Source organism: Passer montanus, unplaced genomic scaffold, assembly GCF_014805655.1.
Source record: "Passer montanus isolate IOZ18808 unplaced genomic scaffold, ASM1480565v1 scaffold121, whole genome shotgun sequence".
NCBI classification, from domain to species: domain Eukaryota; kingdom Metazoa; phylum Chordata; class Aves; order Passeriformes; family Passeridae; genus Passer; species Passer montanus.
In genome coordinates, this window is record NW_024358834.1 from 291302 (window position 1) to 579659 (window position 288358).

The 288358-nt window shown below is 43.1% G+C and overlaps 3 protein-coding genes across 4 annotated transcripts; 1 reads left to right on the top strand and 2 right to left on the bottom strand.

The window, feature by feature from the left end:
- Window positions 1–40277: 40277 nt before the first annotated feature.
- Window positions 40278–43172, bottom strand: CEBPA (CCAAT enhancer binding protein alpha). The gene has a single exon (XM_039698159.1). The coding sequence runs from the start codon at window positions 42851–42853 to the stop codon at window positions 41876–41878; it is 978 nt and encodes a 325-aa protein (XP_039554093.1). The 5' UTR covers window positions 42854–43172; the 3' UTR covers window positions 40278–41875.
- Window positions 43173–63322: 20150 nt separating this feature from the next.
- CEBPG (CCAAT enhancer binding protein gamma) lies at window positions 63323–67825 on the top strand. 2 transcript variants are annotated; one of them, XR_005626429.1, is made up of 3 exons: window positions 63323–63830; window positions 63991–65331; window positions 66767–67825. XR_005626429.1 is itself a non-coding variant. In XM_039698160.1 (2 exons), exon 2 carries the CDS (start codon window positions 66876–66878, stop codon window positions 67326–67328), a length of 453 nt encoding a protein of 150 aa, XP_039554094.1. In that variant the 5' UTR covers window positions 64049–65331; window positions 66767–66875; the 3' UTR covers window positions 67329–67825. The 2 variants fall into 2 exon arrangements, 1 of the variants encoding a protein (XP_039554094.1); XM_039698160.1 differs by lacking the exon at window positions 63323–63830 and having other exon boundaries at window positions 64049–65331.
- A 2287-nt stretch (window positions 67826–70112) lies between these two features.
- PEPD (peptidase D) lies at window positions 70113–216963 on the bottom strand. Its single transcript, XM_039698194.1, has 16 exons — window positions 216935–216963; window positions 215257–215322; window positions 212491–212674; window positions 211144–211271; window positions 195226–195289; window positions 193629–193676; window positions 190895–190956; window positions 179899–179943; window positions 172503–172578; window positions 171062–171108; window positions 133662–133730; window positions 124648–124725; window positions 107703–107851; window positions 91045–91229; window positions 78585–78776; window positions 70113–70762 (listed from the first exon to the last, which is right to left on the bottom strand). Exons 1-16 carry the CDS (start codon window positions 216961–216963, stop codon window positions 70613–70615), a joined length of 1572 nt encoding a protein of 523 aa, XP_039554128.1. The 3' UTR covers window positions 70113–70612.
- Window positions 216964–288358: the final 71395 nt, after the last annotated feature.

The window sequence follows — 288358 nt, forward strand, 5'->3', positions numbered from 1 at the left end:
TGGAAGGGTGATAGCTGCTCTCCTGCAACCACAGGCACTCAGCTAGGATTATTTATGTGCCATCATTAATGGAACATGCTCAGACTTGAAGGACTGGTGCTGACCTTCCCTTGCTGGCTAATCATTTATACACTCCTTGTTTTGAGTGCTCCACCTTAAGGTTTCTCATGACTCACTTTCTCTCTGCAGCGAGCAAATGAATGCTGGAGGCCACTGTGCACTTCCAGGTGTGTAACCTGTCCCTCACACTCAAACAGCAGAAGCTCTGCAGGCAGCAGAGCCGTGGGCTCAGAGAGGCAGGACCCAGAGAGCTGAGGGGATGGTGCTCTTCTGGCTGTTTTAGGCTCCTCTTGGTGAAGGCCAACCCAATGCTCCCACAGGTGCTGTGAGATAGGGATAAAGTTCCTCTGCCTTTTGGAGAAGGGAGTTTGCACATTTATAGTTCATCCTCCAAAGAGGGAACCCCAAACAGGGATAAAGGTCCTCTGCCTTTTGGAGACATTTATAGTTCATCCTCCAAAGAGGGAACCCCAAATGTTCAGATAGACTACCTAGGCCATAGCTCAAGGCTTATTGAAGCAAAATGAAACCTGATTATATCTCATAGGGATGTGTATATGTAATATAAACCATATATGACATGTATAATTATACAATTATATTATACAATTTGTTATGGTATGTTTGCAATTCCACCTCAGCTCTGCACTAGGTGGATATATATGCATGCATACCAACACACCTCTTTTAAACCATTTTTTGTTCATTGCATGTGGCTGAGAGTTCTTCAGGTGACTCACTGAGTGGGCACTGGCAGAAATGTTTCGTGTCTGAAGGGAGCTGTGAATCAAGGAGAGCTGTTTCTGGGCTCTTCACACCAAAAGACACTGTGCTGCCAAGGATGCTGCTGGTAACTCTTGTCCTCTAATCCTGGTAACTCTTGTCCTCTAATCCCAGTATCTCTTGTCCTCTAATCCCAGTATCTCTTGCCCTCTAATCCCAGTATCTCTTGTCCTCTCTGCAGTGGCTGCTGCAGTGGGGCTCTCATGCTGACATCCCCACTTCCCTCACACTGCTTTCAGGACAAATAAACACTGAGTACTCACAAATGCTTTGAACTTACAAAGAGTGTACAAGGGAACATTAATAAGATGTTTTGAATATAGAATAATGGAAAAGAATCAATATTGCCATTAATAAGAGATGCAGCAGTTCACAAACAAGACAATGAGCTTGAGAAACTAGTGGAAGCAGATATGAGAGGACATAGGTGCAAGAGTGTGCAAGGAAATTCCATCCTGCCTTTGTCCTTCCCCAGGAAGCACTGCAGGGAAGCAAAGGGTGGGAAGGCTCCCCCCAAAGAGAGCTTATCTGCCTGCAGCAGGGTTTGTTTGGCTGTCAGGTCAGAAGCAGAGGGAATGGAGGAACATCTTTTGGTTTGTGCTCAGCAGAGGTTGTGGGGCTGGAGCTTAATTCTGAGGGCTTGTGATAGGCCTGGCTGGGTGTGGAACACATCAAAACGTCACTGCAAGGAAGGAGGGAGATGGGATCTGTGCTAGGAGCACTGCTGCCCTCGTGGTCCCGGGTGAGCCACATCCAATGGATGGAGCTGCTCCACAGCAGGCACCGGGGAGCAGTGTGGCAAGCAGGGCACCAGGGGCTGGTCCAGTGTCAGGGAGAAACTCAGACTGCAGGGCTGGGATGCAGACAAGGATGTGGCTCTTTTAATTCCTTCCCCGTGTCCCATTGTTCCCTTTCCACACAAAATCTTCCTCTGCCACTCCCAGCTCAGCTTTCCTCCTCCCTTTGGCTTTTTGTCCTTTCTCTGCTGTAGATCCAAGCTCACCAGTACCCACACCCAGTGCAGTGGGGGCTTGCCCATCTTGAGTTAAATTTGCCCTTTTTTTGCTATTTCTCCCTATCTGGGACCCATATGTTGAGCAAAACAATTGTAAATGGGATTAGTTCATAGCTTTGGCAGGGGCAGCAATGGCTCCTCAGAAAAGGTTGTGTTTCACAGCAGGGCCCATTCCTTGTGCTGGGGCTCCCTTTGGTGAGCTGACAGTGTGTGATCCCAGCAAGAAGTGCACACGGAGCCCAGGTCTGGGGTGCCCTCCTGGCAGACAGGCCTGGCAGTCACGAGCAGTCAGACCTTGCCTGCTGGCATGCAAAGGACATGACCTGTCCTGCCATCAGCTCTTAGAGCCAAGCTCTCCCTGGCTTCAGAGGATGCTTTACGTGTGTGTAAGGAACCGTGGCAAGGTCAGGGCTAGATTGCTTCACAGCACCAAAATATGAATTCATGGGTTCAACCTAGAGCAAGGGTTGTGCAACAAAACTAAATGGAATAATATAAAAGCTGAGAACTGGAATGGACTGCAATATTGCTGGAGAAAAACACTGAGAGCCTCACAGGAAAATGACACACAGATTAATGCAGTCAAATTAAGCAGAGATATTTTTTTAATTTTAATCACAGACATGACCTTAGAGCTTTCCTTTGCGTGCTAAAGATACCACCTTTGACACTGTGAGGTGCATTGCAGGACTACATCTTTTAATGGAAGTTCCCAGGCAACCTGCCAGTGCTCTGCAAACAGATAAATTTATGGTCTTTCAGGTACAAACAGGCATGATTTGTGGTCTGGAGGAGGATGTGGTTCTTTCCATTCGTCCTAAGCCTTCCAAAGCACACACAAGCATGGCTCAGCAGTGCAACTGTCCCAGGACACTCAAGGTTACTTATGTACCTTCAGCAAAAATAAGTACAATTTCCATAAGCACAATCTATTAATCATTCTGCAAATACTGTGTTGGCTTCACTGGTATAATTCAAGATGTCCAGCAACTGTATGCTTTATTCTTATTTCTGCTACTGAATTGGTGCTCTTTTGTTACTTACAATAATTTAAAACTCTGTAAACATGGAAGAGTTTGTAAACTGGGAAAATTCCTCTCTCAAAATTGGAAATGTATTTTCCCATACTGATCTTGCACCAAAATAAACAGTGCTCACCCTGGAACTGGTCCTGATTGTAAGTTCTTGTGTTATGCTGAATAAAGCCGTGTCTCCAGATGGTGCAGACAGCCCTGAACTTGCTCTGCTGGCACTGGAGATGGTTGGATGTGCTCCCAGCTGGAGAGCAACACCTATCAGAAACCTCCTTGGGTCTGGCAGGGATGAGCAGAACTGCTCTGTGCTCTGTGTGACAGTGTGACCATGCTCAGGTGTGCAAAGTCAGCTGCCACCCATGTTGTGATAGTAGAAAAATTAAAAATTAAAAATTAAAGCCACATCAAGTCCCAGGTGTGCAGGAATGGGTGTGGCAAAGTGACAAATGCAGTGATTTACAATGAAGCAGTGATTTATAATAAAGCAGTGATTTTGAGCCCTGCTCTTTGACTGTTTTCTGTCAGCTCACAAAGGATAATTTGTAGTATGCACACTGAGCCCCCAGCTCATGGCACTCTTGCTCAGGGACTGTAAACAGGGTAAGTTTGGCTACTTTCTAGATTTTCTACCTGTAGTAATAATATAAACTCTCTGTGTACCAGGGAGGGACAGAGGAAGGTGTGGAAACTGCTTCATGCACAATCATATTTCTGAAATCTTGTGCTCAGTTATTTCACTACCTGCTTGGTGATATGGCTTTGTTTGCTTCCTCCACTCGAGGATCTTAAAAGGCCTCATAATAATTCATTGAAGAGCAGTAAATTTTCATTAGTTCAACTGACAGACAAACAAACTGATATTTAAATAAATAAATAAATACAGGCCCACAAATATCTGTCTTCATTTTAAAATAACCTGCAACAGAAGCAGCAATTTTCAATGCTAAATATGGGCTAAGTGCTACTGTGAATTCAGGGCAATGCTGCAAGCTCCTTTGCTTCTCCTAGGGTACCAGGGAGGCAAACAGTGTCCCATTGCTGCTCCAGAAATGCAGGCTGAAGCACTGAGAGGTGGCTTGGCTCTCTTAAGGTCAGCTGCCAGCTTTGAGAAAATGAGTTTTTACTAAGGCCATAAAATCACATCTTCCTTCTTGTGGACAGTATTGTCTCAGAAACAGTTTTGATTGCTCTCCTCTGCAGCCTTTTTCTGCCTTTGGGATGTTAATGTCGAATATAGGTGTTTTCAACCGTCCCCAGGAAGTTTAAGTTGTTCTGGAAAGGGAATTAAGTAGGGAAGATTTTCTACAATTTTAAAGATCCAACACTTCAATACCCATCCTCTAAGAAATGCTTTGTGATCCAAAGTATTGTTGTCTGTCACTGCATTGGCAAGTCTTCCTTTGTCAAAGCCTTTCCACTTTTCTCCCTGGGATATTAACTCAGAAATAATCATCAGTTAAAACATCTAGTGAGATAAAACTTGCTTCTAAGACTGGGTTGGCTGGAAGGGACATCAAGTTATTTATCTTGCATTTTCAGTGGTATTTTTTTAAGCATTAATAATTATCCAGATTATTGATTTTGCCTCCATTCCAATAATAAGGACAAAATTTGGAACTGTTTGACAGCGATCTTGGAAGAACAAGAATGAGATGTCTTTTTCCCTGTGTAGGATTCATTCTCAATTCACTGTTATTCCCAGACAATGTCTTCACCTGGCTGTTTGCCCTCTGAATCCCTGGCTGTATGTTGTTAACCTAAAGATGGTTTGAGATGATTACAAAGTGGCTCAAACTTTACCCTCCTCAAGGTGAGTTAATGGAGGTATAAATGACACTTTTTCCAGCTTTCTTGACAGAAGTGCTGCTTGCCATTACCACAGCTGATTGTGTCCTTAAACAAAAGCATTTCCAGAGTCTGATTCCTCCAAGCTCTCCAAGCCACACCTGTGAGGGCTGAGGCTGCTGCTTGTTGATGAAAAGCAAATACCAAGCTGATGAAAAGCTACCAGTCATTATTCCTCTGCAGAGATTCACCAGAAGTCAGATGGGTCTCCATGGGCCCAAAAAACAAGAGTTTTGTGCAGGCGTGTGGCTTGGCAACAGCCACACATCAGAGGACTGGGCCCCTCTTTCTAGCACATGGGGTGCCGTTTTAATTCATGGCACACTTGAAGTTACAGCCAAGAGGAGGTTTTTGAGTGGTTACATGCATTTTAGAAATATGGGTTTCAAATTGTTATTTTTTTATTTCCTGTCATGGACAAGTCCTAAAGAACAGGTAGGACCCTTCACAGTCCCTGCCCTCTCTGAGCACATGGAACACTGACATGTCAGGATCAAGCCTGGGTGACACACAGCACTGTCACTGTCAGTGTACAGTGTCCAGCAATGGCTATTACTTGCAAAACAAGCTTTTTGTACTCTGGATTTTCTCCTTGGCAGGCAAGTTAAAGTAATTGTGGATGTAGGTGTACAGCTGATTTCTGCATAAGGAAAGAACACGCAGGATCTGCTGCAGGCAGGAGCTGCTCTGTCAGTGCTGCTGCCCCGTGCAGCCAGGGCTGGATCACTGGCAGACTGGCACAGCTCCCCTCAGCCCCACACTGGTGGAGCTGGCTGGGTGCCCTGTGCCAACCCCTTCAGCCCCTTCAATTCCCTTCAGCCACTTCAATTCCCTTCAGCCACTGCCAGATCCCTTGCAGGGCCAGTGTTTTCCTGGTATCACAAGAACCCTTGGGAAGGGGATCCTGCAGCTCCCAGCAATCCTCTCTGCCAGGCCAGGCATCCCTTGGCTGCTGGGCCGTTGCTGGAGCAGTGACTCAGGGGCAGGGAGCCCTGCAAGGGCCCTGGCAAAGCCTGTCCTGCACTGCTGCCTCCAGACTCTGCCTCTGCCCAGCTCACCCTTCCTGCCGCCTTCCCCCCAGGGTCCTAACTCCCAACTTTGTTGCTCTATAAACATAATAACAATAATTATTCTTTCATTGGACACATAGCCATCTTCTTTGTTTGCAGGCTTAGATAAATATCGTTCAAATCATGGAGTCTGATTTGTGAGTCAGGACGATGGCAGCCCTCCAAAACCTCCTGCCCATGGAGTGTGTTTGTGTGAGAGGGAGAGAGAGTTTCACTGTATGAAGAGTAAGAAACTGGAAGCCAAGTGAATTAAATACAAAGCAGATAATTATGTGTAATTCATTTACTGACTAATGATTGCACCTTGGTATGGAGGTTCATTAATTCATTTAACTCTGCAAGGTTCTCAATCTCCCTGCTACAAGATAAGAGCTGGCTGACTTGTTAACAGACCAGTGTTTGCATTAGTGTTATGATGAGATTCTGCCTTTTTGGCTCATTTTGTGTTTTATCTCATGGCCATTCACTTTTCCTGGGTTCATCTGGTGTCTCTTTGACAGTTCCAATTGCCCAGTGCTGGTCAAGGCTGGGTGTCACTGCAGACTGAAGACATCATCTGCTCCTCAAAGCACTTAGACCTGGTTCTTCCCTCCCATCTACTGCAGCCAAACCTTGCCATGGAGACTGGGAGACAGGGAAGCAGCAGGTCACAGCCCCTTTTCCCCACTCTGGGGCACCCAGCAAACTGGCACTCTTCATGGTGTCACCCAGCTGCCACCGCAGCCCGATGCCATCAGCACCTTCCAGCAGAACACCAGCAGGCAGCACCAACCTCCACCTAGGAACACCGGGTGGATTTTGGATTGAAGACAAAAAGACAAAGCCTTTGAATGGGTGAAAAAGCTTGTGCTAACCCAGTGAAACCAGCAGCAGTGTCTCAGAGTTGATGTCATTCTCAGACCGCAGCCGGTGTGACGCCGCTCACGCCTGGCACTGCCAGACCCCGGTGTCCTGGCAAGCAGGGCCTGGGCACTGCATCTGCAGTTGCAGGGTGGAGGTGTGAGCCATGCCAGGCAAAGCCCCGTGCCTGAGGGCTCACCTAGTGCTGCCAAGCAGCAGAGGTGCTACCCAAGGTGGCATTTGTACCAGGTGCAGAAACAGAAGAGCTTTTGCAGTTGTGCTCTCCATGCAATCGCTGGATGTATGTGATGCCCCTCTCCCACCCTCCCTTCCATACACGCAGTTAATTGCTCAGGACCTCTGTGATGATGGTTTGTCAATCAACAGACATTTGACTGGGCCAGCATGTAACTGGGAACCATTATTTTATCAGGCAGTTTAAGCACAGGGTACATGAGAGGTAAATGCACAGCATTTGTGCACGAGGCTACATCTGCGGTCACTGGAAGATTGTGCTTCTCTATGAGATGCACTTAAAAGAATGAATTTGGGAAGGGAAAAAACAAAACAGGAATGACATATCCTCAAGGGAATAATAAGGGAAAGGGGAAGTTATTTGGTAGTTTGAATAGAGCCTATTTAATAAATCATGACATGATTACACTGAAGGAGGAAAACCCAGTAAGGTTTTTGCATACACTTCCTATCACTACTTGCCATTGTGTGTGCTGAAGTGTCCCACAGTGAAGCTGAGCAGTGTGGGATGTCAGTGCCATTGCTGCAGGACTGCAGGTGCCTCCTTGCAGCTGCCTCCCGCTCAGGGCAGGAGCTCTCTCACAGCCACCCCTGCAGCTGCTGGCCCTGGCCTTGCAGCCCTCCTGGCCACTGACACAGGGGCTGCTTTCCACATCCAAAACAGCAGCAACTAAGCAAAGTAACCCTCTGCTCTGCTGCTTCTGATTTGAGCAATTTGTAATGGGAAAAGCCAAAACCAGCTCGTCTCGTTGACATGAGTATTCCCATTGACTAAAAGGCAGTCACCATGCTCTTTAATTTTGAGCCTGTGCAATCTTTTCTGATGCAGATCTGGCAAGCCAGGACAGATTTCAGTCCGTGAGATACTGGCAGTGTGATAGTATTTTACCTGTAGGTGGATCTTCATTTCAGATACTGAGATGCAGAGCCAATGAGCCTGATTCACTGCTGTGTTACTCCAGTTTTGCAGTGGAATAACACCACTGAATCATCAGCAAAGCTGAAATAACAAATGATAAAATGGGAGCATTGTGTCAAAGTTTGCAGCAAGTGCATGGAAGTGACTAGCTCCCTCTTGCAGAACCATTAACTTATACAGACTTTTTTCAGTTTGAAATGTATCAAAATATGACAATGTGCCGAGGCTAAAGTTTTACATGTCAAAAAAAATTTAATTTAATATAACAGCTAGAGTGGGAATCCCTCAGTATCTCTATGCAGTAAGTAATATTTTCTTTTCATTCAGAAAAAGAGGACTTTTGAGAAGAATCCTTAAACAGCTTCTAAGAAAATGCAAGTTTAGATGCAGTTAATTTCTATGCACCAGCTGGGCACCATGTAAAACTTAGAAATAGCACAAGCTGAAAAGACAGTCCTGGTTTTTTGTTTTGTTTTATTTTGGTTTTTTTTTAATTTTATTTATGAAAACACTCATTGAGCAGTTGAAAACAACTGAGTAATTGTGAGGTTTTTGCAAGTAATGGTCTGGAAAAGCCAACTGAAGGTAGTAGGCAAGCTTGCAATTAGTATTTCTAATTACAAAGTGCATACATAAAACAATGTAACATCATAAGTAAAGGCCAAATGTAAATGATGCAATAGGAACAGTAGAACATCATATGAAGATGGACAAAAAAGGCAGCAAGTGAAATACCTGTAAATTATCTATATTTTTCTAGTTATAGCAACAACAAGGACAACAGATAAATAATAGTGGTGCTTTGTTTTACTTTATGCAACATTTACAGTATTTCTGTCTCAGTGGTGCCTGATGCTCCTGCCTGTGCTGTGGGGCAGAGTCTGCCTTGGGCAGTGTCAGAGGCAGTCCTGACAGGCACTGATGGTGGGGCTGGTGTGGAGCCCGTGGCTCAAGCAGCAGGCTCAGATGAGCTCTGTCCTTTCCCTTCTCAAGGCTCGAGGCCACCAAGGACAGCAGCTTCCAAAGGCACAGAGGAGCCTGACCCTGCGTGAGCCAGCTTTGTGTCACATTCCAGCCGTGGAGCTCGAACAGGGAGCTGCAGAGCTGCAGGGGATTGTGCTCAGGAGCCTGTGGTGTGTTCAGGTACACCCTAAGCCTTGCCAGCCTGTGAAATGCTTTCTGTGGCACACGGGCAAGGGGGAATTCCAGGGCTGTGGAGCATCCCCACTGCAGCACTCCTGTGGCTGACACAGCAGGAGTACGTGCTGCGCGCCTCACAGAGCTGCTCTCCAAATAAAGCCCTGCATGCAACTAGAGAAGGTGAAGAGACAATACCTTAGGGAAATGTTTTTATTTATTCTCCTTAGGTGCATATATGGCAATCACCCGTGCAGCATGATCCAGGATGTTGAAAACCATTTCATTATGTTCTATAAATAAAGGACTGATGTGGTTCAATTGTATCAATTATGCAATTCTTCTAAGTGGTGTAGTCAAGGGTAAATTCAGGCAAAGGGCACTCCCTTTGTAGCTACTTCTGCTCTGTGCACTTCTAGTATTTACCTGCTCCTCATATACCACAGACAGATGAATCTACCCACTATTATTTACCACTATACCACTGACTCCTCTTTGGCCAGGAGCTCTTCCTATGCACAGATGACACAATGAAATAGAAAATGGAAGTCAAGACACTGCTGTCTGTTGTGCAAGATATGTGGCTATACAGTAATTTTGAGCAAAGCATTGGGTTTAAACAATGTTTAAACTGACACCATTATTATGCAATATTGTTAATTATGGCTAGGGGAGTATTTGAGGTTAGTTGGTGCTACCTGTGTCCATTTTATAATTATACCAAGAAAAGAATGACTAATTTGTGCCCAAGCTAATTGTATCCATTTGATTTTATCCCTCCTCTTCACCACTGTAAGTCACTTGCATTCTGAGGTGCAAGTTTTTTTGAGGGGTTTGGGTGCATTTGAGCTAAATACAATGGAGCTGGGCAGCTGCAGGTGACACTCCATAGCAGCACTAACAACAGCAGTAATAAATACAGCTAGTCCAAGTGATAAGTACACAATAAATGTCACTGTTTTCCTGTCGCTGTTACAGTCACCTGCAAGAGGTTTGTCCTTATCTGCTCCTGGGCTGTGTGTTCTGGGATGTGCTTGAGCAGGCAGATGATGAAGCTCTGCAACACAACATGCTCCTGGTGTGACAGCATGCTGTCCTCCTGGTGTGACAACATGCTGTCCTCCTGGTGTGACAGCATGCTGTCCTCCTGGTGTGACAGCACAACATGCTGTCCTCCTGGTGTGACAGCATGCTGTCCTCCTGGTGTGACAGCATGCTGTCCTCCTGGTGACAGCTCCCAGGAGCAGCTGGAGAGCAGGAGCAGCCCTGCACAGCTGCACAGGGGTGCCAGCCCTCCTGCTGACTGTGCTGCAGGTTCAGCATTCAAGGCATGCACAGGACAGCTCAGCTGCCCCAGCTGATGGAGACGTGCATCCTGAAGTGCAGCCACCCTCCTGCTCTAACAAACACAACATAAATCTAACAAACACAAATCTAGCAAAGCACATCCTGCCATGGGCCCCAGCCTGGGCCAGTGGCTGTGGTGCAAACGTGACATTGTGCCATGTAAGCTGCCTCATTTGAATGTTACCTCTCAGTGTCAGGAAAAAACAAAACTAACAAAGAAACAACTCCTCCAAACCTAACAAAAAAAACCACCCAAAAGACCCACAGACCCACAAAACCCCCACAAAATCTAAACCAAAAAAAGCCCAAAAAACACACCAAAACCAAACCAAAGGAAAAAAAAAAAAAACCATCCCCCAGTGTCAATGGATTTAGCCCAGAAAGTAATTTGGTAGCTCATGGTCTTGTTTGCCTATGACAAAAGGCTGTAGTCTGCCATGGATGGCACTTACGTAAAATAGAGCTGCCTGCAAGGCCTGAATGCTGTAATTAACAGGCAGTTTTAGAAATTATTGGCTAATGCTATTTAATAGAAATATTGCCAACTATTGTTGTAAAAACTTGGTTTGCTCCTTTGGTATTAATATAAAATGACTCAACGTGGCTTCATTGGGAAAACATACCTTTGCCTGCTACAGATCATTACCTCCATTTTCACACTGGTTAAACATCTCAGTGCAAATTTTGGAGTTTAAAGGTTTAATTTCTCAAAACTAACTAGAGGGTCACCAGCCTACTGAGCAACTGCAGTGCTGGTGACATAACCTGGCCCTTCCTTGTAACATGGCATCACTGCCCAGGCCTGCTCCCGTGGCAGCCAAGGCAGCTGGTGCCACTGCTGGTGTTAAAGCAAGTGTAAAGGGTTTTGTATCAGGAAATACACTCCTGTAAGCCTCAGCAGCATTTCCCTTGCACTGTGTACAGGATCAGTCAGAGAATTCATGTTAATAAAGTCTCTGGGTCACACTGGAGAGCACAGGAACTCATGTGATGTAGCTGTTCTATCACCTAAGAACATTTTCACTTATTTCACTTCAGTTGCAAAAGTGACTAAAAGGTTATTTCTCAAACCTTGTCACCCAGGAGGTATCAGCTGAAATGTTCCTGTTTGATTGCTAAAGAGTAGAAAACAACAAATTAATATTGGCAAATTTTAGATGAGGCATGGTGTGAATGTTGCACACCTCAGCCTAATGCCCACCTTCATTTCAAGGAAAGCAGAAACCAGACTGGCAGACACATTAATTGCCTCCTGGTTTGAGAGTTCCCACTCACCTGTTTGGAAATGAGCTCCAGAATCTCCCTGCTTCATGAATTTACTGCACCGAGAGCCAGTAACCTCATAGTGCTTCTAACCAGTTGTTAATTGCACCCCTAGCACAGCATTTTATGACACCCTTTAATGTATAGATTTAAAAGAAAAGTCAGTCCCTACAGAGATTGACCTTCCTGGTACATGAAGAGGAGCAAAGTTCTCTCCCCGTTCAGCTGGCAGTGGCACAAAGGTGCCCCTGCCTGTGTTTGGGACAGCTGGAGCGTGGGTGTGACTCACCAAACCAGGGTCACCTCCCTCAGCTGCAGCATCTCCAGGGCAGGGCCTGGGCATGTCAAACAAAGCAGAGCTCCCAAAGTCCAGCTCCTGGCTGCACCCCCTGGCAGTTTGAGCACAGGCTGTGCGTCCTTTCTGGGGCAGGAGCCACGGCCCTCACCCTGCTCCTGCGGGTGGGCACCTCATGGCACACGGGCATGGGGTCAACACCTTCTGGGCAAGCAAGACAGGGACACCGGCAGCACCAGGGGGGTTTGGGCACCCCATCCCTGTGGCTCTCAGAAGCACTAACCACAGCAAGCTTTGGGGAGCCCTGCACAGCCAGGCCATGGTCCAAGGCTGTGCAGCTGAAGCTCTGGCTGGCCCTTCTGCAGCTGCACTGCTCTGGGGCACAGGAGCTCCCAGCTCCCTTCTGCAGACCCACACGCCTGCCCATGCATGGTCTCCGTGGGGAGCAGAGCAGTAAGGCACAGAAAGGCACCCCAAAACACTGGCAGGGCTGGAGGCTGGGTAGTCCTGGTGCCAGGGTCAGAAGCTGCCGCTGCAGCAAACATTCCAGCCTGTGGATGGCTGGCACTGGCCTGATCCCTGCCTGGTGTGCAGCATCCCTGTAGGTGACATGTCACATGCCTGTACCACATGACACTGGTACTACAGTGCTTAGAGAGGCTGTGGAGCTTGTATATTAATATATTGAGTGAATTGATTTCACCTTCCATTCCTTCTCTTTTCCCTCCGTTGATCTGCACATTAAACAACAGTGTACCCCTTGCCCAGGCCCCAGGTATCCCTGTACCAGGAGAATCCTTGTCCACTGGCTAGAAACAGTGATGTTCATGTATCTTCTCTTTTGCAGTGATATTCCATCCTCCCACATGTCTTTCTGCCATGGTAACTGCAGTCAGCCATCCCCTAGGACCTACACTGACTCTGATCCCAGCTCACTGATGAGCATACATAAAACCAGACCTTGCTAAAGAGCTTGCTGCTGCTGTTCCACAGTGTGTTTACAAGCTCCTTTGGATTCTATATCTGATCCCTAATGTGAGCCCAGTTCCTGGGTGAGGACTGGGGTTTAGGTTTACTCTGTGGAGCAGGTTGCCCATCACAGCTCTCAGCACCACAGCTCTGAACCAGGGCAAGAGGAGGCTGCCCCTGCTCCTGAAGAAGTGTTTGGGAACATCCCCGCTGTGGGGATGGGCTCCACAGAACCTGAGCCCACCCAGAGGGCTCCTGTGAGCCCTTCTGCAGACTGTGCCGTGGGGAGCAGCCAGCTGAGAGTCTGAAGGTTCACCAGGGCCCCTTGCCTGCCCCTCCAGCCCTCCCTCCCCAGGCACAGCTGGGCTGGGGCCCTCCCTACACGCTTGGCCTTGCTTCTGGTAAAAATTTGCCACTTCATAGTAACAACCCCCTGGGATGGTGGAAGATGCTGAGCACCCACAGAGCTTGGTGTGGGACACCGGTGCCAGAGAGGTCTCAAAAGGTGAAGGGAGGAAAAGTTGCCTGTTGCTGGTACTGTAATGGCTCAGCACTGAGGCCATGAGGAAAAGGAAGTGTGCTGGATGTTTTGTTTTGCTTGTGTGTAAACTGTACAGTTAGAATATGAATAAACATATTTTGTCAATTTTATTACCTTTTTGATATAAAAATAAATAACCTTAAACAAAGAAGGAGCGGAGACCTGCCAAGCCAGACTGGTTCAATGGGAACTGCACTGACAAGGGACTCATTTTGTCACAAAGATAAGGGGATGGAATTATAAGCTTTCAGGATGGCAAGCCCCTACAGCAGGAGCTGTGTTACACAGGAGGCTCTAGAATTTAAAAGGAGACTCTTCAAAAAGGAAAGGAAAAACAGAAAACACTATAAATTTTTTGCCACCAGAACAGCTTTCTAGCTTAATGGGAAGGCTGCATGCAAACAGCTGCTGAGAAACAGAAGTGTGACAGGGTAACAGCAATTAGGAACATTTTAATGATCATTTAAAAAATCACAAGGAAATTATACTGAGTATTAAGTAACTGAATATAAAACAGACATCAAGAAATCATGCTTTTACTTTGCAATTAATGTTAGCAGTGGGTTCTAGGCTTACCACTCTGATGCCAACATGGGAACTTCCAGTAAGCAGCAACGCATAATTACTGCTGGGTGGGGATGAATCAACCACTTTCTGTCATGAAGCAAAGGAGAGACCCTCAGACCATCTGCCAAAGGTGGGTGGGTGGGTGGGTGAATAAGAGTGTTACTTTCTTGCTAGACTCCAATCAGGGCACCACACCTTTTGATTGTATCTCTGTAATAAGCAAACAATGCTAAATGGTGTTGTGTCACTCCAGGAGGGTGACCCAGCAAATCAGGTTTCACTGAAGCAGGAGCACTGCAGCGTGCAGGTGCTCACACTTCCCTCGGGACCCTGGAGGCCTCAGCCCACCGTGCAGAGCAGTTTAAGCTGTGTCTCCTTCATTATCAATGCACATGGCTCCAAGCAGCACTGTCACTACACTAACATCCTTTCTGCTTTTCTGTGCATCACTCTTAGAAGTCTTCTAATGTGCTGGTAAGGAGATTACAGGTGCAAGTCCATCACAGAATTACCATCACATTAGCACAGATACAACAAATGATGACAGAATTATGTCTGTTTCTTCCAATCAGCAAGACATGCCCGATGCTGCCTGCCTGAGTGCTCCTACAGAGTCCCTACCAGCCACTGCTGGGCTGCCTCTTTCCTCAAGTGCAAGCTCCTCAATTCCATGGCCCAGTTTCAGTCACAAAGGATGTGCCTGCTCTGCTGAGGCTTTCTGGCTGTGAAGGCCCCATGGGTCCCCAGCTGTGAGGCTGGCCCATCACTGAGCAGGAGTTTTGTTTTCCACAGCAAAGGGGCTGTCACAGCCCTGCCTTGACTGGGAGCAGGAACAAGTCTCAAGTCAGCTTGGCAAAACAGTATTTGTCCTGCTTGGCTCCACAACCAGACCTGGTGGCTGTTCAACCATTCTCTTTCTTACCTTCCACAGCAGTACCACTGAGCTCAGTCCTGTTCAGACACCTGTGAACCAAAGTTATAACTGGTGAAACTCAGCTGTTGTCTCTGAATTCAAACTACTACAGGCCATTGTGCAAACGTGGTTTTTGGCAAATGCCTGGCCCTCCCTCTTCACTGAACTACTCATGCTCTCTAGAAAGGACCATGCCTATCCCTAACACCTTACCCTTTTTTCCTGTTTATTTTTTCCTTTTAGTCCAAGTATTTGAGTCTTTGCCAAGGCCAGGACCTGGCACCACCACACTGTGTGTCCAGTGGCCTGGTAGCCTCATTCCCCTGCTCTTCCCATCTCTTCCTTGTAGGGCTCCTGCTCTGAAGTAACACAAAGACCACAGCAACAATGGCAGGCAGATTGCCACCGGTGGTGGGGCTGGGAAGGAAGGGAGTCCCAACAGAGGGGAAATAGAAGTGTCCTGCTTAGGTTGCTTCTGGGTTTGGCCTGCTCAGCCACTCCCTGACAAAAATTTCCTCAACCAACAGCACAGGCTCTTGCTGAAGATCTCATGAATTCAACACATGTAAGCAACCTCCTTGTCCTGAAAGGGATTAGCCAAAGCAAAGATGAAGATGTCTTACTTAAGATATCCATACATTTTTCCTGGGAATGTTATGGAGCAAATCCACAAAGGAGCCATGTCCAGACACAAGAAGGTAGCTAGTGACAGGAGTATGTATCCAACAGAGACAAATTGCACCTGCCTGGTGTGGTTGTCACCTGTACTGGAATGATGTGCTCAATGGACAAGGTGGGGGAAGCAGTGGATGTCTCTTATTTTGTTTTAGCTTGGTCTTTGGCATTGTCTTCCACATGGGCCAATCTAGGATGGCGTTGCCTGAATGGATGCACCACAACCTGGCTGAAAAAAGCTCACACCTATCCTGTAAGGCTTGAAGGATAATAATGGTCAAAAACTAGACATTTAACTGGTATTGACAGATGGCGTTCTTCAAGTGACAACACTATGGCCAGACTTCACCAGCAGTCTGGGTGACAGAAAATAATCTGGATGACAGAAAATAATGGTTCCTCAGCAATGTGTGCAGGACACTCAACTGAGGTTCTGTGCCATTATGCTGGAGGACAAGGCAGCCATTCAGGGGGTCTTCCACAACCTGGAAGACAAGCGTGAAAAAAATCTGTTGAAATTAATAAAGGACAAATGTAAAGTCTGCAGCTGACACAGAATAAATCTGTGTGACAGTCAGCAGCATGAGTTTGCAGTGCTGATGGGCAGTGGCACTCTGGCCTGCATGGGACAGGCTCTCTGCAGAGCTGAACAGCACAAGAACAGAAGAAACTGCAATCAACATCATAGGAGAAATATTTCAAAATAAGAGCAGTTGGACTCGAGCAGGTGCCCAGAGAGGTTTGTGAAATCCCCATCCTTGGAGATTTCAAAATGTAATGGACAAAGCCCTGAGCAGCCTAAGCTAATGTTGAGGTTAGCCCTGCTTTGAGGAGGTTGGTGTACAGCCCTCCAGATGTCCCTTCCAACCAATATTCTTTTGTGTCTGTTTTGTTGGGCTTTTTTGTTTGTTTTTAACTGGTTTTAGTTGTTAACCAGGGATATTCATCTGGAGTTAATGATTCCCCAGAAAGAATGGAAGTTGTTACCACTGTTGTGGTTACCTGCCAATTATTTATTCATAATATGAATGAATTCTGAGTATGCATCACAAGTTCAAGCAGTCAAGAGACTTCAGAGATTTTGTATTTAAGGATCAAAGATACTAACTTTCCTCCTCAGATCTTAAAGCTAAGCAGAAAATAGTCTTGCCTCCACATAGGAGTCAAATTTGCAAAAACCTCCTCAGTTCAGAGCTAGCAGGAGGAAGACTATTTCTCAGCTTTGTTTTGGGTATATGCAGCTCTCACACATTCTTGTGGTGGCAACTCAACACGGTGAGAGGCTTTCCAATGAAATCATTGTTGTCACCTGAAAGCAACACCCTCCATGGTGCCTCCAAACCCAACCTCTGCTTCAGGATTTTGCTCAGCCCATGGTTAGCTTGCAGGGACACCAGAGCCCATTTCCCCTGCCAGGCTGAGCTCTGGGGGTGCAGGGACAGCCTCCAGCTGTGACACTGCACAGAGCAGACACGGCCAGCAGCGGCACAGGGCAGCTCTCACTGCTGTGCACACACTCACACACGGGACACACACTCACACATGGGGCACACATTCATACAGGGGCACACACACTCTCACACACACACACACACACACACTCCAATACGTACACACACACACACACACACCCTCACACTCTCTCACCCACACTCCTCCTGGTGGGTACCTGTGTCCAGCTGCATCCCAGCCAACACGCTGGGCTGTGCATTATTTGTGTGCAGCCATTTGTCCAGCAGCCCAAAACAGCTGCTGCCATGACAAAACCACGACCAAAGCTGGTGGCTGAGTGTCAGCAGAACTGTGCTGCAAACACTGAGGCATGGGAGACCATGCCTCCAAACAGCACTGCCTGCAAGGCCAGCGTGTCACCCAAAAGTGAGCCAGGATATGGAGATATGCAGGACAGACAGACAGACCTGCTGGTCTCTGGACAGACACAGGTCACTCCTGTGAGTCACAGACCCAAATTCCCCCAGCCCTCAGCCCTTTCTGTAAGCTTATTGTTGTCAGAACAACAACAAATCTCAGAAAAGGCACCAGATTTGTGCGTTAAAAATAATAAATTTAGATCTCTGCATTAGCTGGGTTTTGTGACACCAACACAAAACCCGGGCCAAAACGGAAAAAATAAATAAATAGAAGTAAAACCCCAAAGCTATTTGAAAGTATGTTCAGAAACTAACAAGCAAAACCTCTTATCTAAACAAACAGATCATAGTTAGATCTTGACACCATGCTCATCAAAGTTTAGCCAAGGAGCTTGCTTGGAGACACTTCTCCAGCCTTAACATAACACTACCAGCCTGGACAAGTGCTCCTAGAAAACACCTCATTACAATGCTGGTAATTTGTGTATGGATAGTAATTTATATCACATCCCTCATGCACACTGACCTGGCAACAATGATCAGCAGATTGGAGGGGTTCTGCCATGGCCCTTCTGGCTCAAACCCACTCCCCCAGTCCCTCACCCACACAGCTGCTCCCCCAGGTATCTGCATGAGTTCAGCCTGGCAGAAGTGTCATTCTGAAGAAGCTTCTCTGTGTCTGCAGGTACCCAGCACTCCAAACATGCAGAGGGGAGATGCAACAGCCACATCAAGAGCCAGACACATCTGTGGTGCTCTGCAGGTAGGTGTGCTTGGGTGCAATCATCAGAGGCACCACAGACCTCATCCCTGCAGTGGACAGCCAGCTGGAATCTATATTTGCTGGAGGGTCCAAGTGGCTTTGGAATGCACGAAGGATAATACCAGACAAGCACATCTGCTGGTCACAGACACCAGTGCAACAGCCAGTGTGATAAAACACCCTTATAAGAAAGCACAGGGTGTGTCTTCTGTGGGGAAAAAAAAAAAGGAAAAAGAGAAAAAGACTGGCCAAAAAAAAGAGATGTTAGGTAGCTAGGTAACTAGGTAGCTGGGACTGCCAGGAGCAATGTGAAATCAGTTTACATTAGAGCAGGTTGCTCTTGATTTCACTACAGCAGTCGTCATGCTTGGTAAGAATAACAACCTGGCAGCCACCATTGTACAGCTCAGCACATGCAGCCCAGGGTAAAAAACCTGAGCAAATGCAGTGGCTAGGATGGGGCTTATTTAAAAAAGAGTAAGAAAGATGGTTATGTAAATGAGTTTCCACTTCAGGAATCTGTGAGAACAATGGTTTCCCTGTAAGAGGAATTTGTTACTGGAGCACCTGATGTTTTACCTGAAATCTGCACTTTGGGTTGAAACACTGAATACATCCCCCTGCAGCTCCTAGGTCTTTCCCACTATCTAGCCCCTTCAGTCTCCAATTTACTTTAATACTTTCAAGCTCAGAAGATCTAGATTTGCACCTTCATGCATGCCCAGAACTGCCCTAGTCCTGACAAGGCCAAGCAGCTCAGCCCAGTTCACACCTATGCCTGATCAGGATCAAGTAGGCGTTGCTGTGCTCAAATCCCCCGCGGGCTCTGATCAGGGATTATATGTTACCTGGTGACTGTTTCATATAAAATGCACAAACAGTCCTGGGAGCAGAGTCCAGAATCTCCCTGGCAAATGCTGGAGCCAGTGGGCAGGAGGGCCATGCTCACCTGCCCCCCTGGAGCAGGGAGGCTGCAGCTCAGCACAGCGCTGCCCTGGAATGCTCAGCGCCCAGCCTTGTGGCTGCCCTGCTCTGCTAGAGGTGGCAGCTGAGAACAAACAGCCTCTGGAGAACACTGACCCTGTTTGTCACTTCCTGGCTGCTGGTAATCCACATTTCAGATTAGATATTTGTGCTGTGACAGAAGGTTGCTTCCAGAAGTCTGGATCACTTCAGCAGTAGCATTTAAATCTTAAAATTTCCTATTGATCTCTCTGGTCACCACCCTGAATGTTTTGCTCCTTGTGTGGAAGTGCCATGCTTGCCTCAGGCATGCTGCAGGGATTGCTGGCTCTAAAATCAGGAGCTGGGCACTAGAAACAAGAAACACAGAGCTTAATACTGAGACATCAAAGCATCATATAACTTAAAAGACTTGCAATTGCATCTGCAAATGGATATACCACATGCCCAGCCTGGGCACTCAGGTCCTGGTGTTTGGTGTGAGGTGTGTCATGAACTAACATGTGCTAAGTGAGAAAGCCATGGGGAAAATCTCTACTGCTGCTATTGCTACAGGGAAACAAAGCCCTCCCAAAGTCCTCCCCTACCCAAACTGTGCATCAGCTTCCTCCCTGATAATGCTCTCTCCCTAACAACTGCTGGTGCATTTGTCTCATTCAGGACCATTGTGGGGGGGAGAGCAAACAGCTTTGTTTCTTCTAAAAATGGGGGGAAATTGCATTTCTATCTTTAAATAGCAAAATTATTTCTGCGTCTGTTTGCATTGCTCATAGAAGAATTATTTTACCATAAAAATGCACAAATTATTGCATTTCTCTGAGGAAACATCCAGCTTCCATCTGGACCAAATTCATGACAGTGTGCAGCTTGGTCTGGTTGGTTTCCAATTTTTACTACAAAAATTACATTTGTGCTAGTAAAAATTGGTAATTCTGCCCTGGAGCAAATACACAAAAATGCTCTGAAAAATGTTGTATCTTGCTTACAAATGCAAAGCAGAGGTTGTTTCTAAGTTTCACTTATTCAAGAACTCTTCCATAGTGAATTTCTCTATCTACTACAGTGCTGAGGACGTTCCTTTGGAAACCACTCAGCACACCCAGTACACACACCAAAAATACCAGGACAGAGCCACAGGCCAAGTTGTTTCTCATGAATGCTCTCAGGCTTCCATCTGAGATGACATGATAAGAGCAAAGCTATTCACATTGCTTTCATGCCATGATCTGGAGGCAAAACCTGAGGTTTTGATACCTCAGAAGAATGAAAAAAAAGGAAGAGAAAGCTGGGAATGGGCTCCTGAATTGTGCACTTCAGCCAAAGCCAGCTCCACCATGACTTCATGGCTAGTGCCACAACTCATCTCTGGGCTTCACTGCTTTGCCATCCCAGGCAATATCAGTGACTCCCAGCTGGAGCAGCACTGACTGAGCTGACATCACCCTGGCTGCTGCTCTGGGAAATTGGGCTCCTCCAGCACGAGGCAGAAGCAGAACACAGTGCCTGGAAATTGGGCTCCTCCAGCACGAGGCAGAAGCAGAACACAGTGCCTGGTGGGGCCAAGAGCACCATTAGCTACAGAGGGCCATGGGTACTGCAGGGGTCAAAAGGAAAACAGCTTTCTGTGGGGCTGCTGGCTGCCAGGGAGCATGAAGCCCCAGCACAGGAGCTGAGGAGCAGGTCACTGTGCTGCTCCCAGCAGAGCAGTGAAGCTCTCCTGGCCCAGCAATGGCACTGCAGAGCTCTGATTCACAGCACCGTGTGCAGGGCAAATCAGTAACACCCCAGGGGAAAACGAACAGATGGCCATGAGGAAAATTCCCAGGGTTTCTTCCTCCCTCCTCTGTGATAATAGGCTACTTATGACCGCCTGAAACCACCTGCATTTTTTCCCAGGCATCCTGGCTACCAGTTAGAACAAAGTGTATATCCTGCAGTGGTGTTGGCAGCACTGGGCTCACCTTTCACTAAAAGCCTCACATTTGTGAGCAGGAGAACAGTGAACAGTGCAGAAGCTCACTGCCATGATGCCTCTGAGGGGTGACATGGTGGTGATGACTTAGGCTTAGGTTCAGGGAATACTTAACATTTTCTAGCTAAGTCCACTGCTTCAGGTAGTACATCCTGGTACCCCAGTTTTTCTAGTGCTGTAAAGGGAAGAATTAAATCAGCACCTGGTTTTTAGAAAGAGTGCACTGAATCAGTGTTGTTTAAAGGAAACAGCACACAACCCAGGGAAAGGAGCACAAAAAGCTATCACCCTGGGCACATACTGTTGCAGCAAATGTGTGTCTCATGTGTAAGGTGAATTTTCATGTGGTATCCCAATTCTGCAAAGTCTGCCATGTAGTAACACCTACTGCTCTCCCTACCATGACATGTGATGTACAGCATGGCCACATGCTCCTCCAGAGCAGCATGGAGGCACAGGATCTGGACTTTTTGTTGCCATCCTTCTAGCCTTGCTTAAGCTACAAGATATTTGCCAAAATCCCCAGCTTAGCCAGATTTCATAAAAGTGAACATCAGTTTCAGTTAACTCCCTGTTTCTGACACCAGGTTTTCTGGGATGAGCATCCTGCACACACAGATTCAAGGGTCTGTGAGCTGTACTGCTTGCCAGCCACCAGCCTGGAACCATCACACAGGGCAGCACCAACGATGCCTGCTGCCCCAGGACACTGTGTGTCCTCCAGTCCCCTCCTTCCTAGAGGAACACAGAACACAGTCAGGCAAACATGAGGACTCTGGGGCACCCAAAATGTCCCTTTCCTGGCAGCAAAGAGCCACTGGTGCTGCCTCCTGATGTGTGTGAGCGCTCAGTTGCATGAAGCTTTTCCTCACACTACAAAGACCCATCACACTACACATCCCACATATGCTCTTCCCAGTATACTCTGCTGTCCCTTCACATCAGAGTCTGCTGCACAGCCTCACTGTCTTCTGCTTGGTGAAGATGGGGAGCTAGGTACAAAGATGTTCCTTCTTCTCCTGCTTGCCTTGGATGGAGGCAGGCCCTGCTCCCTCTGTGACTACAGAGCTCAAGAAGGTTCTGTTAAAAGTCTGGCTCTTGAAAGATGCTCTGGCTTCACAGCCAAACAGGACCTGCTCTGCAGAGACCACCTTTCCTCACCAGCCTCTCTCCCTCCCCCTGTGCTAACAGGCAGCTGGCACTGCTGGAGCAGGGGTTGTTGATCTGTTAAAGGATCGTTGCCTTTCCAAACTGCATTTCAGGGAGATAGGAATTGTAACCTGCAGTCTGCAGGATTTCTGTGTCCAAAGGTGATCCTGTGTGTGTGTGCCTGTGCATGTGCCCCCTCCCCTGAGAAGTAACCCTGCCTGGGGCAGGCCACCCTCGGGCAGTGGCACTGTGGGGCCACACCAGCCGTGCTGTGCTGGCTGCACTTGGGCTGTGGCTGCTACAGCCCTGTGTGCATCCCATCCCTGTTCTGAGGAGCAGAGATGTGCCTCAGGCCAGGCCACTTGAAGGACAGGAGCACTAAGCTGAGCAGCTGTGGTGAGCTGGCAGGTGTCACGAGTATTGCTTTTATGATCAGTGGCTCTAATGGCAAAACCTTTTCTAGGGAATCCTACCTACAGCCAGCAGATGAACCACAAAGGACAGACTCCATCTATTTTCCAGTATGCTGTTTGGTATCTAAAGGCAAGTGCTTCTTAGAAAATTACTTTTTGGGTTTGTTTTTTTTTTGCAAAAGACAATGACAGACCATGGGTCACAATGCATAAAGTACACTTATGCTCAGTCACTTGGAAGAAGGATGTGCTGGAGCACCCATGTTTGAATTTTAACTGTTGGCTGTGAGCCAGCTCCAGAGGTGATGTAGGTGTTTTTTAAAATTACATTAGTAACTTGGTGGGGTGTCTGTAAGCAGGCCAGCTGCACCACAGCTCTTGACTGGCACAATTCCATAGTGAAGATGCACAGGTCTGAGCCTAAAGGAGAATTTCCCAGGAGATAAATAATCCCCTATCTGATATTTCAACCTTGATTGCCTACAGTGTCCTGAGACAAACACTGGAAGATATATGGAAAAGATTTTGTTGTTATTGTTGTTGCTGTTGTCCCTGGTTACAAACCCTCTCAATAGATTTGGAGATGTCGAAAATAATCTATGAGAATGTGGATCATTTTTAACTGGTATTTTAGTCCAGAACTGGAAATAATGGTGATGGAAGAAGAGCTAAGCCAGGCTGATTTGTTACAGTAAAGCTGTTCTGTACTTTAGATTACTTATTAACAAACAGCGAATGGGCCTCTGCCTTGACCTTTTTCATTTGAGCAAATATGCTCTTCCTACCCCTTGTAAACAGAAGTTACTGGTAACTGAGTCACGTACCCCCTCACATCCCTGCAGTTAGTTTTTTTCATCTGTGGCAAGGATTTTAGTCCAATTGAATTTTGCCAGGCTCACCAAGGTTATTAGCAGTATTATTAGTCTTAATAATACAACAGTAATAATACTTATTGGGATCACCATAAACCTGAAAACATCTAAGTACCTCACAAATATTAATTAAAAAAACTCCACAGGAGATCTGAGAAACCAGCAGAAATTGTCAGCTTTGCTTCAGAGCTGCAGAGCTGAAAACAGCCACCAGCAAGCAGAAGTGGCAGTTTGCTTGATGAATTTCAATTAATGGTGTCACGAAAAGCCAGGTGCACAGTGCCTCTGGCAGCACTGCCAGGTTAAAAGCAGCAGCCCACAGCACAAATCTGGAGCAGCAGAAGTCAGTAGTAGGTTTGGGGACTGGAATCAAAAGGACAGGTTCTTTCACCGAGAGCTGGGCTTTCAGCAGTTGCCATGTTTCAGTGGGACTGCTGGACATGCCCCAGGTATCTGTGCCTTAGGATCCATGGTGAATGCTCCCTTGGAATGTCCCATTCTGCAGATCTTCAGTGAAGCTGAAGATCAAGAACATGCCTACAAATCTGCAAATGTCCCAACAAGCTATGGCTATCCACTCCTTTGGCAGCTTTTATGTTAAACTTTTTGAATGAAGGAGGCAAACTCTGACAGCCACAAGGAACTCCTCTGCAAAGCTGATGATTACTTTTCCTACCTAATTATTTCCCTGACTTGTCTCTACTGGTATGAAACCTCCAGTGGTGGCCAAAACATGATAATAGCACCACGAAGTTTGTAGAATTCATCTTGATTTTAAGCTAATTTATCCTGCAGATATCACTCAAATCCATTTTGTAAAGGAAAACATCAGGTACTTGGTTAACAACGTGAAAGGTTCATGCAGATTCTTAACTGGTGATGTCTAAGAGATTTTGCAGCATGGGGTAATTACTTGTACTAATTGCAGACTCCTCTAAGGTACATCATGCCACAGCATTTGGATGATTGGATGTACAATTTGGAGGAGTGACTTTTTTGTTTTGTTGATTTGTTCAAAAAACTTACCATTTGTAGGCATAGGAAGGACACAGACAAAGTCAATCTGGACACAAAGTCAATCTTCACTTGAAGTCAGAAGGACAAAGTCCTAAGAACAACAGCCTCACAGGTGAGAGATCCAGGTGCAGTTTCTCACTCTGCCAGACTGCTCATCTGATCTTGAGCAGGTCACATAAGTTGTCTGTCCCCAGTCGTAAAATTAGGATAATAGTAGTTAGTTCACATCAAAACAGTGCAAAAAAGAAAGTTTTCCTACAGTGAGTCTTCACCCATCAGTGTCTTCTAAGACAAAAAGCATAGTGACAAGACTGATTGCATTTTCTTGTCTGTGATACAATCACACATCTTTGACAGGTGGGCAATTTTTTACTCTGTGATTGTGCTCACTCCCTATGCTCCACATCCTGTGAAAATATTCTCTGAGCACCTCTTCTCTTCTCTGGAAAGGTGGCTGCTCTGACTTCACCATCAAATTAATCCAATTTATGCCATTTAATTTCCCCAAGTTCTTTAGAAAGCTCTCCACCTTTGCAATGAATTTGAAGCATCTCATTTGTTGACAATAAATCCTTATGTTTCACATGTTCCTTTACATCCCCTCAGAAGGTTTGCCATGTGATGCCTAGTAACTTAAATGAGAACCCCACAGCTGCCATCCCACACAGTGTTTGAAGATCTGGGCTCTGGGTTTCATCCCAGATAGACAGTCTGTAAAAGTATGGCAGACAATTCAGGCACAGTCTCTGGCTTGACCAGCTTTCTCCACCCTCATGTTATTCAAGAGCAAAGCAGCTTCTGGGCCTACATTCAGGCAGGAATGGGAGTGATGCTGCATCTCTCTGGGAGCCCTGCTGGCCAGCAGGTCCTAGAATGCACAACCAAGCAAAGGTGGGGGTCCTCTGCACACCCCACTGGTCTTGCACTCTCCAGATGTAACATTTGGCAAACATCAAAGAGGGGCAGGAAGAATCCCACCCTCACCCCCCACCCCCTCCCTGCAAGCTTGGCAGGAGTTTTGGGATTTTCTGCAGGGTGAGACGCTGTCCAGTTACACACCCCTGGCTGCAGTCATTCACAGAACCACAGAATTACACTGATCTTTTGTGACTGTGATAGAAAAAAAAATAAAAATAAGCAAATGCAGGATGAAGGGAAGGATGCTGGAGTCTGCTGACACTCTGAGAGGACACCTTTGCATGGGAGAACTTCCTGCTCACAGCCTGGGGTCAGCTGTGTATAACCTCCACTTGCTAAGGGCAGAGGCTCTCTGGATTTGTGTAGACCTCATTTTCTCGTAGCTCTGTCTCACTCAGCTGTGGGCTGGCCTTTACTGCTGGCCCTATTTCCCTCCCACAGCAGGGAAGGACAGACAATCCTACAAGCAGACAACAGGACCATAATGTAGGACTACAGTAAGGAAATGCATTGCTGAGGTCCCAGACTCATGGGCACAAGAGTCTCTTGTCATCCTTCTCTTTGCAGGTATCAAAGAGAAGGATCATGTTGGCACAGCTTTCTGCATCACTCTTCCTCACTTGCATGAATCCATCAGCTAGTGCAGCAGGCCTGCTCCATACCACCCAAATACCCAGGAGCTGTTCTGCACCTGCAGAAGGGCAATGGTGCAATAGATCATCCCTTCCCTTTCCCTTTCCCTTCCCTTCCCTTTCCCTTTCCCTTTCCCTTTCCCTTTCCCTTTCCCTTTCCCTTGTTTTATCAGACACTGGGTTTGTTGGTAGCTGTGTCCTTCACTGGGGAGCACACCTGGCAGTGATGTCAGTGACCAGGGAACAGAGCCTCACCATCCCCCTGTTCCTTGGCTCTCACACAGTTGCAGCAGAGAGTGTGGGATGACATCCCTAGGCCTAGCTCTGTGCCCAGAACTTTAGCCTTCTCCTTCTCTGTGGAGGTCCCCCTCAATAAAAAACAAACAGAAAGGATCTGGAAAGCTCTGTGACCCAGTGCTGTTTTTTCATCTCTTTACACACATTTCTGTCTGAATGAGCAGAGATCTGTAAAATTGCTGATTCATTAACATCTTTGCCATCTTGGCTGCTTCAAATAAGAGTTCACTCTGACCCTAGAATGATTTACTTCTCTTGGCTGTTCATCACAAACTGATACTGTCTCCAGTCCCTCAGACTCTGAGGGATTTGTGTAAAAATAAGTTTTACTGAAATACTTGTGAAGCTGTTACTTTTGAGCAGTGAAACACTGAAGTCTCTGAGAGAGAAGGGATTGATATCTAGAGTTAGTGTTGGGAGAAGACTACTCAGGCTACTCACCATCTTCACACCCAGCCAGCTTCCTCAAACCCATCAGTATCAGCAGATTTGCCAACTCACAGCTTGGGGACCATGGAAGAATGGATGAGAACTTCTGACACTCAAGGGCCCTGAACTGGGTCTGTGCATGGATTGGAAATAGGTGTCCAAGCTGCCAAATACTGCACCTGTCCATCCCACACAGGCTACAGCCACCTTCTGTCACATCACCAGAAAAGCTTCAATTCCTCCTCACCTCAGCTGTCATCAGCAGCTGTTTTTGCAGATGATTTTAGCTTAATCCTACTGCTTTTGCCTCCTCTCTTTTCTCATTGTGCTCTAAGAATCTGTTACTGCCCATCTACTTTCCCATGAACGATCACAGTCTCACTGAGCAGGGCAAAGCTGTGGTCAGTAAGATTTCCTGTCAGTGCATGTTATATGACACTGTTGTGGCCAAGAAACTGGCCCCTTCCTCCCCCCTAGCTACATCTTCTTCCTTGTGAAACCATCCCCTATGAACCAGAAGAACTCACTCCAGGGTAAGATGCCTGAATAGGGATAGCAGGATTTGGCCCTGAAACTTTGTTATTAGAGCTGACACCAGAATCCAAAGAGGTGCTGCTCAGCTGCACCTCCCATTAAGCTCACCAGCATGGAAGGTGGTTTGCATACCTCAATATTAGCCCCAGTGTTATCACAGAACAAATCAAAACCATCATAATAAAATTTTGCAATAACCTCAGTTTAATTAATAGTAAGAAGAAAAAAAGTCTTGTCAGACCAGATGGCAAACTCTTGGTTTCTCACATGGTGACTGTCAAATTACCATCTCCACAAAGAACATCACAGAATATATTTAATAAGCCTTGGAAATGTTTATCAAAGTGGCAGTAAAGTCCCCGACTGATCTGCCTGGATCTGTCCACATGAAACAGCCAAATGTAGGCTAGGTTTAAGGAGTTACCACCAATAAAGGGCTCAAGTGCATTAAGCTAGACTTAACAGTACTCAGGCGCTGAAGTCCAGAGCCACAGAGGTCCTACTCTCATGTGCCTGTACTCTGTGGCTCACATTCAAGTTTTATGCCTCCACACCTGGCCACAGCAGCATTCCGAGGAGAAGCACTTTACACTATCCTCCAGGGGCACCCAGAGATGAGGTGCCTCTTCTCTGAATGCCCTGAGGGATGGGGTCTTGCAAACCAGCTCCAAGAACACCAAATGCAGCTTGAGGCTCCTCAAACCACAGAGCTCTAATCCCTTCAGTCTCAAACAGAAGCTGCCCACCAGCAGTGGGACAGGGAGAACAACCATCCCATCAGTGGAGGGCATGGTTTCACTCTGAAGACCTTCCCTCAGAATAGCTGATCAGCTGCCAGTTAGACAGTCTCATGGGAAGTGAGACAAACACTCTCAGATTGAGGAAGGCATTGAACTCAGGTCTTGTACTTCCTCAGTGAATGCTCTAAAACAAAAGACAGTGACTTAGACATCAACCACAAGGAAGGAACACCCCTCTCTTATCTCCAAGAGCACTGTCCTCGGGGACATGCATGCCATCAGTGTTTACAGGACTCAAGCACTAAGTCCTGAGTGAGGTTTTGTGCTGTGATTGAATGGCAGGGATGGGAGAGTAGAAGATTTCAGAAACACTGTATTTTCAGTCTGTCCTCAGACACCAAACAAAAGTGTCTGTTTGGGAGTGAGATGTCTCAAATGTCTAGGTTAGGTCTGAAAGTAGTCCTCACTTGAACAGGGACAACGAGAGGGAGAAAGTCACTGTATAGCTATGTCACTGTATAGCACTGCAGCTCCATTTCTTGGCACATACCCTCATCTGGACCACCATCCCTTCAGCCCATCCCAGCAGCCTGGCCTGCTGTCCCCTCCCTGGCCACGGGCTAGGAAGCTTTGGCACAACAGTGCTGCTTTTGGCACCAGGGTCTGGCTCTTGAGACTAGAGACAGGGGCACCCCCTCTTTGGACACTGCTCCTTCCACACCTGGCTTGCAGTAAGTCAGCACCACGACAGCTCAGGGGACTGGGGTGCCTGGCGGCACTATTGGCACCAGGGGCTTGTCTTTCATCCATGCTCTTTGGATGGAAGGAAGTGGTTCACTGAAGCTTTATAGGTTTTTGGCTAGTGAATGGACATGTTCTATGGGAATTTGTTTTGGTTCTTCTATATTTTTGTCTTTTGGTGGGACAGTACACTTTCAAAATTTCTTTCTCCCCCCTTTACAGAATATAGGAGAAAAAATGACTTGACTTTCATACTGCAGCAGAACAATCTTTACACTGTACTGACTTCTGCCTCATCTGTGCAGTGTACTTTCATGGCCTTATCTGTTATCTAGCAATAATAATACAACAACAATTAGAAAACAAATTTTCCATATAAAACAAAGCAATAAAAGTGCATCAGCTGCAAGTGCTGGTTGTCAATTCAATGGAAAAAAAGGCAATACAACACAATTTTTGCAAGCTGTTCCCTTGGCAGATGTTATTTCCATTTCCAGTGTAAAGGCTGAAGTGACCTTACACCACTCTTAACTTTAGTTAAACCCTGCTATAGCTGCTGAAGCCACTGCAGAGTTCTGCTTTCATGTTGCTGCTAGCACAGGGAGTTTCAGAATAATTTTGGATTGGCTTGGATACAAGTCTAGCAGGGTGCTACAAATAGAAATAGCAGAAGAAGGTAGTAGAGTAAAAATATGCAGTGTTAGATCACGGGTGGAGAAGTAGCACAGACAGGAAGCCAATGAAAGCAACAGGCAGGCTGCTGCTCTCTGCCACTTGCTAGATTTTGAATGCAATCTCTTTCCAAATTTCTGAAGAAACTGCCACTTGCATTAACCTTGCCCCCTGCCTACATATTGGTAGTCATTCTGGATGAAAAAGCAGCCGTGACAGGAAGGGGAACATCTGCTTTAAAAGCTGCCCTTTGAAAGCCACCCTGTGCATTGCATCACAGCTCACACAGTCACCCTGCTATGAAGTTTCACCTCACAAACAGGCACAACCCTGCATTTGAACCTCTGTGACCTTTGGGGATACCTGTCTGCAGTCTGGGCTCAAGCCATTGCTACGATGGCCCACATCTGACAGGCTGCATGCCTGCAGCCAGAACTGGTTGATGCACCTCATGGCCTGCCTTGCTGTCCAAGACCACGGCCAGTTCCCACTGTCTCATGTGGGATTTGTCAGTCACATTAAGGAAATCCACATCTGGATTTAGGAACCTGACTTACAGCACTTGGAGTGGAAAACTTTAGCCAGTAAGACTGCACAATCCTATCGCCATGACAGCTCAGGAATGTCAGAACTCAGCAATCTGCAATAAGGTGCCACTTTAAATTAAACTTAAATTTCAGTAGATTAAACTGAAAACAGCCCTTGTGGCCTAGAGCACCTGGGACAAGTGTCTGCCAGCTGAAATGCCTTGAAGTAACTATTGCTAGTGAATCAGGTGCTGGATTAAGGTGCCTACAGTTGCCTCAAGACACAGACATGTTTTTTTCCAGAGACACTGTTTTGTTTTGTTTTTTAGTACCATATGAAACTTGGCAGCTCCACCCCTATGGAGATCCATGGAAACCTCCTGCAAACCTCCTGCTTGCTGTGGTTCCCATGGCACATCCACTGAGTTTCACTCATTTCAGCATCACAAAGCTCCAAACTCAGCCTAGAGAGATAAACTATGCCAAGCCTGGGCTGTGGAGCAGGACTGTTCCCCTTCCTCTGAACACTTCTGTATGAAACCAAGTTGCCCTCCTGTGACACAGGAAAAATATGATCAGCATCCAGTGCAAGGTGTTGGGAAAATTTATTTTCTCGGTAAGTTTTTTCCCCTGGCTGGTGTCTTCCTGCTAGCAGGGACAAAGTCACTTGTCCTTTTGGGTCTCTTAGATCTGTCCAGCAATGATCTCAGAGATTTGTTGACATGCCGGTGGGCACTTCTGACATTGGATGGGGTGCCAGTGGTTCTGCATTTTCTTTTCCAACAACTCCCAGGGGACAGTGATGCTTTTATGCTTAATATATGCTGTCATTTTGTATTACAGCTTCTCTTTGGAAGTAACTTCATAAAGGACCAAAAGAAAACACAATCCCAAACCCCAGAATCCAAAGACCATAGAAAACTGAGGAGTTCTGCAGACATAACAATGAATTACTGCTCCTTCAACTGACACAGAGCCAAAAGAAGCCATAGCCCTGCCTGCTTTACAACATGATCTGCCACTGACTGGTGGTTACTGGTCACCAGCATGACTTCCCTAGATTTCTGCTCTTTTTCTTCTCCAGTCCCATGATGTGGTGAGGCCCTTGACAGAGGTTTTTGCTGCTGTATCAGCATTTCTGGCATGGAAAAAAAAATTGTGACAATAGAGCAAAACTTTGGATTCCACAGCTATGTTGCTTGAAGACATAAATGACCAAGCACAACCCCAGCCTCCAACCGTACTCCTCCTCAGTCTGTCCTCCCAAGCCTGATTCATGCAGCAGTCACAGAGTGACAGCAAGGGTTACAGTTGCATCAAGAACTGACAAATTACTTGCTCAAAGCAGACTGGATGGATTTGCATGTAATGGTTCAATGTACTGGAATAATATTACAAGCACACTCCATCCAATTTCACCTTCAGCTGAGTACAGTAATTCATTCAATATTGCAATACACTTGACAGATTAAGAAACCTTTTTTATTTTATTAGGCTTAATTCCCTTTGTATCATTCTTGTTTTCCCTGCAGGACTGTTTGGGATTGCCATCCAGTTACAGACCAAAAATAGACTAGCATATACCAAGTATGTGAATGACTATAGCCCATGATAAAAACAGTGCCATAACTTTGGGGTGACTTTTCAGTAATTCTATTTCTGTTGATACAGGTTGTCTGAAAACATAATTGACTGGGTTCTGGTGAGTAAAAAAAATCCAGATAAATGATGGATGGGAATGTACCTCCTGCACATCCTGGGGTTTTCAAAGGCATGCTTACTCCCTACACTCTACACACAATCTATACATTTTAAGATCCAGAAGGCACCTCTTTTTCACACTTAACTTTATAATTTTACACTAGGCTTCATAATCCTAAAATACCTCTGTGGCACAGAGCCACATATACAATACGTGGGTGGAAAAGCTGTTAGCATAGTGGGAAAATATTCTGCTGAAACTCAAAACTTGGAAGAAACAGCTGAGTCACTCTTTCACAGTTAAGGTAGTCTGGGCTTGTTCCTCTCTCCTGTGCCCCTGGATGGTGTCTGGAACACTCCCCCCATGCTCTGGCTCCCAGGGACTCCTGGACACTGCTGAACAAGAAGTGCCTTGCAAATGCTGGCCTTTCCTCCCACAGGTGAACCCTTGCATCCAGGCACACAGACGGAATGAGCACTGATTCCCTGGGACACCGCGGGCACGTGCAGCAATGCAGGTACATCTGCACTGGCTGACTCACAGACAGCAGCTCTGCCTTGCTATTCAAGGTGATATTCAGCAACATCACCAACTTAACCATGGGATCACAGTTCCCAAGGCAAACCATGCTTTCCTGCCTGAAAAAAAATCCTTTTTTATTAAAAATCATGAACACAGGCAACATTTCAAAACCTAGCTCAAGTGCACTAAGCTAAAGGAATGAGACAAAAACTTTTAAAAAAAATCTCACATATCAGCTTTTCTTTTCTTATTACTTTGGCAAAGAAGAGGGAGCTGCCTATAAGCCATTTATTGCTACATAAAATTACTGAAATTACAAAGGTCTATAAGTAATAACTGCCAACAGATTATAGGCTCTACTAATGCAGTCACCCATGAAATTTATAAGGCTTATTTTAGAAAGAGCTCTAGTAAAGCTTATATATTTTGATCCCCAGAAAATAAAACTTGGCTTGAAAATATTTTGATCTTTTGACCTGCATTTTAATCATAATGCAAGATTTTTCTGAAAACTTGTTTTTGTGTGTACAAATTGTTAAAGCTACACAGATGTAAACAACAGCTCAATTTGTACATGTAACAATGTGCCAGGTTTTAGGTCTGTAAGAATAATTTTCATACGAACTGCAACAACAGTTGCAGTTGCAATTATATGGAAAATGCCCATTAATGAATACAGGTATCTTTGATTTCGCTGGGCATTCCTGGTTGGCTTGGAGGAGCTTCCTGGAAGCACATGGAGTTGTGTCTGCCTTTTCTTTTGGGTATGCTGTTAACAGAGAGAAAGTGTACCTATTGCTGTGGCTGCTCTTCCTGTGCCAGTGCTGCAGCTGACAATGACAGCAGCTGTGCTGTGCCCTGCCCCTGCTTGTTCCCACTGCAGCAGGGGCTGTGCTCAGGCCTGGCTGGGGAAACGAGCAGGGACAGAGCTTCCCATGGCTCTGGCAGTGCTTCTGCAGGGCTGCTGCACCTGTAAAGCAGAGCTGCATGAGGGAGTGCATTTCCCTTCTCCAGCATGGTGCTCCAGCACAGGCCAGTGACAGGCACCCACCAGCCAGCATAAATGCCATTGGAGACAATGGATGCATTTGTGTGTGCACAAAATGTGATACTGAGTGAAGGCTGGAAAAGAGAGGAGAAAAAAGGCTGCAGTTAGGATGTGAGGCTATTTAGAGTTTAATTCTGCCAGTGGCAAAATCAGCGTTGAGTTTGCCTGGACTGGGAGCAAATGTTAAAAGACAAAAATCCAGGAAAAGGAGAAAAAGGGCCCCAGAGAGAGAAAATGGCCATCTGCTCTTGGAGGGCCTAGCACTTGAAATGTTACCCAGCCAAAGCCTGGGCATGTTTGAGTGCTTGGTGATGGCAGGCAGGGTGTAGGCATGCTGAGCCTACTTAATTTTTTTTTTTTAGTTTTCATGCTACATAACATAATCTGTTTATTTAGAAAAGCATATTTTCCCCCAGACAGATTAATTTCCACTATTGTGAAATGTGAGAAGAACATGAAAAGTTGTAGAAAATTTTTGAAAACATATGGGGATGCTTCTCTCCATTTCTTTCATCAACAGGAGTCCCACCCATAATTCCAATGTGGTGGTAGAGCACAGTAAGGTTGTTCAAGTTGGGAGCATGTTCACATCCTGAGCATTGCTATGATGTACAATATGGATTATATCCTCCCAGCAGAGGAGGAAACACATGGGTGTTTTTTCCCCCACACATTAAACGTATCAGATTGACTAGAAGCTATCCCATAACTCAAAACTGGGAAACAGGCTTTTATGGAAGATTTATCAGTTAAAGTGGGTTTGTTGTTAAAATGCAAACATTTACCTGTGATATTGCCATTTTGACAAACCCGTCCCACGAGCCACTGTGGGTCCCAACAATAGCATTTGCATGGCTGAGTGTGTATGGTGCAGCTAATTAGCATATACAGTAAGCAACCCTCTAAAAATCATTGCTCAGTTATGGGCACAGAACACAAATACCAAAATACAGTGTCCAGCTGAGCCCCAAAATGTTTTCATTACTTAAAATCTTCTATTGGCTACTGAAAGGGAAAGAGCAGATTTCACTCTACTAAATGAATCCATGAAAACTCTCTCAGCTGGCTGCTGATGAGCTCTTGCAGGGATAATTCAGGTCACTGAGGAATACATCCAGCTACTGAACAAAAGTCATGATGAACATCAGTCATATCAAAAAATATCTGCCACTGTTTAAAATTCTAAGGAAATCACGCATATACAAATTAACTAATAAAAGTTAGTTATATTTCTGATAGCTAAAAAATCAGATTTCCTAAAGCACTTAGTAATCCCATTACATAATATATTACATGAGATAAGTTAAAAACACAAATTACATTCTTCACATATTATATAATGACCTATATATTGCTATGGGTCTCGTGAAATATCCACTTGGAATTTTCCTTAGCAAAGGCTGCCTTTAGAGTGTTTTTATCAACTCAGAATTCTTGATGTGATATCTGTAAATGTTATTACTCACAATGCAAACAGAAAGCAGTATACCTATAGCTTTATTTATTTACATAGCTTACATGTTCACTTAAAATCAGAACTTGATGTTGTCCTGTGGAAACCATAGACTGACTTTTTCAAATAAATGTTGCCAATAGAATTGTTATATACATTCCTCACTTAGCAAACCAAGTACACATTGTTACTCTTAAAACTGCAGTCTAGGGAATCAAATCCCAGTTTTATCCCAGTCAACAGGACCTCCTCTTACCTTCAGAAACAATTTGAATAAGTCAATTCTGTAACAAATAATAAGCTTTTTCAAGAAATTTTTGGTATGAAAACTCTGGCAATCCCATTCCTTTGATATTTAACATGAGTTCCAGTAAACACAGGAGGGTTGCTGACTGGAATGAAGCAAACAGCAGTGGCACATAGCCTTTCAAATTTTATATGAGATTACGAGAAGTCTAAATGCTAATTTGCACAATTATGAATCAACAACATTCATTTCAGCCTGACTCTGTCATCAGCATTTTATCTGAACTGACACATCAATAAAAATGTGAACATAACTTTTAAAAAGTTAGGGAAAATACATTCCCAGTCCACCAAATTGAACAAGTTTCCACCATAGCAAATTAAACCCTAATGTATAAACAACAATATAAGAAAGGAAAATTTATATGACAGAAATTATTATAAGCTTCTATATAAGAGCTAGACTATGTGACACTTAGTGACCACAGCAGATCTGGCATTCAGCCCTGATCTCAGAGCTGCTGGTTTGTGTGCACTTACTGTTATTCAGTCTCCCCTCCCTGAGGGACATGGATACAAATCACATGGTGGATCCAATATGTAACAGCAGCTCAAGATTCATTTGGTTCTTGAGGCAAGTCTACAGGCAGATGCATTAGGAGCTGCAGAGCGAATACCCAGAGCGAGAAAACTGAGACACAAAATTTCTACAGTATTCAAGAAAGTTCTGAAACATTTTGAGGCATCTATTCAGCCAAGATTTTCCCTAACTTCAAAATGATTTTGCTAGAGGAATTGGTTTGAATGTGTAAAGTGGGGTTAATTCCTAAATGTTGTTCTTTATTTTAAATGTAAACAAATAAAAATCACAAAACTCCTCTCAGAAAAGGTTCTGTGCTAATTCCTCTCTACTTGTCAGTGAAGCTGCACTCAGAAAAGCATCCATTGCTGCCTTCTACTGAGCATTCTCACACTTTGTAGAAGTCAAGTCATCAAACTAATAAAGAGTCATGCCTTAAACTAGGGGAGGTCTTGAATCTCTCTGTTGACAAAGAACTGTTGTTAAAATGTAAGTTGCCCTGCCACACATAAAATACAGTCAGGGCAGGTAACCAGAGCCAGCTTCCACCACATGGGCCCAATCCTGTTCCTGCTGAAGCCAATGGCAGAACTCCAACCCGTCTAATGGGAACGGCAACAAGCCTTCTATCTACTTAATACAAATGAAGATACTCATCTCCTCTTTGACACATTTTGGGCTCAAAGCCATTGGCTGACACTTGTTTGGTTCTCTGCATGTATGTGACTCATGGGATAATATAATGCCTAACTTCCATTCTGCCAGACCTGTCTTTCTCTGTGGTTGACTATTAATTTCAGAGGCAAGATGCAATACTGCAGTAAAATAGGATGGTGTTAAACTAAGAAAATTGCACTTACTGAGAGTAAATGAATCAGATTCCCTTTGTGAGGATTCCCTTCCAATTAAAGAGGTATACCCATGTAGTCCTGAAGGCACCAGCCCATTCCTCCTGCCTAGAGAAGGAGTTTGTGGAAGTCTCTAGCAAAGGACTTGGCAGTAAAGGTAGTGTAAACATTCTGCCTTCACCCCACCAGGGGTAACCTGAGCAGCAATCTAATAATGGAAAGGACATTAATAAAATCTGTATTCCAAACAGCTGATTTTTATTTCAGGCTACATACACAGACTGCGTTATATCCAGATATACTCATGTCAAATCAGCTAAGCATGTGCTGATTGTCCACCAAAGGTGTAACTCTCTGAGATATGGGCTGGTTTACTCTCTTTGGATCAACAGACTAAGTAGTAGTACCATAAAATAATAATGATATAATAGGAACTGGAAGGAATATCTGAACAGACTTCACGGTTCTTCTGAAGTTTCTTGTGATATGTGTATTATTACTAAGTCTAGGCTTTAAAATGCAGTATGCATTTTATGTATGATACAGCAAACCACACTGTCACACTGATATTTGTGTGCTGTTTGTATGCAATTTCATGTGTATAAACATGGATTTCATTACAGAGGAAGAAAGACACACCCAAAACCAGAGCTGTCAATGTATAAAACATAATTTTTTACTTCATTATACCAAGAGAGTGGGCCTATTTCTCCACCCTTTACTCAGACATTTGCTATTCTTTTCACCACTGAATTGAGTCAAAGCCAATTCAGCCAACAAATCCAAACCAATAAGCACAAAACACCTGCTTTCTCTTACCAGCAAAGCATCTCTCACTGCCCCACTTCTGTGCAGAATTTGTTCCTCTCCTCCAAACTCCTGAAGCGGGTAGATGAGGAAAGCTCCTCAGGGGCAATTCTCTTGTCACAGCAATAAAAGGACTGAGAAATCATGACATTCCTCCACCACCCCCAACCTGCTACAGGACTTTGCCATGGTCATGAGCAATCTCTCAACTCTGTACACAGTGCTAGCAGACAACTACTCCCTTCATCCTCAACATGTGATTACTTGCTCAGCCTCCCAGTCAGTGCCCAACCCCCGCCTCACCCCCTCCATGTCCCCAACCCCATGTCCGGGACTGGCGAGGGGCAGGGGAGGAGAAGGAAGCACTGCACAGCCCCACTAGCACGGCAGGACGGGCAGAGGCTTGGCAGCATTGCAGCAGTGCTGTGTATAAAAGGAACGAGCTCAGTGGGAAAACCAAAAAACCACCCAGCAGTCATGAAGACAAATGTTGCTGAGGACATACACCCACAGCAGCCTCCCAGAGCTGGAGCTGATCAAACCTTTGCCCATGCCAGGCTGGTCTCAGTGCAGGGAGCCTGCGTGCAGGGGATGAGTGCAAGTGCCACACGTGAGAACATGTGAGTGCAAGTGCCACAGGTGAGAACATGTGAGTGCAAGTGCCACACGTGAGAACAGTCTCTGCCCAGGGCCCTGCCACACTCACCTGTGTGTCACAGCACAGCAGAGCAGCGCAGCTGAGCCTGCTGTCCTCTGCTGTGCTCACAGCAGTGTGCTGCTCCACACAATCCCCAGAGGTCTCTTCCAGCTCCAGCTGTCCTGTGATATTTGGGGTGGACGGTGCATAAAGTCCTGCCCACCATCCAGCTGGTACATGGCTAAATACTGCTGAAACAGGCAATGCAGGGGTCACGTGTGAGCCTGGAGCACTGCAGGACTGCAGGCTTTGACCCTGGTGCTAAGGCACATGCTCCTGGACATGCTGCTCTCAGAACTTTTCTCATTTGGGCAATGACTTAGGGACTTTTTGAAGGCTCAGCTGTGTGCCAGGGTAAGGGTTTGGTTTGAAAGGAAGAGAAAATGCAGCTCTGCAGCTGGGAAGGGCTGGGAGGGGGCTGCCAAAGCAAAAGGCAGTCCGCAAGGAGCACGCAGACACTGCAAAGAGCTCCGTGCTGTGAGAACTGTTTTGTCTAAGCCGTGACTGAGGGCCTTGTCGAGGGCTCAGCCTACAGTTAGGGTTAGGATTAGAGAATGCTGCTCGCTTTGGCACTGTGTTTAAGGCAAGTGTCTCTAAACACTTTTATGCTATCAATAATTTACCCTTCGTACTATTCCAGGGCATCCTGTGTTTATATAACTATTGAAACACCTTTGTGGTAGACAGGTGATCTTACTTTTGGATCACAGAATGGCTGATTCTTGTGCCACTGAAGAGTAGTTTAATCTACAGTTCATTTAAATTAATGGAAAAATCTGCTTTGTGAGGCCATAAATGATTTGCTGAAACCACACACACACACGGTGAGTCACAGTTCAGAACATAACTCAAACAACCAGGACTGTATTCCCATGCTCTAACCACTAGATTAGAGTCCCTCCCACATATACCCTGCAATAATCTTTGCTCAAATGATAACAGCATTTCCCCACTTTACATGTTGGACAGCATTACTCAGTTAGGCACATCCTACCCGACGGGTGTATAGCTCTGTAAGGCTGGAGAAGGAAGGAAGCACAAGTAAAAGTCATTATTTTTGCCTAACACCACTAGAACTTAACTCTCTCCTTGGAAAATTACTAGCTCTGGACCCCACAACTTGCATTTAACTGAAAAGTGAAGTCCTTGATCCCGACTTGCATCCACCTTTCACCACCCCAAGCAGCGAGTGCTTGCAGAATCACCATCACACTGGATGTCGGAGGAGCAGCCTTGCCTTCCCTCCCGCTCACGGCCCAGCATCAACCCTGCCGGGCGGGGGCAAAGCGCCTCGGCCCGTCCAGCCCAGGGCCCAGCAGGGCTCGGGGGCTGCACTGCACCGGCTCAGGCGCTTCGGGAGCCGATCCCCCCACACCTCCCGCATCCCGGGTCACACACTTGTGGATCCAATTCTCTCCCTCTGCGGTGTTTAATTTCTGCTGTGATGCGGCGCGCTACACATGCACAGCACGAGGCAATGGGCACACCATGGAGCAGGGAGCTGTGGGGAGCAGGGAGCTGAGGGGAGCAGTCAGCTGAGGGGAGCAGTCAGCTGTGGGGAGCGCGGCTCCCCCGGGTGGGTTCCCCTGCACGGGGAAGGTCCACACAAGCGCTGCCGAAGGTTCGGGGCCTGGGGCCGCTTCCCTCACACGCCTGAGGCGCAGTCCCAGCCCAGCTACGGGCCGCTCGCCCGGGCACGAAGCCCCGGCGGAGAGAAGAGCGAGCGGCGCCCCAGAGAGACCCCGCTGCCCCCTCACAGGGCGCCCGGGCACGGAGCCACACGCCGGGGGCTGTTTCCCCTCAGGGCCGGCCGCCCCCACGGCGGAGCTCCGGGACGGGACGGGACGGGACGGCCGAGGCGGATAGGAATCCCCCTCACGGCTGCCCCTTCCCGCCCGCGTCGCCGCCGGGTCTCGGGCCACCTCCCCGCCATGGCCCGCGGCCGGAGCCCGCCTGCCCCGTGCCCTGCCCCGCCGGGCCCGGGCAGCGGGCGGGCTGCAGTCCCCGGCACCCGGGCCTCCCCCGTCCCCGCAGCCCGCCCGCAGCCCCCGGCCCGGCCGCGGCGGGGTGAAGGGTGAAGCGAGGCGTCACTCACGGGCTCACATCTGCCACCGCAAGCGTTTAGGAAATTGCCGTTCTCTTAAAGGCAACCGTGTGTTTATTTCTCTGAGGTGAAAACCAAGGAGTTGCACTCCATTAACGCGTTTCAGTCACCAGCCCTGGCAGGGGATGCAGAAGTCGGTGGAGAGCTGGATGCTGCTCTGGAGGAAGAGGAGAGCTTTGGCACTCCTGCTACAGGAAGAGGACTGGAAACAAGCAGAGAGGCGGATGGTTATGGTAGAATATATGCTGTTTATTTATGAAGGTAACCAGGACTTCTGACAAAATTTTATATGCAGTTCCCTCCCCCCCAAATTAAAAAAAAAACCCCACCAATGTGTGTGCATATACATACACGTATACATACCATACACACGCTGCACACACATACACACGCTGCCAGCACTGTGCTCTCACTGTCATGCTTTCAAACAGCTCCATCCACCTTGTTCTCCTCTCTTGTCAAGACTTACTTCAGTTGGACAAATTGTTATGCAGCTACAACACAAGGAAGAAATGTTCTGCATGGCTACCAGAATGCCCAGGGGGCCTGTTTGTTTGTTTATTTTTCTCTCACTCTGGGAGAAGCTCCAGAGTCCAAAGGTGCAACAGCACCAGGAACAAGCCTCCTTGCCCCACCGCAGGCATCGTGCAGCCCCACAACCCATGCCCCATTCCAGGCACTCCTGCCTTGGGGCCGGGAGGCAGCAACCAGTACAGGACAATGTGAAGAAGGCAACACACACTCACTCTCACCCACCCACACAAATAATAAAATAACGTTGCAGCACAAGGGCATAGTCTCTGTCACCAGATAAGAAAGTTGTGTGATGGCAAAGATCTAAGTAAGGCAATAAAGTATAGCTAGTGTACATGGAACGGCTTTCACATTACATGAGGCACAGTTTGGGTGGACAGAGACTTGGAGAAGAGCAAAATGTCCTGGAATAAAGCAAAATACACTGAAAGTTCATAGTAAATACCCGCATCAATAGGTATTTATTCATTTGTGCTTCGCCACGTCGTGACATACAGTACAAGACACTGCTGCTCTTGCTTTCGACGGAGAGAGCTCACCGTACTCCTGCAAGCTGCTGCTCCATCAGTCCCAGGCTGTCCGTCGGTCCTGCAGCGCTTCTGGCCCCTTGTCACCGCCGGCCAAGGCAGGGGACAGGGCTGGCAGAGGCAGCCCGGCCAGGCTGCGACAGTCCTGGCAGCAGTCCGGTGGCTGCCCCACACCTCAGTGCTCCTAACGGGCGTCCAGTGCTGCACATCTCTCAGCCGCAAATCCTCCTCTCATCGCTGACTTCCCCAAAGCTGCTCCTGCCTGCTGCACTGCAGGCCGGCTGGAAGGGCTCCGGCAGGACACCGCAGCCACCGCAGCCCTCCAGCCCGCACGTCCCTCATTCCTTCTCCTCGCACCCTGCAAGGCTGGAGGGCACAGTAAGCCCCAGAGCTCCTGCAGCCAGCTTTTAGGGCACATCTGGGTTGCTATGTGTGCTTTATTACTGTTTTTGTTGTTGTTATTATTATTATTATTACTGTTATTTACCCTGTGTAGACACGTGGTCTTTAATTCTTCCTTCCCCTTGCCTTTCTCCTTAGAAAACCTACCACGTTTTCAGCTTACTCGTGTGTCATCTCTAAGGCACAAACCTTTTAATACTAGAGCTGCCTGGCTTCTTGTATAGGTCGTGAATTGATAAAAAACAAACGAAACGAACAAAACAAAACCAAAACAACCCCCCGTTCCCCTGCCGCGGCACACGGCGCTTGCCGCACGCCGGTGCATAGAGTATCTGTGCGCGGGCAGGGCAGCCCGGCCGGCCCGGCGCTAGGCGCAGCTGCCCATGGCCTTCACCAGCGAGCTCTCCGGCAGCTGCCTGAAGATGCCCCGCAGAGTCTCCAGCTCCCGGGTGAGCTGCTCCACCCGCTTGCGCAGCCGCTCGTTGTCGGTGGTGAGCTCCAGCACCTTCTGCTGCGTCTCCACGTTGCGCTGCTTGGCCTTGTCCCGGCTCTTGCGCACCGCGATGTTGTTGCGCTCCCGGCGCACCCGGTACTCGTTACTGTTCTTGTCCACTGTCTTTTTCGATTTGCTCCGGTGGTCCGAGGGCATCATCTTGAGGGTGCCCGCGGCGGACAGGCCGCCGGGAGGGTGCGGATGGTGCGGGTGGTGCGGGCTGGGCACGGGCGTGGGGGGCGGCGTGGGCTGCCCGGGCTGGAGGTGCATGGTGGTCTGGGCGCAGTGGGCGATCTGGTACTGGAGGTGGGACGGGTGCTGCTGCGGGGCGTGATGGGGATAGAGGGCCGACAGGGCCGCCGACTTCACCTCCTCCTCCTCGCGGGGCTCCTGCTTGATCACCAGCGGCCGCAAGCCCGGCGCGGCGATGCGCTCGTAGAGGGGGTCGAGCTTGCCGTCCATGTAGCCGGGCACGCAGCCGAACAGCGGCTGCTGGTGGTGCTGCGGCTGGTGCCCCGGCGCCGAGGCGGCGGCGCCGGCCCCATGCATGGTGTGGAAGTCGAAATCCCCGGCCAGGATGGCCTTGGCTTTCTCCTGCTGCTTGCTGTGCTGGAATAGGTCGGCCAGGAACTCGTCGTTGAAGGCGGCGGGGTCGATGTAGGCGCTGATGTCGATGGAGTTCTCGTTCTCGCAGATGTCGCCGAGCTCCGCGCCGCCCGCAGCAGGTGCCGCCGCCGAGGGAGCCTCTCTGTAGCTGTAGGTGCTGCCGGGCAGGGGAGTCTGGAGCTGGTGGTGCTGGCCGCTGCTCATCGGGGGCCGGGAATCGACCTCGTAGAAATTGGCTTGCTCCATGAAGCAACTACAGTCTGCCGGGCATGGTGAAGGGCTCCTGCAATCCAGGTTTCGAACGGGACGACGGCGGCAGCGGCGGCGACTCCAGAGCGATCTCGCGGCACGGCGCGGCACGGCGCGGCTCGGTGCTCCCGGAGCCCGTCCCCCGGCCCAGCCCCGCTCCGCTCGCTGCCTGCCCTGTTGCTAGTGGGCTGCCGCGGTGCTGCGCGCCGTATATATACAGCCCGCAGCAGGGCCGGGGATCGCCCTCTAGTGTCCAACCTCCTGCTGGGAACCTTTGACCGCCGCGCAGCCGGCTCCCAGCGCCCCGGCCGGGCACGGCCGACCTCCCGCCCGCCCCCGGGAGCGGCCGCACCGCGGGGAGAGCGCCCCGCACGCCTCGGCCCCCTTCCCCGCCTCCCGCCGCCGCCCCAGCCCGGCGGGCGCGGAGCGCTGCATGGCTCCCGCCAGGGAAGCTCCGCGCTGATAGGAGCCCCGGGGGGACGGCGCGGGGACTTTGCGCCCGCGCTGCCGGGGCAGAGCGGCCAAACGCGGCCGGTGCATTTCCAGCGCCCGCTCCCGCCTCTGCGCCCACAGCTTCGGCCCAGCGCTCCCCGGCCGCGCTGCGCAGACAGTCTCAAAGTTCACCATCCGCGCGTACTTGCAAATATTTGGCCAGTCGGGAACATTGGCCCCGTCGGGTGTGGGAGCCAAGGCGCTGCCTCACCGGCGGGGTTACCTGCGGCAGAGCCGCCGGGCTCGGAGCAGCCGGCGGGGACAGACCGCGCCGCGTTCCGCCGCGGCCCGGCTGCACCTCGGGACCCGCGGGGCTCGCCCGCTCACAGCGGGACCCGCCGAGCCCGGCCGCGAGCACCGCCAGGACCTGTCCGGGATGGGCCTGGGGGACACGGGCGGGGAGCTCGGGAGGCTCCCGGCTCCGCTGCTCGGAGATCGGCCCTGCCGTCCCCGGCGGTCACCGCCGGTCCCAAGCCCGGAGGAGCTGCCCCGCCTGCACGGAACAGCCCGAGTCGGGTCACCTGCGGGCCGCTTCATTCCCCGCACGAATCGAGCAGGTAAATGTAATGACGGATTTCCCCAAACGCACACTCAGCAATCTCGAGCAGTGCCGGCACGGGTCGCCTCCCGGCCCTGACCCGGGATAACCGCGGGCCCCGGACCCTGCAGCGCAGCGCTGAGCGGCCTGGTGTCCCTGGGCACTGCGGGCGTGTGCCCGCCGCGGGAGCAGCCCTCCCAGCCTCCCTTTCCTGGGGCTTTTGAAGGCGATCCATGTTCCCGCACGTGCGGGATGGAGAGGAGCTGCGTGTCCCAGCCACCGCTTCCCTGTGGCTCCTGTGTACGGGTCACAGCCTCCCCAGGAGCCTCCGTGCCAAGCTTCAGTTCGGGCGGGGTGAGGATGCACAGAATTCCTCTTGCTGCTGTCACTGGCAGTGGGAGAACAGATGTGTCTGTCCCTGCCTGCACAGCACCCAGGTGTGCCTTGGGCAGTCCCACGGGCATTTAGCTCTGCTGGTCCTGAAGGTCCCTTGGAAAGGACAGGCCAAGACCACTGGAGCAGGTGCAGGCTTAAAATTGCTACCGGAAGATCTGCAGGGAAAATGAATCAAACATAGTGATGGCAGGAGGAAAAAAAATATGCAATTCTTGGTTCTGAGTGTTTTAGTAAAACAGAAACTTGTGACCGTAAATTACTCAGAAAAGATTTGACAGATTTCTTGCAATTAAAAATTCAAAGGATTCAACAGGAAACAAAAATGACAATGCACCAAACCACCGTGTTTTTGTTTCACACAGTGCAGGTGTGAACTTTTGTTTCATGAGCAAATGCAAGGCCAGCAGAGTCAGTTGGCATACTCCAGTCTCCTCTCAGGAGAATGGATTCTGTAATTACAGCAGGGAAACATTAATTTACAGATTACAGAGTATACTTTTCACTATCAATAGAAAAAAAAATTAATCCTAAATTGTTTTATATGCAGTCAGTATTCTCTAAAATTATATGTCTGGGTTTCAATGCAGTAGCAGTGGCTCACAGGGCTGCTTCCACAGGGAGCTGCAGCACTGTCTAAGCAATGAAAACATAAGAACTCTGAACAAAGTCCTGGTTGAGAGGAAAAGCCTCAGGTCTGTGACAGGAGTGAGTTTTAGGTGTTTCAGAGTGGAGAGTAGAATGTCCCTGACTGCACCCAAGTGTACAAATTCAGCTTGTTCTACTCAAGCGAACCCATTTCCAGAAATAGGACAAACACAGAGCTGGACTTTTTGCCTGCTGGGAGAAATATCATCTGGAATAAAAGCAGTTTGTGCTCAGAGTTTTCAAGAGGCCTTGTCTGACTCTGAAGTCAGCAGAAAGAGGAATAGGCCATGAACATTTAAAATAAAAAGTCAGTGCTGCATGAAACAGCAAAAGGATAAGTAAGAAAGTGTAAGCAGAATTGTATCACTAAGTTTGTGATTTAATAACAACATCTACTCCTCTTTAGTCTTTAAATCACTCATGTTTTATAATCATTCTAAAATTAAGGCCTAACCACATGTTAAAAAAAAATTAAAGTAAATCAGAACGTTTGGGATCAGATTCCATTTCTAATTACTGTAATTAACGAACAAGTCCCCACAATTTAAGGACTGGTTTGCTCAGTTTTGGGTTTTTTTGTTTTGTTTTGTTTTTACATAGACCCCTTTTATCTAAGTTAAGAACTTTTAAGTCTTCTATTTTTACACAGAAACCTGAATTCCCATTTAAATTATTTTAATATAGTATAAAATGAAGTTCTCAAACTTATCAAAAAGACAAATCTTTGTTTCTTTATTTTTCCTTCCTGTTTGAAGTCAAATATTTAGAACCAGCTCATCCCCAAACAAGCGCAAATGCTTATTTCCCCATTCATATCAACAGTGATTGATACCAAATATCTCAAATACTAAAGAGCAAACTTGTTGCTCAAGTTACATGAACTGATTTAGCTAAGAGAGGAAGGATGCCTGTTGCATGCTATGGCTCCCTGAAGCAGCACTGTCAACTCTTGAGGGTGCTATTCTTCCATCCCAAAGCTGATCTGGCTGGCCAGAAGCTCGGGGAGGGCGAGTGAAGTGCTCCACAATTCAAAACAACAGCAAAAGTTGTCTGTACCAGGTCAGCTGCACGCCTTTCTGCTTAGGGAAGGAAACTGCTCAGAAAAACATAACTGTGAAGGAACGTGACTAAGTGCATTTATGACTATTAAGAGTTTTTAATTGCACTGGAGCACTGAAGTCTCTTTATTTCCCCTGAGCTCTGCTCCTGTGCTGTTCTCAGGCCTTTCACTCCTGGGGGCTCCAGAATGGGTTCCTGGCTGCAGGATGCAGGCTGGCTCTGCAGGATGGTGCTCTGCCTGCTCATCCAACAGCCTGGCAGTTTGTGGCAGCCCTGTTAGGAACTGGAGTGCAGCTGCACATTTATTTTACTACCTTGTTAAACCAGAATATTTCATTGCTTCTGACAAAGCTGCAGGCAGGAGTTTGCACGCAAAACTTCTTGGGGTGAATGGCAGCAACAGCCCAGCCTCTCCTCTCTCCACCTGCAGAACTGGTGGGGGGAAAGAGACCAAGGTGGGCACTGTGGAGCAGAAGGAATGGCACAGCTGTCGTGGGAGTGACAAGAGGATATTGTCCTCACTGCTTCTTGAGTACACCTGGGGAGTAGGCAGGGATGGAGCAGCAGTGGTTTCCTATGCAAATAAAGAGCTGGCAATCAACCATCTTACTTGTTGTGGTACACTGAAACACAAACTTCTCCCTTCTCCTGTTGTGTTTTCTGCCCCAGGGAGGAGACACATGATACTGCACATAAAAGCTGCCACACATGACAATTTTCAGAGGAAAAGACTTGGTATGCCAGAGTCTTGGAAGGCCTGCAGATCAGTATGCAGCAGTGTTTGACAAGTCAACCAGAACCTTCCCTTCAGCTGGGAAAGGCAGCTGGGGACTGCTTATCATTTTTTAATGTGCATTTTGGTCTAACAACGGATGATTTAATGACTTATCATTACAGCTTCTCTCCTTTGGAGAAACACAACTCCAAGGTGAGCCAACTCAAATCCATGCCATTTTCCTCTTCCTTTTTTGTACCATTCCCCTTGTCTTCAGGGTGTTTTCAGGTGTTTCCTATGATCATGCCTTAATTCTTGTTATCCTTGTGCTCCACTGACTTCTGGCTCTTCTGAGAGCTCAGCCCTTTGCAATTTCCAGGCTAGGTGACTGAGGGCATTTTTCACTTCCATTTACCTGATAACTGCTCACTTCCATTCAAATGACCCTCACAGTCCAATCTGTTGCCAGCTTGTCACCTATAATCTTGCACCAATCAGTCTGTGAAGTTGTTTTCTATCCATTCACAGTCTTTGCATGGTTAATGAGCCATTGCATACACAATTCCTCTCTTATAATTAGGACCATATTTCACTGACCACATCCACAGTGCCCAAAACACTGCAAATGTTTTTCAGACACAGGATTAAGTCCTGTTCCAAAGAACACACAGTTGAAATTCCACCAAAAAACAACCCAAAAAGTGACAGTGTTGCTCCTCACCTCTCAGTGTACTGTTTCCTTCTGCTGTACTAGGCCATCCCCTTTGCCTTAAGATTTCCACAAATGATGTGATGATGTTTAACAGTAGTTCTCCTAATGGTATGCATCAGTTACCCTTTGCTCAGGATTTGGCCTTTCCACAATCACCTATTCTCTCTCTCTCTCTTTCACCTCTAATTAAATTATAACCTCCTTACTTTCACACCTGAATTTCCAATTGTTTGTCTTTACCTTACAAACTTCAATGGTTTCTCTCGCCATGAATGGCTCATCATCTTTAATTTGTTCATGCTACATCTCCTGGATGATGGAGCAGTTTATAACTCTCTATTTCATAGCTAGAGAGCTGTGAGATGAATGACTTGCCAAGGCAATACAAGAAATACATAACAAAGCTGAGCATTTAATCTCTCCTATGCCCTAATATCACCACCAATGAGCATGCAAAAGTTTGACTACTGCATTCCTACAAAGGAAATCCTTTCATACAGTGCCTTCTTGTTTGTTGGTTTTTTAAATGGAAATTGATCAATTTTTATCTGAAATAAATCTATCTCTGAGGTGAACTGCCAAGAAATATGGAAAGTGCAGCTTATTTTCTTCTAGACCCTAGCCCTACTGGGTTGAAGGCTCTCTTTGATCTCAGTAGGAACCTGTGCAGACCCTTACCTGGCATACAAATTATGCAGCAGAACAGTAAAAGGGTATCCTACCCCAAACTCAGTTCCCAACTGTGCTTTCAGGGAGGTGTTCTCAAAATATTCTCTGAACATTTTGACTCTTAGGCTTTGGCTAGCTACTTTCACATTATACAAGAGGTAATCCAAACCCAGAGATTTAAAATCCTGGTAAATCCAGAAAAATTATACTTTTGTTTTTCTTTTCTTTTCTTTTTTTTTTCCACTCAGGTGACACCAGCATTCAATTAAGATGCTCTCAAAGTGCCTACATGAGCTGTGCAGGGACCTCAGATTTATGAATCTCAGTGTCCTGAACTGCACCTAAAACTGGATGCTGAAATAACAGCAACTTAATAGCCTTGTCAGCAGGACTGCACAGCTGGGTTAGCATCAGCATTTACCAAAATCCTGCTAGTTAGAGCAGTAGCATCTCCTCACTTGTGTAATTCACTCTGATACCCAAAGTACATTATGATAATGAGCTTCTCCATAATACAGCAATTTGCAATATTACCTGAAGTGGCATCTAAGGCCCAACAACTGCACTGGTTCCAAAGCACACCTACATGAACACTGGGAGTAACTCTGAATTACAAAGAAAATGCCCTTGTTTGTCTCTTATGTATGACTGTGCATTAATCCTTTGAAAATATTCATGTAGTCATCCTGCAACATTATTCCCACCTGTCCTTTTATTGTAAAAGGTTGTTTTTGAGCATAACTTTGGCAGTCCATAGTCAATCCAAAATCATCTGGTTTCGAGAAGGTACATCTCCAAAGCTGAGCTAGTGCTTGAGAAGACTGCTTAAGTAATGAGGAACCTTGTCACTGGCTTAGATGTTACATTTTGCTGTTCTCAAAACACTTTCAAAAAGAAAATGAGACAGCATGTGTCAGGCTTCATCACTCTTTCTAAGTAGTTTGCACTACAGACATTTTTTGAGTTTCTGAAAAAAAAATCTGTATATATGACAAAAATACAAAAAAATGTTAAGCATTTTCCAGAAGTATAGAAGTAGATAATATTTTTTGAGTTTCTGAAAAAAATATATATGTCAAAAATACAAAAAAATGTTAAGCATTTTCCAGAAGTATAGAAAAAGATGCTTTGCTGCACAAAAAATGTAGAAACAGAAGAAGATATGAAAAGTGAGAGCTTTGGGACTGGAAATTAAGAGAAAGATCAGCTTATAAAAATAGCCATGGCATTTCTTAATTATATATTTTAGTACAGGACACATTCTCTCATAAAACTTAGTCCTTGACATGGACAAAATTCTGTGTTCTCATCCAACTCACTCCCCTTTAGGAGAGATTGTTACAAGGATCAGGATTAGGCTAAAGAGTAAAAATGTGGTAAAAGTTTACATTCTGTAGTACCAAATGGGTCTAAAAGCCTCATGCTGTTTCACAGATGAAGACACTGCTAAACCTGTGTCAGATTCCAGTGTGAGAGCCCTCAGAGAACTCAAGGATCTGGTGGGCTTTTTCCACTCCTCTTACAGTGAAGCTATTGTGAGATTCACTGGCTGGACACTGGGATAACCCATGACCTCACAGTTTTTGATTGCCAACCTGCAAATATTTGATGCTCAAAGTACCTATGGAATTAAGGACTAAGATTCTAAAGTATGAAGTTAATATACTTTTGGTGCAAGCCTTCTTATATTAATATCATAAAGCATTCAACTTCAGTGGCAAAAAGTTTTGGGAACACACTTGTCTCATATTTTAAAATGTGAGGTTCTGTAAGTATTGACTATAAATTAAGAGGAAGCAATTTTACTGCTCAGAGCAGATGCCATCTTGGATCCTAAAATCTGACCCCCCCGTTGAGATAAATTCAGTTTTCTTTAATTATCCCACTATTAGCCCAGGGATTTCTGGCATGAGTAATCCAAGCAAGAGCTGGCCTACTAAATAAAGAATGCCAATGGCAGCAGGAGGGGCTGAGGAAGGAAGGAAGCTCAGCAAAGTTCTCAGAGTCACTCAGTGACATCACCAATGAATCCAAGCTGTGATCAAACCACCACCAGCATGGGGGAACAACAGGTGCACAGAGCAAGGAACCGACTCGGAGGCAATCTTGGCTTGAAAAGGATCAGAGTTTTGTTATCAGTTTCAAGCTAACCTTAGTGGCACTTGTGGCTCTCCCAGGAGTAACCCCTGCACAGAGGAGGAGCTCAGCCTTTGGAGCTGGCAGTGCTGAAGTTCCCCCTGTGGCACAGTGACCTGCAGCAGCTCTCCTGCAGCCACTGGCAGGTGACATGAGATGTGGCCCTTCCTTTCCTGCAGGGATTTCCAAGGTCACTTGAACACATCCAGAGGAAGAAGCTGGCACTGCTGGGATAACACCTATTCTGACTGCTCAGAAACTTCACTCTTCACTTCTTCCTCACAGGAAGGGAAGCTGCCCACAGCACCACTCAGCAAGCCAGTCCTGTTAGCTGAAATAAGGTGTCTTTACTCACCACTGCATGAGCTCCTCAAGACCTTCAGATTTACATTTTTTTTGTTCAAACTGGAATCTTATGCTTTAGGTAAAACAAGTTTTAAGTGAAATAAGACTTAATCACAAAGCAAGTGAGTCTAATGATCAGTAGGGTTTTTCTGAAAAGATCACAGATAAAAAAATCTCAAATCCAAAGTTTCAAAATTTTGGAGGAAAATGGGACTGGCTGCTTCAAATGATGCTGCCTGGAATAAACCATCCTATTTGCTTAGTGTTTAAAGGCAGCTGACATCTGAGCTACAAAATACTTGAAATAAATATTATTAGAATTCATACAAATAAAATCAGAAGATGTCTTTTGATGAAAGCCATTATATTTTTAATTCATTTCATGGAATCATAAAAATATTTTGTTTGCAATAATATTTCAGAAAGTAAAAAGCCAGGGACAGTATGAGGTTTTTTGCAAGGTTGGGGTATCTAAAAGCCCATAAACAATGCTGAAAATACACAGTCCTTCAGATAGGAGGGAGCAAAAATGCCATGTGACTTACCTGGCCATAGTTAATAGAGGAGCTAAGTATAATCAAGGCTAATCATTCAGCAAGAGCCCAGGGCTAAGAGGTTTCTAATTCCAAACAAAAAGTCCTTGCAAAATACATGTGTTTTCAAGTAAAAAATGAACAAACTATGAAATGGGCTCCCATACAGCAAAAAAACCCTATTTTTTTTCCTTCTGCTGTAATTAAATATAGGAAATGGGAATAAGGTTTTGGACTAAAAATTACTCTAAATTATTCACTTTGAATAATTCTTTCAAGCCTAAACAATTATGCCAGATGCTAATTTTAATCAAATTACATGTAATATGTTAATATGAGCATAAATCCTACATTCCTTGACAAACACCAAGATTATATTAATGTTACATAATTATATTAATGGGGAATATGAGCAGTACAAGCTGCTCACATTTATGACATGAATGTGGTAAATATAAAGTGAAATTCACCTTGGCAAACTAAAATTTAATTTCAGAAAAATTACTCCTGTCGTCTTTAAAGCAAGCAAAATTCCAGAACTTTAATTACATGAGCTACACGATTCTAAAAAGAAATAATGCAACATGTTTTAGTGTTGGGTGCTAAAGTTCTTGCTTTTATTTTACTAAAACATATGACTTTAAGAGGAAAATGATGATTTAAAAACCTGTGTGGCACAGAACCCATAGCATGGGAAGGCTGAATCCATGCCAATTGTCTGCAATCTGACACTCAGCTGCAAAAGACAAGGACAGGAAAGTGTATTTCCTTTAATTACATGAGCTACATGATTCTAAAAAGAATGAATGCAACAATGTTTTAGTGTTGGGTGCTACAGTTCCTGCTTTTATTTTACTAAAACATATTACTTTAAAAGGAAAATGATGATTTAAAAACCTGTGTGGCACAGAACCCATAGCATGGGAAGGCTGAATCCATGCCAATTGTCTGCAATCTGACACTCAGCTGCAAAAGACAAGGACAGGAAAGTGTATTTTGGCACAAACCTGTTGCACCCTGTCAGAGATACAGCTGCCGACAGTTACCACAGCTGGCATTTATGTTGGGTAAGACAGTACAGCTGACAGTGGGTCAGTATTTTCCATTTAGAAAGGGGCTATTCCCCACCAGCATGGGTGTTCTGGGATGCTTTAGAAAGGCTCAGTAGATGGAAGCATTTATGTGACTAAGTGCAGGGCTTATGGACCATTCACATTTAATTTAAGTCATCAAGAGATCATTTGCATCTATGGTAGGGTCTAGACCACGTGGGAATCACTTTCCTCCTCTATTAATAAACTGAAATAAACAGTTCAGGATGTCACTGATAAAGTCTGAGGCTCCCGTTTCCTTCTGTTTTATGGAAGTTGAAGACACTGTGGGACTCCTGACTGCAGTTTTCCCTTGTACATATCTGTGCAAGTTCAGCTGCTGTTTCCACTGGATATGCAAAAAGTGGTGCCAGTGTTAACGGAAGACAATCCTATAAATGTATGTGTCCCTATTATGAAGAGATGCTGTATGTTCAAACTGTGGAAAACGCTGCAGCAGAACTCAGATCTTGTGACATATCAAGTGCAAACCCAGCCTTCAGGAAGGTGCTTTGCCCCAGTGCCCCTTACTGCTTGTTTCAGGGGCTCAGGGCTACACAGCCAAATCTCCCTTGCAGCACTGAAATACCTCTGTGTCCTTGGATCTACATATTTTGATCACATCCATCTGGTGGGGGAGTATCTGAATGCGTGACTTACCAATTTTTCAGTGGACTGAAAATTTTCCAGAAATCTATTAAAAAAACAGTCAGAAAGAAAGTTAAAACATGCAGCTCTTCAGTTTCTATAGCTTAGCTATCAGTGCTGCTAAAGCCTTCACGTGAGGGAAACCAAACACACACGGGCTGTTTCAGACTGCTGCAGTGCTCTCTACTGAAGCCATACACTGGTGCTGAATAAATGCCCCTACATTAAATCAGTGTTCACACAAGTATTTTATTATAAACTTTTTGTGTTTGAGGCATTGGCATTTGTTTTGAAAAACTGAGTTTTTTCAGTTATCTATGGCACCATTACAGCACAACATCCCACATTACCTTGGTAGCAGTGCAGAAGTTTCTCAAAGCTGGAGTTCTCCTGAAGTGGCAGCCTGTGTGCATGTTCCTGCCAGGAGTACACACACACCTCTGTGCACTCATCCTGCCTTCGTTTTATTCACAGGAAGGAAAAAGCCATCATGTGCATTAGACCCTTTGTCCCACTTGCTGAGTCCTCTAATGTCAGAGGGCTTTACACAAGAAGAAATAGAGGACATGATACAAAAGCACACATAAAGAAACATACCTTGAGGAATCTCTTTTCCTGGTAAGCAAAGTCCTTTTCTCCATATTTACAATAGGACTGCAGGTGAAAGGAGGAGAGCCTCAAAAACCTGCACAGATGATTATGACTTTTATATTTGTTGTGCACTTTCTACAATTCTGTGCACCTTGCTGAAGTCTCTTTAGAATGTGTGTGCTCAGCAAACATGGATGTGCAGTAACAGACTTGAGGGACAGCAGTGCTTTTGTAGAGTAGCTCCAGTCTGGCAGCTGGCTGCAGGAGGTTGGCTGCCAGTGCACATGGGAGTCGGTGAGAGCAGGTTCAATGTTTTGAAGTGCTGTCATCAACTTTTCCTCTGCATGTTACTCTCTTTTGCCCCATATTTTTGCAAACAGGTTGTTCCACTGTAAGTCACTGACATCAGTGTTGTTGTAATATTGCTGAGCCTCAGTTCTCTTCTTGGAAGGATTCCTGATAACTTCAGTTGGCGTCTTAATTGTGGGAGAACTTCTGAAATAAATCATGCCTGATGCCTGAAACCCCCACATGATGGCTAAACAACTCAGAATGAGGAGACTCCTCTGTACAGAGATTTGCCAAGTTGAATTTTACAGGCATTGAGGTGCACAATGAATGCAAAGGACATGTAGTGATGGAGGGAGCACAAAGCTGAATTTTACAGGCATTGAGGTGCACAAACACGAATGCAAAGGACATGTAGTGATGGAGGGAGCACAAAGCTTCTCCTGTCACAGGGAAGTCTGATCTAGTTACTGCTGAGAGCAGAGAAAACCAGACATTGTTGTTCCTGGAACATGCTACGAAGTGTTTTTTTCTACAAATTTGTCTGCAATGTTCATATTCAATACAAACCCAGATTGTGTCTTGTAAGTTCACAGTGACAGAGATATTCAGATGCCTGCATTGTAAGTATAATTGCTTTGTTCTTCTGGGAGCCTGCATTAAGTTTGAAGGTTGGCAGAGCCAAAGCAGAAAGCTGTGCCCCACTGTTTCTTTGGAAATTACTTCTGTTTCAGGAGGCAAGAGAACTGATGCCTTGGAGTGGCTACCTAAAACAGAGGCTAGACAAAATTCAGAGAATAAAAGTGGGTATTCATTGAAGGCCGTCTTTAGGTATACCTTGGGCAGCCAAAGCCTCCGAGGGGCTACACCCAAGATGGACAATGGTCACAAGTTTTTCATACAGTTATAAGTTTGGTCCTTTTACATATCAGGGGTTAAGGCTCCAATTACAGTTGCAGGTAATGAGGTAATTGACTCCAAGTTTGTCCCCCTCAATTCACTGTTGTTCACATCTCTTGGGGCCTGAGACAAAGTTTCCTTCAGTTTCAGGCCAAGAGAGGAACTGCTTTGTCTGAATAAAATGGGAGAGCAGTTGCTGAGAGGTTATGGAGTTTTAGAGTTATACACTAAAGCAGTACAGGATCTGAAAAATATAAAAGCTAAATCCTAAGGCATCAGAACTAGAAACGGTTAACTCATCAAATGTAAAGAATTGACATCTGAGGTCAGTACTTACCTTCTTTGCTGTTGGGGACAAAAGATAAGAGTCTGCTTGCCTGACCAAAGTATCACTCACTGATTATCTCATCCGAAATTCTCCTCAAAGTTAGCAGCAGGAGCTCAATGACAGACATGTTGCAATTGCCAATGCATTTTCTCAAACTGTCCTCCCCCATGTTTTGTACAATGATAAATAATTCATTTTCTATTCATGTTCATGAATGGAATTGAGGTGGAGTAGCTGAGAGGTTATGGAGTTTTACAGTTATACACTAAAGCAGTACAGGATCTGAAAAATATAAAAGCTAAATCCTAAGGCATCAGAACTAGAAACAGTTAACTCATCAAATGTAAAGAATTGACGTCTGAGGTCAGTACTTACCTTCTTTGCTGTTGGGGACAAAAGATAAGAGTCTGCTTGCCTGACCAAAGTATCACTCACTGATTATCTCATCCGAAATTCTCCTCAAAGTTAGCAGCAGGAGCTCAATGACAGACATGTTGCAATTGCCAATGCATTTTCTCAAACTGTCCTCCCCCATGTTTTGTACAATGATAAATAATTCATTTTCTATTCATGTTCATGAATGGAATTGAGGTGGAGTAAACAGTCAGGTGGATTGTCCTCTGCCAGGTGCCAGAGTCTCAGTTTTGTGTTTCAAATGGCCATTTCTTAAGCTTTTCATGGTATTTCAGAGGTCATCTTGGTTGCAGGGAATAATAAAGCCATTTATGAGAATGCAGTTTGTGTCCTCATCTTTCCAAAACCAAGAGACCACAAACAAAGCTATGTCTCTCCAATTTCTTTGCTTTTCTGGAAGGGTATTTATTTTAGGCTTCTGTTCTGAACCATTTTGAAGTCTGCATAAAATTAACAACTAAAACTATTCACTCTTCTTAATATCACAGGAATAAAGTCAAGTTCTTCTCTAGAGTATGCCCTGTGATAAATAATGCCCTAGTAATTATGGGTGGGGATTTTCACGCGGTGACTGATGATGCCTTGGAAGAGAGCCATGGCACTGTGCATTCAGAAGCTAAGCTATCTAAATCCTTGCAGGCCTCATTTATGCTTTTGGGAATATAGGACAGGTGTGGCAATTACTAAACCTGGATACTTGAGAATTCACCTCTTATTCCCAGGTGTGGGCCATTAATTCTCGCTCAGACTTGTTCAGTTCTAACAAGTCTCTTTTGAACCAGATTTTATGTATGCACATATACTCACACAATAAATAGCATTTTCTTTTCAATCAATTTATCTATTTTGCTTTTACTCATCTTTACCTAACACTTTACATACACATGGCAGCAACCCCCCAGAATGATCAGTGGCAGTCTAAAGATCCTTGTCATGTTCTGTAGATACCAGAGGTCTTGCAGTTTGCATGGTTTAGTACAATTACTTGAGAAGCTCGGGTAAAACTCAAGCCAAGCCCCAGTGAAATTCACAACAAAGGCCACACTAATTTTTATTGGATCATTAGACATCAGAGCAAAGCCAGAGAACACTCAAACACATGTTTGTAAAACCCTTAAAAAAAGCTGTATAAAGGAGTATAGTGTTCATTCTTTTTGTTAGATGATCTTCTTTGGGTTGACACACCTAGAAGCCTCCTCACAGACCAGGCATTCTTCAGGGACATATTTGGTATTTTTAAACTCACATGCTGACAAGAAAGCTTCTAATTCCATATTCTGATATTTCCATAGAAAGTCACAGATAGTAACCTCAGCTGCTTCATTCACTTCAAAGGGACTTGTGGCTACTGAACACTAATGTACATCTGGTCATCTCATATACCTAAAATATGCTGGTCATCTCCTAAGCAGTCCTCTGGAATACAGTAAAGAGATGGGATGACATATGCTAAATTTTGAAGTAACACACATTTTAGTGACAGTATTTTTATGTGCAAAGAATTGTCACAAAGGTAATGAGACACCCCTCTACCTTCCAATCTCTCAAGAAGCCATGGCTGTAATGGCACATTTCTCAGGTCCAAGTACCATCTGGTAAAATGGAATAATGGTATTGGAGAACCTGAACTGGCTTGGATTGAAGAACAAATTCCTGACAGCAGTGTGACAGCACAGACTGAGTAAGGGTTCCATTAAAATATAAATTACAATCAACAGTATTTGGTAGCTATGAAAGAGAAGACTCTGATACATGACTGCTAAAGAACCCAACCTACTTAACCAGAATACCACACAAAAAAGTGCAGAAGTGGGCACACCTTTATCTGTGCAGTTGGCTGATTCTGAAGGTCCTTGCTAACAGTTTCTGATTAAAAAAAATTACATTCCTGATAATAGCATGAAACAAAAATACAGCAATTAGGAAATCAAATCTCAGGGCACCACTGTGGCAGACCCTACCTAGATGAAACCAGTTAATTAAGCTCAAAGCACCAAACCTCTCAGTCCCCTCAAAGCCGTAGAGGGAAATGTGAGCAGTGGTAGCTGGAGAAGCACAGCATGTAACGCCTGTAGAAGTGACAGCTTGGGTTTGTTATAGCAGCATCCAAATCATCAATGCTTTAGTTTTCTACTATGTATCCCATTGATCTATTAGTTCTTCCTCTGTTAGCCTGATTCCTTTTGCTATCACCCAACAGCCTGCTGAAGTTGTTGTGAACAGCTGTCTCTTATGGGGTTTTTGTCCTCCTCCATTTGAGAGCCATTGCATTTAGTTTGCACATGTAATTGACTTAATTGATTTTCAGAAACCAGTATAAGTAATTGTAGATATCTAGATAACCTGGATATTTTGATCACTGCAAATAAAGGGGAGCAGTTCTGGAAGATGCAGAACTAGAAACTGGAAATGCTTAGTTACAAGACTTACTCGCTGCATAGAAAGAACAAAGGCACTCGATTTTTCCTGCAAATGAACTCCAGGCAATGTGACAATAAAATGGATGTTTGCTATTAGAACACATTGGTTCCTTTCTTTGCTTACTATTTGCTAGAACAAAAGCGCTGTGGCTTTCCAAGGCTGCAGTGAGTCAGGGCTAGAATTAGCAGTACCATACTGAAACAGTGACCACCCCTGTGCAATCTTTCCTTTCTCCTCACCTAGTCAAAAAGGCTACCTCTGACAAATCAGATATTAACAGATAAGTTCCTGTCACTTAAATTGTTAAATCATAGTGAAAAACCCAACTCTGTGCTTAGGAAGTATAAGCTTTTCCAAACAAATCGGCAGAGCTATTCATATTCCTTTTTCTCTTTGTGTTTAATTTATTTGTAATATATCCAGTGTCACGAAAAAAAGAAACTCAGCAATCCTTGTGCTTTCTGAAGTTTTAATAGCCTCAGCTCTGCAAAATTCAGTTTTCTAACAACAGGATTTTGGTCTTGGTGCAGGTCAGTCCTGAACACGAAAAGTAATTATTGTAATAACAAAATACAGGGCTGTCAAGAGAAGGGAGATTTGCAATAATAAGATTATGGAAAACTTCTATTACACACTTTGTATTTCTGGGATATTCCTGAATGAATGCCATCTGCTTGGTGATCATAAGGAATGTAATCATATTGAATCTTTCCATTTTTGAGCAAAGCTAGGTTGAGATTACCAAGAAAAGGCTGTATTTTGGTATAATTCAGTGCATTTGCCCTTAAATACATCTGAGCGTTCCTCACAGCCTGGAATGATGTGTTTTTACCTAAGGGGCCTATTTATTTCCACCCGTAAACTACATATAAAAATATATTTATACTCTCTTCCAAATCACTGGAGAGAAATTAGCAATTTCTTCTCTAGAATTCAAAAGCCTGGCTGTTAGACCAGAGTGAAAAAGTACACAGCAGCACCATGTGTGAAAAGTAAACTTTTAACTGAAATGTGCAAGTCTGAAGTAAGAGAAAAAAAAAATCCAGCAAAGGCTTAGCCATTTGAGGGAAACAGAGGGAAATGCTTATGGAAAAGAACATTTTTTAATGTGTAGGTTGTAGTCCGGGAGTTTGTAAGGTTTTTATTTTAAGACAAAGAAATAATTGCCCATGAAGACAGAGGAAACACGGGTGAACAATGGAATCAGACACAACAGAAACTATTCCAAGGGCAACAAAGCAGCTTTCGCTCTGAGTGAAAGGCACCAGGGAGCTTCTTAAATGTTTTTGTGTTAAGGGAAGACGCTGCGTGGGCAGTAAACAGGGACGTTTGTCCCAACGCCCTCCTCTCCCCCTGACACCTTCTGACTGCACTTCCCAGGGTTTCTATTCCCCAGTGGCCTTTCTGCCTCTGAATGGGAATTGCTGTAGATTACTTGAAAACACTATCAGTGTAATTTTTTTTTTTCCAGGACTAAAGTCTTTAAACAACTGTGAGACTGGCTAATGCATGTGAAAATAAGATACCACTACAGCATGATCTGCAGCCACGTGGGCAAGCAGCTGCTGTAGAAGCACACCCAGCATGAGGAGAAGGGCTCTGTCCCAGCAGGGCCAGGCTGCTCCTGACACCCGACTCAGGGCTGCTGCTCTCTGGCACAACCTGGACACGAGCAGGTAAAATGTTTATTTCAATGCCACAGCCCAGCTGTCCATAGTTTCAGTGCTTACTTTTTAGATTGCTTCCATGATATGCTATTTTAAATCCTGAATCCTATTTATTCTGTTTGAAATCCTGCAAAAAGTGAAGTACACTGCGTGCTGGTTTCCTTTAACAGGATATAATGCCAACCAAGCCCTGGAGTGCCTTCCATGCAGGAATTATGTGTGAGCTGTAATGTTTAAAACAGTCAGACTCGGTGAGACTAAGTGTGTCTGCATTGTATTTTCTTCAGCTATCTTGGGTGAGGATTAATGAATGAATGGTCATAAAGTGCTCTAAAATCCTGCGAAAGCAGACTAAGAGCACACACACTTAACTACTGTGAGCAGAGGATAATGGTTAAAGCTTACCTGGAATTCCACTCCAGCTACAGATGCATGAGTCATTGTCACAGAAAATGTAACAGTTTCAATTAAGAAACAGAAAAACATTAGAGAAGTTAAAGCAAATACTTGATGACTGACAAGGAAAAGTATCTTTGTGGTGAATGAGCTGAGAAAAACTGTTTGCCCAGACTAACCCTCAGAATTTTTCTGCAAATATGGCTTATTTTCCACGGGGCTTTACAAAAACAAAACCCCTCCACAACATCAGCCAGCCATAAAAATGGTAAATATAAATAATTGTATCTACATACTGAGCTCTGCAACTGTATTTACAAAACTAATTATTCACAAGTCTTTTGCAGACATAAAACATTTTCAAGCAGGTCTATGTGCTAAACCAGAGTAGCAAAGACCCTTAACTTTTTTTTTCTCTACATTAAAAAAATCCCACTTTTCCACGAGTATTGTTTTCACTGCCTGCACACTTGAACTTGTTCCAGACTTGCCTGCCTCATAAACAGATGATTTCCAGACCTGCCCACTGCAAACGCACACACCTGTGTATTGAAGTGTACATTTCCCACTCAGGGAGCTGCAAACACACCTTGCTCCCACACAGCTTGAGATCTGAGCACACGTGTGTGTATATTTATAGTAAGTACATGCTTGTTTGGGCAGAACAAAAGTGATACAAAACAAAGTGTCTGGAAAATATTAAGGGAAAAAAGAACTTTTCTCCACAAAGGGCAAAAAGAACTTTTCTCCACAAAAAGTGATGTATTTTATAACAAACATAGCAGTGAAATGGTACAAAATCTTCCTTTGACGTTTACCTCTATGATCCAGATGTTTCCTAGTCTGCCAGCATTTAGGATTTACTTTCTAACACTAAGTTAGAAAAGAAAAAATGGCCAGGAATCTATGAAGTTTAGAAATTTGCCGTAATTTCTGATGTCAAGAGAACTGTTGATACTTTTTTGGGATGTCTTTGGCATTCCTTCCCCTTGATCTCACAACATTCTAAGGAGGCAAACCACGCGGCAGCTAGGATCGAGATGGGAATACCAGGTGCTAATTAACAGCCTGGAAACAATTAGAAGACGCCAATCAGTACCGAAACACACCGCCATCAATTTCGCTGCCCGTGGGGCAGTGGCCAACTTCACCAGAATCCCGGCACATTATTCTGAGTTGGGGGAGACCCACAGGGCTCACGGAGTCCAGCCGCACACGAGGATCGAACCCAGGGCCGGTGCCAGCTCCGCCCGGGGCACGGCCCGGCCCGGCCCGGGCAGTCCGCCCGGGGCACGGCCCGGCCCGGGCACACCGAGCCTGCGCCGCCTCCCGCCGGGCCGGGACGCGCTCCCCGCTCTGCCGCGCAGGGCCTCGGCCGGGAAACGCGCTTTCGGCTTCTCCCCTGGGGCTGAGGGAGGTGCCGGACCCTGCTGGAAGAACGGGCGGGCCCTCGCTTCCCACCGGCGCGGGGACGCGGCCGCCTCGCTCCCCGCCAGCCCCCGGGCCGGGCGGGGCGGCCTCTCCCCCCGGGCCGGGGGCACGGCCGGCCCGGCGACACGCCACAGCGTTTGCCTTCAGCGCGGCTCTAGGAGCGCACGGACACAAACCCTGCGAGAGGCCGTGACAGGGCCCCGGCCATGGCCGGGACCGGAGTCACTCAGGCCGGGGCCGGGCTCCCTCAGGGCCCCTGCTGGGCTCCCTCAGACCGTGACCGGGGCCGCATTCCCTCCCGGGGCCGGACTCCCTCAGACCGTGACCGGAGCCGGGCTCCCTCCCGGGGCCGGACTCCCTCAGGCCCGTGCCGCGCTCCCTCGGGCCGGGGCTGGAGCGGAGCCCGCGGGGCGCGGCGGGGCCGCCCGGGCAGCGCCGGGCACGGGCTCGCGTTCCGCGGCAGTTCCCGCGGTGGCGAGTTCCAAACCGGGGCTCTGGCAGGCAGGAGAGGCGCAGCTCGGTAACGGGGCCGTGCAGAGCGTCCTCAGAAAGCACGAGCGCGCGTGACTGCAGAACCGCCGGGTGGAAGGAGTTGGATTATCGATGGGAATCGCAGCTGTCGGTTCAGTTCCAAAGACAGTGTTTTGACACCCTGCCTCGCAGTGTTTGGGGTTGTGTCACGTTAAAATACACGTCTGTGTTGTTACAGTCTGTTAAGGAAGTCAGAGTGTATTTGTCTTCTAAGATGTGTATTAAAAATAGAGATTCTGAAATAAATGTGGAAAAGTGATGCTGTCAGTTATGACGAGAGATGGGATTGAGCTGCCTAGTGTCAGAAGCGTGGTGTTCCAGCCTGTGAGTTAGCACCTTCTCCTGCAGACTGTGAGCGTGACCCGTGCAGGAGCCGCCTCTCCACTGCTCAGGAATGAGCGCCTGGAGTGCGTGCCACTGTCCTGGCTCCGGGGTCATTGGAGTCCAGACTGGATCCTGTCAGGGTATTCCTACTGAAGTCTGAGAGAACAGAGGCCACCTATTGCTCTTCACATTGGGACTGATTTTGCGTTTGACAAGACAGCTTTGTGAATTTGTGCAATACAATTATTCTGACTAATGATCAGAATCACCACAGTCGCACCTCAAGAAAGGAGCAGAGAGAAGCACTTTGTATTTTTTGCTACCAAGTTAAAAAAGAAATACTGATTTAATTGACAAAGCAGTTTTTGGGTTTTGTTGGTTTTTGGTTTTGTTTTTTTTTTCAAAGCAAACATTTGGGAATTTAATGTCTTTATTTTTATTTTTTGTATGTGTGAAAGCAAATGAGCGCCCTCATTGCTTCATTGGTCCCTGAGGAGTACTGTGAGACAGTAAGAAACATCTTTCTGCCTGAGAAGACACCTCTTGAGTTACCAGCTATTATGCTGTAGTGGGTGGCCAGTTGGTTTCCTGGGTGGCCAGTTGGTGGCCCAAGGAGAGAACCAGGCAGTTCTAACTGGCCACTGGAAACAGTACCATGTGTTGGGTGGAACCAGCCTGGGGCTGTGGCTGAGCTGAAGCTCATGAGCAGCTTTATGGGAACAAGATGCTGGGAAGCTGGGCTGGCTCTCGCAGGAGTTGTGTCCTGCTGGGCTGGGGCTGCCAGGCAGTCACAATCCAACCTGTGCAGGGGCTGGAGCAGCTGAGGTGCACAGGCTCTGAGAGATTGGAGCCCCGCGTGCCTCCCCTTCATGGCCTCCCAGTGGCCGTGTCCTTCAGCTCAGCCTTCTGGGTCCCTCTGTATGTCCCACGCCTGCTGCCTTTAAATCTCCTTGCAGTCCCTGCTGAAGGATGCCCACGGCACCTGCTGCTACCTGGGACAGCCTTCCACAGTTGGTGATAGGCATCCAGCCTGCAAATCACCAGGGGAAAAACGAGTTCCAAGCCTCGGTTGTTGGCACTCTGCAGCTCTGTGATGCAGCTGAGTTAGTGCTGCTTGCTCTGCATGCTCTTTGGAGCAGGACAGGAATCCAGTGTCACCTGTCCCAGTTAAGGGCTGCTCACTTAGTGCTGCTTGCTCTGCATGCTCTTTGGAGCAGGACAGGAATCCAGTGTCACCTGTCCCAGTTAAGGGCTCTGATCATCAGGCCAGATAAGAGCACGTCTCACTCAAGAAACAGTAATTTAATAAAAAATCAGTTCCAGTGGGAAGGAACTGAGGGAGGTCTGTTCTACAGGCAGGGCTGGAATTCTTGCTTGAGAGGTGTGACACTGGTTATCTTCTCTGCTTATATCCATGTAGTGCCCAACTAAAATACTCCATTAATATTAGGTTTAATGGGACAAATAATTATTTTGTTGAATCATAGGGAAATCTGATAGAGATAGGAAAGAAGTGTTAAAGCAGTATTAAAGTTTTGATAGCATAGAGAGAAGTAGCACATGGAACCTGGTGATGTGAAGAAACTCGTTACATTTCAGATGGGGTTCCTTTGGGGCAGGAGCCACCTCTTCCTCTATGGTAGCTCATGGAGCATAAAAACCAGATTGTGAAAATGGTGTGGGTTACATAACTGGCCTGTCCAGGTGAACTTTGCAAGCACTGAAATGTGTTGAAGCAGAGGAGACAGCAGGGTACTGTGATTTGGAAAAGGTGTCAAAAATCTACTTGTCACAGACAACCTAAGATAACTATATATGCTTTGTTTAGGGCTGCAGACATCCTCTATTTTAAAATAAAGTTCAGGTGAACTTTGTAAGCACTGAAATGTGTTGAAGCAGAGGGGACAGCAGAGTATTCTGTTTGATTTAGAAAAGGTGTCAAAAATCTACTTGTCACAGACAACCTAAGGATAACTATATATGCTTTGTTTAGGGCTGCAGACATCCTCTATTTTAAAATAAAGTGCAGACAAGGCCAGTGTATGCTCTAAGAGGAGCATGCACTTACACCTCGACTAAAAATGTCTAAAATGTGCAATTACATGTGCACAGCTACTACAACTGGCCCTGCCAGTCTGGGGCACAGGAAGCCCGTGTTAGCTGGGTGTTCAGTGTAGCTGCCCAACCTGACTGCTTGTAGGTCAGGATCTGAGACTGAAACATGGTATGCAAAAGTTGCTTTAGGAGTTGCAGTTGGGAAAATACTAACACAAAGGTGTTAGACACCATGTATCTAGATTCAGCTCCACAGATGTCAAGAAGTGTGGATGGTCTCATTCTGCCCTGAAATAGGAAAATAAAAAGATTTCTTGATAGGAAGGGTGTGGGTGTACTCATACATCTTCACAAGTGGGAAGACCTCTTGGTGACAGAGAATGTTAATTTTGAGTAACATTCAAGCCAAATTTAGTGGGCTTTTCCATGAATGTTATTGAACCACACTCTGCAGCTGCATCTCATTGTGGCTTTTTCATCATGGAAGAAAATATGCAGTTGATCTGCACAGTTGGATTTTAATATTTTAATGATAGCCCTTCAAAAGGAAAACAGCAACTCAGGCTGCTGAGAAAAAAACACAATCAGGAACAGTACACATGAACGTGTGAGTTTAGAAGGGCCACTGACACACAGGAGCTCACTACAGACCTCTCACAGATCCCTCCACTCCTCAGCCATCTGCTGTGGTGGAGGTGAGAGGTGTTCCTGGGCTGGACTCTGCCCAGTGCTGCTGCAGCTGCTTGCTTTTCCCAGCCCTCTGGAGGATGTGTCACACTGGTGGTGTGATTCTGCATGTCTGTGTGGCAGTGCTGGGCTGCACTGCTGCCACACAGTCTCACCTTGCAGTAGGATTGTTTAGTGCCAGTTAAATGCTTTTCTTCAGCGTGACAATCCACACTGCTCTGACTGATCACTGAGTATTTTTCACTGGAGCCATAGGCAGGTGTTTCAGGAGTTTAGGACCATCCTGTTGTCCTTCCCCTCTTCTCTCCCAGCCATATAGGAAGTCATCCTGTGAGATGAGAAGAGAAGGGGACCAGCTGTTAGCCTTGCCAGGGCCATGGCCAGCAGCTGTGGTGGAATCCTCCTTGTGCCACCAGTAGGGCCAGGAGCAGGCTGACCTCAGCAGCGGGAGCACGTCAGTCAGGTGAGAGGATGTCTTGCTCATCAGGACACTTTGTGTGCTGGGCAGCAGAGTGGACAATGACCAGTGCACCAGCCATGCAGGTGACCTTATTTCTGGATGAGTCAGCTGTGGTTGCTGTTTTTAATGGGTGGCAGTCCTCTGTTGTAGAGTAGTGATCTACACTGCCATCAGCCTGTGCTCCTGTCCCACCTGCTTGATTCATATTGTCACACATTGCTTGTCGTAGAATGTCACCCAGACCTTTGCAATGCCTTTTTCCATGGACTTATTTTTCCACTCAGTACCAGTAGATGTTAGGACAGCTATCAGTTTGAACGTCATCTTCAAAACAAGTGCTGTAAGGTGGTTGAGAAAAGGTGGACAGGCTGAGCACCCTTGCTCCAGAGAGGAGATCAGGGAGGAATTTGTCTGCGGATACACCCAGAGATGTGGTCCGAAGAGGACAAGGATCAAATACCCCTGTTGGTCAAGAGTCAGGCTGTTAATAGGTTTAAGCCACAGAAGGAAAGCTCCAGTCTGAAAACTAAGAAAACTGTATAACTGGAGGAAAAGTTAGACAGTGGAACATGTTGCCAAGACAGAGGTTGTGAAACTGGAGATATTTGAGGCTAGGCTAGACACCCATCCATCAGGGATGGCTTTGGAATAACTGAGTGAAGCCAGTGAACAATTCAAACAGCTTGACTAGATGACCCAGTAATAGTCCCATCCAATCCAAATATGTTTGAGACTTCAGAAATGTAGTTGGGTATTGTCACACATTGCTTGTGGTAGAATGTCACCCAGACGTGGCCTTTGCAATGCCTTTTTCCATGGACTTATTTTTCCACTCAGTACCAGTAGATGTTAGGACAGCTATCAGTTTGAACGTCATCTTCAAAACAAGTGCTGTAAGATGGTTGAGAAAAGGTGGACAGGCTGAGCACCCTTGCTCCAGAGAGGAGATCAGGGAGGAATTTGTCTGCGGATGCACCCAGAGATGTGGTCCGAAGAGGACAAGGATCAAATACCCCTGTTGGTCAAGAGTCAGGCTGTTAATAGGTTTAAGCCACAGAAGGAAAGCTCCAGTCTGAAAACTAAGAAAACTGTATAACTGGAGGAAAAGTTAGACAGTGGAACATGTTGCCAAGACAGAGGTTGTGAAACTGGAGATATTTGAGGCTAGGCTAGACACCCATCCATCAGGGATGGCATTGGAATAACTGAGTGAAGCCAGTGAACAATTCAAACAGCTTGACTAGATGACCCAGTAATAGTCCCATCCAATCCAAATATGTTTGAGACTTCAGAAATGTAGTTGGCAGCTTGTCCACTTCCAGCACAGTTACGATGTGTTACTGCCAGATGTACCATCAGTACTTTGTGCTAAAGCCAGTGATGTATAAGATTGCAGCTGAAGCCAGCATGTTTAATAGCTTTTTTTTTCCCCTACTAGGTTCACCTTGCTCTTAATCCATGTGAAGATCCGTTGGAAACGCCTCTAGAAACCCAAGAGTTTTCAGTCTCCTGATAAGTTCTGTTGTGTCCAAGAACAGCCTGCCCAAATGAGCAAGACATCCCAACAGAACAGCACCACAGATGCGAGCGGAGTAAGTGTGATTCACACTCAAGCACACTCCAGTGGTTTGCAGCAGGTTCCCCAGCTGGTGCCTGTCAGTCCTGGTGGTGGAGGCAAAGCTGTGCCTCCGAGCAAACAGGGAAAGAAAAGTTCCTTTGTGGATAGGAACAGTGATGAGTATCGTCAGCGCAGAGAGCGGAACAACATGGCAGTGAAAAAGAGCCGCTTAAAAAGCAAGCAGAAAGCACAAGACACACTGCAAAGGGTCAACCAGCTCAAAGAAGAAAATGAACGTTTAGAGGCAAAAATTAAACTCCTGACCAAGGAGCTGAGCGTACTGAAAGACTTGTTCCTTGAGCATGCCCACAATTTTGCAGATAACGTGCAACCTGTTGGCACTGAGACCACCACAACAAATCCAGAAAACAGTGGACAGTAGACACCTGCGACCTTATGAAACAAACTCTGGAGCTGCAGCTTGCCTGCAGTGCCCGTGCAGTAACCCAGCAAAAACTGTACCTTTAGTCATTGTTTTGTGGAGATTTTCTTCTTTTAGATTTAACACTGAAGATTTGTAACAATTAAACCAGAAACTGGTTAACTGTTTGTTTTAAATACTTTTCTCCTCAAAGATTTACGCAGATCTGAACTCCTAGTCAACGAGAAATGTAATATTTAGGAGATAGCATTTTCACAGGAAGATTCACTTACATTTTAGACTTTGCATAATGGGAGGAATCCAGCAGCATGGCTCACTGTAGCATCAGAAACATGTGATTGGATAGAACGTCTTTTAAATACCTGTTAGAGTATTTTAGCCCTTTGTTTTCTCCATTTCATATTACAAACTGCAAAGGCTGTGGAGAATTTTTGCTTTTTATATAAATCTGTAGAATTGAAGTCCTATGAAGCACCACGTAGGTCCCTCCTGCCCAGTTAGTGATTTTGGTGGAAATGAATTCTTAGATCTCTTGTGAGTGCTGGCGATCCTCTTTCTGAAGCTCTCATGGTTGACTTTTCCGCTTGTTGCTCCTGACAGCTCTGATCCCATTTCCTTCATGTTTAAAACCAAACCACTGAGTTTTGTTTGGACAATGAAATTTCTGGTTTATCAGCCTCTGTCTGCACTGATGCTGTGGTTTAAGCCCAACTGGAAAATAAGCCCCATGCAGCCACTCCAGCCCCGCCACCCCCTCAGGTGAGAGAGCCGAAATGCAGACTGGGGCTGAGAGAACAATTTACTGTTACTGGAACCATTTACAATTGAACAGCACAGGCCTTGGGGACAGCAACCCTGCCCCTGGAGACAATGGGACAGTGACCCCTGGCCTTGGGGACAGCAGGACGACAATTCCTGGCCTTGGGGGCACCAGGACAAAGATCCCTGACCTTGGTGACAACAGGGCAAGGATCCCTGGCCTTGGCTGACACTGGAACAAGGATCCCTGGCCTTGCCTGGCACTGGGACAATGATCCTTGTCCTTGGCTGGCAGCAGGACAAGGCTCGGGAGGAGCAATGGCTCTGTGCAGCACCTCACTCATGATTGTAACAAATCCACGTTTTAAACGTGCCCCCAGTGAGAGGCTGCAAGAAAGGGCTCAGGCTTCCAAGCCCCCCCCACCAAAGCAGCTCCAAGGAACAAGGGTCTCCCAAGGGAAGCAGCCCAGGCTGTGTGGCAGCAGAGTACCTCCATCTCACCCTCTGCTGCAGGGCACAGAAAATTTCAGGGTGGACCTATAAAAGTTAAGATTTTCCTTTTGACTCACTGTTCGTAACTCCAGTCTGTGGCAGAATCCAGTGCCTGTCCGTAGACAAGGCGTTACAGCACGTTTCAGCAGAAGCCTGACTGCCATTCTCTCCCTGTCCCCGCGGGCAGGGGTCTGCCCTGGCCCCCAGAGCACGGCGAGGCTGCACTCCCTGCAGAGCCCCTGTAGCTGCAGCTACATACCTACAAAAGTTAAGATTTTCCTTTTGACTCACTATTCTTAACTCCAGTCTGTGGCAGAATCCAGTGCCTGTCCGTAGACAAGGCGTTACACGTCTAATTCACTTTTCGCTTAAGTGGATAAAAATGATGATAATTACAGAACAATCTTCTGGGATGAAGGATGACATTTACGTTCCGTGGGCCCGAGGATGAAGGCCGATGTGCGTCCATCCCTCGCGGCAATGGCAGAGCCGGCCCTGCCCCTCACGGCCGGCCCGGCCCGGCCTGCTCTGCGGCCCCGGCAGGCAGCGGAGGCCTCAGCCCGCCCGGCCCGCTCTGCGGCCCCGGCAGGCAGCGGAGGCCTCCGCGGCCGAAACACTCTGTGCAGTGTGCTATAAAGCAGCAGCAGCAGCGGGTTTAGGGGTGCCCCAAGCACGATCCATCCCCTGGGCGCGCTCAGAGCCTGCCCCAGGGAAACGCCTGGCTGCGGAGGGAACGGGGCTGAGGCCACGAGCGCTGTTTGGCACTGAAAAAACCGGAGTTTTGGGGGCAGATGAGTTCAGAGCAATGCCAGTAAAGTCTCTGTGTTCTCACATCTGCAAGGCTACCAAGCAAAGCCTGATGTCCTTGTGCAGGTGCTGCATTTCAGAGTGGAAGATTGCGGTCACCACAGCAGGAACATCAATACAAGCTTCTGCCCTCACAACTCCCTTCCTGAAAAAACTGTTTCCCTTCACAGCCAAGAAGTCAAGTGCAGCAATTCCTGCACTTGCCTCTTAAAAAGCAATGTCAAGAAACCTCTAAAAAATGTAAATACCATCATTTATTAATTGAGTAACATGAATGAAGTCCTCTGGATTGTTTCACAATGTTTCTTTGGTCTCACACACAGTTTCCCACACAGCAATGGATCACCGGGCTGTTGGGAATAAGGGGCAGGTTCTTGTCCCACAGACCAACCCGCTCAGCAAAAGGAGCTCTCCTGGAGCAATGTTTGTGAGGATTTTTGAGGAAATTATTTCAGGCCCAAATGCAGTGCTGGGGGCAGGAATAGCAAAGATATTCCCTTCTTTCAACTTTTAAGGGTCATGAACACCACAGCAATCTGTGTTTTTAAGGAACACATAGATGAACAAATCTAATGAGCATGGGGATGTGTCTGAAGGATCAGTACAGCCACTATCCAGAGCACAAAACTCTGGCTAGCGAAGCGTCAAAGTTTGCAGAGAACAAATTGGTAGTAGTGTCACATAAAGAAGCAGGAACTGGAGCAGAAAAGTAAAATGACCACAAAGTTGTGAACACAAATGATGCCAAGGTGAATTTTAATAAAAATTTGATTCTGCTTAGTGCATAGATACAGATCCGTAAGAAAAATGTCATTATATCCACTGACAACAACTGATTTCTGTTTTTCACAGTACTTGAGATGAAGTTTAAAAAAGGACTTAAGAGTGTTACAATTGCTCATAGCTTTCAGAAATCCATTTGGTGTTTTAGAGTCCCAATCATCAAAATTCAGATTTAATTGCAAGATACATCTGAGTTGAGATCTGACAGAAGTATAAGCCCCACTGATAAGGCAGCAGGGTTATTTGGCTGCCACTTGGTCATGTAAACTGCTGATTGCAAGCAGCAGTTGAGTTACCTGGGCCTTCTACCTTCATTTTTAATGCATGAATTTTTCCAGCTGCCTCTCTTGCTATTAAGAATTGGTTGCATTTTATTTTATATGCTGAAGCATTAAATCAGAACGATGACTGATTAGTCGAGGCAGTAATTATCATCCTGAAGTTCACTGCTTTTGGCTGGAGAGGCAGCCGAATGATTTGGCAGTGCTCTGGCCTTGTGCCATGAAAGCCTCTATTTCCTCCACAGTCCGTGGCACACACGTGAGCAGCTCCATGCCGGTGGCTGTCACCACGATGTCGTCCTCGATCCGCACCTGCACAGGGAGCACACGGTCACCAGGGAGAAGGAAGGGCGGGAGGAGCACCTCAGGCTGCAGCAGCAGCAGCAGTGAGGGCACAAGGGGCTGCTGCAGCCCAGGCAGAGCGTCCCCCTGCAAGCACGGAACTGTCACAGCGCAGGGCTCTGCAGCTGCAGCTCCCCTCGGGCCACTGGCCCCTGGCACGCTCCGGGGCTCACAGCAGCTTGGTGGTGACCCAGGTGTGGTGGTGGCCTCACCCTCTGCTGCAGTGGGTACACCAAGGACAGTCTGAGCAGGGTGCTGCAGCAGTGAGTTCATGCTGTGCCATGCTAGGGGGGCAGTAAATCTCAACCCCCTGACAGCAGGAGCAGTGACAAGAACATTCTTCCCTGGATTTGCCTCCAGCCTTCTCAGCACATGACTTGCTAGGGACAGTGCCTCCTGATGCCCCGTCTCTGCCCTCAAAGCTGTCCTGTTTCCGAGCTGAAATTCAGGTAGCTTCTCTTTGCACTTAAAACTTTTCTCTATACACAGTAAACTTTCAAAGTGAAACTCTGAACATAAAATACCTTGTGGATGATATTCCACACATTGAATTTTGAGCTGATGAGAAAGACTTAAGCAGGTCAGACATTTCTTTTAAAATACAATCACTAAATTTCAAACCATGGAAGGAAAAAGCAGATCCTCTCAATTTTTCAACTCTTGCTATTAAAATGAAAAGTGTGCTCCATTTCTGTTTGTCTCTAATCTCTTCTTACCAGTAAATGTGCCTACACAGTCATTCCCATTATCTTATCAGAAAAATGTTGCTAAGTTGCTAAGCTGCAATAAAAGCAATTTTAGTAAGGTGCAAATCCAAAAGAACACAAACCCTGGGTACTCCCACCTTACAATTGCTTTAATTGTTTCTGACCTCTTGACATTTTCAACTAAAAATAAAGCTGGTTAACATTTGTACTTCTGATTGCAAAATAATCCATTTGTTCAAACAAAATGAGTCATCCAGTCCTTATTAAACTGTTTAATGATGTCTTTGCCAGATTATTTCTTTTACTCGGTATCAAGTTAAGTGTATTATAAAGCAGAATTAAATAAACAAACTCCATTGAGTTTACACATTTGTTTTGGACAGCTGTAAATTTGAAAGCTGTGAGGCTCTTTATGCTCAGTGTGCCTGAAAAGCTGGTGCCTTGCTGCAGAAGAGATCAGCAATGACTCTGCACTTGAACAGAATTTATCAGGATGGGCTTTTTCATTCACTGTTTCAATTTTGACTGCTGAGCAAAACACAACCCAAGATTCAGCAGGAGGGCCCCGCTGCATCCAAAGGCAAATGCTGATGTGTGCCTGTCCTGCTGGGTCTTGGGCAGAGCCTCCCTGGGTGGACCAGTCCCTGCCAAAAACCTGATGGTACCAGGCTAACCCCCAGGAGTGCCAGCACCCAGGGACAGAGCTGGGAAGATGGCAAAAGCCACAGCTTCACACTGGCAAGCCCAGCCAGGGTAAATGCAGCTGGACACAGTGATGATGTGGAAGGTAAAAATGTCAGTGCAAAAGTAAGTCTGAGAGCAGAGGGAAGGCCACACAAAGCTAGAACTGACTGCCTACAGAGAGAGCCTTTTCCCAAGCACTGCCAGCTTCACAAACCTCCCTCTGCCTGAGCTGAAATTCCCCAGCTGCAGCAACTATCAGCCACAATTCAGCCTCTTGACCAGTAACGTCAGCAAAAAACCAAGAAAAGTGTTCTTTCCAGTTCAGTGCTTCATGACTTTAAAATATCTCTGCACTCTTTGGGAGGATGAACTGACTTAAAAGCAGTCCTACAGTGGGGAAGAACAAGTGGGGCAAGGTGTCTGTCCACACTGTTCTCTAGGCCACAAGAGAGCTGGGAAATAGGTAAGAGTGAAAGCACAGTCAGGTGAGACAGGACTGACAAATAATGGACAAAGAGAGCTGGGACTGACTAAGGAGCCCAGGTGGGGAGATCCTGGTGGAGGTGAGAAGTGAGACATCCTGAATGAGGAGAGCACACAGGGGCTGGAGCTGCCAAAGGCAGGGAACTGAGAGTGACCAAACGGAGGAGGAGTGCCATGCCCTGTGACTCCTTGTACAGGAGGAGCATTGCTAGGAGATCACACAATTGCTAGGAGATCATACAATCTGTGCCACAGCACTGCTGTGATCTGCTGAGGAAAGTGGGAGAGCCAGTAGTGCCACATCAGCCTGCTCAGCATCAGCACCTCCAAATGGTCCATGGGATGTGGATGGAGGCACACAGAACCACTGCTCCCTGGGACCACCCACCACTCCCTAGGAACATGCCTCTTCTTTCCCCAGAATCTAATCCTTCCTCTGCTGGATGAATCTCGTCTGAAATGGATGCTTGCCACAAGAGAGAAGTCAGATTTCCCATTTTCAGTGCATAATTTTTCCTTTGCCTAAAAGTAACATGAGTGCACAGGAATAGACTCTCAAGGGGAAGGAAATTATTTCATTTGCTCTTTTCCTTCACACCCTCCATGCTTCACCCTGAGTTTAAACTCAGCAGCAGCAAGAAGCAGCTTCAGAGGACCTGCAAAACCTTCCCCACAGGAGAGCCTGTCATTTGATCTTGTCTCCTGTCCAAATGGACAAAAGATGCTTGATCTCTCTGGCAAGGCTCACTGGTTTGGGACTGCCTTTCCCAGAGGGGGACAGTGGTTATGAAACTTGCTCTCAGAGCTGTCCCTGTTTGCAGGCTCTTTGTTCATTAGTACTGCTCGTTTCAGGGCTACAGAGTGGTTTGGAGTTGGGCACTGAAGTGTGAGGCTTACTGCACTCCCAGCTTTCAGAGTGCTCTGCAAAAACCTAGGGGAGGCTTTACTTTCTTGGTGTGAAATGGCAGACTAAAAAAATCCACTCCTGTAAAGATGCAGTGGCCAGGACTGCTCCAAAAATGCCTTTTTCTTATCAAGGGTAGTGGCATGATCTGTCTAGCTAGACCTGATTGCACAACTGCCTAGCACCAGCAACAGGCCATCATGTGGCTCCACTCAATGGTCCCAACTCTGTCCCAAAGCAGGGCCTGGGGGCACAGCCAAGGACAGCACAGGAGTTAAATACCAGGGCTGCTGTCAGCTCTGAACAGCCTCGCACTTTGTCCTGACTTACTAATACAGCCATGCTCCCCAGAGCCCCCTGTTACCTTCCAAGGGAAACAGGGTTGAAGCTCTTGCTGATTTCTTTTGGATGATAATATATATACGAGGCTTTTGACAATCAAGAAACTATTTTGGCCAATTAAATAATCCAGATTTCCATGATGACAGATCCCAGATGTCAAAAAAGGCAACTGATGAAATGTCCCCTTTTTTTAAAAATCTATTGATCATTTGTTTGATTATGGCTGTGGAAAGCAGCAACATTAACACTGCAAGACCTTGGAGTGGGACACTTGTCTGGAAATGGTGACAGGACATGCCACACGTGGGACCACCCAAAGCACACGTCTGGCTGGAGGACCCGTGGGTCTGTTCCTACAGCTGGTGCCCTACAGAGGCAGCTGTGTGCAGCCAAGGGAACTTATTTCAACCCAGCCATCAACTTCCCAATAATTTTTTAACAGAGCAAATTTATCCTGAGCAGAGTTTGACTTCTGCTCAGAGGGACTGGGTAGGAAACAGAGCTCTGCCCCAAACCCAGGCTGCAGGGCTGGGGCAGCACTTCCCTGCTGCTCCACACTGTGGCTGTGCCAAGGTGTTTGCTGTAGAGGCCTGTAGGCTCTGTGCTCAGGGAATCTCATCCCCTGCAGTTGTCTTCTTGGCACAAGCAGGTTTCATTCACAACCAAGTAGTCATGCCAAGAGAACCTTTATTTTAAATGTCCACACTTAAATTTTCACATTTTTATAGAAGAGGATCAATATTAGTAGGGTGAGGCCATGTGCTTTATTAGATTAATTGATACAGATGGGAAAAAAGCCTCAGGTGCCCAGTCCCTTCATCCAGCTCTAAAAGAAGCATTAAACTACAAGCTAAATACAGGTTAGAAACAGCTGGTCTTACTTTAACCTAATTATGTTAATTAGACAAGAGAAAAGGGCTAAAGAAGGTTCATAAGTACCTAACAGTAGTTTTTGGGTTGTCTACACCTATCACTTCTCTTAGGAGAACTTTTAAAGGAAGTTAAGTATGTACATTGAGACAATTGCTCTCCTATGAAAACTTTTGAAGAAATGCTGTGTAGCACTATTACTGTGATACAATAAGCAATATTAAAGAGCAGATGAGCATAACATTTATTGCCTAATAAACAATTTCATTTCATAATACAAATTCACCATAAACTCAGAAACAGAGACTAATCTTCTGAAAAATAAAAATCAGGACAGAGACAACTTTATGGCTCTCTGAACCAAAGGTAGAAGCAGTTATATATCTTGCTCTTTATTTGGTTTAGCTTTAATTCTCAGTAAGGGAGGTACTACTGTTTTGAAACTTATTGTAATATTAGCGGATGTTCAAGTTCCTGGGCTTTGTAAATCTGTTTAATTTTTAAATGAGAAAAATCTGTAAACAAAAGAAAGTAATGCATTTAACACCCATCTGTCTTTCAGCATTTTCCCTAAGTTGCATAGTTTTCAGATACTAAGTCTAGTGCTAGTTCTACAAATCCTAGGGAAAATAAAGCCTGAACAGAGACTGAATGGCTTTACTGTGTCTTTGAGAAAACATCATATGAACTGCATGAATCAGTAATCAGCTTACGAAGAATGGAAATGTCAAACCCTAAAGGGCAGCATTTGGAGTCAGCATTTCCTTTTCCCTGAGGATTCAGCTGCTTTTCCTGAGCAATACATACAACTGCATGCACATCCCTCTATTTGCACATCTGTGTTTATTCAGGAGCGTGTGGGGCAGAGTCCAGGCAGAGCAAAGGTGCCCTGGGCCAGGCACTGTGCCAGCATCCAGCAGCAGCCCTTGTCCCACAGGATTTATGACCTCTGCAAACTGGACCTTGGTTTTGCAGATGGAGAACTGAAGTACATGTGACTGAAATGTCCCAAAATTGGCTGAGGAAGTTTGTGAGGACTGAACCCAACAGCTGTCAAGTGAAGAGTGTAGGGCTCTAGACAGGCAACATCCCTGAGCACTCTGGCTTCCCCCTGCAGGGATCTGTCCTTGACCCAGCAGAGGTGAAAAGCCCCAGTGAGGAGGTCCCTGAGCAGCAGGGACAGCCCCACAGGCTGTGCAGGAAGGTGGGCTGGGGATGTCTGTCCCAGCAGTGCATGGACACCTCACGCTGCCTCTTCTTCCCTGCTCCTGCAGCTTCCACAGCCTCCTCATGGCTGACTCCAGCCAGCACAAATTGCAGCAAATGGTGACAGGCTTGCCCTTTCTGGCACACTGCAAGAGCTTTGCTTCTCAATGCAGAAACTTGTCACAGTGAAGAAAGTTCTTGAAAGCCCAAAAAAGACATGAATTCAAGGTGAATTTATGAAAAATCCACAAATTCCCTGCGCTGGCAGACTTACTTAGAATTACAGTGGTGTTACTTCAGTGAATGTTAGTTCATTATTGAAGTGAATTACTCTAAACCAAATTAAGAACATTTTAATTAGTGCTGAGCTCTGCAGAGAGAAATGCACAACTTATTTCCTTTTGTAGAATGTGTTTTACACTTAAAGGAATTGGACTGGCTGTAGTGAACTCTTCAGCTACAACTGACACCAATACTAGCCCCTGTACTATTAATATTTGTTAGTAAAAAATGGGGCTTTACAAGATCTTTTTTAATCCCATAGAAAGAAAGTTTTCTGGCATGCTTTTGTGAGAAATACTCACTCTGGATAAACTAGAATGAAACATTTTGTTCATAACTGACCACTCTACACAACACAAATGGCATCTTCTTTTTATGCAGAATTAAGTCAGAATGGTGAAGATGGAAAAACTTTTTTTGATTGCTCTATAATCCAGCTTTTGTGAAGAATTCAGAAATATTCAGATGTATTCCAGTCTTAGATTTTATTTTCATTCTTCTCCTGGACAAAATCAAGTGACAACATCTGGCTCGGGGTATGTGTGTATTATTAATTTTTCTCCCTAAGTAAAATGTATTGTTCACAGGGGGATCAGAGATTTAGATTTTTGCTCAATCGTTTTTGGGCTGCCCCTTCTTTTAGCAAAGTTTGTTGGCTAGCTGTCCTTACAAGTCATCATTACAAGAAGCTAAACAAAAATGAGGGAACAAAGTTTGCTTGAAATTTCTGGAACAAAAGTGCCTGATCCAGCAACTTATTACCAAGGTAGAGATCCCGGGCTGTCACTCCGGTTCTGTGCAAGCACAGGCAGAAGGTGAGCCACAGGCACACGTCAGGCTGCAGAAATGGAGTGGGCATTCACAGCCATTTGGGAAAAATGTGGGCTTTGCTGAGCAATTTCAGGGAAAGCCCACCAGGAATCAATTCAGTTGCTGAAAAACTCCCACAGAGTATTTACATGGAAAACGAGGACAGTTAAACCTGTTTCCATTGCAGTTTCAAGCTACACAAGCACATCACAGTTTTCTTTTAAAATACATTTCAGTGTGTGTTGGCACACAGAATGTGCTCACAGAAAATGCAGAATTAGCTGCCTTTTGTTCACCAGTACCTCAGTTGTCTGGCTGGCAAATCTTGATAAAGAAACAACACAGAGACAGATAATGTCCCAGACCTGAGCAGTGAATGAAATATCAGCAAGGGTAAAGTCCTGTGTCTCTTAACAAGGCTGCACCCACACCATGGGTGGCTGCCCTGGAGCCTGGCTGGCTCACATGACTGGGGATAGCACACACAACTTCTCTGTCAGGGCTGGTGCTTCCAAGGCAGCTCAGACCAAAGTGCTACAGTAATCACCCTCTCAAGGCTGGGTACAGTGATAAATGAGTCCATGGCAGCAGCAGACAATTCCTAATGAGTGACTTTTCCTACCAGTGACTGCTCGCTGTGTTGGGACTTGGCAGAAGAGGCACGGGGAGGATGGGGATGGCAGCTGCCTGCTCTATCTCCTCTGTGCAGGGACAATGTGGCACCCTTCAAATGCTTGCCCTGCTGAAATAAAAGCCCACTGGAAGCACTGCAGCTGCTGAATGCTCTGCGAGGGCGGTGGCTTTGAATGGGAAACGTGCCCTGGACAGCAAGTAAGACCAAGAACCCTCCACTTGCCCAGCAGCTGCTGCATGGAACGATTGCCCAGATCACCTCTACCTCCTGTGGCCAATCCTCCTGTGCCCACTGCTGCCTGAGCCTGTCACACTGAGCCCTGGAACCCCACCAGCCGCCCTTCTGGAAAACAGGGAATGCACCCCCAAGGAACAAGTTTCTTGCCATTCTGTCAATAATCCTGTAAGAGCAATTATTGCTGCTTCCATCTACTGCCTGCCTGACTTAAACTGCATCAGGCTCTTGTGCCCCAGCAGGAAGCACTGAACTGTGCTGCTGTCAAGGAAACCAAAACAGAACCCAGTCTCATATTTCATAACATACATGTTTCACACATTAGACAAAACACTTACCTGGCAAGCCACTCTATGGTGCTGGCAGAGGATATTTCAGTCAATGGGAAAATATGGGTCTATCAATTAATCACTAGTAAAAAACCACATTAAAAAATTAGAATAAAACCCCCCAATTTGTCTGCAGAGTTGAATGGTCCGAATGACTCAAGGTGCTGCTTCAAGGAACAGCCCTATGTGCAGTACATTACAAGTCCCAAAAGAGGTAAGAGGTCCCAGAAGACTTCCCCTCAGATACACAGTAAGGACAAACAAAGAGAAAACCAATGAATGCGACCATGTGCTAAGAATCACTCACCCCACCGAATCCCCTGAAGCGCTGCAGGACGTGGCTGTTGATGAAGCCGGCCTGGGCAGGGTCGTGCAGGGCCTGCTGCAGGAGGTGCTCGATGAAGTAGATGCCGGGCTCCACGGTGAGCACCATGCCGGGCTGCAGGCGGCGCGCCGTGCGCAGGCTGCGCAGCCCCGGCTCCTCGGGGCGCTCCACGCCCTGCGGACAGCACCAGCACACGGAGCGCCTCACACAGAGCCCTCCTGCGCCGGCTGCTCCGTCACACACTCAGGATGTAAAACATGAGCATAAAGGAACGACACTTCGCCATGCATGGCCTCCCTCCCATCAGTGCCATTTACAGAACCACAGAATAATGAGGCTGGAAAAGACCTCTAAGATCATCGAGTCCAACCTATGCCCAAACGCCTCAACTAGACTATACCACCAAGTGCCATGTCCAGTCTTTTTTTAAACACATAGTGATTCTACCACAACTTAGCTTTGACGTAGAGCGATGACCAGTTTTCAGCTCAAGGCCCCAATTTTTTGTACCACAGAAATCTTGGCTTTGGATATGCTTTGTACTGTTATTTGTCACCCTGTTCTTCTAAGTTCTTCTAAGCCACCTGATGTTTACGTTCTCATAATGAAGTTTCTCAGGCACTTTTATGTAAATAATTATTGTTTTGCATTCTTTTCTGGAGGAGGAGGAGGTTGATGGACTGTTGGTTTGTCCAGTGTCATTGGAGAGGTGCCCCTTTCATCCTCCAATCCACTGTCACTTTTGAAAGTCTATAAATGTTGGAGTCAGAAAATCAACTTCCCTTCTTTTTACCTTGGAGGTTTCAGCATGGATGCAGTTTTATTTCATGTCCTATTGCAACAGTTACTCTCTATCTTGGGAGAAAGACTGCACTGCCAAGCAAAAATACTTATTTGCACTATTCCTTGCTCTACCCTCCCTTGCAAAGTATGGTATTGTAAGTGACATGCAAATCTTGAAATGCCCCTGCCACGTCATGGCTGAAACAGCTGAACTATGCAGCAGAGAACAATTTCTCCAAGGATATGCAAATACGTATTCTCACCAAATGTTATTAAAATTACACATTTATGATCTCAATTCAGGAGCAATGAGTCTACACATGACCTCATAAAAGCAGCCCATTTAAACTAAACTTTTGTCAGATTCAGACTTTCAGGCAACATGGTGCTGATTGGTATTATTAAAAGTTAAGTCGAAACAAGTCTGAACTAGCAAAATATTCTCTCCTTCCCAAAAGCTGGTAAAATAAAATAATGTATGAGGACGTGCTTAGTCAAGGAATTAGAAACACTGCAAATACTACTTCTGGGTATTCATTTTCTTCCCCCCATATGTGCCAGGTACTGCAATATCAGAATAAACATATCTCAATCCCATTAGCTTTTTGGAAATTCTTTGCAATGGTAGCAAAATTTCCCCAACAAACTACAATAATGACCTGTGAACAGCTGACAGGCCCAGCAGCTTGCAATTGTGCACACACACACTCTGCTGAAGAAACCTTCTCTGCTTTAGCCAGCGAGTCAGAGGTGAACTCATCTGTGAGACCACAACAGTGTTTATCTGGTCTCCACACAGCTCTCCTCAATCTGGCTTCTGCCCAAAGCCACGGTGCATTCCCTTGCTGGCAGAAGGGCATCACTACCAGCATGACTGCACCACAAGGATGAAACTTCCCCTTTCTCCCAGACAAACCCTGCCCAGCACCACCCTCGGTGGTGTCCTGGCACAGCCCCGCTCCTGTGTACCTGCCAGGGGATGCAGGGAGGCTGGAGCACACCTGCACATTACCCGTGTTCTCATCTTACTGAATCACTCCCTCTTCATACTGGACACAGCCCTGCAGTGTTGTTTGCCCTTGAGCTCCACTTTCAGTTCACAGAAAGCCTATTTTAGAGAAATACTGCTTTGCAGCAGCCCCTCCATAGTGCTTGCTTTATCCCCACTGGTTACCCAAGCAAGGCTGAGTTTGCTTTTGTTCCCTTTGCAGAGCTTATTCTGTTCCAGTGGACAACATCTTACAGTAGCCAAGATTTCTAGAGCTGACCAGCCTGGACACTTGGACATAGGTTTGCCCATTTTGACTGTGCGTTCCATGTTCCATGTTTTTTATGTTTGATTTGGACTTTGCAGAGCACTATATATTACACCAAAATAAGAAAACATGGTTTTGTTTTACTGAGGCTAGGAAACAAGAACACTGTAATGTTAAGCAAGGCATTTTGAATTTGTACTCTTATCAAAACTCAAAGAAAATCAATATATTTCTAAACTGGAAACAATAACTGCACTGAAATGGAGCCATTTTTTCTCTCATACTGCCCTTTGGGGTTTGGCATTTCACACATTCATTGTAATGTGTAAAGGAAATGAGGGCATCCAATCTTGTGGATTAATCTCTCCATGAGCTGTAAACAATTAGATTAGTGTCTGGACCTTTTGGTGCCTCGCCAACTATCTATCTGCTACTTTACAACAAACAACCCAGATTTGGCTTTTAAGTTCACTTCTCAATTCTACTTGTAAATGCCTTTTCCAAGGCAGTCAATCCAAGACAGATGCTAGAAAGACAAATGCAGAGGAGGAAAACAATCGCAAACATCCTCTGAAGGCAGCCCTGGCACAGCATTCATATTTTTTTGCCTTTACTTAAAATAAATGGTGTTTAACATCATGTGTGACAACAAAGCCTTAGTAGCCCCCTTTATTTACCTCTGTAGAGCTGCTAAAGCAATGGTAGGCATTTTCTCTAGACTGCTAGCAGTCTGATCCTGCTTTTACTTCTTCCTCCAAGGAGCTAGCAGCAACAAGACCCAAAATACACATTTGGATACATCTCTCAGCAATGCAGGGAGACTCCCCGAGGCACCTGAATATTGCTGCTCACCCAAAAATAAAATTCTAACTTCTCTGGAAGGAATTCACCAAGTCTTTTTGCTATTCCTTCCATCCTGTCTCAATCCTGGGTTGTGTGGCCCCAGGTTTCATCTCCAGGTGTTCGGATTCTGCAGCTACTGATGCAGCTCTGTCCTACCCTGAAAGCATCTCTAGTGGGCCTTCAAAGAAAGGGTAACACTGCTCAGCTTTTCAGAGCTGAAAAGCAAGCAGGACAGTAGTGGGTGGGCTTGTCCCTTTTAACAAACACTAGCAGGGTGTTCATCAGGAGATGTGTGGAATGGCTGCAGAGAGACAGGTTCTGGCATGTGTTTATGTGGCCACTCACACTCTGAGCAGAGGACAGCCCCAAACCAATCTGCTGCAAGGCTGAAGGACAAAATGAGCTGGCACAGGAAATAAGCAGAGAGGAGCCAGTGACCAGGCTGAGTGGATGACAAAATCTCTTCTTTTGAGAACAGTGCTGGATTAAAACACATATCAGACTATGGCTTCAGCCTCCCAAGTGACATCTGATCTCTGGCACTCATGACCACCTGGGCAGCCACCACACCCATCAGGACCAGGGGCTGACAGCTCTCACTCTGCTGTGGTTGTCTATGAAAAGCAGGACAAACTGAGGACTTTTTTAATGACTGAAACACCACAATCCCCAAACAGAAGATGAGAGGTCTGAAACAAGACTTGCCATTTTTCATCAAGTCGAACTCTCTTGGGACCAAAGCCCCACAGGGCAACCTCACACTGTCATCCATCAGCAGGACTCTTCTGCCATTAATGGATTTCCTTCTTTGTGAGCAGGAACCTTCCCTACATCTCACAGCTGAACAACTCAAGCTTTGTTTTCAACAATGACAATGGCGTTGTTTTGCAGTCAGATGAAGAGAAGAGTGAAAATGTGAGTGCTGGTACAGCAGCTGTGTGGGTACCTGCTCCTATCACCACTATATCCTGGAGGCCTGGCCACTGAGCAGGACCCTTGTCACAGTGCTGCACAGAGAGAAAGTATGAGCTGATAATTTGCCCTCAAAAAGTGTACAGAATAGTCTAGAAAATATTAATGCCTAGGCATCTAAAAAGAGACTTGCAGTTATATTCTGTGAAAACTAAATTTTGAATTTATTCTCCTGCATATTGCAACAACAGACTATATCTGAAATTGTTTTCTAAGACTGACTTTATTTGGAGGTTCTGATCACATTTTAAGATTGAGACACTCCTCCCTCAGTAAGCACAGATGTATGACATTGTCATTTGTGACTGTACTCCTGCCAAGAACATTGGATTTGAATTAATGGTTCATCTAAGGTAACGAAAACCAGCATGGCTAAGCAATAAGGACTGTCAAGGGAACAAGAGAATTATTATGTAAACTGATTTTATTACTATGTAAGCAAAATAAAAGTTCAAATTAAGTGTACAGGAATACAAAATATTACTATTTTTGGAATAAGCAGGGAATTAGGAAGTATGCAAATCTGCCTATTTCCCAGAAAAAGGGCTGTGGAAGACTACAATTTGCAATATCCCCAGAATATCTCAGTATAAAGATGAACTACTGCTTGCTCCTAAGCAACTCAATAGTTAATATGTTGCTTTTTCCATGGAAGAGCTCCATTGTGGATCATGATGGATCTTGTTCCACAGGCAAAGCAATCAGGAGCGGAGACAGCTCCAGGCCCACTCAGGCCTGACCCTGGGTTTGTTTTGGGACCAGAGCAGAAGAAACCACAGGTGATGTCCCTGTGCTGGCTGGTGCTCACCCACAGGGCCCTGGAGCAGCAGGAGATGCACAAGTGCAGAGACATGCAAGGGCACCCTGCCAAAACCAGGGGCTGCAAGCTGGCATCAGCCCAAAGCTTCCTCGAGCCAGTGGTGGCAGCAAACCCCAGCCACGGCACAGAACACCTGAGGTACCCATAAATGCAAATACTGAACCACAGTAAAAGGCTCATTAGTGACACAGTATAGTTTCACATTCTCTTTTCCAGCTAAATCATCACAGAACTTTTTGGAGCCTGACAGACTGTCCCAGTTGGAACACATCCAGTACAGTGAAGTCCTAACCACTTTACCAAGCTAAGTGCAATCAAGTATTTAAATTAATCAGAATACTAACATTACATTTAGATAATATGAAATGAGCACCAAAGTGAAATCTCAGCTCTTTCACTCTTCCCTGTTCTCCCACTGCATATACCTAGCTTCTAATTAGCTCATTTAATGTAAAAAGAGCAGAGCTCTGTGCAGCCAGGAAAATAAAAGTCTCAAATTCCATTTCACGTGTCTCCTGGTCCCTTCTCTAAGCCCTTGTTTCACTTGCTGAGTGCTCCTAATGAAGATTAGTTTATTCAATCTGTGCTGCTTTTCCCCAGCAGCCTGAGCTGCCTACAGTCACCTGCAGGAAGTGCTGGCAGCCCTGCCTTTGAAATCAGCAGCAGGTTACAGGAGAACGTGCCCCAAGCACCACAGATCACTCCTGGCACTTGCAAATCAAAGCTCCCACTTCTGCAGGAGAATCTAATTACTAGCTGGAGCTTTTGGGACACAGCTCAAAGTTAATATTGGGGGAATAGAGGACACGTGATGTTTAACTATCTATTTTACTTGAAGTGTTTTCTTCTTTATCTAGGTATTAACTGTGGTATCAGGTTTAAGTTACCTAATAACTTTCCTGTTATTGAAAGGAATGAGGGAAAATCATCTGCCACTTATGTGAGGCACTGCTGCCCCATGATTCAGCTGGAGCTGGATTTCAATCCAGCACTACAGCATGGTTCTGAGCAGAACTACCCATATATTTTTTGCTTTCTGATCCTCTGATATTACCAAGCTCCAGTGCTATCATTATGGAAATAACAAAACATATAGACTGTATTTTTTCTCTTCTCTTAGAACATAAGTTTGAGAAAAAAAAAGAGATAGCAAATAGTAAAAATCACCAAGCTGACAACGACAGCATTAACCTGGAAGATGAGGAGAGTATTTAGAAGAATGTATAAGAGTTTTATAAGAAATAAGAGAAAGAATTGCAAAAGCTACCAAGAACACTGTTTTAGAAAGAAACCAATAACAAGCACCATTTAAAATCTAATGAACAAATTTCTTGTGACACACAAAAAGCAGACGTAGGCAATAGTCTTAAATGAAAGGGCTTTGTCTTTTGTGATCTTTAGATACCATGAGTGAAAATTGTATAGCAAAAACCCCACATTATACCAATGATACCTTACTTTTTTCATGTAATTGAAAGCAGAACTCTACTGTTCTGTTTTTTCTCTCCTACTGCACCTAGAATGAATTGTTCAAAACTACACAGGTTCCATTAGTTGCTGCTAAAATTTCACAAATATTTGGACAATAAATAGTCAGATAAAAACTCTGTGTCTGTTAAGACACAAAGTCTTTTGCAACAAACCAGTAAGTCAGAGACACATAAGCAAGTATCTCAGTCAAAAAAAAAAGTGAAACAGAACTAATGAAACCCAAACCAAGCAACAAAAAACCTCAAGTCCTTAACACCTTCTTTCTCAGTGGAGGAGGGGAACTCTGTGGTATGACAGGACATGTCTGCATCATGGCACCTGAGCCTTCCCTCCTCTTCTGCCTCTGCTCAAGCCCTAAGTTCCATAAACAGCCAGGCTCCAGCATCTGTCCTCAAAGGGAAAAGATGCTGGGAACTGATCACAACTTTCTGAGCACAGGATGACACAGCAGAGTGAGATCTATTAGCCTAACTCTGGGAGGGGTTTAAACCCCACAGAAGAGTCCTAGGCTGACTCTGGAAAGGGTTTAAACCCCAGAAAACAATCCTAGGTTGACTTTGGGAGGGGTTTATACCCCACAGAAGATTCCTAGGCTGACTTTGGGAGGGGTTTAAGCCCCACAGAAGATTCCTAGGCTGACTTTGGGAGGGGTTTAAGCCCCACAGAAGAATCCTAGGCTGACTTTGGGAGGGGTTTAAGCCCCACAGAAGATTCCTAGGCTGACTTTGGGAGGGGTTTAAGCCCCACAGAAGAATCCTAGGCTGACTTTGGGAGGGGTTTAAGCCCCACAGAAGATTCCTAGGCTGACTTTGGGAGGGGTTTAAGCCCCACAGAAGATTCCTAGGCTGACTTTGGGAGGGGTTTAAGCCCCACAGAAGATTCCTAGGCTGACTTTGGGAGGGGTTTAAGCCCCACAGAAGATTCCTAGGCTGACTTTGGGAGGGGTTTAAGCCCCACTCCAGAAAACAATCCTAGGCTGACTTTGGGAGGGGTTTAAACCCCACAGAAGATTCCTAGGCTGCAGGAAACTCTCCTGGCTGGTGCTTGACCCAGCAGGCAGCAATAAGGACCATGGATTCCAGTGGTGCTCTGCATGGAAAGGCAGTTTCCACTCATGTGCTTCCTTCCTGCTCCCTGCCTGCTCAGTGGCTGCATGTATGCCCTTGCTATGCAGGAATTCAAAGAAACAAAACAACCCACCAAGCAAACAAAGGATTCAAGAGGGTCCCATGAAGAAGAAGCAGCGAGTTTTTTCTCCTAATCTTTTCTCAAGGTGTACAATCACTTGCAAGAACAAAACCAAAAGTTAAACCTAATGAAATGACCTTTTACTCTTTGTACAGTGAAAGCACCCTAAGTGCCCTCCACACAGGTTGTTTCATGTTTGCAGGTAACCAAAGCTGGAGCAAGGCTTTGCAAGGTTATGGCAAGTGAAGCAATTTGCAGCACCAGGGCCCTACACAACAGCTTTAGGCTTCTTGGTAAATTCACTTCATCCTCTGATTCTTAAAGGAAAAAACATTAATGCATCATTTGCAATGCTAACCACAAAAAAATGAAATCTTCTGCTTCAACATAAAGTTGGATACATAAGGAAAATAGTTTTTGCCAGAACAAGATTATTCCTGTATTCTCCAGTACTTTTGGTGACTTAAATTCCCAGCCAGTCACCTGGGATCTGGGAGCAAGCTTTCTGTTAAAGCCTGACACAGCTTGTGCACAGCAGAGATGTTCCCCAAGCATGCACAGTGATGGAAGGATCTGGGTAACTCCAAAACAGACCTCCAAACTTAATTGTGATGCAGAATAGCAACAAAAGCATCAGCTTTTCATGATAATTGAATTAAAAATTAAAACTAAGGTAAATCTTATAATTTTAAAAAACAAAACTAAATTAAACTCTTAATTCATAAGATGTGAAAATCACAGTAGTTATTAACCTAACTTAAATTAACTGGCTTATTATTATAGAAAGTCATCAAATGCACTTAGTGTTCTTTAGAGCCCTATAGTCAATTAATATAGCATGAAATTGAATCAACTCAGGCATCTAGAGACACAGAACCTAGATTTAAATGAAAACTTCAGCCTCATCTACCTCAGGGCCTGAAAATTTGGGGCCACCTACTACATTTTCTTCATTGCAACAGGCACAAACCCTCACTTATATCCCATATCGAATTTACCCAGAAACAACTGAAAGAATGTGAGAAAACCATCTCCATGATTAAATTTTACAGCAGAAGCTAAGCCCAGTGGGGTTTTCACCCTTTGAAGCAAGCTCAGTCTGACTGAGAGCCAGATTTTCTGAAGTGATTAGTACCACTGGGGCTGAATTTTCAGCAGTGCTTGAGCTGCACTCAGACCCTCAGAAGGAACAGGAGGATTTTCAAAGCAGCGCGCGGTGCTCGGCTTCCCACGAGGAACACAGCGGTGCCCAGGGAGCTCCTGCTGCTCAGCCCTCCTGAAACCAGCACTTTCACTTGTGTGCTGCACTGGGAAACACCGTGCTCACACTCCTGTGAATGTGTTGTCCTAAAATAAGGCTGCCAAGACACGTTCATGGCTGGCAAAACAAATGACACTCGGTTTTCCCAAGGAATGCCACCGTGCCCAGCAGGAGATGTCGTCGCCAGGGAGCTCCTGGCTGCTCAGCCCTCCTGAAAACCAGCACCTTTGCTTGCATCCTTCAGTGGGAAACACTGGTGCCCACACTCCTGTGAAAGCTTCACTTGTGTGCTGCACTGGGAAACACTGGTGCCCACACTCCTGTGAAAGTGTTGTCCTAAAATAAGGCTGCCAAGACACGTTCATGGCTGGCAAAACAAATGACACTCGGTTTTCCCAAGGAATGCCACCGTGCCCAGCAGGAGATGTCGTCGCCAGGGAGCTCCTGGCTGCTCAGCCCTCCTGAAAACCAGCACCTTTGCTTGCATCCTTCAGTGGGAAACACTGGTGCCCACACTCCTGTGAAAGTGTTGTCCTAAAATAAGGCTGCCAAGACACGTTCATGGCTGACAAAACGCATAGTGCTCGGTTTCCCTGAGGAAAGCCGCGGTGCCCAGGGAGCTCCTGCTGCTCAGCCCTCCTGAAAACAGCACCTTCACTTGCACCTTTCGTGGCACTTGGTTTTCCCGAGGAATGCCGCGGTGCCCAGCAGGAGACGTCATCACCAGGGAGCTCCTGGCTGCTCAGCCCTCCTGAAAACAGCACCTTCACTTGCACCTTTCACTGGGAAACACTGTGCTCACACTCCTGTGAACATGCTGTCCTCAAATAAGGTTGCCAAGACACATTCATTGTTGGCCAAAACCGGTTGTTCTCTATCACAGCAAAAAATAGGAAGGGGAAATGTTATATTTTCTAATATCCCAGAGTATACTTTGCAGAAAATCTGCAAGCATTTACAACTTTTGTCAAAGAAGAAGAAAGTGCTTGTTCAATGCTGCATGTGAAGGCAGCTTACTGGAAAAGATGAAAACTTATTATTGCCAATTTTGAAAAAAGAAATCTTTGGCTACCAATGAATAACTAATCTAGGCTAACAATGTCTGGAAATAGTTTTTTTGGAACACACAAAACTTTCTGACGGATAAAAATTAGGAAATTAACGTTTATTGTATTATTTCAAATGTAACTGTTTACACTTGAGGAAAATAATGGAATAATATCCACTTGGAAAGTTTTTATTTTTAAAAAATCGTTTGTAATACTCCCAGAAATTCCCTTGGCCAAAAGCAAAGAAGTTGCTTTTTAACCAGCTAGAAAAAAGGACACGTTACTACGGGCAGGGGCTCAGTGTACAATAAACACCAAAACGGCTTTATAAAAACCTTTGTGACGATCTCACTAGCTGGTAAACATTTAAAATGCACCACAAATCACTCCAGAGTGTACTAGATGTCTTCAAAATGTGCTTTTTCATCAACCAATGAGGCGTGGATAATAAGCCTTCTCCCGTTTGTTACAGACACGTCCCACACTTGCAGGAAAGGTGCTCAGTTGCTCTCAGCTCCCTGAGAGGCTCCTGGAGGGTCCTTCCCACACCCAGCTACCTCATCTCAGTCAAAGGACCTCCTGCTTTGGGTCAGAGAGAAGTGAAGGGTCTACCAGAGGTGAAATTAATGCCACAGAGAGGTTAAAGTTGCTCTTCTGCAAAACCCAGAACTCATAATTTTTCAAACGAAGGTGATGCCATACACCCATCTATGTGCACTTTTATATGCAAATACAGAATATTAGCTATTCATGAGCTTTCATACGTGCTTCATATTCAAGGAATTTGCTATTTAGAATTAGATTTTGAAAGTAAATTAGCCATGCAAGCATTCTTCATGTAAGAATGCAGTTGCATGCCAACACAAACAAATAATTTCAGTATTTGCAGACATAAAATTCTGCGTAGAGCTCTGGAATTTTTACACACAGTAAACACAAAACTGGAGAGCCTAACTCAGTTGACAATACAGTCCCTGTATCCATTTTTATCTGTAACAGGCTGCTCTTTCAAAACTGTGGAGAGATCAGTTTGCTTTCAAAAAATGACCTTTAAATTATATAAAATACCATATATAACAATTATAAATTCAATCATATGAAAACAAAAACTATTGTCAAAAAAAGATTCTATAGCTTGTATGCCACACCACTGAAATCTGCTGAGAGATGGAAGGTGTACAGGGTGCATTGCTTCAGACTTACACAAAATCAGTCCTAGAAATCTCCCTTGACAGTAAGGTACTTGCTCTAACCTCAAAGAATACAGTTGTTAGGCAAAATCAAGAAGGGTACTTTGCACTCTCAGAATTCTACTTACTTGTTCCTAAAATTTAGTTATCTCTTCACCCTACCTAGTCTTGAACACATGCTCCTGTTTTATAAGTCCACCACATTCAGAGAGGTTATTCACAAGACAAGTGAAAACAATCTAAGCAGAGGCATGCAACAGCAGGGTCCTGCATTTTGAAGTTTATGAGCTCTCCAAGTAAGCACAGTCCCTGTGCTTTGCTGGGTGTCTCCATTTGTGCACAGACAGAAGGCACTTGGGAGGAATACAGGGACAAGCATCCATCCTTTCTGTATCAGCTAGTGCAGAAAGCTTAAAATCAGAATAGCACTGCTTTTCATCTTTGTTTCCTTTTTATTACATGTAAGTTTATTAGCTGATGCTACTACATCATTATCACAATATTTTATCTCAACTATAATTACACTGTGAATGTAAGAAGGACCCTCAAATATTATATACTGTTTCTCCCCTGCCTGCAAAACTGAACCAGCAATAGCAGCTGTTATGTAGCCTGGTCACCCAACATGAACAAGCACCAAAATATGCTTAAACTTTACCTATGAAGTTCCTTGTTTCTTTTGCAGATTTTTGCAAAAGAACAGCCTACATATGAGAGGAGAAAAATTATCCATTTTTGTACTGTATTACTTAAAATCCTTAAATAGTTAGCCTCAAATAACCACAACCTAAAACAAACACAATCCTTGTGAAATTGTTCCAAAGCTGCTACAAACTTCCTTTATTCAAACATTAAGTACAATTTGCCTTAAAGATTTTATTCTTTTAGTTATCATTGCAGACCTACTGCTGTTCATTGCTTACAGAATTTTACCTGTTCTGCTTTCAGACCACAGTCATGAATCACCAAATTAATTCAAGGAAAAAGACAATCCTGTGCTTTCTGCAGAATCTCAGAATACAAGAGGTTATGCTTTCACATGTGCAAAGACTGGAAGACTTGATGGACTTTTTTCTTTCTGCTTTTTCTTGCTACATCCTCACTGTGCCCATGCTGACCCTGGACATCAAAGCTCAAGACAGGGCTGTGAGCCAGCTTGTTTCCAGATGGCACAGCCACTGGGATTTACTGCCCAGGTTCAGCAGGGGGCTCCTGCAATGGAGCAGGTGAATCTTGCCAGTACAGGACTCAGGTAGACTGAGATGCTCTGCCACAGCACAGGGTACTTGGGTGCTGCCTGTCACAGCAGGGACTCACAGGGAACAACACAGTGTATGTAAAAATTGAAAGAAATTGAAACATGCCCAAAGAGCACCATCAGTTGATTTCTTCCCATAAACAACTTAAGTTTCAATGAACTAATAGATTTCCTTAGAGTAGACTGCATAAAGTACCACATCTAAAGAAAAAGAGCACATCTGCTCCACCTCTGAGAAGATGCAGTCGGGTAACCACACACAAAGTAGAGCAATGCTGATGGAAGCCAGGGGGTTAATCTGCAGGGGAGCTGAGAATGGGCTAACACTAACCTCTGGGTAGCCTCCAACATCATGCACATCGATTCCAAGTAGATGTCCAAGTCCGTGTGGCATAAATATTGCACCCAGATGAACCTTCACCATGTCATCCACATTGCCTTGCAGAATGCCAATTCTGGTCAGCTCCTCCAGATGGACTCTGTCAGCCAGACGGTGCAGATCAGGCCAGGCGACCCCTTGGAGAGCAGAAACAGGCAGCTCAGTTAACTATTGCTACAAGCCTCTAACAACAGCTTTCAAAAAACAGATGTAACACATGTGCCCTTTGTTTATATAAAAAACAAAGGTGGGAAGAGCAACTGCGTTTTCACAAAAACACTTTAAACAAGACAAAACTATTTTAAGGTGTCTGTGGAGTACAGAAAACTACAAACCAGAGAAACAGCAGCACCTTCTAATCCAGAGCCACACGAAAAGATGTTAATACAGTGTATCTAACATGTCCACACAGATGGAAATGCATCCACGAGTCTCCTATAAGAATGCCAACTGTAGATCGCAGTTTTTTAAAAGGCAGAGCACAGAACATTACTATCCTTTCATTTTCAAGAATGGTCATACCCATTTAGAACATCTGACATGGACAGTGCTTTTCTACGTACATTGAAGATTTAAAGCCCACATCTTTCTGGCAAAGACACTCTCCAGAAATTAATGATTCCCTTGTGTTAATGGGCTGTGTAAAACACAACTCCTCTAATACATGTACTGAAACAGCATTACAAAATACTGTTGTTTGACTAGAGACAGAGTGCCAGGATACATTAGGTTGCTATTATTTTGGTATAGGATACAATTTTGTTTGACAAACTGCTGGGGAGAGGAGGGAGGAAGAAAGCAGCTCTTTTGTTAGTAACAAAGTACTGTCCTAATTAGTTCACCATGGCATTGAGTCATCATCAACAGAGCAGCAGTTGCAGAGTCAAGACAACTAGGGCTAAGGTACAGTTGAAGAATATTTTCCTTGTTCAATTTTGGCATGATTAAACAAATAAGAACTGAGCAATTTTTAAGGCCAAACTCCCACCAAGTTCCGTTTGCTTTAATCCAGTTAAGCATGCAGCTCTAGGGTCTTGTGAAGATAAATGTAATCTCTAAATTATATTATCACTTTTTGCTGGAAGTACTGAGGCTTCAAAGACGGAAATAAAATCATCCTATGGGAGTGCTTGGAGAAAGCACTCAGCTGTCTTTTGTGGCTCTGATATAAAGATCAGAATCAAAAGAGCAGCAAGTGGCTGCTCAGTCCTGTGCATCCTCTCACAAACCCAAGCACCTTTATGCTGCCATGACTGCAAACAGCTGGGGGTGCCACCAGTGAGCAGGCAGCCCCATCAGAGCACCAGGGACCCAGTGCTGCTCACAGCCTGCTGCCTGCCAGGCAAGGCCACAGGGCACAGCACAGCCCAGACAAACCTGGGCTGCTACCTCCTCACAAAAGCCAGCAGTGCCCAAGGAGTGATGCTCACCCACAAAGTGTGTGCAGTCTTCCTGCTCAAAATGTGGCATTTTTATGGTTTCCCTACTTTAAAAACAAATTCAGCTTTTTCATTCTATATAAACCAATACAACTATAAGCAGCTGTTCTTTGACAACTGTTCAACATAGTCCATAAATATTTATCTTTCTGAATATTGACTGAATTGCAATTTTCACTTCTCTAGATTCACCTGTGTTTCACAGCTCTCTCACATTAGGCTCTACTCTATTGAATGATAAATTGAAATCACTACAATCCCTCACACCAATATTACCCATATCACACTAAAAGTATTACTGAATCACAGTTGTTTTCCTGTTTATTTTATAGCTGTGGGAATACAGAATTTCTGTGTCTAAATCGAGGTTCAGCTTTTGCAGTTTGTAGCTAATTCCAACTGCTCTAAAAGCCTTCAATCTTCTTTCTGAGGACACTAGATGTTCTTTCAAGATCTCTCCCATGATTTCTTAGCTGAGTATTACCACAAGTCACCTATTTTCACCACCATAACTGCACAGCCACACGTAACAACATCTGACCCTGGTCAACTGTGTGAAGCCTCACCCTGTCTTGTTAAAAATGAAGGTCAGAACTCCATGGCTGGAAGACAAAACACAGCCATACCCTGGGTGCTCTGGAGCAAGCTGAGCTGTCTGACAGAAGTGGAGCTGAGGTTTGCAGCTCAGCTTCCCTCTGCAGCTCTGCTGCCACTGTTGGTCTCAATCCAAACCCACAGACTCCACTCAAAGTGACACACTCACCTTTATCAAACTCAGGAAGAGATACAAAAGGAGATACAAATATCAAACTGATCAGAAATAAAACCACCAAAAGCACATACTCACTTGTCTGCAGAAGTTTAACAGAGCAAATTAATGACACTATTGCCCTAACTGAAAAGACTGCCATGCTTGTAAATCCTGAGAACTTCCAGGCACTGAGCTTTGTCCCTACCTTTTTCTTTCATTGACTGAAAGTGCAAATACTTCTTCTTTCCTTCTGCCTTCTTAACTCCCCATCTGTTTTGGTTTTTATTCATCTTATCTGCTCCACTAGAGACTGAGGACAACAAAAAGCTCTATTTCCAGGCACTGAGCAAATCCATTCTTCTTCCCTCATCCCTACCTTTTTCTCTCATTGACTCAAAGTGCAAATACTTCTCCTCTCCTTCTGCCTTCTTAATTCCCCATCTGTTTTGGTTTTTATTCATCTTATCTGCTCCACTAGAGACTGAGGACAACAAAAAGCTCTACTGTGAAATAAATAATGAGGCTGGATGGAAAATCTGCAGCTTTGGGCTCTCTCTTGGAGCTAGGGTGGTGCTTCAGACAGAGCCCAGCACTCTTTTACCATCCAGCCAGGGCCATGAGCTTTGCTAGAGATAGGAAACATGTCAGCTCCAGCTGTCTCCCCCATGCTGCTAGAGCTGCAGACAGCACTGGGGCAGCTCTGGGCAGAGGGAATTAAACTTCTGCTGGAGGCACCCTGCTAAATAATACAAATAAATAGGTATTCAAATAGTCTTAATTAAAAAGAAAGGGTTTATAGATAGATTGCACTTTCTATTCTATTGTCTGGCTTCATGCTTTTTTCTATTATGGCTGTGGGGTGGTGGCCACCCCCTCCAAGACACTTAACCTACAAGCCCTGGATAGAACTCTCATATGCAGACTATTATTTGAGTGCTAAGACAAAATAGCAAGATATTTTGAGCTGATTAGAGACAGTGAAATAAGTGATTTTTTGGTCTTCACTTAAAAAATGGTGATATCCTTGTCTTGTTTGATATGAGAGGATTCCCATCATGCCAGGAATAAACTTTAATAATAAGGTTCAAACAGATTTCTACCCATTTCTTAAACATGTAATTTGACAAAGAAAGAGGGTCTAAATGCAAATCCTCAAACATTTCCTACTGCCTTTGTAATATTAAAAACATTAATTTTGTGAAGAGAAAGAACTATTTAACAGTCCTAAGGCAACTACTTAAAAGTGTAGAAAAAATCCACTGAAAAAATGAACAACCATAACTCGAGGAAGATGTTTCTCCATTTTATACAAAAGTATATTCATATGTTGTATACATTTATTGTACAGTAAACAGAAATACATGATGCTTTAAAGTTATTTTAAAACTAAAATGGTATTAGTTTTGTCTGGCAATTGAAATCTTTATAATTCAATGGCCTGTGCAAGCCCAGCTGTCTCTGGGACTGACTGGCATGCCTGCACTTCAGAGAGTAGGAGTCCTTAAAGTCTGCTAATCTAATTTTCATTTGTAGATACTGAACTTCAATAATTGCAAAAAGCAGAGAAAGGAGGAAAAATTAAATATCAGAGGTGATAGCTTCATCAACCAGACAACTTGATAAGAAGCCATGAGCAGAACTTTTTGGTGTTCTGATATGATGAGCAACTCAACAATCTGGAAATGCCCCAAGGACCTTTGGTGAGAATAGAGAGTCCCTGTGTCCAAGCCCAGAGGTGCCTCATGCTGCTTTGTGCACACATCCGTGTGGATGGCTTTAGCATGTTAAAATAAACAGTAACACAGGAGAGTCTGCAGGCAGCCAGGGAACAACCTGCCCTGCAGACTGCAGACCTGCAGGTGTGAACAACACTGGCTGGACAGTGCTGAATGAACATTTGTACAAAGAATCCCTGGCTTGTGGAGGTGCCTCAACTTTTGGATTATTGGGGGTCCAGCAGAGACCTGTGCCCTGCTGCAAGCAGACAGAAGTCAAACACCATATTAGCATTCTTGTAGGGAGAAAAAGCAGCTAAAAACCAACCAAACCCCACAGCAAAAACTTCCACACAAGTGCCTCTGCCACTGGGTGTGAGAGTTCCCTCAGTCTGACTGCTCTGCAGCGTGGGCCAGCACTGAGCTCCCACCACCAGTCACTCAGCAGGGTGTTTAACTCATGTATTATTCAGGACAACTATTTTCAAGCTTTGGTGAAGTTTATCATAGTTGCAGACTTGCTTTTTGTGTAAGAACTTTTATGATAGTTGCAGACGTGCTTTTTGTGTAGAAAGGTTGGTTCTGTTATTATCTTTAAGACAATTTATAAACCAATTATAGTCCAGTGACAGATGAGGTTTAAAAAGTCAGATTGGAGGGTCCTTGGACTTTGACAACTTGTACCAAAATGAGTCTGCACTCAGGAAAAATCTGCTGATGAGGTGTCTGCTCCCTTCCTAATTCTCTGCCAGATGAGCCACTGGGTAAAACAGGTCAGTGAACCAGGGCCTGGCTCCCCAGGGAAGCTCAGCTCCCAGGCTCATTAGGCTGGGATTTGTTACCTGCCACGAGCACATCTCAGGAGAGGGGTCAGGTCAAACCCACCTCTTACAGCAACCAGAGCACTTGAGAATCCTGCACACACAGAGTGAATGAACTACACAGCAGCAACCAGACACTGGGGATGTCCAGTAATGAAATAAAACATTAATTAACAAAAAACTAGGGAGGTTATTCGTTTTCAGATACAATGCAAACAGTACAGTAGAGGTTTGCAGATGCTTGAGGTGGCACTTAAAAATGGCAAAATCAGTGCACTGTTTGCCTAAAGTCTTTTTTTAAAGGTATCTCCATAAAGCTAAATGTTTTCTGATACTCTTAGATATTACTGTGAAAGAAAGGAAAAAGATAAAATTAATATTACTTTACTTCCTTGAAAATATTCCCTCTCTAATATCTGTTTACCAAACCCCACAAAATTTCAGATGAAACCCCAGGTTCAAGGACTCTGGAGCATCACATAAGGATCTCTGCAATAATGTGTGACCTCTTTGCTCACACCAATGGAGGGGATTTTTGTGCTCTCTTTGCCACCCCCAAAAGAAAGAAAAGCTTCTAGTGAAACCAGAAATCAAAAGCATTCCTATCTTTTGATGAATACACCATAAATTTTTAAACAGTAGAATTAAAAAGATGAGTTGCTATAACACATCACACTATAAACTGTTCCTCAGCTGCTGTTAACTTTCTGGTATTTTTATCCCAGTGATTATTATCTGAAGTTTTATTAGAAGCCATTTGAGAACATAAAGTAGAACCAGCATACAAAAATAATTTAGAATTACTGTGTGGTATTCAGCCACTTTGGTCAGAAAGTACTCTGAAAAGGCCTAACAGGATTTTTTTGGCCACTACTTAGGGTACTTTGTGGTTGTAATGTGACAATGATTAAACCACAAATGATTTAACAGGTTTTTTTCTTGTTGTTGTTGGGTGGGGGTTTTTTGCCAACACAGATGTCACAATCTTACTAAAAAAAAACTAGTATGGCAAGGTTCTAGTAACTTCTCCCCAAATTGTGCTAAGGTTAAGTTACATTTAATTTCCAAGTGTCCACAGACAAGGGCAAAAGGCCCAATGTCCCCTGGCAGTGCCACTGAAATGCAGACAGAACACACAATCCCAGTCCAGCCAGCAACCCATTGGAACAGATTAAAATCTGCCAACTGGCAGAGACCATATCAGACATAAAACAATAGGTCTTTAGAATTCAATCAGACCCAGTTTAAAAAACAAACCAAAACGTAATTTAAATACTAAAAACCAATTATCTTTTCCCTCTTCACTTGGGTGCTAGAGAACCAATTGTCATATTTGTGATTTTCATGCTTTCTTTGTGGCCCACTACATGAAACACTCAGCAGTTGCTCTGGTTTTGAACTTGTCTTGCAGCACCAGGTGAGGCCAAGGGGCAAACCCCCAAAAGCTGGGCTCTGACACTGCCAACGTTGGGCACCAGTGAAGCTGCTGAAAGCTTCACAGACTGTGCACGACCCCATGGCTCGTGGGGAGAGCATTGGTGGCTCATGGATGCCAAATCCAGGGATGCCACTTTGGACTGCACTTTTCAGCTGTGGCATGGCTGCAGCTGGCTGCCATATGAGCAGAGGAATCTGTTAAGTTTCCCAGCCAAAAGGGAACCAGACAGAATTTGCTGCTGTGTCACACCTGCAAATACCCAGTTCTGACTGCAGGGATTACCAGCCCTGCCCCTGCCCTGTGCCTGGAGCCCCAGTGCCACAGCTCCACACCAGGGTGGCATTTCTGGGCAATAGTCACCCCTTTATTCCCCAGAAAGATGCACCTGCCTACAGGGATGGGAGGGAAATAGAGATTGATCCTCTTCACCTCTGAAATGTGGACTTTTTCAAAAGGCTGAAGAGCACTGTGCTATTCAGCTGTACTGTGACACCTTTTGCATCAGTGGGATGGAGGCTTTCAGCAGTAAGTCCATCCTCCCAATTATAAACCCTGCACTAGGTGAGCTGTCACTCATCAGAAGCAACATGAGGATAACATTCTGCCAAGCAGAAACATTAAGAAAAGCAATATGAAGAAGAAAATAAGAAAAACATAAATAAGAAAAACAATTTATAAGCCATGGCAATAAAACCATATGTGAACTAAAACAGGAAATGTGTTTAAAGATGACTGGTTTGTCTTTGTGCTCAGTGCCTAGCCTTTGGTAGCAGTGTTTATACTAACCTAATACAGATTTTGAAGACAAAGAAAGAGAGGCTGATAATGCAGACAAAAGGATATGGATAGATGAAGGTGTGGAGCAAGAAGAGGGATTTTTTTCCATGTCTGGATGCAGCACTGGGATTGAGCAGGGCTGGCAGACACTATTCTACAGCATGTTCATCCAAAGGAGGTGTATGTCGAAGAGGAAAAAAGGAAAAGGATTGACAGAATGAAGGAAGTGTTGGAGGGAGTGATTGCAGTGTGGAAACTTATCAATCTCTGAAGCTCAGAAAAGACCCTGTTTAGATAAGATTCAGGGCAAACAGCATAATTTATGTCTGGCAGGTTTGCACTCTGACAGCTACAGCTGATGCAGTGTCAAGATTGAAGGACTTGTGAACTTTGCACTTCAACCAACTCAAATTACAACAAATATCAAGCACAATTCCTGAACACCGAGCTGTGAGAAAATCAGTGCAGGTACTAAAAATCAGACAAGGTACAGGCAGCTCATTCCCCAAAAGCCACAATTAAAATCAGAATTGTACAGTGTTACAATATACAACATGTTACAACTAGGAAAAAAGGATTAAAAAAAAAAAAAGGTCTTAAACCAAACCCCATTCAGTATAGAAAGGCAAAAAAACTGCAGCTAATTTAGATAAAGATATCTAAATGTATTTGCTTGTGCAAGCCACACCTTTGAAGACTCCCTGAAAGCAGTGACAAAATGCACACATTAAGCTGAGCTGGAAAGCTGAGCCATGGCAGCTCCTGCAGACTCTGCTCAGGTACCTTGAGGTGAGAGGGGTTTCAGGGCAGAAAGGCCCAACACTTTCAAGTGCCTGTTTTTGTACCCCTGGGGGAACTCAGCTTTATTTCAGGGCCCTGAATGCTGCAGTGGTCAGTGTCCCCCAGGCAGGATGAGCAGCGTTAGGTTACAATGAGAACTCCAGTAATCAAACACACCATTTTTAATTAATGTCTTGAAAGAATAAAGATTTTCAATTTGACTGACAGTGTTGTCTATGCATCCTTTAGTGCCTTCTGCTTTTATTTCCTAAATAGCAGCAATGCCTCAACCATTTACCCTGACAAAACCAGAACTGACACACCACAGAAAGCTCTGCTACCTCTGCTGGGTCCATCTCAGAGAGGCAGTATTCAACTTTTGTTATCAATTGATGAACATTAATGCCAGCAAAAAAGTATGGTCCACTCCATTCAACAGAGAGGAGAGAGCAGATTACAAACAGCTTTTAAAAACATACATTGACAAGATTTACTTTCCAATCTGTCTTTCAACACAGTAACACACTCTGAACTGCAAGGAGGGAAAAATAATACTGTGGTGCCATTCAGCAAGATTTGTGAATATCAAATATTGGTTGCAACATGCCCTAAAAGCATTTGCTCTTCAGAGGAACTGGAATAAAATCTTCAACTTCTGTCATTAATTTTTTATTTCTGAGAAGAATTGTTTTGCTGCAGATATTACAGCAGATTAATAATGATCAGCAGTGCTTTGACTAAAATATGACAATCTGAATGGGAATAATTCATATGGACATCTTGAAATTATACAAACTGTAAAACAGATTGTGCTCTCATACCCTTTCCTGTTGTGCTATTGTCAAAAATTCCAGTTTACAGTCCAGTTTCTTTTTAAAATATCACCCAAATCAGCTACTGTTTTTATACAGCACAACAGAGAAGCATGACCACATGGTGTTCCACTAAGCACAACTCTGGACTACACATAATAAAAAATACTTCCATGCAAAAAATACCCACTGCATGCGAATAAGAACCTTCTGCCTGGGAGGATAAATATTAGTAACAGCTACAGTTATTTTCTTTAGGTATAATAGATTTCAATCCTACTTGGATACAGTGACAATTACTCTTAAGCAGTATTAGAAACCAAAAATCAATCTGAATTGTAAAGAAGCTATAGAACTGTTGAGGACAAAGAAAAGCAGCAACCTGTGAAGCTGCAAATTTTGAATTTGCATATGTTGCCAAGTACAACTCTGCTCAACTTAATAACAGAAACACCTGCTGGTAATATGATCTGCTATGCCAAATATATACCCTAGCTATTAGTTTTCATTAAACTGTTTTTATTAAACAGTTCTTTAATTGAGTTATTTTAATCTTTGCTCCTGGTACTATTCTACCTGAGCTGGATTCTCCACTCCTCTTTCTTTGTTAGAGGCATTTTACTAGAAAATAGAACAGGGAATCGTACTGCTGGTTTGAATTCAAATCACAGCATTTTTTGTTGTTTAAATAGGTTATTTATGAAACTGGTAGTGGTTCACTAAACTTACTTCTTGACAGCCTCACTGAAAGAACTGTGCCTCAGCATTTAGGTACCAAAGGAGGACACACCATCCAAAATCTACATCCTGCTGTGCTAAAGAACAGACCCCTCACCCTGTAAAGTCCCTGGGCTTACCCCTCCACCCCCATCAGCCTTACCACTTCAATCCTTTAGCATCAGGCAAACAGGGAGGAGGAAAATCACTAGAAAATAAAGTGGCCTCTTTGTTTTGTCCTTCTAATTCACAACATTCCTTGGAAGGCTGCACATGGGAAAACTAGCTAAGACAAACCCTCCATTGCAAAGCAGTTAGGAAGTTACAACAATAAAAAATCCTGAAGAAATCAGGAGAAATGCACAAGAAGTGGTCAGAGTTTCACAGAGCAGCTCAACTCACGCAGTTACAGCTGCCCACAGGACAAAGACCACATGGACTTAACTTGGTTCTGCATCCTGCACCTACAAACACACATCCCCTTGCAGCAAGGGGACACCAGGAGTGGCTGACACTCAAACTGCAGGTGGGACACAGCAGTCACCCACAGGAACACACTGAGCCTGCCTTCCACCTGCCTCTGGAGGTGGCTCGTGGTAGACCTGTGATGCTCCATCCCAGAGAACTCCCAAGGACTCTTTCTCCTGGTCTTCAAAGGAGGTCCTCAGTCTCAGACCCACAGAAGGGCCCCTCTGAATCAGTCTGGTTCTCAAATTGCTCATTTTGAAATTGTCTGAACACGACAAAGAAATGACAGAGTGGGAGGGTAGCTCCTAACATTAGAGAAACACCTTCAAACATCCCTTGCAACTGCAAAATGCAAGACTTGACCCAGTGAGGCACCTGGAGCAAAGACAGAGGAGGGACCAGCAGCTACAGAGAACTCTCTGAACTCTGAGCCAGACACTGCTGGCCTGTGCTCACTGGCTGCTCCAGCCTGCTCCCCTTGGTCTCTCCATCTCAAAACACCTTTTGGTCCTTTAGAGTCTTTTGGGAACTACTTTGCATTTATTTAGCATCTACAGCAAAAGGGTACCCATTTCTTGTAGGCTCTGAGGATCAGCTGGTATCTACATGATTAATAAAAGGATCTTTTATTTGATTGGCATGTAGGTCTATTTCTTTGCCTGAAATGTTTTTGACTGTACTTGACTGCACATTCTTGGTCAAAGATGGCAATCCTGGCATCAATGAAATCTGCAAAGTCTGATCTCTGATCCTGGAAAACAGGATTTAAGAACTTTAAGAACCCAAGTCCTTAAGTGAAACTGGGTTTCTGGGAGAGCCATGCACAAGGAACCTTCCACTCCAAGTGTACTTGACTGCACGTCTTGGTTAAGGATGGCAATCCTGGCATCAGTGAAATCTGCAAAGTCTGATCTTTGATCCTGGAAAACAGGATTTAAGAACTTTAAGAACCCAAGTCCTTAAGTGAAACTGGGTTTCTGGGAGAGCCATGCACAAGGAACCTTCCAGCCCTAACATGGAGAAACCTCCATCTTGTATAATCAGAGATATTAGTCCTGCAGCAGAGATTGTCTTCAAGACCTTCCTCAAATGCATTTATTGGAAAAGCAAAGCCTGAAAGCCAGAGGCAATACTCACTGCCTTGGATAGTAAAATGCAGAAATTGGGGATATGCATGTAAGATGAGCTCCAAGTTGAAAAACGCAGAGATAGAAATTCTATAGGGAAACCCTGTGGTAATGTCAGTATCCCAAGGAGGAATTCACGCTGCACATAAACTGATGTGATGAACAACAACTTCTGTGCATATTTGGAACTAATTTTTATTTTTCATTTTATTGAAACAAACAAACATCAATCAGCAAATATTCCCAGCTGCATAGCTAATGTCTGAATGCAATTTTGATTCAATGGGGACTCTGTATACACAAGCTTTTCAAATCATAAAAATGTAGAGATAGGGACTTGAGTGGCTGCCAACCTCGCCTTACTCAACTGTTCCTTGGGAGCAGTTTGCTAGACAAGGAGATCTTTTTTGAAACTGGAATTTAGGACAATGGACCTTACAGAGCGAGGTATTCTAATTCCTTCTTCCTTGCACCTCAAATGTTAATGTATTTAACTTTAAAGGTTAAAAAAAATATTTTTTTTCATAGATTTTGCAGTAGTACCAGGCATGCTAAGCACAAACAGCTCCCTTCCTTCCCCTTCTCCTGTGATTTTCCATTAGTGTACAGAAAAGACAGAGAGTAATGCTTGGAGGTCCCAGGATGCAATTGCAAAAGGATGAAGATGGAAAGTATGTGATTGCTCCAATATTTAGCTCATTAATCTTAAAGACTCTGTTTATGCTCTAGTGCATTAATGCAAAATAGTTCTAATTGCAAAGCTGAGAGATAGGCATAATTCCTTTTTAGTTCTTCTCAACACAGTAGCAACTTATTATATTTCAGAAACTTCCATGTTTCTATAAACAGTACACAGAAACTTTCTATATGTAGCAACCATACTGTCCTCATCAACTAGGAATTAATTTATAGAACTGAAATTATTAATATTCTCTAAATGCTTAAGATAATAACCCGACCAACAAATAGCAGAAATCACGTGAGAGGCTGCCCATGGTATAAACACACAGTCATTTGCTGAAGAGTAAAAGAGAAGCCACTCTACAGAAACCTCCCCAAGCCCACTGGCCTCTGTCACTGGCAGTAACACAGTGGTGCAGGAACAGGGTGGTGCCCAGGCTGGGATGGGCACACCTCACAGGGATCCACACTGCCCTGCCTGCGGGCTGGCAGCACCGCCTGCCCTGGCACAGCCACAGCTGAGAACACGGGCACTGCTCCTCAGCAGCTCCCTGGCCTCTAGCACTGGCATTCCCACGGGCATGTTTCATGTTTCCAACACTGCATGCAGTGACTCAGGTTAGGAGGGATACCAGGGGGGTACCAAGCCCTGGCTCAGTCTGGGGTTAACTTGAAAGTTAGATCATGTTCCTTCAACAAATTGTTTTCTTGAGGTTTCAGCAAAACAAATTATTTCACACTTTTTTTTCCCCCCAAACAGATTGATATTAATTCCAAAGAACAAACAATTGTGGTCTCCCAGGGGTAACTAGTGATAAATGATGGATGACAAAGCTAACACATTCACATTGGATCTAACTTATGCAACTAGAATAAAGAATGGAGCGAGACAAATTTGGGAGCCATTCACATGTCCCTTTCTAATCCTTCAGGTCTCTCCACTATTAACAGACATGTCCAACTTGCTCCCAAAAGAGTCTAATAGATTCCTGCAGTTCAGGCTTCCAGCTGCTGCCATGAGAGGTGTCCACTGGAGGTGCTCCAGCCATCAGAGCTGAGACCTCACACCCTGCCCTTCACCACTGCCCTCAGCAGCTCGTGCCTACTGAGGGTGTGCTACACAATACTATTTTTCCACCAGAGTTAGCTTTTTTAAGCCTGGGCAATTATGGGGGTGGGGGAGAGCTACACTAAAAGCAGTAATTTTATGGTTATAGCATCAAGGACTCCAGAGTTGAGCAATATCCAGTGACAGTGTCTGTGTGAGCTTTGCTTGGCCCCTTGGTGCTGACGTGTTACGGGTCAGCCCTTCAGTTACATGGACATCTACTCCTTTACACAGGATTTCAATAACACCTAGGCCTTTCTGATGATGCTGCCTATTCCAGTCCTGCAGCAAAATCTTTAAAAATGTAAAAATAAAAAAAAATTAATGACACTTGCCAGAGGAAGAGACCTGGGGCTATGTTTTGCAATGAAGGCAGCTGGCTAAAGGACAGAAGAGCTCATGCAAGAAAAACTGCTACATCCATTCATGTGTTACTAGAGTCATGGAGGAGAGCCTCAGAAGTACCAGTGGAAAAGCTTCCACCAGACCAAGCAGAGCTTCCCACCAACCACAAGATGCCAATCCACAGGAAGCTCCAAGCTAATTTACTTTTAGGACTACCCAGTTTCCAGAAGACTCCAACCACCAAGGCAAGCACAGCTCCTGATAAACCACTGAAGATTTCTGTTCATTATATAACTCCTCTTCCATCTGTTATAAAAGCTGAAAATAAGCAAGATAAAACCCAAGAGACTTCACAAGCAGGCAAGCATGGCAAACATACCTAAAAGTTGCCTCTGGTAATCAGCAACCTTTCTTGCACCAGACTCAGGTTCCCAGCAGGATGCTAAGCAACTTGCTTCAAACACAGGGGTTTTAAAAAATATATTTTACATTTTTTCCTTAATAATTTTCTTTCATTTTACCAGAGTTTGGTTTGACAATCTGGAGTGCAATTTGCAGAAAGGCTGGGCACTCAGCAGCTGTAACAGAGGTCAAAACAGCTGGGGTTTGAGCAAGAGCAATGTTCAACGCTCTTAAAAATGATCTTGAGTCTGAAGAATTTCCATCTTGGAATCCCAAATGAGTCAATAGCTTTTACATTAACTTCTTTAGCCTGCTGGCTCCTGCCTGCAGAAGGGGGACTGCTGCACACTTGCACATCATTAAGATGCAGTGCAAGCAAACTTCCTTGCCTGCCCAGCACCTGGGTACTGTTATAAGGAGCACTCTGAGAAAAACTGGTGAGGACGTTGATAATTTTGGATTCAGAGCAGGTTTTGAACAGTAGGCAATAAACAGCTCCAGGCCATGCACAGAACAAAAGGTTAAACTAAATTACTGAATAGCTGCTCATTAGCTCAGCTCTTACTGCTATATGCATTGTGTGAAGACAGCAGAGTGAGAAACAATGAATGTATCTACAGGAACATTTAATTCCAATCATCCTTGGAGGTGAAATCTCTTGGTTGTCCCCACTTACTGTGTTTTTGTGTACACAGTGGAATTTTGAAGTGAATGAATTTAATTCATTTCAGATGAAAGTGAACTGGGAGATGTGCTCCAGGACTGCATTTAATGTGCCTCAACCTCTGGCAAATTCAATGAGATTAAAAAAGAATGCAGAAATGAGACAAATTAGGACAATAACTTCTGGAATACTCTGAGACACGATGCTTTACAATTTCACTTTTTTTAAACTATTCTTTCTATGTAGCATATATCTGTAAAGCAAATTGTTTCTCAAATCACTGTTCTGAGACAGAAATAGACAATGCCTCAGCCAATGAAGGAAATGAAAGTGTCAATATTCTGCACATCTGCCCCTGTATTTTAGTTCTGTGGAAGAGGAAATTTAATGCAGATGGACTTGACACAATTAAGAATATCCCCTAAGTAGAAATGCAACATTCCTCTCTCACATCTTGGATCATAGGCCTGACTTTGTAGGAAAGACAATTAGCCCACTGCCACACAAGTGCCCTTTTCTGACTTTCTCTTCAGTGACAAGCATCACTGTCTTCGTCAGTGCTCCATGCTCAGTGGTTTCAAAACTGCTGATTATGCAAAACTGAGTAAGTCTTCCTCCCCTTTTATTTTAAACAGATTTTGTTTGTGGCAGAAGTTGTGACAACTGCACTGAACTTGGGCTGTAATACCACAGAGAGTGTTTCCTGACTTTCAGAATATATTATTTGCCTTGCAGAAGGAATTCTGTTCTTGGAGCTGTAAGGTAAAGAGACCCATATATATGATTAGAACTGTTTGTACATTTGGACCATACACAGAATGTAGCAGATGAATACTTCTCTATAATGAAATACATTTTGGAGTATTTTAAAAATTATAACAACTGTTTGTATATAGAAATATACACAGAATGTATTAGGAGGTCTATTATCCCTCAGAAAGTATGTGCACTCAAAAGTTAATTAGGTTCACATGAGAGCCAAACTGTAAAAAGAAATGAAAGTCTCTGAATTAAACACACTTATACAGAATGTTTAAGTTTGCTAGCAAGCTGTGTCCTTCCCTAAACACAGTTATGTAACCCAGTGTTTGGTCAGTGACTGTCCCTAAAGTACTCCCTCCCCATCTTGCAGTCAGAAAGACCCCAGGAATCATTAACACCCTAGATGTGCCCTGTGACCCCCTGCCACGAGGCACAATTAGGGAGATAAACAGCATTTCCTCCAGCTGCTGACTGTGCTGTGCCCACTCTCACCCAGCCTGCTCCAGGAATGGCTCCTGCCTCCTGACCAGCACTTGGCTGCCTTTGACCTTGGGAACCCTGGGAAATGAAAACTAGCAAAAATAACAGCAAAATTAACATAGACTCCATAATCCAGAAATTCCCACTAAAACACGATGGCTCTGGATTTTAAATTTACTGCCTCTAACCCTGCAAGCTCTCCTGCCTCTTCTTTTGGAGACACAAAGTATCACAGGGAGAAGAGACTCTTGTGAATTCCCATCATCATTTCTTGCCCCCCTCTGACAGTACCTGGCTGCCCCAGGGGCAGATCCTAGTGCTTTAGCCAAGGAGCTCCCAAATGAGGTTTGTTTAAGGAGGCTGCAGCCTCTCTCCTTATCTGACTAAACTGTGAGGAGAACTTGCTAACACTCTATATGAAGCTCAGGGTTATATACTAATGCAGAATCTGGAAAATATGAAAGCTAAAACTTAAGGCATCACTCCCTTCCAAACTGCTCAAACCAGCAGAGCTGCTGCCAGCTGGTACAACAGGAAAATTGCTTCTGTTCCACCAGGCAGTCCAGAAAGCTCAGGCACTTAAGACTAATACAGCACATTTAAAGGATAAGTGTGCTTTGTGCACTGAGTACATTCTTCTTGAAGATGTTCCATTAGTAATACTGAGAAATGCTCAAGTACCTTCACCAGTGACAAAATTACAGCAGCAGCTAGCTCTAAAACATTTATTTGCTGGCCTGAAAGCAGAATGGGAGAAAAATAAGGTTTTCATTAAGCCAGACAGTTGTTTCAAATGAAAATGTGTATTTGTTGAATCAGTCTGCCTGCAATATAAAGGCATACAGTGAATAGCCAGTGCTTTTTAAGCTTTTTAAGGCTAATTATCCATCCCAAAGATGCACACTCCATCCCCTTCTTCAACAGAAGATTTCTATTGTGCCTACACATAAAATACAGAAGATACTTGAAACAAACTAAAGCAGAACATGTGCTCACATGAACTCTGACTTCAGCATTTGGCATAAGCTTCCTGAAAAGATGGCTGGCTGTGTAAAGACACATCTGAGTAACAACTGTCACTCGTAGATGAAAGGAATTAAAAAATAATATTAAAGTATCTTATTTATTGCATTAATAATTGTTTCTATTCTATGTCTTTAAAAGTGTATGGAAAATGTTGTGTATCCTACTTCTACATATTAGGAGCTGCTTAACCATGGAAATTAATTTTATCATCTTGTTCCCTTCCAACACTTTCTAGAATGCAAACATAATTGATTTGCCAGCCTGAATGCTGCCACGTGCTGCTGACAGATCTTTTACCTGGCTTGATTGCTGCCATCACAGCCCGTGAGGCCTTCAGCACTGCCTCGTAGACAGCCCTCTGGTCAGCTGTGAACTTGCCATTGGCAGGGAAGGTGCACGTGATGTCAGAGCCATAGCAGTAATATTCTCCTCCCATATCAAACAGGCTGAAAAGGAAACACAGGGGAAAGAAATGAAAATTTAGTTCCAAAGAAATAGTAGAAGATAGTGGATCTTTGTTTTGCTCTGCACTCAATGACATCTACATTTTGGTAGATCACCAATATAATCTTGAACTGCTTGAACCCTGTTCTAAGTAGAACAGGATGACAGTCCCTTGGAATCTCCTGGAAGAAGGGTGCATTCCATAAGGCTGAAATGGAAACCTTTATGGGCTGTGCTGGTCCAGGATGGAAATGCTCAGAGAACACGGAAAGGAAGATAAAAAGTACGTGAAGAATCCACTTCAAGCTCCTCAGTTCCAGTTTCTAGGAATTCTTCTCAGAAGAAAAAACATGTCCTTTTTTTTGCTTCCTGAAAAGTGCTAGCACCACATACAGTATTCAACATCCAAAACAGAGTCCCACTTAACAAAGAAATGTTAATGGAATAAGGATTATGGAAAGAGCCAGCCACAAAAGTACACACAGTACAGCTTTCTGCATCAGAGGGAGAAGAAACAAATCATGAAGTGATTTCTTTTACAGGGGCAAAAAAACTGGCTTACCCCTTGGTCATTTATTCTATACATGAATAAATGAGTCACCACTGATTGCTCAGCTGCCAGAAATCAAGCTACAAGAGCAGCAAGTGGGACTCTACACCCTTGTGAGAACCTTGTTAGACATTTGCAGTGCTGTGCTTCTCAAGCCTGCTTGATAAGGCATTGCATTGCCTCCAGCAGGATCAGAAATCAGTAAATAACCAAACAACCATTTGGACTGGACAACACCTGAGCAAACAACCCCCTTGGTTCATCATGTATTGATTACAGGAAGGCACATTTTACATACAAGCTTTTGATCTCCATACGGTATTTGTGTGACCCCCTGATTTCTATGGTAATGAGTCAGAATTGAAATCTGTGAATTTAAGTCTTCTTCCAACCACCCCAAACAACTATGAGAGGCTAATCACCATAAGAAAAAAGATTTTCCTTCACTGTGTTTGAAAACCTTGGAGTTTTGCTCCTCTTGCTGCTTTTTCTCAGCAGGGTCAGTCAGACAGCACAAGCAGAAGGCAGGGCACTCCACTGGGGCACCCTCTCGGCCACTGAGTCCTAATTACAGCAGCAATTAGGAAAACTGTGCAGTGTAGCTCTGCCCCCAAGCAGATATGTGACTAGGTAAGGATGAATATAAGCTACCCCAAAAATTGCTATCACACTCTGCTGTAGCTGATCACCATTTCCAACACAAGTGCTACTGAAAGCAATGGGCAGTGAATAAACAAAGGCAATCATGATAAAACTCAAGAACATTTCAGCAGGGCTAGGACTCTTCTTGCTGCATTGCACACACACGAAGATTTACTCCAAGAACTTTTAAAATCTACTCTACAATTTCCTCCATGAACAAATCTCTGCACTGAGTGAATCTCTGCCCTGCCTGGAGTCTTGGCCAGCCTCCCCAAACTGGGCAAGGCTCAGCTGCAGAGACTTGCAGGACTGGAACATCAGGACCTGCCCCAGCAGCTGCAGCTGCAGAGCTGCACGAGGCTTAAAGCTGCAGGAGCAGCTCCTCAGGAGAGAGCTGCAGAGAGAGCTGCAAAGCTACCTGTGCTACCACACACCACAGCCATTCACCTAAACACAGAATATGGAATGTTAAACCAGAGTTGCTAGTTGAAAAAAAGATACAAAACAGACAGCAAATGTCAGGGTGAAAAAACCATGATTGGACACCAGTATAGAAACTGTAAACCAGCCTGGCCAAACCTCAAAATCAGTAACCCTATCAATACTGCCTAAGTTTTGATTTTATGGTTAGACTCACTTCTAAAAATTACTAAAAAGGCACATTAAAAATTCTATAGATACAGAAAAGCAGTTGCAGCAACTGGGACTCATGGAAGAAGCTGCTACATGCTGTAATGTACCAACAAGAAAGAGATCAGTTCTAAATCGTTGAACCCATCCCAGACTGACCCTTTCAAGGCCACAAATCAAGTTTCAGGGTGCTTTCAAGTTTCAAGGTCCCAGACTGACCCTTTCAAGGTCACAAATCAAGTTTCAAGGTGCCCTGTGGGCTCTGCAGCAGTTCTGTGGCCCAACTGTTGCACTTACAAGTGTAAATGCCAATTCAGCATAGTGACAGTAAAGCTGTGACCAACAGCTTGAGAACTCCCTCTACATGTCTACTGGAAGTTGCTATGCTTTGTATATTTTATTGTATATTTTACCCTGCAAAGTGGTTATTCTGAACTTTCCAGAGGCAGAATTTTACCTATGTCTTTAACCTTACAATTATCAGCATTTTCTCAAACCCATTCATCACTTTTTCAGTGGCTCTTAAATAATTTCTGACTTACAGGAGAACTGAGAAATGGAAAACAAAATCACAAGGCTGATGGTACACCAAAACAAGCTAGGAAGCACCATTTGTTCAGGTCTCTTGGCTTCCAGACAAGAGGAGACATGAGGGAAGATGATCGTTCAAATTCCACCACAGATCACAGCACACCATCCAGCCTGTATGCTTCAGTGAGAAAGCATCCAAACCAAATGGGACATCTGGGAGATATTTTGGCTCTTATCAGGAATTCTCTTCCATTTAACTTCAGTTGGGAACATATCCATTAGCTAAAATGTTGCCCAAGACATGGAAATAGCCAAAATATTGTGTTATACTGAGAGAATAATAGGAGCTTGAGAAGATCCCAGTTTCACATATTTGCTTGCCAGGCAAAATAAATGGTGAAGCACATTTATATCAAATAAAATGTATGACAGCTACTATCTTTTCCTGTTGACTAACCAGAAAAAAAATTCTAAAAGAAGGTTTCTTATAAAAAACACATTTATTTTACCCTGAAATTAGATGATAAATTGCTAGTGAAAAAAATACTACTAGTGCATTCTAGTTTGCTCTCAACTGCATGTACAAAATTACCTGTCTGGTAGTGTAGTCTTTAAAGGGTCACACACAGAAACAACTACTTAATGTTATTTGGACTGTTATCAAATGTAGCAGCAATATAAACAAACTAAATGCAGAAATGAAAACAAGCCTACAGGCATCTTGATCTATAGCTTACCTCTTAAGAGCTGTTTAAAAACAGAACAACACATGAAATAATATCACAAACATTCACCAAACCCTACCATATTTCCCTTTTAGATAAATTAAGTGCTACACATGTAGCAGACTGTGTATGTGGTCATTACATATACTTTACATTTTGTATAACAAAACTTAACTGTGAGTTCTGTCTTCTGCTGAATGATGAAAAACTTCATTCTAAAAATACCCTTTCACCACTCCTTTTCCAGCAAGAACACAGCTGTGAATTGCTGATGATGAATTGATGATATGGCTGAGGCTGTCAGGTTTCTGAGGCATTGAAAGGGATGGTGAACAGAGGAGTGCTGCTGACCAAAGAGAGACATTAGGTTTTATGTCAAACTGTTCACTGATGTAGCTTGAAGCTAAGGAAGCCAGCTCAATCTCTTTCAAAGCCTTCTGAGAGAAAGCTAAGCTTGCATCATTTTGTTGTGAGCAAAAGCAACAAACACCTTCATATCAGGGTGAAAATGCATGATGTATAAAGCACATTTAACAGTCAGAAGACCTGAGCACCCCATGAAAATTCCATGCTACTGTTTCAATTTATTTTCTAGAATGACCAGGAAGCTACACCATAAGTAAAAGATGCATAGCAAAAATAGTCCAAACTTCTTGGAAGTATGGACATAGCCCTCCCAATGGAGGCTTCAGTTCTGTGTGTAAACATAATCTTTCCTACAAAACATATTGCAACATACTGTAAACATTACTAACTAAAACTGAACACTGCAAAGTATAAGAAAAATCAGATACCATGCCAGTTGCTTTACTGACAGAGAGTTGCTTATGTACAGTAATCCAACATTAGCCAACAGCATTGGAATACAAGGTGCCTTCTGCCTGCTTTATAAGCCACCTTCAAAAATAACTAAGAGCATTTAATTACTTTCACAGGGAAAAACATAAAGCCACAAGTTTAAATCATTCTGCACACAAACCAGTATCATAGTCAAAAAGAAGGAGAAACGTGTGTGACATGCCACAGCATTGCAGAAAGGCTTGGCTGGACATGCCCCTCCTCAGAGCAGCTCCCCAGCCCTTCCCAGCAAGTCCCTGCAGCAGTTCTGCCATGTACAACCCAGCTGGGGCTCTGCTCCCCGCGCAGGAACCCAGGAGGGAAGTTTGGAGGAAATATTTCAAGTCCTGTCAATTTTAAAATGAATACAGGTTTGTAAGTCAATGCTGGAACTGAAACACAACGTAAAGCACAAAAGCTCCTTTCCCCTCCTTTTCCTCTGAAACAAAATGGATGAGTAAGACATGGCTGTGTTACTTTCACAGAATATTGGCACCACAAAATGCAGATTTATAGTTATATTTTTTGCTTTCAAGCCAAGAAAAATAATATGCATTTTGATATTGATTTTAGCTTTCTTAACCTTTGACTGTGAAGCACCATGAAACACTTTGCGTAACACTTTATATTTGAACACTGTGGACTATAAAAATAAAAGTTCTTTTCTTCATAAAGTCACTGTATACCATTTTTCAAAAATAAAGCATCATCTTCCTTTAAGCATGTGTTTTACTTTTATAGGCTTGCTGACACTTTTATTGTCAAATAATTTGAAACTGCCAGGCAATGAAGCAAATTATGGCCAATATCACAATGGGAAGCAATACTTTATTTGGGATATCTGAGCCATGTGCATGAATTGTTATGATCCAACCACCAACCCAACCCAAAGACAAGCTCTCGCAGGCATTTTTTGGGAAGCCTACATCTACTCCCACGAGCTAGCACATAAAGCTGTCACCTTCCTGCTCCACAGATTTTGATCTGTACGCTCAGAACTGGATCTGCTCATGATAGTTATGCAGCAGTTGATGTGGCAGAGCGAGGAGTGGGGTGAAAGCCAGGTGGATGTCCTTGTGCAACGCACCCCGAGCCAGCGTCCTGCGCATCGCCGCCTGCAGCACACGTCCTCCCCACGCTCTGCTCTCAGGACAAAGTCCTCCCTCCCTTCCCCTGGGTGGCTTTGCAAGACTAGCAATTAGAAAACTGATCTTGCCCTATCTTTCCGTGCCCTCCTCACTCCTCAGGTTAAACAGGTGTGAAAACTGAAGCACTTTGCTCAGCAACATTTCCTGAGGTGTTAGGGGTTTGAGCCATTACTAACATCTATGAGCAGCCACGCAGATGAACTGGTGCCAGCCAGTCTTAGGAGAGCAGGAATAAAGGTACACGCAGTTTTGCCTTCCTCTTACTGCCATAAAAGCAAGTCATCCCCAGCTGGAGATTTATGCTGTGTGATCTCAGCATACTCTGCTCCGAGTTCACAGAGCGCACTCTGTGCTTTACACTCCATGCCGAGGTGTTAGGGGTTTGAGCCATTACTACCCAACACACCTATGAGCATGCAGATGAACTGGTGCCAGCCAGTCTTAGAACAGCAGGAATAAAGGTACACACAGTTTTGCCTTCCTCTTACTGCCATAAAAGCAAGTCATCCCCAGCTGGAGATTTATGCTGTGTGATCTCAGCATACTCTGCTCCGAGTTCACAGAGCGCACTCTGTGCTTTACACTCCATGCAGCAATTAAATCCTTAAGTATTCACACACCAACAAAATCCAACTGTTTGTTTGGTTAAACTTCTAAGGCAATTTCAAGCTTAAGGGAACTAGGTATCAGCATTTCTATGAGATATGTTTTGGAAACTGGCCAACTGATGTGGAAATAGGGTGGTTTAATAGGCGACCACAAGAATGAATTAATGTAAATGATATCACAAGGAAGAAAACAGAGAGATAAGTGACACATACTCTTCTATACACTTGCAGCTTGATTAGCCAAGAGTTGTCAATTAAAAAAACAACACTGGGTAAGATAAGATCACAAGCCCCAAGAGAGAATTGGGACAGTATAGTGTATAGTCCTACCATGCTCAGGAAGAGGTTTTTTGAGAGAAGCCTTGCTGTTACCAGGTTCCATCTGACATGGCAGACAAGGAACTTGCACTGGCTCTGTCTTGAAGCCAGGCTTGGCTCACTGGTTTAAAGCCAGCTTTTTGTCATCAGCACGCGTGGAGTCAAGAATGACCTTTAAAAAGTGTTGGAAAATACTTTTTGTGTAGAAAATTTGATTCTGGGTATTCACAGGAAATCAAGTTTTTGTTTAAGCCTCCTTTTCAAAAAGAGAGGCTGTAGCCACACAGGTAAATGTACCTACATTTTCATGACTACTCTCCACCCAGCTGCAAGTCAGGTAACCATGGGGTCCCACACTTGTTGTTTCTCCTCAACTATCTTTTCATCTTGTCTCCCTTCTCCATGACTTTTTTATCACGGCTCATCTTGTATCACTGTCTCACTTCACAGGCTTTCCCAAACTATCTCAAAGATAATGGGAGTCTTATCTCAAACTCTTCTCACAGAAGACGGCAAAATCTGCCACTAACTAAGCTTTGCTCAGATAGAAAGAGTGTAATAAAAAGAAATATCTCTGTCTACATTGAATTTTGAAGGAGAGAGGATTGCCTGCCTGTATCACTACAATAACAACTACAGACACTTCAGTGGCTGTAGCAAGAATACACAAAAGTTTGAGCTGGCTGGATTAAAAAATAAAAAAGAAAAGAAAGCAACTGAACACAAAAGCTTCAGCGGATGTTGGTGCCTGCACTGCTCAGGGTTTCCCATCACTGTCACAGACACAGATTTCTGCTCACAGAATCAGAGCAGCAGTGTGGTGGTGGGTGCTGCACCCCTGGCAGGAAGCTGTGCCCCTGCTCTGCTGCCTCAGCCCTGAGGCTGAGAGAAAACCAACAGCAGTGTGTGGGAGTGCCCTCTCTTACAATGGTTTGTGCCAAGCAGACCTTCAGATCCATTCCTCCATAGGATACAAAATGTAAATCTCACTGAATTGACCAAATGAGCTGCATGAAAGAGCTGGTTCAGTAAACACCCATGAACACTAGTAAGATTGCTATTTTCATCCACAGGCTAAGAAGGAGTCCCTTCTTACAGCATTTATGTCTTGAAGAAATCTGAGATCCTTAAGTTTCTGCACTAAAACAATCAATTTCCATGACAAAATATAAGCCCTCTTCTATCCCCATGCAGTTTGCATTAATGCCTCCTTAAAAATGTTAAGTTTGCCCAGAGCAGAGAGCCAAAAAATCTTCCGGCTGGCTTGTTCACAGATAAATTAGCCCCAAGTGCCATTCCCAGGGTTTCAGCTGAAGCAGAGGGATGTTTCTGATGCAGAGTGCTGCACACAGATAACAAGTACTGGGAACACCATGCTAGTACCTCTGGGCTGGGGGAAGGAGCAATGAGGGTTCCACAAGATGCAGAAGGCAGCTGAAAACCACAGCCAGATCCATGCTGACAGCGTGCCAGAAACCAGGAGCAGGCTCAGGGGAAGTTCTGATGAAAGGGTTACCTATCTGACTTGTCTTTTTGCTGAATGGATGATTTCTTTTTTCTGTCTTTACTACCCTAATTATTATCCATTTTTAACAGACATATTTAGTAAGTATCTCAACCTACTCTCTTTAGCAGAGTATTCATTCTCTTTAGCAGAGACAGTTTTCTGAAAAATCAGCAGAGGTGGCAGCAAACCCCAATTCTGGCTAGTTTCCATCCATTAGGAGCCTCCCCACTGGAAAAGCAGTATCTGGGACATTTATGGGTGCAGGTGACTTGCTCAAACACAGAGCAAGGAAGCCAGAGCTGCAGGGAAGAGAGGGGGGCATCCAGGGAGAAACCTGTATTGGCAGCTGACTGCTTCCCAATCAACACAGCAACAGCAAAGCTCACTGGTTCCTCACCAGAATGTGTCTCACCTGACAGGGTAAGAACAGTAGAGCTCCATTTGCAAGTTACTAAACATCTGCAGTTCACTAAACCAGTCCATTTCTAGAGGTCTACTGAGAAATGGAAGGTGCTGAAAGTGAATAGTAAAGGTCTGATACTTCCAAAACAGGCCACAATTCTGGGTGCTGGCATTCAGAACTACAAGTCTTGGCTTTCAGCAGCTGGACACTCTGACTGTGCTGCCCAGCCCTGGCAAACAACCACTGGAGATCAGCTGAACAGGTGAAGGGGCAGATGTTACTTCATGATTTTATTGTAAATATTGTCACATTTTCTTACATGTGTGGGCATGCTCACACACGTGTCCACGAAAGTAAAACACTGCCAATGTCTTTCCATGATGAAAACTCAGCCGGTGTCCAATAGCACAGGTTCACTTAGTTTTTTGACAGCCTATGGTTTTTTTGTTGATTGTTCAAGCAGCCCCCAAATTATCAGTTCTCAAATGGAACACAGCAGACAGAAGTTTTAGAATACTCTGCAGAAGCTGACAACTGAGAAGACAGTTGCTAGCCTTTCCATGGACACGTCCAAAAGTTCAAGGCAAGTGCACAGCAGTGAAGGTACAAATAGTATTTCCAAAAAGGAGGCTGTCCATTCCCAAGCAGGTTATTTTGCCTGTAAGGACATTTCTTTCCTGTTTGAAAGAATCACCCACTCCTCATGGCACACCTGAGGTGGACTGCAATCAGAAATACTCTGCCCTGAGCAGGGGCTCAGCCCTGCCTGGAGCAGCAGCAGGACTCCTCCTGAGGCTCTGCCAGGCTGTGCCCCTGCCATGGGCAACAAGAGACTCTCTGGACAGACACAAGGGAAGACCTCACACTGACCTGAATACAAGGACTGGGAATTACATCTGCTTCAGGGGGAGAGCACAGAAGTTGTGCTGGGGACTTCCCTCTGATGGTTTAAAAGCCAGGCAGACTCCCACTAAAATTGCATTTTGACCTATCCAATTGACTTCCCCACACCAATGAGAAAGATTTTGCTACTGAAATCTAACACAAGCAACATCCATCAAGAGTACTTCCATCACACTGCGTGTGTATTTGTGTTAAAGACCACCACAAAAAGTAGATTACAAGTCCAATGGCTGCCAGGTTTTTTTTCAGAATATGCTGGGAATGCTACGTTTAAACTATGACAGATAAAACTCACAGATGACAATTAAAAAGACATTTCACATACATTACAGACAGCAAAAATTACAAGGCAGACCATAATACAGCACTTAAAGGAAAGCTAAAATTTGTTACAGCAAACACACTACTAATACTTAGTGATCTGAGCTTTGGTGAATAGGCTTATTCTTATTTCTGACAGTAAGCAACCTCACAGCCTGAATTAACCAGTACTAACAGAACCCATTCAATTACAGCAAAATTATTGTTAATTCTAGCAAATACATTTCTCTATTTTTAATCAAATTCAATTTTTCTGAATTAGCATAAAATTAATATAGTCCACAGGTACAACAAAATGAAAAATACCTACACTTGATGAAAACAGTAAATATTAATCAAACGAGAGGAATCAGGCCAAAGGAATTATTTCAGAAATGGATAGCCAGTTAATTTTGCAATCAACCAGTAAGTAGCAGCAATGTACTTTGTATTATTATTAGAAACAAAACCATTACTACCAACAAGCTGTTTCAAAACTGCAGACTGAAAAGTTGAAGCTAACCATAATTTTTGCATATTATTACAGCACTGAACTTCAAAATGCAAAAAAAGTACACAAGGCCAAATGAAAATACTAGTCCCCACCCACAAAAAACAGTTGAGCATTTACATCTGACACATGAACATCCTGAGATCTTACAAGCAGTGCTTTCAAGAAGTAATAAATACAATATTTTGTACCATAGGATAGATGGTTTAACAGCAAACACTGAAGGACTTGGGCTGGAAAAGGAAGGACTTCTATTATCTGATGGAAAAAGAGGGTCAGTTCCTGCTTTTTAAATACAACATTGCCCCCACCTGGACAAATGAGTTTTGGTTCTAGGTTGATATTAGTATTGTAAAACTTGATAAAATACTGAGAATTCCAAAAAAGAGTTTGTAAAACAGATACAGCAAACTTCGACCATCTTTTCTGGTATATCTTTTTCAAGGTCACCTAAAGCTTTTCTTGACTTATTGAAAATTTTCCAATATTTTCCTAAAATAAATGACAGTCAGTACTTACAGAAAGTCTTATACTTACTCATTCCTCTTCCTAAGAAGAGAACAGTGCATTCCTACAAACAAAACTGTATAATATTATAGTAAATGTGCAGATATAGTTTCAATGCCATATGTATACTGCATATGCATAGTGTCTGCATGTATGAAAGATAAATGCACATGGATTATACATGAATTGACAAATCTTTTGATTGTAGAGAACTGTGTATTATGCTTATAAATGTGCAGATATAGTTTCAATGTAATATGTATATAGTGTCTGCATGTATAAAAGATAAATACACATGGATTATACATGAATTGACAAATCTTTTGATTGTAGAGAACTGTGTATTATGCTTTGAGGTCAAAGAATTAAAATCAGCAAAGTAACTTTTATTCTAGCTAATAGAAGGCTTAGCCATGAACAACTGAACCTGGCAGACTCTTGCAAGATGCAACCTTTTTGTGATATTCTTCACAGAATCATAGAATAGGCTGAGTTGGAAGGGACCCAAAAGGATCACCCAGCCCAACTCCTGTCCCTGCACAGACCCCCAGCAATCCCCCCTGTCCATCCCTGGTGTCCAAGCCCTCCCGGAGCTCTGGCAGCCTCGGGGCTGTGCCCATTCCCTGGGAGCCTGGGCAGTGCCAGCACCTCTGGGGAAGAACATTTCCTGATCCCCAACCTAACCCTGCCCTTCTTCACACACCTTGGAGTGCCCAGCCACTCCAGGGAGCCTGAAAACTGTCCTTTGTCCCTTTTCATTAAAAATAAAAAGCCCCAAACATTCAACATCTTCCCTCTCTGCTTCATCCAGAACAACCTTTCCCAACTACCTGTACGTGCAGCCAGGAAAAGCTCCCTGTGATGAACAAAGCCTCTGAAATGACAACAGGAGAGGTGCTAGAAGGATCTTTTGAGAGCACCACAGGTAATAATAAAAGGAAAACACCAAAAGCTACACACAAGTGCCAGATGGAAGGAAACAAAGCCCAGTTTGACAACTTGAGCAGAATGCATGCATGTAAAGGCAGTGCTCCCAGAAGGCTGCTGAGTGTTTGCTCTGGCAAGTACAGGATGTTACCACTATGAAAACTTGGGCAAAATCCCTTCCTCCCACAGCTCTCATTTTAGTGCCCCCTGCTGTCTGTATTATTCTGATGATTTAAATTTGCACTGGGATATTAAGGAAAGGAGTGGAAACAAAAATATTCCTCAGAGTTAAACCACTCAGATAAAGGCTTTTTGCAATACTAGACAGTTTTCCATATCCCCAGCTCTGTCATTTGACTCAGCAAATAACTGTGCTTGTTGACACAGCCAAGACACATTTAAATCATTTAATATTATGCAAAGGTTGTACTTTTATGACAGATGTGTTTGGTTTTGTGACACTAACAAAGTTTTCTGGTACCTGAATGCAATAAAACTATTTCCAGGCAAAATTTGTTTTGCTGTATGGCACATCATGGGAACAGCAGTGAGAGAGATTCTGTTTCACCAAGGACACTGTACTCTGCCCAGTGCTGTCACTGAAATCTGTAAATTATTTCAATGAGATAAGCAATCAATAAGCAATTATGTGAGTGTTAAAATAAACAGTCAAATAAAATGAAAGACATCCTCTGATGATCCCACCTGCTTCTATTTAAACTTCTAAAAGCTAGTTTTATTTTATAAATAATAGATAGTCCCACTGTGAATACAAGGTTAATGGATTCTCTCTTAGGTCTGCCACAGTTCCCAAGCAGTAGATGCTGGCTGCACTCCCCTTATTTATGCTTTCACCAAGCCCTCTCAATAAATGACCCTCTGGCCCTGGCTCCAGCGAGGAGCAGGGTCCCCCTGCACTCCCAGGGGAGTGCCTGAGTTCAGGGTCTGCTGTTCATTAACAATGTAACTTAGGAGGATATTTCAAAGCATTAAAAAGGCTTCTTTTTTTTTTTTTTTTTTCCCCCAAGCAGAATTGACAATTATTTTCATTATTTTGCAAAGCCAAAATGGACCTACTAACCCCCAAAAATGTCATTAAGTGCTTGAAGGTCAGTGAACCTGCCTATGAGAGTAGTTTATAAAGTGCTGAATTTTCACTGAGGTACATTTGTCAGATGCCATAAAAATACCAAGACCTGCAACTCGTGACACCTGCAGGAAAGCACCTCAGGTAACAGCTGCATCTATTTCAGTTACTTCTAGAGCCAGCTGATTTTCTTAAATTTCTCTTATTTAAGTGTAAGCCTCATCATGAAGAATCAACCTTTATTTTAAGATCACAGAAGCATTTTTATTTGCCAAACATTGTAGGAGCCCTGCTGATCAACTGCAACAGAACAATCAAGTCCTGCCATGCATTTGGCACGTGGCAATGCCAGGAGCCCACAAAGTCAGGCTGCCAGAGCCACCAGGCTGCAAATCAAATGTAATAAACTCCAATTTGACTCAGAAAATTCTCAAATCAAAACATAAAATATATTCAGGTTCTCATCTCTGATGGTTTCTAGAACAAACCAGCAGACCACAAAGGTGGGCAGAGACATTTGCCCTGCCCCTTGCTCTGCTGCAGGTGGCTTTGATGCTCAGGGTTCTCCCCTCTCTCCCAGCCATGGTGTGACTCCACACTCAGCACTGGCAGGGCAAGGGCAGCAGGCAGAAAGGAGGACCCAAGGCGATTTTTTCCCATTATTTTTAAGGAAGCTTTCATTTCTCAGATGGCAGATGCTGATTTGTTGAGCCAACACTTTGCACAGCAGCACACTGGCTCTCACTGAACCTGTCCTGGATGCTGCTCCCCAGGGTCAGGTCATCATTCCAGCCAAAGTCAGAGATCAGTTGAGGAGAGCTGAAAGCAGAGTTCCCAACTCCCACAAGGGCCCTCAAACCATGGAACCAACATCTTCCTGCAGTATGAACAAAAGCCAACTGCTCATGAGACACTTGCCAGAAGAATGAGCCACGTGGGGCTGCCACTCTCTGAGCAGGACTCCCAGGTGCACACTGGCTCTGGATTTGTGCCTGAAGGACTCAGATCTCTACTCCTGCAATTTATTTGGGTTATTGTCTTCTTGAGTAGCAGCTTTCAATTTCATTCTACTCCTCACCAAACTTTGAAAGACCTTTGGTTTTCCAAAATGCTGGAAGCCTCTTGTGTGCATGGCAGGAGATTGCAAACTACAATAAATACTTTTATTTCCCTACTAGCAAATGCAGTTACAGCCTCAGTACAGAAACAAAAGGGTCTTGGCATCCAATCAGTAATGCAATACCTGGAGAGGATGCAGTGAACCTCAGTGCAGGGCTCACTCCAATCCAAGCTGTCAGAGCTTCAAGGTGACAGAAGAAAATCAGTATTGTGAACAGCCTGGCCATACACCATCACTGCCAGCTGTGATTTGCTACATTCCAAGTAGAAGATTTTATTTAAAGTTAATAGTGAGTAAAAGGGCCAAGTGCCTACAATGGTGACTCAGCCTACCCATTTATCTGGATGACCCTTCTGACCACAGAGACAACAGACACCTGCCTAGGGAAAGGGTTTGGTTTAGAGCAAATTGGTAATTTCAATGCTCACCACAGAATGCTATAGTACATGAATCATTTCTACAAAAAAGTGACTTGCTGATATTGCAATATTTGCTTTTAATATCCATGCCAGTTAAATATCTGTATGCTGAACACCTAAACCTCCCAAAAAATACAGATTTCTTTCCCTGTCAATCACAGTTTTTTGTGTCAGATAACTATTTCAATATTTAACAGATTGAAAAGGATAGCCCTGTTCAGCAAGACAGTCTGGATTAACAAGAAATGTCAGAAATTCCCTTGATAGTCCTTTGTTTTGCACTGGGATCTTTTAGTGCAGAAGCTGTACCTATAAAAATGTGGATTATGATGCTCTATCAGAGATACAATTCCATACCATCTTCTTATAGAAGCAATAAACCCAATTGATACAGGTTAATTTAAAAAAAATCATAAAGCCAGGCTTTCCTAAACCTTCCACAGCTTTTGACAAAGAAGTCAGAATAATAGCCTTAAAAAAGATATAAAAATGTAATAGCACAAGTATTTTGGCCTATGATCTTCTTTTAACAACTAAATCCTTGTTTACTTACACTTTTTAAAAAGCCAGTAATGCATGCACTCAAGCATTTCACAGAATCAAAGCCTTAGTCTTCCAAATGTTTTTTTTTCTAATATTCAGGTGCTTAGTTTACTTATTTATGATACTGCACTGCACTGCTTTGTACATAAAAAACTGAGCTGCACATTTCTGCAAAACCCATGAATGTTATTCATATCCACTAAGTAATGTTAAGAAAAAGACATGAAATTCTACAAAATAATTTATTAAAACTCGTATCAAATACTCAATCTCCCAATGCTATTACATACAACTCTATGAATAGTTAGATTAATGTTAGGCCAAAAACGCTGGCAGTAACAGAAATAACCCTTAAAATACTCTTACCATTTTTCACCAAAAATAGTCTTTTTTTTCCCCATGTTCAGGGCTTCCTAAGACTATCCAACAGAGGGCTCCCCATAGCTATTAAAAGGCTTAATTGAAAGCCAATATACAAATGCTAATATACACAGACAAATCAGCACACTGTCATTTTAATGCCTCCTCTGTATGCACACACACACCCTTCTTCACCCAAATTAGACATGTGTAAAGACACAGTGAAACCACTCAGGTAGTGCCTTGGCACAATTTTTATGCTGCTCGTGCATGCTACACCTCAAGACTTTTTCTGAAACACTATTTTTAACTGTGGAAAATGAGTGTGTTTTAAAATTGTCTTTACAGAAATTGAATCACTTTTTCTTATTATTATTTTCCCTTGAGATAAATGCTAAGAAGCCAGTGTGGAGCAGAGTCTGCTCTGTGAGTAGCAGCCAGGGAAGGGCAGGGCAGGGGCTGGAGCCTGGCAGGGGTCTGTGCATCTGGGGAGCCTTTGCAGACACCACCTGCACCTGAAAACAGCTTCACCAAGAGCAGGAGGTCAGTCCAGACTGTCAAACCTTGCTCTCTGTTGAGGCACAGGTGCTGCTCAGCAGTTTTGAAACCCTGAATTGACTGATGCATTTGGTAGGTTATGGTTTCCTGAGATACTTCAGGCTGATAAAACACAAACATATTTTAAAGACTTTTCCAGTACTGGAGAAAAGAAGGGTTTGCAAAGAACTCTTGTGGTTTAAGAAGGACTACAGCCATCCACTAAATTGTCCTTGGAGACTGTAAGTGAAAGATTCCTGCACACACCCTTCACCCTGAGGTCTCCCTCACCATTTGAAGACCTTAGTTTTAAATATGGGATATCATAATGCACTGTGGCATATCTTCTCTCAGTAACACATGCTGAGATTTCCTGTATGCTACACAAATTCTTTTTGAAATTTAATTGAATGACACAGCTGATTTTATCTTGGCGTGTCCTTCCTGATCAAAAAATGCTCATAGCATATTACATACTCAAACACAACATAATCATAAATCAAAACTATTGCCCTGCAATGAATTAACTTCAGTATTTGATGGGTTTAGTAAGCTATTAACCACAGATAAGATAATACATAAACTATTGTACAAGAAGTTTTTAAAAGTTTTTACAGTGTTACAAAGAAATTATCTATCTGTAATTCCATAAGTTCACTGTGCAGCACCTGAAGATGTGCCTGGAACTCTAGCCAACAAGGCATATTTTTTAACTTCTGAGATTCAATTTGTTTTCTATAATAGGTTTTGAGCTTATCATTGATAATACTAATTTGCTTTTCTTAATATATTTACATTCCACTGTGAAAATACATTCCTACATTCTTCCTGCACAGGCTACAAATGTAATTCTATACAATCCCTCCACTGCATGTCAGTGATCAAATTCTCCAAAACTAGTTTTGCATTTTTATAAACAAAGGCTTTTTGACCCATGTCTTTGGAGGTGAAGTGTGAAAGTTATGGTCTGATATATTACACATCAGACAAATAGGTCTGTCTTTCAATTTATGGGAATGTATTAGGTGTTTCCATTCATTCTGCTCTTACCTGCAGTGATATGCAAAGCATGTGGACATGTAGTACACACAGAGAAAACTTTATGGTATTTGCAGCTGTATTACACATCACTAAACTGTAAATCTTCACAGGAAGATTTTGGCACAACACAGAACTAGAAGCATCCTTCCCTGACCTGAACCAAGTTTGTTCTCTTCACACATTCTAATGTCCACTTTCTTGTCAGGGTGTCTGTATGCACACAGGCATTTGTAATATCTAATTCATTCTGCAATTTGATGCAATTCTCTGAAAGTAGCCAACACTTTCATGATCTTCCACCCCACCACCAGAGCTGAGGTTTGGATCTGAGGTCCAAGAGCAAATTCAAATGATGAATTTTGTAACTGCCTTTGTACTTAGAATACAGCCATTTCTTCAACTCAATTCTAAGTGCCTCTGGTTCAGAAGTGTTTCAAACCATATCTCCTTCTTCCTTTCAACTGGAGATGCAGGATGTTTGGAAGAAACCAGAATAATCTGGCATGCAAAGCTACCTTCTATTTTAAAGATTTGGACTTTTTGTCAGTATGCAGTCATCCTTTTCCTAAGAGTACACACAATTCCTATATGGAAGCAGCAGTAGCAAAACAAAAATACCAAACAAACTCTAACCCTTTACTTACCATAAGTCTCCATCTTCAATAGTTCTATCATTTGGGGCTCCAGCATGGCCATAGTGCAAAACAGACGAGTTCTCCCCACTGACAGGCAAAAAGAAAATTAGCACAATTAGTGGAAGAAGAAACATTAACACACACACTCATATGACATAAGAAGGAGCACTGTAAGCATCAGTGTATTCCCATAAAAAGCAGCCTGTCACAATCCCTGCCCTGGTGTGGGCTGCAGTAGCTACCCCACCACTGGTGCAGCAGAGATGGGCATGGCTCAGGAATTCTGCTACTCTGGCTGTAAGACAGGGCGAGCCTGTGAGAGCTGTCACAATCCCTGCCCTGCTGTGGGCTGCAGAGATGGGCATGGCTCAGGAATTCTGCTACTCTGGCTGTAAGACAGGGCCTGCCTGAGGAAGGAACATGGCACAGCTCATATGAACATTTCCTATGTCCATGACAGTGTAAAGGAAAGAATTATACACAAGTAATTTTTAAATTTACACCCATTTACTATTTTCTGGTGGTTTTTTTGGGGGGGGTTCTTTTTCAGGTTTTTAAAATGACTTAGGACTATTTTTCCCTATTCAAGGTTAAGTAGTCTAAGGTATAAAACAAACTAACTTCCACTGGAGTAAAACCAGGCATTTGAAACTCTCTAGGAATCACTGGGACAGGAGGGATCAAGCTGTCTGAGGGAACAGCCTCAGTTCCCCTCTGGCATGGCCACAGTGGTCTCTGCTGGAGGGAGGCACTGCCTGGGGAACATTCACAGCTCACAGTGCCAGCAGCAGGAGCAGGGATGAAAACTGTCACTCTCTTCTTACCTGCTGTTGAAAAATCACATTGCAAAGAAAAGATTTTTATTCCTGGAAACCTTTCAGAGTAAACTGCTGATTCACAAGAATAAAGCAGCTCCAGAGAAGGATGGACCTTGTTCTGTTGTTCTGTACTTTTTCTGTTGTTCCATGATCCACTGGGTGACCTACATTTGGCCTTGGCATCCTCTCTTGCCTACTGATATTCCTCTGGGTCTATAAAATGTCACTTAAAAGGCTGATAAAGATCTCAAGCTCTACCTATTTTTCTTTTACTGTTCCCTTCAGATAGATGTTCTCTTTTTCTCTTCAAAAAGCTGGAAGAATTACATCACATCCAGAAATACATGTTGGGACAGGGTTACTGCAGCTTCTCTGCAACCCCTCCAGCTCACTTGCCAGTCTGTACCTCAGCTTTAATCAAAACCTTTCATTGGTCACCCTGCTCAAATTTGGTTCTTTCAAGTTGTGATGCTGGAACAGCTTTGTAATCTTGGATGTCAGGAATCTGAGGCTCAGTTTCAATCAATCTTCTGTTGTGTCTGCAGTAAATGTGACATCTGACATACTTCTCATTTTAGACTTCTGATGTGTGCAATTACAAAAACAGTAAGCATGCACTGTATCCAAAAAGATATTACCATCAAGTACATTAAGTACTTGTGATATTAGCTATTTAACAGATCATCAGTCATACAGATAATTCCACAAACAATGATTATGGAGTAGAAAGTAGTAAGTTTCTGCTCTCAGTCTAAATAGCTGGACTGTGTCCCTGGAAGTATTTAAAAATACATGTAGCTGTGGCACCTGGGGACACAGTTTAGCAGTGAACTTGGCAGTGCTGGGTTAATGGATGGACTGCTTCTTACAACCTGAATAATTCTACATTGATATTTTAAAAACAGAAAGCATTTATTGTTAAGTATTTTTTAGCATATAAGAATCACTGTGTAATAAGACAGTGAAAGGTGATATTGCAGAATCACAGGGATGATTTTCTGATACAAAGTATACTTCATAAAATTATACACACTCCAAACAAAAAAATTAGAAAAGTTAAAAGTCGTTAAATCAAAAGTTTAAAAGCCCCACATAACTATGGCTGCAACACATTTATTTTGTGATGCTGGTCCAATGGCTTCAGCACAGTTTCACAACTGGCTGGATGCTTTTTCCTTGCTGGATGCTGGACTTGAGAACCTCTGCAGCTGTGCAGGTAGCTAAAAATGGACTCAGAAAGCCTGTACACAAGATGAAGACAGACATAAACTTCTTTCTGAGATGTTCTGTCTCCTGGGCACTGTTGGAATATTTTCCACACCAGGACACTTTCAAAATTAGTTTGCTCTATCTGAAGAAAAAATCTGTAACAGAGCAATGGGGTGCAGTCAAAAGGAAAGGTCTCCTGAGGCAGGCATGGTGTGCAGTGGGAGCTGAGCTCTCCCAGCAGGGGATGGGGCTGCAGAGCTCCTGCCCCTGCGCTGCTCTGTCAGCTTGGGGAGGGGAGGCAGCACCAGCCCTGCCTCAGGAACTGCTTCCCAGGTGGAGGGCTAACACCCTGGGAGGATGGCATCTGGGAGGAACTGGAATGACCTTGCATGACATTGTTTGGTGCTTAAGGAAAAACACAGGAAATAATAGAAAGCACCAACTGTGGAAGAGGTTTTACAGGGACTTCTGTGAGCCAGGAAAAGTTTGATAAGAGGATCCATGTACCCTTGGAAGAATTTTCTACCAAAGTTATTGACACAGAAACCAAGAAAGAAAGAAGGATAAATAAGAGAAACCTGCACCTGCCTATTCCAACGAGCACTTTGTGTCTTCTGACCAATGAGTAAAGTGTAAACTTAGGAGTTTTGTAAGAAGGTATAAAAAGTATGCATACTAGAATAAAAACAGGTTTGAAGCCTTCTGAAAACGGAGTGTTGCTTGGTATTGTCTCCATATCAAGTACAACAACCAACATCCATACTCCACAGCAGTTTGCCAGGATTTCAGCTGCAGATACTATTCCTTATCTCCCTCCTATACTGGGGATAAAGTAGGAGAAGCAAACAGCACATGCATATAATTATGATCAACTTTTAAAAAATTATCATGAACCTTAAGGGCATGACTCCATGCTTGTGTATCTGCAGACAGCTCGTTTACTTATCAAGATGTGCTGGCACTCTCAGTGACATATACCATACCAGTGCATAAATAAGTCATATACTCAATTTTGACAACTGCGCAAATGCTTTCAACAAAACACATTGCAAACACAAAGATGAGGGGTTTCTTTTGCACATTTTAATGTAAAGGTTTTCGTTTACAAAATATTTCTGTTGGGCTCAGCACCAACTGTGAGGGGAGCTGTGTGAAGGATCTGTTTTTCAGCACTGTTGGTGAAGCGTTAAGCAGGCACAATCTTTCTTGGCATTGGAGGCTCCTGATCTGTCAGGCACATCTTGGCTCTGTCACACACAGGGGATCACAGCACAGAGAGCACAGTTGGTGCTGAAGACCAGATCTGCACACCATATGCATTTCAGGGATTTATTGGAGTGAGAGGGTCTGCTCCCCTGGCTGGCTCTGGGCAGATACCCTGGGCTCAACACCCATCAGCAACCAGGCAGAGCCAACCTGCTCTTGAATGTTCCCCAACTGCTTTTCACCCAAAACAAAACCAGCGTGTGCACTGAAGGACTGATCTGAGCAGGCCCTGCAGCTGAGGATGAGTGGAGAGCTTGACTCAGACATGCACTACTGACCCAAATTAAGACAGAGATATGGAAACCTCCAGTGGGATCCTGCTAAGAGGTGTACATCCAATCTCCCCTGCAAGCTGCATCCTTACCCCTGTCCCGAGATGAAGGCAGGAAGATGCTCTGGAGCAGAAATGCTGTGTACTCACAAGGTAAATGCTACAGTCTGCCAGAAATTGTTCACACTGATTCAGTAAGCCTTTCAAGGCTTTGAACACAACCCCCAGCCACTGGCAAAGCACAGAATTCACAGAATCACTGGGTTGGAAGAGACCTTCAAGACCATCGAGTCCAACCCAGCCCCAGCACCTCAACTAAACCCTGGCCCCCAGTGCCACATCCAGGCTTTGTTAAACACACCCAGGGATGGGGACTGCACCACCTCCCCAGGCAGCCATTCCAGAACTTTGTCACTCAAGCAAATGAGCCTTCATGTAGAAGCCACTTCTTTCTTTTCCAAGAGGCAACAGTTGTGAGGTCTAGCACTGGAGTGCCAAGCTGTGGTTTATGATGAAGCACTGTGGGAGGTGAGGATCACTGGCTTGGCTGCCTTCTTTTTGGTCAGCACCTCTGAAAATCACCACACATGAGGCTGCCAATGCCCACCTTCAGGCAGCCAACCTGAAAAATCCTCCAAGGGGTTCCTGTGTATCAATTTTTATTCCTTTAATAACTTGCTTCTAACTGGTGTCAAAGACATGTTTGTTACAGAAAAAAATTGCAACAAGAAGCAGAAGAGCTGCAAATTAACACCACTGAGAATGCAAAATGCAGTAAGAGATTCTGATTACTAGCAAAGAAAAACAATCCCCCAAGATGCATTTGAGATCAGATAGCACTCTGAAAACAAATCATTAGAAGAAAGAGGAGAAATGTCAGCAATATTTTAAGAACAGGACTATGCTGAGTATCAAGCACTACAAAAATGTAGCTAGTAGCTGTATATTAAGGACATTTAAAGAAAAAATAGGAGACCATTGACTAAAACTGGAACCTATTTCCATTATGATTTAAATCATCATAGAATCAACTCCGAAGAAAGCATTAACCCTTCTTGCCACTTTTTTGTCTAATGCATGAAATCTAAAAAAGTTGTACTGAAGTTAAAGAAAGAAAAGCCTATTCAATAGTATCCTAATCTGGTCCAAAAAGCTTCACTTATTGAGCAGCCCTCAGATAGAAAAAGACATTCCACTGTACACTCTTATTCTTGATGACTGACAGCACCTGCTGAGAGGTGGCATCCACCCAGAGACATCAGTCAAGAAGATCAGAAGCTGAGCCTAAGACAAGAGAGCAACAAGCAGCAGCTGACAGTGGCTTCTGTGGTGAGTCCAGAGATACCAATGCCTCCACCACCACCTAACTCCAGCTGGAACCTCTGCTCCCCAATGGATGCCACCCACCCTGGCACCAGCAGGACACTGGGAATGGATTGCCTTTGTTTTCCTGTTTGTACAAATGGTTCCTTGGAATCCTAAGACACTGCAGTGAATAATTCATTAGCATTTGGACACTACCTGGGAGCAGCACTTTGTAGATGAGTGCCAAATATACCCAAGCATGCTTAACAAGTGCTCCTATTCTCCTTCAGTGACACTTGGTGATGTCTGCACTGCAAACCACTCCCCAGCTGGCAGCTTTTGAAAGTACCACTGACTGCAGGACAATCTCAAAAGGTAACACCCTGTCACACTCATCAATGTGTGTTGCTATTCTCATAGTAACAGACAACACATTGAGCACTTCTGCTCATACCAAACATTCATTTAGCATCTCCTCAAGAATATAACACTGCACAGGGACAGCAATAACTAAATGCACCTGTCACATGATAAGTGATTTATTTCTGTACTGAAATATTGTATTGATTACTACTGATTTCCAGCTTAATCAGCATATTTATTTAAAAAATTTAACAACAAACTTGCTTTCTATTTAAAAGGATTATTCTTTTCTATGGAAAATATTATCAGGCCTGTAATCTAAAAAGGAAAGATCCTGCCAAAATATGCCCATTTTTAAGTGTTCAGGAAAATATAAAATTCAGCATGAATAGAATAAAACATTCAAAAACCCTAATTGCAAAAGCCATTTTTAGCTGTAAATGTAGTTAAGTGAAATATTTACAATGCATGACATTTTCACAGTATTAAAAAAAGTCTATTATTTTTGCCATTATTATGCTAATTGAATTAATTCATTTATTAGGACCTAGCTTAAAAGTGTTAATATTATTCATTCTTACTTCATCACTCATAGTTAAAATGTAGAATACAAAGCCCTTTGTCTGTATATTGCTATCTCATGTAACAATTTTTTTTAAAATCAGGTTTGTCTGCACTTTTAATTCTAGTGGAGGATACAATGGCAACTGCTAATGACAACAGTGAGTCACAATGTTGATTGGATATGGCACTCCAAGGGGAAGCCTTCTCTGTGATTTAAATCCTCCAAGAGCTCAGAGGCAGCCCTAATTCCACCCCAAGCCCTGCAGAGCAGGACAGGACACCCAGGGAGCTCCTGTCAGCCCCAGCTCTGAGCTACTGCAGGAGCTTTCCTCCTCCTGGGCTCCCCAAGACGAGCAATGCAGGTCCTGGGTTTTCAGTCCTGTGGGAGTTCAGCCTCACAGCTCACAAGGACCCACCACACAAACACTGACTGGACATTTCTATAGGTTTAACAAAATGATTCAGCCACCAGCACCCAAAAAGCATTAACCCTTCTTGCCACTATTTTGTCTAAGGCATGAAATCTAAAAAAGTTGTACTGAAGTTAAAGAAAGAAAAGCCTATTCAATAGTATCCTAATCTGGTCTAAAAAGCTTCACTTATTGAGCAGCCCCCAGACAGAAAAAGACATTCCACTGCACAGTGTTATTCTTGCTGACAGCACCTGCTGAGAGCTGGCATCTGCCCAGAGACATCAGTCAAGAAGAGCAGAACCTGAGCCTAAGAGAAGAGAGCAACAAGCAGCAGCTGACAGTGGCTTCTGTGGTGAGTCCAGAGATACCAATGCCTCCACCACCACCTAACTCCAGCTGGAACCTCTGCTCCCAATGGATGCCACCCACCCTGGCACCAGCAGGACACTGGGAATGGATTGCCTTTGTTTTCCTGTTTGTACAAATGGTTCCTTGGAATCCTAAGACACTGCAGTGAATAATTCATTAGCATTTGGACACTACCTGGGAGCAGCACTTTGTAGATGAGTGCCAAATATACCCAAGCATGCTTAACAAGTGCTCCTATTCTCCTTCAGTGACACTTGGTGATGTCTGCCCTGCAAACCACTCCCCAGCTGGCAGCTTTTGAAAGTACCACTGACTGCAGGACAATCTCAAAAGGTAACACCCTGTCACACTCATCAATGTGTGCTGCTATTCTCATAGTAACAGACAACACATTGAGCACTTCTGCTCATACCAAACATTCATTTAGCATCTCCTCAAGAATATAACACTGCACAGGGACAGCAATAACTAAATGCACCTGTCACATGATAAGTGATTTATTTCTGTACTGAAATATTGTATTGATTACTCCTGATTTCCAGCTTAATCAGCATATTTATTTAAAAAATTTAACAACAAACTTGCTTTCTATTTAAAAGGATTATTCTTTTCTATGGAAAATATTATCAGGCCTGTAATCTAAGAAGGAAAGATCCTGCCAAAATATGCCCATTTTTAAGTGTTCAGGAAAATATAAAATTCAGCATGAATAGAATAAAACATTCAAAAACCCTAATTGCAAAAGCCATTTTTAGCTGTAAATGTAGTTAAGTGAAATATTTACAATGCATGACATTTTCACAGTATTAAAAAAAGTCTATTATTTTTGCCATTATTATGCTAATTGAATTAATTCATTTATTAGGACCTAGCTTAAAAGTGTTAATATTATTCATTCTTACTTCATCACTCATAGTTAAAATGTAGAATACAAAGCCCTTTGTCTGTATATTGCTATCTCATGTAACAATTTTTTTTAAAATCAGGTTTGTCTGCACTTTTAATTCTAGTGGAGGATACAATGGCAACTGCTAATGACAACAGTGAGTCACAATGTTGATTGGATATGGCACTCCAAGGAGAAGCCTCCTCTGTGATTTAAGTCCTCCAAGAGCTCAGAGGCAGCCCTAATTCCACCCCAAGCCCTGCAGAGCAGGACAGGACACCCAGGGAGCTCCTGTCAGCCCCAGCTCTGAGCTACTGCAGGAGCTTTCCTCCTCCTGGGCTCCCCAAGACGAGCAATGCAGGTCCTGGGTTTTCAGTCCTGTGGGAGTTCAGCCTCACAGCTCACAAGGACCCACCACACAAACACTGACTGGACATTTCTATAGGTTTAACAAAATGATTCAGCCACCAGCACCCAAAACAGACCCTGCAGCACAGGTTCTGATCCACTGTAAGTGAATGGGAAGTCTGCATGGTTGTGAAAAATCACACCATCACTGTCTGCCAAAAGCTTAGAGATGGAGTCTCATTTCACTGGGATGTTAATTCTCAAGTTATACAATGGTACTTAAACCAAGAAACTTTCCAGACTATTTAGATACACAATTTGCCATAAAACTGTTCATGCTCCTGCTGCAATTTTGCATATAAATTGGAAAATTGCATTTAGAAATAAGCAATTGAGTAAACTGCAGAAAGAAGTGAAGGTGCTAATAGCTCTTATTACCTTCAAAGCAATACAGAATTATTGTCATTAACATAAAAATTATCTTTTGTAAGTGTATGTGACTTCAGTGTAGGGCAAATGTTTCCCAGTAACAGCAGAACAAGTGGAACATATATACCAACATATATGGCTCATTTCACTGTCATACATCTCTGATTAGATTAATTCCACTAAGTAAGATTAATCTCTGCATGAAGCACACAGCTGTTCTTCAGCATGTGTCCCACACTGTTCTCTTGTGCATTTCTACAACTGCAGGGAGAACTTTTATACTACTTTCCCAAATACAGTAACCTTCAACACTAGCTGTTCAGCAAGAAACAGAGAGAGCAAAAAATTCCAAATTCCAAAGAGATTAGTTTAATTGCATCCTAATCTTTGAGACAAAGAATTTTGAGGATGATAACAAATACTTAAGGTGTATTTCAAAGAAAGTATTTTTGAGCAACAGAGAATAGCTGTAAAGCCCTTCTCCATGGTGCTGTTTAATAAAAAAGCCAGGTGCAGCACAGGGGTGAGCACAAACATGATCTTGGCAGCAGCAGGAGCAGCCATTGGGGAAGCTCTGGAGTGCAGCAGGCTCTATTACCGAGTTATGTCTTCAGGAGACAGAGGTAGCCACCTACCTCTCTGTTTTTTCCAGTGAAAACAGGTCAGAACTCACTCTGGTGCATTTGCAAACACATGACATGCCTAAAAGGACCAATTTTACAAATATCCAGGGGGAAGCTGACTACAAAGCTTACCCAGTCCAGTGTAAATCATCCTCTTACCTGCCACAGATGCAAGTGTAGGAGGTGTGGCGCATGCCACCTCGAGTGTAGCAGTAGTGCTGGAACAGGCTGCAAAGAAACAAAGGTGGTAATTATTGATTTATGCAAAATCACCTCAAGACAGGTAGAAAAACAAGTTCTGCTTGAGTACAGCTGTGTTGGTGTAAATCCCCAGCTGCCCTACCAGGCTGTCTGCCCATTTCTGCTCAGCTGAACGCTCCAGTTGCCCCACATGCATAGCTAACAGCCCTGCAGAGCTGCAGCTGATTCCCACAGAGGCATTAAGCAACTCTGCAGCAGAGCAGAGGGACTCAAGTGCAGCTCAGTGACCTCAAATGGCAAGTGCTTTCCTCACAGCTCAGCACCAAAAGGGACATTACTGTTGGCAAGAGACTTCATCTGACCACAGAACAAACAGGATGGTAACAGCTGAAATGGTGAAGCTGGTAAAGCTGGCCAAACTCTCCAAAGTGGAATTGAGAAAATCACTGCATTGCTGCATTTCAGGCACACAATCACATCCATGATCCTTCTTTCAAATCCTGCTGCCCTCAGTCTGTGTCACGTAGATTCAGGAAAAGTGAAGTCCAGCCAGCCCTTCACAGAGGAAGGAGCTTGCCAGACTGGTCAAAGCTCTTCAAAATAATTTCAGCAGAAGTCCTCTCCTTTTTACCACCTGACAGACACCTTCTGCTGGAAGCAGAACTGAATATCTCCTAACCCTGATCTGCATCTGCCTGTGCTGTTCACCCTCCTCTCCAGACAAGGCAGCAGAGCTCTCCCTTCACACAAACCAGGTCCTTTCTGCTTCACAGTCTGGGCTGGAATGGACACTCTCATGTTTTCTTGTCTGTAGCACAACAGACACAGAGAAAACATAAGACTTACTCAGTTTCAGATTGTGGTACCTAACTACCTCTATGATCTTTCCCTGTCCAAACATGGGGAACATAATTAACACAAACTCAGTCCCAAGAGCAAGAAGACCATGTGCTAACATGAGCCCAAGTCTCCTGCAGCCTCTAAAGGAGAGTACAACACAGCATTGTTTGCTTTTGTGTGTGCTTGGGACAGGGAAGGGAAGGGAGAACAGCCTGTGGAACTCCTCTTTCACTGCCATCCTGCTGGAGGAGCTGTTTGTCCTTAAAAAGCATTACAATATTTTCATCTTCACTGTCAAAGTCCCCTTCAGATGAGGGCAGATTTGCCCAAAGCACAATTAATATAGGATTAGGTGCTTTATGAGCTAAGCACATATCATGGATCCTTTTATTCTTTTTGAAATATGCTCTAGTTACAATCCAATTCCCTGTAATACTGAATGAATTCCAAAACCTCATTTCTTGTAATACTGAAATAATTTCATTAACATAGTGTGATAATGGTGCTAGTCAAAGAATAGAGATGTTTTGATTTTGTCCTTCTTCAGCAGTGAGCCACAGAACACAATTCAAATTCAAAAGATATTAAAGACATTACACACTCGTAAATCTAAACTGATTTTAAAATTATACAAAATGACAGTATTTAAAGAGAAATAAAAGAAAACATACAAATTAATCACATGTGAAAAAATAAAAGCCTCCATTTAGAGACTCAGTAGAGGGACACTGTTTACAAGATCTTTCTGTTCAAAATACTGTGGTGGTTTACAAGGTAGAAAACACTAAGTTTGTTTTGGCCCATTAATGAATGATGGCAATTAGTAGGTCAAATGCCAGAGAAGCTAAGAAGAAACTCTGACATGGTGAGAACCCAGTAGAGATATCACTAAACTGAGCTGATAAAATGTATCACCTAAACTGTCATTTTTTTCTGACACACATCCTTTCACAGAAATGGACATTTCAGATGGAAAAATTTGCATGTAGGCAAGGTTTACTCTCTAAGACAAGACACTGTAAAAAAAACATTTTGCACAATAATTATACTGTTATATATGTATATATATAGGAAGCACATTTTAGGAATGTATACATTTAGGAATGTATACATTTTAGGAAGCAACTTTTAGAGTATTTTATTGACCCTTCACCTTAAATGATGAATAAACTATGCTCTCTAGACAGCAACTTCCAGTAACCTTATGAAGAGCTTAAAAATGAAATGCAAAAATGAAATATGAAGGCCCTAAACATCTTTCCATCATCAGTGATGCAGGACAGCAAGGTTTATTTTTCCATATGATAACTGATCACATATTCATAGTTGCAATTAATATGAAACTATGCAGTCAGTAATGGCAGTCACCTCTTGCAGTAAAAAGCAATAAATAAATAAAGACATGCATTGTGTAATCCAGCTGTTGCTTGAACTTTGTTTCTGTTTTCATCAAACATCATGGACTTCCTTTTAAAACTAAGAAAGAAGGGGCTATCTGTGTGATTTTGCCAGGTGACGAGTTTCCTGCTAGTAAAACTACTCACATCACTCTTTTGAATTTACTTTTTCAGGGTATGACTTCATGCAATTGGAAAAAAAAATCCAAAATTTCCATCAGAGACAGCCAACATCCTTATATAATATGGCACAGAAAAGTGAAGGACTGGATGTCAAAGGACTTTGATGACAAAGGCTGGCTTTTCAAAGATAGAAAGTACGTATGTACAATTAGAGAAGTACCAGGACTTGGAAGGTGAAGTCCCAGTTCCACTGCAGTTAATGCAGACTCTGCACTTGACTTCATCACACCAAGATTTCACTGTCTACACTCTGCAGGAATCTCCATCCATAAGAGCACAGGAAAGTATAGAGTCTGAAATAGTTGAATGGAATATAATTTAATCTGGAACTCTGCATACAGTGCAAATACTGCATCCTGAACTTCTCCTAGTGTTTTTGATTGCAGGATATGTGTGTTCAGTCAGTTTTATGTTGGTGCTGGATTCTTTACCCTGAGCTTCCAATGCAACCAGCACAGGTACAGAAATGAAGCAGCCCTTTCTCTTCTCCTTGCATGGGTTTCAAAGCTTCATGTTGTGTTTTTTGTGCAGTATTTCTCCAGAGGGTGTGTGTGTCACCCACCATGGAAGGATGGCCTCAGTGGGGTACACAGACCAGCCACTGGAGCACTGGTTGTCACATGTCACCTGCCAGCTGCAGACAACTTTGCTAGAGCTGGCATGGGCTGTGCATTGCTTTGGACACAATTGGTTTGTTGCTGTTGCTGTGTAGAGGAATATCCTGGGTTTGGTACTCTTTTATTTTGCCAAAACCATCACTTTCTTTGACTGACAATATGCAGAGAGCTAAGGCAGTTTTAAAAAACTCACTGTTTTTTCCACCAATTTAAAAAACTCAAGTATTAGTCACCATCAACTCAAGTAAATCTGACACCAGTGCACTTCTCCTCCTTGCAAATTTGCTGAGGCACAAGATAATGTTAACCCCACTGCTCTGCTGAGACTCAGCTGTCTCACTGACTGTGCTGACTTGAGAGAAGAAAACTCTCCTTTCAGAAATAATGGGTTATTCACCAGTAGAAGTAACAGAATAGTATATACTTGCTGTGTTTCAGATCTGTGGAGCACTGCACACATCCAAACAAATCCCCAGAATGATTAAAGAGCCTCAACTCAAAAGAGCCTAAAAAGCCACTAAGGTGAAACCTTCTCTGAACAGTCCTGACAAATTATCAAAATCACTCTGACAATGACGCTTGTGCTTTATGGTCATCTTTGGTCCAGCTTCTACTGCCATCTAATGCACACTGACAATTACAATCGTGTGTGTGCTATGAATGGAAATTGCATTAACTAACGTAGTTTAATGTTAACAGATTTCCTAATTTAAGTGAATTTACAGAATAAAGACATGTAAAGCAGGAGGAATAGATCTGTATTGATTGCTCTCACATTTTGCTTATTTCCAGTTCTTCTTCATACTAAAATACAACACATCCATGCACACTCAGCAGCATTATTTTTATTTCCAAAAGAAGTACATAATCTCTAATTTTAATTCTTATCATCAGCTTTTCTTGAGTTATATGAAATATTTATAAATAAACAACACTGGCATTTCTCAGCTATTCACTCCTGAAACCAAGACACTTCTAGATCAAAAAGGTTCAAATTTTGAATAAAAATCCAATTGAGCATTTTGACCTGTACCTTACAAAACCAGTAAGAAATGCAATTACAGAAAGCATAATAAACATGGAGAAAAGAGAGATACAGAAAAAATTAAACGTGACAAGAATATCTGAGCAATGTCTGACAAAAAAAAATTAAAACCTTGCCAAGTTTCTGTAACTGCCCAAGAGATTCCTCAGTGACCTTCTGATGGTCCCACAGCCTCAGTAACTGCAGAATGAGAGATGCACATCACTTGAGGCTGGAGGAACAATTACTCATCCCAAGGTTTCTGATGAGACAGAGAAAACCACTGAATAACCCTGTTCATGATTCCCAGGTACTGCATCTAGAACACTCGTGGATACTGGTAGTTCAAGAACCCAAATTTAGGTAGTGTGTCCCAGGGATCTGCTGTCAGTCTGCCCTGTGAAGTGTACAAGTACAGAAGGGACAAGGACACCTGTAGCTCAGGATCTCCTTATTGTGTTTATATTGAAAACACATATTTGAGAAAGCTGTCTCCTAATAAAAAGAAACCTTTGTATACTTCAAAAATAGTATTCTTTGAACACAGCCCTTGAGAGCTGCCTTGAAATGCAAGCAGGTGGGTTTGAACTATAAACTGGAAACCACAGTAACTTAAGGGAGTTCTGGACAGAACTTGGAGGATTTTCTGTAGTTCCTTCTTTTATTTTTATGACTACAACTGGAAGAGGTAGGTGAATATCTATTAGTCACCTGTCCACTGAATTACTTTTGAATTACAACTAGAATGTGCCCTTTTGCTTTTGTATGGTGTAAATATGAAGCATAACCATGGTACAGGCTAAAATCCAAAGCCTTTCTAAAACATTCACAAAAGGACAAATATTCCAAAGCTGATCTCTCCAGTTATGTCAGAACTGAAAGCCATTATTTTGATAATTTAGACACACAAAAATTCTCCACATAAGAAAACTATAAAGCCCAAACCCCACAAAATTGTTGAGCCACAGTAAATATAATTTGCAGATGATTACTAAAGCATTTATATTTAACATCAAGCTGGACTGAAAGAAACATGCTCAGAGGAAAGAAGACAAGGTGTCAGTAACAGCCCATCAGTGAATACAGGAACAAGGTGAGCAGTGCTCCCTTTAATCCCACACTAGACAGAGTGAGGCTCTTAAAAACAGAGCATTTTTCTTTGTTAACCTACTTACTCTGCTAATGTAATTTATTTTCCATGGGCAACTAGATGCTTAAAGGCTTAGCCTATCTAATCCTATTTTCATTTAGTTCAGAACAGCACACTGCAGTACTGCAAAACATCTCTGAGGTTGTTTTAATACAAAAACAACAACAACAACAAAGTCAGTACATCATTGCAAAAGGGTAAAATAGAGTGGAGAAGTCTAGGAGGAATAATCCAACTTACTATTAATGAACAAACAATGGATTAGTAACTTGCAGCCAAACAAGAAAAATAGCACAATGAGCAGAAGAGCAAAGTTATTCTTCACCTTGGAGACAATATACTTAATGATTTCTGCCCAGAAATTGTTTAGAACAGAACTTGCAGATCCATGAACAACAGGAAATAAAACCACTTCTGTGCATTGACTTCTTAAACTAACTGGTTACACTACACCTAATGAAAATTTTAGATTAAAATCCCTGGCTGAGTTATTTTGCACGCTCACAGAGGAGAGCTGCTGAAGCATACTATTAACCAGAGATACTGACAGGAGCTGCACTTTGAAGCATCTCTATTTACAATTGTCCTAATTTGTATCATGCATAAGTAGAAATAATATATGATTTTTTAAAAAATGTTGATCCTTCTTAACTCTAACATCTAGACTCTGTTCTCATTTTTGCTGTGTTTTCTTTAAATAAACTATTTTTCTTTATGTGCTGCAAATGGTACATAATGATAGAACCTTAAAAGTGACCAATGTTATCTGAGTTCAGCAGGGACAGAAGTATAACTTTGGCAAGCAGGTATGACACAGCAAACTGACAGTACATTAATGTAAATACAAGAGAACATTTATGAAGTAACAGTAAGAGAGCTGTGTAGAAGCAGCACAGAAGTTAAGTGTCCTCACCTCTGTAACAAATAATTCATATTGGGATTTCTAAGCGTGTTACTTCTCTGTACTAAAATGGATCACAGAGGGTAAGATTACCCTGAAATGCAGATATATTTTAAGATACAAAACAACACAGATCAGAAGGAATACCCTTCCTTCAGGAAGCCAAATCCATCAAGGTGAAGCCATTAATACCACCTGGAAACCAGAGGCACATGAAACAAAGTCCATAAATAATACAGAACTCGGCACTGTCACATATGTCATATATGATTTGCAATGATTGAAGGTAATTGATAATATCAGTTCAAGAACAGAGAGTTTAGGTGAGGGGTAATTAGCATTTTAATTGCATAATTGGGAATTATAAATTACCTGTCTTATGTAAAGAATAACTGAAGAGCTTATATAACATGAGCTGATAATTCATCTTTTTGTCTACGCTAAATGGGTTGGAGAATTTAGGGAATCAGGAACTGCATTTTCCTCACACACAGAGACATTTCCTTTTTGTTTTTTAATTTCATAGCTCTTCCTTTTATCTATTCTATATGAAGAAATTTCCCCCCATCAATTTGCAAATCTAGAACTTTTGAATGATTTTTGAGCCAGAGAACATGACTTCTGGTACTGCAGCAGTTTAAGATTTCCTGTGGAACCATCTCCCCTTCTCCCTTCTCCCTTCCAGACAGACTGACCTAAGTTTTTTTCTAACAGGACTGTTGGAGTTTAGTCCATTTTTTTCTTTTTTCAGTATGAGGAAAGGGCAAGAGCTTTCAAAGATGTGATTTTGAAGAAGTGCGTAGGGACACTCTCACTTGATTTGTCCTTCATCTGATTCTACACTGGTGCCACATCTCTTTGACTCTGAAAATTCATCAAGTTATGCTTTTTCACAGAAGTTCAGCACAGCCATTTCATTACCAGTGTTCAAATGCAAACAATGATTATGTAAGGCTCTAACCTCCTACTCAGCTGCTGCTTTTCCAGAAGATTGGCAAGACAACAGAATGGGTACCCTAGAGATAGAACAGTTACCAAGAATGCTCTGTAAATACCACTCTTCAATAAGTCAATCTTTAAATTAACACTTAAAAAGCCTTTAAAAATGGTTTCAGGTATGATTGTCAAATTACTAGTTTCCTGAAACTCTTCAGAGAATTCACCTGTCATTTGTCAGAAGTGTTTGATTCATCTGTATAAAACCCAGTTGATTGTAGATTCAAATATTATGACTATTACACTACTGAAATCTTTAACTATCAGTCCTGTTGAAATAGAGTTAGTATTCATATTTCATAGTCATTTCATAGTAATTGAGCTGATTAAGATATTCATAATAACAAGGTTTAATGTCAACTCTGACAGACTTGTAAGTCAAGGTCTGCCTCACCTGGTTTTTGGTAGGCAGGGGCTCAGAGGCAGGAGGTGTGTGCTCTGTGTCCTGCCAGCTGAGCACAGGGGCTGCTCCAGGAGCACAAATAAGGATTTCCCCCAGCCCTGCACACAGCAGGGCTCCAGCCAGGCCAGGAACCCCATCAGGTGATGGACAGAAAAAGCCTGCCCAGTACGAGACATGGCCATGGCTGGAATTCCAGTGATTAGACCAGGCCAGGGGATGAAACCCAGCTGATGTGAATGACCTCTGCCACTGCAGAGCCACTGCCCAGCAGGGACAAGGCTCACCTCAGTGCCCTGCAGCTGGGAGCCCAGCACTGGCACCAGGAGCACACAGGTGGAAGGTGGGACTGTCCTGTGCTGTGCTGAGCCCACATTCCACGTGCTCCCTGCTGCTCCTGCCCTGCCAGGCTGGCTGGACCAGGCAGAGAGCTCCTCCTGCTCTGCTCCTCTGCAAACCCTTGGACAGGATTTGTTTTCATCCGTTCTCCAGAGCAGAAGGATTTTTCAAATAGTTTCCAATCTTCACTAAATACATAAATGGAAAACGGATCCCAGTGCTGCACTGCAAGGCAATGATCATTAAAAAGAATCTCTGGTTTAATTCTTCACCAATTCCAAAGACCCCTTGGAATCACATCCATTACTAACAAGGAAGAACAAAGTTCTGCACTGGCCTACATTTCACATTTAATTTAATATTAAGGAAAGAGATGGCACAGATTTTTCTGAGACTCATTGCTCCATTTCCAGCTCTAATAATTCTAGATCACAACTGGCATATTTTAAATTAAATTTTTTGTAGTTTAAACCTATTTATCAACAGCTAATTAACGAGGTCTAAATCCTTTGATGACAGAATGATTAAACTGCATTTTAGCTAATCCATCTTTAATTAAAATGCTGCCAGCAAACCATTTCTGGATGTGTAAAAAAGACACATTTATAGATGCTCTCTCTTTAACTATGCATTATGTAAAGCCAATAATTAGAAGAACTCATGATTTCAATTATATTTTAATTACTGTTACATATAAAACATGCTTTAATAGATGTAATGCAATACATTTTCTTTCTTTACAACCCACTAATCATTCCTATTGGGGTGACAACCAAATAAAAGGAAGTTTAATACATGTGACAGTACAGGAATCTTTTTCTAGCTTTGAGCCAATTCTCTCTCCATTTCTTCTTTGCAGCAGAAAGGTACTTAATTATCTCCAAATCTAAACCACAAATGAATCCCTATAAATCCCTGTTAAAACTCTAAAAGGAGATTAGCAGTAACTGACCATAATAAAGAGAAATGCTCTATCCTTATTATTGCACCAGCATGTCTTCAAGTTTCTTCAACTCCAAGCACAAGGCTACTAAAAGCCTGCTCATTAGGGAAGGTGACAATTAACCAATTTTCCTATTTAATTCCTTTCTAATTTTAGGAAACAACAAGAGCCAAGAGAGGCTTTAGCTGCTGGAGGAGCCATCAATTTTCATTTCTTTAGGGCATCCCTTTGCCTCCATCCAGGAGGGGTGGGTGGAAGGTGAACATAATGTCAGGGCTGCAGCCAGCTCCCCATCAGCTGCATTAACGGGAGGCTGAGACTTATAAATGTGACAGTGATAAAAGTTTAACTGTTCTTTACAATGGCTAAGTCAGTTTTCAGTGCAAATCTTTCTAAAGCTGTTCAGGAAAACTCAATATTCCATAGCAATTCAGCCTTTAAAGTTGCATGTTATTGCAATAGATTTTGTTTAGCTAAGACAAACTAGAATGTGATAAATTACAGGTTTTAAACATGTTTCTGAGCTCTCCATGTTCCAAGAGTTGTACATCATTGTAAACTGTTTTAGGGCTTCACTGCTTGCAGTGATCTGAATGTGACATAAGGAAATCAGTAACTCTGGAGGAGAATCCTGTTTACCCATTATACTGTATTTTACAACTATTAAAAAAGGTATATTATATTATTTTTTCTGACTCAGACATGTTAAAATTGAATTTTCTTGTTGATTACTACTGTTTGGATATGTTAATGAAATTGCTGGTATTTCAGTTTATTTCAAGTTTTCTCTAAAAATATTTAACATTTAAAACACTGTGATGGTTAAGATGTTTTCACCACAGGCACCTATCATGAAGTCACTGAACATACAAATACTGAAATAACCACAAAACAAGACTTAGTTTGCCCAGTGTGATTTACATAAATCCTATCCTTTCATTTCCATTTTTGACTATTTCTGCTTATAAGCAAGCTCTTGAGGGCAGAGAATATATTTTACTATCTTACAAAGTGCATTGTCCAGTCATATTCTGATGAAATAATAAGAACAATAGCTTATTATGAAGAGCATATGAGCTGTATCTCCTCAAAAGAACATGTCTGGAAAGGTCACTTGGAATTTCTAAGGATTCATATCTAACAAGAACAAATGCTGATGTAGCAAGGAGCTTTATCAAGGTTTATCGAGAACACTCATCACTTTTTAAATGATTGCAGGAAATCTGCCTGAAAGAAAAAACACACTGAATTTGAAATGCAAGGAACTCTCAGAACTTTAGGCCTGTTAAGCCAAAGCTTAAAATTAAACACAGGATTTAACTGAGACCTTAGAAAAGCTTCCAAACTTAAGTGCTAAAAACAAAAATGTAGATTTATAGTTTAAAGCAGAAACATATTAAGCTAAATAAAAGAAAGTTTAGTGTTTTAGAGTTTAAGAAAACTTACACCGTAGCATAGGTCCATAAAACAAAATATTTAAAGATTAGGTCAAAAACATAAACATCCTTGTTGGCAGTGTTTTATTAATCAATAACTCCTTAAAAAGTCTTACAACAAAGAGTCTTATCACTTTCTAAACCATGCTATGCTGATATAAACCAAACCCACCCTTCCTACCTCTGTAAAAAATAAACCACATAATCAAAAACAATTCAAAAGTTCCATCTCTAACTCATTCAAAACTCCTCCAAAAATCACCATACCTCAAAACTTGTTATGAATGCTACCTGGCTGCTGTTCCCCCAGGGTCTGGCAGTGCCAACAGAAGTGACAAGCAGGCAACCAAAGAGCATCACCCACAGCACCTGCTCTCCCACCCATGAGTGCTTTTCCTGTCCCTCAGGATGCCTTGGCATGTGAGACCAAGGACAAACATGTTTAAGGACTGCACACACAGTAATATTAAACAAGATGAAATATTCAAGAAGAAATGTTTTAGCTGTTAGAAGCACTGGGGAAGGACAGTAATAAGGCCAATATTAGAAAGAGCATTATGATAGAAGCTAATCAGATATATATTGACAGCTCGTCTTTCAGTTTAATGCTCTGCTTCATTTAAATGCTAACTATGCAACTGCTTTGGTTTGAAGACAGCACTTGGGCCAGTGAGTGTTCTGATTTCCTTCTCAGTCTACAGAGACTGCCAGAGCAAGGACACAGCATGCAAATGCCAGCTGTCACCTGAGAGGTGACTAACACCTTCTTGGGAGGATACTTTATTGGAGGTGGCTCACGCCAGACAATTTTCCTTGCCAGAATTCAGATCCCTGCAACCCTGCCTGGATGTCCCACGTGCTTTCTGGGGTAACACAGTGCATTGCTGCTTCCCCAGCACAGCATATGCAACTAAATATAGAAAAGCTGGTTAAGTATTTCAGAATCTTCTAGCAAACTTCACAACACTATCCAAACATTCCTTAGAATTGCATTTACCCTGGTCCCAGAAGCCTTGAGTAAGATGGTGTGTTTGGCTGGGTCTGCTTCCAGATGCTGTATCGTCAAAAAGAAAGTTTTCTTGGCTTGATAAATAACAGATCAGAGATGTCCTTCTCTAATCTTTTTGACCATGTTTCAAGGGTCCCAGTCACATAAAATGAGTGAATGGCTGTCCAGAGGACTACACCATTTACCACAAATTACTTCTTTATGGAAGAATCAATTTTATAGTCTCCTGAATTTCAAACACTTGCCTCTTCAATCCAGTGGAATTACTCTTTTGAGAGCCAAGCCTGAGATAGATGACTCCAAGGATCTACTCTTGGGGCCATGAAATATCTGTTGTAAAAATCGAGAGAGGACCTATAAGTCTTTGCAAAAGACTCTGAGTAAAGAAAACATGTATCAACACTTCAACATTATATGGTGAAAAGTGTCCAGACTAATCTGTTGAGTCTCCAACAATCTTCTGTCCTGACACCCCAGGAAGCTAAATTCAAGTCAATCCAATAGAACAGAACTAGAAAGTGTTATCAAGAGACACCCCCTCTGTGCTGTCCTGGAAACTCCCACGTGCATGGTTTTCTGCTCATGCAGGAGAGTTTTGCAAAGCTGAACTCATGAGAATAAAGCCTTAAAGACACATTAACTGATTTCAACTCCTAAGGAGACAATATGCAACTTGGAAAACAAATACCACTGCAAGACCTGGGGAACAAAATGAAATGCATTCAGGAGAGATGATTCCAACAGCTCTTAAGCTCTTGCAGTCTCAAGAAGAAATCCATAATACTGATGGTGATTCCCTTAATCCATGCTGCAGAGTACAAATCATCGTCTGGGTGAAAGTGAAGGGAAAGTACACCCTTAACAGAACTTTCAACATTTCAAGCTGTCACACAAGGCTTGACATATCCATTTGCCTGCTTTAAAGTGGCACACAGAAAATTGCCTGACTTGGTGTTCATCAGTTTCTGCAGATCTACTGATCTTACTAGAAAGAATTAAAGCTGTAAGGATTGGAAAGATAGTATTAACCAACTATAAATGAACCTAACATTTCACTGCATGCCTGAAACTCTTGAGTGTTTCAGTTACTCCATTCATGGCAGAGCCTCCACAAGCAGCAAACAAAACAAGAATTCCAGTCCTTGGTTAACAGCATCATGTCTAGAACTGTAAAAGAATGAAAGAACTTTTGTCCTGATGCTGCCTGTCTACTTAAAGATTGAAACTGCATGGAAACTATAATGAGAACCTGCATAGAAGAGCCCATAGAAGAGTCTGTGGGGAGGCACAGTCCAGCTCCTGCACCAAGATTACATCATCTGTTCTCTCTACACAGAAGATTTGTTACCCACCAACCCCAGTTCCCTCTCCCTACAGGAAGATGAATGCACACAGAAAAACAGGGCAAGACACAGAGGCAGCACTAGCAGGACTGTGTCTCCCAGACTTAACCCCACAAACTCTTCTGTGCTTCCTGCTGATGTTGCTGGAGAAGAAATCACATCCCCAAAGATGGTTGAGAAAGCTCTGCACAGTCACACTGACTTAAACCATGTCCCAGAGTCTAAGGCCACAGCCAAGCAGCAGTGGATTGATCTACAGAAATTCTCAACTCTTATTTCTTGCCATGTAAATCTCTGCAACAGGAATGTGAGTAGCTGCAACAGGTCATCCAGGGTGCCTACAAACCACTCATTCTGCCAGGAATATAGTCTAAAATACCTCTTGATTCAGCTGGCAATTACCTTTTCAGTGGTACACACTACCTTCCAGCACCTCTGGAGGTGCCTACATGCAGAATGGGTAAACATCTTCCACTGTATTCAGTAAGCTGAGCAGATATAAACAGAAATATGGGCTTCATCTGCCATTCCTCTCAAAGTGAGCACAGATGAGATCAGTGCTGAAACCCCACTAACAGGCTGTGGATGCAGTAACTCTCACCATCAGATCTGACAGGCCTCCACAAACACAAGGCAAAAAGTTCTGGCTCATGCCCTGAGCACCAGGCAGAGCACCAAGAGCAGGAAAGATGGTGAAGGACCAGGACTGCTGAAGACCATGGAACATCAGGAAGCAGTGAGGGCTGCTGAATTCTCTGAATTCAGGATGGTTAGGAGCTGCCCATTGGTTTGCTTAGACAAGTTTATTTTTACACTTCACTTCTAAGTACTTCCCTAAAAAATTCTTTACCAAAGCAAGCAGGTTCTCTATTTAAGAAGTGCTGATTCTGTAAAAAGGTAGAATTCACCATTTCCTTTGTTTATTATTTGTATCTTGTCTGTGCCCTTCAGTTTCTATTCAATGTCATCTGGCTTCACCATACAGTTACTAAACATGTGGGGCCTTTTGTTTAAGCACCCAAGTAGTCCCCACCAGAAGCTGAATGCTCCTTAAGGTATTTTCTGTATTTACCAAAATGGCTATTTTTTGGATAATGCTGTGTGTAGTCCCTCATATTTCTCAAAAAGAAGTGTTCCTTCCCATCACTTTCAAAATAGAGCTGACATTAGAAGACATTAGTTGTGACTTTCCACACAGACAAAAATAATACAGTGAGACATCTAAAAAACATTACCTTGAACTAGAGTCTCTCCCCCTGAGGTAATTAAGCCTTTTTCTGATGTATATACAAATGTCTCATTAGCTCTTTCTGAAAGCTTACTACACAGAGGACATGTTCAGTTGTTTGCAAGCTCTTACATCTAAATTATTTCCAGATCACAAGTGTAGTGTTCTCTAGCTTTCATCTAAATTCTTTCTTTTCTAAACTTGTAACCTCTTTCTTGTTTATATTTTAAAAATGTTATATTGATAGGCTCAACTGATCAGATGATCCAGATCTTCCTGCTCAATTCCCATCACTTTGATAACTTACTGACTTTCAAAGGTCTACATCTACATGATATATTGAGATCTAGAAACTTCTACTGAGATGTCAATACTGCCAGATTTAACGTCATCTCCTTTGCAACTCCACTTGTGAAAAAAGAACAAGTGTTGGAAGACAACTTGTTCCTGACAACCACTTCTGTCAGTTAGCCAGGCTTAAATCCACTCAGTGTGTACCTTATTAATATGGTTATACAGCTAATCCCCATGTTGTGTGATAATAAGTCAAATGCACTGCTGAAGGCTAAATATATTAAATATAAGCCATGGAATTAACTTTATCTACTAAATGTAAACTAAATAAAAAATTAAATCCTGGTTTCTTCAATAAGATGTCCTTCATAATACCACATTAATTCAAATTAATTTAATACTTGTCCTGCACTACTGGAACTTCATTATCAGCACTGTTGCAGTTGCCAAATAAGCTTTCTTCATCATGAATTCAGCCTGACACCACCCATAACCCCAGTCTGCACCTATTGGTTGTTCCCTCTCCTCCTGCCCCAGTGTAAATCAGAACCAGATGATCTGCTAAAATGCAAACCAGGTTTTAAAATTTCTATATTGAATACACATACAGACAGTAAAATATTTAGGACACAATAACAGACAATATTCATTAATTTCCTCATGGAACAAATGTGCAGTTTTTCACTTTTAATACTCATTGAAGAAGAAATGGAACTGCTAAAGGAGATCTGTCTGCATCATGTCTTCATTTAATAAAGTTAATACTGAAATTATGTTTTTATATATATAGATGCATATATATATATATACACATATATGTATGTATGTATGTATGTATGTATGTATGTATGTATGAAATCTGTATTTTTAAAAGGACTACTTATTTAGCTACAGTCATCAGAGGACTGGTAATTCTACCAAACAATTTCCTTTTTCACTTCGTTTTGAGTTCAATTACTTTTATTTGTCCTCAATTATTCAGCAGAAACCAGTAACATCAATAAAAAAATGTCAATTTTGATCTGTCTCTAAGATGCAAGAGCTGTAGATAGATTTTCAGCCAGCAGACAGGGTGAGTAGAACAGCTATTATTAACAGCTGTTAGACAGAGTGGCAGGACCAGAAGACAGTTCCTAGATTTAGGCTGGATTAAGTGCTTACAGTACTCAGACAAACCTTCAAGCACTGTAAATAACTTTAAAACTCTACATTGTGGCTGTACTCTCTCTGCTGTCAGAACTGGTTAGGTCACATCATGAGATGGTTTACAGGAAAGTGACAAGGACTTTGCTGAATTGCAAACTGTATATGGCTTATCATAATAAATTAAAATTACTTAATACAGGTATTGGAACAAAGGTCTACAAGAACAAGTGAGGCAAAGAAGATTGGCACAGAACTAATCAGAAAATCACTACAGAAGAGCAGAAAATACAGCAGCTTTGTTAGAAAGTTCACTAGCTTTTAAATAACATTTTTTGCTTCTCCCCATGCGATCAAATCATTCTTTGGTGTCTTAGGTTACATCTTAAGATGTAACCAAAACTATGTATTCTATCACCATCTTCATGAACTGCTAAAAGCAGGTGGGGAGTGTTCTTTATCTCTTCCATGGCTCAGCCCTGATAACTCTGGGAGCTATCTCTGTCAATGGGCCAGTGAGTGGCCCATTTTTTATCAGTCACACACATTTTTTATCAGTCACTGCATGACTGATAAAATTACACCATCCCACTGGGATATGCTCCACCCAGGGGGAGGAACGGAGCATTTCCACCTGGATATAATCTCTGGATTGGAACACCACAGGCAGCCTTACCCGTAGGATTCCCAGAGGACAAGAGCTACATAACCACCACTGGGCCTTCAAAGGGAGATCAAACCTTTCTACAGAATCACTGCTTCAATGGGACCACATCTATCCCTCCAAGAGGGCTGCAGCCACCATTTAATGGGACTGCTGCCACCACCCTGACCCACAGGGTGCCAGGTTGTATCCTGACTCAGCAGTTTAAGCCAGTGTTTTCTGCCTTTATTTTAATTCTCCTATTAAATTGTAGCTCTGACTCTGAATCTCCTGCTGGTTTGTTTTCAACTAGTACATTTGGGTTTCTGCCACCTGTATTTAAAATAGACTAGTCAAATGGAAATAACTTTTAACTGGACAGATACCCAAGTCCCATGACCGTTGGGGATAAATACCCAGTCTTCATGAGCCAAAGACAGGACATCATATTATTATCAATATTATTATTCATATTCATATGATATTATTATATCATATTATTATCAATAGTATTATTCATATAAAAAAGGGATCAAAGTAATATGTTTTACAGCAGTTCCTGATCCTGTTTAACAAAAGCACAGAGATCATGCTAGCATTTAATTTTCTTTTTCCTTTCATTTCTAGTGCCATTTCTGTTTGCCAATATCCATCTCAAAAATTAAACCACAACCCCTTAAAATATAGAACAGAAAAAGACTCCAAACCCAAATAACCCAAACCAGCTACTGGGGAAGAGCTCAAATGATCACAGAAATGTTGTCTTTCCTTCTTTACCATCAATATTTTCAGGTCCCCCTTACTGCTCTCTGGAGTTCCTGGTTTGTGTTCTGTAGCACTGCAGCTTTGGAATAGAACAAACAACGAGAAAATTACTTTTATTCAAGTATTTTGTGCTCTTATGCTAACTACCTCCATGAACTTCAAGAGAGACTACTTCAGGCAGCATCTCCTCTTCCCACAGCCCTGCTCAGGAGCAGAGGCAGGACCAGTCCTTTTGGAGATTCTTCCTGCCCCTGCCTCTGAGCCAGCCCACACTCACTGCACCAAACTGGTGCCCTGTGTGCCCAGCCACCAGTGCTGCCCACCAGTTTCTGTACTGGGCTCTAGGAAGGAAGATGGCACACAGATTGCACAAACTTCTGCTGCTCCTCTCCAACAGGAGCCTCTCTTCATGCCCATCTTGCACTATTAATAAGGTTTTTTAAATAAAGAACAGCCAAGAAGGTAAGGGGGTTCTTTCAGGAAGCACTTAAGTATCTTGGAAATTTAAGCCCATATCCCCAAAATATTATAGACTGATTCCTACTCTATCCAAAAAGATCCAGTCGGCCTTAAAAATCTAGCCATTAAAACTTTAAATTCTACTGAAAAGGTGATATGGAAGAGGAACTAGAGCACTTTTTAAAATTGAAACCTAAGTCTTTCCTTACATTAACAGCAGCTCCTTTGATAATCTAAGCTGAAAGGAATCCAATACATTTTTCACTCTCTAGTCTTACTTTTAATACCCTGTTAGCTTGGGTAACGAAAATAGATGAATCCATTTCACTTGCAGCTTCTCGTGCACCAGGTGAGCTCGCCAGCCCCCAGCACAGCCCAAGCTGCCTTTGGGAAAACACAGCTGCTCCAGGCCTCTCAGGGAAGTGAACGGAATGACTTCTACTGCTCTTCATTAGGAAAAATGGGAGAGCAGTGGCTTACAGATAACGTTAAACAATTGTGGTTACTCTCAGGGAAGAATGCAGATTTTTAATTTCTCTTTTTGAATTTTTAGTAAATGCAACTGGAAAAGGATGCCCTTGTTACAATGCACACAGTAAGGAAACAAACTGCAGTTCTCCAAACTATTTTGTTTACTTTCCCACCAAAACATCAATGCAATAAAAGCAAGTAAGGAAACAAACTGCAGTTCTCTATTTTGTTTACTTTCCCACCAAAACATCAATGCAATAAAAGCTCTTCAAACTGCTACAAGTCATCTTTACCAAGTTCAAATAGGCATCTTTTTGATCGCTGCTAGCCAAAACAAGACCATGATGTACAAAGCTCACCCACAGGAAAAAAAAATTTCCTTGTGCTACTAAGTTTATAATACGTTTTATCATGTTTCTCTTGAGTGAGTTTTCTACAGAAACCTGCCAAACTCATTTACAAATACTCCCAGCTTTTGGGAGATAATAAAAAAGTTTCACCTCTTTACTCCAGCTGCTTCCAATACCTGCAGCAATTACCCCACTGAGGTGAACTGAAGTTTAGAGACTATCCAGACTCATGTTCCTATTCCCACCACTTACAGCAATTTAATTTTGTTCTTCTTATATTCACTAACCCATGTTGAGAATCTTTAAAAGCAAGTGTACCACTCCTTTAATTAGTAATTTCCTGAGTTGTATTCTGCTTTTACTTTACCTCTTAATGACTAACAATAACAAAACCCCACCTCATAACAAAAGCAATCTGAATAGCTCAACAGAAAACTGGGATTTGAGTCTCATACTCCAAAGGAGCACAGCTGTGGAAGCACCTGAGCAGGAAGGAGCCTGGGGTGGTTTTGGGGGCACACTTGAATGTTGCACAGAGGAACAGGAGATCCGCTGAGGATGGTCATTTGCTGTTACAGGTACTGTAGGGAGGTTTGGAGTTTCTCTGTCTTCACAGAGATGAAATAATGAAAGGAATAACATGAGGTGGTCAAACAGACTTGTTTGGCATCTCCCAGCAGAGCTCAGCATGGAAACACATTTTGAAGTTCTGGTCCAAGACTTGGCCCTTGGACATGCTGATCTTTGTCCCAGCTGGCTGACTTGGCACTGTCTCAGCTGGCAGCTTTCTCAACTTTAGCTATTAAATGAGCATTTATTAAAATTCTGGTTTTCTGCTCTGTTCTCATATGAGGACTTCAGTGCAAGGCAAGTTCATCTAGCCTCACTAATGAATTATGTGCATTAACAGGATTAAAAATCCAGGTATTTTTCACACCTCAGGATGCACAGGCTATACATCGGCACACTGGCACTTAGTGATGGTTTTTTACATTCATAACATCACTAAGGTTGGAAAAGTCATCCAAGACACTGAGTCCAACCTGTCAATTCCCACCTTGTCCCCATCCCAGAGCCCTGAGTGCCACCTCCAGCCCTTCCTGGGACACCTCCCTTCAAGACCACTGTCAAAGACCAACCTGTCAATTCCCACCTTGTCCCCATCCCAGAGCCCTGAGTGCCACCTCCAGCCCTTCCTGGGACACCTGCAGGGATGGGCACTGCAAAGCTCCCTGGGCAGCCCCTGCCAAGGCCTGAGCAGCCTTTCCATGGGGAAATTCCTGCTGGAGCCCACCCTGAGCCTCCCCATGTGCTGCTTGAGGCCGTTTCCTCTTGTGTCTACCCTGTGCTTTGATGCCCCCACACCCACACAACAGGATTCTTTAGCCTTGGACAAAATTGTACATTCAGGCCAATTCATAATTAATTTCCTAAAGACTCTCATATGCAACAAATATATTCCTTGAATAGGGAATACCACTGGACTCCACAGAAAATTAATCTGATACTGTCTCCTAGCTGAAAAAAGATAAAGTATACAATATTCTAAGAACTATTTGTTTTTATTCAGAATATAAATAATTGTATAAACCATTTTAAGGCTTCTGAGTTTGCTATCTACAACTCTCAAACTATTACCTCGCTATAAATCTTCTTTGAAGAAAAAGGAGGAATAAACCAACAAGAAAGACAAGAAAAAACAAATTACCAAACTGATGAAATCCTAGTGGCTTCTCAAGCTCTTATAAATAAAATGCTATCCTTTTGCCTCCTATTTCCACTCTTCTTTCCTAAAAACCCTGATAACATGAGGAATCTGTTTTCATTTTTACAACTTTTTGATTTACTCTATGTTGGATTTTTGCAGGAACAGTGAGTGAGGTCATGTCAAATTTTTTGTAAATTTTTTGTTGGTTAAAAATTATACCTATATTTACTTTTACTTGCTTTTAAGTTTAGTAGCCTTATAAGCATTCGTCTTCCCTAATCCCTTTGGACTTCTGCACCTTTCAACCAAGTCTCCTCACTCCTGCACTCCAACTCAGAGCAGCACTTACTTTCTCTAATTACATTGAAAATCAAGACATTTGAATGGGACTACAAATACTAATTTTGATATTGCCTAGACTCCTGTGACAAGAGATCAGAACTACACACCAAATACACACCCAGTCCTTGTGTGCTGCTGAGGCAAACAATACCCTGCACTATGCAATGCCCACCTGTAGTTACTGACACTGGAGCCTGGGATGGGCTGCTGGGTACTTCTCATTTCAGTGGTGCTCACCCCTGTGCTGAGGGAACCACCCACTGTCCCAGGCTGTACAGGACACACAGACATCTTCTGCTGTGGACTGCAGACATGTGAGGCAAGCCCTGGGTAGGAGTGCAGCAGTGGAATGGCCACAGCCACTGTGTTCTCCTCCTCACCTCTGCAGATGCTTCAGAGTTTCACAGCCCTCTGCCAGCTTTGCTTGTAGATCAAGGAGGATTAGAGGGGAATAATGGGTCTTACCAAGAAAACACTGGACAACTTCCTGTGTCTTCCCTTCCCAAAACTGTGACTGTAGGAGGAGGAATGCAAGAATGTTCAGAAGCTGCTAATAACCCCACAGGGCACTGCTACTCAAACAGTCTTTTGAGAGAGATGTGTTTTATAGCTGTAACAACTCCTGAAGCTGCTAAAGCATATACGATGCTGTGTATCATCAGGAGTTATTTAAAGCAATTTTAAATATTGCAGGGAAAGATATGCATGGGTGTGTGCACACTTACATCCTCTAAAATCTGAAATATGTACAAATAACTTTTTAAACATACAGAGTATCTCACTAGAGGACTGAGTTTCATTAATTCACCCATGCAGCTGGTTTCATGATACCACACCTCACAGACACACCCTAATCTAATAACTTTGCCAATGGAAAAAATGCATTTTGGAGGCTAACTAGTGCTTTTTTAAAGACAACAGTATTCCTTTTGATGTCTTTCCACCTAACTGGTATAAATCCTCATTAACAAAGGCTTTGACGAGCTCCTGTATCTGCAGGAAGCCCTCCTGAAGCTCTCAGCACATTGAACAGAGCTCCACGCCAAGCACACAGATCTTAAAAACACTTCTGACAACCTCATTTCTTTCAGAATTTGACTTCAAAACCCACAGGTTTTCAGGTCTTAAGAGGCTTTAAGTTCTCCCTGCAATAAGATATTGTCACTCCTTGATGGTTTTAGGGTCACAAAATATTCTATGGGAACAAGACAAGGATCAGGCTGATAACAAGCAAAATTCTGCTCTCTGGTACTTCTAATTTCTATCAGGAAGGAAGGAAGGAAGGAAGGAAGGAAGGAAGGAGGGAAGGAAGGAAGGAAGGAAGGAAGGAAGGAAGGAAGGAAGGAAGCTTGATCTTGCTGACTTCCTCTCTGGTGCCAGTCAAGCATTTTCAAGCAATTTCAAAGAAACAAGATAAGAAAACAGATGTGCTGAAAATGAAGTTGGAAGTTTAAACTGATGTCCAATCCCACCTGAAGTCAGGAAAGTAGGGAAGCTGTGTTTTCAGCCATGATTCTTCAGTGCCACATGAGTATGGGAGCCTTGCCAGAGCTCTGCTCTCTGCTTCACAGTCCCTGTCAGCTGTTGGGAACACAATCACAGCTGGCCCAGAATTTCCATGTCACCTTTTCTCTACATCCCATTCTGAAAAAACCAGCATGCAGCATTGCACATAGAAAATGCCATACTTTGAATTTTGAGCAACGTACATTCAGTCCAGTGTGCAGTATGATTTTACATGTATTTATAGAAGAATATCTCACAAGACAACAGTTTGAAGCACTTGTTCAGTGAAATGTCATTCCTGGCAACTGCACCATTCTTCGAAGAGCCACATCAGACCATTTTTTCAGAGCAAGGGGTAGCATAAAAGTCTCAAGGCCAATGTGTTTTTCTGAGTCTTTTGTGCAAGATAAAGTCTGCATCAGAAAATAGTAATACAGCTTTCCCCAATTCTTAACAGGTTTCTTCTTTTCTATTATTCCTAAAAGATGTTCCTCAGCAGTGGCTGAAAGCTTATTCAGTTGCTCACACTCAGACCAGTATTACCATGTAGGGTTTATAAGTATATCTCAGACAGGCACACTTCCAGGGAGTTTAACAGATACTTTGTTTGCACAATACAAATCAGCAAGACTAGTGGCTTTAAAAAAGTATTCTTGTTAGCAAAATGCTCTGTGAGCATTACTTTTATCAAAACCATGTGCCAACACACTGCACAAATAAATTGAAACCTCATAAAATTGTCAAAATTGTATCCCTTAGGAGCCACAAAGCACTTTCTGAATTGTAAAGTATTTCATATTTTGTTTCTACTATGTAAAGTCTAAAAGGCTACATGATTTGATTTATATTTTGGGGATCCAGTACATCTATTAGCTATGTAAAACACAGCACACCAAATATTTCACAGTTTATGCTCTGAGTTTCAATTATTCCTGACACTGAAATAATGAATTGGTGCTGGCAAGAAAATATTGGGGGGAGCAAAAACTAAAACCCAAACAAAAAAACCCAATCAACAACACTGCCCAGAGGGTGCTGGCACTGCCCAGGCTCCCCAGGAAAGGGCACAGCCCTGAGGCTGCCAGAGCTCCAGGAGGGCTTGGACAGCACTGCCAGGCACAGGATGGGATTGTTGGGGGGTCTGTGCAGGGACAGGAGTTGGACTGGATGGTCCCTGTGTGTCCCTTCCAACTCAGCCTGTTCTGTGAATAAAAAAGAATTGTCTGCTGACTACTGCCAGCCTAAATCATTCCAGAGCAAAGCAGGAGCCAGACTGGGGAAACATTAAGAACTAAGAGACCAAGAAAAGATTTAGCTACATAGAGAAATAGTAGCTTTCTAATACTGGGGTGGAGAAACATTTTAATTCATGCCTATACTACCATTAACATTGAAATTAATACTCCTAAGTAACTAAGAAAAACTATTTCATTATGAATAAAAATAATCAATCAATTTGAAATATGAGGAGGCAATAAAGCTAGATAGATTGCTGCTATGAATGAAAACCCTACCTCAGTTCACGAGTTACCAGTTTTGGGAACAAAGATCATGTCTGCAAGTCAGTAGCCATTTTTTAAAAAACCACACACAAATGCTTGATTAAGTCCCTCTAGAAGTCTGTCCCATGCAGTAAAAACCCCTGACACTATCTGCATGCCAACACAGGAACACTGACAGCAATCTGCACACAACAGGAGTCACAACAATACATTTGAACAATTCTTTCAATTTTTCAGATGATGAAAACAGTTTTCTTGTGTTTCTCTTTTAATCCTAGATAAATTGTTCTGAGTAGTGGAAACAATTGCTCCAATACACATATTAACACTTTAAGATCAGCTTTGTTACATATGTTGAAGTTTTACTCAAGTACCACAAAAACCCTCCTGTGCATGTGAACAGCAAACCCCCAGGTCCCCAAACAATAGCTCTGCCCCCCTGCCATTAAAATGACAAACTACATGCCCAGCTGCAGCACACCCAAACTCCATAACAGATGAGATTTAAAACTGAGCAATGCACCAAGGCAGCTATTAGTCTTTCAACTCAAGTGTCAACTTCAAACAAATTAATGGCTGAGCAATCTCAGCCAAATGGTGCCTTGACAATTACAAACTGCAATTCTAAATCCAAATTCCAGTGCAAGATTACTGAGTAAGTTTTCTGAACTGTAGTAATTTGCTTGAGTAAAAGAAATACTGCTGAACGTGGCTCTGCAAGTTACCACATTCACTTCAGCATCCCATTCTGTAAAGAAAGACACATACTGGAGATGAAAGAAGAAGAGATCAGAGCAGGAATTTGATATACAAGACTGGAAGTTACAACAAACATGCAACCCTTGTCAAATTCCTCCAACTACACTCATCTACACATAATCTACAGCTAAGATGAAACCGAATATTCTCCAAGAACCAGCATGATGTGAACTGTATCTCAGCTTGAAACTACAAAGGAATTGGCCAGTAGTTGAGATTTTTGCACACTATCATCCATTTTCAGCACACACTCTTGGAATTAGGGAAGACAAGCAAGCAGAGAGTAGCAACTAATTGTATGGCCCTTTCCTTTTCCTTAGAGATTTTTTTTTCTCTTCAAAGCTTTATAGATTGATTGCAAAGCTATGCTGTAAATCAAAAGGAAGCCACTACTCATTACCTAGTTAGAATTTTCTGAGCTCTTTACTGTGAAGCTATTTCTCTGCTGTTTGATCCAAAGGCCACTGGCAATGTCTATGAATGCACTACCTGCCATGGCAGCTGAGACTCATTTTTTCCCAGATCCATTTTCAACAGCTTGATGAATTTACACCTGCTTGCAGTTCTAAAGAGAACCACCAAGGCATATGATTCATGGATCCAAAATACTTGTTCAGAGTGAACAAAAAAAGAAAAAAAAGTAGTCTAAGAGTGAGTCAGAGTCAAAGGAGCATGGTCTACCAGTGTACACCAACATGCCCAGCTGTGATTACCTACAATCCACCTGACAAATAAGGGAAATCATGCCTTTTTCTTCTTCTTCAAGAAAGAGAACATTTAAAAGTACTGTTGCCACTGTAAAAGTTATCCCTCAGGAAGAAAAAATACATTGAAGAACACAAGCATCCTGCTCACCCCTATCAGCCTCCAACTTTCTTTCTGATGTATGAAAGATGGCAGAGAAAGTTTTATTTTCTGAGGTTTTTTTATCACTGAAATACACCAAGTCTCTTCTTTCTACTGCCACTGGAGGACACTACTCAAACAAGGCACTTCCATTTTCCAGTCCTTCAGCCATGCTCTTTCCAGATACAAGCAAATACTTTAAGCTATATTTTCATCACTACCAGCTTTGAGAAGCCCTCTGACTCTTATTTTAGTAGAGTGAACACAGCTCCAAATGGCATCAATCCAGCCTTGGCTGCCCCAGCCCTACCAACTACAGGGGGCACCTGAAGGGAGATGGGTACACCTTGGCACCTGTGCTGAGAGCAAAGAGGATGCCAGCAGAGTGAGCCCGGGTGTGAGCACTGCAGGAAGGTGAATGGCACCTGGCAATGATCTGGCATTTACCTGGGGTGACAATGGTGACATCTATGATTGCCATGATTTCTAGCTGGAAGCCAGGAGCCCTACACCCCATTCAGGTGTTGAGGATGAAGGCAAAGCCACCAGCAGACAGTCAAGATGAAGGTGGTGCAAAGTGCTGGCTGGCAGGGGGGACCCCAAGTTTGAGCTGGTCCCACTGGCACCCCACAGTCCCCCTGAGCCCCCTTAGCACAGGCAGTGAGCTGGCCCAGCACAAACCTGTGACACGCAGCCTTTGTCTTGCACAGTCTCAAGTGAGACCCTTGAGCTGTCTCTTCCTACACTGGTGGAACCCTGGATGCTGAGAATTTTAAACTTTCTGTGCTGAAAGGCACAGATCCACAAGAGAATACTACATTTAACCTGAGGCCATAGAGAAAGCTTCCAAAATTAATTGATAGCACTAAAATTACAAGTGTATAGTTTAAATAAGAGTGTGTAATATCACAAAGTAGAAAACTCAGAGTTTAAAGTTTTAAAATATAGCAATATATGTGGGGCAAGATAGAGGTTTTAAGGCAGTAGCTAGTTGCTCTTCCTCACCCTCTTCTTCATAAGTTTAGGTAATGTTTTATAATTAGACAGAAAAGTCCGCATTGCGAGACACAAAAGATTGGTTATTAAGTTAAAAATGAAAACAATTTAAGTGTCATTTCTTAATTAGATAGTTTAACTTTAAAATACTTTGTAGAGAAAGATAGTTAAACATTTTGTAACTTGTTAGTAGAATGCTGTAGAACTCATGACTCATAAAACTCTAATATAAATAAAAAATAATAAACATTTAAGTTTGAACACAAAATATAATCTCAAGCACTTTCAATCCCAACCTTAACAAAAACAAAACAAAAAAAGCCAAGAACTAACACTATTCATGCTTGATTTTTCCAAGCTGTCTTCAGAGCATCAAAGCAGTGGCAAAGGGCATAACCCTGCTCCTCCTCTGCCACTGAGCAGGAGGAAAAAGTGAAGCAAGGTTAAATGTATAGACTGGACCCTGAAGGAATGAATACACCTGGCAAACAACAAAGTAATTTAGCTAAAAATAACCCGGAGGGATCATGCTCACAGATGCAGGTACAGCCTGCAGAGCAGCAGTGCATTCTGTGTAGATCAGGGGGGTAACATGCAGGAGGTCACAGAGCTCCACCCGAGATCTGGCAAAGCCACCTGGGATACAAAATAGGGCTCATAAAAGGAGAGCAGGACATTTCCTCATATTTTGGAAGAAATTGTTCAATGCTTGTCACAATAATTTGAAATAACATTCTGACTGCTGAAAGGCCTCACAAAAACTTAAAATTACTTATGCATGCTAAGCAAAACTGAACTGAAATGTAATGTAACTTCTAGGAAAGAAAAAACTTGTTAAATTTCACTGGAAGTTCTATATAATAACTAAAAGATATCACTCGTGTCTACCCACACAAATGAAATCTGCAGCCTTAGAAAGGAAACATCTTATGGATTTTTACTTGCAAGGTCCTCTCTTCATGTCTCAAAACCAGAAGTTCTTAATTTAATGTTGTCTGAGACTATTTTGAGAATCATCAATATTTTATATTTGGAAAACAATGTGATAAACACAAATCACTAACTGAGAAGAAAAAAGTACAAGTGAAGGTGACTCATCCTGTCCCAGGGTTGGTATATTTGGGACCCATTTGTCTTTATGTCTCACTGCAGTATTACAGTGAGTGAATGGTGCTCCTGACTAAAACTTCAGCTACAAGGCTGCACATTTCCTCTCAGCATCTCACAACTAGTGTCACTGTGCAAAAGTCTTTGAACACGTGATGCGAGTTCCATCTATTTTATCAAAGTTTCATCACAGTTAATGAGCAGATTGTATCCAGCACCAAAGGGCACACATGAGAAAATAGGGAAGGGGCAGGAACTCCCCTGGGTTTGGATCTGTTACTTAGGTAATAGAAAGATATTATTTTAATTTCTGCTAGGAATAATGGACATGCTTTGATTTGACAAGTCTTACACTGTGGCAGCAGCTCTCTGGCCACAGGCACAGACTTTCCCAGAAAAATCCTGAGAAGATGTGTAGAAGCTCTAAGAAACTTAGAGGAAAAGAATTCAAACAATTATTATCTCTCTTTCTGTAACCATTGTTTATAGATACAGTTCTCTAGAGTGTATTATTGATAACCACCAACAGTGTGTGAGAGGTTTTCACTTGACACCAGTCAAGTCTCAAGTCCACCATTGTTTCTATAGGAACTGTAAATTTCTAATAATAAAGCATGTTTCATACCTTCTAGATCATAGAGTCAACGCTAATTATTACCCAGCCAGAAGGCTACTACCACATTACACAAACACCAGAATGAGAAATGCACAGCCAATTGCAGCTCCTCTGAAGGATGTGGCTTTCCCTGAAGGCAGGAGCAGCTCTGCAGAGCTGTGGCTGAGGAGGAGCGTGCTGCCCCCGAGCACCAAACGTGTCCTGGGCTGCTCTGAGAATCACATCCAGCCCTGTTCCTAAGCAACCCCACACTCCCTCCACACTCTGCCCCTGCCAGACAGGAGGTTTTCATCATCAATTCACTCTGCATCCAAGGTGCAGCAGCCCCATCAGGAGAGGCTCGGGCACAGCCTGCGTTAAGCAGCATCAGGCAGCTCCAGCCCCGGTTCTGTCTCACCAAGGCAGGCAGACTGTGACTTAAAAGACAGCATTTTTTGTCACCATGACATTTTAATGAAAATCCTTTGCTAGGATTTTTCTCCTATTCTAGCTGAGAAGCCTCAGAAAATAAATGTAAACAACAACTGTGTGATGGCTGTGGAATGTGGTCTGGAATTGTTCACCAACAGGTGCATCTGTGATTGGTGCATGGAGTTCTTTCTACTTAATAACCAATTGCATGGTCCAGCTGTGTCAGACTCTCTCAGAATCATGGCCCTTTCCTTTCCTTTCCTTTCCTTTCCTTTCCCTTCCCTTCCCTTCCCTTCCCTTCTTTCTGATGGATCATTTCTCCCTATTCTTTTTCATATAGTTTTAGTATAGTATTTTAATATAATAATATAATAAATCAGCCTTCTGAAACATGGAGTCAAGATTCTCATCTCCTCCCTCGTCCTGGGACCCTCGAACACAACGACAACTTTTACCTTTCAGTTGTTTATAAAGAAAAGCCTTTTAAAAAATCCTGGCTCAAACATGCAAATATAAGCTAAAAATTTTTATTCTTGCCAGCAGGAATGAAAACATTCTGTTAGAGGTACTGAGGGTTAAACTTTTTTTTGACATTTATAATATTCAGCGCTGGAAAAAAATCTCAGCGAAGAGTAATTGCTCCCACAGGGACCAATCCATGGGTCACAGTTTTTTGCACTTGATGGCAACAGAGCCGTGACTGAGATTTTCTGTAAGACCCAGATTTAAGCTTGCAGCATAATCACAATGTTTGCCCTAGCTCCAGAAGCTGAGCTAAAGCACCACTTCTACAGTATAATTATTCTACATATGTTCCAAAAACCCATGGGGAAATTTTATTATTCAGAAGAATAAATAGGGTAAAAATAAATGGTTTTTAATTTTAGCCAATTTTTAAACTCCTTATGAATTTTCATTTTTCTTATGCAAGTTTAAGTCCATGGGAGAAAGGATTTGCCTTGAAGAAATAATTAAACTTTCATCTTCAGTTACGCTTCTTAGCAAATACACAGCCACCCACATAGCACACAACACGTAAGTGCTGTTCAGTGACAGAGTGCCAACATAATCACTAATGCCTCATAATCTTCCTTTCAGTTTCAAATTGAATATTTGAAGTTGGAACTTGTGTTCAACAACCCAGAGCAAGCAGAAATGCAGTAAGGGCTTAGGTTAAAAGGGCGTTGGTGTCCCAGCATAGAGCTTAATTTGGCCTCAATAGATTTTTGAATACTTGAGCTATTCTGAGAGGAAAAGGCAGTAATTTGTCATTTGGGATATGCAAACCTACTACCTTAACGATAATAAAAGATTATAGCACTCAATTTATGATGCCAAGGTCTGGACCAAATTTATTGAGGTGCAGAAATCAGAATTTTTAAGGGAAGGGAAGCTGAGGAAGCAGGTTCAGGAAGACCCAGATACATTTTGCAACTAAGTCTACCATAAGACATTCTCTAGTTCCTGGAAACATTTCAACATTCCTTTTGTTCTGCAGGGACCAAACAAATGACCACACAGCTGCACTGTAGGCAGCAAAAGGAGAGTCAAGAATGTCTCCATCATTTCTTGAATGCAAGAGGGTAGTGCAAAAACAGGGGATGAGGAAATGGCAGAGATATTTAATGCTTAATACTTCTTTGCTTCAGTCTTCAATGGCAGGACAAGTTGTCCTCAGGACAGCCATCTCCTAGAGCTGGAAGTTGGTGATGGGGAGAAGAATGAAGCCCCCATAATCCAGAAGGAAGTGGTTAGTGACCTGCCCTGCCAGTCAGACACTCACAAGTCCATGGCCCTGATGGCATCCACTCCAGAGTACCAAAAGAACTGGCCAAACCACTCTTCCTCCTCTACCAGCAGTCCTGGTTAACTGGAGAACTTCCAGGTGATTAGAAACTAGCAAATGTAACACCCACCTACAAGAAGGGTTGGAAGGCTGACCTGGGGAACTCCAGGCCTGCCAGCCTGACCCCAGTTCTGGGCACAGTTATGGAGCATTTCATCCTGAGTGCCATCACACGGCACATGCAGGACAGCCAGGGGATCAAGCCCAGCCACCACGGATGGATAAAAGGCAGATCCTGCTTGATCACCTGATCTTCTTCTATGACTAAGTGACCACTTAGCACATGAGGGAAGGCTGTGGATGTGTCTATCTAGACTTCAGTAAAGCATTTGACACTGTCTCCCACACCATTCTGTGGAGAAACTGTGGCTTACATGGGTGGACTCTGATGGGTACAAAAGTGGCTGACAGCCTTGCCCAGAGAGTTATGGTGAATGAAGTTAAATCCAGCTGGGGGCAGCTGCTAGTGGTGCTCCCCAGGGCTCTGTTTTGGGACTGGTCCTGGTTAACACCTTTATTGATGATCTGGAGGTGGGGATTGAGATCTCACTCTTTCCAACTACCTGGCAGGAGGGTGCAGGGAGCTGGGGCTGATCCCTTCTGCTGTGCTTACAGTGAGAGCACAAGAGCAAACAGCCTCAAGCTGAGACAGGGAGACTCAGACTAGGTAGCATAAAAATATTTTTCAGTTTGTGTGGTGGAATAGTTTGCTCAGGAAGAAGGTGGAGTCACCTGGGTTAGTGGTGAGAGGTTCACAGTGGTGGTGCTGGGTTGGTGGCTGGGCTTCATCTTTAAGGCCTCTTCCAGCCTTGATTCTATGATGGCATATCATCCTGCAATGACAACCCTGATCTTGCATTTTTCAATACTGCACACACTCAAAAAATTACCACCTGCCAAAATAGCACACAATTCTGCACAATTCATCCCCTACACAGATGATGCAACAACAGAAAACCAAGCAAAAATCAAACAAAAAAAAAGAGCCATCACAATAAACATTAGAAATGCTGCTTAATAAGCTGTAAGGTGTCACTTGCACACTATGATGATGAGGATGCTCTGAGAACAAATTTGGAAAGGAATTTATGCAGCAGCCATGCCAGCGGCAAGGAAAAAAAAATCTGCTCTTTTTCTTTTCATGTGTGCAAAATAGGTTTAATTTTCAGGTCAGTGTGTGATATCATAAAAGTAATGGGCAGTCTTTTCAATCAAGTTGAGCTTCTGGTCTCTGACCATGATCACAAGCAATTCTGCTTATCAAAAGATGGCCAAAAACCACAAAGTTCTCATCTCTCTGCTTCATCAGTAATTAGCAAAAATTATTGAGGTAAAGCTTACAATGGAGATAAAGCCTCGCATACAGCAGAATCTTTACTTTTGACTTGTCTGAACAAGCATGAACAAAATCCACATCAAATAATAATTTCAGCCTGCTGTCTTTTACAACGAGTTCCATTTCACATATCTCCAATCTCAGCTTGTCATTAGCAATGTTAATTAGTTCACTATCTCAATACCACACTAGATTCAGTAAAAACTGAATCATTGCTAATTTGAGAAGAAAGCTTGTTCTTCCTTTAACACAGTAATAGTCACTGAAATGACTAATAGTCACTGCAGAAAACATCCACAGAAATTAATAATGCTTGCAATTTTCAATGTTACAAAATTAAAATAAAAATGCTACTATTTTTTAATTTCCAAAAAGATAATCAGAGGATAATTATGAATTATCACATTTACTATATTACTAACCCTGTGAGGACAGTGACAGCATTCAAAGTTGGGTTATCTCTTGCTATGCCATGAGCCATGCATGCACACATGTGCTCCACATCCTGCCATAGCTCTCTTTCTGAAGGCAACTATTTTCCCATATCAGCATGATGATTGTTTATTGGCATCTCTGTAATGACAGAGGGGCTTATTTTAAATCTCTCACATGGTCCAAGTTCACAGGTTTTTTGTAGAAGGTAAACCCCAAATATGTGGAATTTCAATCACAAGTCACAAGAGTGGCCTGTGCAATTAAGCAGTACTCTTGCACCAGGAGGTGGCTGAAAGACAGAACACCTGGGCTTCCCCCAGGACCTCCTGCAAAGGGAAAATGCTGAGAGGTTACTGGGAATACACTGAAACTGCCCTGCTCCCTCCCAGCAGCTAATGGAGTCCATCACCAACCACCACGAACATGCTGACCAGCAGCTCAGGTAAAATGGGTCTCTGAGGCTGCAGTGCTCCACAAGTGTCTAACTCCCACATTTCTCCTCTCAGCTGGGCAGAAGGGGGAGAGCAGAACAAATGGAAGTGGCCATATGTTTGCCAGGGCTGGGACAGCTGAAACTTTGCAGTGGATTTACATCTCCTAAAGCAGATGAGGTGCTGAGACAGGAGGTCTCCATGCTCACAGGTAATTCTCTGCCCCATTTCTGCATTTGCAACTGTGCCTCTGTATGTCACAGAAGAGAAACAATGCTCAGGGGTTTTCTAAAGCAATTTTTAAATTTAGATTTATTTAAAGACTATTTACAACCTTACTTCAGCTGGATTAGGAAATGAGTGGAGACAGCTTAATTTAAAACATCAAAGGACCAGCTGTGTGTAGTGCAGGTGGGCAGGAGGGGAAGGCTGCAGGAAGTGTCTCTCTGAATCCAGTTGCTCTTCCAGGCAAACACATTATATCTGACTTCCCTCTGGGCACTGAACACATGAGATTCAGCAGCTCTCTCAAACGAAGCAATTAGCAGGCACCAGCACTTGCTGTCAGAGCTGTCAGCACTAAGCTGCCTGCTTGGCCCTGGACACTGCAGGTCATTTCCTATCACCATTTTTAGGAAGCCCTGGATGACCCCTGCTGCCCCTAACATGGGCACAGGCACAAAACCACTGGCTCAGCTACTCCTTCCCTGCCAGCCCCAGTGCATCCATGCTGAACAGAAGCTCCTGGGCTGCTGTATGGTGAGGATTTCTTGCTAAAAACAGAGATTGTGGCTGATCCACTTCCTCCTTCAACACTTGTGCTAGAAGTAGATACACAGACAAATAAATAGTATCAGGTACAGGAGCATCTTACACCAAACCACCATCCAGACAGCAGGTAGACTCCTGTCCTACCACACAGGCCTGCAGAAGCAAAGGAATAATTACTGGATTGCACTGGGGTCTTTAAAATGCAGGAAAAGGTCACCTTCCGCCTCTCTCTCTGGTTCTCATGTATTTTAAAGTTTAAAAACGAACCTTTTGATAGCAGCACCCTACCCTGAAAAACACATCACCTCTAATTGCAAGGCAGTTTGGGAAATAAGGCAGTCAAGCCATTTCCAGGCTACACAACACTAAGTGTTAAAAAAAAAAGAAAGAAGGAAAAGAAAAATACATAAAAGATGTATCAGTAACTGAGCAGACTGACATGCTGCTTGAGAGTGAGTAATGGAGTGCTGGTCTCTTGTTTAATAAACATACACAAATAGCAGTGAGGGTCATGACACAATTCAACACTGTTCCCACACCAAAAACCAACTCTGAAAGATTCACCTGTGTACTTCTGTCAGCTGCAGTGGGCATTCTTATTTACTATCTATGCACACGTATGTGAAGGACTTAGGAAGGTTATAATTGAGCTGAAAATATATCCAGCCTCATGAAAAAACCCAAGTATTTTTGAAGATCATTTGCTGCAGAAGTCAGTGACTTTTTCAAAAACATTCAAAGAGCAAAATCATCAGGAAATGGTAAGTTGCAAATACTGATTAGCTAAAATGATCAGCATTTCACCCAGAGGAAAATAAAATCAGTCTGGCTATTTTCTCTTTTTTAGTGAAATAACGTGTGTGTTTTATTTTCAGTTTGTTCCACTGGAGCAGAGGAGAGAGAGAAAAATGAAAGATGAGAGCCATAATCCGTGAGAGTGCTCTCAGACTTCCCCAGATAGTGAAATTTAACACTAACAGATACAACAACAACTCATCTCAGAGCCCAGGCTCTGCTCTGGAATCAGGGACAGCACTGAAAAGAATAGGGATAAAGAATTTTTATCAGCCTCAGCTGGTAAGAGAGACAAGGTGTAAAAATACTCTGTAAGCATTGTAAACCAACAAGAAAAAACCTCTGTAGCTGCTTTCTTGCCATTTTGTTCTTCAAATTATTGCCATTAGAGCAGAGTAGAGTTTAAGTTTAGTATTAACTGCTACAAAATCCCCACAATTACTTGCCCTTGCAATGAAGAATTTTTTCCTACTATCCCATCTAGCCCTGCCCTCTGTCAGTTTGAAGCCATCCCCCCTTGTCTTGTCAATCCAGGCCCTTGTAAGTAGTGTCTGTCCATCTTTCTGGCAGCTCCCTTGAGCTACTGGAAGGTCACAATTAGGACACAAAAGAAGCTTCTCCTGTGCAGGTGAACAATCCCAGCTGTGCCAGCCTTTGCTGCCAGCAGAGCTGCTCCATCCTCTGCTCCTCCTGGAGCCTCCTCTGGGCTCTCTGAGCAGCTCCAGGTCCCTCCTGTGCTGCCCGGGCTGGGGCAGCTCTGCAGCTGGGCTCTGCCTGAGGGCCAGAGGGGCAGAATCCCCTCCCCTGCTGCCCACAGTCTGCTCTGTGCACTAGCCACTGTCCCCTGTGCACTAGCCAATGCCCCCTGTGCACTGTACAAGCCTACACTGGCCAATGCTCCTCTGTTTTAGGAGGCTCCACTTGCAGGATCAGGCCCCAGGTTTTGGGCACTGCAATCACAGTTATCTGCATGGTAACCCCCAGGTGCTGCCGTGTTCAGCAGCCACAGAGGTTTCAGAGACAGTCACACAATCCAGGGGGGCATGGGACAAGGGAATGGCTGGGTAGGGCTGGTTTAGTGCTGCCTGGCGTCCTCAAGGCAGTGACAAATAAATACATCATCATCTAATGAACCCCGCACTGTGCACACACTCCTATCACAGTGACACCAAAAGGGTTAATTACTTCTAACGTGCCTGAAATAAGGCATGCAAAAGCTGCTTTCAGCAAGGACAGTTGGAAGAAAATAAGACATCTGTCTCAAGAATGCCATGACAGAAAAAACAACAGACTGAACCTCTGGGAACATGGGGTGGGATTTATGGGAATGTGTAAATTTTAACAGGCATGTAGTAGTTGTATATAAGAAACACTTACAGAACCATGAGTCCACCTTAGCTTAAGATCTCCAGCATGAACCTCAGGCCTGAATAAATGATGCCCTCTTTAACACAGCCTTAGTGTTGGAGAGTCTTTTTCTGATATTTTGGACATTGGACTTTCAGTGCTATTAAGAAGAGGATAAACCCCAACAAAAATGGGCAATGCACACAACAGCTGATAAATTCTGTGTCCAGAACTCGTGATGCAGGAGTCACTCACCTGTTGCTACAGCATACACTTTCACATCATTCCCCAATCAAACTGACATTCCATGTAACCACCCAACTGTAAATAAATTGTTCCCTTTAATAAAAAGGGAGCAAATGAGGCAATGAACAGAAGATTCCACACTTAATTTGATAATACACAGATGAAATCTTGAAATTGATAAACACTGATCTAGAGAAGTTATCTCCAGGCCTTCAGAGCACTCTAAAACAGGTAACTATAGGTCCTAATTAGTACTTCCAGTTTATTTATATATATACACAAAACATCTTTGTCTATATACTCACACTCAAACAACTTTGCTGGAGTCACAGATTTTATTCACACACTTCTCAAGCTGAAGACTTTTTTTTACCATTTTGCTATATTTTGAACAATATATTCACTACAGAGCAGTTTCATAATTAAAAGCCTTTAATTAAAGAAGATTAATTAAACATGAGATAAGCACAAATACTAAACAAACTGCTCCAGAGAAAACCCAGAATCTGACCTACCAAAATGACTTTATATGCAATTACACATGCTGTGAATTACTGTTTGTAGATAATTGCCTTGGCTGTCTCCTTAAAGTCAACCAACCACATATTAAAGTTAAATAATATCAAACCAGAAAAGAAGTCAGGGCTGATTGGAGTTGCAGTTAAATGCATTTATTTTCTACATATCTCAGCATTAACACATTACTGGTTCAAAATCATTTACCAGTGCTTAACCAAATGGACAAAGAAAAGGCAACACTTAAGTCCTACACCCAGTAACAGACAATTTTAATTGCTTTTGGGATCTCTGCCATTATTCTTCCTAGCAGACAGAAGAATAGCAGACAATTTAAATTTTTAGGGCCCTTTTCCCCTAAAGGAACAGGTACAGGGATGAATTCCCCAGTAAAAGAAACTGAAATTCTAATTCTAGTCTCCAAGGCAGACACAGTAGAGCAGTCTGCCAAGACCTCTTTCATTAGCTAAACAACTTCAAACTCTTTCAAGAAGTGTAATCCATCAAGATTTATGGAAGAAAAGAAGGCAATTTTAAATAGGTGTAGTAGCTGCTTAAGTTATTTCTTTTTTTCAGTTGAAAGACACAAATAATCTTTTCAAATAGTTGATGTGTGTGGAAGGAGTTAGCCAGGGAAGAATGAAAGTCCTGGAGAAAAAAGGTAATATACCTTGCAGACTTACAGAAGAGTTTTTATATATGTAGTTTTGGTATGACATTTAAATCAAACTGGCATTTAAAAGTACCTAAGAAGAAATTCTGCTCTAGGGAAATTTTTGATTGCTAATGATTTCCAGAGTCAAAATTTCACTATTAGCATACATAGCATGGTCAGTGAGTAAAATGAACACAAAGGTTCAAAAACAAAGACAGAATGTAAACAATTTATTTTTTCCCCATTACCTTGTGGTATATAAAAATGCAGTTTGAGGCACTGACAGATTATAGGCATAAGCCTATAGAGCCTTCAGAAATTTAAACTGCTTAAATGGAACATTAGTATCTTCTAAGGGCTTTATTTGTCTTTTGAGCTACCTTGAAATCCTGATGACAAATGCTGTGGTCTCTTTATATTCCCTTCCCTGGCTGCTTCTCTAGCCTGCTTACAAGCCTTTGAAAAATTACTGCCAAGAAACAACAGTAACTGACATATGACTGCTATTTTCTATTTCTTCATTATACAAACACTTTGAAAATTGAAAATATCATATACAAGCTAAAAATAAATGGACTTGATGATCAAAACTATGCTTTATATGATAAATGCTGGTGATCTAATGTAAATATTGATCCAGGAGAGGAGGCAATGTTTTCCTTAGATCTAGACATATCATTAGTGTATCACTTAGGACCAGCAAACCCCTCATGGATTCCTGCACAGAACATTCTTTTCAACATAAGAGATATCTGCTGCTTGCTTATTGACTTCTCAGCAGCTGTAGAACACCCATCACATGTGTAATCTGAGCTCCTTGTGCAGACCAAGTGCAGGTACTGCTGTCTTGCAAAGTGTAATTGCACACAGCCCCTCATAAGACTCTTAACCACCCACTCATGCAGCCTTCTAAGCACAACCAGACTAAAGACAATGTTTAACCATAAACACAGCTTTATTGGATGGCTTCAAACAATGAAAACAGCTATTTCATCAAGCTTCTGCAAATTACTGTAATTCCAGGAAGAAAGATATGCTACACTTAACCAAAAAATAATGACCCCTCATCAAATGCATGTTTGAAACAGATGAAGTACCACCTCAAATAATAAAACAGAACTTACAGTGGCCTTCAAACACCAATGAACTCTCAGTCTCAGCTGAATCCAATGCTACTGCATTGTTTCAGCTATTGCTTTTCCCTCTGCTACAGAGATATTATCTTTTTTTATTATAATTAGTGTAAGAACTCTTACCTCTCCATCTCGTATTCTTTCATTCCTACTTTTACAGCCTTCATTACCTGTAAGATACATATTAGCATGGGACCATCATAGCAGGAGGAAATCTCATATTTATAAATTTATGACTTACGACTATCTCCAGAGAAACCTATATTACAAAAATATCATCTGTACTTCATTTAAATTTACATCACTACATGCATTTTAAAACTACACTGGAATCAAACACTTAAATCTTTAAAAATGCCTGCAGTCTCCAGCAATAATTGCCAAACTGCCATGTCCTAATGAAGTGCAGCTCATCAAAATACCAATGTTCAATTGTGAAAACTGGTGAACATGGCAGCAAGTCCTTTTGTTCTGCTTAGGCAAAATAGAGTTATGAACTGGATTATCCTACATGGGAGAGACTCTTTTATACTTTGAAATCTGAATCAACAGAAAACTACTAGAGTTAACACCAGTTTACAAATCATAAATCTGATCCTTGTTCTCAGATTTACTAAGAAAGTTTTATTACTTTGTCTGTTTCTGTATTGTAGAAGTTCTAGGCAGCTGCTCTACAGAAAAAAAATACTCTCAGATGTGATAAGATTATTCAAGTATGACAAAAAAACAAGGAATGTGAATGTAAAATTACTATCCTTTGAGTTTTCAGCTTTATAATATTCATTTTAGCCCATTCTTACCCTTCATAGTTTAGATATCTGAGGAGCAGGAGACAAGACAACAGCTGAGTCAGTAACCCCACCAGCTCAGCTAGTTTTACCTCAGCTCCCCCTGCTCATCACCACTCCCAGAACTCATGGGCAGAGCTGCATCACTCTGTGGAGTACAGGACTGACACCCAAGCTGGTTTTGTCATGACCACCAGCAGAGCTGCAGCTCCCCTGGTGCAGTGCCAGCTCCAACCTGAGTAGCTTTGCTGAGAGCCTGGACTTGTCACTGCCACACTGGTATGGCAACAGAACAGCAGGGCTCAGCCCTGCCCCAGGGACTGCCCCAGCTCTCAGGAGCACCCTGAGGAATCCTTTCCCTGTCCTACACTGTGCATGGAACACTTCCCCAGCCCATCAGGATCTGGGCATGGTTACCTGCTAGTTAAGCTTTTCAGAGCTGCACATGGGCCTGAATAATCCTGATCTTTTATTTCTCTGTCATGATACAGGTATTTGTGCACACAGAACAGACAGACTGCAAGCAGGTCACCTTCTGCTGAGGTGAGCTCTTACCCAAGCCCACACTTCATCTCTCACACATCACAAACGCACCAGTGAGTTCAAGGACAATGCAAGGTACATTACTGGGCTGTAATAGGAGGGATATTATCCTCTTATTTCTATCCAGCCTTTCCATTATTTTATTACTAAGCAATTCTGGGTTGCTGGGGACATTTTCTGAGTACCACTGCTACACTAAGAGCAAAAATTATTAACAGTAAAGGATCCATTACCTCTTTATGAGCTTCACTGGAGATTTTATTGGTGTAGCGCAGAACTTCCAGCTCCATGTCTGTCTTAATGACACGACTTAAAGAGAAGAACAACAGACAGCATGTTAGACTGCAACTTCCCAGCTAAAGAATGCAAAATGAAAAAACCCTGAAAATAATATGCATCACCTATAATAAGATTAGATCAAGTACACCTCAAGAGCAAACAGCTATTACAGTATTCATGACAGCAAAGTATTGTTGGCATTGATTCAGCATTAGCAAAACAATCTTACAAAGGCAAGTCACAAGAATTTCAAATATCAGCCTGCCCTGTTTAATACTTATAAACAAGTGGTTCAACCAACGTTTTTTCAACTCTTCTACAACACATTAGGAACAAAACCAATGCAATTCTGCATTTGTCATTACTCTAACACTACTTCAAATGGAATATTTGTACAAGCATGCTTGATTTCCTTTTAAACACAATTTGAAACTATTTTACATATTTAAATTCCCAGAGCTCCAGAATTTCCGTTCACAATCCCAACTCCCACCTATCTGCAATACCTCAAAAGCTGGGCAAGGGGTAGTGTGAAAAAATGCTATTTTTTTTGGTATTCAAAAACCCAAACCATGAATTCAGGAACCACAGCAGCAGTAATTACAGCCATGATGTCCATTCTTTCACATGCTTCTGAAGGAAGATAAAAAAACATAAAGCCCCAAACAAACCAATACCCTAAAAACCCCATCCTACTCTTTGTGCTTTATGAGATACCGAGTTCATGTATATGAGCCTTTCTGAACTCAAGTCAAAAATGCACCATTTAACTCTTTTCTACGTGTATTTCTATCATGTACTTCAAAGAAAAGCAGCTATTGAGTGTGACACGCACAGTAAAGCAGACACAGTTCCGTAACCTCTATTAAACACCACACAGTCCTTCCACTGTTACAAACTGAATTCCTGGTATTTGTCACGCCCATCTCAAAGGCAGCTGTGAAGTACACACTTACTGCTTACAAAGTACAGAACCACATCCATTGAACTGCATGAAAATATTTCAATCGTGTTTTTGAGCTGCACTCCAGGGTTTGCAGCAGTTGCAAAGAACCGTAACTGTTATACTTTGAAACTGCCACCAAGACCCCTCTTTTTATTGTAACATGCTCCTCCTCACACTGCTGTTGAAAACTATTTACTGTATTTCTGCTCTGTAGTTTGTTTTAATGAGTCTAGAAACAGGTTTCTCAACCATCAGTGCTTCTGATGTGAGATTACAGCATTTTCCACAGACGGTGCATTTCTACAGCACAGCCACTCCCTTCAAACACAACTCCTCTGGCAAGACTAAAGGTACCTTTGTAAAATCCTGATATTGATCAGAATGCTTTTACAAACAGAAATACTCGTAGAGGGGAGTGGACTGACTTTCTTAGTCAAATGGAAGGCGACACAAAATAATCACTATGCAGTTGAGAATGAGAAGTACAAGGTTTTAAAATGCACACCCAGGTGAAAAAATTACACTGAGATGGTAAAATCTGCTGACTGTGAGTGAGGAAACAAGCTTCCACTCCTGTCTTTCAGCCAAGACATAAAGAAGAGTGGCTCAAATATATTTCTATTAGAATGAGGCAGCAAAGGCGTATAGATTTTTAAATTTTTTTTTAATCCTATTTCTTGGAAGACTACATGTGCTAGCAGGGTAATTTAATACTTGTTTGATGTGCCTTTATATTACCTTCAGTATACAGTACATATCCATGATCTGCAATTGCCCGAAAAATAGGTTCTTTCATAATTCAGTTGTCTAATCTCTTTGTTGCAATCTGCTAGTAATAAAAGTTAGTAACTGCTCCACAGCAAGTGCAAACAGTGTTAGAAACCATTTCCCTTGGCTTGGGCATAAGGCTTCAGGATCAAGGTATTTGTATTAGGTCACAACTTCTCAGGTATCTGTTGGAATATAGAAATTCATGCTCAGCCTCAGACTATTTATGCAGTGCAGCTCCTTCATTTACACAAGGACAGGCACTGAAATACTTCACAGAAAATATTTAGTCATTCTGAGACAAACAAAAACTACCCAAGGAGTGAAGGAAGGAGAAGGGAGGATTGTTCAACTTCACCCTACACCAGACCCTGGCTCCTGGGTTACAGTTGATGGAGCTCCCACATCATGTCTGGCTGCTAGAAAAGCCTGTGTTTCACCACACCACCTTCTCACTGCTGAGACAGTGCAAAAAGCAGCACCCTCCCAAGCCAGGCTTACAGCAGTGGTTGGCACTTCAGGGCAATCTTGTGATGGGTGTCCACAGTTCTCATGATGCTTTTCCCCACTTCCAAAATAAAGGCAGGAAGAAAATCCCACCTTTTTTCATGAATGTGAACTTCAACATTCTATTAAAAACAGCTCTTAGACCAGTTACAGCCTCTGCATGAATGCATTAACATTTTAATGGGAACAAATAATTTCCAGGCTCCAGCTAATGCAAATTGCCACAATGTACAGATTCCACTCCTCAGATTAGCAGGGGGGCACTCAGTGCAATCTGAAATCCAAGCACAAGTCTCTGAGTGACCTAAAACTTTCACTTTTTTTCCCCCCTTCATTTTACCAGTGTAAAAAGGTTTCTTCTTCCTCATTCTCCTTTTACACACATTTTCTACTTTTATTTTCACTTAGCCATAGAAGCAGCTGGTCTTTTCACCCATGTCAGTCATCCAGCAGGACAGAGAAACTCTAATATAAACAAGAATCATTTCAATCCTGAAAGTGCATTTGGGCATTTTAAATGTCTGGATGCCAAATTACATGCATGACCTAATCAAGTGGTGAAGAGCATATAGAATTTGAGGCAATTGTGAGGCTGAAACTCACATAACTATATTTTCCTAAACAAGTGCTCTCCTCAAAGATACATAAATTGGCTCTCTATGTGCATCCTGCAGCTCTGATAATGCTGCCAGAATTATTTGTTTCCAGTTATCAGATGAGTGTTTTATCTGCTGGCTTGTTTTGCTGCTTTTTATTACATGTGTGCCACCTTAATGTCTCCCTTCTGTGACATAAATGGAAAACACCTGGGAATGTCCACTCCTCCTTTTCCTTCTGGAAATATTAGATTTACAGACCACCTAATATGTAAAGATGATGCCCATGTGGGCAGATTTCACAGGCCTGCTTTATTTTTACCCTTTCTCACCTCTGCTGTTATCTTTCCACATTTTATTTACAGAAATTTCTCTATCACAGCTGATGTATTTGCATAAAAACTTGCTAACTGAATTAGCATCAAAGCCAGCAAACACAGCAATGCACATATGCAAAGGAGAGACATCACAGTACAATTTTGAAAGACAGCTGCATGGACACCAAAGACAGGAGTTCAAAAAGTGCTAAGAGGTTTACAGCATAGGTAGAAAAACCTCTGAAAAGCAAAAAAAAATCCAAATGCACAGTTTTAAGATATTAACATACAGATCAGTTTTTTAAGAGGTTTACAGCAGAGGTAGAAAAACCCCTGAAAAGGCAAAAAAAAAAAAAAATCCAAATGCACAGTTTTAAGATATTAACATACAGATCAGTTTTCATAAAGAAATAATTATAGCTTTCCACCAAAATAATGCAAAAAATCAGAACATATGAAACCTTCCACATACAACTATCAAACTCCATTTTCACTGAGTTTACAGAAAAATACAGTATATACAGGCACAAACCTGCAAATTACCAAATGTTTACTTCTACCAACAACACAATTATGATAGACACTGGCAAATTAGAGGAACAAAAGGCCCTTTGGCTAAGTGTTGGTGTCAAAAAACCTCCTGATTGCTAAGGAGATAGAATTCAAACTTGTCTAAATTTTCTTCTGTTAGATGGCATTTTCTTTTCAAAACACTGGAATCAATACTTAGCATACCCATTCACTATGAAATTTGAAGTGGAAGCTTTTAAATTTAGAATTAAAGTTTTAAAATTTGTTTGGAAATACACCCACTCTATAAACTGAAAAAAAATAAAACACCATCTGCAAACTTCTGAAATCCAGTGTAAGGTTGAATTCTTCTTTTTTATTTTTAAATTCCATACCAAGTAAGAAAATGATGAGATCTTGAAAAAGCAAACAAGAGAGGCAACAGATCCTTAACCACAAACACTTTGCCTCTTGTCATTTTTTCTGCATTTTATTAGAAGACTGTATAATACTAGAGATGCCTTTTGTAGCTCCCAGTTCCCCCTGGCTGGTTCAGAAAGCTCAGCCATTTCATCTCTAGCTGGCAGTTTGACAGCATGGCAAAGAGCAAAGTTTTTCTGACAAGTACCATGTAAAACACAGCAGTTCAGAGCTTGCCAAATCTGAAATGAAATGCATCCCTGCAAGGAGATGATTCAAAGGATGCAATTTCCTACCCCAGAATACAAACCACAAGAATTCATCTTCCTAAAAAAAATGTTCTTAACTCTAAAAATATTGCTTTCCAAACAAAATTTCTTGGCTGGTAACTTGACATTCAAAGGACATTTCTACTTTAGTAAGCTTTAATATACATGACCTATCATTCCCATGTTAATCTCACCAGACACTTAAATCCTAACAACCATCTTTAACATACTTCTGACTTAAAATGAAAGCCACCAAACTCAGTGAAACCTTTTAAAACATCTCTGAATACAAATCTGAACTTTTTCTTTACTTAGAATTCCCTTTTCTTGAAAGCCAGGTGTAGGGAAGGTGCACACAAAGCATCCCTCTTCCATCAGGCTGCAGGAAGAACTGAATCAGAATTCCAGGCTGCCACTCACAATTTACTGAAGAGATGATTCCTTCCACCCCAACTCCAGGTGCTGCCTTTCTACTGCCTCAGTGCTCCTTCTCTCTCAGTACAACCTCCAGGGCACTGACCTTATGTTTGTCTGTACCTGAGCTTCCTAAAGAAGATTTGATCACCCTTTCATTGAATCCACATAGGGGAAAAGCTAATGACACCTTGGTAAGGTGGATGGAAACACCCTGAAAGCTACCTTGGGAAAAAGCCTGTAGTCCTACTCCAAAACCTTCTGCAGCTAAAATTGTCATCTCTGTCCCTGCTGTCCTGCTCTGTCTTCAGTGCAAAGCTTGGAAGTCAGACAGGGCCTCTCCAGATCCTCTTCCTCACCCCTCTTAAATTCAGAAATCAATCGTAACTTCTCTGTTTAGGAGAAGGAATGGCACAAATTCTAGAAGGACAGAATAGGTAAGATCTAAAGATCAGTCCCCCTTCTCTTAAATTCAGAAATCAATCATAACTTCTCTGTTCAGGAGAATTCTAAATTCTAGAAGGACAGAATAGGTAAGATCTAAAGATCAGTCCCCCTGACACTCATCAGCAGGAGTCCACCACCACAGCTCCAGGGCCACCCACCACTGAGGGATGGAACAATGTCTACACAAAGCCTCCTCCCCTCCCACTTCCCTTTTGAAGCTTTATGTCCTACCAAGCAATGAAAAATATCTGCCACAACAGATATGTGACCTTTTAACAAGTCTAAATGTTCCAAAATCACTGATGTTCAAAAAACATCTCCACAGTATTCAAGCTGGCAATTAGCTGTGGATGGAGACAGCAGAAGAAGGTTCTTAGCATATGTGCTGAAAAGAAGCATTAAAAAGCATAACATGTAGTAGCATGCAACACAATACTCTGCAACACTGGCAGTCATTAAGTATTTTAAGCTTATCTGTCTTAACTAAGGATTTGCTTTGTCATTTCTAGATTAATGCACCCAAAAAACCCAATTTTAGAAAAAACCCAATTCATTAACAAAAATCCACTACTATGTTCTTTCATCCACTATTGTGTTTCTTCAGTAATTTTCTAAATGGAAAATCAGAGAGCCTTAGTTGGAGCAATCCACGTGGACAAAGTCAGCAATGTGTTCTTAGCACATGTGCTGAAAATAAGCATTAAAAAGCATAACATGTAGTAGCATGCAACACAATACTCTGCAACACTGGCAGTCATTAAGTATTTTAAGCTTATCTGTCTTAACTAAGGATTTGCTTTGTCATTTCTAGATTAATGCACCCACCCAATTTTAGAAAAAACCCAATTCATTAACAAAAATCCACTACTATGTTCTTTCATCCACTATTGTGTTTCTTCAGTAATTTTCTAAATGGAAAATTAGAGAGCCTCAGTTGGAGTATGTTGTTATCCTGTTGCAAAGGTTTTGTACCTGCTCGGTGATATCTCAAGGGCAGCCCCTCACAGCACTGACTCCTTCTCCTCTGCACAGCCAACAAACTCCATCTCACACAGAGAGCCTTAGTTGGAGCAATCCACGTGGACAAAGTCAGCAATGTTGACCAAAAGAGGATAACTAGTAAAATGGAGCAGCTTTGCACTTAGTCACACATCTAGTTTGTTTGTTTCAGATAGGCTACTGCAGAATTACAAAGCACAGTTATATGAATAATAATTCAACAAAATCAAGGCTATTAAAATAAATCCTGGAGAAGAAATAACACCTAATTAAATACTACCCGTTTAGATAGAGTTTTGATCTATGTTTAATTTCTGTTGCTAGAACATAAAATTCTCCCATTCATACAAACTTGTATTTACAAGAATGTGACTTAAACCCTAACACATCCTACAGAAATGTGTATCCAGATAAAATGCTTAGGAAATGTTACATAAATTCTTTGGTTTTCAGTGCTGTTACCTTGCCCTATTATTATGTTTGTCCATTATGTCCAGTCCCTAACAGGAACTCAATTTAAAATTAAAACTCCTGTGGTAAAGTAGGAAGCTTCAGCTGAGGGAACCCCTCTGAAGCAATCTGTCTATCCACAGGAGCAATCCATGTGGACAAAGTCAGCAATGTTGACCAAAAGAGGATAACTAGTAAAATGGAGCAGCTTTGCACTTAGTCACACATCTAGTTTGTTTGTTTCAGATAGGCTACAGCAAAATTACAAAGTACAGTTAAATGAATAATAATTCAATAAAATTAAGTCTGTTAAAATATATCCTGGAGAAGAAATAACACCTAATTAAATACTACCTGTTTAGATAGAGTTTTGATCTACGTTGGATTTCTGTTGCTAGAACATAAATTCACCCATTCATACAAATCATATTTACACAAATGTGACTTAAACCCTAACACATCCTAGAGAAATGTGCATCCAGATAAAATGCTTAAGAAATGTTACATAAATTCTTTGGTTTTCAATGCTGTTACCTTGCCCCATTATTATGTTTGTCCATTATGTCCAGTCCCTAACATGAACTCAATTTAAAATTAAAACTCCTGTGGTAAAGTAGGAAGCTTCAGCTGAGGGAACCCCTCTGAAGCAATAGTACAGTATAAGCATGTTCAATACTGCTCAAATAGAAAGATTTTATGTTACTCACCATTCTGCAATTTCAGGATGAAGAATTTTGTTGTTGACATTAAATCTAAAAAAAAACCCAAAGACACTAATATTAAAAAGCAGCCAGACACAACAGCAGAGACTACATACTCTTTTTTTTTAACCATGTCTTCTCTGAGGCAGTAAAGTGAAAACAAGTACTGTGTGGGAATTCAACAGAGAACCCAGTGAGAAGAATGCATTTAATTTTGAAATACATGAGACTAAAGCATATACATAAATTTAAGAATGTGCAGAAGCCAGTGTAACAGTATGTTTGAGACATGTTTATCGCACTTCTTTTGACAACAATAAAATGTTAGGTTATCAGTTCACTGCTGTGATTGTGGGGTGGACCAGACTGATCTCCAGGCATTCATTCCAAATTATTCTGTGATTTTCACTTTGTTCCTCAAACACTCCTCAATGAAATAAAACCCAGCAAATTGCAGATTTCATCCTTTGTTTCATGCCTTCCCACTTCTGTGTGCACAGAAGGTGGCCATGTGACAAACAAGCTTGCTTAGAGGATGGTGAAAAGGAAAATGACCTCTCCATGTCTTTTCCAATCTGCAGAAGAGGCAAAGCAGAAGCTCCCAACTCGCCTTGGCCTCTGACACTTCAGTATTTTTCTGTTTATTTTCTACATGAGCAATTCATGTATTCTTGGAATGATTTTGAGGCTCTCTAAACAATAACACTACAGTGGCAAATAGAGCAAGCAGCTGAGTAATTAGGTGGAACACAAATGGATTTTCAAGCATTGTTAAAGGGTTTTTTTGCTTACAATTTAAATGCCTAAGGAGTGTTCTGCATCAAGCATATTTTTGTCTGCTCAGGACTGTTGGATCTCCAGTTAGGGTATTTAAGAGAATTAAAATGCTACAAGCTCCCAACAGTTCTTCAAGAGAATGTTATGAGGCAACAGTTCATTTTCCCACATTTTTGAAGGAAAAAACTAAGTCTGTACCAGGTTATTAACAATTCTTTATACCTCAGAAGGGACCAACGAAAGCACAAATCCAATTTTAAAAAAATTACTTAGAAGTCACTTTTAATTGTGCAAAGGTCTTCCTGTGTCCTGAGAAAGCAGAAAAAAAACCCCTGTGTTTCTCTTTTTCAGAAACAGATGCTCATATACTTATAAAATCCTAATAAGGAGAATGCTAGTAGCTCAAACCAAAAACTTATTACAACATTCTACAAGGACAAGCAGTATGGTATTCAATATTATGGGTATTAATAGGAAATTACTGTAAAAGAAATTCAAGACAAAAAGCCACCCACCAGTCACAGAACAGTGCATCATGATATAACTAAATTGGTCACTTGGAAACAACAAAGTACCAAAAGAGCATGTTTTCAATTTAATCATCACCATCTCAGAAATTATCATTTATGTAGAACAATGCAGAAATCATTCTACAGTGGAAGCGACAGTAAAATGCAAATTTATACAGAAGAAAATATATTAATGACATAGTAAAATCAATCTATGAATATCCTAAGAACCCAAAAGCCTGAGCTCCCTGTGTGGCTGGAGAAGACACCAACTGACAGCACCACAGAAAACCAAGACACAGAATTATGCTGCAGCTGTTACAAGACACAAAACCTTTCAGTAATGTCATCAGGATGTCAGACAGAAAACTGATCAATGAAGGCAAATGTAAGGAGACACTGCAGCACTGGAGTGTCCAACATCAGCTCTATGCAAATAGGAGTAAACTATGGTTATTGTGAAACAAAAGAAAACAAAGCACAAGGAAGGGCAGTCACAGAAGGCAGCTGACTTTGACTCTGAAAATCCACATCTCAAATAACTGAATTGATCACTTTAACCACAAGCACAAATGGATGGAATCAAAAGCAAATTAAATGAGTCAAATATAAACCTCATAAAAGAAGACTGTCTCACCTGAGCATTCAGAAAAGGGAGGAAAATCTCTGGAGTTGCACTGGAGTGTCCAACATCAGCTCTATGCAAATAGGAGTAAACTATGGTTATTGTGAAACAAAAGAAAACAAAGCACAAGGAAGGGCAGTCACAGAAGGCAGCTGACTTTGACTCTGAAAATCCACATCTCAAATAACTGAACTTTAACCACAAGCACAAATGGATGAAATCAAAAGCAAATTAAATGAGTCAAATATAAACCTCATAAAAGAAGACTGTCTCACCTGAGCATTCAGAAAAGGGGGGAAAATTGTACACTGGTGTAACTTACAGCAGCTCACTCTTTTAGAAAAGCCATTTCAGCTACAGTCCCTGCATTTTATCTTTCCTGGCCACGCCTCAGGTTTTAGCTTTTATAATTTTCAGATTCTGTGCTGCTTTAGTGTGCAGACCTTCACATTAGGGGATGGTGAGCTCTCTTCACAGAGTAGGAAGACAAAACAATTCCTTCTCTAGCTGGGGACCAAGGACAAATGATCCAAATCTCAGGCCCAAGATCATAAACAATGGTGGAATAAAGAGAGAAAAACAAGATGGCACTTCATAACCCAAAGCTGTAACTGGACAATTAACTCCACTATGCAAATGGAGCAGAGCTGATCACAGTGAAAGACCCCGTGAGCACTTGTGCATTTTGGGACCATTTTGGGTCATCTTGGGTGCAGCCCTGGCTGGGCTCTTGTGCTGCCCAAGGTGGATCCATTGAGGCTTTCTAATAAATCCCTGCTTTATTCTGTAACTCCATCTGGCTTCTGTTCTAGGTCAGCCTTCACAAGGCATCAGGCTCTTCTTGAACTGTCTTTGTGCTGCCAGAAATCCAAGTCTTGCTGGCTGGGACCACCTACTATGCCTACTGTGTGGCAGTTCCTTAAAATTCTGATCTGCTGTCAACTGGGGAAGCTCATTAAACTCACAGAGAAGCAGCAGGATTGAATTAGGAGGGTGCTGATAGGTGGAGAAGAGCCAGGAGGTCATCAGCTGAACAGAAGTTCTCTGTCTCCCCTGAAAGACAGACTTTCTGATGTAATGCCAACTAGAAATCAAAATGTTAGACCTCTTAGACACAGCATCAACCCATATGTGAAGAGAATATTGTAGACCATTTTCTCAAGGAAATCAAAGATTAAGGACAGGACTGTCTCAGGTCCACCACCTCATGGCAGCTGTGGGTCCTGTGTGAGCAGCCACAAGGCCACCCATTTATAACTGTGAGACTTCAAAGGCTGATGACTCAAATCACACTTCAATCTCACTTACTGTGCTGGTTTAGGGATAGTATTGTTCAATTTAGTGGACATATTTAGTGGCATCACTGCCACTCACTTGCCCCCTTCCCCTCCAACTGGAAGCACAAAGTGCAAAGATCATGAGTTGAGGTAAGACAAATTTACTGGAAATAGCAATGAGATAAGAAAACATACAGTAACAGCAACAATATTAATAACAAAGGGTGTAAGACAAAGAAACAACTTAATGGGAAAAGACCCAACAATAAACAAAACACCAGACTGTTTTGCCCAAAATGTTTCTCAACAGGAAGGAACGTTCTTCTCTTCCAAAGCAAGAGGGTCCCTTCCTCCTGGCCCCAGCAGTGACATGAAGGGGTGCAAACAACATGCATGGGTCCATGGCTGCGTGTACATCTATCCTAGAAGTCACCCAGGTCAGGAGAGCTGGTGTGCTGCCTGCTGATTGCTGCACCAGGAGCTCACAGCTGGTGCCTGAGCAATCCACACTCACTGTCTGTGGTAGCAATGGCACACAGTGACAGTGTCATTCAGCAACCAAATTATACAATTCAACATTACAAACTGTTCTCACCCAAAAACCAAATCCCTCTTCATCACCCACCAAGTGCACCCAGGTCCTTGAGCAAAAGCAGTCCCACACGTGGGTTTGGCTTTGCCTGAGGCAGGACAAATCCACACTGCCTTCCCTGACACATTTCTCATTTGCATCACGGGGACTTCATCCCCTGCTAAGGTACATGGAGCTTCTGACTGAGCAGGGCCAGCTCCACTGGCAGAGCTCTAGTGAAATCTACCCAGGTGGCCTCTGCTAAATGTGGGTCCCAGTGTCCAAAGGTCCCCCCACCCACTGCTCTCAGTGTGGCTTTGAACAGCCCACTGCAGCGTTGGACTTTCCCAGAGGCAGCTCTGTGACAGGGAACATGAAACACCCACCCAGCCCTGGGCTCTCTGGCCAAGTGTCCGTGAGTCCATTTCAGAAATGAGTCCTGCTGCCTGACTCAGCTCTTTCTGGGGTGCCATGTCACCACAGGACTTGTTTGTCAAGGACTGTGCCTCAGGCAGTGGTGTGAGGCAAAGGATCAATCTCCAGCATCCAGTGGCTGTTTCCACACTGTCAGCACGCAGGGCTTGCCTTGGTGGGTCTGCCAGGAGCATGATGCCATCAATTTGCCAGGCCTCCCCCTATTTGTATTTCCCCCATGGTCCCTCACACCACAGAGGCTTTACCCCTTTGGCCCTGCTTGCCTGCAGTGCACGTTTCAGTCATGGATAACCTGGAGATGGAGTCTGTGGTTAAAGCCACCCCTCGACCACAAACCCATCTGGATGTTGCCTCTTTTCCCTGACGACCTGAGGTGTCATGGGCCCACCAAGCCAGAAATAACTCAGCCTTGCCAGTCCAGATCCCCCTCAGACCCTTTAACCTGGCAGCCCAATGCCCCTGTCTGCTGCTGTGTCTCCTTTGGCAGCCCTGCAGGGAGGACTTGGACAGCCACGGTCTCTGCCCAGCACTGATGTTCTGCCACAGAACCTGATGGGTTCCCTCTGTGCTGCTCTTGTCCCACCAGTGCAGCCACCCCCACAGGGCATTTGCCACCACCCACGAGCCAGGGGAGAGGCAGTGTTGGCCATTTCTCTCTCTCAGTGATACCCAAGGCCATCTGGAGGCTTTCAGCTCTGCAACCTGACTTGATCCACCTCGTCCCTCAGGAGCTTTTGTGACTCACTGTGTAGGACTCCTGCAGCAGCTTTCCATTTTCAGTGATCCCTGTGGTACAGCAGTGAAGGGAGCGTGTCGCTTTTCCTTTTCTGGTAGCTGATTACATGGTGGGGCCTCCTCAGCACTCACCTTCTCCTCCTCTTATGATGGTGACCTGAAATTTTCACCTTCAGGCCAGTTCCTGGGAACCTTCCAGATCTCTGGGCAATTGGGGTTTCCTGTTCAAGGTGTGACCAGAGCCATCCCCTTACTCCACACGGCATCAGGGCCAGGATTGTGGAAGGGACTTCTCTGAACATCCAGCCCAGCACGGGCACTCAGGTGCCAGAGGAGCTGTGCTTCAGTGCCAGTTGATAAAAAGTAACATCAGCCCTTCTGTCTGAGGACTTGCCCAATGGAAACAGGAGCTGCTTTTATCCTTGGCTAATTTCCTGTGGTGGTTTTTCCTCCTTTTAACTCACACACCTGTGCTCCCAGGGCAGGAGTGGAGTTTCCATCCCACTTCTTCATATCCTCTCTGTGATCATACAGGTAAAACCACAGATTACCTCATGCCCCTCTCTGGAGCAGAGGAGCACTTGCTCCTGATACCAGGGACTGGTCTGTAGTGGCAGGGCATGGGACACTTTCAGTTTTTGGTGGTCCTCATTAAATTGTTGGACAACCTTGGACAGTCTTTCCATGGACGTGATGCAGAACTGGGGTGGGTAAGAAATACTTTCTTCATATATCTTGCATTTGATAACCAAATTATCCACTGAGTGTTGTTATTTCATGAGCTCACAGCCAGTGAGTTGGCACACAGCGATGACATGCTCCATAGGAACTTCCACCACATGGCTGTGTACACTGGATGTCAGCTGGATTCACAGGGACTGCTTGTTTGAATACTTACAGAGTAGCTCCAGCACAGCTAACTGTCTCCACGGGGTTCCACTTGTCTCTTTGCACTATTAGACCATCCTTGAGAGAATACCTTTCCCTCATGCTTTACAGGAGTTGACTCTATAGGCTGAGCTCTCTAGAGGCTGAGCTTCTGTTCATTTTCTAATCCCCTGGCCAATTCCACATCCTGGGACAGGGATCCCAGCTGCTTGGCTTCACTTCTTGATTTCATCATGGGCCACAATATTCCAGCATGGAACAGCTGGGTCACCAGGGGCTCTGCAAATTGGCAACTGAAATCTTCTTGCACATCTCCCAGCTCACCTGGGGATAGGGATTGGGTGATTATCTCTGGCTCTGCCTCTTCCTCCTGTTGTGAGGGCCCTGCTTCCTCATCATCCCTCACTAAGCAAAGGGATTGTCTTGGATTTCTTTGTCTGTACAGGTGCAACTGCTCCTGGCATGGGCTGTTCCTCTGGCTCAGCTGCAGGTGGGAGTGCCCACAGCACCTGCTCTGCTTTTCTCCTCCTCCTTCCCCTGAGGTGCTGTCTGGTGTCTGATAAATCACAGCCAGACCCCAGAACGCTGCATAACTTTGTGCCTCTCTGGAACTGCCACGGCTTTTCCACGGTCACATATTTTTTCACTTTAACAGGGTCCTGTAGCTGCTCAGGGTTGAACTTTCAAATCTTTGGAGCAGAACAGTCCTTCAAAAGTTGTTCCATTTTCTTTCTTTAGTGCTCCCACTAGAACAACAGCGCCACTTGCTTCCCCTCCCAGTGGAAGTACAAAAAGGAAAGATCATGAGTTTATACAAGAATAATTTTCTGAAAACAGCAATGAGATAAGAAAATGAACAGCAACAAAATTAAGAACAAAAGGTATAAGTCAAAGAAAATATTTACATGGAAAACCCTTGACAATAAACGAAACACCCAATGGGACCATTCTGCTCACCACGTTTCCCTGCAGGAAGGAACACCCTTTCTCTCCAAAGCAAGAGAGAATCCCTTCCCCAGCCCAGCACCGACATGAGCTGGGACAGAACAACAGCTGGGTCCTGACTGTGCCCCCTCCCAGACACTGCAGAAAATCAACCTGTCCTGTACCAGCAAGGCAGCCAAACAAACCAGCCACATCCTGAAAGTTACTGCTTAAACTCAACAGGAAGAGCTTTCCACCAACAACACTATGAGTATACAAATGGTGTTTAATTCACATAATTTGTGCACAAACCCCTACATAAAATCCCCTGACCACAGCCTCCCAGCAAAGTTTTGATCTCACTAGACAGCAAACAACTTACTCGTAACAAAACAAGTACTACCCTAATGTTAGGAGGATTAGGCAGTGCAATCTAATTCTACATTTTTCTGCAATTTGCAAATTGACAATACTTAGATGATGAGATATGTGGTCTTGAGGAAGAAAACAAATTGGCATTTGCTACAGTTGCAATCTGTAACATATTAATGCTCCCATTTAATCAATGCAGAACTAAGAAATACTACACATTAAGGCATGTCCAAATTGATTTCATACTCAGTTGTCCTTTCACATGCAAGACAAATTCATTAGTTAAAACAACCCTAGAAATCTACACCTCCCATATAAAAGCACTGTATAATGAGACCTCTTTTTGTCAGTTTAATGAATACACTCTGTGTGTCTACAGTGATAAAAATCTAAAATGTATTGATATACAATGTTAGAATTTTCTTCTCTTCTTCAGCATGGAGAGTCTTTGTCCTAATGAACTGATTTGGCTATCCAATATGAAAGGAGGAATTCACTGCAGGACTTTAAACATTAAGTACATTGCTTAAACTGTCCATCATTTACCTCAATGGACTCTGAGGATGAAAAAAACCCTGCCGACACAGTGAGCAAAGATTTATTCAACAGTGATTTAAAGTATATGGTACATTACTGTTCAACCCTACAGGTTAAAAATACATTTTCTGTATGGTGAGTCACATCCTCTCAAAGCATTTTTACAAGGCCTACATAACTGACATGATTAGATGAAAGAAAATCCTGCACATTTGAAGAATGGATCCATGAATTAGGGAAAAAACCTGCAAACACAGAACTGGCCTCTATTAGCAAATAGAAGTATGAATTTCTAGAAAGAAAGCACTAGAACTACTTTAGAAATCTGCCTTCTATGGTTCAGCCTTCTGGGGCAAGTGAGCAATTCTCTTCTGCAGGATTCCTAGGAGCTGCAGACAGAGCTGACCTGAGGGGAGTTACCAGCACCAGGACATGGTCCAGGTCTCCTGGCCCAATCCCTGTCCCGGCTGGCCCCTCAGTGGCCCTCTGCTGAGCAGGGAACTTTCCATGTACCACTGGCCTCTGTTCCACAGCCTGCAGCACAGACCAGCTTTTCTGGAGGGCAACATGCCTTGCTATATGAGAGAGCTATGCATAAACTAATGGAAACCAGGAAATAATTCACCACTATAGATTCTATAATCAGGATAGAATCAAGCTTAGCTATTGCTAGCATGACAAAAATAACTTCAGGGTGATCCTCAGGGCACAGAAATAACCCACAACCACAGCAGTCATTTTGTCTCAAATGACTATTCATGACAGCACAAAAATTAACCAAATAGTTTAAGTAATAATGTTCCAGAAGTTCAAAAGGTTCAAAAAGTAAGGAAGGGAAGCAAAATCACTAAGGCAAGAAAAAGACAGCTTCTGACAGAAGCAGATGAACAGCCTGCAAAGAGAGCAAGATTCACCTTTTTCAGGAAATTGGACATTATTTTCATTATTATCCATCATGAAACACCCCCTACACCCCCCACCTCCACTGGACCAGGTCAGCTTAGGAGAAAAAAAGACATATGGAAGCAAGAGAAACAAAAAATGGTCCTGGCAAGAAAATAGATCTCAGCCAGGAAGCCAGAAAACAAAACAAACAGGAGATCAGGCATAAAATAGAGCATCATGGCCAGGGCAGAGCCTGGCTGAGCTGAGGACTGAGAGAGCCAGCAAAGCACAGCCACAGACAGAGGATGAGCCCACTTTGGCAGGAGGGAGCCCACTTTGAAGGAACACATTGCTCTGGGTGTAATCCTCCTGGAAACAATCAATACATCTGAAATATATCTTTCAAAAGGAAACATTTGCTACAGGACAGGTGGAGAAACAGGAAAGCAGGAAAGTTACATTTCATTTGGGTCTGTATTGGAAACAAATATAAAATGGATTGGTTTATATAGACAGTTACAAAATTCTGAGGCAAGAAGAGTTTAAAAGAAGCTCAGCCCCTCCTCCACACCCCCAGTTACCCCCTGCACATGGACCAAGCACGAGCTCACCAGAGCCACCACAGCCCGGGAGGAGACACAAACAGAGCCAGGGAGAACAAAGAAAGACTGGAGTGACAAGTGGTTTGAAGGCATGGTCTCTCTCAGAAGAGGGGAGTAGATCCAACAGCAAAATCAGTGCATGCTCTTCCATACTGTGAGCTTGAGAGGGGAAGGCACCAACCAGACCTGTCAAAGGCAGCAAAATGAATGACCCAGTGCCTAGGGGTGGAGAGGGATAAACATGTGCCAAGTCTCAGAGACATATCTGCTGACAGCTGGAAATCCCTGCTAAGAGTGGAGAAGCACTCCTGGAGCACACAGACAGCACGTTCAGCACTCACTGAGAAGCCAACACTTAAATATCATTCAGTGTCACAGGAGACACTCTATTAAAATCTCAAATTAAGTGCTAAATGGAGTGGCTTCCTAGCTTAATGTTGACTAGTGAATAGGATACTAATTCAACTCTTTAAATGGAGTTTAGTGAAATTCAGGGTAAAAAGGGGGGTTTTGGTAGTTCAAACAGACTTTTGGACATCATTCCAATAAAGAACTGCTGGTGAAGCTAATAACTGTTTGTATTCCACGTGGAGGTGTATCAGATAAAACTGGAGATATTGCTCCACACAGATTTTGGAGTCCACCTGTATGTGGAGAGTGTAAGATGACCATCTATTTGGACAAAGCAACAGAACTCACACTGCTTGTAACAGCAGAGAGCACACCAGACACTCGTGAGAAGCGACCTGCATGTATTGTGGAATACTTCATATTTAACTCAGTGGGCAGCAAAAGGTGTCTAAATGTCTGGCACCTTGTTCCCAAAATCCCTGGCAGAACCATTACATTCCCATTTAGGATACAGAGGGGACACCTAAGCAATTATGAAATCAGATTCCAGATTTCACATCACTTGACACAAAGAAACGATCCCAGCAGAACTCAAGCTCAGACAATACAAATGAGTGCCCAGACTGCAGCAAATTCTGTGCCCTACCATCTTCACTGTAGAATTAACATGCTATTGACAGAGGAGGATGGAAAAAATATAGTGAGGTGACTGGGAGCCAGTGATCAACATCTCAGCACAACTGCTTATTTTAACAGGCTTTTTAATGAGGGGGGTCTGTTTCTTTTTGCCATACACTTGAGATAAAAACAGAAAATTATCTTCTTTAAAAGATATCATAACAGAACAGACAGTTTTATTTCATTAAAAATTGAGGTCATCATCCTCACATCCCAGAGCAAGCTGTGATGTATTTCTATTTACTGCCCTTTCAAAATACTGCATGCAGGAAGACATTTTCACCTCACTAGTAGCCAAACTTCATAAAAAAGGCAGCATTAAGGACACTAAAAGCTCACATCTAGACAGAGAAATGATTATTCCTTTTTGTTCTGATTTGTGAATTTATTTTACACCTGTAACGTAACATTTTTTCAGAAGACTGTGTACTACCAGAATCCATAATATCTAGATTAATAATGTACAAGGAACTCAGTAAGAGAAAGAGGCTACTCTTAAAGATTAATTTTTCTTCAATCTGAAAATCAAATATTCCAATCCCAAAAGTGGAAATGGATGTATGAGGATTTGGTTTTAAATAGCTACAGTATAAACAAAGACAAAGAGAAAATTTGGATTAACTTAGATGCAAGAGAGAGTTCAAAAAAAAAAAAACCTGACTGCATTTCAAATCATTAGAAACCCATATCAAAATTTCTCTGGAAATAAATTGTTTGGTATCTGATCTGCCATTCAACATCCTTTCATCAAGAAAAAACACAATTTAATTTGAAATTTAAAATGAATTCAACGTACCCATGTAACAACTAATGTACAAAAAAGCTGTGTCACTTACTGGCTGATCCCCTCAAAGGAAGCTTCTTTGGAGACATTTCCACTATCAGTATTAACACCACGCTGGGAGGAAAAAGATTAAAAAGGACTGTGATTCTGAGCCAAACACATGTATTTAAAATTTAAATCATGGGGAGAACTTGATTACAGTAAGTATTTGGGAAAACTTGCACATAAGTTTACCTGAATCACTATAAATAAAAAACCCCTGACTGTTTGTTCAAACACAGTCAAATATAAGAAATTGCATATGAGACCAGCACAGAACTCAGGTCAGAATGTGCTGCTTAGGAAAAGACAAGCTTTGATTTCTAATGCCCTCATGTCTTGAGAGGGAGGTGTGAGACCTATTATATAATTATACAGGGCAAGAGAATGAAAAATGAGCAAGACCTCTTCTAAAGTAATTTAAAATTAAAACAAATTATTATGCCGTGCCTTGGCAATTTAAATTTGCTTTGTTACTATTTAAATTTCCTTGCTGCTCCCCTACAGCTTTCCATTCAAGCAAGCAGCATAAGCAAGAGTATTTTGGCTGCTACACAGCAGATGAACACTTCTGACATGTGCCTGGGGAACCCTGCAGAGCAGCAGCTCTGGAACGAGACCACAGGAGGAGAGGACCAGGTTTCCATTCAGCAGCAGACAGAGAAGTGCTCTTCCCTTCTCTGAATACTTCTTCACAGCTGTGGGAGGAATGTGAAAGCACCACAGCACCCTCCTCTCAGCCACAAATTATGTGAAAATTCCTGATTACAACAGGATCCTCCCAGAGTGATAACTACTCAACAACTCCATGTGAAGAAATAAATGCACAGTAAGAAGCACAAGATAGTCAAACATTCCATTTCTCTCATTTCTCTCAAAGAACATGAAATTAAGCCATAGGGGCATCTTTTAAGAGTATATGTGTGTATACAAATATAAGTGAAAGAAAGACTGAAAATTATTTAGGGTCTCTGTTCTTAATGGATAAAGAATTCAGATCTGAGGCCACGTAACTTCCAAAGGAGGGATTTTTTGTTATGATTTCTGTCTGGTCTCTATCATGGGAAAACAAGAAATCCAGGAGCTGCCACTGCATTTGCTGCAAGGGAAAACTCAGAGTCAGCAAATAATTGTTATAAATATCAGAGACAATAAAACAAATAGTAGGAGTTTACAAAACACCTGTAAAGCAGGAGAGCAGCTGGGAGAGAGGTAATGGGAAGGAGAAACTTGCAGTCTTCACCTCCACTCATTCATGCTTCTTCCCAAGAAACAAGCAAGCACCATTTAAAATACTTAGCAAGCATTTGCTATTGCCTCACTCCTCCCAGGAGCTGCTCTTACTAAACCACTCTAAGCAGAAAAAGTATTCCCTGAATCCTTGTGAGATTCCCACAGAAAGGCCCAAACATGCTCATGACATGAGAAGAATGGCACAAAAGGAAAGGGGAGCTTGGAGTCAGTGTAGGCTGGAGCCATCATGGTTGATAATTGTCATGTTTTACCAGAAAACCAATTCAGCTTTTGGCAGACAGAATGCAGAAGGGATGAGGCCAGAGGCTACAAATCTTGAAACCATGAGGGGGCCAGAAGACTAGAGTGTTATATACAGGTGACCTTTAATGTGGTGCAAGATGGGGAGGAAAATGTAGAGAATGACAGTGCAAAGAAATGCTGCATAAATTGGTATCCTTATTGAAGAAATGTAGTACTTTCCAAAGGTGACTTACCAAAGTGAGAAGTACAGCAGGTTTCTTCGAAGCCAATACACTGGATATCTAAAAAGAGGTTTTAGATTACTGTAATTTGTCCTTTTTTTTCTTCCACATAACCACATTGATACCAATTTTATCAATATTCACTGTATATGAAGTAAATGAACTGCAAAGACAAAAATGTTCCTCTGATGCCATAGGGGCATCTTTTAAGAGTATATGTGTGTATACAAATATAAGTGAAAGAAAGACTGAAAATTATTTAGGGTCTCTGTTCTTAATGGATAAAGAATTCAGATCTGAGGCCATGTAACTTCCTAAGGAGGGATTTTTTTGGTTATGATTTCTGTCAGGTCTCTATCATGGGAAAACAAGAAATCCAGGAGTTGCCACTGCATGTGCTGTAAGGGAAAACTCAGAATCAGCAAATAATTGTTATAAATATCAGAGACAATAAAACAAATAGTAGGAGTTTACAAAACACCTGTAAAGCAGGAGAGCAGCTGGGAGAGAGGTAATGGGAGGGAGAAACTTGGAGTCTTCACCTCCACTCATTCATGCTTCTTCCCAAGAAACAAGCAAGCACCATTTAAAATACTTAGCAAGCATTTGCTATTGCCTCACTCCTCCCAGGAGCTGCTCTTACTAAACCACTCTAAGCAGAAAAAGTATTCCCTGAATCCTTGTGAGATTCCCACAGAAAGGCCCAAACATGCTCATGACATGAGAAGAATGGCACAAAAGGAAAGGGGAGCTTGGAGTCAGTGTAGGCTGGAGCCATCATGGTTGATAATTGTCATGTTTTACCAGAAAACCAATTCAGCTTTTGGCAGACAGAATGCAGAAGGGATGAGGCCAGAGGCTACAAATCTTGAAACCATGAGGGGGCCAGAAGACTAGAGTGTTATATACAGGTGACCTTTAATGTGGTGCAAGATGGGGAGGAAAATGTAGAGAATGACAGTGCAAAGAAATGCTGCATAAATTGGTATCCTTATTGAAGAAATGTAGTACTTTCCAAAGGTGACTTACCAAAGTGAGAAGTACAGCAGGTTTCTTCGAAGCCAATACACTGGATATCTAAAAAGAGTTTAGATTATTGTAATTTGTCTTTTTTTTTTTCTTCCACATAACCACATTGATACCAATTTTATCAATATTCACTGTATATGAAGTAAATGAACTGCAAAGACAAAAATGTTCCTCTGATACCTTTCAGATATTGTAGTATATCTGAGACACGTAACAAGAAACAGCAGAATACAAAATATTGACAGTAATCAAGTTCATTATGTCCTTTAAAGACATAAATACCAAGTATAACTCGTGTCTATTGTCATCATTAAGAAGACACAACACAGGAGCCAAAAAGTTGTAATGTCACACAGAAATAAGGAACATCAGGGTGCTCTATCCTGCACATAGAACATTTGCATTAATATTATTATGGTACAATGTGCTAAATGTTTAGCAAAGAATATTTACTGTTACTCTCACTGGGTCACTTCTACTGATCAATCCTTTTATTAGACTCCTTCAGCTCCTGACATACAGATCAAACTCTATTTTGTGGCTGGACTCATGAAGAATTAAGTGAAACTTCCTCACAGCTGAGAGCAAAACTTTTGGTCTAGAGAGTCAGAGTTAGTGTTCTATGGGAAGAGAAGAATCAGAGGAGTCTTCCAAGCTGCTCTCCATGAAAGTCACACACAGAGCCTGGCAGGAACACTGTCCTCACCTGCTGAGCCTTCCTACCACAGAAACAATCACTGGCCAGGTGCACAAGTGTCCAACTATTTCTGATTTAATTTCTGCTCAGAAATTAAATCAGAAACCTAACTAAGCAAGGCACACTTGCACTCAGAAATGTGAATATATTTGCTTATTCAAGTAATAGGATGATTCTGTAGAAAATAAGAGTGAGGTAGGCAGCCTTTCCCAATAGCTTTTTGGAAGCATAAAATAAATATAGGCTCCCAAGTCCGAGCTAGGACATGGAACCTCCTTGACAGCAATCTCCACAAATCTCCAAGGCATTCCAAAAAATGTATTTAGTGGCTTGTTTTAGTTGGATAAAGCCACACACACTGACAGGTCTCATCATGCACAGGATTACATACAGGATTACATTACAAAGGATTACATTACATAAAGGACAAATAGAAAATGAACACACATCTAGGATATTTTCCCTGGGCCCTGTTTTCCTAAAGGAATGAGAGAATTTTCTTATAAACTTGAGATGGCACTATACTGAAATCAGATGACACCTGGCTGCCAATAATAGTAAAGTTAATGTATGTTTTCAAGTGCTTATCTGAGGTTATATTTTGTGATTCACTCAGCACTGCATGTGACTGAAAGTCATTCAAGGAAACCACAACAGAGGATGTTTATGAGACTGCCTTTGGATTAAGAACTATGTTGAGATCAAAAGAGCTGCCTTAAAAAAAAATTTACAAGTGCTTTGTAAGATAAAAGGACATTTTCCTTTAACAGGGAAGGGAGAGAAGATCCCACCAAGTCAGGAGATATCCAGTAAGAAGGGGACTAAAATTAAGCAAAGTCATTGCCACCCATTGATTTTGTATTCACAGAAAAAGAATATTCAGAGACACAGACAACTCACCTCAGTCACATAGTGGGCTTCATCCACAGCATATTTGTTCTTGAAAAATTCAGGGGGATGAATCCTTTGGAAAACAATAAAAAGAAATATTTGGGTTTAGCTTTGCTCTTACACTTAACAAGGCCACAGAGAAAGAAATAATATTCTCTACTATCACAACAATAGAATCAGATATGAGGAATGTTTTACTGATCTTATCTTTATTTCTCAAAACACGAGGTTACACAGAAAATTGCCAGAGCTAGAAAAATCAGTGTGCTTTAATCCAGTCCATGTTGATAGCACAGTCTCCTCAGAACAAAAGTGTTTTTTCCCATTCTATACAAGACAGTTTTGTTAGGGACTTTTGCCATGCCACTTATACATAACTTTCTAACTCACCAAACTTTGGAAGGATGTGGAAAAGACAGAAGACCAGCCTGTCCTGTGTTACATTCAGACTGAATAAAACATTATTTTTTTTCCCCTGGTAACCATCTAGCAGACTGAGGGCTATTAAGACAGGGGCCCTGCTGCCTCTATTCCTCAGGACACCAGAGATCCATTCCTCTAACCCAACAGAATGGGCAACGTTACAGATCTGTGTTCAAAACTAAATCTCTTCTACTCTTTTCTCCTGATATCCAGCCAGAGACATTTTTCTAAAGGCAAGAAGAACATGAAGGATCTGTTTGCAGTCAGTCCCTCCAGGGCTCTCCTGCTGTCTTCTGTACCAGTGGCTGTACTCTTGCTCATTCCTTCACTGTATGGTAGCAGCCAGGAGACTTCAGCTCCTGATGAAAATCTCCATGTCCCCTACACTGAAATAAATACAACCTCTATAATCCTGAAAATGTGATCTCAAGATAATAAAATCACCCAGTTGATACCCTCCCAGAAAAAAACCCAAAACACTTATTTACTTCCAGAGTAAAGAAAATGGGATTAAAAACCCCATGGCTGGTGCTGGAGCTTGAAGGATCCTGTGCATTTTGCTTCCTGAGTGACAGCAGGAGAGCAAGAGGTGTGGGCAGGACCAAAGCTTCAGCCATGTAAACATTACACAACAAGAGCACAAAACCATCTGGGGAAAGAATAAACGAGGCTGGAGGCCAAAGTGCATTTCTAACCCTTGCAGTGAGGAGCATCAGAAGTGGTGGGCACCTTGAGGAGCTGCCCCACACCACAGGCATGTGCCAGAGCTGCTGGCAGTACCAGGAGGCTGGAGCACTGCCCTATGTCCATTTTTTATCTTGTCTGCTTCTTTATCATGTACATTTCTTCATGCTCCAAACAGCAGTGGGCTGTGACATGAACAACATGAAACCATTTATGGTGTTCTCAAGCAGAAAATCACAGATTTAAAAAAATTAATTATCTGAGAAAGTACTACTCAAAAGTAACACAAAACTATCTCATTTTATGTTCCCTCTTGCAATACTCCTTGTGTAGATTCTTCCTATCAGTGACAGAGATTTCAAAGCAATTATCATTTATCTTTTCTCCCTGGCTTATCTTACATAAGATTAAAAAAATCCCACTATATCCTCTTATCTTTACATACCCTCTGTAGTATAGTAGCCTTACCTCCAATTTTTGCATACTCTGTTTCTCCTACAGGCATCTCCTTATTCTTCCTTCATTCCTCACACACTGAAGTATTTTAATAATCTAAAAACATGATGAACTGATTTATCACCTTCCAGTTTTGTTCTCTTGTACAGTTTTAACCAATTCTTCTGGCATCAGAAGAATCCCAGCTGTAAAACCAGCTAATGGTAATTTATGGTAACGTATGCTCTTTAGAGCAATACATCCAAAGTACCTTTTTATAATTATCTGCATTGTTTAAATCAAAGAACTGTTTAATGCAAAGTAAACATTTCATAGAAGTATACCCACAAGTGTGCTGGATTTTATTGACTTCATTTAATGCAGTTAAAGTAAGAATAGGTCTGATTTTCCATCACTCCAATAAGAAAATGTCTTTCCTTTCACAAGCTCTTTCTCAACTTTTTGTTCTTCTTGTTGCTAGCTGCCTCCTATAATTGTGTAGCCTACAGCACACAGCTACTAATCCAATTCCTCAGTTATGGTTAATATTAATCCGTTCCAGCTTTAATCCCTCCAACATCTCTTTTCATGTACACTATGACTCTTTTGAGGAACAAAAGTGGCTCATCATTCTTTTCAAGGCTGAGGAATTTTTCTCTAAGAGAAAGAGAACAGCAGCTTCCCACAATCCTCCACCCTCTCCCTCAGTTGTTAAACTAGGTCATCTTTGAGGCACTTTTGCCTTCATCACACCTAATGACAAGCTGCCACGATTCCCAGATGTGTACCTCCCTGCTCATCTTCCTCTTGCCATCTCACTCAAAACTCAGCAAGACTCCTAGCACGAAGTTGAGAGCCAGACTTCTCCTCTCTGAAGCACTCACAGCTCTGCCTCACTTTTTTAATACAGTCATTTAGCACCTCTAACTAGATAGAAAAATAAATTCATATACACTTCCCACAAACTACCATCCCACAGGAGCCACGATGCTCCAGTGATGAAGCTGCCTCTCCCACCGGGAACATTTCTAAGACCCACTCTGTTGCAGAACCATAGAGGTGCAAGGAAAAAGTGAACATGAAGTCTGTATTAGAGCCAAAAAATTCTATGCTGTCACATATAGAAAAGCAGTATAGAAAGCAACCAAAAGTCAGGGAAAAGAAGCAAGAGAAGCAAAGGAGGCCAAGGGAAGCAATTCTGGCTCTCTGCCCCACTCAGGTGAGACCCCATCTGCAGAGCTGCCTCCAGCCCTGGGACTCTGGAGTGGACCTGGAGCTGCTGCAGAGAGTCCAAAGGAGGCACCAGGATGATCAGAGGAATGGAGCAGCTCTGTTGGGAGGAAAGGCTGGGAGAGCTGGGATTGTTCAGCCTGGAGAAGAGAAGCTTCAGGGTGAGCTCACTGTGACCTTCCAGTACCTGAAGGAGCTGACAGGAAACTGGAGTGGACCTGGAGTTGCTGGAGAGAGTCCAAAGGAGGCCCCAGGATGATCAGAGGAATGGAGCAGCTCTGCTGGGAGAGCTGGGATTGTTCAGCCTGGAGAAGAGAAGCTTCAGGGTGAGCTCACTGTGACCTTCCAGTACCTGAAGGAGCTGACAGGAAAGGTGGAGAGAAACTATTTATAAGGTACTGACAGGACAAGGGGAAATGAGTTCAAACTGACAGAGGGAGGGTTATGGGATTCTGGGAAGAAATTCCTCCCTGTGAAGATGGGGAGGCCCTGGCACAGGGTGCCCAGAGCAGCTGTGGCTGCCCCTGGATCCCTGGAACTGTCCCAGGCCAGGCTGGAGACTGGGGCTCTGATCAATCTGTGACAGTTCAAGGGTTCCCTGCCATGGTGGGAGGTTGGAACTTGATGACCTTGAAGGTCCTATCCAACCCAGGCCATTCCATGATTCTGTGATCCTCAATGGTGCCTTTCCATATCCTCCCTCCTTCCTTCCATTTTTTCCCCAGTTTAGTGGGGCTCATTGAAAGATGATTATGCACAAGATGGAAGTTCTATAAACAGTACTAGTGCAGAGTTCCTGAGCAGACAGAGGGCTCAGTACCCATTTTTATGCAATTTGAATGCAAAACAGACTAAAGTTAGCACTGATCACCATTGTCACAGGGTATCTTCCATGAAATGCTCACTTGGCATAATGAAAATCAGAATTTCATTCAGTTATCATAATTTCAAGTACATCTGATACTTCCCAGGGATGAGGAGTACTTCTCTTTACAAATGACTCTCAAGAAGCCAAAGTTAACTGGTTACAACTTTTAGGTTTGGTTTTGTCATTTGTAACGCTGCTATGGGCTGCCAGTTTTAGAATTCTGATTAATCACTGCAGAGACTATGTGCAAAAACCCCACAGCAAGCCATAAATTAATTAGAAGGATTACCCAAGTGGAAGATATGATCCCAGATATTATTGAATCATGCCTATTTACCTATAAAAAATAAACCCCAACCCTTTTGTAAACAGATGGGAACAGAAGCAATGACATAAATTTTACAGTGTTCAGGAAGGGGGTTGGGGTGTGCAAAATTGTTTAGATTCCCTGACAACACAACTGGGCAAAAAACACAGAGAATAATGCATATCACCCCTAAAATGGCTCAATATTCTTTCCCTATAGTTTTATAACTCCAGCCAAACAAATACCAGTCTTAATTAGAATTGTCAATAGTTAACTTCCAGAATAACAGGAGTTATCATTTTCTCTTACAGTGGAAATAAGCAACTCCAAACTCCTGGAGCATGCCCATGTACACAGGGCCAAGCATCTAGGCAAAAATCTGGCATCTCAGAGTTCATGGCCATCAGAAAGAAAACGTAAGAGTCCTGCACTGATACTAATTTACATTAATATGCCAAGTTTTTCTCATTTTCAGCTACAAAAAACCCCTTAAAGAAGAGATTTCTCTAGTTCATCACTTACAATTCATCCCAAGTTCCAGTGAAAAAGCTTGAGTTATTTTGAGTTAAGCTTTAAGCTGTTTACTTTCTGCTGATGCTTCCCGTGAAACTCCTCTCTTTGCCATGGTTTTCTGCCCCATCTAGATCACCTATTTGGTTTCTTACTCTAAAGATGATTGGGAAATGCTGAAGATGGCCTAAAGATGCAAAGCTATATTTTAAGAAGATTTGAGTTCTTATACACTGCCTTATTTTAACAGCTATGGTTTTATTTAAACACCAAATATTGGAGATTCATCCCTCCATGATAACAAGTGAAAACTTTATTTTAAGCAAAATGCTACTCAAGCAATGGGAAAAAAAGAGATGGGAGAGCAGCAGCAAAGCTTTCACTGTAAAAATCCAGTGTGAAACAGAGTCTGAGAGTAAATGAATACCTTACAAGAACTGTACTTCATTTCTCTAACACACATTTATCAAACACAAAAACCACCAGCAAAAGTGTAAGGCAGCATAGTACTAAAAATGAGTAATCACAGATTCCAGTCAGTTATTAGTCTTGGTGAAAAAAAAATCAAGTTTAGAATAAACTTTTCTATTTGGTTTAACTAAACTCACACAGAACATGATGGCATGTTTAAAAACCAAGATGCTTCATCAAATCACAACCAAATCACAGCAGTTCAGATTTTGCCAGACAACATTATTAGAATTGGCTCCACTTTGATGTGATCCTCAAATTAGAATTGGAAACTGATTCCGCTGTTTACCCATCAGTTAAGATGAACAGCTATGACAGTTCTGTATATCTATAAATACACCAAAAATTTATTTTAAAGCTTTTACATATTTGGACAAAATTCAAATCACAATTTATTTGCAGCAGTTTATCAACTATGTTGTGTTTCCACTTTAAACCGAATAAAAACTTGGTCTCATTGTCTAAAAAGACTTTAAACCTCTTGTTCATTACATTGCACAAGAATTCATAACACAAATCTTAAGAGATCTGTACAAATTTGACATTACTGTAAGAATTCCATTAAGCAACATTTCTTTGTATGCTAAAGGACTCTGGAGCAATACCCTTGTAATATCAACATGATAAAAAGTGTTCTAGTTTTCAGAAGAGTATTCAGAAGAGAGGTAAAATGAGATGGATCTAAATCACAAATGCCAAGGAAAAACTGTGAACAGAATTTATAACAGCTGATAGCTATTCCTGAAAGAAACACATCTAAGCCACTTGCTAATATATTTGCAGCCTAATTGCTGATATACATTTTTATGTATATGCTTTCATTTGCATCTAAATATTCATCCAAACTTCAATGCATTCAACATTTATTCCTAAATGGTATTTCCACGTTTTAGATAGATAGGATAGATTTCAAGTTTTTTAGGATAGATTTTAAGTTTTTAGTATTTAGAGTGGATCAGCTCTAAAAATAAATGCAGCTTTTCCTGAAGCAGCCCAATTTAGCTTTTCTTCAGCATTTCAGTTGAAGTTCCTAGTTCAAGATTAGATATTTTACTGCATATATAGAATGTAGAATATTCTTGTAGGAAAATAATATTCCAAATGGTATGTTCACTGTGAATACTAAACAAATTATACACCTTTCATGTTAAGATTTGAATTGTTTCAGAGAATTCCTTAAGTCCTCACATCTTGTTTGTGTTTTGCAGCTATTCTGGAAGAGGGGTGTTTTATTCCACTATATATTATATTATAAAAGAAAGCAATAGGTGCAGCCTACCATAAGCACCAATGTGATGTAACTGCTCTTCTGCAAAATGAAATATTAATTTAATATCAAAGGGCACAGAGAACAAAGCAGTATTCTGGATGGCTGACCACACATGCTATCACTGAATGTATATTAGGGCAAATAATGGGAATTACCTGCAATTTCTAATCACTGTATCTGGCTTTAGCAAGAAAGAAACAAAACAAAACAAAAAAACCCAACCAACCAGCAAAACTCAACAGGATTAATTTAATGTGTTTTTTTTTTAAAAGGAGCTGTAAGAATCTCAAAATAACCAGTCAACAAGCATTTTGAGGAACTTGTACTATGTCAGGGAAAAAGACAGCAAGTACTGACAGAAAGCAGCATGCCACGCTGAAGACTCTCTCCCACAATTAGAATACTCTCTCCCACAAGTCTTATTGTCTTTAGGAGCCACAGCTTCTGGTAGATACCATAAAATTGTGTTTTCACAAGCAGTAATTAAAAGTAAGGATTAACACAGTTGAAACAATAACAAAATAGACCAACAACAAAGACTTCTACACAATAATGCTCAGGGTACAGTACTCTACTCATAGGTTCTACAAGTTTTAGTGCCTAAAATACAAGAAAAATTGTCCAAGCTTGTATCACAAAATCAGGAGAGGATGATTCTTGATGCAGTGAGACAGAAAGGCTAAAACTAGTGAACTTCACATTAAAGCTTTCTGCTTCTTCCATTCAACCCTGACTTTCATATTCAGAGTAACAGATATAAAACACCACTTTATGGCAAAATCACTTTGTCTTGAGCAAATTAAATGCCTACATTATGCTGCAGATAGCACCTGTACAAGGCACTGCAGCACACACACACAGCATGAAATACATTACATTTTTCCTTACTTAAATGAGGGAAAGCACATGCACAAGGAGAAAATTAGACAAGCACAATCTTCAGCACTTGAAGTTCTACACAGTCAACAACTCATTTCTCAGTCCTTGCTAGAATGAGCTTAAAGCAGAGTATAAATTTCAGAGAGATTGCAAACACAGAGTAACAACCTAGGCAAAATTTAAAGCAGAAGAATACAAATACATCAGGATATGTGGAGCTGAGAGAGGAAAAGGGATGCAAAAGCAATGTTTTAATGCTGTCAGAGATTCACCAATAAACTCCCTTCTCATTACAACATCATCAAGTTAACAGATGGTAAAGCATTAACCAAACAAGAGGGTGTCAAGAACTGCTAGGAAGAACAACACAGCACACTTTAAAAGACACCAGCAGATGTTCCTGATTTTGTCCAAAAAAGTGCCATCACCTTTATATCCAAAAGGAATTTCACTATCTCAAACAAGAAGATTAAAAGGCATCAAGCTAGATTTAAAACAAAACAGTACTGATGGGCTTGCTGGTATCACAGCCAGCCTCCAACCATGTTTTGACTACCTTAATGGTACTCCCTTTTCCACAGTTCTCAAGATTACTGCTGCGCTCTTTGAAAGGCAAAACTACCTGCACACATGGAGACTCAAACTCCCTGCTCCTTTTGACACAGTCTGAAGTAAGATAGATTCTGAGAAAATAATGGACTTTAGAAGAAATCAAGATTAAGAAGACAACCCAAGCTGATCTGACTGGGAAGCAAGCAGGATTGTCAGGGAAGCCCCATCTGTCTGAGGGGCAGAACAGCAGAGTCCATGAGCATGAAGCTGGGCACAAGGTGCTGGGTATGTGACACTGGACTTCCCAGGGCTACACAAATCATGCAGAATCAGAATAACTGGGAGCACCCATACAGGCCATTGGACTTAGGAAATCAGAAATCTAGTATTGAGGAGAATCTCACAGTAAGTCCTAGCAAAAGCCAAACACTGACCTCTCTATTTCATCTACTTCAAGTACACAGTCTCACTGCTCCTGCTCAGCTATTCCTACCACAGGCATTTCTAAAAGATGAACAGCTCTTTAGACTTTCTATAAATTCTACCTCAAGCAGCAGTGTTCCAATTAGACATTTAAGAGATACTATCAAGAGATACCCATCAAAAACACAGAAAACTTGCAATTGGTAACCTTTGCTTTATTCCTCTCTACAAATAAAATTCTTCCTTGGAGTCAAGGGCTCTGTACAGAAAGAACTGTGACTAAGGAAATGTTTACACACTGAAATCCCCAAAAGATTTCTTGTAGCATTAAATTGATGACATAAACTCATTAGAAAGCTCTTCTCTTCTCAAAAAAAAGAGCATAAGCATTATAGTGGTTAAGGTATTAAGTGTCATTTCTAGGTCATTATATACAGTAAGTGTTTCACTCAAACACTGGTCTCAATTTGTGCTTCTCAGCAAAGGAAGTTATATACTGAACCTGCCAATAGCAGATGTTCTGCTTGCACTTTGGAAAAACATCAGTACTGGGGAGGGGGACACAAGCAATATTTAATATCCCACACACAAAAGCACTATAGCTCTGGAATGAGAGCAGCATGTCTCACAGCTCCCATATTAATCGGGAACAGAACGAGACAAAGCAGCACTGATTTTACAGCAGCATTAGATGACCTGAACAGCTTTGAAGGAAAGGGATGATAACTCTCCCATTTCACAACTTGTAAGGAAAGCCAAACCACAATAAAATTAAATGAACTTGACACAACAACTCAATGGGCACAAAGAAAAGAAGAACCTAGCCTTTCACACAGTGCCATATCCACGAGGTCATATTGCCCCTGCCAGACAAAGAAGCATCTGGTGTCCCCCAGGACTGGGGTTGTGACCACCTGCTCTGACTGCCAGAGCTCCAGCAAGGGGCACACAGCAGTGAAACACATTCTGTCTGCTTTACACTCACATTTAACTTTTAAGAAGCATTAATATTAATGATACACTTCCCTAGCATATTTTAGCAGATCAGCTGGGTTTGTTTTTCCTTTTTTTGTTTCTCAAGAGAGACCACACTCCTTCAGAGAGTCCTTCCTGAGCATACAGACAGGTCACAGGGAATAAAAAACCTAAGGAAAAACAAATAACATCAAGAGCTAAGAATGTAGAATTTCAGAAGTGTAAGAACACAGGAACTACTGTAGGTATTTCACTTGAGGTTTTTTTCACTGAAGTGCCTTCCCAAATGCAGGGCAACAAGAAGCAGAACTCTGCCCTCAGGCTGGGCAGTGGCACAGCAGAGGGCAGGGTGGAGGTGCAGAGCCTTGCTGCAGCACTGCTGGCAAACCCCCACGGACACTTCTTTGGCTGCAGCTCACCTTCCTACCAGCAGCAGCCAGGTCCTTGTAGAAAAAACACAGGGCACACCTGACAGAAAAAGAAAAACTTGGCTTCTCTGATATTTGAAAGTGTTATCGGGAGTTTATATCACTGAACTCAGTACTCCTGGTAGCACATTACATAAAGTATAAAATAAGAAAGGCCTGGTAGGGGTTATCAGCATTCTCTGCCACACTACTGAAATGAGACGTGCTATCTCAATCTGTGGTTTGAAGCCAGACCTGGATATTAAAAAACTCTGGTGCAGCATCATCCAACAAATTTGCTTAGTGATGTTTTTGGTTTTTTTTCTCTAAACACCTGAATCAAAAAGAGGAGAGGAAAAAGAAGCACTTCAATGCTTACAAAACCACCAACTGGAGCATTCACCTAAAGGCGTATGCTGGTGGAGAAGGCCAATCAATGGGCTGATACAAATTGCTATAATGGTTTCAAGCCTTCTCAAGGCTTGAAAACTGTTTAAGAAAACCATAAGAAAGCAAAGATTTATAAAAATAAGTACCAAAGTAAAAGTCATAAAAACTATACACATTCATCCCAGACCAAGCAAGGTTGTGGACAATGAGAATACTGGGACAATGACTAAACTGAACATTTGAGAACTCTGAGCATTTGAGCATTGCTTTTAGAGAAAATAATTGCCAGTAAAGTGGCAAGAGCAATCCAGACATTGATTATTCTGAAAAAGTAATTTTTATCCACAGAGAAATTTGGCAGCTGGCACATGGGAATCTTATGAGTTAGAACAAGACCAAGTGCTAGAGCTGCATCTGTGTTGGGGCAACTCCCAGGATCCATCCAGGCTGGGAATGAACAAGTCAAGAGCAGCCCTGGGGGAGCCCTGGGGGAGCTGTGGGGCAGAGCTGGCCCTGCCCAGCCCTGTGTGCTGGGACCCCAAGCCCTGCCCTGGGCTGGGCCCAGCGTGGGCAGCAGGGGAGGGGATTCTGCCCCTCTGGCCCTCAGCCAGAGCCCAGCTGCAGAGCTGCCCCAGCCTGGCAGCACAGGAGGGACCTGGAGCTGCTCAGAGAGCCCAGAGGAGGCTCCAGCATGAGCAGAGGGATGGGAAAACTGGGACTGTTCAGCCCGGAAAAGAGAAGTTTCAGGGTGACCTAACTGCAGCCTTCCAGTGCCTGAAGGAGCCAAAAAGAGAGAGGCAGAAAGTCTATTTTTGAGATGCTTGGAGTGACAGGACAAGGGGGAATAGCTTCAAACTAAAATAGAGCAGGTTTAGATTATATATTAGAAATAAATTTTTTCCTGTGAAGGTGCTCATTTCCTGGCACAGGGTGCCCAGAGAAGCTGTGGCTGTCTCACCCCTGGAAGTGGCCAAGGCCACGTTGGACAGGGCTTGGAGCAACCTGGGATAGTAGAAGGTGTCCCTGCCCATAGTGGGAGGCTGGAACTTGCTGATCTTCAAAGTCCCTTCCAACCCAGGCCATTCTGTGATTCTATGAAATACAATAATAAATGAAAGGGGGACAAGGAATGGAAATCACTGTCGCAGGGAGAGAACTGGAATCATGGAAAATAAGCACCCTGGGGGATTGCACAAGTAAGCCTTGTCAATCAAAAGCAACCAGCTTTATCGTGCAGTTTTGAAAGGAGCAGATGAAGGGCAAAGCAACAGATGTACTACATGAATAATGGTAAAATATTTGACAAAAAAACTCTCTCAAGACTGCTACTCTCCAAAATCAACTCAAATTAGCTTGGACAGAAACACTACAGTGTAACCTGAAACCCAATGACTAGTCATAATATGAAAAGGAAAAGCCTAAAGCAGAAAATAAAAACAAATAAACAGATAAAAAGATGAGCATTCCCTGGACTGGGAAACCCTCCAACTGTCACAGTGAAAAGTGCTGTGTCAATTTAGACTAATGTTCCCAGAAGTTAAAGCAATAAACAGAAATGGACTGCAAGTCTTGATTAGTGGGATACTGCAAAGATTGAAATTAGTTCTGACACTACTCAGAAACAGAAGCAGAACTGAGTATGTTTGAGGTCCACAGAGAACATTTCCAGATGGTAACAAACTTTGCAGATAAGTTGCAATGCCAATTGGTACAAAACAGTAATAAGATTACCTAAAGTGATTAAAACCTGTGGGTTTTTTTAAACAGCAAAATAAAGATTCGGTGTGTATTGGGAAGTGACAAACTGCAGTAAAAGATCAAGCTGAGAGATACAGAAAAAGAAAAGCATATTTCATTTTAGAGAAAAAATTACAATAAAAAATAGTAGGAGATGGCAGATCAGTTCTAAAGGCAAAACCAAAAACCACACAGCTCTGGAGCAGGCTATGGGGAAGAAGACCTGTATGCTCCACATTAAAAAACTCCTGTAGAAGAGGTCCTTCACTCCTGCAAAATGTGCATTAAGAAGAGCAATTAAGGTAATCTGGAGTTCATTCCCTATAACCTGCACACACACACCACTCTCTTTCCAAAGAGCTCTCCCCCCTGTCAGCTTCCCTTCTACAGGCCTTGCCCTCTGGTTGCCAGAACAAGGGTAATTAATGCACCAGTCTCCATCACCACCATACAGTCAGATAAACACACCATGCTGTGCACAATTCAATACTCACAATTATTCAAAATACAAATGCCACAAAATCTCACCAATCTCCATTAAGAAGAAGAGATCAAGAAATCAAATTCTTAGTTTCCAATTTTCATGGTCCCAAAAAGTCTACAAGAAAAAAAAGGTAAAGGCCCACACAGACTGACAGGCTACTTTCCTGTACTGATCTGATCCTTTCAAAAGTGAGATCCCTTCCTTTCATCTGATCCTTTCAAAAGTGTTAAGGGGGAAAAAAGCAAACAAACAAAAAACCCCCAACAATATACTTCTGCAGTTTTTTCAAAGGGCAGTAAAACTACTCAGCTTTGCTGATGTCAGTCAAGTCTAATCACTAAAACCAAAGGTTGATTTTGGTTGTAACCTACTTGAAATTTATGACAATGTTTTAAAGAGCTTCCTCATTAGGTCACTGAGAAATAACTAACATTTGCAAAGCATTTTCACTGTGCTTTATTACAGCTCCAATTGCTAATCCAAGGTTCAACTTGGAACACATGATAGCTTTCAATCAAAATCATTGAAAAACATTACTTACAGTGAGTGAATTTAAAGCTGCAATTTAGTGAGTGCAACTAAAGTCAGATTAAAGCTGCAATGCTTACCAGTCATCCAGCAGAGCTTCAGAGAAAACACAGGAAATTGCACATTAATTGGGCACCACAGCACCATTTTATTTTTCTGAACCAGTAATACATTTAATATGTGTTTCTACAGTTAGAGTGTGAAAGGGTTAAATACTTTTGTCTTCCATTAAAAACACTCTATGTGGCAAGGCTATTAAGTCATTCTGGCATGATCTCCACATAAAGCAGCTGCTGTACAGTATGTTTTACTTTATGAAATATCTTTAATCAGCACACTGACTAGCTCTGTCATTTATAATTAAGGAGGTAAATGGCAGGTGCAGCATTAATTAGCAAAACTGAAGTCTTTGTGAAGGCATGCAGTCATACCAACTCAATGCTTTCTAGGAACAGAAATGATGGCTAACAGCTTTGTTGCACCAGAAACTGATTAGGTAAGACTGTGCCAAGAAAGAGGGGCATTTACAAAACATTTACACTTCTGAAGCCTTTACTATCCTATATTACCATATTCATTTCTAAAACTCTTCCTTCTAAAGTTAAAAATAAACAAATATTCAGGAGCAGAAAAGCTACCCTCTAAGCTCAGAGTCATTCTCTGTGTTTCTGCCTTACAAATGACAGAGGGACAGGGCCAGAGGTACAGGTCAAGAGACAGGCAAAGTGGTTCTCTTACTTGAAAAGGTTTCTCCAGCCAACAACTAAGAAATTGGCTGGCCCAACATCTGGAGAAATGCCCACACCCATAACTCAAAAACAGAACAGTGTTGTGGTGATCACTTCCATGGACACAGGACCACCACTCCTACAATTACCCTCCTAACAATTCTGCAACTGACACCTTAAGAGCCTTTGGGGTTTTTTGAGAAGGTCCATAGTCTGCAAGCTAAACTAAATCTCTCCTTCCTTTTAAAACTGCAGAGGTTATTTTGGCTTGACCGACTTCAGAAAGGTAGCCTTACAACTATTTTTACACATTTTCAGAGCACACACTTTCAGCATGCAGTCCTATCAGATCTGTAACACCTCCAAAGCAGCAGTGACCCTCAACACCCGTACTGCTCAGTGCTGGGCTGTGGGTGACCCCAGCCCAGAGTGGTGCATCCCCCCTCCATGCCCACCTGTCCTGCAGAGTGCCCAGGCACCACCTCAGCACACAGCACCACGCATGGAAACACGTGCAGTGGTGAGGCTGGGAAAATCACAGTGCTCATGGTCTCATTTGTAAACCTACAGCCTGCTGATCTCTGCAAACACTCTCAGCTACTGCACTGGCTTTGGCCAAAGTAACACTGCAGCCTGAATGGAGGCAAGAAGCCCCATTTTTGTATCACTTCAAGGCAAAAAGATTAACTCTTCTGAATGACACGTTATCCACACTATGCTTCAAAAGCAATTCAAATATGTGTTCTTAAGAAGTGAAGGCATAACACTACCTCAAATTATACATTTAGTAATACAGCAGTAGTAAGATTGTAGTAAACAGCCTTTTGCATTAATTTTTAGAGAATCTATGTATTTCTGCTCAAATTCACTTCTGTCTTAAATAGAAAGCAGAATAAACACCAGGCAAAGCAACTCCACCCTGTGCCATGAACTAGCAGACCAGCAGTAGACCTCTGTAAGATACCAACCTCTCAAACACCACACAAGGCATTGCACTGATTTGTGCCTCACTGATGCTAAATGACTCTTTCTGCAGAGGGCAGACAGTGCCTTCCAAGGGTCCAGAGGTAAGCCCTTCCAAGGCAAACTATAGTAACAAACTGCAGTGGATGGAAGGCATGTTTACTTGTGTTTTTCTTTCAGTGCTAATTTTGAGTTAAAATGGAATCTTCTGAGAAGGAACACAATCCCCAGCTGTGAGCAGTACCCACTGCCAACCAACTTCTGAAGCAGAACCGCTGCTGACTCACAAATGAGTTATTCACCCATCCTCCTTCTGACAAGCACAAAAAGTACATGACCACGGCTGACAGAAGAGAAAACAAGATTCAAGCAAAGGGATTCAGGAAGGGTAAGGAGAAGAATTTAGAAAACAACAAAGATCATTTGTTATACTCTGCAAGAAGACACAAACTATGACAATAAACCACTTTTAACTAGACTTCATTAATTCTGTAGATAACAAGTGCTGCACAAACAAATCAAAAAGGCCACTCGTTATAAGCACCACAATATTTTGTTTGAGAATGCAAAATGAGATGCTGGAATTTCAATAATATTTTTAAGCTTTTTTAGATTAGGCACAATCAGTGTGGGTATGAAACAGCTGTTTTGAACTAGCAGAAGAGAACCTAAGGATAGGGAAAGACTTTGTCTCTAAGTGGGAACAGATTTCAGAGAGTACACATGGGGGGCCTACAGAACCTGCCCTCCCAGACAGGTGTGGCTCACAGCTAGAATGTTTCAGACAGCAGTATGCAGATTTTTATGCCATCACAACTGCAATCCCCAGACAGGTCTAAGACAGTGAAATTCATATAAACTCTCTGAGAAGACAGCAGCCATGCCCTGCCATATGGTCTGACACAGTTCAGCACATGGGATCAGTTTCAACTGTTTTCCTTTTCCCAAAATTAGCATTAAAATATAAGTGATAGCTTCAATTAGAAGTGAAGCAGCTTGTCAAAAGATTAAATTAGAATCAATCCAATGTTCTGAGACAATGTAGATAATACAAAAATTTACAAAAATTGGTAGAGGGTATAAATACAATTAAGACTGAGAAAATAAATGAACACATAAATAAATAAAATCCTCCACTACTATGGCACTGTGCAGTATTTACTACCAAGGTGGATGGAGGGATGTTTATAGCATACTCATAGCATAGCATTAAAAGCACATTTTCCTGTCTGTGAGTTCATTTTTAAAAAGCCTATCAGAGGCTAAACTACCTTATGCCATTCAGAAAGCTTAATTAGCTAAGGCTGCTGCAAACTGGCAAAGCAGCTTGAAAAAGCCTGCTTCATTATTTGACTTGCTTGGGCTTAACACAAGACACTGATTTTTCTTCATGGTTCACCTTCCTGTCAGAGCTACCATGAGATTCATGGGCTCCAATTCTATGGCTATTGTGTTCCAAGTGGAGGTGGATCATTTCATATCACATGATCAATACCAACTGATCATGTTTTGTAGCTCTGTATATATCACTCTATGTATATTCCATTTCTACAGCGTGATTTGGTGGAATCTGATTAAATGACACAACACTGGAGCTCTACAGGCAGTTACATTATATAAAGTACTTGGATACACCAGAATGCAGTTAAGAGATAGGTCTTACTTTCCCATCCAAACAGCATAGCTTTCAGGGAGTTGTGGAACAAAAAGCATAGATCTTCCAGTATCAACATCTACTGCTCCAAAGCAGCCTGCTTCAGTTACTCCAAAAGTCCAGTGAAAGTAAGATTCCTAGGTTAAAACAAAATATATTCTTAGAAGAAAGACCTCACTTCTACCAGCTCTAAAAATACACTACAGTATCTATTAATTCCTATTTCCACATAACCAGAAGAGGTCTCTTGCTTTTGGAGCAGGAGAAGTAGTTTAGGTCTAAACCTTTTCAGACTGGTTAGTTTTAGGTTAGAATAATACAAATCGCTTTGCTGGCAACTGGAAAGGATCAGAGATTAATAAACTACTATAAAGAGGTTAACTCAGCACAATAACCATACACTACACATTAAAATACATTCTTCCAATCTAGAATTAGGGAATGTATGATCAGGGAGAAACAACCATCTCACAAGAGACAAGGCAAAAGCAGAGTGCAGCTTCATTGGGTTGCAAAGGCAGAGTGCTGAAGTGAAACCCCAACCCTCCCCAGAGAAGAGGAACTGCACTAGGAACAGCCCTTAGTCAAGAGTTATTTTTAGAATAAGCAAGCAAACAACAAAACAATAACAATACAGGATTTGGACAGGGATATGCTCTAGCACCCTGAAAGGTGCAACTCCTCTAAAACCAGGCTAATAACTACACTAGGATATGTGCTATCTAAATGGGAATTTACTGGGTTTGTTTCTTCATAACATACAACAGTTCAATTAAGTTCACAAAAGAAAGTGCTGCAGAAGCCATGCAGGGTATGGGATATGCATAATTTGAGTTCTTTTACACCAACATCCCAAGAACATGTTAAGTCCTATTTGTGACAGAAGAACACATGGGTGCTTAAGGAAGAGTGTAATTTAAGATTACACATGTTATAAATTCCAAGATATAGGCTGCTGTTTTATAAAACCATTAAATATATTTTCCTATTAATTAATTCAACCTAGGTCCACTGTAACATGTTTTATTACCCAAAGAAGGTTTCTTTTTGGGTCACAGACAAGACTGAAGAAATGACGAAATATTCCACTGCTGTCTTCAAGATTAGTTTCAAACACTGATGAGCAGTAAGGCCCTGAACAGGTTTAGGCCCTTCAAACTAGATAATGAGCCTGCACTAAAGCACTGAAAGTGAGAGCAACTCAAAGCTGAAAAAGCAATGTTATAAAGAAGCCAATTTATTTAAGTGAAGCAAGACAATGCACGTACGAGAGATAGAGAAAATATTTTAAAATCATTTAAAAATCCATGCAGTGGAAGAGAGTTTCTTAATTAGAAGTTTTGATTCAGCTCTTACCTGGCGGAACACAATACCAGTATCAGTACAGTATCTCTGGGTTTCTTCTCCACCCTGCAGCAGGACAATTGAATTCTTCTGGACATCCTTATTCTGTCTCAGGCGTTCACACAGTCGTCTTCTGTTCAAGGCAAAGAGTGCCACAGGCACTTTCAAAGTCTCATTCCCCAGCCAAAAGGAGGGTCTAGAAGAGATTTTTTTCAATTGACAATTAATGGCAAAGACAGTGGTTAGCACAATTTAGATGCACAGTGTTCATTAGTTTAATTCAACTGTACTAACAAAAGGCTCATCACTCCTGGGGAAGAGATGTTGTACACACACATGGCTCTCAAGAGACCATCAAGCATTGCTCACACAAGCACCAAAGGAAAAAGGTGGAGACAGCAGACAAGGCTGGCTGCAGCTACAGCCCACAGCACATCCCTTTGGGTTGTGCTACACAAAGTGACTACAGCCCGTGTCACCTGAGGAGAGGCAAAGCAGCAGGGAAGAAAATTAGTTCTGAGGTGCTGAAAACAGAAGTGGAAGTTTACAGTAAGTCTAGAAAACTTCATCAAGTCCTTCTGGGAAACAGGGAGCAGAGAGAAAAGATGATGGACAGCAGGCACAGGACAACAGCATTTCCCATACAGAGGATGTGCAAATCTCTTTCCTATGGATGTCTGTTTGCTCTTGAACACTCACAAGCACTCGCAGCCAGTGACTGAACTCAAACACGGAGCATGGCTTGGGCACCAGGGCTTGTCCCTGAGGCCGCACAAATGTGCTGAGACAGCCCAGAAAACTTCTGAAAGATTGTACTCAACAGAGCTGCAACTGCGAGGATACAGTTTAAAAGCAGAGAGCTCGCTGTTACTAAGCAATTTTAGATGTTGAAAGAACCTCCAGAATATGCGGCTGATTCATTCATTTGTTTCAGCTCCATAAGTGCACCTTTTGGAGATTTACCAGTAGAAACACTACAGCTTTTCTAGGATATGGAGCAGAGGGAGGAGTTTAACGAGGTGATACGAGAAGAATCTAAAGCAGTTTGTTTTAGGGGTGGTTTTTTAAACTTAAATATGCTTAAATAGCAAAGCTGTGCTTTGGAGCTTCAGTATTAGAGACGATCAATAAAATTTACCCATAAAACCCTATTATTTAAGTCCAATTTATCCCCCCACCTCAGCTTCTCCAAGACTGACTGGATGGTCACTTTCTATCAGCTACGCTTCACAGGAGATGCCAGAAAGGTGCAGTTACCTTGTTACTATGTTAAGATGACAAGAAATTAACCAACCACCAAAGTACTTAACCTCAGAGGAGCAAAGCTCCACATCTTAATTATTATATAGCTTTCATAGGCAATCTGAAAGGTAACCTTTGATTTATAGCTGCATAACCTCCTAAAAGACTCTATCAACCTCAGAAATGTAAACCCTGTAATTTCCTACTGCAGCCACAGCATAAAAGACCTAATAAAATACTTTATTTTACTTGCTTATAACCACTTGATGTAACAGCATAAGTAATTTTAGAAGGTAAAGGACTGCTCTTGCTAATCCAATTTTCAAACTATCTACTTATGAGTTCAGCTGATGGTGCACAAAACCCACATGTGTTTACTTTTATTCCTTCCAACACACACCTAACAACCCCTCACCAAGGCAGGTAACCATCACAAGGGCTGCAGCACATCAGCACAGCCTGGAAGCACAGCACAAGCTTGTGTTTTGGGGTACCCATGCCTGTAGGAAGAAGGAAGCAAGTTCATCCAATCCTAGCAAAAGCTACTGAAAATTTAGTCAGATAGTGAACCTCAAACTACAAACAGGCAAGGCTTTCCAGGTACAAAGCTGTGGCTCAGTAATTCAGCATTGCTCAGGAGGCTGAAAATGCTGTTCTCCAAGCATGAGCGTCCCTTGGAGAAGTACATGCAACAGCCTGGAAATCACATGCTCACCTTGTGGGGCATTAATGAAAGGCAGGAGAGAAAATCATCACATACCCTTATATCACATGTTTCTCTCAGATCTTTCTATCTGCTGATTAAAAAAAAAAAATAAACCAAAAAACTAACAGGCAGAGGTTGTAGCACAGCCTGTCTCATGTTTTGCTTCAAAGGAAGGAAAAAAGTCACCTTCATTGCAATTTTACTTGCTTCACAAGTTTGGGGATCTTCTTCTGTGATTTAAAAAAAAAAAAAAAAGAAAGAAAGAAGAGAGAACTCTGACCTTTCTCCTCCAGGCCTATTCCTACACCCTGGAGTTCAAAGGAAGCTGCTACAAAGGCACATTTTCATTTCCCTTAAGTCTAAAATTAATGCTTTTATTACACTTAAAACCTTTGACAATCCAAACGACACTTAAGGTGAAATAATGACATCAGGCAGCAATTCATACCAGCGGTTTTAATAAGCCACTAAAGTATGCCTTTTACTGGGATCTTAATGCTGAAGCTAAACTGCATTCTAGTGCAAAATTACAGTTCTTGTGCACATTTTCTCTAAGTGAAAGCGTGTTCTTCCTTGGACATAACAGATCCCACTTTCCCTGACTGAATATGATGCCCCAGCATTAACCCACAGCAGAGCAAGGCCTCTGCAGTTGTTTTAGAGTGGCACAGCTTCTCCAGGGGCACAGCCTTGGTCTCTGCTTTAAGGCTGCTGTAGAAATCCCAAGAGCTGAGCATGCTGCACCTGCAGCAAGGGCTGCAGGACCTGAGGGCTGGGCTGAGTGTTGCTGCAAATCCTGCTCTGTTCCCAGGCACCTGCTTAGCACTCACGTTAATTCACACCTCTCAGATGGAGTGAGCTTGCCAGGAAATACACCGACTTTCACAACTGGAATTCTGCACAGAAAACAGCTAGGTTTTAGAGAGAATATTCAGCTTAGAGGAGTTTACTTCCTCCACAGCTCTGGTTCTCTTTTTTCTCCTGCAAGCACCCAGATACCAAACTGATGGCACGGCCTGGATGGACTGACAACATGGCAGAACAACAGGATCTCTGCTGCTTGGTCTGCAGAGATACACTCACCTGGCACACACAAGCCATGCACGAGCTTTCCACAGCTAACACAGAGCTCTTTTCACACTCAATACTGACAGGGGCATTTAAATCTTACAAAAAGGTGTATGGCTGTACACCCAGCTTTCCACAGCAAATAAAAATTGGGAAATGGAACTCTCATAATACTGAAGATCACAAGAAAAAACTGTGTCACATAGGACTGGCTGTTCAATGACTTGTAGTAAATTGAGTGGGTACACATATGTAACTGCCTCATGTGTATCAACCCTACAAATGCACATGCAATTACAGTGTAAGCAGTGTAAAACTATGGTCTTTGCCTTGGGGGAAAAAAAAAAACTGCCACAAAATTCTCTCTAGGGAAGAAACTACAAGCTTTTCATTTTGGTCCATGATCTCTAATCACTCAGTTATATCTCACAAGACACACAAATCACAGAATCATAGAATGGGTTGGGTTGGAACAGATCTCAAAGATCATCTTGTCCCATGTACTTGTCATGGGCAAGGACACCTGCCCCTAGACCAGGCTGCTCAAGGCTTTGCACAGCCTGCCTTTGGACACTGCCAGTGCTGGGGCATCCACAACTCCTTGGGCAGCCTGTTCCAGTGTCTTACCACTCCTACAGTTAAGAATTGCTTCCTAATGTCCAGCCTAAACTTCCTCTCTTTCCATTTCTCCCCATTCCTCCTTGCCTGCCACTGCAGCTGCTGATGAACAGTCCCTCTCCAGCCTCCCTGCAGCCCCCTCAGATACTGGGAGGAGCTGTGAGTCTCCACATACCCTTTTTTTCCAGAACAGCCCAAATTTCCTCAGCTTGCCTTCTTAGGAGAGATACTTCAGTCCTGTGATCAACTCTGTGGCCTCCTCCGGACTTGCTTCAGCAGTTATCAGAATTTAATTAATACAACACTTTGGCTGGTCCTTCAAGGTCGGCTTCTTTGATTAGCACAAGGACTCCAGCAAGCCCAGCCACAAACTCAACCCAAAACTCTCATGTGAAGTTACACATTTGATAAAGAAGGGCATTTGATGCAAGCACTGCTTTGTGGTGCACGCCTCTTTGAAGCTATGCAAGCTTCTGCAAATAAACCTCAGCTGCTGTCAAAAGTGGACACTTGCAAGAACAAAAGAGGGCAAGAGAAGCTCAGCTCCCTTGTTTTCTCCAGTCTGGTACCAGCATTCAACCACTGCTCAGCCTGGTAAAGGCCTCCCACAGTAGCTGACAGTTTCCTGCTGGCTGTCACATACAATTTTTATGATCACTTAGGACCAAGCTCACAGACAAGCTCTTTTATTTTATTATACTGCAAGTGAAATATAGCTAGGAACATTAAACTACATCTGTTTCTTTAAAGGATATTTTTTCTTTGCCTGGAGCTCCTGACTTCAATGCTTATTTCAGAAGTTTTATATTTTAAAGAGCGTACATTCTGGTACTATATGATTCATCTAACATTTTGGATCTGTTGTAAAGCAACCACCAGAACACACTGGTAACTAAAACTCCTATTTTATTTCTGGTTTTCCTACTATTTTTCAGTTAACCTTCTGTACTTCTGGGGTTTTTTGAGCAGAAAATTCATGGACTGCCATTTCTGTTCTATCGAGATCCCACAGAGAGGATCCAGATTTCAATGAAGATGAGAAACTACTTTTCAGTAAATTACTACTTGTTCGTTGACCAGGCCTTATTTATTTGTTTGTTTTGAGCAACAGATTCATCAACATCAGCCTGAAGCGTAAACACTTTCCAATGCTGTCTCCACATCCCATACGTGAAGCTCAAGAGGCCTAGCACAAGGAAACAGGCAATACAAGCAGAGAGGAATAGCAACGACGGCTGTTCAAGGTATAAAATGGGTATTTTCTCCGCGGCCAGCTCAGGGTTTCTTGTGAAGGTGACAGCCCGCAGTCCCGGCGGGCTCCAGCCGGGGTGCCCGGGCCCGGGGGGACCCGCGGGGCAGGACCTGCCCGAGCCCCCGCTGGCCCCTGCTCGGCAACTTCGGGAACTTCCCTCTTCGTCTCGTTGTGATGGAGCCTTCTTACAGCACCAAGAAATGGCTGAATTTTGCTATAAAATGTGGGGAAACCCTTGTGCCGTGTAATCTAAGCATCACTTCCAAACCTGCGACAACTTCAGGGATAACGCATGGCTGGGGACGAGGCACTGCGAGCCAACCCGCCCGTAGGACCCTTGGCAGCTCTCCCACCGCCCCGCGCAAAACCCGAAGTCCTTTCCAGAACCCCGGCTCCGGAGCACGCAGCCCGGCGCCAGCCTATGCCCTGCCTGCCCGGCCCGGCCCCGCCGCCGGCGCACCGGGCCCCCCGCGAGCCCCCACCGGCCTGCCGCGGCCCTCGCAGGGAGCGGGGTCCCAGTTCTGTCTGCAGACCAGCGGACAAAGCTGCATCACCCTCCTGCTCCGTGCCACGCCTGGGAGCAGTGGCGGTGTGGGCGCAACCTGTCGATTTCTCCCCACCTGAGCTGATTCTTCTTAATAAAGGCATTAAAAAGGAGAAATTTATTTATTTCAGCAGCCCCGCGCTCCCCTCATGGCCCTGCTGCTGTCCTGCCTTCAGGGCAGCCCCACCACAGGCCAGGCTGGCACCGCACCGGGACCCCCGACCCCAGGGTGTCGTCCTGAGGGACCATCTCCGGCCCTCTCCGCGCGTGCTGGCTTCTAAGGAGCAATCCAGGCCTCGAAGCCAATATGACATAATACAAATACAGCCTATAACAGGGATTGCTTCCCTACCACTGACCTCTCCTCAATTAATGGTTGCTCGGAAATCCACTTCACGTGCAGTTCTACTGTAATCCCTAAAAGAGCTGTTTTTCACCTGCATTTTGAAGTGCTGAAGGTGTTTAACAGTAGTCTTGGGCCATCGCCAGCCTTTAGGCTTGCTCCACTCTGCTGTTTTTTTCTATTCACACAGATTTTGTCAGAACCCAAAATTACTTGTTCTTGCCTCAAAATTACTTGCTCTTGTTTCAAGATTACAAGATACCTGAAGAAACTATCATAGTCCAGGGTTCACATGTCAAGTGACTCGATGCAGTTGCAAAAGCAAATAGTCAGAAGCATGAAGCACAGATAAGAATGAGAGATTGGAGCTGTGCTCGGTGACCTGGACCCAGGGTCTGCTGCTGTGTGCAGAGATAGATGCAGCTCTGGAACCCTCCCTCCCTGGAAACAAAGTGAGTCCTTGCTCTAGGGCTGCTCAGTAATGCCACTGCTCTGCTGGTCTGGCACTGGTCTCCAAATGAAGTACTGTGATACCTGAAATATTTGGTTGTCTCCACCACAAACGCTCAGGAAAGAGAAGAATGCAGGACAGTGCAAAGGCAGAGTATGATCACAGAATACATGCAGCTTAAAGTTCATGTATGTTATGAGAAATCAGTGCACTGTTACTAAGACACATGCACAATTATGCCCCTTTTTCTCATTTGGTCATATTGTCCTCTAGAAGTTGTGAGAAAACTGCAGCTACTCATGCACAGCTGGCTCTGGAGTGGTGTGTGAGAGCTGCAGGGCAGTGACAGGCAAAGACTGATTTCAGGAAGTCTGGATAGGTGCATGTAAATTGATAAAACTAGAAAAGTCAAGCAGTCATTCTCTAGCTCTTTATGTTTTTATGTCCAAGAGTCAGGCACCTTTAGTACAAAATATATAATGATTTATTTTTTTTTTCACGAACTGCACATTTGGCAAGAAACAATACTTAATTTGGGGTCCAGGTTCATAGATAAAGCCCCATTTTAAATATAATTGATAAGTTGTTGAATTTCAAGAAACTTCCCTCAGTTTTTGCAGACTGGGGAAAAAAAAAGTGAACTGTAGTGAAACATTTTACTGCTTTCAGTCCCCTAGAGGGGCTTCCTTCTGCTTAGGTTCCAGCAGAACCACTGGGAGGAGGCTGGGAAGCTCATTTTGCTTTTCCTTCTCCTCTCACGACTAGAGAGAAAAGCCTTCAAGGCACTCTTCCAAACACTGTTGTTACTGGCTTTGGGCATTCATCCTCCCCTGCTCCCCTTTGCCTACCCCTACACTTGGCTTCTGTAGAGTAAAGGTCTCCTGCATTGTAGTAAAATGGGTTTTCTGGGTCTCTGTCCTGTTTATTTTAATTTCCTTCCTGGTCATTTTACCTGCCTTCCAAAAACAATTACCACTTCTAGAAGTTACCTGCAGTATATTAAATCTCAGCAGGAAATAAGACTACATTCATTAGGGGGAAAAAATATCCTGTTCTTCTGTCCCAGGATTTGATAGAATGAAACTGCGACACTGTGCACAACTTAAACTTGTGTGCAAGGTGGCTGTACTTGAAATGCCAGCCACAGGAATGGCACTGACTGCCACACTGGAAGCAAGCCCAGCTTTATTGCACACATAGACAACTCTGATTCTCTCCATGCTGCAATTGACTGCAACTGAGAGGAGTAAACATTAATATCTGAGAGGCTGGGTTTAGAACACTTCCCTCTACACCAAGGTTTGACTGACCATTGCTGCCACTTATCTCCCAGCAGGACTCTCTCCATGAGCAAGAACATCCTCTCTCATGCTGAAGGCCTGATCTTGCAGTTCAGGGAGCTTCAGGATTCCCACTGTAGCAGTTTGGATGTACAAGAGATGCAGACTGCAACATGTGATGGGATTCTGCACTAGCCCTCTCTATTTCAACTGTTCATACTGCTGCCCAGGCAGGATCTTAGAGTTCAGCACCAGCAGTGCTGATTGCTTCTATTATCTCAGCTGAAAAGAAATTATGTTAATAGACTGTTAATAGACTTCCTTTTATTACATGAAAATTACACAACCATTGTGAATACAGGTCAAGGCATTTCTGCCTGGTTTTAGAGTACAATAGATGAAAGTCCAAAGTTAGCAAGGGCAGATGCAGTCCAAATATGTACCAGTGGAAAAGGAAGGATGCTGCAGCTGTAGTCACAGCATGTGCTTGGGGAGCATCAATTCTCCTTTTGCCCTCCAGCCTAGAGTGGTGTCAAATACTGGAGCTAAATACTCTGACTGCCTGAACTTCTCTCATGCTTTGGGAAAATGCAGTTGTTGAGAGACCAGATCATCTGGGGCTGCTGTGAAGGGTCACAGAGCCACACTGAGAACCTGGTACCACAGGAGGAAGTCTCGAGCTGCCAGAACCTTGACATGAAATGGGGAAAGTCACTGAGTCTAAGGCTCAGTGACTCAGGTCACCCTCCCTAGTAAATCCTCACTTGATATATGATTTCAGTACAAGTTTCAACTGATTTTCTAAATATCCAGAAAGCTTCCATATCATACATGCCACCACAAAAACAGAAATGGGAAATGCTGATTTATCAGCACAGGAATTCTTCTAAGTTCAGCTTGATCTGTTTTTCTGCTGATTATTCCTCCAAAAATTTGGAAGGTAGAACATTGCTGGCTGAAACACTCTGTGCCCCTCTTCACTTGGATGGGGAGCCCTGGCTAGGCAAAGAGCAACAGATAGATTTTGTATGTATTTGAGTCAAAGTCTTTCATACACTGTAGGATCAGCTGTTAGTCCAAAGTAATTATACAGACTGTTATGCTAAAATATGTTAATGCTGTGGGGTTTTTTAATAGAATCATTCTACAGGGACCCCTACTGCCTTTGTTTGATATAATGGCCATAAGTCTTTAATGTGGAATTAAGATTACAAGGTCCCTTCAAAGCAACAGATTGAACAAAAGCATCTGCCTTTGGCATTTTCATCATGAAACGATTTTTAGTAAACTTTCCCTCAAGCACTAAATGTATACTGCTGTATTGATCTTTTGGATCTTGAAATGAAAATGTGATTTTCCAAAAGCTTTCTTGAACTAAATTGTTATAAAGACAAGAAAGGTAAAGCATTACATTACCTCATTACTCTCACCATTGACTTTCAGTTGAGTAAGAAAATCTAGTATATTCAAAATGTGCCCATAAAGGATCACAGCCTAAGGTACCTTCTCCATCTATTCTTTGATCTTCACAAAAATGTATTATTTTTTTTCTGGTTCATTAGTATAGACTGTAATTGTTTCATTTAAATCAATCTGTCCACCAGTATTTATAAGTTGCTGCCACAGAAACTCCTATCTCATCAAAATGTATTAAAATAGCACTATCAAAACTGCTTCAAAGGCTTCCTTTTCTAGAGGTTTGGGTTGTCAGGTTTTTTTAAGAATTAGTGGCAAATACGATGTTCTCTGTAATGCTTCTGTAATATCTCTGGAAGCTTGAAAGAATCAATTCTTGTATATTGCAACATACTGCTTTGCTTCATAAAAAGGAGACTTCTCAATGATTTTCTCAGCCTGTTTGCTCATATATTATGTTCTTTGCTAACCCACAGGCCAGCAAGACACAGTTTCTGTCTGTCTGTGTGTCCCTTGCCTAGTGCCCAGCACCATGGCTCCTTTCTGGTTTTCAAAGAGTTGGGTGTACTTGTACTGCATTAAAAATGTGACACGAGTGCCATTCAGTCATGGCTAATTGCCAGGTGTAAGAGATAAACCACTAACCTGTATCTCCTTTTTGTAACTGATACTAGATAGCATGATAGAAGAGTTTTGTTTATTCTACGTAAGTTTAACAAACATCCTGTAGTGAAATTTTGCAACAGTGGTTTGGGACATGAATGTAGTCCATATCACTGAAGCCATTACCCCAACATCATCACCAAAGTTACAGCAGACACCACACTGAGCACAAAATTCCTCCACGTTACTCATGATCTATTTCTTCAGCATTTCTCACTTTCAAAAGCACAGCCTCTTTCTACAATGAGGAGTGGTTCCCTAGCTGTATTTTGAAGGGCACAACCAAAGGGAATTTGCACCACCTTCTACAGCAGAAGCATGGGAAGAGGCTGGTGAAGCTTCTGCACTGTGTTACAGAGAATTTGTCTGGCCTGCACACATGAACATGTGTCATTTGTACAATGGGAAAGCACCACTTCTCTTGCAAGTTCCCTGTGGTACCTTGAACTTACCTGAACCCTTGCAATATATTGTACTGTTTTAATACAGAACATGTTTACAAAGCTTATATTATCTTTCATTAGTGTCTGTATAATATACTCTCCACCCAGTGCATAACAAATCCCCAAACAAGCTTATAAGATGCATATGTAAATATTTTCTCAAAAGATTAATGCCTTCAGGTTTTTGCAGATTAAGATCCATATCTTCACACCAATTTAAAGTCAGATTTCTCACTTTTGTGGTAGGAAAATCCTCTTTAATTATTGTTTATCTGGAATGTATTTTCCACGCTGAAATCTTACAATAAAATTGTAAGCCACTGGTTTAGCAAGGTCTATATTTTGTTGATGATGAAGAAATTGCTCTTTCTTACACAGACACATTAGAATTGTCTGAAATGAGTTCTTTCAGGCTTTGCATGGGCAGCATTTCTTTTTCTGCTTGAAACGCTCCTACCCTCCTCGCTAGGAAAGGAAGGCGTGCTTATGGTGCTGCCCTCTAATGCCAGGAAGCACTGCCCCTGTAGCTTTTCCTTTCTCGAGCTGCTCTGCGGAGTGGCAACAGTCAGTCTGGCAGTGACAGCAAGGTTGCCATGGAGCCACGTCTGCCACCCGTGAACTCAGCCCTTCCCGGCCAAAAGTCATCAGTGCCGCTGCCCCAAAGCACCTCCCAGCGCTGGCCCCCGGTGCCAACTGCAGATGATGAGATAAATTACTTCCTTTTCCTGCAAACCACTCATCTAATCTTCTCTGCATCTGACTGGAAATTTAACCCAGCTGGCCCCTGCCTTCAATTTAAACCTAAAACCCCCAAGTGATAAGAAACTGGCTATCAGATTATCTAATCACAGTCTGTGTCCTGGGACTTCAGCACTTTTTCCGTTTGGTCAGCCCACTTACGCTACCCAGTGTCCAAAGGCCCCTCTCATGAGCCAGCTTTAACCTGGGAGCTTAGGAAGGACCAGGGGGACTGTGCAATAACCTTTGGACAGAGGACAGAGAGGATAAAAAACTAGAGCTTGTGAATCAGAGAGTTCAATTATCTTTTGAACTGTAAAAAATGCCTGTTTTATACAACCACTCTCTCCCCTAAAGGCATTACGCAGCCTCTCTCCAGGCAGTGGAAACTGTGCCAAAAACACAAAGTTCACCAAGGATGTTATCCGCCTCTTTGCCTTTTAATGAGTCAACTGACTAACATTTCTTTTAAAAACAGGTCATATTTCCAGGCATTTTTCAAAGACTACCAGTTTGATGAGAGTGTGACTCAGTTTACTGCAGAGACATCCCTTATTTGCTGAGTGTTTCTCCAGGGGTACAAACTGGCACCTCACTGGGCACAGCTATTTACAAGGTGACTTGGATGCATGCATGAAAATTAGGCTCAATGAGAGTCAACTTGGGCAACAAAAATAATATCTACAGTCACCATCTTCTGCTGAGCCTCTAAATTCAAATCTCATTGTCTTTCATTTTGCAGCCATGAATAGAGAGGTGATTTCTAAGAAATTATTTGCCGTCTCAAAAAAACTTTTTGCTGAGCTACCCTTTGGTTCTGTACAAGTTTAAGCTTTTGTGAGGACAGCTTCTCTTGGTTCCTGTCAGCACTAGCAGTGTTAATGCCATTTGGGCAAAGGAGATTCAGAAGGGAAGCTCAAAGAATGTGTGTGGTTTAACTCTGTGTGTGTGGTATTTCCAAGCATCCTGTGTTTCAGGTGGCATCTGTCTGCATCCTTGGGAATAAAAAGGCTTATACCATTTCATTGATGTGGTGGTACAGCTGTGCCATTTTTTCTGCTTCAAGCCCTGTCAGGCATTTTTGTATGCAAGGGCCCTGTCTGAACTGTTGCCTGGTGTCCTTGCTTTGTAGGCTGGCAGGAGAGGTGTTGGGGTTTTTTGGTTTTGTTTTGTTTTCATTTTCAAAAAAAGTGGTAACTTTTTTGCATCTGTTACTGTTGACAGCAATAACTTCTCTAGTCCAGGCTGATGCTATATGATGGCCAGGGAAAAAGGATTCAGCTTCAGAAAATTGCTTGGGTTCTCACTGAGTCCAGGAACTGGGCAGATGCCAAGCAGCAATAAAGTGCAGGCTTCACCCTGGGATGCTGCTGTGGCAGGCAGCCTGCTCCCCTCCAGCCCCAGCTTCTTCTCAGTGATAACTGTCAGGGGTTTGTGCTGAGTATCAGGAGGGTCTAAAGCAGGTATAAACCAGAACAGTTCCAATATTAAACTTGGCCTAACAGTGCTCATTAGGACATGGCTTTGTGCATTTACTTCCTGCTGATTGCACTTTTACCTGTGCAGCATCCCTTTGGTGATACCACCCTTGTTCTTGTATGAGTAAGGGCAGAAAAGGAAAAATGTTGCTTTCCCAAGACTGTAAAGAGGTAATTTTCACTTGTTTCCAAAGATATAAAAAACAGAGACGGTGAAACCTCTTCAGGCTCAGGCTTCTTTCTGAAAGCACACCTTGGGGCATCATCCACCAGCTCATCACTGCTGCAGGCTGTGCCCATCTCCCTTGCTGGTAAAGCCTTCCCAGTTTGACTTTTCTGCAGTGAGAATGGGAAAACAAATCACTGAGCCACACTGCAAAGTAGGCCCAGTGACATGCTGACTAATGGTGCTTTGACATCATTCAATAGATTTTATGGAGATTAAGGTCCCATCAGAAATCTGTCAGCAGTAGTTTAGGAAACACTTCCTAAGATTTGCAGAGTTAACAGCTTTGTGGGTGTTTGCTGTTTGGCTGTCTACCTAAACAAACAGCTGGTGCAGCTGGAATCAAGTCAGCAAAGTTGTTACTGATTTAGATTCTTCAGCATGTCTCTGCTCCAGGCACAGAAATGACTGTGCTGGAGCATACTGGTACCCCAGCTATTTTTAAAACACCTAGCTTGGTACTGAAGGAAATCAGTTGCAGTAGCACAGAGTTCATCATAGATTCATTTACCCAGCTTTTTGGCTCAAATATTAGTGCCAGCAGGATTAACTAAACCCTTTTAAAATGAGAGAAAGGAGATAAAAGAACTTGATTCAGCAACAGTCTTATTCAAAGAGAAAACTCACAGTTGCTCACACCAGGAGCTATGACAGGCTACACTGATGAAGGCAAGAAGACAAAAAACTTGAATTTGCTGTAGTGGACAATGAGGTGGGGGACAGGGAGCCAGTAGATACAGAGCCTGCTGTGGAGAAGGATCTGGCCTCCACTGTGAATCCTCTGTGTCACTGCAAATGGAAAATGCCATATGGAAATGAAGGAGACTCCTATTAATAAAGAGTCATTGGGGTAATGTGCACTAGAAGAGGAGAGATTGTGTCTAGACTTATCTGCAAGGAGCTTTATGTGCTGCAAGAGCTCTGATTTACTGTTTCTGGAAGACTTTTCTAACTCCACTGTCAAAGTTCAGGGGCCTTTGGTACATTCCCAGGGCAAGCTGGCAGAACCACCCTTTTGTAATAATTTCTTTGTGACAGTGACTTGTTTTATGCATGTGACTCTTGCCTGTTAGGAGCTGGTCAGACAGGCAGGAAATAGCCCAAGGCAGTCAAATGTGTGGCAACTTCTGGCCAAGAGGAAGGACATAGCCCCAGTCACCCAATAACCTATTGACTTACCCCTAACCTGAGACTTATGCCCCTTGCTAGCTTGAGCAACAGTGAGAATTAAAACTGCAATAAACAAAAATGTAAATTTAAAATGGAAATACGCAGTAAACTTCAGGAGCCCCACTATTTGCTGGGATTGCAATCTGTCAGAACGGGACTTGCTGGAAAAGCGGTTTCTTGTAAAAAACTCCCTTCTTGTTCAGAACATTAAGGGCCCTGGCTAAGGCACAGACTGGGGCTAAGTCCTCACAAAACTGAAAGTGAAGACTAAAGAGCTGCACATTAAGAAGCCTCCTAAAGCTATGCCAGCCAAGTCCAAAGGGGATGACAGTAGAAAATGTACCCAACTATTAAATGGAGAGAAGCACAGCCCCCAGAGTGCCCCAGAGCAAGAGAGAGCAATGTCATTGCTGCAGCACAGCACAAGCCTTGCAGGCTCTAATGAGACAGGCTGACTAACAGGGAAAGGATATGGGAGACGTTCAGCAGAGCAGGCCTCAGCCTTGGAGCTGAGCCCAAATCCTGTAGCAGAGAGTAATAATGAGCAAGGCAAGATCAAAGGAGACAGCTCTAACAAAGAGGCAGCAGAGATGGGCAAAGGCACGCGAGCACTTAGCGAGCACTTGGCTCCCAGTCCTTTGCCTCCCGCTTGACCTCCTGTTGTCCCAGCTCTGCCATCATCTCTGCACACCTGAGCCTGGTGAGCAGGGACAGCTGCAGCTGAGCTGCCGTGGGGATGTACAGCCTGCCTGCTTGATACAGCCACAGCCATCATGCATGGGTAATTTTTTATTACCCAGGGGCATTTCTCTTTTACATATCCCTAGCTCAAATTTTACTGAAATAATTTTCTTTTTTATTGGCCTCTTACATTGTTAGAGTGCCCATGATTTCCCCAAGGTTAGGTGATGAATGACAACACATCATACAGAGACAAAATACAGGCATTTGCCAACTATAAAATGGATTTTTTTATTTGATATGTTTCTTTTCTTGTGCAACAATGGTAAGCAACCTCGATGGGATGAACAGTACAAATAGAAGTTTAACAAGCTCTCTTCTGAATCCAAGATCACACAAAATATAGATTTAGTAAAAATGCTAGATTTCTACTAACATGTCAGAGCTTCAGAAAATAGAGTAACCATTATAAAGACTATTTCAGATATAATCAGTTGGGTTCAGTCCTGCAATTACTTGTGCCTGGCAGACAGCTGAGTCACTGAGAGGTTCTAGTGACCTCAGTAAAATCAGTGGGAATGTAGACACATAACCTTTAATCTCTACACTATCAAATACAGGCTCAACTCCTCATCAGTTTAAGGATCTCCTTTCCCCACGTCCTTTTCCCCAGGCCTCTCCCTCAGACCAGCAGCACAGACACCAAACAGGCAGCAGAGCCCCTTTCCCTCCCACCCTCCCATCTCCTTGTGAGCATTTGAGAGCAGCAATTGCTCCCAGCCAACCCTGTGCTGGAGGCAGCTTTTGTACAGACAGTATTTTCTGTTCAAACAGGCATTTCCAGCTGCTCCTGGGGAAGAGAACATGAATATCATTGCTTTTCTGGCAGAAGCTGTGTGATCCAAGCCAAACCAATCTGACCAATAGGTCTTTCCTTAAAAAGCCAGCAAGAAGTAGCAAGCAAGGTGTGGGTGCCCACGGGCAGGTAGCTGGGGTGACAGGGCTGCCTCACCTGCGGGTGGAAGAGGTTCAGGGATATTATTAATTCAAACTTAAGAACAGATGTTTCCTCTCAAACATATGCACACTACATGGGCAGCAGCAATTTGACCTTAAAAAAAAAAAAAAAAGAGAAACTTAAATTTAGATTAGAAAAGTAAATAAAGATGATTTGTACTATTTTATTGTGGTAAATACTTTCAGAAAATCCAATTATCAAAATCTCCAAGTGAACACTGTTATCCTTACTGTTCTGAAGGTGGATATATTGGTGGTAGAATGGTAGGATATGCAAATATCAAGTGCTGCACACACTGCAGAAGTACTTCTAATCAAATACTATTCACCCACTAATCCACACCTATCCATACCCATCCACACCACACTGAAGGGAGAGCAGGTAGCCACGTTTTTTCAGCCTTCTTCAGTCCTGGCTGCTGAGGGTAATGAGCTGCCACCTGAGTTTTATCCCCCTTTCTGAAGAACAGATCTCAAACTCATTGAGGTTCATTGGAAGACTTCAGCTGATCCAGGGCTTTGGTTGACCCTTCTACCCTAATTTCTTCTACTGCTACGATGGGAAAAAATTATTTTCCTTTGTTAAAAAAAAAATATCAGAAGAGCTAAAAATCCAACAGAACAGAATTCCTTGGTATCAAACATAACTATCAGGGCTCTAAGTAGAAATACTAAGCAGAAAGCATAAATAACATGTAACCCCAAAAGACCTTAGAAACAAGTTACACACCTGAACTTTTGAACTCAATCTTCCCACTGTACTATCATGTATAAAAATGGTATGATTGATGGGCTTGAAATTCACATTTCAAATTGTGCAGATGAGATTAAATTAGAGAAAGCATCCAAACCATTTCTAATAGCATGGAGGCATTAGATTGATTATACTCTTGGATTAATAGATGGTAATTGTAGATACACAAAGACTTTTAAGTCTTCAACCAAAGGACTTGCAGAAGAAATAGCTATTATTTGGAAAGGCACTGGAGCAATCTACCTCATAAAAGAGATAAAACTTACAGTGCAATATTGTTAAGGTTTTCAGCCAATGTACATATGAAATGGAAAAATAGACAATCAGATTGCTAAAGGAATAATGGAGAGATAAAGGCAGCGACAGTTTTATTTTGTGAGGCACTGGTTAGATGTCACAGAGACTTCAATCACTGAAATGAAAAAATATTTTCACTATACCACTAGCAAGCAGAGAAAGAGTAATATAATTAAGGATGTGCTCAGACACACAGTGTAAAACCTCTGCTATCACTTGGAAAAGTCAACAGTAAAAAAGGCTTTTCCACACAGGGAGTCAAGGCTGAGCTACACAACACTCCAGGTACTGCCAGCACAGCACACTAGCTGAGCAGGGGCAGCTCAGGTGTTTGTCTTGTCTTGAAAATATTCATGGACTCGTTCATTCAAGGGTTCCTGCAGGCCTCGAGCTCCTCGTGATGACTGTGTGTACCAGGTGACCACAAAGTGCACAGCAGATGACACAAATCTGTGCAAGTCTTCTGCTGTGTTTTCTAGACAAGTTGAAAATGGGAATCCCCAGTGTTTCAGCATTCGGTGGCAAGTGAAAAGGATACAACTGCAATAGCTATAAAATCTCATGATTGATCTAATGTTTCTGTGCTTAAAGTAGGCTTTTATATCCAAAGTTCTGCCAATCATATGGAAATTGCTGACAAAACAATGAAAATCAAAACTAAGGGTTTAGAAATGCAGTTTTTCTTAAGTGATCATAATATTGATAAACAGACAGGCTGAGTGCTATGAATGCACAAGCCTGCCCATACCAGGTGCAAGATTTCTGCTTTTGCCTACTCATACATAACCATGATTGACTTTCACCTGTGTTCCTTTGAGTCGAACTATTTATTTGGGATTTTTTAAAGTCTTCATGAAGGTAGCATATATTCAATGGAGAAGTGAGATTATCACACTATTTGCAACAGCTACTACCTTTTGTAGTCCTGGAACAATCAATACTGGTCGTAGTATTATCCAGCATTACTGCAACTGAGCAGTGCTGTGAAAGCTTAAGGAAAGACAGTGTTGGATCAGCCCTTAGGGCCAACAGTAAACAGATGCCACTCACCAGAATTTGTTTAATTTACAAAATAAAGTCCTTTTGTTCACATGCAGCAATGGTTAAGAAGTATTAAATCTTGATCTATTTGTCACAAAAATGCTGTGTGATTTCCAAACCTCCCTCCTACCCTTGGCATTTGCAAAAAAGGAAAGCTTCTTGCTATTCATATCATATATATCATCATATATCTTGACAAACTGGTGGCACAGCAGTGCCAGGGGCTTGTGTAGCAGTAGGAGCAGCTTCTTTCACACATGAGAGCTTTGGGGGATTGGATTGAAGCACAACACTTATTTGTTCACTTGTGGACAAACAAGGAACCTACTGAGAGAAAGCTAACTGGAGAGTAGCAGCTCAAACTATGATACTAATCTTCAAATCCTTTTTGGGGTGAAGAAGTCCCTTGCCTTCTAACCATCACCAGTTCCTAAAAAGAAAATTTGAATGGATCTATGGTGTGACAACTCATGGCAGCAGGGGAGATGTGTGCAATCCTGGCCTTCTCTTACTCTGTAGTAAGAGTCCAGGCCCTGTGTTGCGACAACCTGCCTGAAAATCCTGCTCATCTCTCCTGAAACCAGTCCATTCTGCTACAAAGTCCTGGCCTTCTCTCTCTGCCTTGCTTATCTCTGTAGTAAGAGTCCAGGCCCTGTGTTGAGACAACCTGCCTGAAAATCCTGCTCATCCCTCCTGAAACCAGTCCATTCTGCTACAAATATTTTAGCAGCACCTCAGGTGGAAGTGGATTCTCATGTAGTTTTCTAAGCCCTGAGACACCCTGTGGGAGGGCTCCAGCCTCAGGAGTTCACCGGGAGAACCTCTCCAGTGTCAGTGTGCTGAGACTGCCGGATCACACCCTGGCACCAGGGGAGTGGCAGCAGGGTGTGCATTGCTGTCTGTGTGCAGGGCCCAGTGGCTGAGGCTCCGTGGGGCCCTTGCCAGAAGGGAGCTGAACCATCCCCACCAGGGGCTGGGAGTTGTCAGCCACACCTGCCAGAACAGCAGGAGACTCCTGGGACACTCCTGACTTGCCCAGTGCCAAGGGATGATTCCCACCACAGACTGCTCAGAACTATGAAAAGAGCAATCAGAAGACCTCCTGCTTCAAATGAACCATCTTAATTCACTCCAAGACCTGAAAACACTTTTGAGACAGAGTTCAAAGGAATAGAGCTTGTTTTTACAAAACCTGCCAGTTTTTAGTCCTACCAGATTTGCCACCAAGTCTCATAATAAAACAAACCTCCAAAAACCCCCAAGCAAACTAAAATCTTAGATGATTGAAACTGATATTTGTTTTCCTGATGAGTTTCTGTTTAAATTCAGACTTAATAGAATTTACTCCCATAAAACAAACTCAGTCTGGAAAACAGGGAGCCTCTTCATCCTGCTTTATTGTTTAAACTAGACCTTCTGGAGACAGTTCTTCCTCTGCAAGAAAAACCTTGTTAAAGGTGACAAATAAGACTGAGATCAATGTTTTATTAAGGACAGGCTCTTGCTACAACCGACACTGATTATTTTAAATCATGTCATTGTGTCTAAATTACAATTTTCATTTGAATAGGATTTGAATAAAGATAGGATTTATTCTCAAAGTCTGGAATTCCTATCGGAGTACCAAAAATACAGCAGGTGATATCAAAAAAGTATGAATTCTTACACTGAAGCTATTATCCTGACCAGAGCTCACATGTGCAGCACAGTACCTATACTTGTAGCTATCTTTATTTCCATTTAGTTATGTTCCATAGAAAAAGCAGATTTGTGATTCCAGCCATTGCAGTAGCATTGAAGAACTTTTAAAACAGGAGCAGATAGAAAGGATTTAATTAATCTTATCTCGCCACATTTGCACATTGCTCTCTTGAGAAAACCAAACTTCTGCACATACAGTTGTTTGCAAGCTAATGCTTTAGATAGATTTCTGAGTAGAAGTTAAATTGCTTGCACATTTACAGTCAATTGATAGCTAAACCTGAGTTGGGCTGTCCCTGAACAAAGCAGAAATGATAGCAGCTCTTAGGTTCTGTGCACTTAATGCCCTGTCAGAGAGCAAGTGGCTGCAGGGATCTGCTCTGAAGGAGCCACTTCAGGTAACATTGTCCTGAAAAGGTGCATGGATATCAGAGTGCAAAACCAGCAGATATTTACACTTCTGCTTAATCATAAAATGCATCTAGATCACATGAAAACTACTAAGTGTCGCTCACTGCCCATACCATCCCCAGCATGCAGCCTCTGCTCCAACCTGCCTGACTGGATGGCTGAAGGAGATGTGCACACAGAGCAGCTCACCCTTGGGCCTGGGAGATGGGCAGAAAACTGGGCTCTGCAAACAGCTCATCCTCCTTGGGGACAGGACACTTCATGCTGTGCTGTGCTGCTGCAGAGGCACCAAAACAATGGGAAAGGCACAGACAGGGGAGACACAAGGATTTGGGGGTGGCTGCTTTGGAGGGAAACAGGGGTGCTTGCATGGGGTATGCAGGGCCGTGAATCCTTCCTCGGCTGCAGCAGGACACTGATGGAGCTGGTGACCAACACAGAGTGCTCCTGGCTGAGCTCCTCCTTCCACCACTTACACAAGAAGACTTCTGTCGGCAACAGACACAAAATGGAGGGAGGCAAGCTGTAGGAAGCTCTTCTTTCTGTGTGAGGATTATAGAGCCACACTGTCCTGCTAAACAGCCCAGTGCACGACTGGGTTGAACATGGAAGACACTAAACTCACTGCAAATTTTAGAACTATAAGTTTAAAAGTCTGGTTGAGAATTCAATCACAATATGGAAATTACATGCATAAACTTAGTTTCTCTGCAAATGTTGACACATGCTCCAAACCCCTCCTATTGACAAGTTTTCTGTACTGAATTCTGTCATGAACTTAAAAATCAGAGCTCCCAACTGCAAGTTTCTGCTCTATGTGCTATATTTGTTAAAATTACCATAAAAGAAAATTGACATTTTCATAAACTAGAAGGTTTGTATTAAGGTCATGCAATGAGTATTTATAGTCTTGTTACTCTTTAGTCCCTGCTAGAAAGTACCAAAAATAATCATGTAATGTGATATTATCACACTCCTACTAGTTACAGTGTGAAAGTTAAAATTTTCTCCATGGAAGCTCTGAAGAGAGGCCAGAAGGACAAAGGAGGACACTGAAGCACAGATCTGAAAGCACAGCACATCCCGCTGTCGCTCGGTGTGAAGATTAGTGGCCACCATGCCCCACTGGAATTGCTTCACCATTTCCTGCTGCACCAGCGGGAAGAGAGCAAAAAAAAAATTAGCAAAGAAAGTGTCATTTGGAATTGTACAGTAACAAGTAATATACCTCCAAAAGTTCATCAATTCAGGCTATAATTCCACCTTAGATTATGATCACGTCAATAAGCAGTTCCTCCTGGTCTCATGGATCCAAGGCAGCCCAGCCAGGCTCTCAGAGGAATGAGATGTGTGGCACTCCCTGTGGGCAGCGAGGGGGTGTTGCCAGCTCTGCTGGTTACATTCTTCAGGAGCTGCTTCTCCTTCCTCCCATAGCACTCCCCCATTTATTCCCTTTGCACATACCAGAGCAGACAATCTTCCCCCTCCCTCCACCACACTGCAGCGTTTTGGTCTTAGGTGGAAAGATGGAGCCAAGAGGCCAAAAGTTTAGTTTCATTCCACAGCACAGAAGAAAATGAGAAATTTATGGCAAATCACAAAGTGTTACCCTGCAAACTGAAGAAGGTGCAAAGCAGAGCCATCTGGCAGTCTCTCCTCCCTCCCTCTGAATTGCTGTCACATTTCAAAATCAGCCTGTGTTTTCCATCAAAATTGGGAACCCATGGGCCACAGGCTGGGAAATATCTCTAGAGTGGGTGGAACAGGGGGCAGAAAGCTTGAATCCTTACTTGCTACTGCATTTTGTGGTGATTTACTTCCAATCTGCTGCTTCCCCTGCTCCTAGGAGAAGGAGAGGAGATGGCAGCTGGTGGTAGGCACTCAGTCAGTCCTTTGAGTACAACCATAAATGCTGGAGTAGTCAACAGGCAGGACCAAACTCCACAATTTTCTGAGGGTCCTTCATTTCTCCAAGGTCATGAGACCAAAATAGTCATTCTACCCCTCTTCTGGGGAAAAACCCTTCCTCTCCCCCAGCCCCACCCCAAAGCTGCAGCTATGCTGACTTTTTTGTAAATGTTTTCTATTTTGCTGCTTTTGAGTAAAAAACAAGCTTCTGTGGACAGACAGAGAGAAGTGTGAGCCCCAATTCAGCTCTTTTTATGAAAAGAGGATTTTTCTTTTGTGTAGGAATGTGATTGTTTAGGCTCCATCTGAGCAGAGTTCATGGGCACACACAGGTACCCATGACAACGCAGCACACAGAGGTTCTGCATGGGGATGGATGGGTTAGAACATCCACAATGATGAGGATCTTCCAAATGAGGGATGACAGCAAATCACTTCCATCTGTGATGTAAAAGAAAACCTTGGCATTTCATTCTACATACTTGATCTCCTCTAAGTACCTTCCCATTTGTTCTATAAATAAATAATAGTTTTAGTTTGAGTGTGCTGTTCTCCCAGGTAAGTGGAAAAGACTTGTTCCCTTATCAAGCACAGAAAAGGTGCTATTGGCTATAGGAGTGTCAACAAGGCAACATTTGTACTGCCCAGCAAGCCCCAGGAAAGAAAATAAAACAGAAAAATAGAGTGGCTCCAAGACGAATTTGTTTGCTGCTCTCATTCTGTGTGTTCATTTCTGTTACCAAACCAAAATTCTTAAATCTTTTTGGTAAAATACTAGCTTAACTAGCAAAACAGAAGTACACTGTAATCACAGTTCTGACCCAATTATTTCATTCTGCTTGGTGATCTTTCCCTCCAGTGCCTGAAAACTACAATGCAGAGTCAAAGTCTGGAGTGAGAAAACTGCCCAAGAGCAGGATTATGCCACTTTTTCATGCCCTCTGCTGCTGCGAGGCATCCTTTGAACAGTTCCTTGTGAGGATTCAGTACACTCCAGCACGTGCTGCCATGCATTTGCTCACGAGTCATGGAGAGCTCCATGGACATCTGTATCTCCTCCACAGGACTACTTTTTAAAATGTTTTTGAGCACAAGATACAAATTCTTGATCCAAGTAGGCAGCTTAATCAGGACTTGCTCTCATGTCACACTGCATCCCTGCATAAAAAGGCAGAATGTGTCCTTTAAATACTATGGAAATATTACCTCTGACGAAGATGCACAAAATGCCACAGAATGCAAAGTGCACTTACATCTCTTTTATTTATGCTGAGATATTAGAATAGTTCTACTATTACCATTTATTTGATTGGGGAAATTTCTACATATTCATGCTACTTCTCAAGCAAGTGCCTCAGTCCGATTTATGATGTAAGTTCTTTTCATTTTTTAAGCCATTCATGCAGGCTTTTCATTAAAGTAGAAGAGAATCTATAATGGATTCAATATGTAATGCAAAGATCAGCTTTGAAAATAGACCTATTTCTGCCTAAGTCATCAAATATTACATGTGTATGAGTCTAAGTTCTGAGAAAGTCAACTGAAATGAGAAGCTGCCACTATGGGTGCTGGGAATTAGAGAGATTTTCCATTTGTTCAAAGTCTCCTTTCTACTTCTGTACTCAATTTCCTTCCCAAGTCTGTATATCCTCCCTTCCCATATCCTGCAGCCTCTTTGCCACCTCTGCTCATGAAACTCCCTGGTATCTTGTCCTTTTGGCAGTCTTCTGTCCCCCATCGTGCTTGTCTAAGGCATGAGACATACATTATGAGGCCTTCCAGTATTCCTGCAGCACTGAAACTGGTAACTGGCCCAAAGCTTTCATCTTCTTTGGGCAAAGCTTATGCTGAAGTCATTGGTTAAACAGTCAGTGAGTGATTTTTTCTGATTTGGCTTTAAATGCTGTGTATATTAAAATGGGAAGAAAAGCAAAGAGATGCTGTCAGTTAGCATCCCAGTATTGAGCACAAAATTAAGGATCAAAGTCTTTTCTCAAATTAGAGCAGACATGAACTCTTAAGAATAGAGGAGAACCCACCAACAAAACATACAAATGAGTTCTCAAAAGTTATTTCTATTAATAATGGTCCATCTAGGCAAGGTTTCTAAGTTCCCAGGGACATTTACAGGCTAATAAGTGAATCAAATAGGGTAACAAGGAGACAAAGAAACAGAAATCCTCAAGGCATCAGCTACAGAAAATGCAAGCAAACGAGAAGATGTTCACAGCAGTTTGCTATGAAGGATCTGCCAAGGGCAGAAGGTAAAGTGCAACCCTTGAGGAGCAAACCCAGCAATGACATACATCTGTATGTGTGGACATCTATCAATGCACAGCCAAACCAAACAAACAAATTCATGAAGAGTCTGAGCAGCTGAATAACGTGGCCTACAGAATTTCAAGGCCAAGTCAACATCACTGGTGAGCCAGGTTAATGCTAATTATGTGGTTCTTTGACATACCACTAGAGGAGACCAAAAATTGCTCGATTCATATTTGACAAATAATTGATCTGACAGCTTATTTGATTTATTTGGAACAAGGTATATAATGATTGACCTTCCTCTTTCCCATATTTATTTTCCACTCATAGAGCTGCATAGATTACTTGTGAATATATTCATTGACCATTTTATTGGATCGATTTTTCAAAGATGCTTATAGACAACCAATTTTTTTTTCCTTTTCATTTTCTTGCTCATGTCATGCTGCTACACTGAGAGTTATGGATGGCCAGGAGCACAAGAATCAGAGCCTCGGGGAGCCCTCATCCTTCTTGGTTACAAACAACAGCAGCAAGCACCTCTTCATTAGCAGCTACGAGAGGACTTATGACACACCAGTGGCAGCCCTGCCTCCATCCATCAGGACCATTCCCCTTTTACCCCAGGAATACCCACACCACTGCCACAGTCTTGCAAACAAGAGAAAGTGTATAGTCGTGCCTATTGCCAGAGCCTGAAGTAGTCCAGAAACAGAGATTTTACAATGCTTAAAAGATTGCATTTATTTTTAATGCCACTCTGTGTAAAATCAGAACCATTCAAATTCTTTCTGTAAAGATATTTCAGTAAAAGCTTTGCTGGTAAGATGAGAAGATGCCTGTTGTTTAATCCCCCACATCTTTGCTGTATTTCCCCTGCTGTTCTTGTTGTGCTTAGTTCCTTTGCTACTGGCTCAGTAAAAAAGCAGAATATAGTGCTACTACTTGTTTAAATACATTTTTTGGGGAAAAAGGCAAGTCCTGTACAAAACCCTAACTAACAAGATTGCTGTAAGCCCTGAGGAGCTGCAGCACTGCCTCTGTGTGTAGGTGGCCCGAGCAAATGGCAGACACAGCAAAGCACCAGGAATCTAAATACTACTGCAGAGCTGGGGATCGAGCTCAGTTCAAGTGTAAACAAGAGCAACTCCATCCAAAGCTGTGCCTGCTTTTCCCAGTAGGGTTTGCTGCCAACTGTGTATTCCAGCAGCATGTCCCTGCAGCCAAGGTTGGCCAACCTTCCAGAAGATACTGCTGCCAGCAAGGAGGGACAGCACTGGGAAGCTTGGTTAGCCAAAACCTGCCTTTTTACAAACATTATTGTTATTGCTTCTCCTCATTGTAGGCTAGGAACTCTGTACTGCATGGGAAGGGCTCAAAATGTTGAATTCCTATGCAAGTGACATGTTTACATGGCATGCTCACACATCACCTTTGCTTTTCTGGGAGCAAGGCAAGGGCCAGAGCAGAAGCTGGAGTTTCAGTAGTCAGCAGGGTCCCCTGAGACTCCCCTCTGAAGCCCTAACACAGCAGCTACTAGGTACAGGTCGTGTGGAAACGTGCAGAATGTGGAAAGTCACACAGCAGTGCAAACCCAGCTCAAAACTGGTGAAGATTGTGCCATGCTCTGTTTTGAAGCACTCTGTTCTGTGTGGTAGAGATTGCAGTGACATCAGGGCAAAGCTTGAAGCAGATCAAAGCTCACAGGGACTGTTCTCACACACAGACCCTACTTCAAATAGAGAAATCAGAGCAGGGGAACAGGTGATAAAACATACTCCAAATGCCAAAATTCATCCCCCAGCTACTGCTGAACCAGATTAACTTGCCGTGGCACGCAGGGAACAACAGCATGACCAGAACAAGCAATCCAGCTTCAGTGTCTGATACCACTTAATCACAGTGAAAGATGTTTGGCCTGTCTACCATGTGTACCCCAATCAGAGATTCCTCACACTTTTACAGCAAGCCTACTCATCTTTCTTCCTAAAACAAATAATCTCTCAGGCTTATTGCAACCCACCAGTGACACTTAGTATTCTGATCACTCCGTGTGAGTCCACCTGGTATATTGTGTTTTAAATCCCAGCACTGTTATGGCTATGCATTTTCACTAGCTCCATGGTGGAACACAATAGCTCTGTTCAGTAAGAAGTAAATCTAAATTTCAATCCTTGACTGATGACGGTTATATAACAGTGTTTTTTTACACTTTTATGCATCTTGAAACCAAATCTGTCAAAACATGTTAACTAAACAATAGGATACTTAAACACTCGCTGCAATATCAAGAAGCTTTTTCTTCCTCCCGTTTCACTGGATACAAACCTTTTTGATCTTAAATGGTAACAAAGGATCATTGAAAAAGTCCCCACTGTCTGGTAATGTCTGGAAAACACTATTTATCCTCGACAGTTTATCAATGTGTCATTTAGCTCAAGGAGATTATAAAAAGGGATGAAGCACATCAGCTGCAGAGGGACTTTCAGAAATCTGACAACTCCCCCACTTGGCTCATGGCTCACCTGCCCCCACATCCCCACAGAAAAGGATCCTACTAAGATTTCTACTCTGCTGCCACATGGATGGAGCTGTGCAGTCCATCCTTTGGCAGTGCAGGAAATCCCTGACCCTGCTTCCTGATGGTGTGAGGTGTGACCCCAGACCGAGAGGGACCAAGAAGCACATGGAACTTCAACAGCAAAGAGAAAATACTGGACCTGCTCCCAGGATTTCTGACATCACTTGCAGTTTCTGAGGCGACCTCAAGGCCTTTGTGAACATTTTTGCTATTCTTTTAGCTAAAGTCATTGATAAAGGCAAGATAGATGTGAGTTCAAATCTACCTAAGCTGCCAGATCTAAACAGTGTAATGATAGAAAGATCATTTCCTGTAATCCTGTAAGCATGTCTCATTTACCAGTGTCCAGCTCTCCTGTCTGTAGACACTGCTCATACTTCCCCATTAGCCTCTCTAGCAAAGATCAGACTTGTATGTCTCATAACTCCTTGATGTGATTTATAAAGCTATCTAACTTGTTTTCTTCCTAGCTTATCTCATGTAACCTATTTGTCTTTTTATTACAGCATCTTATCTGCCCCTTATTTGCTGTAGCTATTTATCAAAGACTTACAGTAATACCTGTTCCTCCAGCATTATTGATGGTTGCCTGCACAGCCCAGCCCCAGGCTGGCTGTACTGCTGGGAGGTGACAAAGCTCAGGCTGTGGAGCAGCAGGGTCACTTCACACCCCTCCAGCCCAGCTGTGCTTGCAGGTCCCTTCAGCCACCTCAGGTGGGATGTCCCCCCCTGCTCTGTGCACTCCAGGGCAGGGAATGCCCAGCATGGCACTGGAGAGGGGCACTGGACACAAATCACACCCACCAGCAGCTGTTTGCTGCAGCTGGTGAGAGCACATTTCACCTTTTGGGGACTGACTCACTCTGTCTGCCCTAGCTTGTCTGTGGTGAGTGAGTTGTACTGGTATTTTTCTGCACAACAAAAGATCTCCAAGCCTTAGATCGTTCAGTGCATAGAGCCCTCTGGAGATGTGCCTGTTTTTATAACTCTATTGCCAATACCAATACTATTGCTGCCACCGTTATGGTTATTTTCAATCAAATAGCCAGTGACAGCTCTTTGTGGTTGATTTTGAGTCTGATTTGTTACTTAACATCAGCTTTAAAGAGGTAATGAAAAGCAAAATAATGAAAAAAAACATTGATCTTTAATATTCACAAAAGGCAATAGGAAAAATGCTTGTTAGGGCTCATGTATATTCATATACATGTGCATTTATCTTGAGGAGAGAGATGTTTTAAATGTGTGGTCAGTAAAGGTGTGGTGTGCCCTGGAATGCAAGAAGCAGAGACTTCTTCAGAGCCATATTCTGTGTGTTTCTATTTGTAAGTTGTAGAACACTAAAGTCCATCTAACTGTGTTCTCATGAAGAGATCTCATCAAACTTTTCTGCAACAGAGATTCCACTTTGCCCATCCTGTAAAAAACCATGTGCAGGCAGACTGTGTGAAATGCCCTCCTGAGCCAGGAAATCTGCTGGGTGCCTGTTGGAACAAAACTCTCTCCCATGAGTGGCTGCTGTGTGCTCTGAAGCCAGGGGGGTTATTTCAATGGACACATACACCTCTGAGTATACTTTAAGCATACGTCTTACAAATTTCTTCTCTTAATTAAATCTTCTCTAATTGTGTGAATTCTTATTAGCCACATAAACAAATGCCTTTTCTCATGAATATTACTATATATTGATAGACAAAAATAGCAAGTTCCAGGCACTCATATGTTTAAAAACTTATTAGTTTTTTAATTGTTGTCTTTCTCTGTCAATTCAATGTTTCCATGTCCTTTTATTTTTTAAAGCAGCAAATAGGAAGGAATTTGACTTGAAATTCTGATTTATACATCAACTCTGTCTAGTTTTCTTCAGAACTAGCTAATCCCGAACTTCTAAGCCTGTCTTCACACAGAAATTTATCTAATCGTTAACAATCCAATTCTCATTTATCAGATCTACCAGGTACAGAAAAATCTTAAAATGGGCAAGTGACAAACATGAGAAGAATGATGAGAAAGAAAATGAGGTGTCAGGTTTATAAGTAAGGGAAGATACAAAAGAGGTCCAGGGAGAAAAGCAGGTGAGAGTAGAAATGCTTTATTAGTTGTAAAAGTTATTAGATTTTTCCAGCTCATGCATTGAGTAGCAGACAGGAGAGCACATCAGCTGCCCAGGAAAGCTGGCATTAGTCCTGTGCCCTCTGGGAAATGCAAGTTCCCCAAGCAGAGGATTAGGAGCCTCCCATGGCAAATTTGGTGGAAGGAAGATGAATCAGACTGAACTGGGACACGGGAGGAAGGATCCTGCTGGAGCTGGGAGAGGCCAGGGCTGAAACTAGAAGGGGGAAAGTCAGGACCTACAAGATGGTCTCCTTTATATCCTCCACAAAGACTTCCTCATGCACCAGCTAAGCCCACAAAAATTGAGACATCAGAGAGATGTGGATGGCAGGGCAAGAGGAGAGGTCAAGCCTGAACAAGGGAAACAAAAGGCACCATTTTATCTGCAGGAGAAAAGCAGGGGGATGCTTCAGGTACTGAGCGACCTGAAGAATGCAATAAGCATTACAAAGTCTGCATTAAGGAGGGAGAATAATTTCTTCTTTTCAAAATCAAATTCAAGTAGAAGCAGCCTTAGCAAAAGCCACTTTATATAAATTAACACAATTCTTTCATGGACCACAAAGACTGGCTGGGCCAGAGGAGTTTCATTGTGTGTAATTTCCTCCCAGCTCTGGTGCTTTGGCTGGGCTGCACACGGGTGCGTGCCACAGAACTGCAGCAGAGCAGCTCAGCATGAGGACAGGGCTGTCTGTGACATTCACCAGTTGCCTTCTGCCTCCCAAAAGGAAAATGAAGGCCAGGTCATCATGGACTGCATGATCCCTGTGGGTCTCTTCCAGCCCAGAATGCTCTGTGATTCTGTGATGTAGTTAGCTTGCACTAACTCAGTATAGACTGAGAACCAGGGATGGAGGTGAATCAAGAGAGGTTTATTTTGAGAACCAGGGATGGAGGTGAATTAAGAGAGGCTTATTTCTGTGTGATCACTGAGCAGCCCTGCATGAGCAGGAGGGCAGCAAGGATCAGCCTTTGTGCAGCAGCAAAGCCCTGGTGTGCACCCCAGGGTCCCCTCTGTGCTCCCAGCTGGGCTGTGCCACCTGGCGTGCCCAGCCCTGCCAGGACATGGTCACCCTGCAAAGTGGGCTGGAAGGTCAGTGAAACCACAGAACAGCTACAGCTAAGGAATGACCTAGGACCTAAGAACCCTAAAAACTGAGGAGGAAAACCAGGAATATCATACCTCTGTATGGCAGAGGTGAATGCTGATGATTTCGAGGCTTTCATTTGAGCAATAATCTCCATCAACAGGTCCACAGTAGGTGGACAACAATTTAGACCTATGATGAAAGTAACTGCATAAAGGGAAAGAAAACACACAGCAACTGAGTTTCAAGGGTACTCGAGTAAGTCTGGTGTCTGTGATTGCATCAGCCAGTTACTCCTGAGGTAAATAGCCCATAGGGCATTACACAGAACTAGCCAGGGGCATCAGTAGGAATTCACCTTGGAGAAGTCATGGAGAGGCACAAAACAATTGGAAAGTGCCAGTGCCCATGCTGAACACGGGGGAGGATGGCAGAGTGAGGAATGAAAGGGCAGCTGAGAATGCTGGAACAAATAAACAAGTGATTTGTGAGGCCAGGGAGGACAAGAAGGAGATGAAGAGCCCTGTGCATGAATCTGTCATGTAAAAATAATATCAAAACAATATCATTGCATTTTGCAGCAAGGTAGCAGACCTTGTGGTGAAGGGAGAAGGGCAAACCCCATACTTAACCTGCTACGTCTCTGACACTGTTTCTCATATTTTTATATAAGCTACAGATATACAGTGTAGATTAAACTTCTGTATGAGGAAGCAAGAAAGACAGGGTGACTTGAGCTGGGGAGGAGTTATTGATTGTTTACTGTTCTAAATGGAAGGATGCACAAAACAAAGGTATTGCCTGGGGATTTGTCCTGAGCCAGCTCTGCTCAATGCCACGGGGTGTGACCTGGAAGGTAGGACACAGAATATTCTCAGTACATTTGCAAATGACCCCCAGCCAGAAGGGACTGCAAATGTGTGGGAGGACAGCATCAGAATTGCAAACGGCCCCAACAAGCTGGGGAACTAGCACAAACAACAGGGTTTGCTTTTAATTTATTTCAGTAAGAGCCTGCAAAAATACTCCACTGCAGAAATACAAGATAGAGGAAAGTTGGTTAGTTGGAAGTTCTTTAGGAAAGGATCTAAGAATTATAGTAAATTATACTGAGTGGCAATCAAGAATGCCACAATTCTGAGAGACAGACATGTATAAATAAAGGGATATTCTACAAGTTGTGCAGTTTGTTGGGGAAGCTCAGCAGTGTGGGCACTGTCCTTCAGGAGGGACTGGGCCTCTTGGTAAGGGTCTGAAGGAGAACAGCAGTGGGAAAGGTCAAAGCCTAGAAAACAGGCCTACATGGAACTGTGAGTGAGGATTTTTATTTAGCCTAATGCTAAATAAAAGCTAGCTAGCTAGCTCTGGTGAAAAGACATGAGGAATCAAATGGTTTCTTTGTTCACAGCTGATGGAATAGGAAGCAGTGTGGAACCCAGCATCCCCAGCCCTGCACAAAAAGAGGCATCAGAGCCAGTTTGTACAGACACTGCAGATGAAGGATTTATTAGAGACAAAAAAGTTCAAACCCACTGGAATAATCTGAAACCAGGTTAGCATGGGCTCACACAACTACTTCAATAATCAATCCTATGATGAGAGAGGCATAGTCAAGATCAACATACAATGATCAAGGAATGTTAACCACTGAATACTCGAGTTCAAGGTGTGCCAGTCAATCAACAAAAAAAAAAAGTAACACAAATCCTACTTCAAGGATAAAAAACCTCCACGATTTGTATTTTCAGGTGATTGCAATATTATAAGAGAGGTCATCACATTGAATATTCATAGATTGCCTTAGGCAATGCCTTAAAGCGATCAGAGAGATCTCTGACTGCCCAGCAGTATAATTTTTTTGTTCTTAATTGAAATTTAGGATCAAACAAGCTTGTGTAATTGTCCTTAAAATGCTCCCTTCCTGGACATTGTGTCCAATCTCACCTCTGACTGTCTAGCCATGTTTCTTGGGCACTGCTTTTGTCTTAGCTGCACAGAGACTACTCCAAAAGCTCCAGAAGGAAATCCCCTCAAGCACAGGCAGTGGCAAGGAGCCTTCATTGCCATCCCAAACCCTCCAACTCCTGCAAAGCACTCTGTGAGTAATGCCTCTTCAGCTGAAACACAGCAGCACAGCACTGCAGGCACCAGGACCCCTCTGGAGCCAGCAGAGTGCAGGGCCATGCCCAGCAGCCTGGGGGATCCAGCACAGGCACTGCCAGCCTGGAGAGGGACAGCAGGACACAGCCATGGCACAGGCACTGCCAGCCTGGAGAGGGACAGCAGCACACAGCCATGGCACAGGCACTGCCAGCCTGGAGAGGGACAGCAGGACACAGCCATGGCACAGGCACTGCCAGCGTGCAGAGGGACAGCAGGACACAGCCATGGCACAGGCACTGCCAGCGTGGAGAGGGACAGCAGGACACAGCCATGGCACAGGCACTGCCAGCCTGGAGAGGGACAGCAGGACACAGCCATGGCACAGGCACTGCCAGCCTGGAGAGGGACAGCAGGGACAGCAGGACACAGCCATGGCACAGGCACTGCCAGCGTGCAGAGGGACAGCAGGACACAGCCATGGCACAGCCATGGCACAGGCACTGCCAGCAGCCCTCCCCCTCTGCCTGGCCCACAGCCACCCTGCTTTTCATGGCTCATAGCCATAATAATATCCACTGACAAACCCCACACCTCGTTCTGACAGTAGGCACAGCACTGTAGGATTAATGAATGAGCAGGAGGAGAGAACTACTCATTTGGAAGAAGTCTCCTGAAGCAATATAAAGCTGCAGGAAACCTGCCTGATTTGTCTTTTGGCAAGTCCTGCTCCTAGCTTTAAATTAACACTGCAAGTGTTCTCAACTGATTCCCTACAGGAACTAGTCAAGTGAACCTGAGCACACCTGTAATTGCACATTGAAGTTACTCAGACCTCAGTTTTGTGTCTTGGAACAAATTAGGTTTATTTTTAGGTTTTTGTCTTCACCTGAATCCAAAGCTACAGCTACAGCTTTGTAATGTTAAATTCACAAAGGTCAAAATCAGAAGAAAATTATTGCAGCAACTGTTTCGAAGCGAAACATGCATTTTGCAGAGATCTGCTGGTAATGTTTTGTTCTGCTTCTCTGTTCTTGCACAATTTTCTGTGCAGAGACTCTTTTGACATCAGCATTGTAGTCTGCAAGTACTGGCTAGGAACAATTTCTCCAGCTTACACAAGTATTTTAAAACTAACTTATTTTTTTTTAGTATTATCTTCATCCCTCCCATGTCAACTTAGCAGTGATTGAGAAAGGCTAATTGGGGTTTTTGGCTTTCACTTACATCTTGAGTGTAATAATGTTTGTTTTGTCAGATTAGAGTGGTGTAAGAGCTAAGGAAATTTTTTATGTTATTACAGCTTCTGTGTTCAAGTTAAGATATGATGAAGAGAAGGAAACTTAAAAATATGGAAAAAATTTGTGGAAATCTGCTAACTTTCAAAACTATATAGAAACTATGGAAACCTTTAGAACTATATAAGGCATCCCACATGCTTGCTCCTTTTGCTAAGAACAATCTGGAAGACAAAGTCAACAAAAGCTCTCACCCCAAATTATCCATGTCTCAGTCACTATCAAAACCTCTAATATGTCAGAACTTACAGTCAGCTCTAATTAAGAGTATTTTGGTGACAGCATTTAACTCCTCCTAATCTTGGTAGTGTGGTACCTGCATTTTCTCTCAGCTTTTCTTCGTGTGCCAAACTGTGCAGTTTCCCCTAATCTTATTAGTGTGGTACCTACATTTTCTCTCAGCTTTTCTTCGTGTGCCAAACTGTGCAGTTTCCCCTCCAGGTCCATGGTCCCCTTTCCTAAGCCCTGCTGTCCCTTGTGGTACCCTTCTGGAGGCTGGCATTCACCAGAGACACTCAGAGCAGCCCTCAGGTGTTTTTGCTCCCCCTGGAAGAGCTGCCCAGGGCTAGAGCAGCACAAAGGGAGGCAGTCCTGCACCCAGCTCCAGCAGGGTCTGCATGAGCAAGCTCAGCTGGAGTGGGATCAGGAGACCAAGGCAGCAGGTGCCAAGAGCCTTCACATCTCCAGCATGTGGGGATCATGGGTTTCATTTGGATTAGATTGTTCTTGATCTTTCCTCAGGGGATCAAAACTTTCTAAAGGGAAAAAGCGACTTTAGAGGTGCTCTCTAAAATAATCTTCTGGTCCGTGGTGCAGTTCAGAGCCCAGTGTCCTGTTAAACACTGGGCACCACCAGATGGTCAACATCAAATCACAGCACTGCCCTACCTAAAGCACTGTGTCAAAGGCCTGCCTTCCTCACTCCTCTGTCCCAAATTGTTAGGAAATTTCTTAAGGTAACTGAGGAGGAATGTGCCAGATGCCTTGAAAGTCGGGGTATCATGCAAATCTATCAATCCCAGTTATGAAGTGCCTTAATTATGCCCCACTGTCCTCATTACATAGGTCTAATTCCCATTTGAAATGCATTCAGCTCCCAGCATAACCATTGCATTTGATTACCAGAGGATTTTTAGGGAAGGGTAGCATTGCTGCCTCACAGAAGCCTTCCTGAGCTATTTCAGCCCTGTTTGATTTAAGGAGCAGTGCAAATTTCCCTTCTCTGTGCATTACAAACTTCATCTGCTTCCACTTAGTTACAAAGTTGAGATCTAAAAAAGGCAAAATCCCCAAGGCTGACACAAAGAAATACCCTGACTTATAATCTCTAGGTATGAAGAAGTAAATTTCCAGGTTAGTGTGCTACTCACATAGCTGCAGTTATTATGTGTTAAAATTCCCTGTGCACCACACAGAAAATTTGCCCCTAAGCATTTTTTAAATTTTTTTCCCCATCTTACAAACTGCCAGAATACTAAAGTGATTTTTAGGAAATTGCTCACACTGGTAAAAATTCACTATCTGATATCCAAACATAAGCCTGAAGCACAGAGGCCAGAACCAGCCCTCTAATTCAGAGTAGATAGGGATTTTCTGACAGAACATGTTCTGTCAGAAAATGTCAATGAATCAACTTTCCCCCAAAAAAGAGACTTTATCTATTTCATTAAAATGTTCCCTGAAAAGTGTCTGACTGCCAGCATGGACAAAGCAGGCTCCTTTCCTGCCTGACTCCCAGCAGGAATCAGACCAGAAGATGTGGGCACCTGGCTGGACTCTTCTTTCCAGGAACTCTCCCAATCTCCCATTTTCCCCTGTGTGCTGTTTACCATTATTTAACCATTTAGTGGCCCCAGTAGCCCACAGGGGCAGCCCAGTGGTTCTGCCACCCTTGGAAGAGCAGCAAATTGGAAGGATGTCCCCTCTCCAGCCCCAGTTACAAACCATCAGGACTGGATGCTCAACAGTGGTGTCCTGGCACAAGCTCAGCCCTAAAGCTCTCAGTGAGCCCACTGGAGTTCCTGTAACTCACTGGAAGTTTGGCCAAGTACAGAGGGGAGCTTTGGACTGTGGCAAGCTATTTAAGGACAGGAAATAATAGGGGTTTGTCATCTCCTGTGCAGGAAGGGCTATCTGCCAATCTGCCCTGCTCACAGCACTATCAGCAGCCTCTCCCTGCACAGGCTTGGGCCAATCCATCACACGCTGCTGCTCCTGGCTGAAATTCATTAGAGGAGATATGTCTGGGCTCCTGCTTCTGCAGGAATGAGATTTTCTTCTGGAAACTGCGAGCTGATAAAAATTCCCTTTGTAAATATCAGGGTTGCTTGAAATTTTTCCTTCTAATTTTCTTTTATGAATGGGTTGGGGGATTTTTGTGAAGGATGTTCAAGGAACAGACCACAGAACGGGGAATGGCAGAATGTGGGGGGGTTTCCTACTGAAGCAGTCAGCTTTTTAAGGAAATGTTGAAAACATTTTAATTTTCTCCAGTTCTGAACTAAAAATATTTATTTTTGCATCTTCTAAGGCTTCTACAAGAAATCAAAAATTCTCTTCCAAACAAAAATCATTTTACCAAAGCAGGCCAGTGTTTCCCAAAGGAATGAATAGCAGCCTTTCAGCCCTGCTCAGCATATCCTGCACATCAAAAAGAGAGAAAGATGTGTAAAACTATTGATCATTTCTGCTTCAATGCACTGAAATTCTGAATTTAACAAAAGCACAAGCCTAGCACTGGAAATTTCCGTGTTCCCAAGACAAGCACATTAGGAGATGGCTAGGGGAGAAGTGCTCGTGGTGCCCCAAGTTTAGTTATTTTCCCCAGAAACAAAACTTGCCTTGGTCCTGCTGCAGGTCATAATCAGGTCATCCAAACAGGCTGTCAGTTAATGTTCAGCTTGGGAGATTTTTATTATGTCCATAAAGAATTACACTGTGGCCATTGCACTGACACACTGAATCAAAGGGGAATGATATACAGCCAGAGCAAGCCTGAAATAATGCCTTGCTGGTAATCTAGCCACATTATTTTAATTCTCTCTAATTCTCTGTGCTTGTGGAAATCCCACAAGAGAAAATCTAAATAAATGAATCATAATTATAAATGCTGTTTATGTAATTGGCAAATGCTGCAGAGATAAGTGAGCACTGCCTATTCCTACACAAATACAAATTAAATCTGGACACTGCACCAAAGATCTGCCCTATAGTACTCCAAATTTAACAAGGCTCAAAGATAAAAAGCTCAGCCCACTACTGTGATTTGTCTCTCTGTCTTACCACACCTCCATATCTAAGCACACCCATACACCATGGTGTGTCTCTCTGTCTTACCACGCCTATCTAAGCACACCCATATCTAAGCACACCCATACACCATGGTTCCCAAACTGGAATTAGGGATATTTTAGGAAAACATAAGCACATTCTTCATACCCAAGTGCAAAAGGAAAGGACAAGATAATCCATCAGCAAACTAACCCCTTATCAGGATCATGGGCAGTCCCATTACTGCCATGACAGCTAGCTCAGCTGAGAGCCAAATGCCTGGCAGAGGCCAGCCAAAAATCCATCAGTAAAAGCTCATTTTTCAGTGCCAAAGGGTGGCACGGGCACGGCTGGCACGGGCAGGGCTGGCCAGCCCCTCCCTGCCAGGGCCAGGCTCCAGAGCAGGGGCTGGGGGCTCAGCAGGGAGCTGGACACAGCCCCACTGCCATTCAAACAAAGCCTATTGAAGCAGAAATAACAGCACAGGGCACAGGGAATGGCAGAGCTCAGAGGTGAGCGTGTGTCCTGAGCCACTTGGAGCCACAATGCATTCATTTCAATATTTTGCCAAATGAACTTCAGAAGTTCAGAAGGTGGATTTTTTAGGTGGAGAAAGAAGGCTACAGACAGCCTTTTGAGCACATCCTAGCTTTTTTTCAACTGTGTATTCCAAGGAAGCTCAGTGCATCTGCACCTTTCTCTAAAAACATCTTTTTTAGGCCCTGCAGTGCCAGTGGAGGCGTGGGATTGACAGCTCTGGAGATCCATTCTGCTGTTTACCCACTGAACAGGCACAAGGCAGGCAGCACAAACTTTGCTGAGCCTGCCCGACCAATGTGCCTTTGGCACCTGCTAAAACATGGAACACCCTCCAAGAGAGGGTGTGCACTGCAGAGGGAAGCAGGCTGGGTGCTCAGCTGGCAGCTGCCCCTCGTCCCTGGCCCTGCTGCCCTCCTCCCTCCCCTGGCACTGCCCAGGCTGTGTCTGAGCAGGACAGGAGCACACAGCAGCCATGCAGACTCAGGATTCTTCGTTTTCAGCAAGAACCCACATGGAGCCTCTCAAAACTGGTGCCAGGCAATTTGCCTGGGGGATCTGAGAGCCAGCAGATCCTCAGAGGTGCTGCTCCTCATTCCAGCAGCCTGGCAGTCCCTGCAGAAGCACGGCAGTGATGCAGGAGATGGAAGTCTGCTGCTTAAATATCTTCTGTGCACTGCGTAAGCAGATTCAAGCTCATCTCCCTCAAATTGCTTTACTAACCACATTAACCTCTGGGACTCCCCTCTGTTTCCTGGGGTGGGTGAGTAATAACTCAGGGAAGCAGCAGTAATGGCTGAGCTCCCTTTCAGGCAGCACTGTACCAGACAACATGGGAAGCTGTGCTCCCCACAAATGATATATTATTAGTGCTGCATCTGAAATAACCCAGTAATTGCTTAATGCTTTATATTTACATAGGCTGTACATTATGTTTGCTCTGAGAGAGGGAAGGAAAACTAAGCAGGAAAGGAGTTTGCAATAAACCTACAGTAAGCAATAAAGAGCTAGAAATGGTAATCTGTCAATAGCATCAGCTTCTTGAAGGGCTTGGTTTAGGAAAAGAGGAGCACCCTTAGCTCCCAACAGACCCAAATCAGCCCAAACTGATGTTGTACCAAGCAGGACTGAGTCCTTCCTGAAGGATGAGCTATTAAATGTAAACAAACATGAAATCTTATTTGAAAGATCATATTCACTATTAACAAGGGGAAAAATTATCTTCCAGATAAGGCACGGATGTGCTGGGACTCTGCAGTGAGCTCCAGCTCTGCCAGAGATTCCTTGCTTCATCCTGACTTCCTCAATGTCCCTGTTCCTCTCATCTCTACCCTCACAATGGGAACATTCCTCTCCTTCCCTCCCTGTACTGGGCTGTGCCATCCTTCTGTGAGCATGCACAGCTCCCATGGGAAAGGAGAGGCCCAAGGCCAGCTGCAAACTAAACAAGGATTTGTAATATTAATTTTTGAGCTTGTTCTTTCTCTTCTCTTCTCTTCTCTTCTCTTCTCTTCTCTTCTCTTCTCTTCTCTTCTCTTCTCTTCTCTTCTCTTCTCTTCTCTTCTCTTCTCTTCTCTTCTCTTCTCTTCTCTTCTCTTCTCTTCTCTTCTCTTCTCTTCTCTTCTCTTCTCTTCTCTTCTCTTCTCTTCTCTTCTCTTCTCTTCTCTTCTCTTCTCTTCTCTTCTCTTCTCTTCTCTTCTCTTCTCTTCTCTTCTCTTCTCTTCTCTTCTCTTCTCTTCTCTTCTCTTCTCTTCTCTTCTCTTCTCTTCTCTTCTCTTCTCTTCTCTTCTTCTTTCCTTTTTCTTTCCTTTTTCTCTCCATAATCACTGAGAGACTGATGTTAAGGAAGTTTGGCCTCATCCAGGTTTGCTGACTGCATTTAACCTTCCATCCCTGGGAAATGGAGAAGAGTACAGCACACCAACTTGTCTGTGCTCATCTGTTTTGAAAAACAAAAAACTTCCGCAGATTTTAATAGCAAAATTGCCTGGCCTGAGAAATAAGGAGCCAAACCATTGTAAGCAAGCAGGAATGTGCACGTATGTGCAAACCAAAGTAAAAGTAACCAAAGTTTGCAATCTACTGGTTTTCAATTCATGTTACATTGAATGCAAAATGAAACAGCTCTTATATGTATAGGCTGAGGAACCCCTCTGAAATCAGCTGGAATGGTTAAAAACCATTAGGCCAGGATTTTAAAAGCATGTGCAATGTGGGGAGAACCCACTGAGAGAGGACTGTGCCTGAAGCAGCAGGAGTGGTGGAGTGACCAGAGCACTGCCCAGCCTCCAGCAGCTACACACTGCTGCATGTGTATGGCACTGCACTGAGAAACTGCAGCTGTGAGGGTGCAGGACAGCTGGGAGCCATAAACACTCTGAGGATGTCATACAAGGATTGCCATGGTACACATGTTGCAGTCTACTGTGGGCAAAAAGAAAGAAAAATAACAAAGAAAGGAAAAAAGAAAGAAAAACCCAACCAAAGCTAATTCACTCAATTTGCATACAGTTGTGTCTTGCAAGTAAAATACAAGATTCAGCTGTTCCCAGCTTCTTGCTGTACCAAGGGAAAAGCTGCTTGATTGGCACAGGGGTGAGCAGCACCAGAGCAGAAGGAGAAGCTGTGGTAAAGAGTCAGGGGTAGGAGGGAGTGAAGGGCTTGGACCCAAGGTTAAAAAAGCCAGGCAGGTCTCCCATTAACACGACCATTGCCTCTCAAGGGTCTGCTGCCTGTACAAACTGCACAGGCCAGCGTGGCATCATCCAAAATCCACAAGCATGAGCAGGGCTCCAGAGCACAGCCAAGCAGTGCCTCCCTGCTCAGGCATTATCTCAAGGTACAAACATCCATGCAAAAAGTTATAAAATAAAATAATTTCCTTCCAGTCTTTGCAGGGAGTCTCTCACTGACATGCTCTCCTGCCCTTCATCAGGGGAGTGGGCTGGCAGAACTGGGGGCAGCAGTCTCACACTGCCCCACTGCTGCCCAAGCTTCCCATGGGGACAGCCACCAATGCCACCAGCCTGGCAGGGCACTGCCAGCCCCTCCTCTGTGCTGTCAGACTGCCTCTGAGCTGAAATCCAGCACAAGACCCTCAGGGCAGTGGCAGAACCACAGCTGCCATCCATGGTGTCAGAGCCTGCCTGTGAAGGAGAGCACTCCCTTCCCAGTGCAATTACTTCTCTGCACCTTTCTGATAATTCATGCATATGATGATGTCTGCAAAACAGCCAGGGGAGGTGGCAGGACCCCCTTGATCATTGAAGGAGTTACACGGTGACAGCCTACACCACAGAAGGTAAGGAACCCTTTAGGGAGTGCCCCCATACCTGGCTACTGAGAGAAACTTGTGGGAAGAAAGAACTAATTAGCAGTGAGAGGTGGGAGCAGATGAACTTTTTAAAAAGGAAGATCTCAATTTTTATGCCCGTGGCACCTAAGTAACAAGCAGAAGGAAGAAGAAATAAAGAAAGTATATGAGACTGATGAATTATTTGAAAATTAATAGAGCAGGACTGGGCATTTAGTTACAATGACTGAACAAGAAATGTGTTACTGCTCCTTCCAAGGAGTTACTGCTCAGAGAGAAGCCTCTTCAGCTCGTGTGCCTTTGCTGGGGCAGGGATTCCTGTGAGTTTGCAGACAGGAAAAGGAGCATTTCAAGGTGTAGCAGCACCGCAGAAAAGGGGGGCTGCATCTCCTGAGGCAGGAGCTGTGAATGCCATCCAATGTTCAGGGAATGATAGAGAGATTTCACTCGCCTGAACAATTAACCAAAATCAATCTGGGCCCTAACAAAATGTATCCTGTTATGGACTAACCCACACAAAGCAAAGACCCCACTGACATCAGGGGGGACAGCAGAGTCACAGGTGACACTTGCCAGAGACAAATGCAGGAATGTTTGCACAAAACACCCTTTAAAGGGGCAGTCAGCAGAAGTCCCAGGGGAGACAGAAATGGAAATACTGAAAAGCTGCCTTCCCATTGCCTTCAGAGCCTGTCACAAGATTCCTGGCAGCAGTCTGGCCATGAACAGCACTGCAAAGGCTGAAGAATTTGGCCAGCAATTTTTATTTTTCTGACAAAAACCTCAGGCCCACCCCACACACAAAAGCTGTGCAATGAGATACTATTACAATAGCTTGCAGGAAAAATCTTCCAGTTGGTCAGTCTGACCATGGAGCTGAGTAGCTTGAGAAGTCTGAATACATTTAACTCACCATTTTCACCATGGAAATGCTCAACAAAACTGACCTTTTCAATTTCAATAAAACTGGATTTTCCCGTAGGTCCCCTGTCAGCCACTGCAATAATAAGTGGGAGTGCTAAAGCCCAGAATTATTAAAAACTGAGAAGAATAAAATGGTGTCCCAGCCCCACTGCTGCTCTGCTGGATCTGCCTGCATTCACTCTGCTGGCAGAGCTGTACTCTCCTTCAAAAATTTCAGAAAATACAATTCCATCTGTGATTTTGCTGATGCCAAACTGGAGGATCTGCTGACTTCTTGCTAGGTCCCACTCAGAGCAGGAGTGGCCATTGCATCCCTGCTGACCACTGCAGCTCCTGTCTCCTGGGCAGGCCATTTCTGGGGACTGCTGGGTACTCTGACTGTCCTGCTGTGCTTATCCTTCTCATCAAGCTCTTCATTCACCTGTTCCAAAAGCAGAGCACTCAGACTCAGTCTTCCAGCACCAAGGAAGGTGCTTCTTCCTTTGCCATCCAAGATGCTGCTCCCCTCTGGCTGGCCAGGCCAAGGATGGACAAGGGAAAATGGACAGGGGAATGGCAGACACTCAGAGTTATTTCAAACTCCAAAGTTTCTGATGTTTTTTACCAAGGAGTTTTGGCATACCTGCCCCTCAGACTATGATCAGTCTCAAGAATAATAGCTATAAACATGGCTAAAAAAATGTTGATGTCTGTTTAAACACATGCATTGTTAAGTATCCAACAGTTGGCAGCAGTTGAAGTAAGACATTATTTCTTCTTTGTGTTTAACTTTCTCCTGTGTCTTTCTTCAGGAAGGTATCCTCAAGAATGATGAAATTCAGGCATTCACATCTCAGTCAATGCTTTTGAGACTAGGTAGTTTAGAAGTATCCAAATCTACATTTCACATGTCACTTTTTTAGCAAAATATAGATATGGGTAGACAAAATGTGAAACAGAGCAGCTTTTAATAAACCCCTCAGGTTCCAGCAAACCACATTGTTATCAACAGCTACAACCACATTCCATCATGTCCCTGTGCTCCCCCCCACACTCTGTAGCAGCTCCAAAGGCTCCGTTTTCCCCTGAGATTCCAAATGGGCTGTTAACATGGCAGTTGTTAACTCTGTACTCCATTCAGAAATGTCACAGTCAGATAGACAATCACACCTGATACAGGGCTGTGCTTGGGGCAGAGCTGCCATCAGGGACAGCCCTGGGGGGGCTCAGGGCTCTCCCCATGCCTCACACCAAACCAGGCTGTGTTTGCCATCCTGCCGTGAAGCACTGCCTGGCTATGACTGCAGCGTGTTACAGGGACAAGATCAGCCACTGCCAAGTACTAGTGGTGCCATTTCCATCTGAAGTGTGCTTCCAAGCAGGCTTCCATGCACACTGCCTGCTTGCCTAAAAGAAGATGCAAAACCGAGCTTAACCCTTTTCCTTGGCAGGTTTACAGATCCTTTGTACTTTCTAAAATACAAAATCATGCAAGCATCTGTGCTCACATCACTTTCTTTCCTTTTGCTATAATGACAGAACTTTTGGGTCTCTCTGTTCCCACAGTGGAACTAATCCCTGGAGGCCCAGCCTCAGCTGAACCTTACTCAGTGTTTGTTGGCTGCTGCAGAAGTGCAGAACATGCTGCTCAGTAGTGAGTTCACAGCTTCTGGTGCCTCCCTGCTGCTCCTCGAACAGAGGCAGGAAAGGAGAAACACTCATGTTGTGCTCCCAGGTACCACGGACTGCCTGGTGATGGAGCAGTGCTTTGTCCAGATCCCTCCTCCCTTCCCAACAGCTCCTGATGTGCAGGTGTCCCAGTCCTCTTCTGCTTGGGCACACCAGCTCCTGGACAAAACCTGGCTGGAACACAGGGCAGGCAGAGCCAAGAGCCCCAGTAGGTGCTTGCACATGGGGAAGGAACTGCTGGAAGCTCCTGCTCCACCCGAGTTGCCTTCAACACAATATTTTTTCCTTGACAGCTTGAGAAAAATAACTTCTGTTATTCTGAGGCCTATAAAAAAAATAAAAGGCAACAAAAATAAAATCTCTCTTCCTATTTCCTACTTTCATGTAACTTCTTGCAGTTGCACAGTGCATGTGCTGCACAGCTCCTCCAGCTGCCTGTGGGGTCAGAGCCTTTGGGGACGACACACACCAGATCTGTGGGATGAAATTATCCATGCCCTGGAGAACTTCCAGCCCCACGGGGTAATGGCACCCCAGGGCTACTGGGATGCCTTCAGGGAGGTCCAGGTTCAGAGAAGTCTGAAGAGTAAATTCAGCTTTGAGAAGAGTTAATTCAAAGTTTTAAGTTCACCATCATTAACAGCTTTAATGTTCCCACCCAAGGGCCCTGTCTCTGCCAGCTGCATCTGCACTGGAGAGCCAGCAATGCCTTCAGTGGGGACACTGGCAAGCTTTGCAAGACACAGCAAATTACAGAACTAAGGGTTTTAATTGCTAATTTCATAGCTCCTAAATAGAAATAATGTCCCTGAAAACCCATAGTGAAGCCAGCTGAAAAACAAGGGAATAAAGGGAGCAAGAAAAACCCTAATCCTGAAGTAAGGATGAGGATGAGCCCATCCACAAAATCTGAGTTAGAGCATTTTCTTTAAGACCGTTTATCTTTGCTATGTGCTGTTTACCAGAGCTTTAGACCTTTGCTCCTACCAGTGCATTTGCCAAAGGCTGTACAGGAGCTTGCACCTGACACGTCACCTCTACCAGTGACATTCAGATGCCTTTCAGCGTATGACCAACACAGCTGCAGAGCAGGAGGCTGATGGCAAGTGGATTAGGAGATTGCTCATCCTCTCAGAAAGTCACCTGGGACAGCTGTGTGTTGCTAAACCCTGCATCAGATGGAGAGAAAAGGGTATTTTGCACAAGTCAGGAGTTTGGTTTAACAGCTTCAGCAGGAACCCAAGGCACAAGGCTGGTGGTTCACACTCCAGCAAGAAACATAAGAAAACAACCCAGAGGTTTTTAAAATAGGCATGGCACAGCAGGCAAAGTCTGTGGCAGAGAGAGGGAAGATCCCAGAGCATCAAATCCCAGGCATGCACCAGCTCTGTGCGCTCACAGAAAGGGCTCTGAGCAGCAGCCTCCCTCCCTGGCAGAGACATGAGCTCTGCACTTCCTACCAGCCACCTGGCTAGTGAGTCAGAGCACAGTTTAAGCCAAATGCTTGTGAGATGGGGGTGGGGGGAAGCCTCTTTAATCTGCAAAAATTACAGGACTGACATGGTTCTTCATTTTATCCCTGCTCAGTACACACAGCATCTTCGGAAATGTTCCTTCCCAAACAAGGCCAGATGCAATGCTGGTGCCACCCCCCTGTCCCTGGGGTACACAGAAGGGGACTTGCCCCTCTCCTCCTAGGAACTGGGATTCCTTTTGCCTTCCCAAGACAATTTCATATGAAACTGGACTCAAAGGAACCATACAAAATCAAAGACCACCTGAAGGAAATTAAGCAAGCCCCTCTCTGCATGCCATTAAAGCCCAAATTCTAAGGAAATAACCTTGTGTGCTTCAGCCAGTTTGTTTCACTCCACTAGTTTTTCAAATGATTTTAAATTACACATGCTCAAATAGAAAAGGATGGCAGTAAATAGGAAGCTGTAACTAAACATTGCTCCTTAACAGGCAGCAGATGAGATGCTAGCCATACCATACAATGGCATCAAATATATACAGATTTTCCTAATATTTCTCCATCACTTTGATTTAAGAAAAAGATGGCTCCTATTTGCAGCCTGTCATGGAGTGCTTGGAACACTGCTGTAATCTTCCTTTGGGTTCCCTATAATTTATCTAATTTCATAAGCACATTTCTGGAGAATCATTCAGGGATATTACCACATTTTTATACTTTTACTGAGTTTTCCTCAATCCAAGTACCCCCACAGGAATTAAAGCAACTGAACACAGAACCCTAACCTTTGTTGATCTGTCTTGTTTTCAAGAGATGCAGGTCTTTGTGTGGTCAAAAGAGACACCCCCAGGCACTTGCTGTACAGCACACCCCCTCCTCCTCACTGCTCTGTGCAGTCATTAGCTGTGCTCCCTGCCTGGCAGCGTGGGTACCACGACAGAAAGAGAGGGTTGATGTGCCCACACTCACATGAGCCTGGTTCTCTTAATAGAGAGCAAGCAGGCACAACTTCCCAAGGATATTTCCTGGGAATCACAGCAAGGAAACTCAGAGAAAGGAAAAACAATTCTTATCTCTACTTGCTGCGCCTGTTGTTTTGCACATGTGGAATGTGTTATGGAGATTGTTTACCTGAAGGGATTTGTCAGGTGGATTCTGCTGAGGATTGTTTTGTTTCCTTGGCCTATTGGCTCAAAGCTTTGTCCTGGCTGTCTCAAGGTTCTTCTGTAGTATGTATCTTTGTATAGTATAGAATGCATCTCTTTAATATAGTATAATGTAATATAATATAGTTTTAATAAAGCAATTATTCAGCCTTCTGAATCAATGGAGTCAGATGCCAATCATTTTGTCACTTTACTATAGGTGCCCTGGGCCCACAGGAGTCCAAGGCCTTGACAAACCCACTTGCAGCCTCCAGCAACTCCTGCAGAGCACAGCCCACCCCAGGAGCCCTCACTGGTGCTGCACCAATGGAGTCAGATGCCAATCATTTTGCCATGTTGGGGGCATCCTGCATTTTACTATAGGTGCCCTGGGCCCACAGGAGTCCAAGGCCTTGACAAACCCACTTGCAGCCTCCAGCAACTCCTGCAGAGCACAGCCCACCCCAGGAGCCCTCACTGGTGCTGCACCGTGTGCTGCCACACCCTGCTGGGTGTCACTGCCCGTGCAGGGACTCTGGGGACACTCCCCATGATGGGTCCCTGCTGGGACAGCTCCAGCAGTGACTCTGAGGCTCAGTGCCAGGCTGGGGGTTTTGTATTGCCAGCCAGGGGCTGTGTACAAATCATGAATGGGATGGGACTGCTAGGAATTGCCTTGAGCTGTTTTATTTTCCAGCATCACTGTCATTACATGGTTATGACAATCGGAAGATGCCAGCAGCTCACATCCCCAGCAGCAGACCAAGAACTTAATGTTACAACTTACTTTTTAAGTTTTTTGACCAGTCACACAAAGCAAAAGCATATTGACAGTAGCTCCATCCAACCACTATAAGCACACGTACCTGCGGTTAAAACGATGCCTGCTTATTTTGAATACCTGCTTGTAAGCCTTAAAACATGTTACAACTTACTTTTTAAGTTTTTTGACCAATCACACAAAGCAAAAGCATATTGACAGTAGCTCCATCCACTATAAGCACACGTACCTTTGGTTAAAATGATGCTTGCTTATTTTGAATACCTGCTTGTAAGCCTTAAAACACAAAGCACAGAGCTCCATTATTAAGCTTAGAACTTCCTAACATCTCACTAGATATACTTTTCTGCAGCTTAGGGAGTTATTCTAGCCAAGTGTTAATACACAGACCATTGTTCTATTTGTCCTTACTTTCTACTTCTCATATAACTTTTCTGCTGATAAATCTGATGGCTACTGCTTAGTTCTAATCACAGTTCTGCTGTCTCTGAGCCCTGCCTTTTGCAGCTTTCCCAAAACCCTCTGATTTTAAGGATTTCCAGTTTTGGTTGGTTCATTTGAGATTTCTCAGCTAATGCACTAATAAGTGTGGTGGGTTCAGTGCTGGCTAATCACCAATACACTCACTAGGATGTACTAACCTATTTTTTGCTGTCAGATAGGACTAGGAGAAAGGTAAAGAAGGCTTAAAATTTAAAAGGTTATAAAGAAAAGTTTATTAACAGTAATTAAAAGAAAGAGTGATAAGAATCAGAACAAAATTTTTAGCATGCTTTTCTTCCCCTTACAATCTTTTCTTTCTCAATGACAATGTAAAGAAACAAACCTTAACATTTTAGTCAGTTTACTACATCTAGAATAGTCATTCTTTGGTTCACTTAGGGAGAAAGTCTCTCGTTAATGTTATGGAGACTTCTTTACAAGAAAACAGTTCTCTTGTGTTTCCCTTCATGAATAGTAAAAATGTTCCTGGGTTTCTTTCATCTCTAACATGAGTTTTTCTCAGAAACATATACAGCTTTTGCAGTAGCTAGAAGCTTTGCATCACTCTCATAAATACCTCCCATGCAAAACCACCACAGCCAGCCACTGCTGGGAGCCTGGGCAGCCCCTGCTTCTGCAGACTTGTGTCTTGAAACAACCATTTCAAAAGTGCCCCAAAATAAACACTAATAGCTGCAGGGTCAAACTGTTTGCTGGCTCAGTGGACACATGGGGCTTCCTCCTGCAGCCTTCTCTGCTTCCGTTTGACTCCTTTGTTAAAAATGCTGAGGAAAAGATACTTTCTTTTATAAATTAGGCTATTATCTCAGATTCACCTTTTGCCTTAATGAAAAGCAAGTTTCTACAGCAGGTCAAATAAATAGCCCTTAAGTACAATAAAGTCAAGTTCTTCCAACGTGGGAGCTCTCATGGGAGGTGCAGCTGTGCATCTGTATCCCTCACAACCCCCAGCAGGACAATCAGCATCTCTGCACCCCAGGAGGAAGCAGCACCACCTCCCTTCTTGTTACCAACAGCATCCACTGTCAAAAACACTCTCTCTTTCTTCTCCTCAGTTTCCTTTTGGGCTTTTCTTCTCACTCCTGCCATTGCTCAGCCTGTGACGGAATGCTCTAACATCGAGCCTTACTCTGAGTCCCAGAGTCTCATTTTCTGAAAGGTTGAGATTTCCCAGCATCCTCAAGCCACTTCACATTTTCCTGTTCTTTTTCTAACATATGCCCTATCCCTTCATTTGTGTTTACCACTCTTATCCCCTTTTCTATTTCCCCCCATTTTTTATTGATCCATTTTTATTTTTACCCTCTTCCCCTCAACTCTTTGCTTCTCCTTTTTCTCCCTGCCCTGTTGGTGATACTTTCTGGCTAGATGTATTACCCACTGTGCTGAGGGGAAGCAGTGCATCAGAATTCAAGCTGCACTGTACAACTACAGCAATACTAGATATACTTACAGAAACAGCAAATCAAACTCTTAGTGTTCTCATCTCCCCGTGCTAAATTCCCAGAGCCAAATGCCTCCCATTATCAAAACAATTTTAAATAAAGCTAAGGGGAGAATTAAATGAGAAATAAATTGGGCATTTAAAGCCTGGTTTGCAGCACTCAGCTGCTCTCACTTCAATAACTGCAGTGCACACCTTCCATCAGGCCCCCACGATGCAGAGCAGTCTCTGTTTTCTGGCGTGTTCCCCACTCTGCCAGAGATGATATGGACACCCTGCACCGCCAGATAAGAAATATATGTCACTCTCCCTTGCCTAAAATTAAAATGGGTACATTAATTTATTTTCTATTACAGGCTACAGCAGAAATCTGAGAGGGAGAGGGAGCGTGTGCGTAGGCTCTGTGCTCAGAACTGTGATGTGGGGCCTCGCTTGGCCAACACTTTTTTGGTAAACCCTCAGATTCTTCTGCATAAAATGGGTGTCAGGAAATAACTACTGCACTGGGATGACATGAATTTGTACTTTTTACACTTATAGCAAGTGATTCCCAACCTGCCTTCTAACCACATCCTTACTGGACAGGCCCTCCCCAGCTGGATGGGGCAGAGCACACCTGGGTGATGTGTTCCCTTCATGGGCAATGGAATATCATCTTAGAAATAAAAGTGCTTTAATTGAAAGCAATCAAAAATCAAAGGCATGGCAAGAAATCCTTTTTTTCAGCCTTAAACAAAAACAGAAATTATTTGTTCAGAAGTCAGGAGAGAACTAGATAGAAGGGCTACATGTTTATAAATTCTATGTATTTTCTTTGCATTTTAAAGAGAATAATTTCTAAACTGGCTGACACTCATGTGTGAATTATGACATCTGGCTCTAGAGGTTGTGGATACAGACAGAGACTAAACACACAAATACTGCACCTGTCCTGCTTACACAGGGCCCTTTCTTTACACAGATGGATGTGGATAAACATACACCTGTGTAGGCACTGTGGGGGGAAGCAGGGAGAATGAGACACAGGAAATCCATAAAGATCTACTGTTCTCACCAAAACACACGAGTCCTGATAAAAGGAAAAGATCCAATCCTTGTATACAAGCAAATTGCCCAGGTTGTGCTCTAATATGTATCTTTTGCTTTTTATTTAGCTATACTCTTGGACTACTGAGTTACAGATTTAAAATACACAGAATCAGTGTAGGAAACTGTAGGGAAAAGCAGAAATAGGTTCCTCCTGAAGACTCAATTGAATTACTCTGAAAAGATTAATTAAAATTGAATTCTCTTTTGACACAAAATCTCCTGTTTGCTAGTTCTTGGTACGTCTATTACCTAGTTTCCATTAGGAGATATTATAGTCTGTAATGAAATTATCTTCAAGGACCCTGTGGGATTAAACAAAAAGTTTACTGCATTCTGAGAGCCGCAGGAGCAGCGAGGTTCCAGTGCAAATTGGCTTGCTTAATGAGAAAGTGTTCACATGTCATCACTGAATTCATGTCAGGGATCTCTATCACTGCTTTTCAAGGGACAGAAGGGCAAATAACTGTGTTTAGATTGGAAAACAGCTTGATTTGCAGTGTGACAGCCAGAAGTCAGGTCTTTATTCAATCTCTCCAAAAACCCAGGGAGAGGGGAGGGGAAGGAGGGTATTTCCTTCAACCCTGAGAACAGCTTTGTACCTAGAATAAGAATTATTACAAAGGAAAGGCCATCTGCACCTCCAGCATGTGGCTGTGGTTTTGCTGTCAGGATTTGGGGAAGCCATCCAGGGAATCACCTACATGAGGGATCAGTGTGAGTGAATTAGATACAAGAGTGAGAGCATTTACATTGCACCTGGTGCTTCAGGTCTGACACACTATAAAATATTGCTTTGTGCTTTATCACACTTGGAGCCTAATGAGACACTTGACATACCAAGAAACCCCTCAAAATGGACCTGGGGGCAGAGCCTGGCCCTAGATGACACAAGGGACAATTTTACTGCAATGCTGAATTAACAGTAGCACAAAGAGTCACTGAGCACTTCAACTGTACAAGGAAAATCAGAGCAAACATTATTTGCGCCCTTTTTTCCCTGCATATTCTCATTTTATGGCACTTGCAAGGACGCTGTGAAATCCCCAGTGTCATAAGTCTTGGCCTCAGAAGCTGGCACTGATATCAAAAGGATAATATTTGTGTGATGGCTGTTTGGGGCAGTGTAACAGAGCCCACCAAACAGGTACTCATCACATCCCAAATCTGTGCTTCCAGCTACACAGCCAGCAGCCTTGTAATGGAAAGTTAAAATGTAAACACAAGCTGCTATTTTAGTGCAATCACACAAATGTAGCAGCTTCTGTTCTCTTTTCCTTTCTTTCCAGAACGGACAGGGTACCTGATCAAGCTACAGCTAATCCTTTTCCTTTTTGCTCCTTTTTCTTCTCCCTAAGTGCCCAGTCAATTAAATCTTGCTTACATAAGGAATTCTTACTCGCCCTGTTCCTACAATGACAGTTGACAATGTTCAGACTAAAGGATGCCAAAATCTGGTTTTCCCTAGATAGTAAAAATACAAACAGAAATCAAACCCAAGCAGACTAATAAAGGATTACAAGAGCTGACAATGCTTTGTGAATTTGAAAGGTTACATTGCTGGATTCAAAATAAACCTGAAATCCTGAGTCTGCCCTGAGATTTTTGCCTCCCCTGCTCACAACATTCTTCCCTTTGCCATATAGATAGCTGCTCACAAAGGAGCTCACTGACATCACCTTGCTCATCTAGTCCAGATGGCCCAAAGTGGTGAAAATCCAAAGGTATTCCAGGAAGTGACCTTGCAGGTGCTTTAGTGACTCAAAATTCAGGGAAGACAGAAAGCCTGACTCTGGAGCATCACAGCTCCAGCTCTAAGGAAAACCAGCTCACCTAGGCAGCAGCTGCCTTCTAAAGGACAGCAGCAGATTCCCCAGTTGACAAAACATCTGCTACAGTTTCCCACAATTCCTGACTTACAAAGGAAGTAAGAGCTGGTTTGCATCACATATGTCAATAGCTGGATTTTTTCCTTCTTAACCTTCAGCTTGTGTTACGTCTAACGAGACAAGATGACAATGCCTGTTCAGAAATGAAAACAACAGGGGGAAATCTACAGGACAAAGGTAGTTTGCTTTTTTTCCTCTGAACTGATCTGTTAGCTTTCCTCTGAGAAGCTGGCCAAACTGCAAATCACAGGTGTGTGCTGCTCTCACCCTCTGGAAGATAGATATACATAGATTAGATAGATAGATAGATAGATAGATAGATAGATAGATAGATAGATAGATAGATAGATATGATAAAATACAAAGTACCTCTTCCCAAGCCACACCCAGCTTGGCAAAATAAAAATTAAATCAACATGGTTTTGCAATGCAAAAGACAGCCTCTCACTTTTGCTGAGGACTGTTGAAATAAAGATGGATCATAGTGTGAGTCATTTATGTCTCCTCTCTGATGCATTCACACACGCCTACCACTGCAGGGGGATTCAGAGCAATGACCTGAATCTCAAGCACCCGTGGGTTTGCAAACAAAACCCAGCTGATGAGGTCATGCAAAGCCAGGCCTAAATCTATGGCTTCCCCTTTGCCCCTGGTTTGCTCCTGTCAGTATTTCAGTGAGAGAGCAGGGGAAACAAGGAGTGGTGCCACGTAATGAAACCATGGATCACAGAGCAAATCCAGAGTATGGCACTCCCATTTCACGGGGGGGGGATTCAAGCAAGCAGACTAGGTGAAATCCCAGTTGACCACCATACTTGTACTTATTTTAATTGTTTATTGAAAACAGCATGACAGATGCAAAACTAAGGGAGAATGAAGAAAAAGAAACATTGGCTTCATTCACAGGCTCAGCTCCCTCTGCACAAACCACACACAAAATCAATTCTTCATATTATATGTTAAAAAAAGAATTGAACTGTTAACGGTAACATGAGGGGAAAAAGACAGGCAGGAAAGGAAAAAGAGGAGGCAGGAATGTGAGGTCAAAGCCAGACTTGTTTTGGCAGCAGGTGAGTGGGACAGATGAGGCAGAGGTGCATTCCAGGGATTGAGAAGCAGAAGGCAAGAGATGATGAAGGGAGATAAGGTCATTGATAAGGGATCACGAGCCAGGTCTAACATGGGGCTGGGAAAAGCCTGACTTTGTAGCTATTTTGCTTTGGTTGGTTCTCAGAGCAGTGGTTCAGGAGCAGGCTTACATGCCTGCACAGTGCTCCCTCCCTGCTGACTCATACCACCAACTTACAAAACACATAAAATTGAGAAGAATGAATGCAAGTGTCAGGAGATCTGCCCTGGTTCCCAGCAGCCTAAAAAGGAACTTGTTTATGCCACCTATGAAAGAGCTGTGACACATTCCTTCAGTGATGGAATGATCCCACTAGGATCACATTTACTGGCCAACATTGAGCATATTTTTCCCCAATTCATCTTTCCAGTGTGATTTATTCCACACATCCACTTGGAAAAACATGCTCAGCACCATCACAACAGCTGCACAGCAAAGTCCATCACTGTACAGATAGATCATGGTTTCATTTCTTGCCCAAACACAGACACAAGGAACTGCATATGAGGTGCATGCAAATTCTGTCCCTGAGCTTTACTGTCTCAGGAAATGACAAAGCAAATCTATCCAGGACAATGAAGCCATTTCAAAAGAGCCTCAAGCCCCAAATGCCAGCATGGATAAGATTTGAATAGACCCCCTAAGGACCCAAACTTAGAAAAGCACATTGTGTCACCTGCAACAAGTTAGTCCTTAGAGAACAGCATTACCTTCAGGTTTGGTTTGGAAGAGCCATCAGCAATTACTCCATCTTAGCCACCATTTTTCCAGGATGGACAAAAAACAGGAGCAGTAAAATACTCCAAACCCCTGCAGCCTTATATGTTGTTCTGGGGAATATTTCAACACACATCTTTGTATGTGGAAAGAACCCCTTCCCACACCTATCCAGTAAGGAGCACCTCCAGCTCCCAGTTACTCCGAGTTATTGATGGAGTTTCCAAAGAGTAGTTTTGATTGCCATTTTTGGAATCTGAGTCTGCCAGGTCTGGCTGTTCTCACTTAAGACTAAATCAAATGTTTCCCAGGCTTTCCTGTCTAAACCATATTGTTCCTTCTGGGCCCTTTGGCTATATTTTATGAAATAACTGATGTTCTCTATCTCCAGGGGGCAATTTATTACTGCTTCTACCAACAAGGAACCATATGATCTAATACATCTCTTCCAGTTCTGTCTTTTGAGGTTTCTATAATCTTTCCAGAGATTTTTATTTTGTTCCTAAAGAATGGTTTGTGTACCCTACAATTTGTCCCATGGATATTTCTTGGGCTGAAAAAGACACTGCCTCTCCATAGAAACATTGCCAGATACTACCTATGCAGAAGCATTGCTCCAGGGGCAGAGTGCATGGAATTATTTATTACTTTCTTAATTTTGGTCCCAGAAAATTCACTATTACTCTACTTTCTTCTGTCCCTACATTACTCTGTGCTTTCCCCTCTTCCTCGACCCTCACTGGCACTGTTCCAGACCCCAGCCTGCCCAGCTCACTCTGACTGACACACTGCGTGTAAGCAATTTTAGGAAAATGGCCTTCAGAGAAAAGCTCTGTTCCCCCAGTCAGGTCTGGTAACTCTAAAGCAGCATCAGTAACAAAATTAGATCCTGGAACTGGCTGTAGGAGAAACTTAAGTCTAGCCCAAGAGCCTACATGGGCAGATGTTTGAAGAAGGGTTTTACCAAGCATCTCCTACACATTTATTTCAGCTGGGTGCCAGAGTCAGTGGAGTCTGCAAATGAGCTTGCTCCCATGTAATTTACATGTGGGGCTCAATTCCAGGTGCATTAGCATCCTGTCATGAGCTGCTTTTTGAGGGAATGATGCAAAGGAAATGAAGGATTAGAGATCTGGGAGACAACATGGCCAGGATCTGCTTTAGACATTTCAATGAGGCTCTTAATTTGCTGCTTTGTTGCACCACAAACAGACACACACACACATATATATATACATTTTTTCCCCATAAACTCCAACTGCTTTTGCTGCTTCTCGAGAAGGATTATTTTGAAATATCCCTTCCAAAGCTGGGACAGATGTTTCCAGCGCTGGGGCTTATTAAGTTCCTGTGGCAGCTGTTTCCAAGGCTGCTTTGTCAAACATTTCTTTGCAAGAGACCAAGAATGGCAGAGGGGCTTTGCAGATAAGCATTCCAATTGCAACCTTTATACTAAAGTGTAATAGGAACATCAGGGAATTAAATAAAATTATATTTTTCCTAGATGTCTGCTTAAAAAGGAAATTCAAGATTTTATGGATGCCCCAGAGACAAACTATTACATTACATTCCTCGCTGTTCTTATTTGAGTTCTGCCTGTTTGAGCACCTCAAGTAGCACAGAATCATTCATAAAGAATGGGCAAGAGAGACTGTGTCCCATCAATATTTCAAGCTTGGTTATCAAATCAAGAGAAATTCATGAGTTCTGCTCCAGCTCAACATTTTCAGGTTTGATACTATTGTTTGACAGTTTAGAGGGTTTTCCCTCTGCATTCTCATTGTCATTAATATTTTATATAATGTTCCAGTTGATGCTATTGTAATATTTATTAATTTTTTTTACTTGGCTGTACTAACCAGTTTTATCTTTTCTCTTTCAGCAGGGAGAAATTCACACTCATTTGCTATTTGTGGGGTGATGACATAGTGTGAAGAAGCAGTAATGATGACTGACTGATAGAAGACACCATATGTTCTCTTCATTTTTCTCTGTGCTATTTTCCAAGAGATGAATAAAGACTCAGTATAAGATAAGCTTTCCTATATATAGTATTTTTTAAAAAATGACCTTTTTCCCAAATAATTGGCAGGATGGGAGAAATTATTTTTTTCCTAAAGCATTCAAACAGAATTGCTATAAATATCAGGCTCCAAATCATCAAGATAAATAATTTCCAGTTTTTTCCACCAGAAACATTTTACATGTATCCAGGCACCAGAAACAATTTTACAATTAATTCCACTCACCCCCAAATGTTCTCCATCTTTCCACAGCAAACATTTTGAAAATATAAGTTGCATTTGCTGATGACTAAGCAAAGGTAAACAATTCCTTCCAGTCTTAAAAGAAACTAGATTCTATATAGGGCTCTAAGTGACTGTGTGCAATGCATGATAATCAGAAATCCTGATTATAAGCACAGTACTAGCATCACTAGATCACAACACTAGATTATATGCTGGGATGTTCCTTTGCACCGTGAGTGTCTGAGTCCGTGCAACTAATAAAACAGATAATAAACCCTTCAATAAATACTGCCTTTGCTTTAACATGTTTTAATATCAAAATAATTGGAAATCTCATTTCCTAGAAATAACAGAATAAAAATCTTTTACTGTTCTAGCATACACATTTACCAAGTATATTCTTTTCCTAGATAAATATTTCCTTTTTTTTTTTCCTCTTCATTCTACCCTCTCAAAACCAAGGCTTTGTGACTGTCGCTCTTCCTCCTAACTTTGTAATAGTCACTAACCAGCCCCAGACCACAGCAGAGCCACACACATATCTGCTAATAAGCAGTCAGGAGCAGAAACAAAGAAGTAAACAAAAGGGATTCACATTGCCTTCTGTTCCATTGGAGACAGAGAGGGAAAAAAATAAAAATCAATCCTCCCAACACAAAAATAACCCCCAGAAATCAGTGGTTTAAGATACCTTATTTTTCAAATTATCAGGAATTTTTTTATAGGTAATGGAGCCAAAATTGGAGAAAAACATAATTGTGAGTCCTGCAGGCAGCAGGCAGAGAACTCGCTGTCAATGGACCCAGTGCCAGGACTCTCGTTTGGGCTTTGTTTTCAAGGTCATCCATTTAAAGCATTTTTCATAACACAACCTGAATAGAGAATACAGAGGCACGCTCTGCTCGCCCTGCTCACAAAGGCACCCACCACAGCTGTGGCAGGAAAGGTTCCTTATGCCAGGAGATGGCCCTTGGAGGACGAGTTCTCCCCGGTCACCTGCCATAGCAACAGACATCGAGCAGGGTTTTACATTTACAGTATGCAACTCACTTTACCAGTTATAGACTTATTATTTTGCTGTGACAGCTTATGCACCCTGCACCACGGAAAGCAGAACAGAAGGTGCTCAGGTAAAGCAATGACTGCAGTTTTCACATGTTATTCTTCCTTTGAACTCCAAGTGGCATGAATGCATCTTCCCCTGGAAAGCTGTCACGTGCACCTTCTTTTTCTATGACAATGGAATTACACAAAGTCTGATCTCAAAACTCTCATTTAAATATTCCATCCTATCAGCAACGAGCTGGCTTGCTTAAGGACTACAGACTTGGGTCCCTAATCAATGCTTTAATAAATAACACCTACTTAGAACAATTGATTGCTAGGGAGCAGACTAAGTGTAATATATTTCTGCTAATCTAGTCACAGGATAAATGTCCTAGTTTATTTGTAAGACACACCTGGAATTATTCTGAGGGCTGTAGATAGGATCCATCTTGACACACATTTCACACTGCACCGTGTCAGGTGGAGGTGGGTGCTGGGCACTCAAGGCAGCACGTCTGGTGTTGCTTTTTTGGCAAGCTCCCGCTGCCCCCAGGCTGCCAAAGCTCAGCTCCGTGGCTCCCTGGCAGCAGAGGCAGCTCCGGGCATCCTCACTCCAAACTGAGGAGTGGGTGCAGAGCACAGTGTGCCCCTTGATGTCAGGCTCTGGGGGCATTATTCAGTCTAATTAAATGACCACTTCATTACACTAGCAATAGCCAGGCCTGCCACCAAGGCCATTCTTGGGGATTACAGCCATGCCCTGCTTCTGCTCTCTGAGACTCTTTATTCTGCTGCACAGTTATATGTGGGAAATCCTCTCTGTGTTTTAGGGTGGAAAATAGCCAGCAGAGAGTGCAAGAGGCCCCTTCTGTGGTGTTACTCCACAGTCCATATCCAGGCTCAAGATAAGGCACCTTGGTGCCCACCATGCCCTGGCTGCAGTGTCTGCTCCAGTTTGTTCTTGGAGGACACCACCACTTCAATTCTCTTCCGTTCACTTCTGTGTCTGCCCTTGAGGTGTGTGCTCACACCCGTCTTTTGGGAGCAAGTATGGGCCACCGATCTTCCCAACCCGTCACAAAATACATACGTATCCTACAAACTGCAGCCCGGAGGAGAGGCCCGGCAGGATGCTTGTATCCACACAGAGGGTATGGAGGAGCCTCCCTTCTCCTTTCCTCCCAGACGACAGCCGGCAGCAGGGGCGCACAGGCTGCCCCCGCACCCTGCCCGGGACCTCTCCTTCGCAACGAGCCCCTCGAGGGGTGCAGTGCTCGGCCGGGAGCCGCGCGGGCTCGGGATGCGGGAGCCGGGAGCGCGCAGGGCGGTCACGGGCAGGGCCCGCAGCGCCCCGCTCCGCTGGCACTGCCCTGCAGACAATGCACCATCCGGCGGGGAGCGGCCCCGGCCGCCAGAACGAGTCAAACTTGGGAGGCGAGAGCACCCCTGGAACGGCGGCGGCCCCGCCCGCGCCGCGGCGGGGGAAGATGCGGCGGGGGCGCGGCGGGGCCGGGAGCGCTCCCGCTGGCACCTGCTCCGAGGTGCGCGCTGGGNNNCCCCGCCCCTGGCCGCCCCGCTCCCTTCGCTGCCCGGCGGGGCCGGCCCGCCCGCCCGGGCACGGGGGCACCGGCACCGCACCCAGCGCCAGGCTTCGACGGGCTGAACGCTCGCGGGTACGGCTCCGGCAGGGGTTTCTGTAAGGAAAATAACGGGTCCAAAGCAAACTAGTTGATAAATGCAGGCGTCTCCCCAGACTGGAAACCCAGTTCACCCGGAGTTCAGTCCGTGCGAGCAGCAGCGGTATGAGCGGACTCGGAGGCACTTTTTAATTTCTGGAGCTGTCTTTAGAGAACGGGGGGTTCCTTTGGGCGCTGCTCTCCCGCACGGGTGCTTTTCAGCACGTCCCGACTGCCCTGCCCTGCTCGGCCACACTGGCAGCTCGGACCTTGCAATGCCCCTTCACACCCCACCCAGCCCTCCGGAACGGGTGTGCTCAAACCACGGCAAGCACACAGCAAAGAATGATTTGTACAAGTATGTTCACCCCAGGGTGCTGGTGATGGGCAACCGGACAGCACCCGGGTGCTGGTTCAAGTAGTCAGGAATGATGTGTTACCTGGTTGTAGCTCTGTCATTAGTTTTTTAAGATTTTTCAGGGATTAGGAAAACCCCTTATTGTAATTGTGTTATAATATTGCTTTCTGTCTGTAGCTGACTTATGTTGCATGTAGATCAACGTTTTAAAAAACACAAAGATGCTCCTTTTTTAATGTTAGACACCTACATAGAAAATTCTTGTATTTTATTGCATGATTTAAAAGTTGCAGCTATTAAGAGAATAGGCTGTATCTACAGTACCAGGGAGAGAGGGTGAACAGTAAACCTGAACAGTCTCAGAAATGAAAATTGGAAATGCTTCTGCTAAATCTGTTTTGTTTATCAATGATGCTCACCATTTACAAGAAAGCTATCCTCAGTTTATCCCAAGAAGATTTCATTTTGTCAGATGCCTGGTGTCTCATCAATTCCTTTCATGTCCCTGGGATTTTCTCTTTTCCAGGCTCAGGCCACAGCAGCTCTCTGTGTTGGGGATAACTGTTAAGCTCTTCTTTTGAATTCATGAGCTTCCAAATTAAACTTTTGCTGACACCTGCTACCTAGCCTGGTTGAGCATAATGACAGTGTCACCCAGGCTACCGGAGCTCTGCCACCAAACTAAGTAAATCGCAACCAAAAATAATTGTAAGGTGCCTGGACTAGGTAATACAATGATTTGAGGGATATCTGGGAAACTCTGGCTTCTGGAAATCCAATCAAAGTCTGCTTCTAATGGAGCAAACTTTCCAACAGCAATCACAGGCAGGAATTAAATCCATAGAGTAGATGGCAACAGAGATTAATAATCATCATCAATTAGCTGATGGAATCAAACAGAACAAAATGAGGGTAAACAAAAACCTGTCTCCCCTCCCCCTTGAATGCAGTCCCACCTTCATTTATCCAGAGTCAAGGATCTCTCCTGAGCACTGGTTTCAAGTGCCAAAAAATTTAGCAGGTGTCATAACATAAGGTCAAGACTTAATTATTTATATGGAGACATCAATCATCCTGTGGGGATGATTTATTTATAAATCACCGGAGCTGTAACACAAGACAGTGAATTCTGATTTCCTCCTGCTCCTTCCTGAAGGGACCAGGAAGGTCCACACTGTGCCCACATGGCTTCAGGAGCCTATAGAAGTTTTTGCCCAGCCCCCCGTGGAGGAGGCTTTTCTACACCTTTTAGATGGTGCAACCAAAATACCACGGGGGAAATCTCATGCATATTTGCTACATCTCAGTAATGAACATTTACTGATTATGGATTATCTGGAGAATTCAGCTTTTTAAACATTATTCAAATTTTTATGTTTATGTAAGCTAATAAGACTGAGGAGATTCAGTAACTACTCTTTGCCTTATGGTATTTGAAAAGAGTGTCCATGGGGCTTAGCTCAGCATCTTCCACAGTTGCTTTTAAAAGACTAAAATAGAATTTTTCTGCCTGAAAAAAAACCACCCTGTCTCTACTCAGTATAATGTTCTTTGCTCACAATTAATGCCAAAAATCAATTTTCTAATATGCTTTTTGTGTTTCTGCTGAGCACAAACAGGATGGCACGGTAAAAGCTTTTATTGCCATCTGATTAGGCTGCAGTGGGGGTAAGTAAGTGGCTTGGGCCAGCAGGGCTGTGAGGTTGCTGTGCTGGATGCAGCAAACACAGAGAAGGCCATGGGATGCTGAGCACCAGCCACAATCCTGCTCCCAAGCTCATTCCGGGCAATGTTATCAACTCTGTGGGCAGAAGCAGGATCAGGCCCATTAGGTTTTCTGATAGCTGGACAAAGTCATGAACGTGCACTTGGGCTGTTCCTTAACCTCCGCTTCTGGGATTTTCTTAAAGGGTTAATTACAGCCAAGGTCTCTCAGAGATTTGTCCATTTATTTGTCTGTTAAGAGGAATCATGCTATTGATCTTATTCACATGACTGTTTTCCAGGCAGGGAGCTGATTAACTTTGAGTTGAAACTGGTAAAAAAAAATATAGGAAGACAGATTTAAAAGAAAGTTATGGCTAAAATAAGAGATAGGATAGGTTTCCTTTGCTTTTCCATCATTATCTTGTGAAGCTTTTTGTGTAGCCCAAACCCATCAGGTTTATCATCAAGAAAAGAGGAGCACGAGGAATATCCAGGGCATCTTGTGATCCTTCTGAACTTCATGGCAGGACTCCATTTTGGCAAGAGCAAGTCAATAAGCTCTCCTGCACATCCATTATTCTGTTCCCACTGATTTTAAAAGAAGACCATTTATCACTGTATTTCAGTGACAGAAATACTAAAATAATGTTTCACTGGGCTTATAAGAGGGTGTGAAAAAGGATGGATGAGCTGGCAATGACTTTAAGGAACAATTAGGACATTAAGAGTGTGGGAAAATATTTTTAGGAAATAACTAATTAGTGACAAAATAGGAAATTTAGGACCCGATTCAGTTATGAGATGCTCCTCAAACACCCTCTGAATTTTGCTCAGAGCATGTGAAAAAAATGAAAAATTCATAGTATTTCTTGTAGGCAAGACCAGTCATCTGCTTGTGTGTTTTTATGGAATACTGGGTATATTTATAGCATTTAGTAATGCCAGCAACATTCAATGTAAAGAGTAACAGATGAATGTATCCTGAAACAAGGCACTGGCAAGGCAGGTGGGAAATGATTTCCAAAATATTGCAGCAACCAGGCTGGGAGAAATCTAGGAAGGTGGTAAACATACCAGACCTTCAAGCAAAGCCAGGGTTAAAGGCCAGGCTGAGCCTAGGCCCGTGTTCTGTGGAGGAGGAGAGCAGGACTCCTGTGTGCCAGCCCCAGCAGAGGTGGCCTCCACGCCACTCCAGCCTCAGTGCATCCAAGGGCACGGGCGACAGTAAAACTGCAGCTGAGTGCAGAGAGAAGAAAGGAGGGGAATGAAATTGTATTGGCTCAACTGCAAGAAACAAATCACAGAGTTCCCTAATCAGACAGATGATGCCTAACTAGGGCACAACATGAACCACAAAGAAAGGTGGCAGATTTCACAAATTAGTCATGGCAAAAACGGTGAATTTCACAGCTTGAAGTGAATTCATGTTATAGGATGAAACACAAAGTGATAAAGATAGGATAGCACAAAGTGATTAAGAGCTCTAACTGATAGGAGCAATAAGCATGTGAGACTTAGTCATCATACAGCAGCCGACATTTGTCTCTGGCTTCAGCTGAGCCACAGGAGCAGCCCTTCAGCCTCCAGTTTTTGAAGCTGAGTGGGAGCTGGTGGGGACAATCACTAACAAGATTCCACAGATGTTTGCTGGAGCTTTCTGTTTCTGTGAGGTACAGCCATGGCAGCTGGAGCTGCCATGTAGGGAGATGTTCTGCAGGCACAGGCTCTGCTCTCAGTGCCACCACTGAAACCTTGGAGCTGTGGCAGCAGGACTAGCAGGACCTCATCTTCACAGCATGACCCCCCTGGTGAAGAGCAGAGAGGGAAAAGAGCTGAAAAAGGTTGGAACGAGGGGGAACACTGTTGCAGCACACTCTCTGCCATGCTGGAGCAGACCTTCCAGGTCTGACAGTGCCACTCTTAGAGCCACTAGGTGCTGGCACGTGCCACCTCATAGTAACCACACCACAGCATGCATCCTTAATAGAAAACAATCATTAAACAGTCTATTCCCATTTTCTATTCTTTCAGGGCATCAAAACCAGTGTCACAAGCCTCTGTAACAGGTGTTGTTGCATGGCTTTTGCTGGTAAAACATTTTAATCGCTGTGACAGCACACTTTCAGGGAAATGTCTGTTAACAGATACTGGAACGTCACCCTGCCACTTGTATCCCCAGTTAGACGAAGACAAAAATTTTGGAGAAAAATGTCAGCATTATATCTTAATACTTTTGTTTCAATGTACACTATTCTATCATAGCTATTGAAAATCCATAGAGCAAAATGGAAGCCAAGTGAGCCAATACCAACCAGGACAAGGCCACCCTGGAGAATTCCTCCTCTGGCAGCATAAGCCAAATTGAAGCTGTTCCCGGAGGCAGGCTGTGGCCAGGCTCGGGCAGTGCCCCGGCAGCCCCGGGTGGAGCTGTGCCAGGGGGTTAACACACCCCGAGCTGGCAGGCAGAGCCGTGAGCCCTTCAGGGAGCAGAGCCTGGCAGCTCTCTCTGTTCATTGAGGGCGTTCCAGCTGTGTTAATATTGTGCAGGGAGAGGGGAAGCTGCTGGACTGCCAGGACTGAAGCCATGGAGGAACGTCACGGGGCAGTGCCAGCTCCTTCAAATCCCACCTGGAACTTATCAGCCATCCGTGGGGGGTAGCAGAGCACCTGCACCGCAGGCTGTCCAACACTCACCCTCTGTGCAGAGTCCAGCTGCACCTCCACTGGCACTGCATGGCCACAGCCCCACTCCTCACCCAGCACGAGAGGATTTCCAGTTGTCCAGTACGAGAGGATTTCCAGTTGCCCCACTCCTCACCCAGCACGAGAGGATTTCCAGTTGTCCAGTACGAGAGGATTTCCAGTTGCCCCACTCCTCACCCAGCACGAGAGGATTTCCAGTTGTTCCAGTTGTCTGTGATTTGTTTCTTGCAAGACCCCAAGAGGGACTGATCACTCTTGAGCAAGGATGCAAATACAAAGTTTGAAAAGAATGATCATTTCTAAAGCATTTGAAAGGAATGCCCTTGGAGCCCTGGTAAGGAGCTAGAAAGGACTTTTAAGAAGGTAATCGGGCTGAGAGACCCTCCTCTACACTGATTTTGGAGCCTGGCAGGTTTTAAGAGATCTTTCAGTAACATTTTGCAAATCAATGCTAATTTGATGTATCGGAGCTCAGCACTGTGCCAATTCACTGTCAAACCAATATTAACTAGGCATTTTTGGGGAATGCTTATACCTCAAGGTCCATTGAATATGCAAACCTGGCAATTATTTCACCATCCTTAAAACACTTAATTTGAAATGTGCATCAGAGCATTCATAAATGGTCTTTCAGTCTTCATCAGAATGAAGCCTCCCTATCTTGAAGTGCAAGTTAGAGTCCTGGGAAAGGGGGCTGGTGGCTGTGCTTGGGATGAAGTCAGGAGGCAGGAGGGGCCTGATGCTGCCTGCAGTGCTGCCACAGAGAAGCACAGACACATCAAGGTCTGCTAGGGCCTGATCTGCCGACTGCCATTCATTCATACAGCAACCCACCAGGAGAAAGTCAGGAAATGTTAAGTCAATGGCCATCCTCGAGAGAGCGCTAATTCCTCACCTTGGGAGAGGTGGCCAGATCAGCTGCATAAACTTTCTGAGTGCTTTTTGAACCCGAGGGACTGTCATCTGACATCACTTAAAGCTAGGAGCTAAACAAAAGTTGCTTTATTTTTTAACAGTTGCTAATTTAGCCAAAGCTGCAAGAGATCCTGGTCTTTAAATCTGAGTTCCTTTAATGCCTGCACAGAAAGAGTTGGAGTGAGGTGGTTTCTCCTTCTATTCAGTGTGGTCCTCAAATACCCAATCCCCTTCAGAGTTGGGAGAATCACAGCAGCAGTTAGCTGGTCACATGTATATTTAGATGACTGACTTCAGGCACCTACGTTTGAATATGTGATTTAATATGCCTTCATTTTTATGTCCTGAAATGGGGATACTACTTAGCTCATAGAAGATCAATTAATTTTTGTGCTGCTTTTAAGTTCTTTAATGGAAGATGTTACATAAATTATTATTTAATATACTTTAACAGGTTTTTTTACATGAGCTGCTTGATCTGCTTAGAGCATATAAATCAGTATGAGCTGCATTAGCAAAATAAGTTCAAAAATCTAAAGAGTACATCAGAAGTTAAACTAGTGCATAAAAAGAGCTAAAAGCTAAGTTGCTCTTTCATTGGCAAAAAGCAGACAGATTGGGTTTTTTTGTGAACCTTTAGACTCCTCATTTCTCAGGAATCACAAAATCCATTTGTGAAAAGATCTAGGAAATAAAGAAAGAAATTGTACAAGTGACATCCTGGTCAGTAAAGCATGTGAGTCTGCAGGCACACAGACAGGATGATGCCATGAATCTCCCCTTTGTGTTGCAGTTCAGAAGAGGAGTTATTTTCTTCATCTGAGCAGATGCCAAAGGCTCAGAGAAGGGTGAGCAGACAGAATGCAGCCCCTTTCTTGTAGCAGAATGTATTTGCCTGTAAGAAAAGAGAGCAGAGAGAATCCCCTCCTAATATGCAGTCACGAAAACCTCTTCATCTGGGGGTTATCACAGCACTGGGTGCAAGGCAGAGCATGACCAGCTATTATTTCATCCTTCCATCCCTCAGTCCAGAACTTATTCCATCCCACACAGATTTCCACATCCACAGTTCTAGGGAAAGTTCCTTCCCTGCCATGCCTATGATATACAAATACTTACTTGCTTTTTTCCATCTTTCCCCAAAAGCAGACTTTATCACACTCACATCCAAAAACCTCCCTCTCCAACTACAGAAGCTAATTTATTACTTTTCTGGCTCTTCTTCTCAACCATTATTCAGATCCCATTGTTAGTGTTTCTTCCAGTAATACCAAAGCCCTGTGACAATGTTTTAACGAGTCACTTATAACTTACTAGCAAAGTAATTCACATCTGCCTGTTAGTTATGGCTGTGTGATCCACCCAAGGAAGCTGCTGTCCAATAAATCACTGAACCCTCTGCCTTCACACAGTGCTCCCCAAACTCTCCAGCATCTCTTCCCTGCTTTCTATCACCTAACTTAGTGCCAAAACAAAGGATGGCAGCTGTTTCAGCACTTAATGCCAGTATTGCTTTGCAGACTAGGGGGAGGGGATTTCCTTTCAAAATGCCACTCTCCCACTGAGACTGGCAGTAGTATTATCTCACATCTTCAAATACCAGTCTTGGAGTTATTGGTGTGACAGCAAGGTGCAGAGATTTTATGATACAGAAAATTTACATGAACAATTTTATTTTTTTTTCTCAACATTTAAAATCTAAAGTTCCTTTTGAATCCTTGAATTAATTAATTCATCCTTTTCTCATAAACACTGTAGTTGTTTAATGCTTTGGAATAGCACTGCCCATATTGTTTTGTGTATGCTGTCACTCCTGCAGGTCTCAGTGTCTCCCCACAGCATTAGATGTTGTATATGCTCCTAACACGTGCAAGTCTACAGCTCTCATAAAGCTTTTCTATTCTGTACCTTACACAGGAGAGCTACTGCACTGATAGCAGCCACTACATAGTATCTATAAATAACAAATCATCACACCTACCTGCACTGTGTTCTTCTGATACATTATTAACCTCTGTTCCAGCACTTTTACTTCAAAATACTAGACTCAGCTTGTTATTCTACCTTTAGTTTACACTGGGAGAAACCTCAGCTCAGGATAATGTCAGGAGATTATCTGAGGTCTCTGTTATAGTAGCAGCATGTGTTGCTAGCACAGAAATTCATCTGGTTTTCATAAATATTTGATAGGGCTCTATCATCCTCATCATCATTTTGGGCTGGCTGGAAGAGGATCCCCCTGCGATTGCAGCCCATTTCCGAGTTGTCGTGGCAAGTCAGTCGGTGATATTTCAATCACAGTGTTCTTATAACAAATTCCATTCAAATTCTCTCTGAAAGGGAGTTAAGGTTTCATCCTGCTGCTTAGAGAATGATATGCTAAATGCAGCTTCCCATGGGCTTGGCTGCAGTCCAGCACTTTGTAATTTATAGTTCTCCTTCCGAGTTCTGGCTGTGACCTTGGGACTGCACGGGGAAGTTCTCCTCGTTTTGCTAAAGCACCATCCCAGAGCTCTCACCCCCATCCCTGGCAGCACAGGGCAGCTCCTGGGACAGCCCTGGCACACAGGCAGGCGGGAGCAGCAGCACAGGGGAGTGCTCATTTCCTCTTTTTTACTATTAGCAGCAAATCATGGAACGTTGTTCTTAAATGACAGAAATTATTAGGTAGCTTCAAAGCATGAAATTCATTCACAGAAGAGGTTTAAATTATATTAGCCAAAGGCGTTTTCTGCAGAGACAGCCATAAAACAGCTCTAATTTGAGATCTCCCAACAGCTGTTGTGCCCTATGTATTTATATTGAAAAAATAACTTGGAAGATTATGTTAACATGCAATTAAATTTTTTTAAAAGTTTCAACATAAATACTGATCTCATTGATAGCATACAGGGGGTGTCTAAGAGGCTTTTCTGAGAAATGTGTGTGTCCATGGCCAGAGGAACTGACAACCCATATTGTAACACATGCCACTTTTAACAGAAAAATTGTGTAATTGAGAGAAATTATTGCCCCTTGAAGATTACATTCATTATAGATTGTAACAGAGATATGTCTTCAGAATGACTGCAGTTCCCTTCAGTTAAAGAGCTATTCAGATATACTATTGTTTGAGCTCATGGACATAGCTGCAATTGTTTTAGCAGAGTTAGTGAGGGAAAGCAATTTGGAGGAAGGTACCGCAGACCCGTGCAGCTCTTTTGTTTCTTTATTCTTTCCAGATTTTTCAAGGACATATCTTCTGAAAGTACTTATTTCTACTTACCAATTTGGATTCCTTAGGATGGGGAATAATTTTAAAATACAAAAAAAAAAGGATGACTTTTAAAATAATTATTTTTTAAATTATTTTTTAAAATTTTAAAATCATGAGAGAAGTCTCTTAGACATTTTATTTCACCAGTAATTGCCATGGATTTTCTTCAAAACAAGTGGTATGGATGTAGCTTTGAAACCTAAGAAAAACAACTCTACATTTTTTCATTTGGTCTTCAAAGTATTGCATCTGACATTTTTTTGTGATTGGCACTTACCATAAATGAACCTTCTCTGTAACCCAGTTGTATCCCAGTTGTATCTCTTTTGAAGCGCTTCTCCTATTACCTGATGTGAAGACATTGGAGAATAATTATGTTAAGTAGTTCTTTGTAACCAATAAACCAGCAAACCCAAGAAACTCCCTTTGCTAGGTCCTCATCACCAAGATACCACTGGCAAAACATACATCAGCTCCCTGGACCAGTCTAAAAATGGGGGCCCTCCACTGGAGAACTTCAGCAGAAATATGTTTGGCTTTTTTGCTTCACTCGTGACACAACTCCAGAGCAATGATTACCCCTGGGGGCAGTGCCCAGAGGTGAGGTGTGTGGGAGGCCCCAGGGCAGTGGTGCTGTGTGTGCAGAGCCCTTTGCAGCAGCACCCCGACGGGGAAGGACAACTGGCAGTATTTATGGCAGGCTTCTGTGCAAGAGGTTTCTGTGCTCTACACTGAGTATTTATTCTGGCAGCAGCTCTAATTGTGCTGTAAACCACCCTGGGTGCTGGTTGCTGTGTGCCCAGGAGTTTGACTAGGAGCCAGCCAACAGTGAGCTCTGTGATAATGGTGCATCATTTCGCCGCAGGAGCCTCATGCCCGTGGGTAGCAACAGCCTTCCTGCTTCCTCCCACGCTCTCTGAGCAACCAAATCCCATCTCCAGGGTGTCTTCTGGACTGTAAACTTGCTGCTGTTTATTATTAGCACACTGTGAAGTGTGAGGTGTGTATTAGAGATACCTTTCTCTCACATGTCAGAGAATTAATATCAGCCTGTCTCCAACCCAGCTGACCTCATTCCCACACATTTCTAGGGCAAAGTAGCAGGGAGAGCTTGTGCAGAGGGGACCCACCACCAGAGCTCATAATTTCCTCCAGGAACTGTCTTCCCTTTGCAAAGTCCAGCTCAGCCCTGGGAATCTCCTCATTCTTTCAGTGGAGACCAGTCAGTGTTGGCTTTTGCAGTGTTCTGAGCAGAGGCAGTGATTTCTTCCTGCTTTTCAGTGTTGCAGAGTTTTTTGTATGATCATTGGCATTATTCATGCACACCTCCAGCTCCTCATCCTTAAGTGACTTTGAGACTTCCTTCTATAATCCATCATATCAGCAGCCCTCTTGGCTGGCCTTGCCTTAGTAACAACTGCTTCTTGTCCCAGCAGTTCTCCTGACACCTCCTGTCAGCGGGACAGAACGCTGAGCTCAGTAAGAGGGGACTACGTGGAATTCATCCACATTTGGATGGGGAGGGAGGGTGCATGATGGATAAAGGAGAGATGTGAGAGAGCATCAGAGGAAGCAGCTGGGCTAATTCAAAGAAGCAGCTCTGCCCTGTAATTCCATGTATCACTGTGTGCCATTACCTGGAGCAGAGCCTGAGACCAAGAAATACTTGTTCCATCTGAGCTGGCTCCTGTGTGTCTGATCAAAGCCCTCTGCTTTTTGCAGCCACAGACCATCTCACAGGCTGCACAAGCCTGCCAGTTATGCCACACTGGGACCTTCCCTGTTTGACTGTTCAACTGCCCTGTTACTTTCTTTTCTCAGGGTTTCTTTTCTCCTCTAATATCACACCTAAATTTTTTCTTTCTTAGCTTCAGGCCATTGCTCCCTGGCCAACAATTTTCTGAGACTGTGAATAACTTCCTTCATTTCTGTTGTGCCTTTGATATTAGACTGTGGTCATGTTCACCCTGAGCCCTCTCTTTCACTGGACTCTGAATTTGGCTTTCTCAGCCTCACCACATGTTATGTTCTCTAATCTACATGCCATTGTCCTCCTTTGTTTTCATCTTCTTTTGAAGTTTGGTTGCCAGAAATACAGAGCATCATGGTTTCAGATGGCTGTTATTTGTATTGACTTACATGCACTTCCCACAGTTAGCTGTATTTTCTTACCCAGAAGGGCTATTTTTGTTTATGTTGGTTTACTTTATGAAATTATCTCTCTCCTCTCCAAATTTAATTTTGCAAATGAAAATATATTAAATAACTCTCCATTTTGCTGCCAAGGTACCAACAGAAAGCAGTAAGACTAAAGAAGGCAACTGGTTATAACGGCTCCTAAGTTCAATTTTTGTTTGCTGCAAAAGCTTTGTGGGAATTTGGTGCAGGTTCTGCACAGGTAACGGGGGCAGGACTGTCCTCAGGATTATCCCTGTGCCATTTTGGAAAGTACTATCAGCTACCTGTCCCCAGACATTCCGTTTCTCCAGTAACATAGTTTCCTGTGATTTATCACCAAAATATGACTTTGTGTCCTACAGGATGTTCTAAGTGGGATTTTCTTTAAGATTAAAAAAAATTCAGTTTTAAAACTTGTCACAAAATACAAAATTCTTGGGAAGGAAATTCAGTTTGGTGAAAGCAGAAATGCTCCATCTAGATGGCCTGGGTACTGTGATTTGGCAGTGCTGATGAATCTCCCCTGTCTCAGCTCAGCATCCCACAGGAGCTGCCAGTTCCAGCCCACCCTGCCCTGAGCTGTCCCTTGCAGACCCCAGGGCTCAGCCAGCACCAGCTTCCACCACCCAGCACTGCCTTGTTGCTTTCTCTGGATAACAAATCTACACCTGACAAATGAGAAATGCAAAGAGCCTCAGGAAAAGGCTGTATCCCATCATGGAAAAGGAGATCATGCCTGGGAGTGAGATCTTTGTATGGTGAAAGAATTGCAGCTCCCCAGAGCAACAGGGAGGTTGAGAAGAAGGGAGAAATTTGAACCTAAATTTGTAAAATGAGGCCATATTAAGATTTCTAACAAGCCAAAAATCTAGAAGATGGAAACAGCCTCCTGCACTGTAGCATGTGGGCTCTGTGAACGTGTTTGGGATTGATTTCTGCACATGTGCCATTCCCTGGCACTGATGGTGTCCCTCATCAAACACAAGAACCCAGCAAGCACTTCTTTTCCAGCCTCTGCCTTGTACTCTCCCAGCACTTGTAACCAGTCCCTTGGTCTGTTTACTCCTTTATTCTGTGAAACCACTGGCTCTTCTTGTCCTGGGTTTGCAATTAGAGTCTCAGTTCTGAAAAATCATGAGAGAAAGAATATCTGTAATAATACCATTTTTAAAATAACTAATCCACAGTTCTACATTGACTTATTGAAAAAACCCCCTCCAATAACTATTAAAAGCAATGCACATGAGCACTGCTGACGTAAAGGACAAACTTTCTAAAATACCTCCTATCTTTGTACTCTATAAATATTTATTTGTAGCAATAGTGCTGATTTCACTGGCACTTCACCTCACTCTGTATCAGCAGAGCCATGACAGCTTCACAGGACAATACAAGTGAAAAGTAACATCTGCAGAGCCCCTTCCTGCCAGAACAATTGGCCTCTGAAGAATTTTTCTTTTCAGTGGTTGAACCAAAATCAGTAAAGAGAAGAATTGCTTCAGTTGTCCAAAAGACAACTGAAGTGTTTAGTTTTTATCATTGAAACAGAAATCTTCAAAATTAAAACTTATTTCCAATACAAAAATTACTTTTTTTTCTTATAAGTGTCAAAACAAAACATTTGGACTTTTTTTTAAAGTTCAGAATAAAGTTTCTCATGTTTAATTAGTTGCTACCCTCATTTTAAAAAAATCAAAACTCAGCAAATAGTTCATAAAACACTTAATAAATGAAAGATCCCAGCAAGCCTCAGCAAAAATTACAATGAAGTAATTGCCTTTTAGAGGATCAGTGTTTTTAATGGACACTAAAATGCACTTTGGAAATGGGCTGTTGCATCTGTCTTTTAGTTAATTATTAAATTCAAAATATTTGAAATATGTGCTGTAAGATTACTTTATTTTAATTTTCCCAGCAGAGAGATTGACAGTTCCTGGATGATATTGCACCAAACTATCCTCTTTAATGACATTTTCTTTTTAATAATCATTGATCCACGCAAATTTGTCAGTTCCTAAACAGGAGCTCATCACTTACATTGCTTGTGAGAGTTCTGTCAAGGGCTGAGCATGGCACAGAGGATCTCCTGCTATGCAAGATTGCCATATAATCACAGTATAGGTGGATATGATTTGGATTCTAATATTTTGTGGCTGCTCTAAGTATCACCATGTACCAAAATACCATGTCTTTTGTCCATGTGTGCTGACAACAGGTAAAATCCTGTGGTGAATCATAAGCAAAATAAACTGATTTGTAAATCTGTATTTCCTGTCAGTCCCAAGAACAAGAGCCTGTCATCTCCTTCTCCACCCTGTTTGGGCCAAAATATCACCTTTTTCTTAGTTGATTGTTTAACAGTTTGATCATCCCAACCCAGCTGTTGATGCAATAGGAACAGAAAGGCTTTTGCCATCCTCCAGCAGATGCCAGGGATGGCTTATCCTGTCTGGGCCCTCAGCACAAGCCCTGGTCCACAAGCCAGGGGACAGGCTGTGCTCCTTGCTGAAGGAGCAGGAGGGCAAAGCAGGGTGACAGAGGGCAGGGAGAGGCTGAGGAGCCTCTCACACAGCCCATGGAGAGACACCAATGCATTAACTGCTCCTGTCTCTGACATTGCTCCCAGCATATCCCTCCCCAGCCCCCACCCTGGCTGCAAAATACATTCAATAAAATCAGGGAGACAGCAGCCCATGCATCTAAAAAAGGCAAGAAGAGAGGGATCTGAGCTGTCCAGGAGCCCTGTTGAGGCAACAGGCAGGAGGCAACGGGGTAAAAGGGTGCAAGAGGAAGGTACAAATTCAAGACTAGAGCTGAGACTCAAATATAGAAGTAAGAAGCCAGATGAGCTGAAAGGGAGCTGGCGTCCATGCTCCAAGGGATTCATGGAGAACAGAAGGCTGCCTGGCTGTTAAAATGTCCTTTCAAGGACGCCAAGGAGGATGGGAACACAGCAGTTCCCGGTGGCAGAGACAGGCTGGACCTTCAGTCAGTCAAAATATGGCAAAACCTTGCTTTTCCCTCTCACTGCTCTACCAAGGAGGATGGGAACACAGCAATTCCCGGTGGCAGAGACAGGATGAGTCTCCCACAGGCTGGACCTTCAGTCAGTCAAAATATGGCAAAACCTTGCTTTTCCCTCTCACTGCTCTAGGTCTTGTCCTAGAGTCACCTTGAATGTTATGAAAGCAAACACCTTCTGGAAATGAAATTGTAACTTGTGGCACATGGGAAGCCCTAAAAACCACTGACATTACAAAATCCTGTTTTAGTGGGTCTGGTCCTAAGGAGCAACTGTGGCTTCCAGCTGCTGTACAGAGCCTTGAGAGGCATCATCCTCTTTATAATTTTAAAAGAAAAGACATCAATGCTTTTGTGACTTCTTCCCTTTATAGGGAGTGCTGTGGGGGAAGAGATGGGGAAGGCTCCCTGTCCTTTCTCAGAGAATCCCCTGCATTAGGGAAAGGGGAGTCCTTCAGGACCCTCCTAGATACCACTACTACACTTACTCTTTTCTAGTGATTTCCAGCAATTCTCACAGATTAGTGCCCCCTCAGGACAGTTCTGCTCACAGACACATAATGCTCTGTTTTCCCCTTCCCTCAGCATCTCCCCTGGAATGGTATCCTTGGGAGGGAGAAAGGTTTACACCCCTTTTTTATCTTGTAAGCTGTACTCATTCTCTGCTGCTACACAAGCAATAAACCAGGCACCCAAGCAGGGATTGTTTTAGTAATATTCCATTTCTCTGTCAGACTTCAGGTCAGGTGATAATTTTGGATGAGGTATTGTCTGCAAAGACAATGAATGCAAGAAGCCATCTTTATCCCAGCAAGGGATAAACCAGATGATCCAAGTGATTTTCTCTGTCACTATCTATGTTTCTACTATGGAATAAACTGCTGGACAAGGATAAGGATTTATTGCTTGGACTGCAGTGATGGATAGTTCCAAAAAAGCTCAACTCAGGTTATCTCCTCATAAGGGCAGTGTGTGTCCAGCAAAAAAAAAAAAAAAGGATATTTTGCTGCTGTGCAGAGACAGCCTGGAGAGCACAGCATATTCCTCTGAAGGGTGTCACAGATGGCAAGGATTCTTGGTGTGGATGGCTCAGGTCCTGAATATCAGCAGGAACTTGAGGCAAATTTGGTCTTTCTTTGTTTTCAGCCTTTCTGGGACATATTTCATTCTAGAACAAATTCACAGGACTTGTGTTCTAAGAAAGCTCTAGGAATACTGAAGTAGGGAGGAGAGTTCTGGGGAAATGCACGGATTACAGCTTTTCCCTTCCCTAGAAGCCTGAACCACATTCACAGCCTGTCCATGACCAACTTCAGAACAGGAAGAGATTTGCAGTCCTGAAGCCAGCAGAAAACTCCTCCATGAAGCAGTTTGTTTTTAAGATCCTATTCATTATACAGTAAAGGTCTCACAGGTCAGTCTGTTGTTTTACTTTTTAAATGAGAATGCCATAGTCCAGCTCATAACAACAGCGAGGTACCAGCCCTCAGCCTTGTACATTTGTTTTTCCAGGCAACTGAGGGAAAAAACCTTTAGTGGGTTCAACAAAGGGAACCAAAGATAATTGTTTATAGTATACAGACATGAAGGTGACTCGTGGATGTTTATACTTCCCAGACTGAGAAATATTATTCAAGGGAACAGGATGTTTTGAGCCTACAGTATCCTATGTTTTTTTCTGTAAAATAAAACTCCATACTATCACAGGGTCAATAATTTTCTTCTGCTGTTAGACCCTCAATTCTATTAAGAAATTCTTGAATATTCTTCCCTGCCTCTTTTCCCTTTTTCATTTTTTTTTGTTTGGTTGGTTGTTGTTTGTTTTGCTTACCAGATATAGAAATGCTTCTCTTAAAAATCTGTAGTCAGTGAGTGTCTGTAGCTGACACTGGATAAAGTTGTCATTATTATCTAGGATTTCACTGATTGTGCTTCATTATTTTTATATTTTGTGAGAGGTTTTTAACTTTCCTTTTGTGTGTTCATAGAATTGTTTAACGTGAAGGGGCTTTGCCTTACTAAAAGGATATTGAGGAGAGCCTGTTGTTATTACCATGCAAGCCAGACAGTCTGAACAGTCTTTTAGTCAGATGTAAATCCACAATTATAAATCACCATGTGAAGGGGAACAACAATCACTGCATTTTGATCTATCACCACAATACTTTTCATATAAATATACTGACCAGAATAGGAAATTTAGGTGTATTTTCTGTGTCTTTATACAGTAAACATCTCTTTGAAGCACCATTTGTGCTAGATGTCAAGAGTAGTATCTCTGAATAAGAACAGCTCACAAAGAAGAGATGGTGCCAGCCTTATGCACAGCAGAAGGATTAAAAAAAAAACACAAAAAAAACCTGATGGGAGGCAGAACTGTGTAGACCAGTAAAAATTCTACAAACTGGGGTGTAAAGCATGTGTAGTTGTGTACACTTAATGCTTAAATAGTTCCCTCTACTTCAAAGAGAAGGGCTGTCCTGGGAGCTATGGGGCAATCAGAGTTTAGTTCTTTCTTTGCCACGGACTTCTGTGGTATTTTCTGCAAGTCATTTAATTTCATTGTGCCTAAGTTTCTTCATGTGTAAAATAAATCCTTCAAATACAATTGGATCAGCTTCATACAGCAAATTACATCTGATGCTGAATCATGTCTTTTATCTCTCTATCTGCCTGCTTATTTTTATTGTGAGCTCCTCAGGGCAAAGACTATCACTTGAAGTCTCATATATAATAAAAGTGTCTTTAGCACCACAGATCCCATTCTCTGGGACTGGAAGCTTAGTGTAATAAAAATAAACAAATGTGATCAGCCACGGGAATTAAAATAAAGTATCCAAACCAAAGAAAATCTATACTTATGACCTTCTCTCATGAATATACTGGCCCCCAGAACAGATACACTGCTCAGCTGCATCCCTGGGCAGATGTAAAACACTTCATTGTTTGGCCAATTGGATGTGTTAAGAAAAGCTTTCTTGCCACAGCAGAGCCAAGTAAGAATAAAATAAAGACCGTAGTCTAGGAAATGGGGTAGTTCATGTTTCAATGACCTTAACGAGGGTTTGGAAAGGAACATTAATATTCCTGAACCTCTATTTTCATTTGTAGGAGCAGGTTGGCTAGTCTAAACATATCTGAGCTGGAGAAAAACAAGAGGACAAAAGGATTTTTCTGGTGACATAGACACATGGGGGTGGGGTACCTGGAGAAGAGAGCTGGGAATACAAACAGGTCTGCCTCTTTCCAGAGCCAGGGCTACCAGCCAGGTTTTGTGGCATGCTCACATAGCAAATAAAGACTTATTTTATAAGTTCTATTTCTTAGAAGACAGAAGCTAAAATTTTGTTCTTACTGAAAATGTCATCTCCTGATAGAGAATAGAGATACAACCTGAATAGGAAAATGACAGGGTTTTGGTCTGCTGAGCAATTTCAGAGCGAGTTTACCATACTTCATCTGGTCAAAAAACTGAAGAATGGCAAAGATGGAAATATTTTCTTTTTCTAATGCCTAGTTTTGCTAGATTTGAACATTATTTGCAAATAAATACAGAGGCAATAATAGGCTTATTGGGCTGTAGAAACATGGTTGAGAACTGTGGGAGCAGGTGAGGGGTCATTGAGGTCAGTCCCTGCAGGTTAAGCAGGAGCTCTTTGCTCAGACAAAGCTCAGTGTCTCACATTCAAGTTGGTTGCAAGTCCAGAGCCCAAGGTTGTGTCCTAATGAAAAGCTCGTGGCACACTGCTCATTATTTTTCATACATATTAAGCTCATTTTGCTCCCAGAAGAGGTCTCTGGGGTCAGCAGACACCGGTTCCTGTTCCCTTCACTGGCATTAACGCGTCTGTGGCAGTGTCTCAGCAATTTTGCTTGCTGGGCTCACATTTTAAAGATTATTTTCTTCCAGAAAGACATTTCAGTTCTTGCAATCAGTGCTTGTTTCTGTAAATTAAGGAATGAATTGTGCCAAATTGTTCTCCTCTTCTTCTCT

Excerpts from the sequence above, each read along its gene's own strand:
- CEBPA (XM_039698159.1), bottom strand. The coding sequence starts at position 42,853 with ATGGAGCAAGCCAATTTCTACGAGGTCGATTCCCGGCCCCCGATGAGC.
- CEBPG (XM_039698160.1), top strand. The coding sequence starts at position 66,876 with ATGAGCAAGACATCCCAACAGAACAGCACCACAGATGCGAGCGGAGTA.
- PEPD (XM_039698194.1), bottom strand. The coding sequence starts at position 216,963 with ATGTTAGATGAATCATATAGTACCAGAAT. Across the intron at positions 171,109-172,502 it reads CCAGTGAAGCTCATAAAGAG|GTAATGAAGGCTGTAAAAGT; the intron begins GTAATGGATCCT and ends TGTATCTTACAG. Across the intron at positions 70,763-78,584 it reads GCTTCAGGGGATTCGGTGGG|GTGCGGATCGAGGACGACAT; the intron begins GTGAGTGATTCT and ends CTCCCTGTGCAG.